Genomic DNA, 243,793 nt, shown 5'->3' with positions numbered 1-243,793 from the left:
ACAGAAGGCACATCTCGCAGGCCTGTTGTGTGAATTACGAGGATAACAGCACTCACCATGTATCATGTGCTCATGCCATCCTACGGACCGTTTTGGACGCAGCTAAGTTATTCACAAAAAATGCACAAAAAAAGTATCTCTCACACAACAGGGGTTAATTTTTCCAGCGTGATCCTTGCCATCCAGGGACATTTTACACTACAAATGTTGACCCCCGATGGCCGACACCCTCTGAAGGGAAGGAGCCCCTGGCCCCACCTGGGCCATCACCTGTGTGTGTTGGGGGGGCGGGGGTGGGGCGCTGCCCTGACTTGTTGAAAGTGAAAGTGTTAATCACTAAATCTTGTCCAACTCTTTGCAACGCCATGGACTGTAGCCCGCCAGGCTCTGCTGTCTATGGGATTCTCCAGGTGAGAATACTGGAGTGGATAGCCATTTCCTCTCTAGAGGATCTTCCCGACCCAGGGATCAAACTCATGTCTCCTGCACTGCAGGCAGATTCTACCATCTGAGCCACCAGGATAGCCCTGACCTGTAACACACCTTCTTGCAACGGAAGCCTCAAGGGCCTTGTTGCTCAGCAGCCATGGGCCCTGGCGCCTCCCACAGTGGGGCTGCTTGGCTGGGCCGGGGTCTCCCAGCCCATGGGCAGAGCCCAGCAGAGCCCTTCCATCCTGGGCTCCCCTTTGCCCAATGGCTCGCTTCCCACAGTGTGACCAGCACAACTGTCGTTTCTGAGGCCAGTGGTGGCCTCTGGGTGATCATTTACAGATCCGGAGGGGGAGATAAGGCTGGCACGGGTGCCAGCGTGTGTGTCCTTTATGGGTCATAAAGAGATGGCACCGCCGGGGGCCGCAGTCCTGTGCCAGCGCCCCCCCGCCCCCGCCCTGGTCTCTCTTGCCTATCTTTTATTGTCCACTCTTATCTTGCTCCCTCCCCAGGCCCCACCCTGCTGCAGATCGCGAGACCATCGCCTTCTTCAAACCGCTGCTGGTTTTTCCTGACCTTCTGCCCCACGCACAGAAGGTAACTTTATTAGCAGGGCTGGTGAGGGCTTGGCTGGGGCCCCAACCTGGGATGGTCAGAGAAGGGTGGGGGGGTGGCGCGGATTCTGCCAGCACAGCAAGGACCCAGAGCTGCCCAGCTTGTGGAGAAAGGAATTAAGGATTTGAATCCAGACTGATAGCATCTTGCCTACCTCCAGCGTATTTTCCCCTGTCCTCAGTCCACAGGGCTTCCCTGATAGCTCAGACGGTGAAGAATCTGCCTGCAACACGGGAGACCTGGTTTCGATCCCTGGGTGGGGAAGATCCCCTGGAGAATAAAATGGCAACCCACTCCAGTATTCTTGCCTAGAGAATCCCACGGACAGAGGAGCCTGGTGGGCTCCAGTCCAAGGGGTCGCAAAGAGTCAGACACGACAGAACGACTAACAATCCCTGCTCCTTAGAGGCAAGAACTGGGGGGAGTGGATTCCATTGCTTTCTCCTTGTCTGACCTTTCCCTGCATAGTGACGACAGCTCTGATCAGAGAGCGAGGCCACTGATAGGGACATCTGCCCCGTGTCACCAGGGGCCACTGGGGACTCCTAGATCTCTGTCTTTGCACCTGGAGATAGATTCAGGCCCTGGCTCTGCGTCCACAGCTTTTCTTGATAGTGCCGAGAAGAGTTGCCCCATGGGTACGGGCAGCCCCTCCTCAGTCTGAGAGGAAGTAAGAGGACATGGAATCGAAAGATGAGGGCTTCAGGCAGAACTCACTCCTTCTTTCTGCAGGGACTGAGCCTCAGTGTCTTCATCTGTGAAATGGAGCCAAGATTCCTACCTCACGGCCATCACCTGTGCTTTCGAGTGGAAAGAGGACAGCTTCGGAATCACGGGGACTTGGTCCAGATCTCAGTGTTGCCACTGGGCAAGTCTATCTTTCTGGGCTCCGGTTTCTTGTTTGCAGAGAGGGGAGAGTGGAGGCCACTTCTCCAGAGTTGTGAGAACTGGAGTCAACTCCATCCTTGGCAGTGGCACGTGCTCTGCAAATGGCAGCAGATGGTGCCGGTGCCGAGAGGAGATGTCAGTGTCCCCGTTTCTCAGGCAAGGAAACGGAGGCTCCAAGAGGAGGTTCAAGTGAATGGTGAGGCTGGGTCGGCCCCAGCCCGTCTGATGCACACATATCCCACTGCCCGCTGAGCCTCTTTCCCTCCTTGATTGACCCGGAGGAAGCGTTTGCTCCTGGAGGGGCCCAGCCGTCCTCACACATTGGCCAGAGGCTGGGGGTGACCGTGGCTGACGTGGCATTTGCTGTCTTTCCCCGGAGCTGCAGTGACAAGCTAACAACTGTTACCAGGAGTCCTGCTTCCCACCACCAGCGAGGGAGAGACGTTGATGGCATCCGGAGGGTGGGCCTGGGGCGTTTGAACCCCAGCATCCAGACTGGCCAGGGTTGGGGGGTGAGCTGGTTGGGGGGGTGAGCTGGCTCCCTCCAGCCCCGGATCATTTGAATCACTCCTCTGGTGCCCAGCCCATGTTTGTTTTGTCTTTCTGGGTTTCAGCCCTTTGGCCAGTGGGAGGTTAAAGATTACTGAGGCAGCTGACAATAAAGTGCCCGGCACACTGGCCTTTGACCATCCATTAGAAGGCAGTGGGATCACATTCTATACAACTGCCAACGGCAAAAGTGGTGAGGGTGTGGGCAGGGGGCACACCCTCCGTGTATTAATATTAAGAGGACAGGCACTCTTGCCTGGGCAGTTGGGCCAAGTTTCTCTTTTATCTGGAGCCAGGGCCACAATGTGGCATTGTTCTCGGTCTCAAAGGCCACCTTGCGGCCCCAGAGTGGACCCAGACGGACCCCACCTGGCAGAGTAAACACCTCCCCCCAGAGGTGGCTGATGGCAAATAGGGAGAGCAGTTGTCTTCTTTTCCTGGCAGGGAGACTTCCTTCCAGGTGAGCTGGGTATCGGAGACCTTGTGATGTTGCTAACCACCCCCCATCCTGGGCCTTAGTTTCCTCATCTAGACCATGGCTAGCTTACACTCCACGCCCCAGGCAAGGTTCCTAATCTTTTCTGTGCTATGGAGCTGGGGAAGCAGAGGGTCTTAGTGCATGATATAAATCTGGACTGAAATACAGCTATCAAGATACTTGAAAGCAAACGTGAGATACAGAAAGACACGTGCTTCTTTATGAATGCATGTCAGTTCCAAGACCTAGCCAATGCCTAGATCTACCAGCTACTGTCATTTCTAAGTAGTGATGAGTGAAAGTTATATTGCGAGATATCTATAACTGCAAAGTCACAGGAACCATCTGTACCTCTGTGGGTTTTTGTTTTTGTTTTTTTTTGCCTATACTTCTTTTCTTTAAAAAATTTTATTTTGAAGTAATGACTTAGAAGACATTGCAAAAATAGAAGAGTGGTCTCGTTTACTCATCACCGACCTCCTTCCAATGGAGAAATGTGATCATAATTCTGTCCATTATCAAAACCAGGAAATTGGTTGGCACAGGTGATGAGCTAAAGTACAAACCCTGACTTGGATCGCGCCACTTTTGGCCTGCACTGGCCTTTGGGCTTGTTTTTGGTTGTAATTCTATGACGTTTTATCACACGTGTAGATTCGTATGGCCACTGTCACACTCTAGGTCAGACCTCTTCTCTTGTGGCAAAGGACCCCCCTGTGCTTCCCCTTTATAGTCCTACCCCCCATCACCCGCTGCTGTCTTCAACCACCCCCACCCTAACCAATTTACTCTTCATCTTGTAAATACAAGTTCAGTCGCTCAGTCGTGTCTGACTCTTTGCGACCCCATGGACTGCAGCACGCCAGGCCTCCCTGTCCATCACCAACTCCAAGAGCTTATTTAAACCCATGTCCAATGAGTCGGTGATGCCATCCAACCATCTCATCCTCTGTTGTCCCCTTCTCCTCCTGCCCCCAATCTTTCCCAGCGTCAGGGTCTTTTCAAGTGAGTCAGCTCTTTGCATCAGGTAGCCAAAGTATTGGAGTTTCAGCTTCAGCATCAGTCCTTCCAATGAGCACCCAGGACTGATCTCCTTTAGGATTGGACTGGTTGGATCTCCTTGCAGTCCAGGGGACTCTCAAGAGCCTTCTCCAATACCACAGTTCAAAAGCATCAATTCTTCGGTGCTCAGCTTTCTTTATAGTCCAACTCTCATATCCATACATGACCACTGGAAAAACCATAGCCTTGACTAGACGGACCTTTGTTGACAAAGTAATGTCTCTGCTTTTCAATATGCTGTCTAGGTTGGTCATAACTTTCCTTCCAAGGAGTAAGCGTCTTTTAATTTCATGGCTGCAATCACCATCTGCAGTGATTTTGGAGCCCAGAAAAATAAAGTCAGCCACTGTGTCCACTGTTTCCCCGTCTACGTGCCATGCGGTAGTGGTTAGCTTGTACCAGGCACTGGCGAAACACACCCCAGTGCTCTCCAGAGGTGGACACTGAGGCTCAGAGAGGGTGGGTGATGACCTGAGGCTCACTCAGCAGTAAGTATCCAAATGGGTGCTGCCTGCATCCACGTCTTCCCCCTTCATCTTCACCCACAAACCTCACAGCCTCCAGAAGAAATGCCCTGGATGCGAGCTGAGAAACCTGGACTCGGTGTCCAGCTCCATCTCCTGGTAGCTTTGTCATTTGGGGCCCATTCTGAACCTCTCTGAGCCTCGGTGTTTTCACTTGGAAGATGAGGGGAAGGTGTGATAAGCTCACCTTGCTGATATTTGCTGGGTGAACTTGGAGACGAGGGGATTGCACCTTGGTGGAACCACGGGCATCTCCTCAGGGTGAGCTGCCCCAACCCAGGTTTCTGAGTGTGTGTGTGTGTGTGTGTGTGTGTATGTAGGTGTGGGGTGTGTGTGTGTGGATTCAGAGTCCGAGTAGCTTGGAAAATCTCAGCACTTCCTTGTGCACACTCACAATACGTATGGCACACATGTGCACACAGGTGGTGCTTGGTGTCCAGATTGTCCTTACTCACCCATCATCAAGGTGTCCCTTGATGGCCAGCACACCTGGCCCGGGGTCCTGACAGATACAGGCTTCTGGAAGAAGAGCAGGTGGAGATGATATCTGGAAAAGTTCTGTGCTACCAGTTGCCTGAGGCAGTTTGTGGGAAACTGCCTGCGTTTAGTCTACAAATGGTTGAATAAATAAATGAACGAGTGAATGAATAATCTCAGAGTAGCACGCCATGCGGAATGTTCTAAATTAGCTGAAATCCTTTTGATTGCAAATGAGAGAATTCCAACTCTTGTTGGGTCGAGGTGTAAAAGAGTTCAGGTACTAAAACGCCTTCCAGGACAGGGGACTGATGACCTTGCAATGCCCGGAGATAGGGGCTCGGTCAGCATTGCTGGCTGGCTCTCTCCCTCCATCTTTTAATCATCTCAGCCTCTCTCTGCACGCTGCTTCCATGTATGTGCAGAACAGACGGGGAGGAATATAGGGCCCCAGACAGTTCTGGGATCACACGCTCTCAGTTAGTGACTTGAGAGCAAAGATGACTCTTCTCTGTTGGGTCTATCCAGAAGACATTCTGGGGGAGGCCCTGACTGGCCTCACATCCTACGGCCATGTCTGGACCAATCATGGTGACCAGCAGGCTCAGCCTGGATTGTGGGCTCATCCCATCAGCTAGGGGATGGGATCTGTTCCCCAAACACCCAATTGAGGAACTGGGCTGGACTGAAAAAGACAGCAACAAGATGAAGCTTGTCAGGAAGGTGGCTAGATGTCCAGGGAATTGCCTGAGAATGTCCAGAGAAGCTCTTCAAGGACAAGAAGGGAATTCAGGAATTGCCAGTACATTGTCAACGACAGCATTGATCACTTGGAACATTTGAATGCCTGCTTGTAAATGTTTATTGAAGCTATTTAATATTCCATCCACATTTGTAGCTCCAAACAAATCCAGACTAAACTCGCAAAGACCTATAATGTGGCCGCAATTTAAAGAGACCAGGCCAACAGTCTTCATTCATTCATTCACTTGTCCATTCATTCTTCAAGCGTTTGTTGAATGCCTGCAGCCTGCTCTTGGACATAAACTGATAATTTCCTGAGTTTCCCTGATGATGTCACTCATAAACCTGCATGGACTCCCAATGCCCGAGGGGAGAGTGGGAACTGGTAAGCCTGGCCACCGAGGCTTCAGCCATCCAGCTCAGCCTTGCTCTCTAACCTCAGTCCTCACTGCCCTCACGGGCAAGTTCCTTTGCAGGCCTCTGTGCTTTTGTCTGGCTTTCGCAATGGCTAAGCGGGTAAAGAATCCGCTTGCAATGCAGGAGACACAGGAGATGCGGGGTCTATCTCTGGTTGGGAAGATCCCCTGGAGGAAGAAATGGCAACCCACTTTACTATTCTTGCCTGAAAAATCCTATGGACAGAGGAGCCTGGTGTGTTATAGTCCAAAGGATTGCACAGAGTCAAACATGACTTGAGTGACCAAGACACGTGTATGTGCTTTTGGCAATTCCGTTTTGGAATGCTCTCCCTTAGTCTCTCCCCAGCTCCCCCTGAAGACCCCTCAAGGTCGGCGCCTACACTGCCTCGTCTCTGAAGCCTGGGTCCCCGTCTTTACCTGCAGGGAAGGGAGTGTCATGGCACTAAGACGCTGAGGGTTGAGTGCACTGGATGACGGCCTTTCCTTGGAGCTGGATCCACTTGGAACCCTGGACTGTGCGTCTCCATGGGCACCCTCATGGCTTTCTGAGGTATTTGACTCTGTTTTCTCACAACGGATTCACTGGTTTACTAATAATCTTAAAAACTGTTAGCCCTTTTGGTCTTCCCAATGACCCCAGGGGGCACGGGTAGTAGCCTGTTTTAAAGATAGGAACATTAAGGCCCAGGAACTTCAACTTCAGGTAACACTGTGGACCAAATGGACACTTCTCTTACTGGAAACAACTACAAATCTTGGATTGAAAAAAGATCTTAAATGTGTCCTTGAGATGGTGAGAAAAGGTCTATCAGGGCAGGTTGTGAGTGAAGATGGAGACTCAGGAAGGTCACAGAGGGCTGAAGCGTGTTTTTGCCTTGGGGACATGTATTGAACCAGGTGAAGCTGAAAACCGACCTTATATATCCTGAGAACGGGGAGTAAGAGGACATAGTTCAGGACCTGCTCGAGATGAGAAGTTTGTTCTGAAGTTAGGTGCACAGGAGGGCACACCCTCTTGTAAGAGAGGACTCGAAATCAGTGCTCCCCTCCAGAGACTGAGAGGGAAGATATGGGCTGGATGAGAGGGAAAATGAAGCTTCCTCTGAGACTCTGCAGACAAGGAGGGTTTGTAGCCTGAATTCACACAGTCTGGGAGCCCAAAGAATTTCAAGCTGAGACTTTAAAGTGGCCCCAGACTGGTAGTGATTCCAGGGACCTGACAGGACAGAATACACATGCTCTCCAGAGGAAATCGCTTTCATCCCAGGTTTTTAAACACTTTCCATCTCTCCATGGAAAATGAGCAACTTCAATGTAAAATTCACTAGATAGACAAGAAAATGAGAGGGGGAGGGAGAAAGCAAAATCAGGTACTGCATAATCAATCTTTCAACAACTTCAGATACCAATATTATGTAAAAAATGCACAAAATTGTGTTTAATATATTTAAGAAATAAGAGGAAGTTAGAAATGAGTGGGAAGAAAGCAGGTTATAAAATGAACTCCTAGAAACGTAAATAATATATAAGAATTGGAGTTAAAAACTCAGTGGACAGATTTAATAACAGTTCAGAAAAAGTTTAAGAAAGAACTGGTGTCTGAAAAAGAATGCACACACATAGATACACAAACACACACGTGTGTTTTAGGTGTTTAGCAAAGCGATTTGGTTATATATAACTGAATGTATCTGAGACATTGTAAATCAACTATAAAAAGAATTAGTGAATTTGAAGATAAAAATAAGGAAATTACTGGTAATTAGCTCAGAGACAAAGATACAGAAAATGTGAACAAGAGTGTAAGAGACCTAAAAGATAAAGAAGTCCAAATGTAGTCTAATCACAACTGCAAAAAGAAAGAAAAGAAGGAGGGGAGTTCCCTGGCGGTCCAGTGGCTAAGATTCCATGCTGCCAATGCAGGGGGCCTGAGTTCCATCCCTGGTTCGAACCCTGGTCAGGGAACTAGATCTCATGTGCAGCAGCTAAGAGTTTGCATGACTCAACAAAGATCAAAGATTCTGTATGCCACAGCTAAGACCTGGCACAGCTAAATAAATAAGCAAATATTTTTTAAAAAAGAAAGAAGAGAAGATAAGAAAAGATGAGAGAGAGGGAGACGAAAGTACACGAGATGTGTGTGGGGGGTGGAATGGGGCAAAGCCAGTAGTGTGAAGGGATAACTGTTGAGAACTTTCCAGAATTGAGGAAAGAACAATTCCCAGAAGCAAATTGAAATAAAACATAACACAATGAAACTGCAGGGCACCAAAATCAAGGAAAAGATTCTAGAAGATTTTCTAAGAAAAGATAGATAATCCATAAAGGGCTTTCCTGGTGGCTCAGTGGTAAAGAATCTGCCTGCAATGTGGGAGACATGGGTTGGGAAGATCTCCTGGAGAAGGGAATGGCTACCCACTCCAATATTCTTGCCTGGAGAATTCCATGGACAGAGCAGCCTGGTGAGCTACAGGCCATGAGCTCACAAAGATTCAGACACGACTGAGTGGCTAACACACACACACATACACACAAAGGAGATAGAGGCTGGCAGTTGACTTCTCAGCAGAGACAATAGAAGTCAGAAGACAGTGGGATGGTATCTTAAATGTGCAGAGGAAAAAAATCAACCTGGGATTTATACTTAGCAAAAATATCGTTTAGTAATTGGGATTAAATACAGTTTTTATTTAAGGTAAACAAAACCAGAAAATTTGCCAATAGACCTGTACTAAAAGAACTCTGAAGGATGTATATACGTTAAGCAGATGGAAAATGATTCCATGAAGGGTATGCACTGCATGAAGGAAGGAAGATCCAAGAAAGGGGTAAAATGTGGGTTAAAAATTGTGTTTTTAAAAAATGTATTTTTTTTTCCCCGCTGTGCTAGGTCTTTGTTGCTGCATGGGATTTTTTTCCCCTAGTTGTGGCAAGCGGGGGCAACCCTCTAGTTGTGGCATGTGGACTTCTCATTGGTGGCTTTTCTTGCTGCGGGGCACGGCCCTAGGGCACTCAGGCCTAGAGCACACACACAATCGTTACGGTGTACAGCCTTGGTTGCTCCATGGCACGTGGGATCGTCCCAGATCAGGGATTGAACTCATGTCTCCTGCATTGGCAGGCGGATTTTTTACCTCTGAGCCACCAGGGAAGCCCCCGCCCAAATTGTTTTATATGGACAATGTCAAACAAAGTCTGAGAGTATCTGGTATGTGATGCTCATAAGTGGTAGGAGTGATGATCATGATATAACAATTGCAGGATGGTTACATAGACAGAGTGAAGGATTAATAGCAGAAGAATGCAGGTTTGATCATTACATTTCTCAGATGATAAAAAATCTGCCTGCAATTCGAGAGACCTGAGTTCGATCCCTGGGTTGGGAAGATTCCCTGGAGAAGGGAGTGGCTACCCACTCCAGTATTCTTGCCTGGAGAACTCCATGGACAGAGGAGCCTGGTGAGCTACAGTCCATGTGGTTGCAAAGAGTTGGACATGGCTGAACAACTAACGCTTTCACATTAGCGGATGAGTTGAAGAAAGTAAGTTTGAGAAAAACTCTCTAGTTTTGTAATATATTAGCTAAGAATAAAAATAGCGCTCCTAGAGTTTCTGTAGTGCACTCATCTCACAGGCTAGTAAAGTAATGCTCAAAATTCTCCAAGCTAGGCTTCAGCAATATGTGAACTGTGAACTTCCAGATGTTCAAACTGGTTTTAGAAAAGGCAGAGGAACCAGAGTTTAAATTGCCAACATCTGCTGGATCATCGAAAAAGCAAGAGAGTTCCAGAAAAACATCTATTTCTGCTTTATGTCAAAGCATATCAAAGCCTTTGACTGTGTGGATCACAATAAACTGTGGAAAATTCTGAAAGAGATGGGAATTCCAGACCACCTGACCTGCCTCTTGAGAAACCTATATGCAGGTCAGGAAGCAACAGTTAGAACTGGACATGGAACAACAGACTGGTTCCAAATAGGAAAAGGAGTATGTCAAGGCTGTATATTGTCTCCCTGCTTATTTAACTTATATGCAGAGTACATCATGAGTAACACTGGGCTGGAAGAAACACAAGCTGGAATCAAGATTGCCGGGAGAAATATTAATAACCTCATATATGCAGATGACACCACCCTTATGGCAGAAAGTGAAGAGGAACTGAAAAGCCTCTTGATGAAAGTGAAAGAGGAGAGTGAAAAAGTTGGCTTAAAGCTCAACATTCAGAAAACGAAGATCATGGCATCTGGTCCCATCACTTCATGGGAAACAGATGGGGAAACAGTGTCAGACTTTATTTTTTGGGGCTCCAAAATCACTGCAGATGGTGATTGCAGACATGAAATTAAAAGACGCTTACTTCTTGGAAGGAAAGTTATGACCAACCTAGATAGCATATTCAAAAGCAGAGACATTACTTTGCCAACAAAGGTCCATCTAGTCAAGGCTATGGTTTATCCAGTGGTCATGTATGGATGTGAAAGTTGGACTGTGAAGAAAGCTGAGCGCCGAAGAATTGATGCTTTTGTACTGTGGTGTTGGAGAAGACTCTTGAGAGTCCCTTGGCTGCAAGGAGATCCAACCAGTTCATTTTAAAGGAGATCAGTCCTGGGTGTTCTTTGGAAGGAATGATGCTAAAGCTGAAACTCCAGTACTTTGGCCACCTCATGCAAAGAGTTGACTCATTGGAAAAGACTCTGATGCTGGGAGGGATTGGGGGCAGGGGGAGAAGGGGACGACAGAGGATGAGATGGCTGGATGGCATCACCGACTCGATGGACATGAGTCTGAGTGAACTCTGGGGGTTGGTGATGGACAGGGAGGCCTGGCGTGCTGCGATTCATGGGGTCGCGAAGAGTCAGACACGACTGAGCGACTGAATGAACTGAGAATTTCTGTGGGTAATAAACTAGACAATGCATATAAAACATTAATCACAGGGCTTGGCACATGACTGAAATTTTGATCTCAGTCTGAATCTCAACTTCTCAAAGGATGGAAACTGATATGTGGTTTAAGAAGATGAATGGGGATCAATCACTTATGAATGTTAATAACAAAGGTATCATGAATTGAGCATCTACTATATACTAGGCACCATGCCATGAGTTTTGAATATATTTTCTTTTTGAATATTTATAGTATCCTTGTGGTCAGTATCATACTTAGTGTAGTTAACACCTGAAGTCAAAGATTTTTAACGCTTTTTCACCATAATAAAATGTTTAGTTATGATCATATAATAATCAGTGATAATTGTTTTCTTGGTTGCTATTTGGTTCTTAAAAACTAACAACCATAAAAAGAAACTATCAATGTTAAGTACACTTTAAAAAATAATTTGTTTATTTATTTATTCTTGGCTGTGCTGGATCCTGGCTGTTGTGTGGACTTTTCTCTAGTTGAGGCGAGAGGGGGCTGCTCTCTAGAAGTGGTCCATGGGCTTCTCGTTGCCGTGGTTTCTCCTGTTGCAGAGCACAAGCTGTAGTGTGCACCGGCTTCAGTAGCTGTGGTCCCTGAGCTCTAGGGCACAGGCTCAATAGTTGTGATGCGAGGGCTTAGTTGCCTCATGGCATGCGGGATCTTCCCAGACTAGGGATCAAACCTGTGTCTCCTGCATCAGCAAGCGGATTCTTCACCATTGCGCCACCAGGGAAGCCCAATGTTAAGCACATTTAAATTCAGTAAAACCTTTTATTCATGAGCTAAAATATGCTCATGTCAAAGACACCATATCTCTCAGTTTGCAAGCTTGAATAATTCCCACCATTATGAACTTACTTTCCAAATGAACACATGGAACTGAGTTTATGTGTCACGGGTATAAACCATTTAACTGGAAATTCTTTGCATTAACTTCCTTGTAGGATACAATATTTAATAAAGGGTACATTATAAAATGTGCTAATTTTTAAACTTGTCTACATATTATTAAAACTCAAATGTGATAGTAACAATTATTTAGAACTTAGATCAACAAAAGATTTCCCCCTCGCAGGAGAAGTATTTTATTACTAGCATTATTTAGAATGGCCAATGCATGGTGTTAATAAAAAGCAGAGTAATGCTTACTTAGTTTTATTATTGTTTTCAAATTATGTATAGACAATTGTCTGCACACAGAGTGGACTACTCTCATGGGGCCACACTTGGTACTATGATATGCCACTGACTTAGTATTTCCTTTGAAAATTTTCATCTCAGTTGGGACTCTCAGTTTTAAATTTCAAATTTATTCCATCTTCATGCTTCATTCAAAACTTTCAATTTAATATCTATCTTTCTATACCTATCTATCCATCTAAAATATATGTGAATGTGTGTATATACACACAGCACTTACATGCATAATAAATAGCCCATTCTAAAATGTACTCTCATGCTATGTGATTTTTTTTTTTTTCCCTTAAGGTGTCTTGAGGAGATTTTCAAATTAGTACATGTAGGAAAAGCTACCTCATTAAAAAATGGTTACTTGGCATTTTATAGAGTGGAGGCACCATCATTTTTAAAGTAACTTTAAAAATTGAGATGTAACATACATAAAAAAATATACATAGACCACAATGGTATGAATTAATGAATTTCTTAAAAGCCAACCTATTTGTGTGACCACCACATATGTCAAGCAATGGAAAATCATCAACATCCCAGAAGCCGTTGTTTTCCTTCACACGTGAAGTCAGCCCTCTATCCTGACTTCTATCACTGTGGCTTAATTGCTTATTTTTGCACTTTATGGAAATGGACTCACATAGTATGTAAAAATTTGTATCTGGTTTCATGAGATTCATCCTTTTGTTGCGTATTTCAATGGTTCCTTCATCAATATTTGCTCATTGATCTGTAGTTTCTGTCGTATGACCATACTAAGATTTATTTATCCATTCTAGCACTGACAGACAACCCAAAACATTTGGGTTGTTTATCAGGGGGAAGCGTTTAGTCTTTACCATGATGTTTGATGTTGTTATTGTTTAGTTGCTAAGTCATGTCTGATTCTTTTGTGACTGTCGCCCGCAGATTATTTACCACTGAGCCACCAGGAAAGTCCAAGTATGGTGTTAGCTATAGTTGTTTTTCTTTGTAGATACCCTTTTGCAGGATGAGGCAATTTCCTTCTGTTTGCTGAGTTTTTAATCAAAAATGAGTCCTGAAATTTTTCAAATGCTTTCCCTGCATTTATTTAGATAATTATGTCAGTTTTCTTCTTTATTCTATTAATATAACTTACATTGATTGATTTTCAAATCTTAAACTGTTTCATTTCTAGAATAAACTCTAATTGGTTATGATGTATTATCATTTTTATATATTGCTAGAATTGATTGCTAATATTTATCAAGGGTTTTGTGTATTTTTATAAGGGATTTGGTTTATAACTTGCTTTTCTTTTTTAACAATTTAGTTAGTTCATTTATTTTTGGTTGTGCGGGTCTTCGTTGCTGTGAGGGGGCTTTCTCTAGGGAAAGAGAGGGGGCTACGCTCTAGCTGCAGGGTGCTGGCTTCTCACAGCGGTGGTTTCTCTTGTGGCAGAACATTTGCTCTAGGGCAAGTGGGCTTCAAATGTCGTAGCGTGTGGACTCAGTAGCTGTGGCTCCTGGGCTCTAGAGCACAGGCTCAACAGTTGGGGTGCACGGGCTTGGTTGCTCCTTCCCTGAGCAGGGATCGAACCTGTGTCTCCTGCATCGGCAGGTGGATTCTTTGCCCCTGAGCCTCCAGCTGTGGCCTTCCTTTCTTTAGTGCTATAAGTTTTTGTTTTGAAGCCCCGATTGTAAACGCACACATGTTTATAATTTTTACACCTTTCTGCTTATTGATTCTTTTAGCAGTACTACTGAAATCCAGTAGTACTGGATTTCACTTCAGTACTACTTCTTTTTGTAAAGTCTATTTTGTGTAATGTTAATAGCGCCACCCCACCTTTCTTATACTCACTATATGCGTGGTACCTTTCACGCCATGACTTTACTTTCAAACTATCATTGCACTTAAAGCACATCTACTGCAGACAGCGTTTAGCTGGATTTTGCATTTTCATCTAGTCTGACAATCTTTGCCTTTTGATTTTAGTGTGTGACCCATTTTTTAGAAAGCTAATTGCTAACTTGGTAGGGGATAGGTCTATGATTTTGGTATTTGTTTTCTGTGTATCTCTTCTTTGTTGTTCTGTTTTTCTTTTGCTGTGTTAACAAAATTTTCTGATGTTTTATTTGAATTCATCTTTATAGCTATATATATCAACTTTGTTTTTAATGGGTGTCCTAGAGATTACACTGGGCATCTCTATCTGCTTAGAATTTGCATTTCTATACCAATTTCAAGGTAAAGTGGAAGAACCTTGAGACAGTGGTTTCCTTTAATGCTATTACATATATTACATCTGTATTCATTATAAACCTAATAATACAGTGTTGTTAGCTTTGCTTTAAACAATTATATGCCTTTTAAAGCCATTAAGACAAGAAATAAATACGTCCTAAAATTTACCCACATGATGGCCTTTTCTGGTGCATTTTATTCTTTATTCTTTCACATAGATATAAATTACCATCTGGTGTCAATTCCCTTCAGCTTCCTCTAGCATTTCTTGTAATGTTGGACTGTTTCTTTTCTTTTTGGCTTTTTTTGCTTTCATTAAAAAATATACATATATACTTGTATATATTTTTGGTTACTCCAGGTCTTAGCGGCAGCATGTGGATCTTTAGATGTGGCAGGTGAACTCTTAGATGCTACACACGGGATCTAGTTCCCTGACCAGGGATGGAACCCAGCTCCCCTGCGTTGGCAGGCAGAGTCTTAGCCACAGGACCACCAGGGAAGTCGCTGCTTTCATTGGAAGGACAGGTGTTTTTTTAGTTGGTAGTTTTATTTTTCTTTGTGCACTTTGAAAATGTAATTTTAATATATTCTAACCATCACTGCTTCTGATGAAAAGGCATTGTTTACTTTTATTCTTTTTCCTTGCTATATAAGGTACCATTTTTCTTGACAGCTTTCAAGAATTTCTATCTAGACTTTCAGCCTTTTCATTATGACGTTCTTGGGTGTCATTTTCTTTGTATTTATCCTGCTTAGAGTTTGTTTAGCTTCTCTCTCTGTAACTTAACATTTTCCACCAAATATAGGAAATTTTAGATCATTATTTCTTTAAAAAAATGTTTTTTTTTTTTTTAGAATTTTCTCTCTCTACTCTCCTTTTGAACTCCTTGATTTGTATATTGGACTTGATATTTTTCTGTAATTCTCCTTTTCCTTCAATTTTTTTTTCTCATTGCTTTGGATTGTATAACTTCTAGTCATTTATTTTCATGTTCTGTGATATTTTTCCTTCTCCCATCTTCAAATGGCTGTTAAGCACATGTAATAAATTTTTCTTTTCAGCTCTGTATTTTTCAACAGTAGAATAGTGATTTAACTTTTTAAATAGTTTTGTTTTCTCTGTTGAAATATCCTATTTGTTTACTTATTAAGGTCACATTTTCATTTACTCTCTTAAAACACCAGATCTCTGTTAAGTATTTATAATAACTACTTCGAAGTCTTTGTTAATTCAACTTCTGTGCTCATTTGGAGTTGTTTTCTAGTGACTAACTTTTCCTGGATATATGTCATATTTTCTTGCTTATTTGCATATCTAAAGTTTTTGTTGAAAACTAGATACTATGCATTGGAGAAGGAAATGGCAACCCACTCCAGTGTTCTTGCCTGGAGAATCCCAGGGACGGGGGAGCCTGGTGGGCTGCCGCCTATGGGGTCGCACAGAGTCGGACACGACTGACGCAACTTAGCAGCAGCAGACACTATGGATAACACATTATTTTAGATTCTGTTATGTTCTTCTGAAGATTGTTGTATTTTGGTTCTAGCTCATCAGCAATCTAGGGTTTTCCAGATAGCTCAGTTGGTAAAGAATCTGTCTGCAATACAGGAGACCTGGGTTTGATCCCTGGGTTGGGAAGAACCCCTGGAGAAGGGAATGGCTATACACGCCAGTATTCTGGCCTGGAGAATTCCATGGACTGTATAGTTCACAGGGTTGCAAAGAGCTGGACACCACTGAGGGACTTTCACTTTCACTTTCATCAGTAATCTTCCAGGTCTCCATCTTAAAACATTATCTCTATCCTTAGTTTTTCAACTTTCTAGCTGCTATAATTTTAGATTGGATTCTGGAGTCTTCCCTGTACCAGCCTAAGTTGGTGGTTAGCCAAATTATGAAAGTTCAGTTCAGTTCAGTCACTCAGTCGTGTCCAACTCTTTGCGACCCCATGGACTGCAGCACACCAGGCTTCCCTGTCCATCGCTAACTCCTGGAGCTTGCTCACACTCATGTCCATCGAGTCGGTGATGCCATCCAGCCATCTCATCCTCTGTGGTCTCCTTCTCCTTTTGCCTTCAATGTTTCCCAGCATCACGGTCTTTTCCAGTGAGTCAACTCCTTCCATCAGGTGGCCAAAGTATTGGAGTTTCAGCTTTCAATAATATCAGGACCTTCCAATAAATATCAGGACTGATTTCCTTTAGGATTGATTAGTTTGATCTCCTTGCAGTCCAAGGGACTCTCAAGAGTCGTCTCCAACACCACAGTTCAAAAGCATCAATTCTTCGACTCTCAGCTCTCTTTAGTCCAACTCTCACATCCATACATGAATACTGGAAAAACCATAGCTTTTAGACACACCCATAATTTGTCATCACTCTTTCTCTGACTTCTTTGCTCCTATGGTTTCTGTCTTAAATTTCCAGCTGTTTTTCCAACCTTGAGCTCTGATCTCTATATTCAGTAACAGTTCAACTTTCTAAAGCCTGCTCTGCATACTGAAGAATAGCCTTAGTAAAAAAAAATGCAACAAACTTTCAAATTTCTTCCAGAGCAGTTCTGTCTTTCAAAGGGAGGCGCTTCTCTGATTTCCAAGTGATTTTTCACTAAGCTCCTTGGGCTCTTCAGTATGCATGTAAAAGTGAGCAATCACCCAGGTTTTTGGGCAGAGTTGACACTTAGATTTTGAGCCTTGTTTTTTCTGTTGTTCTCTTGCTTCTAGGAACTTCCCCCACCCCCTTTAAATTTTTAGTTACTCTGCTGTCTCTGAAATAGCTCCTCTACCTCATCAAGCCTGGAAATCTGAAGTTTTCTGCCATAGGTTGTATGGGGATTTGGAGATCACTCTCAGTCACATCAGGGAGAAAAATCAACATATTTCCATTTTTATCCCATTGCAGTGGGCTCTTTTTTAACCAAAGTCTCTTCCTGTCTCTGTTTCCTTTTTATCACTTTAAAATACCTTCAAATAGATTTCCTTTTAATAAATTTTGTGCAGGCTTTACAATTGTTATCTTTGGGAGTAGTTGCCAAACCAATTACCTCTGCCATTACAACAGGCCAGAAGTATAAGTGGCATCATTTCAAAATTTCATTTTCTGATTGTTTGCTGCTGTTATATAGAAGTAAGAATGATATTTGCACACTGAGCTAGTATCTAACAGTCTTATCATCTTCCCTTCTTACTTTTAACAGTTCATATGTGTATTTGGATTTCTTACATATACTGTTGTGTTATTTGAGAAAAATGACAGTTTTGTTTCATCTCTTCCAATTCTTATATCCTTTATTTCTTTGTCATTCTTTATCACACTGTCTAGAATCTTCAGAGCCATGTTGATATAAATGGTAGTGAGATCCTTGTCTTCTTTTCTATATTAAGAAGCAAAGATAAAGATGATTATAACTATCAGTTTTTTATAGATGATTTTTATCTGGATATGAAAGCTGTGTTCTAAGAATTCTAAGACTTTTTTTTCCTTAGGAAAGGATGCTGAATTTTATCAAATGATATTATAATTTTGCCACATTTTCTGAGAATTTAGTGAATCAAATTGGTTACTTTTCAAACATTAAACCATCCTTGCAATTTTGAGATAAATCACATGTTGCCAGTTTATGAATCACTTGATTCAACTTGCTTAAATTTTGTTTAGGAGTTTAGCGTCTCTCTTCATGAGAGGAATTGACTTAAAATTTTATATTCTTGATATGCCTTCATCAGAGTTTTGACATCAAGATAAAGCTGGTCTTATAAAATTTGTCGGGAAGTAATCTCCCTATTTTTGTTCTCTGGAAAAGTTGGTGTAGTGTTGATGACATCACTTCTCCTTTAAATGTTCAAAAAAATTCACTAGGGAAGCTATATGTGCCTGGATATTTGTTTTGGGGAAGATTTTGAATTACAAAACAATGAAAAAATATTAGTATACTAGCCACATTTTCTATTTCTTCTTGTGTCATTTTGAAAAGTTGCACTTTTCCAGGGCTTTGGACATTTCATCTAAGCATTCAAATATTTTGGAAAATGATTATTCTATGCCTATAAGATCTGTACTGAAGTCTTCTTTTCATTTCTAATGTTGGTAATTAATTTTCTCTCTCTTTGATTCTTGATTGATTTTTCTGAATGTTTATCCATTTTAATCTTTTTCCAAAGAACTAATTTTTATTTTTGCCAATTTTCTAGTATATGCTTGTGTTCTTTTTATTTCTGCTTCATTCTTTACTAGTTAGTTCAGTCGCTCAGTTGTGTCCGACTCTTTGCGACCCCATGAATCTCAGGACGCCAGGCCTCCCTGTTCATCACCAACTCCCTTGCGTTTAGTATGCTTTTATTTTTCCTAACTTGAAATAGATACTTAGGTCATGAAGTTTCAACCTTTCAATGTCTTGCTTTGTTTTCAGCATTTCAGGTTTTTCTGTTGTTATTGAATTCTGACTTAATTACACCATTGTTCAAGAACAAACTGTAAATGACTTTAGTATTTTCAGATTTGCTGAGAATGGCTTTACATTCTTGCCTATAGCCATGATGCCTTTAAGAAGAATTTCTAAAATTTTATCTGGATTTTATACTTGTTCTTAACAGACACATTGGTCTCCTGAAAGCTTCTCCATCCTGAGAGCAGAATCCCACTGCATCGTAATTTAATGAATCACTCTTTTGTTGGTAAACATTTAGTTTGTTTCCAGTACTTGTAATATTGGAAAATCCTGTAGTGGACATCCTAGTAATTACTTTTTGCACCCTTTAAAAAAAATTCTATTACAAGAGCATAGCATAGTGGTTGAGGGCATGTGCTCTGAGGCAGATTCCTGGATTTAAATTCTGGTCCTTTATCTTGTTAAAAATACACATTCCAGGACTTCTCATTAGACCTATTGCATCAGTATCTGAGGTGTATCTCAGTTCAGTTCAATTCAGTCGCTCAGTCGTGTTCGACTCTCTGCTACCCTATGAACTGCAGCACATAGGCCTCCCTGTCCATCACCAACTCCCGGAGCTTACTCAAACTCATGTCCATTGAGTCGGTAATGCCATCCAACCACCTCATCCTCTATCGTCCCCTTCTTCTCCTGCCCTCAATCTTTCCCAGCATCAGAGTCTTTTCAAATGAGTCAGCTCTTTACATCAGGTGGCCAAAGTACTGGAGTTTCAGCTTCAACATCAGTCCTTCGTATGAACACCCAGGACTGATCTCCTTTAGGATTAGACTGGTTGGATCTCCTTGCAGTCCAAGGGACTCTCAAGAGTCTTCTCCAACACCACAGTTCAAAAGCGTCAATTCTTCAGTGCTCAGCTTTCTTTATACTCTAACTCTCACATCCATACATGACTACTGGAAAAACCATAGCCTTGACTAGATGGACCTTGGTTGGCAAAGCAATGTCTCTGCTTTTTAATATGTTGTCTAGGTTGGTCATAACTTTCCTTCCAAGGAGTAAGCATCTTTTAATTTCATGGCTGCAAACAGCATCTGCAGTGATTTTGGAGCCCCCAAAAATAAAGTCAGCCACTGTTTCCACTGTTTCCCCATCTACATGCCATGAAGTGATAGGACCGGATGCCATGATCTTAGTTTTCTGAATGTTGAGTTTAAGCCAGCTTTTTCACTCTCCTCTTTCACTTTCATCAAGAGGCTCTTTAGTTCTTCTTCATTTTCTGCCATAAGGGCGGTGTCATCTGCATATCAGAGGTTATTGATATTTCTCCCGGCAATCTTGATTCCAGCTTGTGCTTCATCCAGGCCAGCATTTCTCATGATATACTCTGCGTATAAGTTAAGGTGAGTCTCACAGCCCTACAAATTGGAGAACAACTGTTTTAAAATAGGAGTGGAGGTTATGATGAGAAACTGACTAGGAATGCTAAAACACCAGGAATTACAAATTTTCTGGACAGGAGGGGAGACAGCGAGGAGGGAGCAGGTGTTTTTTTCTGCTACCTTCACTTCCTTGGTTCCCTTTGCATCTTCCCAAGCTGTTCCCCAAATTGTGCTAGAAATCAGGCATTCTTAGATCTTCCTTTGCCCTCCAGTCGTGCCTACTAGGAGAAGCAGTGAGTACACTCAGAGAGAATATTTGGGGAGGTTTGACTCATAGTCCTGGGATTGTGATTGGATCTTGGTGAGTTCTGGTGGCTGCTAGAGAATTTATTTCCATTTCACCTTGGAAGCTAAGGACAGCTAAGTCTCAGACATTTCTTCTGGGGCTAACAGTGCCCTCGTGGAGGTGGGAATAGACTCATCAAAGCCAGGTTTAGGCAGCAGCACTGGAGAACAAGCTCCAGGGACAGGATGTGGTGTGTGTGCGCGCGCGCGCGCGCGCGCTCAATAGCTCAGTCGTGTCCAACTCTTTGCGACCACGTGGACTGTAGCCCGCCAGGCTCCTCTGTCCGTGGGATTCTTCAGGCAACACTACTGGAGTGGGCTGCCATTTCCTCCTCCAGGGCCTCTTCCCTATCCAGGGATCGAAATTGCATCTCCTGCATTGGCTGGCGGGTTCTTTAGAGATCCACTTGGGAAGCCCGATGGAATGTGGAGGGTGCTTTCCATTAACCTTTGCATTCAGATGTTAAACTTGAGGCCACATGAATGCTGCATTCAAGCCCAACTTAATTCATTCCCCCCCACTCTACTAATGCGCTCAACAATTATATGTTGAGCACAACTCTGGGCAAATGATTTATTTAAACGTTTATTGTTAAAATTCTGTGGCAATCCCTGTTTTAGTTGCTGGAGGCACAGCAGAGAACAAAATAGATCGCACTTCCTGCCCTTATGAGCTTATATTCTGGCAAGTGAAGACAGGCAACAAACAAAATTAGTAAAATATACTACGCTGATATATGTCGATATCTGCTACAGAAGAAAAGAAAGCACAGGAAGAAGATGGAAAGTGTCAAGAATGGTATTCAATTTACTATATCGACTAATTACTTAACAAAACTTAAGAGTTACAGTCCATGGGGTCACAAAGAGTCGGATGTGACTGTGTGACTGAACAGCAACAAAGATATACAGCAAGATTGTAAGAACAGTACAAGTAATTTTCAGATACTACTCATCCAAACTCCTCAAATGCTAATATTTTGCTACATTTACATTTCTCTGTCCCTCTCTTTCTCTCTCCTGAATTATTCAACAGTAAGATGTAGATATGATGGTTTTTTATCTCTAAATATTTCAGAGTCTATACTTCCTAAAAATAAGAATTTCTCATGTATACATATATATACAGATACATATCAGTGTATTTATATATCTATCTATCCATCTATACATATGTATATGTATCCACGGTCCGGTCATCAAAATCAGGAAATGAATATTGGTGCAAAACTGTTATCTAAATCATCGTTTAGATTTCACCATTTCACAAATTGTCCCTATAATGTCCTTTATTCTAGAAGGAAACCCAAGGTCATCTACTGGACAAATTTATCACGCCTCTTCAGTCAGCCTCCTGTTTTATGGCACTGATACTTTTAAAGAGCACAGGTCACTTATGTTTTAAAATGGTTTTTATTCTATGCATTTATTCTACTGATAGAATGGGTTGTTATCATTATTACTACTACCAAATAGTGATTTTCTAACGATGTCTTCTTTCTTTATTAGTTGACTTTCTACTGTAAGGGAGTCCTTCTTTTTGTTTATTTATGAATCATATGGACTCAGAGTCTTACTTTATTCTGTAGGTTATAATCATTTGTTGTCATTATTTATTTTGATGCTTGAATTGTCCCAGACTGGCCTAGTGGAAACCGCTTTGGTCTGGTTTTTGTACTTTTGACATGCCTCCATCATTTTTTTGAACATTTTCTTGCTTTTTGCTATAAGTTGTTCCTCTGTGCTTCCCTTGAACCAGTGGAATCAGCCAGTGGTAACTTTGAGTGGAGAATATTATTTATAAAACAAGATCTCATCTTGGTGTATGCTCATTGCTACTCAGCTCTGTTATCAGCAGAGCTGGGAAATTTTGTACACACACACACACACACACACACACACACACATGTCCACATGGCTTTATACTTCTGTATTTAACTACCTATACATATATTAAAAACTATGAGTTCACACTAACAACTCCAATTTCCACCAGTATCTCATATTCATGTCCTTTCCCTCTTTCCATATTTGTATTTTTAAAATACTTATATTTTTAATGACTTTCCTTATTTGACGGCACTGGGTCTTAGTTGCCACATGCAGGATTTTGATCTTTGTTGCGGCACGCAGGATCTTGAGTCGCAGCATGCAGACTCTTAGCTGTGGCATGTGGGATCTTGTTCCCTGACCTGGGATTAAACCTGGGCGGCCTGCATAGGGAGCCTGGAGTCTCAGCCCCTGGACCACCTGGGAAGTTCCCCTCCCTCTTTCTATATTTGTAACTCCCTTCTCAACAGTGGAAAGCCTGGCTCCTGTTATCAATAATCTACTCACTTATTTGTCCCATCCTAGAATGTGCGGAGAGTAGTTTCAAAATTGCTAACCCACACTGAATTGTAATTAGTAAGCTTCCTTTTTGCAGAAGCGGTTGCTGTTGTTCAGTTGCTAAGCTGTGTCTGACTCTTTGTGACTCCATGGGCAGCAGCTGCAGTCCTCGGGGTCGCGACGAGTCGGACATGACTTAGCGGCTGAACGACAACAACCACCTCTGCAAAAAAGGAAGTTTCCTAATTAGAATTCAATATTTGCTTCAGATTCTTTTTTCTATTGTCTGTGGGCATGTAATGCAAATACTGGGTCCAGAAGTTACTTAGTTCTCTCCCTTCAGTGTAGTTATTTGTTTTAAATACAGCTCTTGTTTGATTTCTATTCTAATTTAGGTCTCTCCCTCCATCCTTGTTGATTTTCATCTCTTTTTTGAGAATGTGAAACATTAATATGGTCAGGATTATATAAAATAATATACTCAGAGAAGGGTTTCCCAGTAGCTCGGATGGTAAAGAATCTGCCTGCAAAGTAGGAGACCCGGGTTCCATCCCTGGGTGGGGAAGGTCCCTGGAGAAAGAAATGGCTATCCAGTCCAGTATTCGTGCCTGGAGAATCCCATGGGCAGAGGAGCCTGGTGGGCTACAGAACCTGGGTTTGCAAAGAGTCAGATGTGACTGAGCGACTAACACACACACATACTCAGAAATGTTCTCCTGCCATCTGCCATCCCCTCCATCCTTCCCACCCCATTCTCACCCAGGCTCTGTAGGTAACTGTCACGGACTGAACTGCAAAACTTACAAGTCCTATGTTAAAGTCCTAACCCTTAGTACCTCAGAATCCTGCTGTATTCAGAGACAGAGCCTTTCAAGATATAACTCCGCTGAAATGAGGTCGTGTGGATGGGACTAGTGCCCTTCTTCAAAGAGGCGAGTGAAACACAGACACGCCTCCAAGGGAAGGCAGCCGCCCACAAGCCAAGGGGAGAGGCTGCAGAAGAATCCAACCCTGAGGACACCTCGATCTTGGACTTCTGTCCCCCAGATTGGTGAGGAAATCAATGTCAATAGTTTGAGCCCCTCAGTCTGCGGTACTTTGTGATGACAGTCCGAGAAAGCTAGTACAGTAAGTAATCAGTGTTCTTGGTCCCTGGTTTATCTCTCCTGTTCTTTTTGTTCAGATGAGCAGATGAATGTATATTTTCTTATTTTTCACTTTCTTTTACACCAAATGTAATATACTATAGATACTCTTTTACTTTATCACCCTCTACTATATGCTAGACATCATTCCACATCAGTACATCAATTGCTGAATAAGGAGGCAAGTACACATTACTAGAATAAATTCCACTTGGTCATGGTGTATTTTCCTTTGAATACATTGTGATATCAAGTTTTCTAATAATTTGTTTAGAATTTTCACCTTTGTGTTCATGAGGGATAAAGGACTGTCATTTTTTTTCTTATAGTATCTTTTTCAGGTATAATTATGAGCATTATTTGTCCTATTGCTTCTTGGCCTTTTGTCTAAGATCAAGTGTATCATTATATTTATCCTTATCAAATGAGTTAGGAAGTGTTATCTCTTACTTTGTTTCCTGGAAGAGTTTGTGTGAAATTGGTACCATTTCTTCCTTAAATGTTGGGAAAAATCCACCAGTGAATTCTTCTGGACCTAAAGGTTTGTTTTTGTTTTTGCTTGGGGTGGGGAGAGAAAGGGGAAGAGGCAGGAGGGGAGAAAGATTTTAAAGTACAGATTTAATCTTTAATAGACACAACTGCTGAGATTTTCTGCTTGCTTTTATGTCAATTTCGGTTGTCGTGTTTTTAAAGAAATTAGTTCATTTCATCTAAGTTATCTGTGTTTCAATGTAAAAATAGGCCGGAGGTGGGGAGGAGCAGGGCTCACTGAGCAGAGACCTGAAGGAAGGAGGCAGATATTGGGGAGGGGGGCGGGTATAGCAGAGAGAGGAAACAGGAGGTGCAAAGGCCCTGAGGCCTGCATGTCCCCTGTAAATTGAAAACAAGAATGCAGGCCAGTGGAGAGCAAGAGAGATGAAGAGTGATGAGGTGAGGTCAGAAAGGTAATGGAGTCCAGACCACCTGTGAGCATCCAGGCCACTGCAGGGTCTTTGGCTTTTACTCTGAGTGACTGAGGGCTTTGAATAGAATAAGCTGAGATCTCACTTACGTTTCAAACAGTCAGACTGGCTATTGGGAGCAGACTCAAGGGTAGAGAGGGAAAGCTTAGAGGAAGGCTCTTGGTCCAGGGAGGTAACAGAGGAGGTGGTGAGAACTGGTCTTGTCTGGAATGACTTTAAAGGTAGAACTGATAGGATGGACTGACAGAGTGGATGTCACGTCTGGGAGAAAGAGAGAGGTCAAGATGGACTCTCTGGACTTTAGCCTGAGCTATAACCATTTGCTCCGTTAGGGGGACAGGTTTGGGGAGGACGTTCAGGACGTAGTTTTGGAGAGCTTAAGAGTCAGGTGCCTGTTAGGGACCCCGTGAGGAGATCAAGCAGGTGTTTGGGTGGATGGAGTCAGAGTGTAGGGGATGGTGATATAAATTTGGGAGTCAGTGTCATGTAGCTTTGAAAGGACTTGTAAAGTTGATGTCACCAAATGGGTGAGTGAATTGAGAAGAGGTCCAAGACATGAACCCTGGGGTTGTTCTGTGTCCAGAGGTGGAGAGATGGGGAGGGACCAGAAAGAAGACCGCTGGCTAGTGCAATGGGTTTTAAAAAGACTGGGGCCCCGTGGCCTCCTGGAAGCCCACGGAAGAACGGGCAGTGGTTGGCTGAACTGTAGGCTGCTGAGGGGTCTGGTACCATGCGGACCGAGCGTGACCACTGGGTTTAGCAGCATGGAGGGCAGTGTGACCTTGTCAAGAGCAGCTGGCTGGAGCTGACTGAGCCAAAGCTGATGGAGTGGCTTCTGGAGGGGATGGGAGGCAGCAACTCAACTGAATAAGAGTAGATCTGCATTTCTTGGAGAAATGGGGTGGTCCCCTGGGAGAGGTGTGCGGAAATCACAGCATGTTTTAATTATAACCCCCAATACAGGAGCTGTTTACTCCACACCTAGGATGTGTCATTCACATGAGACTCTGGGGACTCAGAGGTAAGGAGACACCATCTCTGCCCCTCCATGCACTTCAGCAGCACTGATGGGCCTACAGAGATTTACACCCCAAGGCGGGTTGGGGTGAGAGGGAAGAAGCCCAGGGGCTGGCGGAAGCCCTGTAGAGGGGCCTGACCCAGCTGAGCAGGCACAGAAGTCTTCCTGGAGGAAGTGGCACTGTGCTGAGTCTTGAAAGGGAGGCAAGGAGCCCCCGCCACCAGGAAGCCTTCCCTGACCTGCCTACGCAGAGGTATCGTGCCTTTCCTTTTGCACAGCATCCCGCATCTTCAGCTACTTGGAACTTGCTTCATTCTGCGGCCTACGTATGTGTACAGGACCTGCCATACCCAGATGCTTAGTACGTTCCCCTGTTTTAGCCTGGTGAGTTCTCAGGGGCTCTGAGGTCTGGTTAAGACTCTAGCTTTACAGATGAGCAAACTTAGATGCTGGAGGTGAAGTGCCTTGTCCGAGGTCTCCTTGCCAGGCAGTATCAGCTCTGATACGAATTCGGTTTGGTCCCTATCTAGCAACCTTTGTACTTCACGTCAAAGGAATTTATACATAGCAGGGGCTCAGGAAATGGTTTGGTTTTTTTTTTTTTGAGATGACACAAAAACGAAGTGAGGCTTTTTTTCAGAGGCCAGAGGAGGAGACTGTCTCCTGGCTGCACAGATACAGCTCGGAGGAGGTTTGCATCCCTGGTAACCCTTCACAGGACCTGCTGCGGGGAGCTGAGTGGTTTATACCTGGTAGCCTGCGCCAAGAGGTGAGTGAGCCTTGGGGAAAACTGAAGCTAACTCCAGGGGGCCCCGTGTGGCCTCTCCCCATCCCTCCCCTCCCCTCCCCTCTCCTCCATCCCCTCCTTTTTCTTAAAAAAAAAAAAAAAGTTTACTTTTATTTGTCTGCACTGGGTCTTTGTCGCGGCGCGCGTGCTCTTTGGTCTTTGCTGTGGTCTGCAAGACCGCTACTTGCTACTCGCGAACTCCTAGTTGTGGCGGCGGGATCTGGTTGCCTGACCAGGGGTTGAACTTGGGTCCCCTGCATTGGGAGCTTGGAATCTTAGCCACTGGACCAGAGGGGAAGTTCCCTTCCTTCCTTCTTTCCTTTTTCCTTCTTTCTGCCTTTAAATCTTGCTCTCCCTTTCTTCTTTTTCTTTCTTTTCCTTTTATTAAAAATGACCGAGAAGATTTTCCTTCATACGCTTCTTTTTCTTAGCTGCGATCATGCGGGGTGTTGGGTGCTGTGTTTGGTGAGGGAGCAGACTGCCTCCTCCTCCAGGGAGGGCAGCCCCGCGCTGAGTCACTCCCGTCCGGCCCGCATCCGGCCCCGCCCCCGCTGGCGTGTTGGAGCCCCGCGTCCTCGCGTCCACCTGCTGCCCCTCCCCTCGCGGCTCCCTTCATTAATCCTAGGGGCCTCCTTGGAAGGAAGGCTGGCCACACGCAGGCAAGTGAGCCCTGGTCTCTGCCCGCGGTTAATCTGGGCCGAGGGAAAATTCTTGAAGACTGGGAAGGGGTGGGGGTGGCAGCCCCCGGAGCAGGGCTAAGAGGTTTGGAGGCAGGAGGATGGAGCCAGCCCCTGAGGAGGGGGGCGGTGAGGGGGACGGGCTTCCAAGGTGCAGGAGCAGGGCCGGAGCCCCTTGCTCCACCCCAGGGAGAGGGAAGGCGTGCAGGAAGGAAGGCCGGGCTTGGTTTGCAGGGAGAGTGTGGCCCGGCTGGGGATGCGGCTTCAGTGGGCCTCAGTTTCCCCATCTGTCACCAACTGAGGCTCAGCCACTCATCCTGGGACTCCTTCAGCTCTCAGGGTGTCCATTCCGACCCGTCAGGATGGCGAGTCTGGGGCAGTCTGGGGGTTCGGTTTCTCACTTGGAGGGATGCTGGGCCTCATGACCCTCAGGGACATGGCAGAGTGGAGAGGCTCGCCTCTGGGTGGCCTGCGCGCCAAGGCAAGACCCCTGCCCCGACCCGGATATCACCCCACCCCCCACCTCCATGCCCTTGTCCCTCCTGAGTCAGTTCTCGCTTCTTTAGGACCTGGTGGCCTCCCTGAAGGCAACACCCTGCTCAGGTGAGGGCTGCCTGTCTGACCTCGAGCAGGGCGCAGGTGGCACCCAGGGGTGGATGCGGGGGGACGTAGGGGGAGGGAAGCCCTGTGTTGAGTTGCCCTTTCCTTCCCCTGAAGATGGAAGGTTCCCATCACTCCCTTCATTTTCCTGTCACCTATTGTCATCCGAGGTGGCTGAGGTTTGTGAGCTTTCCTAAGCTGTTGTCAGGCTTACGGGAGACAAAGTCCTGTGGCTTCTTAAGCGATCATTTCTCATGTGTTGACTGACAGTTGGAAAGGGGACTTGGGGCCTCTGGGGCTGCGGCCACCGCCTGGGAGCCAGGGGCGGGGGCCACCCCCAGAGCTCGGGGTCTCCCTCTGGGGGTGAGCCCCTCCCCGGCCTCAGATTCCCTCTGAGGTAGGTGGACTGCATCATCTCTTGGCTCCTCCCAGTTGAAAAGTTCTCTGATCTAAATCCATCCATCAAACACTATTTTGAGGGTTTTGAAGTGAAGCCTGGGTGTTTTACATCAACCTACACACCTACCCTGAATATTCATCGGAAGGACTGATGCTGAAGCTGAAACTCCAATTCTTTGGCCACCTGATGCGAAGAACTGACTCATTGGAAAAGACCCTGGTGCTGGGAAGGATTGAAGGCAGGAGAAGGGGGTGGCAGAGGATGAGGTGGTTAGATAACATCACCAATTCAGTGGACGTGAATCTGAACAAACCCTGGGAGATACTGGAGGACACAGGAGCCTGGCGTGCTGCAGTCCATGGGGTCGCAAAAAGTCTTACATGACTCTCAGACTGAACAACAGCAGTTATCTCACACCTTCCAGAGTTTGAAAGTCTCTTTTGACAACCGTCTCAAACGAACACAGTTCTGGACCAGAGGGGCTCTGTCTCGTGAGCCTCTTCTTCTGAGGAGCTGACTAGTCCCCTCTACATCCTGTAGGTTTGTTTGCTCCCAGTGGGAAGTTGCACAGTGAAGAAGATCTCTGTGTTACTCTGAAGGCCCTCATGTCTTCAGTGTGATGGGGGCAAGCTTAGTGAGAGATGGATAAAAAAGCAGTGCCATCAGTAAATATCAGAGGATGGGGGGAGGGGTGTGAGGAAGCTCAGAAAAAGCATCCTAAGTACAGTTATGTAACAAATCAGGCATTCTATTATTCTCGTGGAGCCATACTTCTGCTCCCCAAATTGACCGGTGGAGGTATTTCCAGTTAAGGTCCATTTGCCCTTTTATTCAGGCTCATGCTATTTCTGGTTATGGTGACTGACAGGCACAGCCCTGCAGCATTCCAGATGCTGGTTCATGTTTCCCAGCCTCCCTTGAGGTTATGTTGGGTCACGTGACTAGCTCTGACCAATGGGGCTGTGAGTAAAAGTGACATGTGTGCCTTCTGGGTTGTGGCACTTAAGAGCCAGTGGGACTTTTTGATATCCCTCTTCTCCTGCTATGGCCCTGGAGGCCACCAGGAGTGGCTTAGAGAGTCAGGAGGGCTGCTAACGTGCAAAGTATAGGAAATCAGTGAAACTCCCTTTCTTGTGTCAAGCTCTTACCATTAGCGATTATTGTGTTTCTGCATCACAGCCTGTCTGAGGCTGACTAATGTGAGGATGTAGAAATGAATGGTACCCACATCACCAGACTGGGAGTCCTAACTCTGAAACTCTTGCCTAGAGCACTGGGCTGGCTGTGGAACTTGGTTTCCCCTCCTGGAAACTAAGCGACATCCAACTGGTGGGTAAGGACATTGGAAGGGTAGATGTCAACAGTCCAGCCCATGCTTGGCGCATAGTAGGGGCCCAGATTGTTTCTGTTCTTGTCTGGAAGCCCATCCCTGTGTTTCCACTCCTTCGCAGCCTAACAGGAAGACAGTCCTGTTACATCCACGTCATTCGTGCCTGCGTTTGGTCAAAGCTGCAGACGCCTGTGTCTGGGCGTGGACCCAGCACTTCTCAGAAGTGTGAACTCTCCAATCGGCTCCCCTAGGGCTGCACACACAGGCTGGAAGGTGGCAGAGCCATCCGGATCAGTCCTGCCCATGCTAAAGCTTTCCTAAGAGGGGTCCATGGGAGGTGAAGGGGGGAGGGTGCTGGGAAGAAAAGAATTTTCTTTCCCATCTGGCACGTGTAGGAGCTGGGCTGGTCTTGTTGGCTTGGATGATTCACTAGTGTGGGGGGTGGTGGGGGAGGAGAGGGCAGTGGGTCTTCTATTTCACCCCAAATACTTTTCAGTAAAACTCCAGAGACCCACCTCTTATCCAAACCCATATCCTTAGTCCTGCGTGGTTGTCGGCTATACTGCAAAGTAGTTAGTTCTCTGTTGTCTCTGACTTTTAAAAATTCTTTGTTTATTAAACCCCCAAATGAAAATGAAACCACACGCTAAGCTAACACCTCGAGTGGCTGAAGGATTTCAGAGGAGCAGGCTCATGTTTTAGACTCAACTTTGTGGAGGTGCTGGGTGCGAGTTTACTTGGGGGGGGTGTGATCTGAAGGCTGATGGGAAGGCCCTTCTGCACCCCTAGAATTTCCCCCACTGACTTTCTGCCCTTCCCCAAGTTCTGCCTTTATAATGGGAGTCTGAAGTTCGTGCAAGTGCCAAGCGGGAATAAGAGGTCAGCAGAGGTGCACACCTGAGGGTCCAGGATGGAAGGAGGGACCTGCCGTACATCATCTCAGCTTCTGCTCTGTTCTCCGTGCCTCGATCCCGGCTTGGCACAGGATGGGAGTGTGTACCAGCTTCCGAGGGCCACCGTGACAAAAGTGTCACAGACGGGGGGGACTTACAACAGCAGACGTTTACTGTCTCACCGTTCTGGGCGGGGAGGCAGAAGTCTGAAATCAAGGTGTCAGCAGGACCATGCCCCTGCTGAAGGTCTAGGGGACGATGCTTCCTTGCCGCTCTAGTTTCAGATGGCTGCTGGACTGATCTTTGTCTCCATGGACATCCTGCCTTCTCTGTATTTCTGTCTGTGCGTCTTCTCCTTTTATTATAAGGACTCAAGTCATGTTGGATTAAGGGTTCACCCTAATCCAGCGTAAGGTTGCCTTAACTAGTGATATCTAAAACGACTCTTCCCAAATAAGGTTACATACCCAGGTACAGGTGTTAGGATTTCAACATATTTGGGGGTGGGCGGGGACACAATTCAATCCATAACAGGGCACAGCCCATATTTACCCAGTGAATGATCAGACACCAGGGGAGCAGAGAGGGCTCTGGAAAATGAGGGGCAGCTGGCTCTAGACAGGGGGGCTCTGCAACTAAGAGGCTCAGATATGTCCAAACACCACACGTGCTCGGATGCCTGAGAAAGGCTGGCCTTCACCCAGTTCACCACTTGGAGGCCCAGGGTCCTTCCCCTCCGAGAGCCACGTGTGCCCTTTTCTAGGCCTTTCTATTCATTAAGTGACTATAGAGAGACCAGACCCCAAGCCGAGTTTTAATGAGACGGAGAAGTAAAAGATACAGTTTCGACTTCAAGGAGCTCCCAGCCAAGCAGGGAAGATGGCTGGGATGGTAATTTTGATACCACAGGCTGCAGATGTAAGTCTCCAATTCGAAGTGGAATCACGGGAAGATGTGGCAGAGCAGGGTTTTTTTAAAAATTGCGGTTTAAAAAAATTTTATTTTATTTTATCCAAGTCAGGCCCCCCTACCCTGATCTGAAGAATACTTGACCTCACAATCTCTGGGGAAAATCTGGGTGGCCTGACTAGGATCCGGATTTTCTCTGCAAATACCAGGGCATGGGTACAGCTCACAGAAGCTCTTCCGCACGACGGCTTGGGGCTGGAAGGAAAAGCATCTCAAACGCTGGTTGTGAAGCTTCCAGGGGAGACTGTCCTCTGCAGGAGGAACAAGAGCCACCCTGTAGCCTTCCCAGTTCCAGAAAGATCCACGGTGAATACATAATTAGGCCCTCTGTAATTACCAGTTTGAATCTGCCTAGGACACTAGGGCTCCCACCCCCTAATTTACCTTATAAATTTATTCTGCTAAAAAAGTCGAAAATGTCAGTCTTCTGTGAAAGCTGCATAAATGAATTATCTCCCCGGATGACAGAAGGTGGGAAGGAGGGGGAAGCTTCGAGAGGACATTCTTTATTGTGCATGTTTAAGAGCACCCCTCCACCCCCCGCCCCACTTAGCACAAACCCTGCACAGAGCCCAGCCAGGCAGCGGACGCTGATGGGTAGGGGACAGCCCCAGCTTCTTAGTGTCCCTGGCCAGTGGGGAGAAGTGCTTTTAACACCTGCCCCTTTGGACTTCAGAGAATCTGGCATGCGGCATCAGGCAACGGAGGCCCCCAAACAGAAGGGAAAGAAGCTGGGAAAGGCAGCTTTTTAAAAAGGGTCCCACCTAACCTCATCCCTCAGTGGCCCCTGACCCCAGGATGGTACCCTGCCAGGACAGTGTTCACTGCATCTCAAAGCCAGGTGCATGCCACACTCCCCCCCCTGCCCCCGCCCCCCACCACCACAGAGCTCTTCAGAGTTCAGTCACTACTCCCCTGATTCTTTTACAAAAAATGCAAGGTAGGTCTTCTATGACATTTTAGAAGGTTTGAAATAATAAGTTCTTATAAAAGCGCTGTTAGTCACTCAGTAGTGTCCAAATCTTTGTGACCCCATGGATTGTAGCTCACCAGCCTCCTCTGTCCATGGAATTCTCCAAGCTAGAATACTGGAGTGGGTTTCCATTCTCTTCTGCAGTGGATCTTCCTAACCCAAGGATTGAACCCAGGGTCCTGCATTGTAGGCAGATTCCTTACCTTCTGAGCTACTAGGAAGCCCCTTTTAAAGCCCTGCTAATCCCATCATCCTAACACAATCTTCCCTTCGCTCAGTCATGTCCGACTCTTTGCGGCCCCATGGACAGTAGCCTACCAGGCTCCGCCATCCATGGGATTTTCCAGGCAAGAATAATGGAGTGGACTGCCATTTCCTTCTCCAGGGGATCTTCCCAACCTAGGGATCGAACCCGGGTCTCCTGCATTGCAGACAGACGCTTTAACGTCTGAGCCACCAGGGAAGCCCTCCTAACACAATAGTGGTTGTCACTCCAGTCTTTTTTTCATAGGTGGTCAGTTTTTCTCCCTTCCTGCTCCCTAACACAAAGTATATAGAAGCCACAACTTTTAATTTTTAATTTCTTGTGGCTGATTATCAAAACGTAAATGTCGACTCTGGGGAATTTGGAGATTAACAGAAGGAAGTGAATGGTGAGCCTCTGGTCCCCATCTCCGAGATGACGCCGCGCAAACCTCTCAGCCGTAGTTCTGTGCGCTTGGCTTTTTCAGGGCCCCTGTGCAGGCATTTTTAGGTCTTGCTGCCTCGTTCGTTCAAAGCCACTATGTGTCTGTCACTGTCCGAGGAGAGGAGGCAGATCCTGCCATCTGCTTTGAGGAGCTCAGAGCCCAGTGATTTGCAACAGCCTGCGTGCTGATAAAGACACGGTCTCCAGTACATAACAGGTGCTTCACCAACATAAATATGCTCATGAATGAAGTCCAGGGAACTTTATTCTTTTCACTTTGAAACAAAATACTTCAGTGTATACCAAAGGTTGGGTTGGATGTGAGTTTCCTCTTGACCTCAGCTTAAGGCTCCATGATAATAATATCTATAATTTGCTCTATTCCTACTATGGGCCAGGTCCCATGCTCCAAGCTTTCAAACAGATTATGTGATGTAATCCTTGCTGAGAGTCTTGGAGGACTGGGATAGGAGGACCTGGGACGCTGGGAAGGGAAGCAGCTCGCTTGAGGTCTCCCAGCAAACATCAGGGGTAGTGGGGACCCAACCCCTGTGCTTCTCGGAGGTGTGGATCAAGAAGCTTGTGCATCTTGCGAGGTTGCTGGAAGGCACAGATCCAAGTCAGGGAAGGGACCGGGCTGTGCACTCTGTAACAATCTGTGCCAGGATTAGTGATTTGTCTGACCTAGACTTTAACCAGCAGACCCCTCTGTCCACCCCCATTCTCTTGTGCTGCACGTCAAGCCCCTTTCCTCTGCTGAGTCCTTTATGACACTCAGCATCTCCAGACCTTATTATTATTTTTGCTTATTATTTTCCTTATTATTTTTGCTCCTTCGTCCCATTTCTAGATGATTTGGTTTCAGAGCCGTGGTCATGTTTTCTGAATTTTGCTGTTTCCCCAGGGTATGTGTGGGGGATTCCTCTCCTAACCTCATCTTTGGTCCTCTTTACATTTCCTCTTTCTCCCTGGGTCCTGGTCCTGCCTGCACTCACTTTCCTTTGCTGACTTAATCCCACACCCAGCGGGGCCCCCAGGGGCCGCCTTGCAGGGTGGCTGGGAAGCCAGTCTGGCCGACTTAATCCCACACCCAGCGGGGCCCCCAGGGGCCGCCTTGCAGGGTGGCTGGGAAGCCAGTCTGGCCAGAGGCTGGTGGCGTGTTTGTACCAGACACCAGCCCAGCAGTGATTCTTGCTCTGCGTCTTCAAGACTGGCCTTGGACTTCCTGGGGATGAAGGTCCTTCTCTTCCCAGGATCAGATAAGATAAACTTCTTGAGTTTCTGACCTAGCAGGCCTTGAGGGTCTGGGAAGAACTCTGTACTCGGTGTTTAGGACCCCTGACCCCTCCCCTGCTTTGCTCCCATGGCGCTTGGGAGGCACGGCCATGGGAACCTTCGGTGGGCTGTGACAGGCCACTGTGGTCCTATCCTGTGTCTGCTTCCCTGCACAGTCCTCGGAGCAGGGGTGGAGAGCAAATTCAGGTCTGTCTGGATGAGGAACCATATGGCTGTCTCGGTGCCACGGACGTGCTCGGCGCGTGGCAAGCCCCCCATCCACGCCATCCACGTGTGATGTCGATGCGTGAGTCACAGTGATGCTGTGGGCTGACTGCTGGGTGCCAGCGACCCGGCCAGTGCTCACCTCTGCTCAGACAGTCAGCCCACAGGTGCTCTGGAGCTCCATTGGACCAGGGAGGTCACTGAGCTGAGAAGGAAGGTCCTCTCCCCTCTCTCTGGACCAACTGGCCTGTGGGCACCTGGTACACAGCTCAAGACCCCAGGTCTGCCCCCCACCCCCCATAGCTGCACGCAGCAGCAGGATCCGAGGGAGAAACTTTGAGTTGGAGGTGGCAGACAGCTCTCCTGGGCACCGACAAGAGGTCTGGCCTTCTCTCCTGGCAGGCAGCGTTTAAGGGGCCGATGACTCATCCAGAACCAGCCTCCATTTTTCGTGTGGAGGAGAGCCTTGATGGGCGCTGGAGGCGAATTGCACGGCGCTGGGAGCGATGCGGCTGCTGTAATTCCTGTCACCTCTAACGACGCAGTGGGAGCTTCCGGGGGATCATGCCAGGCGTTCGGGGGCCATCTGCATTCTTGGTGAGTGTCACTGTCAGAGGTCGGGCAGGGCATGGGGCAACCAGGGAAGCGGCACCTTCTGGCCACGTCTTTAATTAAACGAGGCCCTCTTGTGACCACTGCTCAGCCTAATAAGTTGTCTCCAGTTGCGGAGAAAGTTGCTATTAAAGACCTGATGGGAAGCAGCAACTCAGAACAGCCCAGCTCATCTCAGGACGAGACTGTCTTTCCTAACAGTTTCCGGGAACGACATCGCCACCGGGTCTGGATATTCCAGCTTTTGGGGGTGGGGTGGGGAGTCTCCCTGTGGCCCTCTCCTGGGAACCTGGGGGCTGGCCTGCGTTCACCCCTTTACTTAGGAAGTGTAACCCTTAGAGATCGGAAGAAACCTGGGAATAAGACAATTCAATAAAGTCACAATAAAACATCCAAAGCCTTTCATACTTTTTCACTTTCTTTAACTCAATTTATTTTTCATTTTGTGGACAGAGATTTAGTCTGGGTATTAGTTTATGATTCTTTTTTTTTTGCTGAAGGAATTACTCAACACACACACATATAAAAAGGAAATATTATTTTTATCATTTATTTTGTGCCATGTATACCATAGAAGAAAAAAAGACGGAGCGAAATCACTTCAGTACCGCTGTGTTTTTCATTACAAAGTTATTACATATAGAAATTACTCCAAATTATCTGAAATGAATGGAAATTATGAGGTTTAAATTCCCCAGGTTACTGCAGGCACAGCTCTGGAAATTTATTTTGTCATCTTGCTGAACATAATTGCTACAACAAAATTTCTTCCATTTTACAACTGCAGCATAACTTATTTATACCGGTGTAGCTGTAATTTTACATCAATAAGTTGCATGGGAAGGAATACACAGGTGGTAATTGAAAACAATAATTTGTGCTGAAGTCCAGGTGGAACGGCTGGCTGAGGAAAAGACTTCAGTTACCGTCGGCAACGGCGCGTGTCACTGTGGCCTCTTCCCACCCTGGTGGCGTACACCCATCAAACCGTCCAAACACCCTCCAGCTTGTCCCCTGTGGCTGTGGCGGCAAGAGCCAGGGCTGGTCTGACTTTGCACCATGGCCTGTGCATCCTAGTCCCCAAACTGAGGCCACGGGACCCTGGGGAAGTCAGGGAGGCTCGGGCCCCCCTGCACAGCTCCTGCCTTTGTCTCCTCCTGCTATCTGGCTTGCTTTGGGTTGGGGGCCTTTAGGTGTGTGCGGGCCACGTTGCTTCAGTCGTGCCTGACTCTTTGTGACCCTATGGACCATAGCCCACCAGCTTCCTCTGTCCGTGGGATTCTCCAGGCAAGAATACTGGATTGGGTTGACATTTCCTCCTCCGGGGGATCTTCCCCACCCAGGGATCGAACCCACGTCTCTTCCATCTCCTGCATTAGCAGGCAGATTCTTTACCACCAGCGCCACTGGAGCTAATTAAGGTGTTTGATAGATATCAGTTGAAGTATGAGTTCTTGCCAGAAACAACGACAATTCGATTCCCCAAACACGATGCAGAGCGTTAAATCCACTAATGCTTTCTACATTACTGTGTTCCTACCCGGCTGGAATGTGTGGTCTGGGTACAATACCGAAGCGGTCCCCAAACAGGCGTCCTCACTCCTCAGTTCTCTAATTGTTCCTGTTAAGCAGATACAAATAATGAAACTGCAGATGCCTGTGCTAAATCCTAGCAGCTGATGAATCTATGCGTTGGAATCCGGAGGTCCAAATTCAGATGTGGCAAAAAATCGACCATAAATCTGCCGTGTGTGTGTAGACCATCAGAGACAGGTCAGAGATCGGTGTCTTTGCTCCTGTGCAGGGTTCCATTTCAGGACACGTGGGAGGGAGAGAGAGAGAGAAAGATGGGCAGAGGGAGAAGCAGAGTGGCTTTGTCGCAAGTTCAAATGGGAAACGTTACTGCCACATCCATATTTTAGAAGCCATTCTTGTTTCAGTGATTCCAAAGGCTTAGAATCACACCGAAATAATTTTTTTTTTAAAGGACCCAGTTTAAACTAATACCAGAATGCACAGCAATCCAGCATCTCAGTTTTCCCTGGGCAGCATTAATTACCTTTTGTTGTTGCAAATTGTCTGCCTTGTAAATTGAGCTTTGTAGATTGTGCGTCTTCAAGAAGAGGCAGCGTTTTAGAATGCACACAATGCAAGAACTTTGACAACTTCCACCTTCTGTAGACATATTATTCCATCTCTACCAATGCGTCTGCAGTTCAAACTTTGAGTTGCAGAGGTTTGTTTATTTGTCAGCTTGCAGCCTTCACCCTCCTCTAGTGAGTGGAGGGAATGGCCCTTAAATATTTTCTAGGATACAAGCTACCTTTGTTGAATTCACTCGAAAGCGTACGTGGCTGCTTCTAAAACTACGAGACTGCAGATGAGGTCTCCCAGATCCCCCTGTCTTTTTCAGCTCTGGAAGGCAGCGCCGAAGCGAGGTGTTGGCCGGTTTTTAGTTTTATTTTTTGGTAAGCGCCCCCTTGCAGCATCTTCAGTAGCGGTGCCTTTGCCTGACTCATGCCTCGCTCTCCTCCGTTCCTGCTAAGTGAGTGCTTCCCCCTCACTTCCCTTTTTCACCACTTCCTTTGTAGAGCATCACAGCGCAGACAGGAGTGTTCAAAGCCTGCGTTCAGATTGGGGGGTGGGGGGGCGAGCTCACAACTGACTCAGACGCATCTACAACTCCAGCTTAGCATTTACTGAAACTTCCTCTTTCTCAAACTGCTTAAGGATACAAACTAATTAATCCTCACAGCCTCATAAAAGCCTTGTTAAGAAGGTGATCATTATTGCCTTCTTTGCCGGCCACCCCCACCATTTCCTATCACCAGACACCTCACTGTAGCTCCAGTTCCAGCGACAGCCTCTGACAGCCAGAGCTGGGTCTGAAAACGCTCTTCTGAATCCCAGTTCTTTCCCCAAATGAACCATTTTAACTCTCTCTTCCTAGTCTGTGCTCTAAAGAGGGTAGATTGACGGTCACTAAACCACTGACTTCAAGCTGGTGTCTGTGTGTGTGTGTTTTGCATTTTCAGATATGCAATTTGGAGAGTTGATGACAAGACAGAAAGCAGCGGAGAGACCCTTTCTGTGCAACACACACACACACACACACACACACACACACACTCACCACAGCCGCACTGATCTCTGTGGACATGGTGGGTGGGGTCTGGTGAAGTCTGACCATCCTTGTGAACAGTATTCCCACCAAAACGACCAACTGGGTGATGCCAATCCCGACCAAATTTGAATTGATGACTCAACTAAAGAATTAAAATTAGCAAGGCAAGAAAATTCCAAATGAGGTGAGAAAGCTGTAGAAATAGTTCCAGATCCCCTAGTACTGAGCCATTCAATATCATTTCTGATGACAGGGACAGAGCTAGGAACATTCGATGTGGGTGTAAGTCTTTTTCATATACGGAGAGCTGGGTAAGTATTTTTTTAAAGGAAAATAATACATGAATCAGGAACAGCGACTTTGGTTTAACCCCTCATAGGCTGCAGCTATCAAAACAGCAGGCAGGGAAGCCTCACAGATTTCCAAGAGCTTCCATCCTTCCGGGAGTCAGAAATCTATAACTGTATCAAGCCCAGGTATTACTGCAGAAACGAAGAAGGTGTGAATGATGTCATGCTTTAAGAAAAGCAATGCTGCTACATTCGGTGGATGGAAAGAATCAACCCAACACTTGTTGGAAGGCAAGTTTTGTGGTTCAGCCTCTGCTATAAGGTGACAATGCAAAAAAAAAAAAAAAAAAAAAAAACCAAAACAAAACAAAAACCAAACTCCAAATCTAGCAAAGCTTTCATTGAGAGCTATTGGGTCGCAGAAATTTGCTGTAATATTCAGAAATGGCATAAAATAATTCTAGAAGATATGCCAGGAAGCTTAAGATATCTTTTTTGTCTTTTGGAATTGAAAACTCCTAGAGATTCGCGAACAGTGAGGAAGGGGATAAGGACCATCTTGGGGGCCTTATTAATATGTACGTAAATATGATTTGCTTAGGACTTCCACTGTGGTTTCCTAAAAAGTTTAAAACAAGTCAATCCACTGATCAGATGGATGCATTTTATTTATCGTCACCTTCACAGTCAATAGCGTTTACAGACGCTGAGGAACAGAAATCACTAGATACAGTTTGCTTCTCAGTTTGCCCACCTGTGAATATGAAAAGATTTGCCTTCTCTTTGCCTGGATTTTTTTTTTAAGCACCAGAAATAAAGCCCAAGATAATTTGATAAGACAGGATGTTGAGTTTTTATGTTGCCACAAAGTTATCTGACTACATTTTAGAGGGTGGAGCCTTGTGTAAAAAAACAAATGAAACACCCATTTTCTTTCTGCAGAAATTTTGAGAATTCCCATTTTTACTGACACTACACATCTTTATTGGTTCCGGTTTTTTGGTAAAGCCGTAATACAAAATATAACTGCTCAGAAGGCAAAGATAACATTGCAGAATCTCAAATAGTGCTAAGAGTTAAGTACTGTGAATTGTTCAAAGAATTTTTAAAAAGCCTGGCTTGGGGGTAGGGGGTGTCATGTGACTGTTTAATCTGCCCCCATTGCATGGCCTGGGCCCTGCAGCCACACTGGGAACCAGAGCCCCACACAAGGTTAATAAAAATGCACTTTGATTTGACAAAACGATTTATGATTCTCGAACTATTCCTCAATAAAGAAATTTAAAGAGACTGAAAAATATGAAGGATTATCTGCTGGAGTGCACTGCGAAGCTAGAAATATTTGTGAGTTCAAAAAGCTTTCTGACACCGTCTTCTTTATTTTAAAAGAGTGCAGAAAATGTGGCATTTCTTTCCATCTGATTCCTGTCTGCACAAAGACCCAGCTCTGGGCCCGGCACACAGTAGGTCTGCAGCAGGTTTTGGAGAACCCAGTTGGAAGTATTGTGGTATTTAGCGCCATATTTGTACTTGCACTTTCCCCTTTTAGTTTCATATGTTAAGCACCTGCACCCCCTCCCCTCCATTTTGGGGAAGGGAGTGACTTTTATTCTAAACAAAGCCTCGGTAGATCAGGGTATGGTGTGTGTTTGTGTGTGTGTGTGTGTGCGCGCGCGCCCGCGCGCGTGTGCAGTAACCTTCTCAGAAGGATCTTGGATCGCTGGCCTGCCAGGGGTCCTGGGGAGGGTAACAGGGCTGGGGCTGGGGCCCGAGCTCCGCCACCCGCCTCCCTCTCCGCCTGCCTGTTGTCTGGGCATCAAGCGAGTGGGGAAACATTAGCGCGGGCCAGCTGCCGAAGCCGAAGTCGGGCGGGGTCGAGGGAGAGGTCAAGGTCGGCGGAGAGGCGGCTATTGATCCGGCTTGGAACGCGAGACAGGGAGCCCAGCAAGACTAAAGGGGGAGCTGTGAGACCAGACATTAACAGCTTTCAGCGCTAATGATGCCCGTGCCAGACGGGCAGAGGGAAAAAAAGGAGACTGGAGCGGCAGCTGGGATCGCTTGCTGCCTGCGCCCGGCCGCCTCTCCCGAGAGGAGGAGGAAGGCGAAGGGGCCAGCGCAGGGGCCGGGCAGGGGCAGGGCAGCCTCTCCCCGGCCGCCGCGAGGTGGAGCGCGCCGGCGGGCGGCGGCGTGTCCAGCCCTGCGCCGGCCCGCCCGCGCGTCCTTCTTCCCGCCGTCGGGGCAGCGCGGGGCCAATGAGGAAGTGCTCCCCGGGTCAGTCGCGGCCCGCGCCGCCCCTCGCCCGCTACTTCCTGCTGGGGGTGGGGCGAGGTGCCCCCTCCCCAGACGCCGCAGCTCGAGCGCGCGCGACTTGGCAGCTGCCGCTGCGCCCCCAAACCCCCGACCCCGGGCGCCTCGTGCAGTCCACAGGAGGGGGGGGTCCCTTTTTAGGAGGGGGGGTACCCAGTCCCACCCCCACTGCCCGCAGACCCGAGTCCCCATCCTTGCAATCAACCCCGGGAGGGCGAGGGTCGGCATGCTGGGATTTCGGGCGCCTGGGCGCAGTCAGTGGGGAACCGCCGGCAATTTGAGTCCAGACCTGCCTCCGTGCGCTGTGTGACCTTGGGCCACACGCTCACCCTCTCTGGACTTCACACCGACAGTTCTCAGCTAAAAAAAAAAAAAAAAAGCTCTCCCAAGTTTAAGAATGTGGGCGAGTTGGGATGGCCGGTGTATGGTATTCTTGAGAAGTTTATTAAAGGTGCGTGTCGGCTTTTTTTTTTTTTTTTTCTTTCTTAGGCCACTTTCCTGGAAAGATTTTCGTGGCGGGCTGGATGGGAGGAGAGGGAGGTGCTTCCAGACTTTGGACCACGTGGAGGTGGGGTGTCGGTGGTGGGTGGTGGGCATGCAGCCCCGGGTGGGGAGGTCATGCGGACTGGCTCTTCGCCCGCCCCCTTTCACCCCCCTCCGCCCAGGCTACCAGCTCGTCCCCCGACCCTGCAGCCCGGTCCGCAAAACTGCCTGCTACAACATATTTTATTGTTATTTTTTAGTGGGGGGTGGCTTGGGCAGGGAGCTCTTTCTGTCCTCGCTAATGGGCGCTGCGCTCCGGTAAGTTGTTGGTGCCGTCGCCCCACCCAAGACCTTGGGGGCGAACAACGCCCCCCTTCCCGCCCCCGCCCCGTACCCCTCCAAGGAAAAGGCCCCGAGGGAGGCGGCGCGCCCGGAGGCGTCACAGCCCAGCCTCGCGCTCCCAGGAGGCCGCCAGAGCCCGGCCTGGGGGCGGGGTGGGGTGGGTGCAGCTGGGCTCGCCCGCGAAGCCCAGCCCCGAGCCAGGCCCCGACCCGCCCTGGCCGCCTCCCGGCCCAGACCCGAGAAACCTGGGAAGGGCGAGGGGGCCGGCCGCGTGGCTCGTCCAGCCGGGAGGTCAAGTCGCGAAACGGATGAAGTTGGCCGTGGCCGGAGGAGGGACGGGGAGGTTGGGGGAGAGGGTTGTGGATGTCCCCGCGGACCGCGTCCTGGCCTTGTCCCCGGGCCACGGACAGGCCCCCACACCTCCTCTCAGCCTCGCCGGCTGGAGATCAAACGGCTGACAAGGCAGCTGTGTCCTTCCTTTCCAGACTGACGGGCGATTTCAAGTCCTGCCCTGGGCGGAGGAGCCCTGGGGGTGGGGGGCGTTACTTCCAGGCTGCAGTAATTGTCAAGGGGTGGGAGGGGACTGGGGGACGAGGGGGGTCACCCACGCGAGTGTGTCCAAAGATCGGCCACACCTACTTCTGGGTCGGCAACTATGAGACGCTCTCCCACGTGGAGCACTCCTGCCCCTCACCCCCATGCTTCCGAGAAACCTTGGCGTTAGGGGTGGGCTCCGTGTTTGACCCCGAGACTGAATGGGATGAGGTGCAGGGAGCGCAAAGATTTCGGGTGGACATGCCTTCGGAATGGGACTCAAACAAGGTCTCACGTTTCCCCGCCCCTCAATGTGCCCCGAATTCTCTCCTCTTAGTATCTTTTATCTTGTCCCCTTGGCTCTCCCAGTTTGAAATATCAGGATTTATATGGAGACACTTTTTGGAAGTTTAACCCCGACCCCTCAATAAAATCAAAGTGAAAACAACCAAACTACTTTCCTAGGGAGACGGAGTAATTGACCATGTGGTCCTAGTCCCCGTGTAGACCCCAACACTCTTTCATAGCCATCCCCCACCCCCCAAGAGCTTTCGAATGAGGGGGTGGGGACTTGTGTTGCTTCAACTTACTTCCACGCACACCGCACTCCGCCCCCCTTCTCTGGGGGTCCAGCTCCCTAGAGGGGAGGAGGGATGGAGAGGATTTTCTTTTATTTAAAAATACCTTGCCCACGGCCCTCCCTCCCTCCCCCCATTTTGCGCTGCCAGTGCACCGGGAGGAGAGGAGCGCACACACACACAAAACGCCGCACGTGTGGCCGGCCTGAACTGCGGGTGTGCGCACGGGCGAGTGTGTGTGTGTGTGTGTGTGCGCGCGCGCGCGCGCGCGCGAGTGTGTCTCTGTGTGTGTGTGCTTTCTTGTTCTCTTACAGGGTACAATGTTAAAAAGCCACCGCTAGTCGCCCCCAGTGCTCCGACTCTCTGGGTCTTTTTGTCTCTAGTGCAGATTAAACGTCACGTCCGCACTTGAACTTGAATTTTATCCCATTGTACAGAGGCAGCCCCAGCCATAGAGAGACCGAGAGCTCCCAGAGAACCCGGACTCCGCCATCTTCACGTTGCAATCTATAGCTCCCAGTCCGCGCCCGCACCGACCCAGGCGCACTGGGCGAGCCGCCCCGCAGCCCAGCTCCCCCCGGGCCAGCGGCTCCAGGGGAGCGCTGGGGAGCGCTCGCGGGGACCCGGCAGCCTCTCCGGCCGGCGCCAGCCTGCCAGGTGAACTGGGAAGGAGCCGCTCCTGGAGTCCCCCCAGAGCCTCGGAAGGGTCAGTCTCCGAGAAAAAAACAGGCAGCCCGCAGAAAACCCAGAAACCACCGAACCGGGGCAGTTTTACATTGCTTTGGGTTTTTTGAGGGGGCGGGGTGAGGGGGTACGAGACAAGTCCTCAAGTTTTCTTGGCTTTTTTCCTTTTCTTTTCTTTTTCTTTTATTTTTTATTTGTTTGCATTCCCCCCCCCCCTCCCTTCCCCCCGCCCTTCCTGGTAGAAGTGCGCTTTACACCTACCAGACCCTGAAAGTGTCAGGAGCCGGTGCAAAACCCGGTTTAAGTTCGAGACATTTGGAAGTCCAGGAGGCCAAGCAGTTTGAAGAAGTGTATGCAATTTTTTTTTCCTTGAAAAGAATATATTTTTGAAGAAGCCAGCCAGTCCGCGGCAAGCAGCAGCAGATTTTTTTTTTTTTTTTTTGCCTTTCTCCTATTTTAGATCGAGAGGTTTTGCTTTTTCTTTTTCCTTCTCTTTTTCTTTTTGCAATTAAAAGAAAAAACAGCATAGAAGAAAGCGCAAAATAAAGAAGAAGAAGAGGAGGAGGAGAGGGCAAGAGAGGAAGGAAAAAAAAAAAAAAAAAAAAACCCAAAACACCAACCCGGGCAGAGGAGGAGGCGCGGCGGCGGCAGCGGCGCGGCGGCAGCGGCGGCGGCTCGGACCCCCTACCCCGGCTCCCCGCATCGGTCCAGCTCTCCGGGCGATGTCAGAATAGATGCCGGGGCAATGTCCCGCCGCAAACAGGGCAACCCGCAGCACTTGTCCCAGAGGGAGATCATCACCCGTAAGTGTCTGCGGCGTGCGTGCGAGGGGCCGGAGCGTGGGGCTCCGGGCGCCCAGGGCTGGGGACACCGAGCCGGGCACAGCCGGGCCGGGTGCCCGGGCGGCCCGCGGGCTTGCACAGGGGCAGCGGCGTCGGCCCAGAGCCTGGTTGGGGGGGCGGGAGGGCCTTACGAAAGTTTCGTTGCAGCCCGGGGAGTCCGGGCGCTGCGCAGTCCGATGCGCCCGGGGCTCGGGGGCCTGCGGAGCGGGCTCCGGGGCCGGGGAGGGGGCGCGCAGGCTGGAGGAGGTGTGTGTGCGCGCGGAGCCCGGCTGGACGCTCGCCCCTCCGAGCGGCGTGTGTGGCGGCGGCGGCGCTGGTGGCGGGGTTTGGAGAGGAGGGGGGAGGGGGTTGGGGGAGCGGAGGGGGAGGGGGGAGCCGGAAAGTGGGGAAAAGTTGGCGAGCGCGTGGGTCCGCGCTGACGGCGCGGGCGGAGGGGAGCGGGGTGCGCTCGGGCCTGGGGGAGACGCAGGGCGAGGGGTGGCCGCCGGCTCCGAGTCCCCCCAGTCGCGGCACCCGGCCGGGCAGGGCGCCGGCCACGCCGGTTCTCGGATTCCGCTGCCGCCTTTCTCTCCCCTCCTCGTGCTATTTGCAAAAGAATCCAGCTGCGCGGCTGTTTGCTGGGCTCCTGCACCCCCACCCCCATTTCCCCACCTCCGTCTGTCTCCTGGGATGTTCTTGTCTTCTTTCCCCCCCTACTCCAAAAAAAAAAAAAAAAAAAAGGTGGGGGACATCGGGGGCTGGTGAAAAATCCCCGCCACGAGGGGGCTGGGGGGAAAGGGTTGTCAGCTCAGAGTGGGAAGAGAGGGACGTGCTTATAAAATAGTGGGAAAAAAAATGAAAGAAAAGAGGAAAAAAAGGGAAAGAGACCTATCCATCTCTTACCCATCCGCCTATCTCAGATCTTTCATCTTCCCCTATCTAAATAAACAAGGCAGGTCGCAGTGGAAATCCACCCGCTGAAATCGTGTGGATTTCAAGCAAGTGGCGGGGAAGGCAAAGTCAGGCAAGGGGGCAGAGACGCAGCCGCTTCCAGCGTCCCGGTCGGGTTTATTTAGCGAAGGGAAGAAGCGTGCGGGAGCGGGCCAGGTACGGGGTTGGCAGGGGAGCTCGCCCGGGTGCCTGCAACTTGCACCGGGAAGGTCGGCTCGCCGCTCTCCCTGCCCACCGCAGCCCTCGGGGCCGCTGCTCCGCCGCGCGCAAACCTTTCCCCGCGGTCCCTCTTCGCGGTGCCGAGTCGCCGTTGCTTTTTTTTTTTTTTTTTAATTTTTCTTTTAAATTGCAATAGAAATAAAACATCCTCTGGGTGCCATCGAAACCGCGGGCAGGTTGTGTTCCTTGCCATCCTCAGATCACCTTGTCAGGCTGGGGCCCGGCTGCCGGCGCGGAGCTGGAGAGGGCTGTGCGCCCATCCGTCGCCGAGGACTGGCTGCGGGGCGGCCGAGAGCCGAATATTTATGTTATATTTTAAAAAATTTAAATAAATAAATAAATATATAAAGGGGTTCTCCCCTCCCCGGAAAACCCAGCATAGGAGCCATCTGCTCGGAGCCTCCGCTGCTGCCATCTCTCCTTTGTTACAGCACATACATTAGTAAGAATTTGTGGATTTATGATTATTTTTTGGGGAGGGGAATAGATATGAAAGTGGGCTTGCCTTGGGAGAAGGACGCCTTTCTGGAGGGAGGGAAGAGGGCTTCTCCTATATTTTTCACCATTGTTACATCAAAGAAGACTTGCTGGTTGCATTTAAAACAAAATGTTCTGCAACCAGATTTGAGCCTGGTTTGATCAAGGTCCTTTTCGCCCATTGACATTTAGTCCTTTATGGAGCCTTTAGCAATCTCTTATTCTACACCCCCACTCCCCCCTTTAGATGGTGGAGCGGCTGTTAGGATGTCTGTAGTTGCAGACACCTAATTTCTCCAGGAGACAATTTGCCCCACAGAACCTCTGTATAATTGCAAGGGTTGTTTTTGAGGAGGGGGAAGTTGGGGGGGGTGCTCTGGTAAGGGGGAGTTATGGGGGGGTGCATTGCCAAGCTGGCAGCAGCGAAGAAGCCAGGAGTGTTTGCACTCGTGTGTAAAGGGGGAAAGAAGCAGGTAGGTTCGCTTTGCTTTTACTCTCTCCCCTTCTGGCATTCCTGGGACCTCGGGAACAAGCCCTGGCCGGGAGCACTGGTGGCGGCTGGGTGGCGTGGGGGGCCAGGGGTGCCTGGTGCGACATCCTTCCCTCCTTCGTTGGCTCCATGGCTGTCTCAGCCTTGCTCAGAGCAGTGCTAGGGAAAGCCCGGCTGACGCTGGAGCAGTGGCTGGGAAGGAGAGATGGGGAGAAGGAGACCAGGGGGTGGGGGGCAAAGGATATCCTGCCTGCTTTTCAGGGGCCCATGGAGTCCAGGGCATGTGCAGGGGTTTAAGAAGGGAGAGTGGTCCAACCAGTTCTCAGACAAGGCTATTTATTATCCCCAAAGCAGCTGGCTTTTCTGTCTGTCCTGTGTCACCCAGGAGGTGGGAATGCAGGCAGGGGAAAGGCAAGAATGGGATGCAGTTTAGGCTTAGGGCCTGTTCAAGTGTGTCTCCTCAACGATGCAGGAGTTGTGGGTCTCAGGTGCTCTGGAGCCCTGGCCTGCCAAATGGGTCTGTCACAGCCCTGATCGGGGACCCACGTTTTAGCTTGTAAATGTGGAAAGAAATCACCTAAAGCGTGGTACATCTTTAGTTGGGTGGCAGCCCGCTGGCTTCAGGTTCTTTCGAGATGATGCAACTTGGGATAACCGATGGCCTGAGACACAGAAGAGCACACAAACGGCGTCGATAATCTTGGGGGTGGGGGTGGGGGGCTGGCAAGGCGGAGAAGGACTCCATAATGAGCTAGTTAAATTTACAGACAGGGCCAGAGAGAAGAGGAGCCCGGGAGGAGAGTGTGGGAGACAGCTGGGGATGAAGACCTAGGCTTCTGGTTTGTTTCAAAATGTTTGACCCAGATGGATGTGGCTTTTAAAGCCAGAGGACAGACACAGCTATTAATAAAAACAAACACAAACAACTCAGTGACAATAGTGAAGAGGGGAGGATGAGGGACAGTGGACTGACCAGGCAGAGAGGGAAGGGCCATGAGCCGGCTGTGCCAGGCAGGGCGAGTGGAGAGGCAAATGAGCCCCAGCCTGAGACTTCCCGAAGGAAATAAGCCCGGGGTAGATAACTCAGCTCCAGTGCAGGTGATTTTATTTTTCAACAACACCCCCCCACCCCCGCCCCAACAGGTTTCCTTGGAAGATTAGTAATTTTCCGTATGAGTTCACGATTTTGCAAAACAACTAGAGAGACCCAAGATTTGATGCAGAAGTTAGGCTCACCGTGTTAATTCCATGGTTGCCTTTTAAATTAGGTTTTGCTGTAGCTGTATGTTTTGAAGGCCGCTGTGCTTACAATTATCTTAACTCCCCAGGGTAGAGTGTATCTCCAGGTGTCCACGTATGTTTCAAAATTGGGCCTCTGATAAATTTCATCAGATCTGGGCCCCTCTGTTTTTTTGATAATTCTGGGAGGCGGGGGTGAAGTTTGTCCCCCTTCTGCACAGAAGGGAACCCCATATCATTAGAAGTGTGACATAAGTCAGCTGCTCTGATTCTAAGGGAGAGTAAAACCGTGTTCATCCAAGGTGTTATGCCAGGCTGATTTTATTCATTTGTAATTCACACCTGAGAGGAGACAGCCATGAGCATATTTTAACAACCCCTAGTATTTTTAATGGGTAGTCTTTCCCTCCCTGAAAATTATGTACAGTGGCATTTTTTTTTTAATTGAGGGTGGGAGGTCAGGTGGGGGGTGGGGTGTTGCTCTCTGTCTGTGCTTTGGCCTTGGCGATTTTTGTCTGGCCTTCAAAATATGTCGTAAGAGAAAAGCGAGTCATTTCTCAAACGCCGAAGTGAATACAGCTGCTTTGGGGAAGCCGGCCTTTGGAACATGGATGGAGGCTGAGGTCAGGGATGCTTTGGTGGCCACTGTGCAGGGCTAACTGGGTCTTAGGGTTCTAAAGGGCAGGCCAGCTTCGGGTGCACTGGGCAGTAATTAGCCTTCTGTCTCAGGGGAACTGGAAACAGGCAGAGCAGTTGGGTTCCCACTTACCAGTTTCCCGCTGCAGAGCGCACCAAGTTTCTAGCTGCTTGTCAGAATCGAGCTCTTGGCGCTTGCCTTTGGGCTCAGAACACGGCTTGCCCTCACCTTCCCTTTTTCCTTTCATCTCCTTTCTCCGATCGCTTTGCATTCTCTGTTGCTTGTTGTGATAAAAAAGACTTTCCAAAATAAACTTTCAGTTGAATTGGCTTTTGGTGGATGGCAAGGCTGCAACGCCCAGCGACGCCTGGCGCCACTTGGCAGCTAGGGGGAGCTCGGTGCCCGTGTCATGCGCGGAGCCGGCGCCGTGAGGGGCCGGACCGGGCTTCCATCAGCCGCGAGAGCCGTTTACTTGCTGCAAAATGTCTTAAGTGTGAAGTTGTAATATTGATTTTCCTGCAGAGAGTCGAGCAGGACAAAATGAGAATATAAGTTTGAGAAATCTATTTTCAAGCTATCGGCATTGATTTACAAGCCTTCGCTAGGCAGATGGGGGGACAATTTTCTTTTTAATTTTTTTTTTTGGAAAACAATTGCAATGCTTAGTTTTGAACGGGTGTGTTTCCTCTGGTTCCTCTGTGGTCTTGACTTTATGAATTCCATTAGGTCGTCGAGGCACATGGGATGGGCTGTGGGGGAGTGTCTGGGAAACGTGAAGCTTGTTTTGTCCGTTCCTGTGTTGTATGTCACAGACCCCGGGATCTGCCGCTGCCTTGGGGAGTCATGTGTCTAAAACAGCTTGATGAATGGAAATCCTTTCAGCTCAGATTTTATAACACTCGGATTCTCAATTCCATTTATTAGGTAATGTTCCCACTGTACTAAGGGAAAAAGCATCAGTCCCCAAAGAGATAAAATGCCAACTCAAATAACATGTAAAACTTTGTTTGAGAGGAGTATGTGCTTGCGAGACCCAGCTTTGCTAATGCTTTTCACCCTGAACGGTGCCCTTAATGGACGGCCTTTAATGAGACGATTTCTCCCCTAACCGTGTAATTTTGTGCTAGGGAATATGGGTGCTTTTGATCACAGGATTTCTGGATCTATAATGTCTTCTTCTCCAAGTTCAAGAAATCTGCAGACAGCACAGTTAACCCTGAGTCTCCTGTATTGAGTTCGGTCCATGGGCAAAAGAGGTTACGTGGAGACAGGAAAGGAGTGCTTTATTCTAACCTGAAAGAGAAATAAATTAGGTCAGACAAAAGCCTAGCGCTGTCATCAGCCGGGGAAAGAGCCTTCACTCTGCAGTACAGAGGGCCAGCAATTTATCTGATGATTTCTCTACTTCATTTAATGTTTGAATCAAGCCTGTTGTAAGCACAATGCGGCAGTGAGCTCATTTGACAACTCAGAGATAAAGCACCACTGTTGTCTTGAACCCTTGGGCTGGGGCCGTGGCCTCTGGCCTGCAGAAAACCGTTAAAAAAAAGAAAGTCATTTCAAAAATCCCCAATCCTTTGCCTTGGAACTTGGGGGAGTTTCACAAGCTGTAACTAAATACAGACTACAGGTTCGACAGCGTGTGAAGAAAATAATTATACGAGGAGGAGGGTCAGTATGGGGTTCCTGACCTTTGGGGACCATCTCCTGCATCTCCTATGGCTTAAGGAAGGACCCTCTGGCTGTCTGGTTAGGCCTACCTTTAGCTAAAACTCTCCAAGCACTTTGGACTGGGTTTGATGCTGTTGTCACATTTGGGAGGACGAGGGAAAATAAATGCTCTTTGGGGACTGTGGCCACAGCCAAGTTGTTGATGCTGGCCACGCATCCTTCTCTGAAGGTAGTGTTAGCTTTGGGCCTACTGGCTTTTTTTTTTTTTTTAAGGGAGAGGGCACGGCAGAACATCAGGGGTGGATGTCTGTGTCACCCGGCTGCTGTGAGTGTGGCTTTGTCACTTTCCAGCTCTCTGTTTAATCCCACGATGGGGCCTGGGGGCTTGAGTGTTCTGTCCTCCAGCCCCTGTTCCTCATCCCACAACCCTTCCTTCCGGGACAGCCAAACGTCAGTGAGATCTACCCGAGCTGTGGTCCCCTCCCCAAGAAAAGCCATTTGCTGACCGGCTCCCTTGAGCAGTGGTTTTCCCCAGGCATGTATAAAAAGTGCCGAGAGCAGGCTATTTGGAGACGCGAAAGCAGAGGGGCACACTTGGAGCGTCTTCCGCACGAGCCAGTGAGGGGAGCCAGGGGAGAAGCACCGTTTTTTTACTGGCAAAAGGGACAGCAGATCTCGGTTTGATTAATGGTGCTACATTCACGGGGACTCGCGTCCGGCATTTTGACATATGCAAGTCTTTTGTGTAGTTGCTGAAATTCAAGAAATTCATTCTTTATTTCTTTTTTTCTGAGGCAGCTGATAATCTGCTTGGGTGTTGAATTAGCCAGCCCGAGCTCTGCTACGATAATGAAATCCCAGACCACACCGAATTAGGTAACTTCAAAGTAAAAAAAAAATCCTCTGTTTTACACAACTTTTTTATGACCCCCTTCGACTGAACTGCTGAAATGCAAATACAGTTGAGAATGTTCTAACGAGTTCTATACTAAAACAGCAAGCAAAAATGACTCAGGAAAGTTGAGTGCCAGCGTTATTGTGATGAGTGTGCGCCTCAGAAATGGATGCACTGCTGAGAATTAAAAAGCGGGGGGAATCAGGTTTAAATTTCTACCTTGGAAACGAGATGTTGGAAGCAGCTTCCACTCTTGCTGTTCTGCTGTGAGCCTCAGAGCCTCGCCTCCAGTTAAAGGCTCTCAGTTCAGCATCCTGTGTGGACGGTCCTTCTCTTCTGTTTAACGCCTTTGAAAAGGCGCAGCATTAAATAAAACAAATCTCTTCATTGGGCCTCGAAGAGTGCTTTTCTATGTTTTATTATGAGCTCTGTCGTGTCTGAAAATTTAAGGTGTTTGCAGGTTTATTGACTCTTCTGAATGTGTTTAGAAGGATTTCTATAGCAAAGCACTTTTCTTTAAAGAACTATCTGATTTCTCAAAACATAGGTCACTCCATGCTCTGGCATCGTGGGCTTGCCTTTTTTCTCAGTCATCTTGGAGGAGTGGATGGGCTCTGTGAATACACCTGAGCGGTGCTTCCCTTGTTTGTGGCATCTTTTTCCTGCTTTTGGATGTGAGACCCGGCCTCTGGAGCTCAGTTTCGGGGGATCTGGAGAGGCGGGCACACTGGGGGAGGTGGGGAGTTTGGACTAAGTCTGTCGAGCAAGTTAGGGGAGTTTTCAGGGAGCCGATTTTAACATGCTTAAGTATCCTGAAACCAGGCTGGGGGCATAGAGGACAGTGTGTGTATGTGGTGGGGGGTGTTCCTCTTACCCTCAGAACGCTCCCCCCCCCACTTCTTGAAGAGTGCTGACTGGGTTCTTCCTGCGTCCCAAACATCTCCTCGGATCAGGAGTCCCCACTTTCCTGAAATGCAGGTCAAGCCTGGGTCTTGCAGCGACAGGCCCGGTCAGCCAGACTCCAGGTCATCTTCACGGACAGGGAAATCCACATTACAGATAAGGTTGTGCCCCGGCCTCCTTCTTTCTGTCCAGATGTCAGAAATATGGAAGATTTCACTTTGAGGCGGGTGCTGCTTTTGGCACGGAGCAGGCAGGACCTGGTGGGGTTGGTGGCGGGCCCCGGCCTGTGCCCTTCCCTCCAGTGTGAATGTGGCGCGGGGCCTGGGCCCCCAGCGATGTGACACCTGGGGCAGGCTGGAATCTTCGTCCTGCTCCTCCCAGGAGGACAGGTGGTCCAGGAAGAGAGAGCCCAGACCTGTGGGACCTGCTGGGACCAGCCTGGCTGCCCCCTCCCCGGGTCCAGCAGCAGCCCCAGGCCTTTTCTGGAGGCCAGACAGGGCTGCGTTGGTGGCCCCTTGAGGACATTGGAAACACGTGCCTGGCTCGGCTGAGGCTCCTCTCCGACTCCTCTGCCGGCCCCGCGTGATTCCCTCCGAGCGGAGAACTTCGTAAACCTCTTGTCGAGCCTTTAGGCGTCCTCTAGTCATAGATTATTTTCTCTGCCAGGAATTGATTCCTTCTCTCTCCCGTCTCCACTGCCCCCCCACCCACCCCCGACCCCCGCCTGCAACGACTGTCATTTTCTCTTGGATCCAATAAATTAAACGTTGATGGCGGTTCAGAAAGTGTGCTCCGTCGAGGGGTGCATTTTGGTGGCGTTTAGGGGTTTCGGCCCCTCCTTGGACGTTCACGCGGAGGAGAGTGACAAATCCTTTCGCAGATTGTTGGTTTGGAGCTGGCTGGCAGAGGCTGTCTTCGTAGGAAGCAGGTGTAACGTGTCCTCCCTTCGGATGCGGCGCTCCGGCGCGTGGATGCTCGTCTCTTGTAAACATGCGTACAAATAGGATGGCGGCGGTGACGTCGGTGGCAAAGGATTTTGAGAGCCTGGCACCCCTCCCCCCACCTCCTTCCCCTACCCACCCCACCCCCATCACCGAAACAGTGATTCTCCATGGGTTTCTCCTGGTCTGTGGCTTAGCCATTAAGGACAGAGATTTGGATTTGAATCAACGCAGGGTTAAGGGAACGCAGGCCTGTGTGCTGTGTGTGCGGCAGGGCACATGCTCTGGGCTCTGGGGACAGCAGGAGGCCGGCCGCTTGGTTGGAATTCCCCGAAGGGCAGCTGCAGGGGCAATTGTTAGAGGAGACCCAGGGCGGGCAGGGCCCTTGGAGCCCAGCGTGTGAGGGGGGTGGGGGTCCCTGGCCAGGTAAGGCCCGCTAAGCCTCTGCAGCTGCTGGGGGGGGCCTGTGGGCTGCTTGGCCTGGTTGGTGTTAATGATGTCTTTCCATTTCTGTCTTCTGCCCAAATTCCTTCCCGGCCAGCCCAAGGCATGGGGGAACTGGTCCGAGGGTCAAGTGTTTCCCCGTCCACTTAACAGGAATGTCCATTAGTATCTGTGAACCCTGATTTCACTGCTTCTAAGTGTATTGATGAGCTGGGAGGAGGCCTCGCCTTGTAAATGAAATGTGGTTTTGTTGTAAAAGAAAATGACAACAAATGTGTAACTGTGTGTGTGTGTAAATATATGTTTGTCCATGTGCTTCAGGATGTCACGTTTCAGAACCCATCAGCCAGGTACCTGCTGCTGGGACAAGTCATCAGCTGCACTCAGTCATCTTTCCTCCTGTTGAGTCAAATGTCTCAGCGATCCGTCGACTTTATTCGGCTCATGACAGTGAGGGCAGCAGGGTTTTCCAGAGCTGCTGACTCTTGGGGGAGCTTTGCGTGAAAGCGGAAATCCTCTCCGAGGAAAGGACCTCATCTTTGCCTTCTTTTTTTATTTTTATTTTTAAAAGGCTGGAGTCTGTGGGACGAGGCAGCCAGAGGGGCTGGTTGGTAGGGTCTGGGAGTTTGAAAGGCTGTTTTGTGTATGTGTGACTTTTCTCTTTCCTGGTGCTTTCTCGTCTCTGGGTGGCAGTTTGGGCGACTCTGCCTGTCAGGCAGGGGCCCGGTCCTCTGAGCCTGTGCGGGATAGTGGGTCTCCACCCGCGCCCACAGGACTGAGGAAGGAGGGTTTGGGGGGGCAGGCCCCATCTCGCTGTGCCCTTCTCTGAGCCTGGGCAAGTGGTTCTTTCTCCTTTTATTTCTTCTGTGAGCGATCGGCTTCTAAGAAGGGACACAGGCACACACGCACACACATGCACCCCTACGCCCAGCTCGGTATCCGCCTGCCAGCGGAAATGAAACCACAGCCCGCCTTTGGGGGTGTCTCCGAAGGCCTCAAGCATGAGATTCAGCAAACTGTCTTGGTCCACCCGCTCTGACCTAAAAGCTTGACAGTTTGGGGGTTTGGGGTGACGTTGCTGCCTTCCTGGGAAGTGCCTCCCACAGCAGCCAGAGCCCAGGGCTCCACGCCCCGAGGGGGTGGGGTGGGGTGGGGTGGGCAGAGGAAACCCCAATCCTTGAAGTTGGGTGAACACCCCCTGTCATCTCCAGGAGTTTTACTTTCAGCACCGCACGTGGGAGGGGAGGGAGATGTTTTTGTTTCTTTTCCTCCTGGGTCCCTTTGGAGGAGGCGGAGGGCTGGACCCTGGGTCTAGGGACCTGAGTTCAGAGCAGTCTTAGGGATAGGACTCCAGCGGAGCCTGGCTGCCCAGGCTGGCTGGCTGCAAGAGGCCTGGAGGCAGAACTCAGACCTGCAGCCCAGTCAACGGCTTCGGATACTTTCGAACTCAATTACTGGGGCTCACGAGGCTTGCAGCAGGAGGAAAGTGAAAAGGCAGAGACTGCCAAATAAAGGAAGGAATACCAGATGTTACCAAAACAAAACAAAACAAAAAAAAGGAGGAAAATGAAAAAGTGCTGGTACAGAGTCCCTTAGCAAAAGATGGAGAGGAGAAGGATGAATACCTATGAACAGGCCTGCGTGAACTTTGCTCATTTTTAAATTAGCCTGTTTCTTTTGCAAGAGAAAAGAAGTTTGAGATTATGTAGTTTAAAATCCCCCAGCAGAGAGGAACTATTCAGGCTTCTTCTCAAAATTCCCACTGGGGAGAACGGACTGATGGACTCGGCTGAAAAAGTTTAATGAAAAGCAAAACCAAAACGGGGAAGCCAAGATGAAATTAGACGACAGAAAACATCTCCCTGTCCACAGAAAGGATGATCAGGTTGCGGTTCGGATGGATGAACTATTGTCTTTTATTTTTTATCAAATGCCCTAACAGATGCTGCCGAGTGCCAGGTCCGCTCAGGAGGGCCAGGTACCTCCACTCTTCCTACCACAGAACTCACCCCTGTTTGATTTGAATTCTCAATTTCATTTTGTCCTTTTTTTTTGCTTTTTCAGCTCATTTCCTTTGTGCCTCTCTTTCTTTCTCTCTCTCTCTCTTTTTTTTAACAAAACAATATTTTGACATCCTCCTCCCATTTATTAAGAGTTCCTTCTCTAGCAATGGTGCACAATACGTCCTTATATTTCTAAAGAACTGTTTTCACAGCCTTTCTCCTTTGGCTCTGAAATTATGTATATGTAATTGGTAATTAAAGGTGCGAGCTTTTCAATATAAACAGTATTGCTCAATGTTAGATCATTAAAGGGAAAAGAGGCACCGAATAATTACCTTTAACATTCTGACAAATCGTGTGCGGGGAACCGGGTACCCCTAGAAACACTGTTCGGCGTGAGGGTTGTGATTACATTTTAACCATAGCAAAGCATCTTTTCATAAAATAAATTTGTAAATTAATTATGTAGCATTGTCTTCCAACTCCCTTTTAAGTAAACTCTGGTTTCTTTTTAAAGTATAATTAATGGTTTCTGGGGCCGCCTTTGTGCACAGTTTTCTCTGACCTTCTAGGCTCCTTTTTTTTTTTTTTTTGTTAGAGGTATGCAGACAAGAGATTTTGGATTTCTTCGTCTGTGGGGTGTTTTTGGGCAGCCACATTGCCAGTGCATTTCTACATGTAATTCATCGAGGGCTCTGTTTGCTTTTCTAGAAGCACGGGTGGGATCTCAGATTGTCACCTCCCTTCTCCGCAACACCTGGGCGCCTACCCGTGCATGCATGGTTCATGTGTGTTCCGTGTCCTGTGCCGTCTGCTGGGTCTTCCACACAGACTCTCACAGGCCTTGAAGAAGCTTGTGCTCAGAACACACAGAGCCGTGATTTATAATGTAGGATGGAAGATGCCACAGGATTTTTTCCTTAAATTATCTGTTCTTTGGCTCTGGCCCGTCAATAACTTCACTGCCACGGAATGTGTTTTCCTCCACTCTGTTTCTTCCCTCTGTTCTTCTGTGGTTTTCATCATCCTTTCTTAAATGCCACACAACTTAAAACGTACCTGCCTCCTCGGGTTTCAGACCCCTGGCTGCCCCCTGGCTTCTCGGAAGACCCCCCCCACTGGTGCTGTCTACACGGCCATTGACATTTGCTCTTGACAAATCCCACCTCGAGTTTGTTCAGACCCTGAGCGTGGATGCAACCTTGCTGTCCAGTTGCCTTATTTATGACCTGTTGGTTGGCTGCGTCTCCCAGGTTTTCCTGAGGGGGTTGCTGCTTTTTGAGGTGTTTATTAGCTTCAAAATATTTGGGTCCCTTGCCCCCTACAAAACAAAAATGAAAGGAGGTAGGTAGATTGGCTGCTAAAGAAATATGAAAACGTTCAGCCCATTGCAAGTGTGGTTTGTCATCTGCCAAGAAATGCTTTTGGAGTCTGAAGAGCTTTCTTTTCTTTTCTTTTTACTGGGAGTGAAATAAAAACCGACCAACAAAAAAAGACAGTAGGGAGTTGGTGAGTGTCGGCAAAATCTACAAAGCGATGGAAGTCTGACCAGGAGCAGAGTGTTTGGCAGGGGAGCCGGCTGCCTCGTTCAGCCGGCTAGCCGCGTCTTTTCCCTGCTTTTTTTTTTTTTTTTCCCCTTCGATATTTCTTTCTGAACCAATGCTCACTTGTTGCTTTCTGAGCCCCGGTCCTTTCTTTCTCTCGGAAAGACCAGCCCCGGGACGCCCGTCTGGGTTTCTGTTTTCCTGTCTGGTGTGCAGCCAGGTCTCAGGTAGAGGAATGCGAGCAGGGGCGCTCATGAATGGGGAGGACCTGAATGAAAGGTGGGAGGGAAGAGGGGTGTGCGACTCCCGCCAGAGCAGGGAGAAACAGCTCTGGCTCACTGTTCTAAGCCTTGGCTGCCCATTGGAATCACCTGAGAGCCTTTTTAAAAAAAAAAAAAAAAGACAGCCTGAAGCTTGACTCCCAGTGTCATTGGTCTGGGGTACTGCCTGGGTGCCTGGGGGTTTTCAAAGCTCCCAGGTGGTTCTGAGATGTTGCAGAGTTTTCGAGATGCCTCTCCATCATGCTGCCACCAGGCTGGGGATGGTCCAGCCCCCGGTGGAACCAGGATTGTGCGGATGTGCAGGCGGTCATGCGCGTGTCCCTATGCTGAACTGAGGGGAAATTGGCAGGAAATAAACTAGAAAGCCGTAAGATCCGTACCGCTTAAGGGGCAACCTCTGGGAGCTGCAAGGGCTGTGCCCAGAGCCTCAGTTTGCCCATCTGTGGCACGCAGGATGGCGAACCCCTTACCTCCAGGAGTCTTGGGTGGGGAACGTGGTGAACCCTTCGCATCCCGCAGCGGAGGGGCCTGCCTCTTGGTGGGGAAGGGTTGGAATGAACGATGGGTCTTGTGACTCCTTAAGCCCATCTTGTCTTCTCTGCCCCTCCCCTTGTGCTTTCTCTCTCCAGCAGAGCCTGAGCATGTGGAGGCCGCCATCCTCGAGGAAGACGAGGGTCTGGAGATAGAGGAGCCCGGCAGCCTGGGGCTGATGGTGGGTGGCCCCGACCCTGACCTGCTCACCTGTGGACAGTGTCAGATGAACTTCCCCCTGGGAGACATCCTGGTTTTTATAGAGCACAAGAAGAAGCAGTGTGGCGGCAGCCTGGGGGCCTGCTATGACAAAGGCCTGGACAAGGGCAGCCCTCCGCCCTCCTCACGCTCTGAGCTCAGGAAAGTGTCCGAGCCGGTGGAGATCGGGATCCAGGTGACCCCCGATGAGGATGACCACCTGCTGTCACCCACGAAAGGCGTCTGCCCCAAGCAGGAGAACCTCGCAGGTATGGAACGTTGCCCTCGCCCGGCCGCTGTAGAAGCCACCCCAACCCCTCGGGTCCCAGGCCCGCCCTCGCCCCTCGCTGTGCCGGGGGAGGGGCTCACCCTCTGTCTGAGGGTGGCGGTGCTGGGAGGGCCCACGGGGCTATCAGGATGGGCTTGCCCTTGCCGAGGGGCTGCCATCCGGGTGACCCTCAGCGGGAGAGAGGCCTGGGGCTCGGAGAGGCCCAGCGGGCTGAGGGTTGCTTTGCTTTTGGCAACGGACTCCGTGGTGGGGGCCTTATTCACAGCTGGCCGGGAGGGCAGGACGGACCTTGGGAAGGCTTGCTGGCCCTGACTTTGCTGGTGTTCTTGGCTTAGTCTCTGGCTTTGGAGCCCGACCGTCTCGCGTTGGAATCTCTTCTTCACATCTTGGACAAAGTCAATTTCCCAGTCTGTGAAATGGAGTGAATGAGACCTATCTGTTGAGGGTTGTTGTGAGGCTTGATGAGATGTTGCGTGGGGGCAGGGCCTGCTGGGGGCCCTCATTTTTCTCATCCACTCTCTGGCCTCGGTTTCCCATCTGTCTAAAGAGGCCCCTTCTGATGTTGCCTGGTGCTAGCTGTGGGCCCAGGGAGGGGCTCGTGGGAGCCTGGCTGGAGCCGGTGCTCCTTGGGGGAGGTTGGCCATTGCCTCTGGCACGCCTACCTGGTGGGCCACCTGGATGGCTGGCTTTGATCACCTGAAGAACAGGTGCAGGGGCTGGTGTCCTCGGGCAGGCCTGGGGAGTTGGCCTCAAGTTCTGTTCGGGTCAAGGCCACGGCACGCCAGGGCCTCCTCCAGGGAGCCTGTGCTCCATGCAGCACAGAGTGGTGGCTTCCGGTCTGTCCTCCTGAGCTCAGGGCCCAACTTGGCCTGGGTTTCCTAGAAGCGGCGGGACGCTCTCGGAGCGCGTGCAGGGCTCAGATCCTGCCAGGAGACTTCGGACGAGCTCCTTCGGGGTCTGAGCCTCAGTTTCTCCTGGTGTCACCAGGAGGGACAGTCCTGGCGGGCCGGGTGGGTAGGTTCAAAGAGCAGGAGCTCCATAAATGCTTTGCCAGTGGGGCTTTTCTCCTGGGGGTACTTTCTGGCACCGCACCCGCAAGCAGGTGGCTGGCCGAGAAGATTGTATCCATCTCCACTGCGTCTGGGTCATGGAAACCAGCGGAGATGCTGGGCGGACTGAGGCTTTGGGTGCTACTTGGGGTGGGGTTCACCCAACTTGGTGGAACCAGGACACTCTGCTCCCATGGGTGGGACATATGAGCGTGGCCAGGAGACCCCCACCCCCACCCTGCCATCACCCAGGAGGCAGTCAGTCTGGTGACGCAGCAAGCCCAGCTGCTCTAGGGCAGCCACTGGGCAGCTCTGTGACCCTGAGCCTCCCTTTGCCCATCTGTACAATGGGGTTAATGAACTCTGTCTCTGGCCTGCAGTGGAGTGCCGAGTCCTGCAAGCATGGGCTGGGCCCTGGGGAGACCCTGTGCAACCAGACTGGCCTGTGGGGCTGGCCTTCTGGCGGGCGTCCTAGCGTGAAATCTCCCACACTCTTAACTTGCCCAGGGCGTTGAGAAAAGTGTCCGACGTGTTCAGGCCAAAGTCCCGTCAGCCCCGGTTTCTCAGAGCGCAGAGCAGGTCTGAGTGGTCCCGCCTTCCTTAGGGCCGGAGCCCTGACGCGGAGGAAGGTGTTGGGCCCCTGTGTCTGTCTTTCTTTTCTTTGTCCGACGCTGAGAGACAGTTTTCACCGGTGGCACAGACACCTGGCATCAGGGCACACAGACCTTTCGGGAGTGGCTTCTGCCTGCGAGAGGGGCCCCATTCATGGTTCAATGGGAAGGCTTTCTGCTTTCGCCAGGGCCCATCCAAATCCTCATTTCACAGGGAAGGTATTTTCCAATGAGAGGCTGCAGATCATTGTGGGTAGGTTTGTTTAAGAAAGCGACTAAATATGATTTCATAAAAGGCAAAGTTAATCTCCAAGGCGGCTTTGTCCTCAACCCCCACACCCCCCCGCCGCCCTCTGCACCCCTCCCTTTTTCGGGGTTGTAATACTGCAGCGGCCTACAGTATTTTTATTCTGTGTGTGACGAAAGATATTCTTGGCCTTTTCTGTTCAGCAACAGGACGAATGGATTTCTTCATCCTCGAAAAAATATGTAAAATAATCCCTTAGAAGTCTAAGGAGATATGTTTGTTCAAAGCATTTAAAATGTTATTTTAATCAAAGGCACGAGACAGTCTCCATGCTGTGTCAGCTAAAGACGACCATTCCGTTTTAACAGCCCGTCATGATTTTTCCTTCCCAGGCTCCTTTTTTGCCTTTTCCCCTCCCTACTTTGACACCAAGTTTTTCCTTCTTCTTCTCTTTTTAAAAAAAATTTAATAAAAAGGAAAGATTAAAGAATAAAAACTTCAGTAGCTAAATGTTTAAAGTCATTTAATATGGTGGGAGCATTAATTATTTTAGCTTTAATTGAATTCTGAGGACTGCGGTGGTTGCATTTTTGTAGACAAGCCCTGTTTATTATTTCTCTGTGTAGATTAACAGTAAAGGAAACACAGATAACTTTTAGTTATTTATTGTAAAATAAATGTGTCAATTCATGTGTAAAGCAAGCTGCTCAAAGATAATTGAGTCTTTATATTTTAAGAGGGGGACTAGGAATTCCAGGCGCTTCTCTGCCCGGGCTTCCGGAAATCTACACAGCTGTTGCCCCAGCCCCGGGCACTGCTGGCCTTACCCAGGCCTTTCCTGTCCCTGCTTCCTGGCCGTGGCTGGGAGGGGATGCTCCAGCCTGTCCATGCACCCCTGTGGTAGCTGGTGTGGGTGGTGCTGATTCCTAGGACTTGGCCTCTGGCTTGGTGGTCTGAGGCGGGGCACCCATGTGGCCGTGAGGGTCCTGCTTTTCCTGGAGCCCACAGTCTGAGCGTGGTCCATACAGGCACGTCCCAACTCTCTTCCTACCAAGTGCTTCTAGAGGCTGGGCTCCAGAGATGGGCTGGGCAGGGCTGATCTGTAAATATGTGGGGGGTCCCTTCCACTGTTAGGGGCTTCCCCAGTGGTTCAGTAGTTAAGAATCCGCCTGCCAATATAGGCAATGCAGGAAACATGGGTTCGATCCCTGGATTGGAAAGATCCCTTGTAGGAGGGGGCATGGCAGCCCACTCCAGTATTCTTGCCTGGAGAATCCCATGGACAGAGGAGCTTGGCGGGCTGTGGTCCATAGGGTTGCAAAGAGTTGGACATGAAGTGACTGAGCCACGCGTGCACTTCCACTATTAAGGACATCCCCAGGGTGAGAACTGAGCTGGAATTCTGTGAGGCATTACCCCAGAGTGGCACTCGTTCCTTGGGATGGTATTCTGGAGATGGGTATAAAGAGATTAGTTAACTACTTTTTTTTTTTTTTTTTAATGATAGAGGGGTAGGAGAGTGGAGAGAGGATGTTTCTGAAGCCTTGTTTCCTAGGGCTGCGGTCCCCAACCTTTCTGGCCCCAGGGACTGATTTCGTGGAAGACAGTTTTTCCGCTGACCAGGGTGGGGGGGATGGTTTGGGGATGATTCAAGCACATTGCATATCTTGTGCACTTTGCTGCTGTTATTGTTACATCAGCTCCACCTCAGCTCATCAGGTGTTAGATCCTGGAGGTTGGGGACCCCGTCCTATTGCATTCCTTTATTCGTTCAACTAGAACCTCCTGCCCTTCCGCCACCCTGGACATCCCCACTGGAAAGAGCCCCCATGGGGCAGGTGCGTGGTGGGAGCAGGGTGTGAGCTGCCCCGCCTTGATGTGTACGGTCGAGTTCTGGGGTGCTGCTTTTTGACAGTGTGCCGGGGCTGGAGAAGGTCCCTCGAGCTTCTGTCCAAGGTCCCCCTGCAGATGGAGGGCTGGTGCTGGCCAGAGGTAGGGGCTTTGGCTGGAGATCTGACCCAGGGGCAGGCATCTGATACACATCTACCTGTATAGGAGTTCTTCCTGTTTCTTAAGATCCCTTCCCACCACGTCATCCCTGCCTCTGAGGAGGGTTCTGATGGAACTCGGGGACCCATCCATCGAGGGCAGCAGGAGCAGTGAACCCTGGGAGGGGAGGTGAGCAAGGTCCAGGCTTTGCCAAGAGCATGAGTCTCTGAGCTCTTCTCTGGGATGAGCGTCCCGAGGAGGGGTGTCGTGAAGCGGGGTTAGGGGTGTCTGGGTTTGCCATCCCCACCGGGGAGCTCAAGTCTGCGGCCCACCCTGCTTTCTGCCGGCCACTTGCAGTGTGACGTGCCCTTCTGAGCTGAAGGGTCCTCATCTACCTAACGATAATTGTGACATTTAGAAAGGACGTGTGTGTGGCATGCATGCTGCGAAAACAAGTGGGCCCCTCTTCCTTCAGGGATGCTCTGCTGTCTCTCTCTGGCTCCATCATCTCCCAGTGTTAGAATGGTGACTGTTGGTCTCCCTGGGATCTGGGAGAAATTTCCACTGGGTTCTGAGGCTGCCCGTCGGAAACAATGGGACGACAGTTGCGTGTCCCATCTGGTGTGTGGCCCCTCCTTTCCCGTCTTTGGTCACATTACTGGTCATCTGGTGACAACTTGAGGGCAAGTTGCCTGGGAGGAGCGGTGTGGAGGGTTGAAGGTGAGAGTGCCAGTCGCCCAGGGTGGGATTTTTGAGCCCACCCAGGCAAGTCGCTTCACTTTTCTGGATCCCAGTTTCCTCGTCTGCACCTGCTTTTTTGGCTTCATGCTTAGAATTCAATGAGATGAGAGTGTTAAGCGCCCACCCGGCACAGGGTCTGGGCTCAGATAGACCCCTGAGAAATGGAAGCATCTGGAGAGCTTTGAAAAGAGCGTGGACCCCGCCTGGTGGTGTGAGATGCTTGCCTTTCAGAGTCAGTGTCCTTAAAACTTTTAATGAATGTCTCTCAGCCATTCCCTCCACGTTCCGCCTTAGAATTCCCACTGTATCGCCCCTGATCACAGGTATTTCATTTTTGCGCGTTATCACCCCTACCACAACCAAATGAAGCTATCAAGGGAGGAATGACCCATCAGCTGTCAGCCATAGGTGGGCCTTTTCTTTGCTCCTTCCCCCAAACGCCAAGTGTCAGATTTCTGGAGGAATGCGGAGACAAGCAGCAGGTAACAGCGGGTGGCAGGCCCCCCTGGGCTGGAGGTGGCGGGCAGGTCCATGCCGTGATGGCTCCACCTGGTTCCTTTATCAGCAGCAGGGAAGGACTGGAGATGCTCCTGGGGGTGGAGGGCAGCGTTCACGTGGCGGGCAGGGCACGCACCAGGGCTTCGGTTTGGGGTCCCGGTGACAAAATGCATTGCAGAAAAGGGCTTCTGCTCAGCCAGGGGATTTACACTGCTGCTTGGAGAACGTTCGTTTCAGACTGTAAAAAATAAATAAAATAAGTGTGAGAAAAGAATATTAGCTTGGCCAGTGGGAGAAACTAAATAACTTGCTCGTGCTGGAAACTGGAGATAAACCCCACTTGCAGGTTGTCTTAAAAAAAAAAACCCTGCATTTGATATATTTAGAGTTGTTATTTTTCCTTCAAATTAAGATTAGTTAAATCCATGTGTGTTGTAGCATGGATTATATTTTTTTATTATTAAATTGTGACAGCTAATTATTAGTTCTGTCTGCACCAAGGGGTTGTGGACTGTTCTGTCTGACGGACATGGCCCTAGGTTCTGGCTGGGATAAGCTGGGCATTGCAGGACTGACCTCAGAGCTTGGGCAGGGCTGGTGGGTGGTGGGTAAGAGGGGCCACCCACTGAGCTAGGTGCTTTTCTTGGGTTGAAATCTCACCTTGAAACAGATACTGTTAACCTACCACTCTGAAATAGATGTTTCTAATCCCACTTTGAGTTGGGGCTCAGAGAGGTTAAGGACTTGCCCGAGGTCACACAGCAAAGTGGAATCAGACTTGGGTCTGCCTGGCTTCTTCATATAGCACAGAGTATGGAGGCTTTTAGGGAGAGGGATTCTAATTTGCCTGGCTGGTGGAGCCATTGACGGCAGGCACTATCTCCAGACCCCATTCAAGGTGTTCTTTGAAGCCTGTCTCAGGTGTGACCCTTGGAAACACTGCCAGGAAACCTGAGGCCCCCAGAAACCTTGATGCAGTCCCAGGCATGCTCAATACAGTTGCCCACCCTTGCTGGTAAAGGTTTGGAGAGACAGGTGGCAGAAGAGCAATAACATAAAAGCAATAATTCAGATGGATCAGGGCTAGAACTGGTATTTTGCCGGTGACTTCTTGTAGGACCTTCAGCTAAGTGTCCACCTGTCCAAGTCTCAGTTTCCTGTTAGATGGAGTTAACCTTTCTTATCTGTCAGGCTTGTTCTAAGGTGTGGTTTAGACAACGTATGTGTATACTGGCTTCCCAGGTGGCTCAGTGGTTACGAATCTGCCTGCAGTGCAAGAGACGCAGGTTCGATCCCTGGGTCAGGAAGTTCCCTTGGAGAAGGAAATGGCAACCTGCTCCAGTATTCTTGCTTGGAGAATCCCATGGACAGAGGAGCCTGGCGGACTACAGTCTATGGGTTTGCAAAGAGTCGGACGTGACTGAGAACACACCCATACACACACAGGAACACACACACACACGCCTATGGCTAGGTCCCTATGCATTTGTAACTGTTAAATAGTAGTCGCCAGTGGAGTGAGCGGGGTTCTGGCCTGAGCTGGAAAGATCTCTGCCTTTGCCCATCCTCGCCTGTTAAGAGACATGTCTGAGCTTGCGTACTTGGTTGTCGGCAGGGCTCTGGCCACACCAGGGTGCCCAGCCCTGCAGCTCAAGCCAAACTGTTTCCTCTCTTGGAGTCTTGGTTTCCTCTCCTGTAAACGGGGATGGGTGGTCTCAGGGAGGTGGAAGACAGCAGGTAACCTTTGTAATCTGTTCACACCATGGCAAAGAGTGTCAGTAAGCTCCACAACATGACTGTAGTACTACGTCGTAGCTGGAAGTTGTATTGAACTAAGAAGGAGATGCAAAATACTGGTCAGTGAAAGGGTCAGTTCCTCCCCCTTTTAGGTTAGGGACCCTACAATCTGATTTATATAGGTGGATCCATACTTCCAGCAGGAGTGCAGAAAAGGGGAAGGAAAGTAAAGGAAGAGAGAGAGAAAAAGGCACTGGGCTCTCAAGAGGAGAACCTAACCAACATTCAGCCTCAATTATTATTATTATTATTAGGGTTTTTATTTGGCAGTAAATAGTTAGCAGTTGACTTAAGTTTTTTATTAGCCTTTTGACAGCTCCCCACCCCCCATTCCCTAATTTTCATGGCTGACTAATGCATAACCAGCAGCTCCAGAATCTCTCAGGAGTGGGCTAAGACAGCTCCATAAATAAGGCAGCCTGGATGTCACCCTGTGCCCTTGGAGTCCTCTTTCACCGAGGAGACAAAAAGATCTGAGTTTTTCGTATTTGGGTTTTTAATTTAACACATCCTCATTAGAGCTTACAACGTGCCAGTCACTGTTTGAAGGGCTTTACACATGTTAACTGATGTGACCCTCCCAGCAGCCTCACTGTGCAGAAGAGGAAGCTAGAGCACAGAGACCTGAAGTCCCTGGCCCAGGGCCACATAGCCAGTGAGCGAGGGCCCCGGGTGTGAACTCCGGCAGTCGTGTTCTTTCCTGTGGTGAAGCCTGTACTGCCCGTGGTCATATTTCATCCCGCGTTCCCATCCACTGTCTCCACCCCAGTAGGGCGGTAAATCAGACCTACTTTCATTTTGTAGATGAGGAAACTGAGTCACAGCGAGGGTAGGCGCCTTGCTCAGCCACCCTGTGCTGTGCTGAGTCGGAGGGCGAGGGACGATGCCTGCCTAACCTGCTCATGTCCTGTGAGTCAGCGGCATGGTCGTGTCTAGAAACCAGGCTCCTGACTTCCAGCCAGGAAGTGACCTTCACAGGGTGGCACGGGGGTCCTCACCCGGTCATCTCCGGGGAGCCCAGGCACCCGGGGTTCCTGTGGGTCTTTGTGGCTGGCAGGGCCCCTTCTGCTCCCAGTTTCCCAAGGATGCAGATGAGGGAACCCGGGGTGCAGTGTGGGGTGCACCCCACTGCCGTCCTGTGCCTGTCTGTGGATTGTTTGTGCCTTCTGCCATCTGTGCAAAAGCCATCTTATTAGGAGCTGACCCCCAGGGTCAGGATTGGGTTAGCAACAGCCCTGTGGATTTATTGCATGAAGCCTGGGGAGAGGCAGGCCCCTGAATGCTGTGTGACCTTGAGCAGACCCTCCCCCTCTCTGGGCCTGAGCTTCCTTAGTGGAAAAGGAGTGACCAGCGGTTTCTAACAGGTGCAAGAGCCTATGCAGGGTGAGGGGCGGACTCCAACTTCCCACCTAAATTCCCTTCCCCCCCCTTTTTTTTAAAGAAGCCTAGAAGTTTAATTTTATCGAATAAAGAAAGTTCATTCCAGGACTTTCCTCATTTGTTACATAGTGGGCTTAGGAAGTAATTTTTCTTAGAAGATATTGGTGACTGAAAATGATAAGTATTACATTAAAGGATACATAGGGTCTCTTTCTGCTCCAAGCTGTGACGATTCTTCTGGGAGGATTTGGTGCTGCCCTGTGACAGGCATCAAGTTTAGACTCGGTCCCTCGAGTGACCTGGCCCCTTCTGGGCACTGTCCCTCATCCTGTAGATGGGGGCTGGTGGTGTGGTTGTTAAGAGAACCTCTCCTTCCCCAATTGTATAAACCTCAGGCCCCACAAAATCTGGACCCACCCTGGCCCAGGCACTGCTAAGCGGCAACCAGTGACCTAAGCGGGCAGGAGTGTCAGCTTTGCTGGAATTGAGCCCAGGCAGGCGCTGCAGATGGCACGGTGGATCAGGCCTCGGGGCTGGGGGAGGCCTTTTTGGAGAATGTAAGACTTCATCTTGTTTGTTTGTGGCAGCGTACAAGATCCTGGTTGTGGACCAGGGGTCTAACCCACACCCGCTGCGTTGGAAGCACAGAGTCTTAATCGCCAGGGACGTCTCAAGGCTTCGCTTTATTTTGTTTTTAAGTGGGTTTCCTTAGGGTACTCTTCATCTACTGGTTTTGATCTGGAGGCCTCCTCCCTCCGCCCCTGGGGGAGGGGGCCGTCCCCAGGAAGGAGGAGTCTGTGGGGAGGCTGGATCATGTGGGAGGGGGAGGCCTGGGGAGGAGAGGTGGCACCTTGTGAATGAGAGACCCTTCTGGGAGAGGGGTTGCCTGTTGCTGTTCAGACAGCATGGAAACTGGGACCCCCAGGCTCCTTGGGGTGGAAAAATAGCAGTGCAAGGGTCTTTGGTTGAAGGTGAGAAGTCAGAATCCTCCCTTCCTGGTGGAGAGGAGAGGGCAGTTACTTGGATGTGACTTCCAAAGCGGGTGGACCCCCCAGCCTGCGACAGCCAGCTCGATCTCTAAGTCAGGGCACTGTTTGATCAGGGCTGCTGACCCTTGGGCAGCATCCATGGCCTTCATGTTGCCAGTGTGGACACAGCCTTAGGTGTAGGCAGGTGAGTCCAGATTCAAAGGTGTAACAGGTCCTTGCCCACCCACGATGAACCTTCATGTGCAGAGACCCGCAGCCTGTCAGCCCCAGTGCCTGGGAAGCGATGGTGTGTGGGGGAGTACGTCTGTTTAACCCAGCCGCGTCCAGAAAACATGCTTGTCACCCCTGACACCAGGTACCAGAGGGATCCAGGAAAGTAGCAGAGGAAGCACTGGCTTTATTTCAAAAAATAAAGGGACCAGGGATCTGACCCACATCCCTTGCGTTGGAAGCGGGTAGCCCGCCTGCTTTTTTTGGTACCTGGTCCTCTGGCTTTTTTGGGCCAGAGAATGGCATCTGGAGAGTTTAGCACAAACCCCGCCCCCCCCCCCAATCCCCCCCCCCCCCCCCGCAACCCCCGCCCCTGCCCCACACAACCAGCAGGGTTCTAGGGGTCCTCCCGTGGGGCTGGGGGTCAGGGACTGCCTGTCCTGGGTTTAGTATCACCACAGTCATCTAGGGTCCTTCCTCAAAGGAGAAGCAGGACAAACCTTTGATGGCCCCCTCCCACCCCAGAGACTGGCTGAAAAGGTTGAGGCTGCTAGACCCCACAAAACCAAGTTCTCCAAGGGAGCCAGTGGAGTCTTTCCCCCTCCTACCCCGAGTTCAAAGCCAGCCAATTAAGAAATCTAAACAGTGCGGTCTTCTCCCGGCATCGTTGACATCACTGGCTTGTAAAACTTTCCCTGCAGAAGGAGGCGAGGCGACTTGATTCCCCGGGGAAAAAGAAGTATGTAATTTTCCTGACCTGGCCTTTGCTTGAGATCGGGAAGGAGGGGAAGACACGCAAACGGGGCCTAAGACACAAACAAGATCCGCGCTCTGGCGTCGGGGTCGTGCCGCCCGCGGCCCCGCGGTCCCAGATGCAGAAAGCAGCCTGCTGCGTGCGGGGAATGCCTGGCTCCCCTAGTCGGGCGAGGCTGCCCCCGCGCTTTGGGGCCGGGGTCGCTGGTGGGGCCTGGGTCGTCGGCCTCAAGCAGGGAGGGTGGGAAGATGGACATCTTAACTCCGCCCAACTCTTAAGACTGAACCTCTTTCCCGCTCTCCTAAACCGGGCGCCACCTGCCCCACCACTAATGCAATTGTCCGTGTGTCCGGATGGTTGCCACGTGTAAGACGCCTCTGGCCGCGCCCCCCGCCCCTCAGGGTCTCCAGTGACTCCCCCACCCCCGGGCCTGGTTCCCTCCCCTCCCCCGACGGCGCCCACCACCTGCAAATCATCCGCTCCCCCGTGGGAGGGGGGCGGGGACAGCACTTGAGGCCCCGCCCCCCGGGGGGCCCTCCAAGGTGGGGGTCCCTTAGTCCCTCTTCCCAGCCGAGACCAGGCACACAATAGCCTTTTCCGTGGCGGGTAACGCCGAGCTCCGGCGGGGGCGCAGGGCTCCACCTCGACCCCGTACGGGAAATGGGCGGACACTCTGGCAACTTCTTGATGGCTCCGGGGCCTCCCCTGCGGCCGCTGCCCCTCTCCTGATCCGGCATGCCGAGGCTCCGCTCGAGGGTCTTTAGGCGCGTCTGGGTCCCGCTCTCGGCAGCCGGGCTGGCCGACTCCCGCGGCCACTCCGGCCTGCGCCCCGGGCGCGCGGGCTGTGCGACCAGCAGCCATTCCTCCCTGCCCTCCAGGTCCCGGGCCGCGGCGGCGCGCGTAGCCTGTGTCTTCCAGGGGCGGGAGGGCCGAGGGGGGCTCCAGGCCCATGCATAATTCGGGGGCTTAATGGACCAGCTGCCCGAGCTGGGCGGCGAGGGGCGGGCGGAGGAGGCGCAGCTGACCCTGCCCGCGTCTGGCCTCACCGGGAAGGCGCGCTCCTTTCTTCCTCCCGTGACAGCTCCCCTCCCCCCTCGGGGCCCGGGGTCCGAGGAGGGCGGGGGGCGGCCGAGTTCTCGGGTCGGCCTAGGGGAAGGGGGCTTCCTTCGCGCCTCCAGGCCACTTTTCCCTGGGGGTGGAGGCGTGCAGTGTATCCGAGACCCACCAGGCGCGGAGTTGGAATGCAGGTTTCTTGGGAGCACTTGGCTGTCCCGGAGTCTTTCTTTTCGAGACCCTCCCCCCCACCCCACCCCCGGCCCCAGGCGGCCCCCTGGCGGCCCCCTGCTCCGAACCCGCCCAGCGAGCTCGCCCCTGGCCCCGGGCCAGCCCCTTTCCCTGGCAGCGCTCGGAGATGGATGGAGGCGGAGACCCAAGGTCAAGGGCGGGGAGGCCGCCGGCCGGGGGGCCCCTTTGTGCGCTCTGGGCCGCCCCCTCCTCCCACCGCTGCCGCTGCTCCCTCCCCGGACCCCTGGCGGGCGCCCGCGCTGGTGACCTTCCTGGGGCGTGGGGAATTGTATTTCAGGACCCATGAAAAGTCCTGCGAGCGGCCCCCCTCCCCGAGCCGCCGTGCTCAAGGGGCGGGCCTCCTGGGCTGGGGTGGCGTTCCTTCGCGGGCTTTGGTCCCGGATCTTGGGGAGGGGCTAGGGGGGGTCCCCTCTCCTCCTGCTGCCCAAGCTCTGGAGGGTCGTGCCGCCCTCATCCACCCGCCTTGGCCCAACAGAGCCCGGCGGTTCCCTACATTCAGGTGAGGCTCGGTTGGAAGACGCCTTCCTCAAAGAGTCCCGTTGTGCATAATTTGTGTCCGTCCGGAGCCAAAAAGCCCTGTCCAAAAGTGGTGTTCTTCGTAGTGTGTGTGTGTGTGTGTGTGTGTGTGTGTGTGTGTGTGTTTGTGGGGGAGGAGAGGGAGCCTGCTTTTCTAGAGGGAATTCCTGGGGCTGGGATTTAAAACACTCAAGAACAAAAGTGTTTTCCCAATTGTGTGGGAATGCAACCCTCCACCAGAATGGGGCACAAAGCCTCCTGGAATTACAGGGAATTAATGTCAGCCCTTCCTCCAGGCCGACCTCCTACAATAACTCCCCCAAAGAGAATTTGAATGCAAATGGTCACCTTGCTAGGAGTCTCTCTTTATTTTTGCTTCCTAAAAATTGGCCTCCAATTGTTTAAAGCACTCCAACAGGCCCTTAAAGACCCAGAAAAGCATTGGTTGGACGCCCAATGTATTTACCACAAAGCTCTTAAGAGAATGTTCAAACATTTTCCCAAAGCTGTTGCTCTGGAAATAAAAATGTATGCTGTTTGCCTATAGAAGATTAAAAGTTTACCTTCACCATGACAGCTTTTCTAGCTAGAATTGGAACCATGTCTCTATTTTCCATTATTTCAGAAATAGGTCTGAATCAAGCAGAATATATTTGCTGTAACGAGAGTCAAGATAATTTGAAAAAATATGTATATACATATATATTTATGATTTGGGCTGGCCCAAATCATAACAGAATATTAATATGGCACTTTCTCTGCTCTCAGAAGCTCACGTTTTTTGTAAACAATGCCTTTATGGCATTTTGAGTAAGAGTTGATCTTAAAAAAAAATCTCATATTTAGCTTACCCGAACTTTTGAGCGCTTGCTTTTTTTTCTGCTGGAGGAATCTGAAGGCATTTGTCAATTTTTTTTTTGAAAGGCCTACGGAAAAGGTAACAAATTCAACACTTGGGAACTCAAAGCCGCTGCCAGTCCTGGACAGGAAGGTTTTCTTATGTGCCTGAACTTGCTCGTTGATTTCTCAGACGTCCATTTATAACAGTTCTAACAAGATAGAATCTGCCTTTGAATATCTGTAAATACGGGTAAAGATCACAATCCCGCACGCATAATGGTCCAAGACTGAAGAGGCAGATTCTCGTGTTTGATTAATATTTATGTTACCGGATTCCTTTACAAAAAGAAAGAAGAAACACTAATTATGGGTGTGTGTTCCAGGGGCCCCGTCCTGGGTCTGTGCAGTTCCTTTAGAGAGATGTCCATTTCGGGATTTTTGGAGACAAGGTGTGTGTGGGGGGCAGGGGCGTGGGGTGACTGTTCAGGTTTTGCTTGCGAGACAGGTAAACGTGCGATTGGTGATTTAATGGCTGTCACAGGGAGGGGGAGGCCACCTTGTTTCTGTTTTCTTTATTTTGACGACTCAACAGTGAGGAAAATTATGAGTGATTTCTCCCTCTCGATTTCGGTTAAGGTTTGGGGCAGAGTGGTGGAAGGTTCTTGTTCAGAATCCTCAGAGTGAGCCCACAGCCCCCCGAGTCCTCGTCCTCCTCTGGTGGACACACACCTTTCTGTGTCCAAGTGGCCGGTGGGCTGCCTTTGAGGCATGTTGTTCTGAGCCGTGGGACAGGTCTGCAGGGCCCAAGTGGCTAGCCTTGTCATGTGTGGAAGCTTTGCTTGAGAATGAGGGATTTTGTGGGTTGGATCGTGTTGAAATACCCGTGGAATTGGTAGCCAGAGGGACCCAGGGAGGCCTCCTCCAGAGGTACATTAAGCATCTTCAGTGTTACTACTTTGAGCAATCTAGATTTTCTTAGAGGGTTTTCTAGGAGCGTGGCCTCCAAGGCAGCATCTGACTCTGGGTTAAGCTTGTCTTTGCCCTGTGCTGATGTGTGCAGGAGCACCCCTGATGTAGAGACACAAACACCTACAGGGCTGAAATGGGTTTGTTCTTAAACAACCCAGGGCAGACCAGTTCATCTCTTCATTTCTTCATCTGTAAAATGGGGCTATTCCATTGTTTACACTCCTGCCTCCGTCCAGATAGGAAAACACACCATTCTGGAGGAGTGAAGTACAGTAATTGCTGATTGCAAAGACATCATGAAAGTGTTGATTGTTTAATCCACGGGGGCAGGGTGACTAATTTGCAAAAGGGAAAGGAACCAAACAGCTACTTGTATAGCCTGTCATTCTCTACGAGGGGAAGGACTTAGGGGGTTGAGGAGGGGTGTGAGGGGCAGGACTTGAATTTCCAATTGAGGGACCTGATAGCAATAGGAGACCCCTTTCCTCATCTTCTTTCATTTTAAGGAGCTGCCCCCTCTCCCTCAGCTCCTGGTTGTTGTTGGGGGCTGGCATGTGACTCAGAAGCCTAGTACAGAGCTGTTGTCCTTGACCTGAGCACCTCAGAAAAGGTGTCTTTCTTGATATTCTGTGTCTAGCTCCAGGAGAGGAGCGTAAAGAGAGTGTAGATTTGGGTTGGGGAGGAATGCATACAGCAGGCAGCCTGTAAGTGCACAGTCTTGCTTGGTGCAGGTGAGGAAAGTGCTCGGTGCAGACTGGTGAGGAAATTCTCGGTTTGCTATGCCACTGCATTGCAAAGCTAACAGAAATTGGCATTTATGCCCACTGAGCACACAGCTGGCTCCCCTGAAATGGTACCTTCACAAGGGAAATGGGAGGCCCACGTGTCCTGTTGGGGCTTCCTCTTACATTTTTGTTGTTGTTTTTCTTTCTGTGAGGCTTTGAGTCTTTTTTCCAGCAAATCCTGAATGACCTGAATTCGATTTTTAATAGGAATCACCTCTGGCAATGCCCCAAACCTCTGGCTTTTTAAGTTTGCTAGTTGGAAAATACCAATGCTTTCTTGGTATATCTGGTTGGTTCCCTCCAGGAGGGCCAAGACCCCAGACTTGAGGGTGGGATTGTGGGGAGTGTGGCACTCTGCTTTCTCCACGGGGGACATAGTGGAGCCCTGGTTCCCTGGCATCGGCGTGGGAGCTGGAGTCGGGTGGCAGGGGCATGGCAGATCCGCGTAGCCTGTGTTGGTGCAGGCTTGGAGCCAGAAGCTGGCTGGTGCTCCTTAATTGAATACAGATCTCAGTCAATTCCACATGGGCATGCAGGGGTGGGCAGCGAAGGCACTGATATTTCCCCTTGGATTTGGAAGCCCAGAACCTCCCAACCCGGAGGGCTTCCTCCCTGGTCCCTGCACCCAGCTCACCTGTTTTGCAAAAGAGGAAGGCAAATGGGTGGCTGGGTGGGTGGGGGGGCGGTGTACAGGATCGTGCTGCACCCGTGTAAATACTGTTTGTATGAACTGTGTCTTCTATCTTTTGTTAGTGGCAGCTCGTTAATTAAGCAGCCGATTACTGCTGCCTTCTTTTGACACATGCATGTATTTTGGGGCAAAAAGAGTCTTGTTCTCCTAAAACTCTGAACGAAACCATTCAGAAAGTCCTCATCTATCCTGGGTTCCGGGCTGCGCCGCCGCCCCCCCCGCCCCCCGTCTTCTCTCTGTCCCCCACTGTCCCCCTCCCTTCCCCCCACCCCCTTCCTCCAACCCAAGTGGGCTCGTAGTTGCGTGGAGGACAGACGCTAAGCACAGCTAAATAAATCATGTTTACGCTTGGCGTTCTTGGGAGTGAAAAATCTGTTGGCTGTTTTTACTTCCTTATTTCTCAGCATTTGCTTCCTACCTGTTTTTGAGCACATGCCCAGAAATAGTAGTTTTCTCAAACGAGGGGATAATGCCAGCCAGCCTCTCTCTCTGCCAAGGAAGCTGCTGCATTTTGCAAAACAGAGTGACGGTTTTTAAGTGACACTAATTTTTTTTTTTTCCTCCCCTAAGAAATTAGGATGTAGACTGAGGGTATTAAAATGCACTTTAGGGAAGGGGAGGGCGGAAAAAAACCCACCCAGTCACTCCCACCCTACAGAATGGGGACCTGCGGCTAGCAGATTTAGAAAGGGTCTCACTTTTGTTCGCACTTGGCCGCCCCAGGGGCCAGAGGCAGCCGGTGGATGAGAAGGGGCTGTCTCGGCCCGGAGAGCTGAGTCAGGTTCATTTCAGCCCCAAGACTTAATTTTCTCTGCCATTTTGGATGATGTGGTACACGATTTTTTTTTTCCCCCTGTTTTTGGGTTGGTTTTGTATCTGTTTAGTTTCAGAGGCCTCCTGAGCAGTGCTGGCTCTGATCACCCTCAGGTTGTAAGCTCGAGTCTGGTCCAGGTTCGGAGAGGGGAACTTGTTGGGATTCTAGCTAAACTATCATTGTTTATACAGAAGAGCAGCCAGGGAGGCGTCCCTTCCTCTGGGTTTTTATCCACGATGCTGTTTGGTCGGTCTCTGAAAAGTCATTTTCACCGTGTGAGGCTGTTTGCTGGGCAGAGAGTTACAGCCGAATATATTAACTACAGATTAAAAAAAATACAGGTTTTTTTTTTTTTTAAAGTTTCAAAATCAAAACAGTGGTACAGAAATGTTGGGTGTTCCTGCCAGGAGGTCGGGCTGGTCTTATCAAGGAGTCTTTGCAGTTAATTCAGTCTGAGTGCAGGACATCGGCTCTGCTTCAAAGACAGCCGAGGGGAAAAAAAAATGACAACAAAATCAAAGTCAGCGTGCTCTGATTTCCCCCCAGTTTCTAATGGGAATACTCTGCAACAGAAATGATATTTCCATTGAGGACCGCATTACCGGTTTCTTTAATTACATTAAATAGCGGTATAAACCTCAGCTGAATGTAAACCCCTGTTACAGCGGCACTGCGAGTGAGGCTAGATTGAATCGCAAGGAGCAGTGTTACTGGTGTTAATGTGCTAACAATCTTTATTAAATTAATCCTGTGAAGTGTTAATTTTTACAAATTTTGTTGTGCACACACTGTACGTCACCGTTGGTGTGTTGGGAGAGGAAAATGATTTCGTGTCAAAAAGGAAGTAAGAAGGTGGCTGTCAGACGGCTCCCTTAGAAGAGAAATTTGTGATTTTCGCCATCAAATGCTACCTGCGTTGAAAGGAAGGCTCACAATATGTATGTGAAATGCCATCTACATACAGAAAACTCAGTTAAAGGGAACTACTTTGTTGAAAGTAATTACAGGCCTGTTCACGTTTTAGTCGGTGACATTTCAGACTTGGCTTAGAAACATAAAGAGGCCATAGAAAGATTTTGTTCTTACGTGATGCAAAGCATTGAACCTCACATTCTATATGTCCATTAGCAAAAGGTAAAAAAGAAGTGAAAGGAAAAAAAAATAGACTCAGTCAGCAACAAATGAAGTGGGGAGCTGGGGTTTTATTACAACAGTAGAGATCAATTGCATGTAACTCTAATAAATAGAGCTAAAACCAGAAAAGGCATTTTTGCTATAGCAGGTTTAAAAAAATTTTTTAAATACAATTAGATTTTTCTGTTTTTTTTTTTTCCCTTTTCCTTACTCCTTCTCTTATTCCCTTCCTTTACTATTTATTGTTTTTTAAGCATTCCACTAATCGAGTTAAATTTCTAGTCCTTATAAAACAAGGACCTCTGCTGGCCCTTGTGGTTGCGTATTCTCTTACTTCCCAGGTAGAGAGTTTTGTGGTCTGATCATAAAAATCGGTTGATGATGCTCGTGTGTGCAAGTGCGTGCTCAGTCGTGTCCAATTCTTTGCGACCCCATGGACTGTAGCCCGCCAGGCTCCTCTGTGCATGGGATTCTCCAGGCAAGAATACTGGAGTGGGTTGGCCATTTCCTTTTTCAGGGGATCTTCCCGACCCAGGGATCGAACCTGCATCTCCTGCATTGGCAGGCGGATTCTTTACTCTTGAGCCAGCTGGGAGGTTCACGATGCCTACCTTCTTCAAACCCACAACTCCATCTGCACCTGCTGGTCCCTTTGCCTGCCTGCTCCTCTGGACTGAGTGATCGTGGGAACCTCCTTGCTGGGCGCTGCACTGACTTGAAGTTCTTCTCATTGGTTGTGCTGCTTTGCTTTTGTTCTTAACTTCTCTGGGACTTTCACAGTTCAGACTCCGTCCTTGTGATGCCATCATGCACTCTGTGCGTGGCAGAGCCGGTGTTGGAGTTGGTGGGATCTGCAAACCATGACCACCCGTGAGCTCACCAGCTTGTGAACGAGTGTCAGGATTCAGTATTCCCAGGATTCCCTCACGTGCCAGGCCCAGTGGATGCTGATGCAAAAGATAAACATGCCCTTAGTTGAAAACCCACTGTAGGCACCAAATCTGAAGAATCACTTCCTGGCTTACTTCCCTTCATGTGACACGTGACTTCTGCCTTGGCTGTGGATTCCTCCCCACCCCTCCCCTCTGCCTTAAATGAATGGGGACGTGTCTAAGGCCTGCCTGGCCAAGCTGGTCATTGGACCCTGGCCATCAGGGAAAGAGTCACAGTGTCCTGACCCCAAGTCCCAGATTCTTCCTGCTTGAAATCCGAATGATCTAACCGGTTTCTGATTTCCACATGTAGACTGAGCTTTTTGGCCAGCGTTGCTTTGTGAAGATACGTGTAGTCGACTGTTTGTGGCTCCTGATGCCGCCCAAGAAAAAATTGCTGGAGGCTCTTGGATGTGTTGTGTTTCAGGGCAGAAACCGCTAAAGATGGAAGCCACTGCCCAGCTTCTGACCAGAAGGCCCAGATCAGGGGGAAGGGGACGGTCCTCTGCTAGGTATTGGTCGGCTGTTTTTGCTGGCGAGACTCATAGAATCTGTCAATTTGGGTTTGTCGTTGGCCTCTGTAGTTTGCATGGAATACATGCAGACATTTTAACATGTCCATGTTGCTGATGCACGCGTGCGTGCGTGTATGCGTGTATGTATAATCTCTCTATAATAGATGTGCATGCATACATTTTTCTAGCTAGTGAGACATGTGGTTTCACCTTCTGTTGTCCCCAGGCCTGCCCATTCCAGGACTGTGGGTCCTCCTTTGGCCGACCCTTCCTGCTGAGGTCACCCCAGAGGATTCATACCTGTTGATCTGTGTGTGGCTGGAAGCTATGGTACACAGGCCTCACCTCCCAGTTGGCGGTCAAGTGGTTGTCTTTACTGGCGTGCCAGCAGTTCGCAGAGCTCCACAGATTTCTGCAAAAGACAGCAAAAGGAGAGTCTAAGCTGTGTGCTCTCTCCTGCTGGTGCCCGCTGGGGGCTGGCCTGGTCAGCCCTGAGTAGTTGGTCAGCTGCCTCTGTCTTACCCCGAATGGTCCTCAGGGTGTGGTTCAGCCTGCCTCCCCAGCAGCGCCTGAAGTCTCTTCTGTCCCTCACTGGGCCCTTTGGAAGGGCCATCGAAGGTTCTGGAATTGGTGATCTCAGCTCCCCAGTCCTTGACTCAGGTCGTGGGAAGGGTTTTGCCGCCCGGTGTATTTTAGCAGCTGGCGTCTTGCGGAGATTGGGATTGGAGGCACTGGAACAGTTGCCTTTGGACCTGGCGGGGGTGGGGGCGGGGGGAACCATGTGCCTGCTTCTAATTGCAAGACGCAGCTGCTGGGGGGGGGTGTTCCCGTTTTGAGCCCTGATGGAGGGAAGACAGCGAGCTTGGTGGTGGGTTTGGGGGGCACGGTTGTTCCTGTCCTCGCTTCTCCCTTTTCTGGGGTGCGGGAAGCAAAAATAGTTGAAGCGGGTGATTCAGCGTGTCGGATTTCAGGAGTGCACGGGGCGGGTGGTGGGGGCGCACACAGCGGGAGGCTGCCTGGCTTGGGGTGTCAGGAGGGCTGTGCTTCTGATCTCCTCGAAGAGGCCGGGTCTTCTTGAGAATGTGCGGGCAGGTCACTGTGGGCTCCGAATGGTCTCTGGATGGTCCTTGGGGGAATGGCAGTGGACGGGGCCTTAAGCCCAGAGATGTTCTTGCAGGCTCCTCCCTCTCTGCTGCCTGGCATCGGGTACCCATGGTTTTTCCTCTCTAAGCCCGGCCCAACCCAGGCTGCGATGAGGGACTCCAAGCAGCCCCTTCCACTTGCATTGGGATTCCCACTTCCCAGCCAGGTAGAGGGTGGCTGTTTGCAGCACGGGGCCCCAGTAAAGGCCAAAATGGATGGGAGCTATGTTTTTATGCCCCTCCTGGAATGACCCTGAAGGAACACTTGAAACATAGCTGTGCACACTCTGTGAGACTTCATTTCTCCCTTTCCTTGCTTCTTTTCTAAAGGATACTTACCCATGTATCCCCAAGCCCAAGGCCATGGCAGTCAAGCACCTGATGGGTGCTCAGACTCGCGTGACTAAATTTGAATCCAGTAGTGGGAGCTGGGACTCCCCAAGTCCCAGCTCACATAGAGGGTTTCCGGGTCCCCCAAACGCTCTGGTGCAGTGACCCAGCCGTGCCTCACGCCCACTCACCCAGGGTTGGGGACCTGACCTTGGGCTTGCAGGTTCTCATGGTGACTTACCACGTCCACTTCCCTTTCTGCTTTGACTTACTGTTACATATTTTATAATGAAATGCAGAACGAGTTCTAGTCTTTGCTGGTTCCCAGAACTTGGTTATTAAAAACTAAGAAAAAGACATGAAATAATACCTGTAGAGTGAAGGAATTTATTTTCCGAGTACCCCTCCCCGGGGACCCATATAGCTCTGAAACTGAGTAACAAAGACTGCTTAGGCTCTGTCTTGTCTCTTCCCCCGTCTCCGCCACTCCCCGACTCCCTGCCTCCTCCCTTGTTCCTCCCCAAAAAGAAAGACAGAGAAAGAACACAGAGGATGGGAAAGCTAGGGCTTGTCGGGTGAGTACCCGCTGCCTGTCTCATTTAAGGTAGCACTCTGCTTCTTTCAAATAGGAAATTGCCAAAGTGGATGTCATTGGCTGCTAATTAGATGTATTTTAACTGCAGGATCGTTTTACCAGCTAATACCCTTATTATGTGCTTCACTGTGAACCCATGGTGGAACTGTTAAAATAGGAGCCTGTGGCCCTGGCAGACAGCTCAGGGAGGCTGCGGGATCCATGGAGCCCTTTCCCTCTGTGGCCCCATAGGGGCCACGCCGGACTCCGTGCTGGAGTCTGAGTCCACTCGCCTCCCAGAGAGGTCCCCATCTTCCCCAGTGACCACCTACCTTAGGTGATTTGACCAGGGCCTCAGCAGAGGAGGCCCTGAGCTCTCCGGGTTGAAGACCCCGAGAATCACACCCTCTCTTGCTCTAGACGTCATGGTCCCCTGCCTTTGGCCTTGAAGCAATAAATGACCATGTGCTGCAGATAGACCTGGCGACCCCAGGCTGTATCCCCGCCACGAGGTGCCCCAGACAGGCAGGCCACAACCTCCAGCGCTGGGTTTTCAAGTCTGAGCTGGCTTCCCTCTGTCTTCCCTCTCTACCAAACCGGACCAGCGGCTCGCTCAGCTGGGTCCGATTCCTTTCGACCCCGTGGACTGTAGCCCACCAGGCTCCTCTGTCTGTGGGAATTCCCAGGCAAGACTACTGGCGTGGGTTGCCATTTCCTTCTCCACTACCTAACCGGAAGGAGTCCCGATTCCCCATCAGGGTTGGAGGGGGGCTGGGCTAGGACCAGAACCAGGATTCTTCAGTGAGAGCGCAGCATTTGACTTCCTGTGGTTCCTCTTTCTTTCTCTCTCCCCTCGACCCCCTCTGCCCTGCTTAATACATAGCTTTTTTTTTTTTTAAATCATCCTTAAGACAAAGTAGCTGGCAAAATATTGAAGCGATCCGAAAGAAATGTTTTTATTTGCCCGCGTGCGAATTGGGTTATCTGCCTATCTTGTTTATGAAATTCGGGGCTGCCTTTCCTGCAGTCTGTTCGCCTCTCAAATCTTTCCCGGCTCCCATTTCCATATTTCTGCGTGCATGTTCTTTGTTAATCACTTGGCAAGTGCTTATTTGAATATTAAAAATTTCTTTAATCATCAAAGGCAGGAGCACAGTCTCATGAATATTCATATTTTCCCCCTCCTCAGACTGGTGTCTCGTTCATTACCCTGCAGTAAAAGCCAAACAGCCATCAATCGCCCTCATTATAGGCTCTGGCGTTGTGATTGGCTGCTGCTGCCCAGAGCTTTTTTTTTTTTAATTTTTTTCCTCTTCTCCTATGAGCTGTCTTGTACCTGCCAGCAGCAGCCCCCCCACCTCTAAAAAAAAAAAAAAATCAACAATGCAAGAATAAATTTCTCTGGTTGAAAAACAACTCTGCAAACTTGTCAAACAGTCCTCATGGTTTGCTGCCACTGAAGTGGCCACCAGCGCTACCTGCCCCCACCTGCAAAAAAACAAAACAAAACAAGAAAACCAAACCAAACAACCAGGGGAAAAAAAGTGTGTGTTGGGGGGGGGGCGCAGAGAGAAATTAAATAAATAAATAAAAAGGAAGAAACTTGAGCCTCAGAGATGAATATTTGTCAAGAGAGTTGACGTAAGTCTCATTTGCATAATGACTTTGTACTTCTGCATTAATAAAATTTGCATATGAAGCCATGTTAATTACTCCTGATCATGCTTTTTGCATTCATGCATAGTAATTTTCTCCGACTTGTGAGAATTAATGTCTTGGCATGGGGGGAGGGGGCGCGGGGACTGTCAGGTCTCCTTGTCAGTGGTCCGCACTCACACACACTCGCTCCCTGTCTGTCTCCCCTCCTTGATCTATGACTCATTTTTGCACTACGGGTAGGAGTTCTTGGCTTAAAAAATGTATCAATTGAAAGGCAGCAGTAGGGAGAAAAATATACATCTCCTGCACCCGTGTATTCTACAGCTTCTCTTTGCTAGCTAGAGATCTGTAATCCTCCCATGTGGGAGGGGATACGAGGATGCAGCGATGGGAAAAAGGCGAGCCTTCGCCTTGAAACCAGGCTGGGGCTTTTCCAGGCAGTTTTTTGTGTCTGTCTCGGTCGGTGTGGGCGTGTTTGCTGGGTACTGCGCATGTGTGCGGAGTGAGGGCGGAGGACCATCTGCAGGGCCCCCCTCCAGAAGGGACATGGTCACAGACTCCCCCACCGGAGGGAGGCGTTCAGAATCTCCCAGATTTGAAGCTTCGGAAACGTTTTAGAGGTCCTGTTTCTGGACATTTTGTCCCTCCTTGTATGCATGGAGCGAGAGTCCCACCCCTCTGGGCTTTGTGGTTTCGGACATCCAGCCTCAGTTTCCTTGTTTGTGGACAGGAGGCGTGTGATAGCCATCTGATAGGAAAGCTGCTGGGCTTCAAGGAGTGGACATGCGCAGCCATTGTTGGCTTCTCTTTCCTTTAAGGAAAGTGAACTTCCACGACAAGGAGTGGAGCCAGCAGAGGTCTTATTTCTAAGCCACCTTGGATCCCTCGTAAAGCCGAGATGGCGTCTGGGCGTCCCTCCACCACATACCTCGGTGCACGTGTGTCTTTAACAGGTCCAGAGGGAAGCTGGCCTGGACCTCAGAAGAAAGCGTCTTTTTAAAAGGAGTGACTTGCAGGGCTTCGTAGGGGGCCATCGCTGCCAGGTTGTAGTGGCGGTGGTGGTGGTGGTGGTTCGGGGAGGGGCATAGGGAGTTAGGGAAAGTTCCAGAACGGAAAGTAAATGAATGATAGTGACGGTTATTGGGTGTTTACTGGCAGCCTGGCTCTGGCCAGGCGTGTCCTGACCTTCCTTAAAAGGCGAGGCTCTGAGACGGTGACTCAGCCCAGGTCACGAGGCCGGGAGATGGCAGGGCAGAAGCCGGACTCCGAGGCAGCTGGGCCTCTGCGCTCAGCGCTTGCTCTGCCCACCTGTAGGTGCATAGTCTGGTCACAGGGTCTCGAGGGCTCTGTCCAGGGCATTCTGGATTCCCTGGCTGCACTTTGCGAGGTAGCCACGCCCAGGGATGGGAGATGGTCTGGGACAGATGCTGTGGCCAGTCTTCATGTCGAGCTTAAAAAAAAAAAAATTGAGATAAGGTTCACATAATGTAAGATGTACCAGTTCAGGGCGCGCAGTCGGTGGTTTGGAGTTTGTTCACAAGGCTGTGCAGCTATCAGCAGTCTCTGATGCCAGATGTCTCCATCACCCCCAGAGAAATCCTGCGCTCTTTAGCCCTGACCTCCCGAGGCTCACCCAGCTCCGGGCCCATGACAGCTACTCCTCTCCTTTTCCATCGTCTCCCTGAATTTGTTCTTCTGGACACTTCCTGTCATCATACAATAGGTGGCTCCTCGTATCATCTTTGGCTTTTGCAGCTTCAGATAGAGGCTGTTTTGGAGTTCCGCCTGTGGGCGGGGTTCTGGTTTAAGCTGGTCTGGGTGGAATAGGGGGACCTCCCCCAGGGCAGAGGGGTCTTGTGAGAGCACCCTGGGGGGCCTCTGTGGGCCACTTAGAATTGGAAGCCCCCTCACCCTTGCTGCGCCCTCCTCTGCCTCCATGAAGCGGCTCCTCGGAGCAGGTGGACTTCTAGGAGGCCAGAAGTCTAATGAGGTCACCCGGGAGCCCCTCTGGGGGCCGACCCGGCCCCCCGCCCCCGTCCGAGTTGGAGGATGACTTTGCCTGTAGACTCTGGCCTCCCGAAGCCCGACGTTTCCAGAAGGAGAGGGGTGTGACTGGACTTGCCCTTTGGCCCTTCCTCCCAACCAGGGACACACAGGCTCTGCTCCCTTCGAGCCTGGGACTGGATGCTTGTTACCTGGATGCTCCAGCTGGTTTTCTCAGCCGTGGGAAACAGTGGTGGCTTGTGTGCTGTGGCCTCACCCAGAACCTGGGGGCCAGAAGTTGTTCTTTGCAAGCTCTGGAGGCCCGACTCAGCCCAAGGACCCTCTGGCTTCCTCCCAACCCTCATGGCCCTGCCTCTCAGGATCCTGGGGTGCTCTGGTCCCCCCATCCATGCTGCAGCACTCTCCTCACCCCCTAGGGGAGGCAGGGCACTTCCGTACTTTGGAGACACTCCAGGTTCAAGTCCAGACCTCCCCAAGCCTCAGTCCCCCTCAGCCCCACCCCCTAGATTGGAGGTGGTCTTCTCTGTGGAGCGGGGTGTTCGTGGTGAAATGAGTCCAGCTCCTTGGGACAGGTGCTTGGCACAAAGCCACTGTGTCTTCCGTGGTGTGAGGGCAGGTGTGGACAGGATGAATGTGCTGTCTCCAGCCCCAGGGACTTTCGGGCAAGGGTCGGGCAGGGCAGGCTTCTGGGAGGAGGCCGGGGACACTGGTTTCAGATCAGGTAACCTTTCTTGAGGTTCCTGCATCAAATCTCGGGCACGGCCTTCTGCTCCACATTTGTGGCTGGAACAGCACACGAGGTCTTGGCCACACCTTCCAGGGCTGTCATGGGCTCAGAAATGGCTCGGCCCAGAGCCTAGCCTAGCACACGGTCCTCATTGGCCCAGAAGGACTGGGTGTTGGTGTGGGTGTTAAGCTCTGGCCTCTTGGCAGAACACATGCAAGCGGTCTTCACGTGCTCTGATACCCCTGGTCCAAGATAATACCTATTTTGGAGACCCATGAGGTACTGAGAAAGAGCCCTGGTTCTGGAACCAGACAGCCAGCAGGGTTTTGGTGGGTCTGGCTGCCGCTGTCTGCAGTTTTCTGTGGTCATGTCATCAGTTTCCTGGTCTGTGCAGTGGGTCTGCTGAGCCCTGCCCCCAGGGCATGCTGGGAAACTCCCTCATGATGAAGACTGGCAGGCTGCTGGCTGACAGAGGGTTTGCAGGGCTCTGTGGCTCCCTCATGATGGCTGTAGAGTGGGCACATCCCCACCCCCCTAGACCTGTGCAGGGCACAGAGCAGCCTGTGGGTGAGGGGAGCGTCCCTGGCAGAGCCGGCCCTGGAGCCCAGCTGCCCGTCATCTTGTTGATGTTTCCCTTTTGTTTCTCTGATGCTTCCCCGCTCAATTATTTACCCAGGGAATTTGGGCTTCTTCACTTGTGGTTTTGGCAAGGGCTTCACACAAATGTTTTGCCCTGGTGGTCTCTTAGCCATTTAAGATAAACGGCCAAATCAAATGCAGGCCTTGCCGGGGAGCCCGGGCTAGCTGTGGGGCTGGGTGGAGACTGGCAGGCCCCTGGCTGGGCGTCTCGACTGTCAGAAACGGGGAGGTGTGAAGAGGGGGTGCTGAGTGGTGCCAGGGCTCTCTGGGGCGAGGCGGTGGACGGGGTTCAAAGCCTTCGAAAAGACCTTGGGGCTTGGGTGCTGTGTGTTGGTGTCAGTTGCTCTGGGCTGGAAAGGGCACTGGCTGGCCTTCCTCCAGGCGGGAGGCTGGGCAGTGCCCAGGCACTGGGAGGGGACCACCTGGGGGTGCCCCAGGCTTGCACAGACAGCCCATCCTGACAGAGCGCACAGTGGCAGCTTGGGACTTCCTGGCTCTTCCAGAGGGGGTGGCCCAGATGTGGGGGAAAACAGTATCCCAGTGGAGTCTGCTCCGGGACACACCAGAAGCCCCCACCTGGGGAGACCTTCCCGGGATCAGGGGTCCTGATGGCCCCTGGGTGCCCCAGCCCCGGCGTTAGACCTCCCGGGGATGGGAGTCTGGTACCCATATGGCAGCTGTAGCCGCAGGACCCCGTCAGGCCCCGCCCACTTCCCTCACCCCGCCCCTAGTCCTGGCTGCCCCCCCCCCCCCACCCCGCCCCCACGGCAGGGGCTGGCACCCTGCACCCTTACCCTGCAAGGGCGGCCTGCAGCCCTCTCTGCCCCGGGCCCCGTTCCTTCCACTCCCCGAAGCCCTCGCACAGTCCAGGGTCCGACTGACCAGCCTTTTCTATTGTTTTCTCTCCAGGGCCGTGCAGGCCTGCCCAGCTGCCAGCGATGGCCCCCATAGCTGCCACCTCCTCCCACCCTCACCCATCCGCGATTACTTCGCCTCTGCGCGCCCTGGGCGCTCTGCCGCCCTGCGTCCCCCTGCCGTGCTGCAGCGCGCTCCCTGGCTCGGGTGACGGGACTCAGGGTGAGGGTCAGACGGAGGCTCCCTTTGGATGTCAGTGTCAGTTGTCAGGTAACCGACCGCCGCGGTGGGGTAGGGGCGGGCTCCCGGGGGTGCGGGGATGCCGTGGGCAGGGCTGTCGGCTGCCTCTCTCGCAGGTGGGCTGGGGCAAAGGTGTGGGGGCCCAGGGGAGAGATGCCAAGGCTGATGACACAACTCTACACCGGAGCCCCGGTCCCCATTGGTCAGGTGGTCCTCCCCCCGAACCATGCCTCCTCCCCTTCCGAGATCTCACTCCCAGTCTCCAAATTTCATCTCTTCCGGCTGTTTAGCTAAAGTTTAATTGGATAACGCTCAACATCTGAGGTTTTCTTCTGCCCTCGCCACTGCTCTCCCCACTCCAGCCACTACCCACCGCCCCCGCCCCGCCCCTCCCTCCAATACAAGGTCAGGAGATGATCCTTTGGTTGTCTGTGTACATCGCCGGAGCCCTCCAAAATGCTGAGTTTCTCTTTGCGAGAATATGTTGCCCATTAACTTTTAGAAAAAAGTTTATCTGGAGGAGCCTTTTAGCTTCGGCTCTGGGAGGGAGTGAAACATTCTGGGGTGTGTGGAGTAAGGGGGGCGGCGCCCACAGGGCAGGGGGCGGGGTTGGCGTAGCCACCTATTATACAGATGGGCAGACAGGGCAATGCAGCTACTCGACCTGTGCTGTGATACCTCCCTTCTCCCTCCACAAACAAAACCCAAACTCTTGTTCCGGCCTGGGGTCCCTGGAATGTGCAGGCGGGGACCCCTCATCCCAGCCTCTCCTGCTTAATATCTCGGCAGAGCCTGATGTAAAAGACACTGAGGCTGCAGGAGCCTTGATGCTGATACAGACATGGGTGGTGGCGGGTGCCCCGCAGGGACCAGGAAAGGACAGGGTGAGTGCCCCGCCAGGGCAGGTTCCGTGTGTCCCTGCTTTGGCACTAGGCGTGTTGCTGGCTTTCTCTTGACTCGAGCACTGAAAAAGAGACTTGTGTTTTTTGGGGGGCAGGTTTTACTTTTAGCTGAAGCTGTCCCAAGGGGTGGCCCCTGTTAGAGACGCAGCTCTGCAGAGGACCGTGGGCAGCCCAGCCCCAGGCCTTCCTGCTGGTGGGATGGTGGCCTGAAGCCTTCGGTGCCCCTTCCTGTGACAGATGCTGATGTCATAGGTACTGGGCTTGGGTCCTGAATGCACAGAGCAGAGACTGAATCACCCAGGAAGGCATCTGCACAGTTTGCAAAGAGGGTGGCTCCCTGTCCCGAGCCGCCCGGGTGCCCAGGGCGATGGGGCATTCTGTCCTAGCTCCGTGGGTCTGTGCTGTGACCCCTGCTTGCTGAGTGCAGGGCACCTACTCCGTCTGGGTGGCTGCATGGCTCTCTTGACTTCCCGTAATTCGTGCTGCAGCTGTTGGGCGGGGGGTCGTACTGTTGACGGTCAGCCTGAGTGTTCATGACTGGACTCGGTCAAGTTGGTGCAGGAACAGGCTCTCCCTGGCAGTGGAGTTGCCTAGGGCTTGGCTCAGCCTTCCGCTGTGCTTAATCTCTGGCTCTGCTTAGAAGCTATGGCTGAGCGCGAGTTAATTAATCCCTTTTTACAGATGGGAAAGCCAAGGCTCAGGGGTGGGGGGGCCAGTGGCTGGGCCGGGCTGCGACCTGGGATTTGCCACCAGGCCGTCTCCCAACAAGGCCACCCCTCTTCCCACTGGGCCATGCCCCTCTGCTGACGTCCTGGGGAATGTTCTTACTCTGTCCCGCTTAGCCACAGTGCAGCCTGCTTTCCTTGTAGGGAACGTGAACTGAGGGCCTACTGTGTGCTGCCTTGTACTAGGCATGTGGTGTGCCTTCTTGAATTTAATCCTCACAGTCACCTTAGGAGGTAGCTTTCCTGTTCCCACTTTGTGGATGAGCCCCGTAGACGTGAGGTATCGAGGCTCCCATTCATGCGTTCACTCATTCGTTCACTCATTCTTGTGCAAACTGAGGTGCAGTTGGCGGGTCCCAGCCCTCCTGTAACTTTTGCAGTGTGATGGGCCAGGTGGTGGAGCGGGAATGGGGACCAGAGGGAGGGGCTGGGAGGGCAGAGGTGGGCTTTGATCCCCGGCCGCCCATCCTGCACCCGCTTCCCCTTTGGCCTTGGCTCACCTGGCTCAGAGGCCTTCCTGGACTTCAGAACTTGATGCCATCAGGGCTCAGAACTTGGGAGCAGCCCCTGTGGTTGTTGGCAGTGCTGGGGGGGGCGGGGCGAGATGGGGCCGTGTCTGTCCCTTGGATCCCTGGGCCTCTCCTCATGGCCTGCTCAGGGGTCGGCTCTCAGCTTCGGACGCTCTGCCCCGATCCCTAGTCCCACTCTTTCCTCCTTGGGTCTGCGGTAATTAGCCTGGGTCAGGTTGTGCCATCATGTTTTCAGATCAGTGTCAGTACCTGAAAAATATCCTATTCCAGTGATGCTTGTCCCTTTGTGGCTTCTGTCCCTGGCACTGGACTGTTTGCTAAAGTGTTTTTAGTGCCTGTTTAATTAGTAGTTTGAAAGGAGTCATTAAATTCCCAGTAACCCGTTAGGAAGAAGCGGTCCTCTGTAAAGACGGAAAGGGGCTGCCGTCCTTAACTTTGTTTTGTCCCTTTTTGGATCAGGATGCACTGAACCTCTGTCTTCAAATTAATATGGGAAACCCTGGTGTAACCGTGTTCACCCAGGTTAATCGCATGCCTGTGAATGCATTCAAGGTTATTTATAGGAGGATGAGATTTTATGGGGGCGAAAACCACACAGGTGTGTGTGTGTGTGTGTATACCTTTCCCTCTGGGAGCATCCTAAACAGCCCTGCCTCCCAGGACCCCAATGCCAGACCTTCTGATCGTCACAGGAAGGAGAAGGGACTAGGGGTCCCCTTTGCTTTATGCCTGTTGACTTGGGGGTGTTCCTGGAAACTGAAATGTGTTCCCTGGGAAATTCCACATACGAACTTCTCCAAGGTGCCTGGGGAGTCAAAGGTCTGGGGCTCTGGTCCGGACCCTGACTCCACCTGGCTGGTGACCTTGAATAAGTCATTTCCCTTCTCTGGACGTCAGTTTCCCCTTCTAGCCTTGCCAGGTGGCGCCTGTGGTAAAGAACCCGCCTGCCAATTACGAGATATAAGAGATGTGGGTTTGATCCCTGGGTCGGGGAGATCCCCTGGAGAAGGGCATGGCAACCGACTCCAGTATTCTTGCCTGGAGAATCCCTTGGACAGGGGAGCCTGGCAGAGTCGGACACTACTTAAGTGACTTAGTGTGTGTATATATATATATATATATATATATATATACACACACATATATACATATACATATATATATATATATGTTTGTATATATGTGTCCGACTCTTGTGACCCCATGGACTGTAGCTCTCCAGGCTCCTCTGTCCATGGGGTTTTCCAGACACGAATCAGGCACTGGGTTTCCATTTCCTTCTCCAGGGCACTTTCCCAGACCAGGGATGGAACCTGTGTCTCCTGCATTGGCTGGCAGATTCTTTAGCACTGAGCCACCAGGGAAGCCCATGTGGTACATGCTGCTGCTGCTGCTGCTGCTGCTGCTAAGTCGCTTTAGTCGTGTCTGACTCTGTGCGACCCCATAGACGGCAGCCCACCAGGCTCCCCCGTCCCTGGGATTCTCCAGGCAAGAGTACTGGAGTGGGTTGCCATTTCCTTCTCCAGTGCATGAAAGTGAAAAGTGAAAGTGAAGATGCTCAGTCGTATCCGCTCTTTGCGACCCCATGGACTGCAGCCTACCAGGCTCCCCCGTCCCTGGGATTTTCCAGGCGAGAGTACTGGAGTTGGGTGCCAGTGCCTTCTCTGCATGTGGTACATGTGTAGCATTTAAAAGCAAGGCTCCTCTCTCATACTGATCTTCAGTTTCGATTCCTGAGATGCTGGGGTTGCCTGTGTGGGATTTGGCTAGGGCTCCCGAGGTGGGGCTGGGGTTTTCAGAGAACCACTGGGTTTTGGACTCCCAAACCTTTCCCTGTTCTGAGGCTTCCATGATGGGGAGGCAGTCATTAGAGAGAGTATCAGACTGCAGAGTGAAGACTGCTTTGTCCTGTATAGCTGTGTGACCTTGGACAAATCATTTCTACCCCTCTGCCTCAATTTCCTCACCTGTAAAATGGGGTCATTGAAAGCATGTTCTGAAGTTTGGATGAGGTCATGCTCGCCAGGTGCTGAGAACAATGCCTCTTGCTGAGCGAACCCTCCAGACATTCTGATTCATGCACAAGCAGGATGAGTCTCACATCATTATATCATTACCTGCCTGGCTCCATTTGGAATCTTACTTGAAGCTGGATCCCTAGTTTCCATTCTTAAAGGCATTTAGCCTCTTGGCTGGCTCAGGCGGTGTACCAGCTTTGGGAGGTGGTGAAGGAACCGAGAAACTTCATTGCATATTTAAAAGCCGCAAATGGTCATCAGCCACAGTGATTAATACATGCGCTTGGTGAAGTTCAAGGTCTCCAGCAAGAACACACAGGATCCCGGCTCGGGGAAGTGAAGTGTTTGGATTTAATAGAAGGAGTCAGTTGCAGTCATTAGTATATGCTGAAATCACAGGGCAATCTTGTAAAGTTAAATTCAATTTACTTTTCTACTGAAATTGTGCTTGCTGTGTTATTTAACCAGTCTGGGGTTTCTTGGCATGGGTTAAAAGGACAATAAAGATAAAAGAATACCTGTAAGTAAATAGTAGGGTTTCACAGTAGAATCTATCGTTTTTCTCCTCCTTCAATTATATCCCAGTGTTCATTTTGTGTTGGTTTTTATAACTGGAGCCTTCCAATGGGACGCCGTGAAGGAGACCACCCTAGCTGTGGAAGCTTGATGCAATTAATACAGTCTGTCTGGAAAGTGGTCTTATTTCTGGAAGTTTTATGTTAATGATATGGTCTGCGCTTTGCACATTTCATACTAGAACGAGAAGCAAGCCGTAGTTTCATTTCGGACTGGGTTTGATTAACACCGGAGGATCAGTGGGCAGCCACAGGGCGACGTGGACCAAGATGGCAGTGCTCATCAGGCCCCCGCTGGGGCACCGCCTCCATTCTGGGGCGGGGGTGGGTGCAGAGGCGCACTGCTGGGGCATGGGGGCCTCCATGGAGACCTTGGAGGGAGGGGTGAGTATGGGATGAGGAAGAGAAGTTGAGTGTGGGTGCACGTGTGTGGACAGAAGCCCTCTGTCCCGGAAGGTTCCAGACACACCTTTGCCTTTCTCCTGATTCTCGCTGCAGAGTCACGTGCCTTGTGGGGTCTTTCTGGGCTCACCAGGTCCCAGGGGCTGTGGTGGGGTTGGCTCACTGTTGGAGGAAGGGCTCTCAGGGGAGTTATTAAAAATGTAAAGAGTCATCTGTATGCCCTGCGCTGATGTCTCCATCGCTGGAGGGGGCCGGCTGTCCCACCGTCAGTGGTGACTGGCGTCTGCTCTGGTGTCTGTCTGCCGGCTTCCTGGGGGCTGCACGGCTCCCCCGGTCAGAGGAAGCCGCCCCTCCAGCCTGGGGGAGGTGGCCAAGGGCAGCAGTGCTTGAGTGGACTCCAGGGAAGTCCCCTGTCCCCCAGAGCTGCAGACCCAGATCTCGACACCACCAGGCATCAGAGGGGGTTTGAGGGCCAGGAGGGGCCCATGCTGCCTAGTAGGGGTCTGGGGCACCTACTCATGTGACTGTCCTTAGATAAAAGGGGGGTCCCAGCAACATCCCCAGTGGAGACTGCTGCACTGCCTCGCCAGATTCCACTTGCCTCTCCGAGCCGGCCCTTCAGACGTTCTGAAGGCAGAGCTAAATCAAAGAATTCTGTTCAAAATCCGCACAAGATGTTGCTGTTTTTCTGCTCTGACAGGAGAGGCATTTGGAAGTGCAGTTTCTTTCTTTCTTTCTTTCCTTTTTTTTTTTTTTTATAGCTGTCTTAAAAAGGAGTTTGGCTGTTTAGCACAGCTGGTGCTCATTACATTATGCACTGGCAATAAAATAGCATGTGTAATTAATTTTTAATGCAGCGCTGGGTGCAGCGCTTTAAAGCTGTTAGTGGATGAGAAGGACCAGCACTGGCCACCGACATCACAGATCTCAGAGCAGGGCGGCCACGTTCTGCAGCTTGAAAGGAAATCCAAACAGGGCGGAGGAGGCTGGGCGCCCTCTGCATGGATGGAGTGGCCCAGAAATGGGTCTGCCTCCAGTGACCTGAAGACTTGAGTTAATTTTTTAATGATCTGGGACCAGGGGTTCTGAGAGATCATCTTACCCAACCTGTTCATCGTCCGGAGGGGGGGCACCGAGGTATAGATGGGGGAAGAGGCCACAAGATGTGCTGTGGCACAGCTCTGTCCTTCCCCAGCCTCTGCCCACTAGACATCACTGCCCGTCTTGAGTTCATATTGGAAACTGGAGAGGGAAACTTATCATCTAGCTGAAGCCATGTGATACGTGCAGTTAGATTTGGCAGCTGCTAGAATTTTTGTTTTGGGGAGCCCTGAACCTAGCCTCTTGGACCCCCAGTTTTGCCACCTGCGGTGGGGACCTGCGTCCATGCGTCCCAGCTTTGAGACTTTCTGTCATTGTCCTTTGATTGCTGGCTGCCCTGTCCCTTCTGTGGCTCATCTCTTCTGTGGCATGGATTTATGCTTGAAATTAAATGCCATTGTGGACACACATTGGTGGAAGTGCTGCAGGCATCGTGGGAGGCTCCAGAGACGGAACCGCGCTCGTTCCTTGTTCTCAAGGTGCGCTGGTGTTACTATGTGACCCTGGGCTAGCCGCTGTCTTTCTCCAAGCCTCAGTTTACCCATCTGAGAAATGGGAACCCTAGAAGTACCCACTCTTCATCCCTGCCTTGGAGGGTCCCCTGATTGGCCTCCATCCTGGGGTGGTCACAGCTGATTGCCAGCATGTGGGGAAGCACAGACAAAGGGAAGTTTGGGGGGCAGGAAGGAGAAGCCTGGCCTTGGGTGCTCTGTACTCCGGTGACTTGGTTGCTATCTCTTTGAACGTCTGTCCTGGGAGGTTTTCTTAGCAGGAATGAAAGAGGAGGAAGGCCCAGTGCCATCACTGCCCCTAAGACTTGCCACTGTGTCTCAGGGGCCTGACAGGACCCAGCACCTTTCTGGGCACCGTATGTACCTCACTCAGGCACCCATCCTCGTGACACCTGGAAGGAAAGGCAGCCACATCCTTTCTGTTTTGCAGATTTTTTTTTTTTCTCTTTAATGTGACATGTGGGATCTTAGTTCCCGGGCCAGGGACTGAACTTGCAGCCCTCTGCAGTGGAAGTGCAGCGTCTTAACCGCGGGGCCACAGGGAGTCCAGCCCCATCCTTTTGCTCATGAGGATACTGGGGCTCAGAGAGGCTGCGCAACGCACCAGGGCTCACACAGCACACAAAGAGCCGAACTGAGACTGGAACGTGGGTCTGGCCCACCCTGGAGTCGTGTTCTGGGCTGTCCCTCCAGCTTTGCCTTGTTGGGCTGCTTGGTGGCTCAGAGGCAGGCGACAGAAAGGCAGGTCACCCATGGGAAGCCAGGTCGCGTTCGGATATGGTCCTGGGAGAGTCCCCTGTGTCTTCCTTCCTCCGAGGGTCATGCCGCTGCCTGATCTGGGCTGGACGTGGAGGTCCAGGAATGAGCGCCCTGGGGACTCTGCCCTGGAGGACCTCACAGTGGTGGTGGGGGGTGGACAGACACTGGGAGGCACACCCTCCTTAAGGCCTTTCTCTGCTTGAGGGAAATTACGCAACTGGGCTCGTGGGAGCTGGGAGGGTCTCGGAGGACCACTGGGTTCTCCTCGTGGAGGTGAGGTGGGTGGGGACAGACTCCTTCCCAGGCGTGGCCGGGTGACAGATGTGTGCGTGGGGATCCCACTGACCCCATGAGCCCCCCTGTAGCCCCAGCTGGCCCCCAAGGGGTCCGACTTGTTAGTGACTTATGAAAGCACAGAGTATCGAACCCTCAGACCCCCCATGGGGAAGTTTTGACATTGAAGACGAGGCCTGGAGTGTGGGGAAAGATTGTGTCATCAGATTGCCCTTGAGTTCCTTCACGTGCCAGGTTGGCTTGGAGCCCCTTCTCAGTCTTCCCAGCACTTGAGTTGGCCCGGCCCTCTGGAGCTGGTGGACGCTGAGACCCCACAAAGGCGTGCTCACATCTGTGAGCGCAAGCAGACTGAGGCACGCGCGAGTGCGATGCGCTCCTGTTTTTGCACGTGGTTTCCTGGAAGCAATTTCTCCTCCAGAAGAAACCCACTTTTGTCGTCCTTATAGCTGGAGGTGTTCGTGGCTGCTTTTTTTTTTTTGGTAGGGGGAACAAGATGTCCTTGACTTTTCAAACCCGAGGGCCGGGCGGGGCAGAGGAGGGACTGCGTGCTGTACATATTTCACAATCAAACCAAAATCGTCTAAACCATGAAATAAAGTTTATCCAAACATAATCAGGGCTGGCCAATTTAATCCAAAAAGCAGTGGGAAGAAACCCTTGGCGGGCAGGGGTCCCTCTGTGGTGTTCTGCCACCCAGCGTTGTACCGGCGGGGGTGGGGGGGTGGAATCTGTAGCCTGCCCGAGGCGCCCACCCCCTCCTTGGGGGCGTTATTTAATAATAATCCGAGAGCCGGGGTGGGGGATGACGTGTGACCATGTGTGTGGTCGGGGTGGGGGAGGCGACCACGGTGAGTTCCTCTCCCTTTGGGGTCCTTACGTGCAGCAGGGGGCCATCAGGTCACGGCCAGGTCATCATTTCTGTGTGTCCCTCCCCCCCTACTCCCCAGCCTCAGGCTCTCTGCTGGGGGCCTTCCCACACACTTAAGGATCTCTCTTAGGAAGGTAACCTACTCTGTAGGTCACCCGTGAGGTGACCTCGACTAGAGAGGTGATTTGACTTGCCTCACATAGCACAGCTGCCAGAGGGCAGAGGTGGGATTTGAACCCAGGTCTCCTTGGGTGTGGGGGCCACACGCTGCTCTTCTCCCTTTCTGGCTCTGGACTGCCCACCCCTCTGGCCTTCCACCTGGCACGTGTGAGGGAGAGGGGCAAGGTAATGAATCAGGGGAGCCGCTCGGGGCTGGCCCAAGCCTGGGCCGATTGGAGGACCTGTGTTTTATGGTTTCAGCACGAGGGGTCAGAGGGCTCGGGAGTTCTTCTCCAAGGAGGTCAATGCAACAATGGAGTCACTCCCTGCAGAGACGGGAGCAGTTGGAATCTTTTCCTAAGCCCAGACATTTTTAATGATGGCCTTTTGTTCACGACAGGTGAGGAAGGGCTGGTGGGACCAGGCTCTTGGCGCCTGAGTCGGCCTTGGAGCCGTGTGTAACCAGTGTTTCCTGATGCAGGCGCCCTCTTCGTGAATTTCCTGGTGTTTTATGAACCAGCATCCAGTTTTTTCTTACTTCCCTGGTGGCTCAGTGGTAAAGAATCCGCCTGCCAATGCAGGAGATGCAGGTTCCATCCCTGGGTCGGGAAGATCCCCTGGAGGAGGAAATGGCCACCCACTGCAGTATTCTTTGCTTGGAAAACTCCATGGACAGAATAGCCTGGTGGGCTCCAGTCCATGGGGTTGCAAAAAGAGTCGGATGTGACTTAGTCAGTGAGCTGGCATGCACAATTCTCTCTTGCTTTAACAGCAGGGAAACCATGGCCTGAGGACCCACTGTGTGCTCGGGCTGCATACAGTCGTCTCCACCGATTCTTTCTCACAACAGTGTGAGGCTGTGTGTGTTGAAAATATTTTTTTATTATTGTGGTAAATGACACAAAGCATGAAATTTAGCATCTTAATCATTTTTAGTCAAGTGGCATTAAGTCCATTCACCTCCTTCTACTACCATCACCGCTGTCCATCGCGGGCACTTTGTCACCCCAGATCGAAACTCTGCCCATCCGCCCCGCTCCCAGCCCGCAACCACCTTTCACTCCTTCCTGTCTCTCTGAACTTGACCGCTCTGCGGGCCTCCCGTGAGTGGAATCATGCAGTACTGGTCTTGCGGGTCACTCAGCACCGTGTCCTCAAGGTTCATTCATGTTACGGCATGTGTTCGGATCACCTTGCTTTTTATCTATCCTTTTAAACTTTGCTTTGCTGAAGTATAGTTGATTTACAATGTTCTCTGAGTTGCAGGTGTCCAGCTAAGTGGTTCAGTTGAGTGCATGCCTATACCAATTCTCCTTCTGATTCTTTTCCCGTATGTGTTATAACCTTCCTGTTGAAGGCTGACTCATACTCACTGTGTGGATGGACCACGGTTGAGCCATTCATCCTGTGCTGGACACTGGTTTATTTCCACCTCTGGCTACCGTGCATAGTGCTGCTGGGAACGCGGGTGTGTGCGTAATGGTTGGAGACCCTGCTTTCAGGGTGGTCGAGTACCCAGGGTGGAATTGCTGGATCACACGGTAATTCTGCTCATTGAGGAAACACCCACCTGTTTCCCACGGCGTCTGCATCCTCTTACATTCCCGCCGGCAGTGCTCAAGGGGCCCAGTATTTCCACCTCCTCACCCGTAGCTGACCGTTGGGGTTTATAGCTGAGGACTCCAAGCCTCAGGGATGTGGACACCAGCTGGCCCAGGTTATGTGGTTAGTAAACCTGAGAGTCCGGGCAGGAACCGGCGTCCGGACTCAGACTTGGTGCCTGCGGCTGTGGTCCTGGGCCAGTGTCTTCGGTCCCTTTGAGGGTCTCTAACGTCACTCGTAAAGGCTTCCCCACAGTGGCCCCATCTGCCCGGGTGCTGGTTTTCAGCGGTCAGCTACGCATTCTGTTAGCTTGAGCCTTGGGGGGAAGATTTGCAAATGGACAGTTTACACTGTCCTTTCTGCTGTGTCCTTAGGGTGTTGATTTGGGTTCAGGTCAGCAGGAAGAGCGTGTATTTAGGGTGGGGACCCTTGGGGGCCAGGGAGAGCCGGCTGGTGTCTGAGGGTCCGCGTGGCCCCTCTCTGAACCTCTCCTGTCTGCAGGGGTCCTCGTCACACCAGCCTTGCTGGCATGGGAGGGGTTGAAGAACAGGCATCCTGAGCTGGACTGTGGGCAACGCCCTGCGTCTGCTCCTCTGATCAAGAGGCCTCGGGTCCTTGTTAAAGGCGGAAGAGTGAACGTGTTAGTCTCTCAGTCGAATCTGACTCTTTGTGACCCCGTGAACTGTAGCCTGCCAGGCTCCTCTGTCCATGGGGATACTCCAGGCAAGAATACTGGAGTGGGTTGCCATACCCTCCTCCAGGGGATCTCCCGGGCCCAGGGATCGAACCTGGGTCTCCTGCATTGCAGGTGGATTCTCTTCCTCCTGAGCCACCAGGGAAGCCCTGGTGGGATAGGGTGGGGGTTATCACGCAGAGCTGTGATCTCTCTCTGTGGCCCTAGGATTGCTGAAGCAAATGACCACAGTCTGGGTTCCTTCGAACAGTAGAAGTTTGTTATTTCACAGTTCTGAACGCTGCCAGTCCACAAGCGCGGTGTCAGTAGGGCCGCGCTCCCTCCAAAGGGGAGAATATTCCAGCTTCCGGGGGATCCAGGCGTCCCTTAGCTTGTGGCCGCATCCTTCCTGTCTCTGCCGCTGTGGTCACGTGGCCTCCTCCTTGGGGATCTGTCTGCTCTCTGGGATAATTAAAATGAAAAGGGCAACTGTCATTGGGTTTAGAGCCCACCCGGATAATCTGGGATGATGTCGTCTCACATCCTGAGCTTAATTCTGTCTGCAGTGACCCTTTTCCCAAATAAGGTCACATTCACAGATTCTAAGGATTTGGTTAGAAACATCTAAGAACGCTTCATTTCAGGGGTGGCCATGCAACCCACAACACGTCCCCTTCCCGGGTTGTGAGCCCCTCCAGGGCAGGAACCCCAGTTTGGTGCCCTCTGTGAACTCCCAATGCCTGGCACAGATTCAGGCACAGGCAGGGCACCCCCCCCAAATGTGTGGTGGATTGAACTTGGAGCTGACCTTCAGTGGAATGACCACATGTTCTTTTCCCCAGGAGGCGATGATTCTCTGACAGGGTCCTCTCTGGACAGCACTCAGACCTTCGTGGTTTATGGAAGGCTGTGCGCCCCTTGCCCCCTACCCCCCCCCAATTCTGGCCTCATGCCAGTTCAGAACACACATATTAACAGAGGGGGTGGCTTTAAAAACTAGTCTGCAATGACTGTTATGAGACAAAAAATTAGTAGAGTTGAATAGAAGCTAAAAATAGCTGGACACATACTTGCCTATAATCTTATTATTTTTTTTTAAAAGAAAATACAATTATTTTTGTAAACCGCCTCTAAGAAGCCAGGAGTATTTTTAGTGTGCATCTTCTAAGACGTCCAGCATCTTTTTAGGAAGACGCACATGTGTGATGTCACCATGTCAGGCTGCAGGGGCCTTGGGAGCAAGGCGGGTCGTGGGTGAGTGAGAGCGTCGGCAGCCCAGCCGTGTAGCCGTGCGGGTCTTTGCTGGGAGGATAGTCCCTGCGTGGCCTGACTGTGACCACACCTGGTCCACTGGGAGGACTGACGCTGGTTCAGCTCTGGGACCAAGATGGTCAGGGCTGTGATAATCCGGGTCTGAGTGGACCTGCAGGAATCACCAAGACCAGAGGGAAAACGTTCCGTGGCGTTTTCACTCAGAGCCAAACGTTGCCTCATGTAATTTTCTCCCTGGTTTTTCCCATTGCCTCTGCCAGGGTCCTGGGGCCTGGCACAGACTCCGTAATAGAAGGCCCTGAGTGTTTGTGCCTTGGTGTGTATTTGTGTGTATGTGCCTGTATGTGAATGTGTGTCGTTGTGTGTTCATGGGTACGCGTGTATTTGTGTACACGTGAATGTTGTTGTTTAGTGCTAAGTCGTGTCTGACTCTTTGAGACTGTTGAACTGCAGCCCACCAGGCTCCTCCGTCCATGGGATTTCCCAGGCAAGAATACTGGAGAGGGTTGCCATTCTCTTCTCCAGGGGATCTTCCTGACCCAGGGATCAAACCTGTGTCTCCTGCATTGAAAGGCAGATTCTTTACCATCTGAACCATGTGGGAAGCCCTATATGTGAGGGTAGGTAAGTGTATACGTGTGTGTTCATATGTGAGTCTATGTGTCTGTACGTGCATTTGGCTGTACATATGTGTGCGTGTGTGTACATGTCTGTGCATATGTGTGTGTGTGTGGTGGCATGGAAGCACTGTCAGCATAGAACAGGGCCCTCCCCTGAGCCCCTGTTTCGCCCAGGACTGGGTGTTTATGGTGGAGACATTTCTGATTATTTTTCCTCCCTGAACTTTGCAGTTCTTCCTGGATCGCGGTGTGTGTGATCAAGTTTCAGCTGTGAGGCCCGCTGAAGACTTTGAGGGCAAGTCTCTCCCTGTGGATGAAGTGCCCTTCTCTGGGCCTTATGGAGGAGACTGCGTCCCTAGCCCCACCCCAGTCTCAGAGGGAGCCCGAAGTTCCCAGTCCTGGGAAACCTGGCCAGTCTGGAGGGTGCCCCATCCAGGAGAGCGTGCTGGGGTGAAGGGGGTGTCCAACTTTGCCCTTGGAGAGCTGGGTTCAAAGTCCCGACTCTGTTAGGGGTGCTTTGCTAAATGCTCACTGTGGGCTCCATCCTCAGTATCCCTCAGCCCAGCCCTGTGAGGAGGGCAAGCTGTTATCCCATTTTGCAGACTTGGAAACCAAGGCGAGTCTGACTTCAGAGCCCTTAACCGCTTGATTAGACTTGAGAACCATCCCTGCTTTATCAACTCTATACTGGCTTCAACTGCAGATGATATATGAAAGGGAGGGGTAGTAGCAGGTATTACTCTACTATTTTTATTGTTGCTGTAACTCTACTTATTATCACAAGGCTTACCATTGCCGTTTCCCCGGGTGGAGGGACTCCAGCACCCACGTGGCTTTCCCCCGGTGGCCGAGTCCTGCCTCCTGTTGCCTCTGGTTTCCAGGAGGACCGTTTTCATCCTTCCAGTGCAACGGGCATTCTTCCCTTGCATCGCTCAGTCCCTCCTGCGTCTCCACCTCCCTTTTCAGTCTGTGTGTATTTGAGGTTTGATAATCTTTCTCCTCTAATCGAGATAATGAACACAGTATTTCCAGAACCGCTGCACTAAAAGTCAAGTGCAAAGTGATGGTTTTCATTTCTTGTTCTCTCTCTTTCTCTCTCTCCTCATATGCATCTCTGAAAGGAGGGATTGGCTGAAAGCAAACAGCTAATAACCTATGGATTTATGGAGCCAGCGCAAGCCCAGCTTAATAAGCTTTTATACCTGGAACCAGCGTTCTGTCTCTTTAAGTTGAGACTCCAACTTGCTTGGTATTTTACAGTGCCTGGTTTCATTTATGCTGGAGCCAGACTTACTATGTGAGAGCCGTCCGCATGCTGGAATTAGTCTTAAGCTTGCTTCTGTGGCGTTGCCAAATTCCATGTTTGTGTTTTATTTAGAATTCTTTTCACGGCCAGCCGATTCTGTTCCGGCGCACACAGGCGCTCTCGCGCCCCACGGAGAAAATAAGCAAGCTTGCGTTTTCCTTGGCAGAGGCCGTGGCCACAATAGACTGCGGTCTCCGAAACATTTTTTAAAAGCTATTTTAACCCATAACAGATGCATAAAGTCGGCACAGGCATGCCAGTTTTCTTAGTTTTAATTAAAAAATAATTACAGTCTAATGGGATGTAAGTGACACATTTGGATGAATGGTGGGTGACATTATCGGCAACTTATAAATGAGTGCCTCTCCCTTGGCCTGAGCAGAGGTGGGGAAGAGTTGGGGAGGGGGTCTGGGTATCTGTTCTCCGTTGCAAGGTCGGGGCAGGGGTGGCGGCCCCCATCCTGGTCACCGTTGGGTCCCGTGGAAACCTCGGTGAGTGGTGCACAGGATATAGAAGGGACCCTGGCTGCAACTGGCCGGGTGACAGAGCTGCCAGGATGCGGCAGTGAGCATCTGAGGACCTGTGGTATCTTGGAGCATCCTGTGTCTAGTCATGCTTGATGGGAAATTCTCACCTGCGGGGCCCTTCCGTGGTGTGATGGTGGTACTCGGGTGCTGTGGCCTCAAGCTAGCTCGCTTGATCTCTCCTCCCCTTCAGGAACCATCCCTCAGCTGGAAGCTGTGGGCACGGGGACCTGCTGGGGCCATGTAAATAAGAACATACAGCTGGGATGGTAAAGAGGCAGGATAACAGGGGCCTGCCAGGTACCGCTGCTTGCAGAAATCTGCACCCCAGATGCTCACCATGGGTCCAGTTTTTCCGTAAAATTCGATGCTCATTGGAATCTGGAGCAGAGTTGGGCCGGTCTGGAAGGTCCCTGGGAGGCAGGGACGTTGTGGGTGTGGGCACAGGGACTGAGCCAGGAGGGAGGGGTTGGGCGTTTCTCCAGCTTCTCGTCATGGAGGTGGGAAATCCCACCTCCACTAACTAGATAGCTGGTGGGTGGTGACAGGTTACTCTGACCTCTGAGCCCTGGTCCCATGGGCCCCTGTTGTGTGTGAGGACCAGTGTCAGGCAGTGAGGGGGTGGGGAGTTTGGGCTCTGTCTCCTGGAGCCGGTGCTGCTGGGAGGACGGTGCCTCGGGCTCTAGGCACTGAGCCCTTCTGTCTTCAGGAGGTGCCGGGAGCTGCATCATCTGGAGCCTTCGGGCATCAGGAGGAAGATGCCCTTGTGCCTGTCGTGCTGGTGGGCAGCCTCGCATCCTGCCCACGCGGTGCGCTGTGCCAGGGGCCCTCCCTGCGCAGGGTTGCCAGGTGCCTCCAGGCGGGCCAGCCTGAGCAGTGCCTCCGAGACGGGAAGGGCTTGGTCCCCGGCCACCCCATCGAGTTAGGACCTGCCTGGTGGACCTCAGACCGCACCCTTTCCTCTGACACCCTGGCCTCTGCCCAGGCCCATGGAGGGTCCACCCGGTGGCTGACGGTGGATTCTGGGAGGCGGCGGGGAGGGGACCAGCTAGGGAAATCTTTATTTTTACTCTCGAGGTGGCGGTACTTGTTGTCAGCGGAGCAAAATGAGTGTTTCTTAGACAATGTTTCCCGGAGCCCAGATTCCTCAGAAGTGAAAATTAAGTTCCTCTATTAAATCATGAGTCATACCAGCCCAGATGAGAGTTGCTTTGGCGTTCCTCGAATTTTTGGAAGGGAAACCTCGCATTCACGTTAATCCTTTCAATTACACCTTATTGCTGAATAATCCGCCGGGCGTTCTGCATCGCAGCCCTCTGCCATCTGATTACAGTCGGGGCTTTGCAGGCGGCACCTGAGCAGAGCAGACCCGGGGCCCCTCTTTCCCTGGGTGTCAGGGCACCTAGGTTGGCACGGCCCTGCTGTTCAGCGCTCCAGGGCCTCCTGCTTTCCTGGACTCATTGCACACCCACTGCGAGGTCTCGGGGATCTAATTGCTGCCAATGATTAATGTCCAGTTGAAAAGACTCCCTATCTTGTCTGCTTATGTGAATTGGAAGCAGATGGGCGTGGGGTGCAGTGGGCTCCCTGCTCCGTGCCTGGCCCCGACACAGAATCTCAGGGTCCCCTCTCCCTCATGTGTTTCCTGCTCAGGTGGTGGGTGCAGAAAACAGGCTAGGTTTTGTTCCCTCTAAGAAACTGGTCTTGGGAGTTTCCTGGTGGTCCAGTGGTTAGGACTCTGCTCTTTAACCACTGGATCCTGGGTTTGAGCCCTGATTGGGGAAGTAAGATCATGCAAGCTTCCAAGCGCAGCCTGAAGTAAAAAAGAGAAAGCGAACAAGAAACTGGCCTCTGGATTTGGTATATCTTTCTTGGGAGTTTCCAGTGTTCAAGTCCTAAACCAAGGTGGAGAGGTGTCCCTGGAGGGAAGGGGTGGACCCAGAGACTTCTTGTCTGCACCCCACTTTGGGGGAACAACACCAAGGCGGGCGGGAAGGATGGAGAATGCAGTGAGGCTGGGGTTAGCAACCCGGGCTGTGGTCTCCTGTGCTGCCCACCTGCTCACCCTCTCACCAGGGGCCCGGGCAACAGGCGGGCTGGCCTCCAGCCCCACATGTAGCTTGCAGGGGCAGGGAGGGAGGGAGGCGGGGTCCTCGGGGGAGTCTTGGCTGGGCCCGGGCCGGGTAAACGGCAACCTTGCATATTGAAGAAACCTGAGATTTGAGCCCCGTAGGGTGCAGCTGTCAGACCAACCTGGAGTTGCGTCTCCGGCTTGGGTGCACCGCTTGATTTTTTGGAAATTTAGTCTTTGTGTGTGTGAGTGTGTGTGAGGGGTCCATTCTGCTTCCGCTTCCCTTTATTCTGCAAGGTGCTCCAGCCTGCCCACTGCTCAGGTGAACCCCCGGGTATGAGGATGGTGCTTTGGGACACATTTGAGACAGACCGAGATGGAAGGGGACAGGGAAGATGGACCTGAAGTTAGTGACCAGCATAGGGGAAGATTCTTGCTTTGGAATTGGACATGGAGTATGATTTCTTAAGTTTGGAATCATCACATCTTTGGGGGGATGTATGTGGTGGAGTAAGAGTGGGCACAGGTTCAAGTTCATTTATCTCTGTCAAGTTGAAGTTTCCTGGTTTTATGAGTAAGAAGAAATGTAGACCATGAGAAGCACAGGCTGGCAAAGCAGGTTGTTTATCCATTAAATTTCCCAGAAAATAAACAAGGGTTTAGAAAGGAGGTACCCACGGTGGAGGATGGAACGGTGGGTTAGTGTTTGAAGAGAACCTCTGGGTGGGAAATGGGCCAGCATGTCAGAGCCTTTGGACCCAAAGCAGCAGGTCTATTTATGTTAGGAAGGTCAGCCTGGGGAGTAAGGGCTGTGGACTTGAGTATCCAGAAGGAGGCATGTGCGTGTGCTGCATGTACACATAAGCGTATGTATCCGTGTATCCGTGTGTGTGCATGTCTGTGTGTTTGCATGCATGGATGTGTATGTGTGCATGAATGGTGCGTCCACGCTCCACCCTGAGGACCAGGGTCCGTTGCCGGCTTCTCTGATGCTTTGCGAAGGGCCAGGGAGCAGTGAGACAAGCACAGGACCAAGAGGGAGTGAGGTGCCCAGATGATGCCCTCGTGCACGACCGCGGGCCCTCCTGGGAACCCTGGATCTTTCTCTCCTGGTGCACGCTGGCTGAAAGCACCCTGCTGGTGTGTTCAGGGGCAGAGCTGGGTGAGCAGAGAGCCCTACCGGGGAGTCTCCAGGCGTGGGCCTGTCCTAGCTCTGCCCCTTGCTAACTGGGTGAGGGTGGCCCTTCACCTCGGTCTTGCAGCCTGGGTTCCTCACTTACTGAATGGAGGGGAGGGAGTTACCTAGGTTCCAGTGTGTGCACAGCACTTAGCACGGGGCCTGCCACTGAGGCCCCAGGAAGGGCATCTTTGCCCGTTCTCCTAGGATGATCATCGTCATTGTCGGTAGAGGGGAAGCTGTCTTCTCTTTCTCCACAGTGACCCTGGCTGGGGGTAGCTGGGCTGAGGGAGGGCGTGGTGATGAAGGCTGGGCCGCTGCCCCGGAATCTGCCCCCATGCTGTGTGTGGAGACTCCAGGCTTTAGAGTATCCAAGTGTCCCCTGCTGGACCAATGTGAGCTGCTCTGAGGGGCTCGCCTGGACCTCCTCGTGCCCCTTGGGAAGCTGTGCCCTCAGTACCCTGCTTGGGAGCCCCTGCCCTCTGCCAGCTTCCCAGTTTTGCTGCCTGTGTCTCTACCCTTGAGAGGCCATCTGTACTTTGCCATGAGCCCAGTTCTCAGGATGGTGGTTTCTTGGTCCTTGGGTGCAAGCTGCTTGAGTTCCTCTGGGAGCCTCTTCCAGACCCAGAGTGAAGGGGCTGGAGCCAGGGAGGTGGCTAGCTGAGCAGAGAGGTCTATTCTCCAGGGAGAAAACCTTCTCTGTAAACACCTCTGCAGGCAAGATGGACTAGAAAACCCGTGGCCTTGCGTTTATTGTTGGCTGGTAAAGTTCAGAACTGATGCTTTTGAACTGTGGTGTTGGAGAAGACTCTTGAGAGTCCCTTGGACTGCAAGGAGATCCAACCAGTCAATTCTAAAGGAAATCAGTCCTGAATATTCATTGGATGGACTGATGCTGAAGCTGAAGCTCCAATACTTTGGCCAGCTGATGCGAAGAGACTCTGAGGCTGGGAAAGATTGAGGTAGGAGAAGAAGGGGCGGGCAGAGGACAAGATGGTTGGAGGGCATCACTGACTCAATGGACATGAGCTTGAGCAAGCTCTGGGAGTTGGTGATGGACAGGGAAGCCTAGTGTGCTGCAGTCCATGGGGTCACAAAGAATTGGACATGACTGAGCAACTGAACCACAGTCGTTCAGAGATTTATGAAAATTATAGGCAACTCTTCTTCCTCCCCTCCCTGGTCTTGGCCATTCTTCTGGACCAGCTGTCCCAGCTTTCCTATTTTCTGTTATCCGTGTTCTGTCTGTGTTTATTTCTCCCTGAAGGAATGCTGTTGTCCAGAGATGTGTTAAGATCAGGTGTGTATATAGCACGTGTGCCTGCATTGCCCCTTGCTGTACCCGTGGCAGACATTACTAGTCAATCATAGCACCTCTGTCCTTTGGGCCTGGGCCTGGAAGGGCAGTCACTACTAGTTGACCACATCAGCCCAGAAGTTGAAATTTCATTTCCACCCTGGCATGAGTTTGCTGTGAGGGAATATGATGGGAGAGGAGATGCACCTTGCCCCATTTCCTCATTGCCTGAGGGGAACCTCTGGGTCTTGTGGGTCTTTCTGGGTTCACTGGACATCTTGGAGGAGGTAGTTGAGAGGCCTTGGCTTAAATGTAGTTGTAAAGATGATGGCTGCCCCGCTGTGGGCCGGCGTGTGTTGGGGCCAGTCTGACCCTCTGGGGCAGCGATGCGGTCAACATGCAGAGAGGGAAAGGCCTGGCCTTTTCTCCCACCTCCCAGAGCTGCCGCTGGGCTCTACGCCTTGCTCCAGGCCGCCTGTTGTAGCTTCGTTTGATAAATTACTTGAATGTTCTGAAGGGCACTGACCGAGAGGCAGAGAGGATGGTTGACCTGGCCAGTTCAATCCTGGGCCTCTCTCCTCAGCTGCAGGTGAGCTCATTGGCGTCCTGGCCCCAACCTTGCCCTCCCGGATCTTGCTCTGACTCGGCTGCCTGGAGAAGTGGGAGGCCTGGAGAATCCACCCGAGGCCGAGGATTCCCCTGACCCGGCACCTGGGGACCTGTGTTCGCCGGTCCCTGATTGAGATTACCATGAGCCCTAGGGGGCGGGTGCGGGAGTGCGGCCTCCTGCTTCTTTCTGCTGCTCGTCATAGCTGCTGCGGGCTGGGGAGGCCCTGCCACTGACCTGATCCTGGTCTGGGACTCGGCTTGTTCTGTCACGTGGCCTCCATGGTCTCCAGGGGTTTCCACCCCAGAGCTGTGGCCTGCTCTTCAGTCGCCTGAGAATTCCCTGCTGATGTCAGCGGAGGCTGTATGTTTTGATCAACAAGAAGAGTTTTGGGGTCCAGTAGGAATGTGAGCTGAGAGAGATGGGGGCTCCATGGGGCCCATCTTTCCAACCCTCTACCTCCTGAATCCTCATCATAGCCTCCCTGAGATGCGGTGGCCACTCCCATCTTACAGATGTGGAAACTGAGGCTCAGACAGGTCAAGGATTTCCTGTAGAACCACAAGGGTATGAGGAAGCAGCAGAGGGAGGCTCGTCCCAGGTTTCTAGGGCCCCAGCCCTTCTTTCCCTCCCTCTAGACGTAGTAAAGAATCCACCTGCCAACACAGGAGACACAAGAGATGCCCGTTCAATCCCTGTGTTGGGAAGATCCCCTGGAGGAGGGCATGGCAACCCACTCCAGTATGCTTGCCTGGAGAATCCCTTGGACAGAGGAGCCTGGTGGGCTACAGTCCATGGGATTGCAAAGAGTCGGACACGACTGAGAACACACTCACTCACTCACTCACTCAGACCTGGTTTGAAGCCGCCTCCCTCCTGTGCAGCTGTCTCTGCTCTCTGCCTGCAGGGAGCCGCTCCTTCTCTCCTCTTGGGTGTCCTGGCCTGGCTGCTGGCTGCAGTGTAGGTTCCTGCTTGTGTGTCCCATCTCCGCTCCGCCCCCTGCCCCAAGACTGAGGCAGGGACCACTCAGTCACTTCTGCCTCTCCGACGTGAGCATCCTGCCTGGCTCACTGAAGGGGCCTGCTGAGGTCTGGGGGACGAGTGGGTGGACAGGCAGAGTGGTCCTTCCATCGAACACCCCTTTCTCCCACCCATGGTGCCCTGGGCCAGGAGTGCCTCAAACAAGTCTGGCTGAATTCTGGGTGGAGGCTGTGCCCCCAGCCTCCCTGGATGGGATGGAGGCAGCTGGGCAGGTCACTTCCCAGGCAAGCGCTATTAACCAGAATTCCCAAGTCGAGCCAGAAGGAGCCCAAAAGCCCCTCTCCTCTTGTTAAACACAGCCCCATGCTAGGCTTTGCTTGGGTTAGTCTCCCTGTCTCCGTTGCGAAGGAATGGCTCTTTTATTACCTCTGCACTTGGGGAGAGCTGGAGAAAGCTAGGTGTAAACAGAAGAGCCTGCCAGCAAGCAGTGGCAGCAACCGCCTGATAAACTCCGAGTAAGCAACGCGGTGATTGGTGGACGATGGCCCCAGAGACGCTGGCCTCTGTGGGGGGTAGGCCCCTGTCCACACCTGGGATCCGGGGCTCAGTGAAGTCCCAGGGCCTGTGGCTGACACCCTCGTGACTCCCTATGGGCTTTTCTGCAGGGGGAAGGGATGGCAGCCTTGGCTGAGCTCAGGTTCAAACTGTACTGCTTAGGAGGACAAGGGACTGGACCCTGAGCTCTTGCTTTTAAGTGTCAGGACCCTCCAGGGTGCTCAGGGGGAAGTAAACTTCTCTGGAGCCTCTGGAGTTCACCTCCCAGAGCTGCCGCTGGGCTCCACCCCTCGTACCAGGCCGCCTGTTGTAGCTTCGTTTGATGAAATACTCTAGTGTTCCGAAGGCTGCTGCTGTGACATTGGTGTGAGGGCGTTAGCTCAGGGTGACCCCATCCATGCACCTGGTTTCCAAGTGGAGCTGTGAGATGCTGGAGCTTGGCCAGAACCCCATCGTTCTTCACTGGTGGTGGTTGGGGAGTGTCTGAGCTTGGCCTCCGGGGCTCCTTTCTGGGCCCTGGGTATCTCTGCCCTTTGGCCTGGCTGCACTCTGCCCGGCGAGCTCCGGAGTCACTCTGGGCAACCCATTTACTCCCACAGACACGCATCTCTGGAATGGGATTGGCTCCGCTGGGCGGCACTCAATACACACCTCTGGACTGAGCCCTTCACTGTGCGCCCTTGTGGGGAGGAGCGGGAGGCTCCCAGGGCGTGGGCTGTGTTTGTGTCTCTGTGTTTTGTGTGTCTGTCCCCGGGTCTTATCCCCCAGGCCCTGCCCAGGAGGGTCTGAGTGCATGAGTGTGCCCTTCAGAAGCTGGTAGGGCACTGGAAAAGACCACTAAGTGCCCGGAGCTCACCCAGCTTCATGCAGGGTTTCCTGGTCCAGCAGACTCAGCTGGAGGGAGTTGAGATTCAAAGGGAAGGAATGGGGTTCCTGTCCCTGGGTGAATTCTGAGAATGGGGTCTCTGCAAAGGCTTATCATGGGGTGCAGAAGGACCCCTGTGCTGCAGCGTCTTCCTGTCCCCATGCTCCTTCTCTGTTTAATATTTACACCATAGCTGCTTCCATAACGAAGGAATATGGAGTCTCTTACTGTAAGTAAACCAGTAACAGAAGTGTTAGAATGATGATGAAACAACAGGAGTCCTACCTTCAAGGGATGGGAAAGGTTGTTCTAGTAACCCACACTTCAGTGGAGCACAGACTTTAGTTCTGAGCTTCCTGGCAGCCTTGGCAAAAAGGGAGACATCATGAGTTCTGATTTGTTTATGTAAGGAAGCATAATGGTTTAGGATAGAAAGATTTTTTGCATCAACTTCAAGTCTGGGAGACTTGATCACAGGGCTTTTTTTTTTTTTTTTAGATAAGATAGGGCTTTATCTGAGATAAAGTTCCAGATAGTATGTATTTTAGGCTCTGTAGGCCCCAACCGTCTCTGCTGCAGCTACTCAGCTCTGCCATCACAGGGCAAGAGTATCCGTGGATGATGTGTACTGGATGAGGGTGGCTGTTTCAATAGAACTTTATTTGCAAAAATAGCAGCCAGTCCATGACTTGTAGTTCGAGGATCCCCGAGATAAGGAACAGTGAGTATCACAGGGACGGATTGCGATGGCATTTTTGCACACAGAAGTGGAGACACGTTCTCAGACTGACGCCGGCAGATGTTGAGACGAAACGTTATGCACACACTAAATGGCACCGTCAGAGCCGTCGTGTTCTGGGGGGTCTGGTGCTCTTATTCCGCATCCCCAGACGCCATTCTGCTTCTTCGTCCCTAGAGAGAGAATCCGGTGAAGGACGCCAGTGGCTCCAGCTCCGGGCAGGTGAACCTCGCTGGTTCGTGTGCTCCCTTGCCAGAGCTGCAGCCCCGGTCCTACAGGCTTGCTTCCTGGCTCCCCTCGCGGGGTGACCTTGACGTTCCTTCAACAACTTGTTCTGCAAAGGAAAGGTGTTTGAAGGAAGACCTTGGGGCTGGCTTTATGGCTCCACAGCGATTAAGAGGTAGTTGGGCTGGTATTTTTTTTTTTTTTTTTTTGGTGGTTAGAGGCAATAGATTTCTGTGAATTCTGCTCATTACCAGTTACACTCAGTTTGCTTATTAACTTATTTCTGACCTCATTCTATAAGGGCTGCGAAGGGGCAGGACTGCATAGATATACTTTGAGTTCCTTTTCCTTCTCTGGAAAGTGGAGGTTTGTAAAGCTTCTGGGGTGGGGCCTGGCACATAGGAGGTGCGGGAGTTGACTTTTCCCCTTTCCCTAGATGTCCGTGTGGCCGACACCCTGCAGAGTGGCTGCTTTTAGCTAACTGTTGTCAGAAGTGGCTGGTACAGGCTTTGGGGAAAATCCGTGAATTTCCCCCAGACTGTGTGCAACCTGGATGGGGCACCCAGAGTGGATGGGAGCTCTCCGTGGGCCCAGCTGGCCCTGGTGTCTGTGTTAAGAGTTGTTCCCCGATTCTCACTTTCGGGGTCTGGAGAACCACTGGCCACACCACCCTGAAGAGAAGCCCGAGAATAAAGCACAGTCAGGGTTACCAGCCCCAGAATTCACGCTCACCTTCCCGGGACAATCCCACTGTTCCTTCAAGGACCTGTTTTAATTCCCCCTTTCTGCTGCTGTGAAAAATCACATTTCATTAAGCAACAATCATTTCATCCTCCCTTTAAAAGTAATTTGATGGAGGTGCATCTTCTGAACACCTGCCCGCAGGTCTGGGGCCTGGCTTACCTGTCCTGTCCCAGGTACCCTTGATAAGAGAGGCTGTCACACCACGTGGGCTTAAGTTAGGGCCCAAACCAAGTAACTGTTGTACTTCCCTAGTGGCTCAGACAGAAAGGCGTCTGCCTACAATGTGGGAGACATGGGTTCAGTCCCTGGGTCCGGAAGATCCCCTGGAGAAAGAAATGGCAACCCACTCCAATACTCTTGCTTGGAAAATCCCATGGACGGAGGAGCCTGGTGGGCTATAGTCCACAGGGTCGCAAAGAGTTGGATACGACTGAGCGACTTCTCTTCAGGTGACTGTTCATGTTCCCCGTGTGGCCTTACTGGGGATGAGTTCATGAGTTTATTAAGGTGTTTTTTTGTTTTTTTTTTTTTAGCGTTTTTGACCTTTTTGAACAAGGAATGTACTTCATGACCATCTTCAGGGGCCCAAGGGAGTGAGGAAGATGTTAACTCTCAGTTTAGTCTGAAACATTTCTTCCCCCACTTGGGCTCAAGCTCTCCCTCTGCCTGGGTTCATGGGAGGAAGGCAGTCAGTCACCTTTCAGGGAGAAGGGTCAAGACTCTGTTAGGCACATGACCGTGTCTGGCTCCTAGCTGCTCAGCCTTGGCCCCGTCACTGAGGATGCACTGAGCAGCTCTGGGGTGAGCAGCTCAGGGGTCAAGGTGGGCACTGGCTGGACATGTGTGGAGCCTTGTTGGGCGGGGAAAGGGGTCTCCGTGTAGCCCTTACCTGTGTGCTGCTGGGATGAAATGCCAGGGTGGGGGGAGCAAATTCCTTGGTCCCCCACCTGCCTCCCTGGCTCCACGCCTCTGTGCCCACCCTGCGCTGTAGGGTGAGATGCCTTCTGTCACTGCAGACAGGGGGAGCTCAGGGCACTCAGCTCAGGGCGCTCAGCCCAGGGCACTCAGCTCAGGCCAGCTGGGGCTTCACCGGAGCCTCAACCTCTGTCCTGTGCCAGGGAGCATGCAGCCTTCACCCCCAGACTCCCGGGAATGGCCAGTTCTCCAGAGTTCCCCAGGGGCCACTCCACAGCTGAGGCTTGGATCCTGTCTACAGCAACCGCCCAGGACCGAACTATCACCCCCTCCTTTATCCGCACACCCCACCATCCTGCCCGATGCAGACTTTCTGTTCCAAGGTTAGCTTGGACTGAGTGGGGTCCCAGAGGGCCCACGCTCTGAGGACTGGGCAGAGCCTGGAGGTTGGGGGCAGGGCCAGTGATCCCAACCAGGGGGAAGAAGCCTTTCCATCTGCAGGGTCTTGGGAAGACTGGGTGGCTGCGTGGTACCTGGGACCTTTTGGCCATGTTCTTTGGCCCAAAGATGGGGGTGAGAGGCGCTGGGGTGGGGGTGCGGCAGAAGGATGTATCAGGTCCCCAGGGGCAGAGGTGCTTGCCTCCTGCCGTGCTGTAACGCGTGTGTAATGCGTGTGTGTTGGGGGGTGTCCTGGTATAATTGCATGCCCTGCCCAGCTCAGAGCCTGGGGACGTCTGTGCTGTTTACACACGGTTTATACCCATGATGCTGGGAAGCACTGGAGGTGTGCCGGGGACCAGCCCCGGCTGATCCAGGGTATTCGAAGGAGAGACGGCATAGGCGAGGATCAGGAGACGATAGTTTCAATTAGATATTAATTAGAGATATAAAGAGTAATAGAATAAGGATAGCTCAGTAGGAAAATTCAGTGGAGAAAAGAGGCTGAGTAGCTTGGTTTACGCGGGAGACCAATAAAACTTCAAGACAAGAAGTTTGCACCACTTACGTAGGCCGCAGGCGTCCTTCCGTTCTCCCGAAGGAGAGGAGACACTGAGGCCTCCCCGGTCGGATCTTAGAAGCCCAGGCATAATTAGTAAGCATGGTGGGTTCCGCGCTCCAGATGGAGACTCAACCAGAGTGAGAGAGAGAGCGACATGGGGAGACCAGTATTTTGAGAAACTGATCCCAATTCTTTATTTTCCAGAGTCTGTTTTTATACACTGAGATGTTATACAAAAGTCACGTGGGGACAGCAGTCCTGACTTTTATTAAAGTCAGGTGCTTCACACAAATGTATACAGAGGTCTTAGGGGTGTTACATCATCTTCTGGCCAGGGGGGCCTGCTGACAATTTACGACCCTCTCCTTGTGACAGCGGTCAGTCAATCAGGACACTTATTTCTCCAGGGCTGATTAGTCTCAAAACAGACGCCACCCAAATAAAGTTACATTCCTACAGGGTGAGGGTGTAGTGGGTTTTAGTTAAGGAAAGAATTTACTTAGCCTAAGGTCTAACGTGATTAATATCAAAGGTTAATTCTATATATTCATTAATGTGTGTAAGGGCAGGGGATGTGGAGACTTAGCAACAAACATTGGCTCAACAAATGAAAAACCCTTCACCAACACAATTTCTAATTAGCCCACTATACTTATAGTTTTCTAACTTCTCTAAAGAACCTGTTTTTAGAGGGTTTAAAGCATCTCGTGCCTCTCACGGTTAGGAGGCTGTGAGCAATCACATGTGGCTGGACGAGCCTGTCAGGCAGGCTAGAGAACCTTCAGAGGAGTTTGTAGGTTAAAACACTCTTGTCACACCCAAGAGTTTTTATTGACTGGAGCTCTAGGTTAACTCCTTCTCCGAAAGAGGTGGTGGGGGACAGCCCCCCGTAAAGTCAGAGGTGTAGGTGAGCACAAAGTAGTAAAGTAGGCAGGCTCTGGTTATGGGGGTAGACGCTCGAGGATTTCCAGGGGGACTCCTGAGGCTCGATCCCGCCTTTGCGTATGTCGAGCCTCCTTCCTCATGACCTTTGCCATGGGCGGAGTACCTCACTCTGGCCCCCAACATCTCTCCCTTTTTTATTTCTTAAAACAGCCAGATGCAGCTCAGTCGCGAGCCTCCGAATGCTCTGCCGGAGAATCCTGACAATACAAGGAAGAATGATTATGAGAAGTAGAATTAGAGACTAGGGATATTAGACAGAATATTTTTTCCAGAAATAAAGTTAGAGAAGGTGTGAAAAAAGTCATTAGCTGCTCCAGTGGCGGTAAAATCCAGTCGAGAGTGTTCCAAGGTCTGTATTTGATTATGAAGTTTCCCTAAGTCCAGGCCAATATCAGAACTGTTCCAAACACCTGAGATATGATTTTTAATCTTTTCCCATTCATAATCTGTCTCGTTTACCTTCAAAGATGTCACGCATATCCACCTGTAATCAGTGTGGCATGTCAAAGCCATCTTCACCTTTAAAGCCTGTAACTCAATCCCAATATGCATAATTGCTTCTTCTAAGGCGTCTACTCTCATCTCTAATTTCCTATCTATAGCTTCCTGAGTTGCTAGAGTTAAAGAAACAATTTTAGACATGGTATCAACATATTGGGCAGTATGCACTTGTTGAGTCAACGATATTGCTGCCGCAGTAACAGAAGTAATTGTTGCTATCAAAGCTGATATTCCTAGGATAAGCAAGACCACAAACCGTCGCGATCGCATTAAATCCTGCAGTTGTTGTAACACAGTAAGACCATAGCTATCATATAGGCACCATAAGATAGGATGGGCATTGTAACACCACAAAGGAGCAAACATTACATTGAGGGTTTAAACAAGATGAAAGCATACATTGTTCACAAGTCACTACGTTAGGTCCACCTGAATAATTCATGCCTACATTAAGTTTGTTGGAGTCATTAGTAAAAAGGAAAACATAAGGCGAGGGTGGGCAAGCTAAAACAGAATAAGTAGAATTATTTTCTGGTTGGAGTTCACGCTGCAGCTGCCCTGTCAGTCTCGCCGGGATCTCGATGTCTATCTTGTCTCCCCTGCTGGCCGGCGCCGCGCTGGTCTGGACGGCACTTTGCAGGTGCGCTCTCCTCTCTGGCCCTCACTTGCTGCACAAACTTCTTTGCTCTAGGTCGTGGGGGTGCAGCGAGGAGGGTGCGGGGCGAGCGAGTGCGCGCAGCGAACCTGACCTGTCTGGAACCCAAATTGGTGAATCTGCATCCTGTGGAAAAATACAAGCACATCCTCGACCACTAGTTAATAATGGGTCAGGACCCTTCCATTGTCCTGAGAGAAGGTCCTTCCATTTGACTAACGGTTTTGCATTTAATTGCTCCAGGCACCAATGACGAAGCATTGCAGTAGTTCCAGCCAGATCAGCATTTAGAATGTTTATTACGAAAAGAGCATGTTGCAAGATTTGATGGGGAGAACTATACTTAAACTCCCCTTCTTTTAATTTTTGAATTTGAAGCTTTAATGTTTGATGTGCTCTTTCCACAATGGCTTGTCCCCGGGGATTATAAGGGATGCCTGTATTGTGTTTAATTTGAAACTGTAAACAAAATTCCTGAAAAGACTTAGAAATGTAAGCAGGAGCATTGTCAGTTTTCAGAGCTTTTGGTAGGCCCAAATATGAAAAACAAGTAAAGAGATGTTGTATAACATCTTTAACTGCCTCTCCGGTACGAGACATTGCAATAAGCACATGAGAAAAGATATCTATAGTTACATGAACAAAGAAAAGTTTTCCAAATGAAGAGATATGAGTTACATCCATTTACCAGAGTATGTTAGGTTTGAGACCGCGAGGGTTAACTCCCATAGAAACAGTGGGGCAGTGTAAGCAAGAGCGCACAATCTCTCTAGTAGTTTCTCTGGGAATTTGGAATTGATATCTTAAAGCAGTAGTGTATTGATGATGAAGTGAGTGAGAGGCTCTGGCCTCCTCAATCACAGTAGCCACTGTATTTCTGGTTAAGTCAGCCAAATCATTAAAGGCATTTAAAGCGCCAGGCAATCCGGAATGAGCCCGAATGTGTCCAATGAAAAATATTTTATTTCTTTTCCAAATTTGTTGCTGTAATTTAGTTAACAAATGAAATATGGTAGTTTTATTTTTAGACAAAAACCACAGTTTCAATGTGTGGAAACAACCTGACAATATACTGAGAATCAGAATAAAGGTTAAATTCTTCATCTGCAAACATAGCAAAAGCCTCTATGACTGCTGTTATTTCAGCTCTTTGAGCTGAAGTTTCCCGTGTTTCTAAAACCTTTTGGTGATTTTTAGTGACTACGGAGGCTTTACCGTTTGCTGACCCATCAGTAAAAACTATCTGAGCATTTGGAATAGGAGATTGTCAAACATTAGAAGAGCACCAAGTTGTTCTTTATTATATGGAATTACAATTTCTGATGGCTCTTTAACCAAATAATTCAATGCTCCACTTTTTTCCTTTTAATATCAACGTAGCTATCAATCCTGGATAAGAAGCCACTACTTTTTTAGTTTGAGCGGGGAGATGGACCCACTCTAGGGGGCCGTTTTGCTATAAAACCAATTTTTTGTCTGGCCACCCCAATTACACCTATGGGGGTTTTATGGCAAAGGAATTGTCAAGCAGTTGTCAATTTAATTTTTAAAATTTTTTTAAAATTTACATTTTAACAACATAAATTTTGGGATATGTTAATTTAGGTGTAATGTTTAGTTTAGGTCTCTGTATAAATTTAAATAATAAATGCATAACCTCCTTATCTCATTTTGGTAAACAAATATATCTAAATGCAAAATGTATTTATATATGTATTTATACATTTCAACAAGTATAAACTTATTGACATAATATACTTGAATTAATCTTTATAATTAATGTTAATTAATATATATTACAGCAATACAACACGTACACAGCTAATACCAGCCAACACAAACCAATGTACTGCAATAATACATGTCACACACATACAATTATACAGTATATAGAACATATATCATCACAGCACATCAAACCATACCAATTAATATCAGCCACACACATTATACTACTGCAATATATATTTGATTATACAGTATATATATAATATGCATATATACTATACATATTAATTATATACAAATTAATTAAGTATAGATCTATAAATAGAATTAGGTATACCTCTATTATATTTTATTTATACCCATACCTAATTAGGCGAACTGCAATTAGGCAAATATATTTATATTATGTATTTATAATAATATATATAGTATTATTAATTGTACTGCCTGTTGATAACTAAGAAATTGAGAAAATCCTTCTCTGAGTATCTCCTATTTGAGACAGCATGTCCCTCCCCCATAGGGTAAAGGGGAGCGTAGGAACTACGTAGGGTTGGAAAGTTCCACAGGTATCTTCAAACTGCCAATCTAACATTTTTGAACTTTTAACTACTGTGGGGGCTTGAGGGCAAATGAAGCAAAATTTGACCCCTGAAATCTATCAGGGCAACTTGCCAATCATCACTACTTTGTAAAAGACTTGTAGTTGATCCTTATTGAATGGAATTACTATATTTGCTACTTCTTTTCTAAAAAGTTCCACACTTCTTTTTTCCTCCTTTTATAATTAATTGTGCCACCAAGCTGGGATAAGATAAAACTATTTTTCTTGGGGTCACTGGTAGATGGAACCAATAGGCCTTTTTGTCACAAGCACCCTGTAGGTGTATGTTTTATGGCAAGAATAATTTAATCTCATCTTTTGGTAATATTAATCCTAATTAACTGACCATTTAAAGTCTCATACACTTCAACAAGAGCTAACTCTGTCTCATTAGTCAACTTTCTCTTAGAACTGGAATTAGGATCAATTTTTAAGCAATCAAACAAAGGCTTTAAATCTGTAGTAGTCAGTTTTAAATGTAGGCATATCCAATTAATGTCCCCTAATACTTTTTGGAAATCATTTAAAGTTAGTAAACAATCTCTCCGCAGCTTCAAAGGGGCATTATCAGTTTTTAAAACTTTTGGCACACCTAAATATGAGAAGCAAGTAAAGAGGTGTTGCACAACATCTTTATAAGCTTCTCCAGTTTTTGTTTTGTAACCTAAATCTGGTCTATAGCTTTTTAGATGACAAGTAACCATCTAATCTTTGCTTGAATACTTCCAGCAACAGGGAACTCACTACTCTTCAAGGTTTTAAACTCTCCCTCACCCTTTTTTTTTTTTTTTTTTTTTTCTACAGCATTCTCACCCCGCATATCACTTTCTCTAATCCCACCAACTCATTTTTAGTAGTATGTGTGGGCCAGGAACTGGGCCAGTCTTTTCCAGCAATGTTAAGAGACGTCTGTTCTTGCGTCTAATAGCCCTGACATTTTATTTTCTTGAATTAAAAGATCTTTTAAAGGCCTTGGAGCTGTAATTTCCTGCACCCAAAAGGCTAGATCACTAAATCCAAATGTTCTGTGGCTCCTAGCCTGAGAAGTCAAGGTTTTTTCTTGTCTGCTAATAAGGTAAAAAGCAAAAGCTGTGTTACTCTTTGACCTTTATTAATTTGCACAGTTTTAGTAGGCGGTGAGAACAAAACTTTAATTTCTCAATATAATCAGAATCTACTACACCATGCACCACCGAAATTTTCTTTTTCTTTTTATTTACTTTTATTTATTTTCTTTCTTTCTTTCTTCTTTTTTTTTTTTTAAAGAAAGCGAGCTACGCCCTAGCACAAGTCCTACAATGCCCTCAGGTAGGGGGCCAGCCACTCCCGTTGGAATTGGAGTAACCTTGTCAAGGGTTAATATTGTTGCTAAATCCCCTTTCCGTTTGGCTTTTCTCTTAGCCTGGGTGAGACCCCCCTGAGGGGGTTTTCTCCAAGGAGCACGCTCTGCATATTGTGCATGCAGTCTGTTTTAAAAGCTCCACTGTTTAAAAAACTTTTTATCTTTTTCAGGCTTAGGCAACACTTTGAGAGGCTTTGGGGGCAAAGTGGGGAACTCTTGGGCCCTGGAAGGCGCAAACGGAGGCGGCGGCTATCGCCCCAAATCAGAAAGTGGTGGATAAATTTTTTTTAAAAGTTTGCGCAGAGGGGGAGGTAGCTCGCCAGGGCGTCTGGCCACAGTGTCCTGTAAGTCCTCTCCTCTCTCCTCTGCTGATTTTTTCTTCCTTCTTCTCTTTAAATCTTTCTCAAGTTTTCTTTCCCTCACTCTTTTTTCCTTCCTCTTCTCTTCTCTTTTACTTTCTATCATTTCCTTCTTGTTTCCCTCTTTCATTCTCCCTTCTTCCTTCTTACTGTCTTCTCTTTCTTTCATTTCTTTCCTTTACCCTCTTTCTCTCTAACTTTTTCTTTCCTCCTCCCTCTCTTTCTCTCTGTATCTCTTTTTCTAACTTCCTTTTTTCCTTTTTCTATCTTGCTGCATTCCCTGATTCCTTCCTCCTCCATTCCTCTCTCCTTTTCACTCTTTAGTTCTTTTTCTATCTTTAGATCTTTCTCTATTTTCTTTCCTTTTTTCTTTTTCACTTTTTTTCTTTTTTCTTTTTCTCTCTTTTTTTGCTTTTTTTTGCTTGGGTGAAGCCCCCCTGAGGGGGTTTTTCTGCAAGGAGTAGGCTCTGTATATTGTGTATTTTTTAAAAGCTCCTTTCTTTAAAAATAAAACTTTTTAATCTTTTTCAACCTTAGGCAATGCTCTGGGAGGCTTTGGATGTAAACTGGGGAATTTTTAGGCCCTGGGAGGTGCAAGCGGAGGTGGAGTAGTCGCCTTAAATCAGAAATTGTTGGATAAATTTTTAAAGGTTTGTGTAGAGGGAGAGGGGGCTCACCAGGGCGCCCGGCCGCAGCGTCCTGTAAGCCCTCTCACTCCTCGGGAGGTAGAGCACAGTGTCCCTCCTCTTCCTTGTCAATGGCAGAAAATATGATCTGCGCAGAAGGTGGAGACCCACTACCATCCACCGCTATAGCCTCTCCCATAGGTCATCCCACAGCCTCATGATGAGGATCCAGAACATTTTTAATCATATTTATAGGATAAGTGTTTAGTTGTTTTTTTTCACCTTCACCCAAGTATCTAAATTAACAGTAGCTTCTTTAACAGTTTCAAGATTACTTGTATAAAGAGTTGCCATTCTTAGTTTCAGTGTTATCCATGTCAGAAAGTTAAGTATAGTAAAAGATTTTGCTTTAAGCTATCAAAAGATCAGGCTTTTCTTTGGCCTTTTAACTTCAGAAACCATTTTTTCTCTCTAACTCTAACTCTTTAACACTTTCAACACTTCCCACTCCTCTCGCCCTGTCTATCCTACAGGGGGGTCCGCGGCACCCTCGAGTGGGGTCCTAGCCGTCCCGAACACTGGAAGAACAATAGGGCTGATGGCCCAGATTGTTCCGGGGGGAGGAACAGTAGGCTGATGGCTCAAACTGTTCCGAGGGAGGAGCAGTAGGGCTGGTGACCCAAACTGCCCCGTGGGGGAACAAGAGGGCTGCTGACCCAGTTGTTCCGAGAACGGGGAGCAATAGAGCTGATGGCTCTGATTGCTTTGGGGAGCTTACCTTCAAAAGTCCCTGTCTCGGGCGCCACCTGCCGGGGACCAGCCCCGGCTGATCCAGGGTATTCGAAGGAGAGACGGCATAGGCGAGGATCAGGAGACGATAGTTTCAATTAGATATTAATTAGAGATATAAAGAGTAATAGAATAAGGATAGCTCAGTAGGAAAATTCAGTGGAGAAAAGAGGCTGAGTAGCTTGGTTTACGCGGGAGACCAATAAAACTTCAAGACAAGAAGTTTGCACCACTTACGTAGGCCGCAGGCGTCCTTCCGTTCTCCCGAAGGAGAGGAGACACTGAGGCCTCCCCGGTCGGATCTTAGAAGCCCAGGCATAATTAGTAAGCATGGTGGGTTCCGCGCTCCAGATGGAGACTCAACCAGAGTGAGAGAGAGAGCGACATGGGGAGACCAGTATTTTGAGAAACTGATCCCAATTCTTTATTTTCCAGAGTCTGTTTTTATACACTGAGATGTTATACAAAAGTCACGTGGGGACAGCAGTCCTGACTTTTATTAAAGTCAGGTGCTTCACACAAATGTATACAGAGGTCTTAGGGGTGTTACATCATCTTCTGGCCAGGGGGGCCTGCTGACAATTTACGACCCTCTCCTTGTGACAGCGGTCAGTCAATCAGGACACTTATTTCTCCAGGGCTGATTAGTCTCAAAACAGACGCCACCCAAATAAAGTTACATTCCTACAGGGTGAGGGTGTAGTGGGTTTTAGTTAAGGAAAGAATTTACTTAGCCTAAGGTCTAACGTGATTAATATCAAAGGTTAATTCTATATATTCATTAATGTGTGTAAGGGCAGGGGATGTGGAGACTTAGCAACAAACATTGGCTCAACAAATGAAAAACCCTTCACCAACACAATTTCTAATTAGCCCACTATACTTATAGTTTTCTAACTTCTCTAAAGAACCTGTTTTTAGAGGGTTTAAAGCATCTCGTGCCTCTCACGGTTAGGAGGCTGTGAGCAATCACATGTGGCTGGACGAGCCTGTCAGGCAGGCTAGAGAACCTTCAGAGGAGTTTGTAGGTTAAAACACTCTTGTCACACCCAAGAGTTTTTATTGACTGGAGCTCTAGGTTAACTCCTTCTCCGAAAGAGGTGGTGGGGGACAGCCCCCCGTAAAGTCAGAGGTGTAGGTGAGCACAAAGTAGTAAAGTAGGCAGGCTCTGGTTATGGGGGTAGACGCTCGAGGATTTCCAGGGGGACTCCTGAGGCTCGATCCCGCCTTTGCGTATGTCGAGCCTCCTTCCTCATGACCTTTGCCATGGGCGGAGTACCTCACTCTGGCCCCCAACAGAGGTGGGAGGAGAAGGGGACGACAGAGGATGAGATGGTTGGATGGCATCACCGACTCGATGGAACTGAGTTTAAGTAAGCTTCGGGAGTTGGTGATAGACAGGGAGGCCTGGTGTGCTGCAGTCCATGGGGTTGCAGAGAGTCGGACACGACTGCGAGACTGAACTGAGTAATTAACTGGCTACACCCATGATGGTGGTATGTGCGGAGGCGGACCGTCTGATGGGTCCTTGCTCACGTGGCCGTCGAGGCCTCTTCTGCCTACTGAGGCCTCAGGGATGAGAGGGGGCTGCTGGGCAGTGGAGCAGCCGCTGCCTTCCCCCTCGGTGGCTGGGAACCTTTTTCCCATCTCTGAGCCTCAGTTTCCTCCTCCAGGAAGTGGGGAGTTAATTGAGATGACGTATGGAAGGGCCCAGCCTGGTGCCTGGGCGTGCTGGAGGCTTGGGGAAGGCAGCTGTCATCTGTTCTGTCCAAGACCCAGCAGAGGACAGGGACCAGGGGTGCCCCCGTGATTCTCCCTGGACATAGCTTTGCAGTGGCTGCCCCTGCCCCAGAGCACTTGGGCTGTGGGGCCCTGGGTTCGTCTGCCTGGCTCCCTCTGCAGCCAGAGACCCAGGCCCAGGGAGGGGAAGGGTCTTGCTCAGGCCCCTCTGTGTTCTGGGCAGTGGGATGCGGAGACAAGGGATGTGATCCCTGGAGACAGCAGGTACAGGACCAAGAAACTGTGTGATGGGTCCAGAGACCATCAAGGGAGGCTGAGAGCTCTGCAAGCATGTCTGACCTGGGACATGAAGGCAGCCATGAGTCCCTCCCCAGTCTGCACGGAGGATGGGAGGCCGCTGGAGGCAGAGGGAATGAGTGACGGCTCACCGGGTATGAGGGAGAAGGCTCTCCTACTCTACATGCAGCCTGCTTGACTCCGGGGCCCGGCCAAGGTGCAGAGGGGGCGGAGCAGGCTGCTGGCAGCACATCAAGAGGTACCCAGGTTCCAGGCTTGGGGGGTTCTGCTCCAGGGGGCAGCCCTCCCATGGGAGATGGGGTGCCCCCAGCTGTGTGACCTTGGATAAGTCCCTGCCCCTCTCTGAATCTTAGGTTGTCGTCGGAAAACTGGAGGATGATGGTGATATGGTGATGCGTCCTCAGATTGTTGCAAGGCTCGAGTGAGGGTCTAGGTGGGCTCCAGCCTAGTACACGGGAGAGCTGCTGTATCTCCAGTGTCTTCCTCTGCCCCTGCAAAGCCCCAGTGTTTCACGTGTTAATTATATGTGACGACTTTTCAACTACTGATCCGCTTTAAGCAGTGAATGGTCAATTTGTTTTTTAGGCATTCTTTAAAATGAGTCTTGGTTTGGCTTCTAGGGTTAGAAATCCCTGGCTGGAGTTATGTTTTCCTCTGTAGAAATATTTGCCTGGGCCGCTGGCCACCTCTCCTGGGAAACTGGATGCTCTGTGGTGTTAATCCCATCCTTAGGAAAGTGCTGGAGGCCTGGAAAGTTGGGACGATGTGTGTCCATTCTCTGATCTGTCTCAGTGCCCAGGCCTCTCCTCACCACGCCGGGCCTGGCTGTGCCCACTTCCCTATGTCAGCAAAGCTTGGTGTGGGTGGAGGGCCTGCCTGAGGCAGCTGGCTGTGGGCAGGGAGGCCTGGCTCCGTCTGGCCGGCCCGTGGACAGCTGGGAGGCTGCTTCCCATTCAGTATGGGTCAGCAAATATTGACCGAGGGCCTCTCTGTGCCAGGCCTGGGGGAAGGCCCTAGAGGTGACCCGCATGCAGGCCCACCCTCGGGGAGCTCCCAGTCTGGACTCCTTGCTTCTGATTCTTTTCTGGGTTGACCTGGAAGCGGTCATGCCAGCCTCCTGCCCTGTGCCCTGGGGCATGTGGCCCCGGTGGGCTGAGGCCCAGGCCTTTGCAGGGCAGTCCTGACCACGATCCTGGGTGGAGGGGTGGGCCTTGCGGTGTGAACACAGACTCCACCCCCACCCCCCATGCCAGCTTTATGGGCAAGGTGTCTTCCTGGGGCCCTGGGCAGAGCTTCGTCCGTCAAGTGCCCAGGCCTCTGGAGGACGTCTGTCGTGGTGGGAGGGCTTCCAGATGTGGGTTCTCGAGCCAAGTGCAGGGAGCAGACCCCTGGCCCTGGTAGCCGATGTGGGTGGGGTCTCAGTCGCCACCCACACCCCCTGGTCCTGGCGGTGCTTGGCACCCACTCAGCCGTGGGCTTTCAGAACAGGGACAGGAAAGCTCCAAATGGGATTTCAGCCGCCCCCCATCCCCCTCCCCTGCCCACCTGCCCACCCAGGTGGGATTGGTCCTCCCTTCAGGTCTGACCATCCCTGGGCTCGGAGCGGGGCAGGGAAGTGGGTGGGCTTTCTTCTCCGTGACGCGGACCCCCACAGTGTCACAGGTTTCTAAACACTCATGGGTGGGCCTAGCGGGTTTCCGAGCTCACCCGTGCTGTGTGTTAATAAGACTGTTCAAAAACAAAACCAAACCCACTGAGCTGAGAGTCCCTGTCCGTGGTGGAATGTGGTGCCTTCCGAAGCAGAGGGATGGAGAAGTAAGGGGGAGCTGTTTCACAAGAAATAGACATTCATATCTTGGGATTTGGGGAAACGGAACTGGTGAGGGCTTTTTTTTTTTCCTTCCTAGGCACTCCGTATTATTAAGACACTCTGTCTTATAAGGGATGTTGGATAATTAATCCTGTGGCAAGACAATAGCAACAAGCGTTCGAATATATTTAAATAATGAGGAGGCTCTTTAATGTGGACCCGTAAAATCACTGTGGGCCAGTGGATGGGGGGGTCAGGATTTATTGAAATGTACTTTTCCCCTTCAGAAGATGGGGTTTTCTTTTGTGTACACACACACACACAGACACAAACGCACACACACACACACAGAACATTTAGCCAGAACCCTGCTAAGTTTTTTCTCTTTTCATTCGAAAAGAATCAATTATGCCTTGTGGTCGCTTTCCAAAAACCACTTTTGATGGTGTGATTTTGTTTCAGTCTAGAGCGCTCCAGTCAGCCCCTTGGAAACAACAGGGGGGAAAAAAGCCCCTCTCACCCAATATCTGGGCATCTGCGCGATTCTCAGCAATTGAGAATATTGACAGCAATCAGAATTCCGCGGCTGTTGAAACTTCGCCTCTAATTGAACTGGGAAAGGTAAACCCAGATTCAGGGCTCTGCACGCTGTAATTGCAATAATTTAATTTAGCTATTTAACCTGTAATTCAGTGGTATTTATTAAGGAGCATGGGAGAAAATGAGGCCATTAGGAGCCAGAGATGAATACATTGAAATGAAAATGAACACTTCTAACTGCCAGTTGACCTTCGGTTTGTAGCAGTTTTTATTAGGCTGGTCACGGTAATTACCAAGACGTGAATCGGGGAGGAAAGTGAATAATTCCGTAATGAACATTTTTATTCATTATCTCGCATTTTCAGGAAGCGGACGAGTTATCTCGCAAAAGTATCGGGCCGACATGCTCCTTCTGTTTGTTTTTTGAAAAGTGATTGTTTATGGACAATGGTATCATTCCGTGGGGAGGGAGGCAGTGTCCAGGGTGTCCGGAGAGGCACACTGGTGGGTCATTGGGGCTAGGCGTGCTTCCGGGGTGCCCTGGCACACTTCCGGGGTGCCCTGGCGTGCTTCCGGGATGCCCTGGGGAAGACAGCTGTCCTGCACGATGGTGGTGGTGTTGTTCAGTCGCCAAGTCGTGTCCGACTCTTTGCAACCGGGCTTCCTTGTCCCTCACCATCTCCTGGAGTTTGCTCAAACTCATGTCCTTTGAATCGGTGATGCCATCCAACCGTACCATAGATGTCAGACTGGCAGGGACCAGGAGCGTGCGTGCATGCCTGCCAGCCCTGCTGGGAAAGTTTTTCTCCCAAATTTTCCATCAAATGGAAAGCTTTCAGGGATTTCCCGGTGGTCCGGTGGTTAAGAGTTTGCCTTCCAACATAGGGGTTGCCGGTTCAATTCCTGATCAGGGAATGAATATCGCACATGTCTCGCAGCCATAAAAAAAAAGACACTAAAAAACGGAAAGCTTTCTTGACTTGAGAACGTGTAGGTATTCCTGTGCCCTTTAAGGGTGAGTTGACAAGCAGGGCAGTATTTGGAGGGTCGGAGGCATAACTGGGAATAAGAAACGAGATCCCTTAAACCCCTGGAACCAGGAATTCTATTATTACTTCAGGGCCACCATCCTGAAGACTAACCGGGGATATGCCTGATAACGTGGACATGTCCCTGTGGTGTCCTTGTCATGTCCAACCCTGGGACCCTGTGGACTGTAGCCCTCCAGCTCTGTCCATGGAGTTTTCCAGACAAGAAATACTGGAGTGAGTTGCCATTTCCTTCTCCAGGGGATCATCCCAGCCCCAGGGATTGAAGTTGCGTCCCTTGTATCTCCTGCATTCGCAGGTGGATTCTTTACCACTCGCTCCACCTGGCATAGTGGAAAGTTTTGGAAGCAAGTGGATTCCAAAAGGAGGAGAATAATTCCATGAACGGCATTCCAGCCACACGACAGGACATCACGTAGCAATGAAAAGTAATGAGCATTCCAGCCATACGACAGGACATCACGTAGCAATGAAAAGTAATGACATCACAGTGTTTCCAGAGATGTGGGGGAAATGCGTCCAATGTAATATCAAGAGAGAAAAGCACAGACCAAAAATGTACACAGTAAGCGCTCAATCGGTAGCTGTCTGTGTGTCTGAGTCCACTGGAAATGGACCTGTAGGGACAGCCAAATTGTTAACGGCAGTTTACTTTGATGGTTTCTATTTTTCTTCTGTATCTGGTCTATATTTGTAAAGTTTTCTATTAATACAAGAAAAAAGTGTCCCTTTAAAAATCAGAAGATGCAGTGACATTGATTTAAAGTTGTGGTGGCTTTGGCTGATTGGAAAGAGAAGTTTTTAGCCCGGCACCCTGCCTCAGGCTCTGCCAAGCTTGTGGTTTTATTAGCTCCTCCCACTTCCCAGAAAACCATCCAGCCCTTAGATGAAACAGGGGGATACAAGCTGAAAACACTCGTGTCAGCCCGGTGGTGATGGATGGCTCACCAACACGGAAGGCTTGGAGGCATGTGCGTTTGGGAGGTATCTTCTTTTTATTGCCATGATTTCCATTCCCTTCTTGTGGCCCCAACTTGGGAGTCAGAGGGCCTCCTCTTCTGGGGCTGTCTGGTCCAGAGGTACTGGGGCGCATATGGTGAGGACATTTGTGGAGTTGATGGACCCGAGTCTCTGCTTCCCCTCTGCTCCAGCGTCTGCTCAGTCTTTGGTCATTTCCATTTCGATAGAGATGTTAGAAAGATTCGCATCTATTCATGCAGCTCAGAAGAGGGAGCGTGCGGGGCTGTGTGTGTATCTTAGCATTGTCAGAAGAGCCTTATTAGATACTTGGATCATATCCACCCCCCAGACAGGGTCTTCATTTCCTCCCTGAGTGCCCCTTACCCTCTGATACCCACAGGAACCTCCTACAGGCTTGCCTCCTGGAAAAAAATTATTCTTTTTCCAATTTTCAATTTTCCAACTTCACTCCTTTTCTTTATTAAGTGCACCATGGTTATTGGAGAGAAAGAAGGAAAATGACAGCTCTGCCCTGAATTCCGAGCATCTGGACCCTGCTTTGCATACCGACTTCAGCTAGCTGGCAGGAAGGGGCTGAGGGTTCTTTAGACCCTGGGGTGGTGCCTGGCGGGCGCTGGGCTTTGTGTACATGTGCCCGCCTGCCCGTGGTCTTCTTCTCACTCCTCTGTTCGGTGCCACCAACGATAAACCTGCACAGTTCCCTAACCCAAGATGACTGACTGGTAGCAAAAAGCTCTGTCCTGAACTGTGGGAAGGGCACAAGTGAGGAAGGCAGGAAGCCATGCAGTTGCCTTCTGGTTGTAGATCTTGGGTCTCAGCATCGTCCCAGGCTGAGAATAAAGTTCACGAGGTTATGTATGCAAATCCCTCCAGCCAGGTTCCTAACCAGTTCCTAGCTCGTGCTACATGTTCCTTCTCTGCTCTCTAGCCCCGATCCTTGCTGTTAGCACCATCAGCGTGATAACCACGACACCCACCTAACCCGTGAGGACCAACATCACCTTGGATGTGAAGACACCTGGCTGATGCCCAGCGAAAGAGCTCTCGAGGTGTCTAACACAGCCTCAAAAGTACTTTGACTTGTCAAAGCGGATGGGCATATGTGCGCCCTGCTCACAGAGCTTCCGTTTTCATCGGTCTAGAACCCCGAGAGCCTTTTTCTGTCTCCTCCCATGAATCCTGGAGAAGGGTATGGCAACCCACTCCAGTATTCTTCCTGGTGGGCTACAGTCCATAGGGTCGAAAAGAGTTGGACACGACTGAGGGAGTAAGCATGCGTGCTCCCACGAACACAGAGTGCTGTCTTTGCAGTCACGTATTTGCTCAGAGTGCAGCTGACTGGGTTGAGCCTTTGAGGCTCCCTGGGATCCTTGGGAGCATTTGTCAAGACAGCTGCAGGTGGCCGGGCCGCTGCAGAGCAAGAGTCTTTTCTGGAAGGAGTGTGGCCTGGGACCTTCTGTTGCCAGTCCGTCAGCAGCTATGCTTGTCATTGGGTTGGGGACACGGAAACCTGTCTCCCTGCAAAGCTGGCCTGGCTCAGGAGGTGAAGGAGGAAGCCAGAGCACTAAAGTTTTCATGGTGGGGGGATAGCTTGTGCACCCCTCTCCCCCCCACTTTTTAAAGTTCACAAAAGGGTGTCACGGCCCTGCATCCCAGGAGCGCCCTCAGCGGAACGCAGCCGTCCGCGTCCCAGTGGAGGAACTCGGGACCCTTTCCTCCTCCTGGTTGCCTGGTTACAAGATCATCTGTCACGAGTTCCCGAGGAGGGGGCTTGGCTGGGGAGAGACAGGAGGGGGAGTAGGGAGATAGTGTCTGCCGTTGGGAATGCAATGAGTACGTTCGATCATATCTAATTCCCATTTATATTACGCTGGACAGCCCCACTGCCCAGCTGCCCTCTCGAAGCCTCGGACTGCTGGGGTATTTTTGATGCATGAATGAAGACTGGGACGTGGGCCAGGACTTGGCTCCTGGGCTTCTCCATCATTTATTAGCTTCTAGTTTTAATTGTTTCCCGACTTCTTTCCAGATATTTATCTAGGAAGAATTGTCAGTTCTTGCTGCGCTGTGCAGACGCGCGGGGCAGGCGCCGGCTGCAGAATTTTAACAGCTCTTCTGGATGGTGGGCAGGATTCGGTCCAGCCAGTGTTGGAAGAGCACCTATTATGTGTCAGATGGTGCTGAGTGATGAAGGGATTCAGGAATGGATGGATCGAGGCTCCCACTCTGGAGAGACCTGTTGTCCTTTAGGGGAGAGTTGGGAGTGCTGTTATTGGGAAACGTATTTGCATTTGGTTTTGAGTGTCATCCGGGCTGTTGGCCCCAGGATGGGTTCCAGCTGTGTGACCTCAGGCAGGTTGCTTTACCTCTCTGAGCTTTGGAATTCTCCATCTGAACCCAAGGCAGTGACCCTAATAGGAGTTAGTGAAGAAATGTGAAGATAATGCAGGTCATAGTCTCAGGGATTCCAGGGAAGAGTCCTGAGTCTCCGTGGGTGTGGAGTGGGGTGGTGACAGGGAGCTGGGTGGGAAGCGCAGGCTGTGGGCCTGCTGTGCGCCTTCTTCTCTCATGTCTCACCTGTGAAATGGGAGTGCTGAGGGGAGCCTCACAGAAAAGGCGTGGGGAGCCATTGGTGACCTCACCTCCTTTTCTTTGAAGGGAGCCCTGGGTCAGAGTGGACCAGCCTATTGGTGCCTGGGGTGAGTTTGCCAAGGGATTCAGAAGGCCGGGTTAGGAACCAGGGCTTGACTCGCTGAACACACGTGTGACTTGGGAAGTCTTTCTTCCAATGGACAGCCTCAGTTTCCCCACCTGGTACCATGGGGAGGGCTGAGTGACCTTGCGGTCACCTCCTTACTTGTACACTTCGGGTGGCCCTTGGGCAGACACAAATAAACCCTCAGGGGCGGGCTCCTCACCCATGGATTGTAGTGAGAGCACAAACCTCGTGGGATGACGTGAGGTTCTGCTGACGTGGTGCCCGTGGGTGCCCAGCACCCCCGAGGGTCTTGTCGGCTCCAGGGGGCTGCAGTTGGCCCCGTGGTTAAGAAGACAGGCTCTTGGGCCATATCGTCCAGGCCTGGGTCTCTTATTTCCTCACTTCCTACAGGACCTCGGGTCAAACACCTAAACCTTTTGATGCTCACTTTTCTTCTTGTAAGAGAAACTTGCTTCCTCTTGGGGCCGTTTCACAGATGGGGGCTGTCTCACCGGATGCTGGATCCAGAGGAGTCGGGCACCTCGCCCAGGGTCGCCCAGCTAGCTGCTGCCATGCCAGTAGAAGAAGCCTGGTGCCTCGTGTTTAGCTCAGGGTACAGGGGGCAGCACTGGACGGTGCCCAGAAGGGCCCAGAGGCGACCTCCGTGGTAGGATGCATGTCCAGAAGCCCCAGCCCCTTGGCCGCCCAGGTTGGGAGTGGGCTGTTCACTGCCTGCCTGCCCCGCATCTGGGCATAGTCTGGGGCTGGGAGCGTTTGCTCTGTGCTCGGGTTTGAAGGAGGGAGGGCAGGTGACCAGTGTGCTGGCTTTGCCACCAGCCCTGAGCTTTCCCATGTTGCTGCTTCTCCATTATTTTGGGAGAATTATGGTGAGGACCAGGTGCTTCATGTGTAGGGACATGCACGTTTCTCAGACCTCTCAGGGAAAAGGGAACTCTTTGAACTTCCAGTTTGCTGGGGCGCCATTTTGGTCGGCAGAAACCATCAACATAGGGGCCCATCAGTCAGTCAGTTCAGTTGCTCAGTCGTGTCCAACTCTTTGTGACCCCCATGGACTGCAGCATGCCAGGCCTCCGTGTCGATCACCAACTCCCAGAGCCTGCTCAAACTCATGTCCATCAAGTCAGTGATGCCATCCAACCATCTTATCCTCTGTCATCCCCTTCTCCTCCTGGCTTCAGTCTTTCCCAGTATCAGGGAGTTTTCCAATAGGGGCCAATAAATTGACATAAAGAAATTATTTGGGGTGGCTGCAGGAAAAGGAGGAGAAGACAAAACCCTTTGATTTGTCAGATTGCTTCTTGAACGTGAGGTTAAAAATCCATTTTAGATTTGGGTTTTTTTTTTTTTAAAGACAGATTCCTTCTGAAACTTGGCTGAAATAATTGAAATAAAATGATCCCAGACATGATTAAAAAGTGCTGATGTCAAGCTCTCTTCAGGGTCTGGACCAGAACTTCTGTTAATGGTGGAGTTTGTAAATGTGTGTGTTTGGCTATTGTTTCTTCACTTCGTTTCACTTATTATGTTAGATTTGGGTTTAATCATTTATCTTATATTTTAGAAGGGAAGCGTTTTTGCAGAAAAGGGTGGTGAGAGGATTTGGGGTGGGGGGAGGTCAGCCCTCTGCAGCCAGAATCTGAGTTTTCTAGCATGTTGTGCCAAGTTGATGGTTATTATTCCCCCAGAAAATAATGACCTTTTTTTTTTTTTTAAACTTGCTTTTAACATTCTGCCCTTGGCATCTGTTCCAGGCATTGTGGACGAATGTAGACTGTGTTCTGACAATGGGTTAAAGCAAGCACTTATTGAAAAGCATTCTCTACTTAATTACATTTCCTTCTTCTGGAAGCTATTTTAATTTTTTTTTATAATCACATGTTAATTGTGTATTAGCGGGGCCTTTCTGATTAGTTGAAAACATAATGAAACCTTTGTAAACAACACAGAGAGAAAGAAAGAGGAACGTGTGAAGCAGAGACAGTGATGATGAGCCAGTTCTAAGAGGCCAAAATAACTACGTTTCTTGAAGCCAGGGCAGGGCGGAAATGGTACCTGAAGTCCCTTTTTTGAGTGGCAGCTCCCTGATGGGGAGGGCGGGACCCTGGCTCCTGATCAGTGATGGAGCAGGGTGGGCTCCTGAGGACTCCCTCTCCTCCTGCTCCTCCCCCTGGCCCCTCCTGTTGCCATTCATTCACTCACTCATTTATTCACTGCTCACTCAATTCACTCCCTCACCCAGTCATTCATTCACTCACTGGTTTATTCATTCACCCGCTCATTCGTTCGTTTGCTCATTCACTCATTCGTTCAGTTACTCATTTATTCATTCATTTATTCACCCACTCATTCTTTCCCTCATAAATTCACTTGTACCTCCATTCATTCCCTGACTCACCCATTCACAGCCTTACCCTTGAAGAGCTTCCTCTCTTGGGCACTGACCCGATGCTAAGATTCTTGACACGCCTGCTCTAGATCCTCAAGACAGGTATTAACCCCATTGGTGGAGAAGGAAACCAGAGCTCAGTGTTGAGTTCACGCATTCATGTTCAGCCAAGGCCACCAAGCAGGAGAACCAGATCTGTCAGACCCCAGGACCCAGCCTCAGTGTGGTTCTGCAGCGGCCGTGTCCCTTCCCATCCAAACTTCAGCAGATCCAGAGATAATCTGGTGCCTGTGTGGGCAGCGGGAGGGACGGAGAAACCACTGGGGTTGGGTGTGTGTGCGTGTGTGTGTGTGTGGCAGGGGGTGAGGCGAAAGGTAGCCAGAATGCGCTGGCATTGTTTTCTTTTCCGCCTTTTAGTAGTTTTGTTCAAAGCACCAGCCCCAGTTTACAGTCCCGATTGTGGCGAGAGGGGCCCCGAAAGCCCTGCTCTGTTCCCCGTGCGAAGGGCTGGGCTTGCAGGGGTTTTGCAGCTCCCAGGCTGTTATTAGGGAAGCGTGGCCCGGGCGCTTCAGATGAAAGTGCTACTGTGTGAGCGCCAGGTTCGCCGTGCGCGCTCCAAGGAAACGCTGCCAAGACAGCGTTGTGAACAGCCGCCAAGCAAAACACACACATTCTGTCCAGTGGAGCCAGCTCACTTCTGCAAATAGAGGAAAAATTGACTTTCTGATTTGGAGTGTTTCTGCAACTAAGAAGAATCACTCTAGTGATTGTTCTAAAAATATTCTGGAGGCAGCACGTCCTCCAAGGCCTTGGGATTCTGAGTGGTCCTTAATTGTACTTTTTATTTAATCTCTCCAGATCGTACGTGTGTGTGTATGTGTTTAAATGGACTTAAGCTTGCGTGGTCATCCTCCCCGCTCCCCCTCCCCCTGCTCCCCACGTGTCAGGATTGCTGCCGGCGTTAAAGAGTGGTGTACGCAGCAGAAATTGTATTTTTATCTCTTTGACTTCAGGAAGTATATTTGGGTTTTCATCTCCTGCAGCCGCTGTTGCAAGGCTCACGTCTGAGCAGCCGAATCTAGGGCAGCCCCTGACATCCTGGCACTCATCGGTGGCTGAGCCCTGTTCTGGAGGGAGGTGTCCGTCACTGATGGATTTTTTTTTTTTTTTGGTGGTGGGCTGAGGGGAGAGGATGCTAACACATTGGCTGCTTGCTCTCCCTCTGCCTGTCCAGGGTGGCATTTCCCCTTTTCGAGGCACAGAGCTCCCTAGGAGCCCCGGATATTTGCATTCTCCAGGCAGTTCTGGAATTCACATGATTTCTATAATGATGACATTGACTGGGATTCCACAAGTCTGCTTACTGCCAAAAGCCAGTGATGGGGGCCCCTCCTCTCTCTCCCCTCCGGTCTCAGAGCTTCTCTGCACCCTCCCTCTCCTCCCCTGCTCACTCTGCCCCACCCTGATTCCCACTTTGCTCTTGCAGTCAGCTTTCCTAGGTGCAGCCACGGTGCTCCTGGGAAGCCCTGTTAACCTAGGTGGAGCATCTCGCTCAGGACTGGCCACCCCAGCACTGCTGTCCTTTGGGGCTGGACCGCTCTTTGCCACAGGATGTTTAGCGGCATCCTTGCCTCTGCCCATTAGATGCTGGTAGCACCCCCAGCCTCCTAATCACGGCAGTCGAAAATATCTCCAGACATTGCCAAAATCCTAGACAGGGGCAGAATAGTCGTCACTTAGAACCACTGTTCTAGCTCTTCCCCCCCACCCCCAAACCGGCAGTTGTTGCAACCAGGAAGAGAACTGGGGAATATTAGCATCTATTTTTAGGTTCACGAATCACCAATAATAATAGGGTGGAATCAAAGGCCTTGGATATCGAGAGTGAGTTCCCACTGTTGAATTTCCCCCCTCGAAGTATGTTTTATAAAGAAGTCACAGGATGATCCCACTCTGAGGGGTGGTGGATGGTAGGTGGTGGACGGCGGGTCAGCTGTGGTCACACTGGTACCTGCAGGATTTGGAATAGCCAGAATCTGCACGTTCAAGTCATCGAGCAGTTTTCCTCGAGAAAAAATTTTCGCTGACTGCGCTTACGAGGCATATCTGCTAGAATTAGGTATCTGATCGCCTTATTGGTAAATGGACAGTTCTGAGGAATTTGCTAGTGTTTCTGGTGATACATGCTAGGACTGTCTCAGTTATATTGCCTCTCTTTCTTTCTTCTGTCCCCCTACCTCTTCCTCTCTGCTCGCCTCCCTCCTTCCCTGAGAGGCGGTTCCCCCCCACCCCTCCCATGCACGTGTCAGGAGTGGAACCTCGCCTGCTCGCAGGCTGGAGTCTCATGTGGATACATCTGTTGTAACCGTCTCCAGGAATCCTGTGCTGTGCCTTTAAATGCTGACTCGTTCACGGGGCACCCAATAGGGTCAGGTGCCAGGTGCTGGGTTTGCTTTCGCCCATCAGCAGCCCATCTTTGAGAAATCTCGAGTTGGGCCGGCAGCGGGTTTCGTGCTGGGCCTCTCTGCAGCGCCGTGTGGCCAAGTCTGCATGTGACAGCGTGTGAGCGATTTCCTGGGCTCAGCCAAAGCCCAGGCTTCCGCCGGCTTCTCCCCGCCAGCTGGCCGCCCGAGCCAGCCCTTGAGGTGCCGAGCCACTCAGAATCCACGGGGCTCCACCTCCCCTGGGGCCTGGGCTCCTCCGCTTCAGACTGTCCGGCGCAAAGCCCACAGGACTGTCCTGGGGGCCTCGTGCCTGCAGGCACACAGGCGGGTTGGGCGGCAGCCCCCTTGCTCCACATGCCTGCCTCACGCTCGCTCTCCCCACCTCCTTTGTCACCAGACAGCCTCCACTCGCCCCTGCGTACTTCCTCTCACCCCTGGCCTTGCTGCTGCCTCCCTCTGCCCTCGTGGGGCCGGTGGGTGGGCGGTGCTGTGCCAGCCACGGGGCAGGAGGCATGTCTTGCCAGCCTCCTTGCTAGAGCCTTGGTTGGGTCTAGCTACTGGGCCATCCAGCCTCGATGCTGGTGTTTGGAGAGTGGCTGAGGGTTAGCCTGGTATAATTCTGTCCCCTTCCTGAGTGTGTGTGTGTGTGTGTGTGTGTGTGTGTGTACACCTGCATTTTTGCGTGAACCTGTGTATAGCAGGTGTGTAGCTGGCCTCCTCTTTGCCCTCACCTCCCGAGGTGTCTGGCGCCTCTCCGAACCCTCTGACTTCCGATCGCGCCGGGCAGCTCCACTGTGCGGAGGGCATCCGGAAACCCCGGCGCTGGAAGCCGGGCCTGGCGAGGATGACCATCTCCCCGCTGCCCGCAGGTTGGAGGGAGCTGGCACTGTGGCAGAGGCGAGGCGTCGCAGAAGTGCCGCAGGTTTTTCATATGGAAATGTGAAATAATGGGGTGATTAAATAGAGCTGTATATTAAAGTACATCTGACATTAGAATTACCATAATGTGCTGTAGCCTTAGGCTGAGTACTTTATTTGCCATCTGCGTCGGCCCAAAATCCCCCGGGGAAGCGCTAAAATATTCTGAATAAACTCAGCTCGAGTTCTTATTGAGAGTAAAATACCATTTGTGGCACGTCGTATTGATTCGTCTTAATTGTGGTGCAGAAAAGAACATTCACTTGCTGATGACTTTTGTGCTCGGTGACAAGCTGGCTGCAGTTACTCTAACACTGCAGTTGGTTAACCTGGTTGGGGCCAGCCGGGCACCTCGGTTCCAGCCCAGAAGCCAAGGTGCCTCCTCAGAGGGCAGCACAGCTGGGGCTCCCTGCAGGGCCCCCTGCTCTCCTCCAGGGAGGGCGCCGGGGAGTAGGCGCCCACGTTGGGGTGGAGACCTCCCGCCCCCACCACCCTCCTGGCCTTGGCTCCCAGGCAGCCCAGAGGCACTGACCCGCCGCCCGGGAAAGATGAGGCCTCGGAAGTTGTCCTGGAGAGTCATGACCTCAGTCTCAGCTCTTGGTTGCAGGGACGTACTAGGCATACTTAAGAAAACAGAACTAAAAAGAGAAAAGAAAAGAGAAAGAAAGGAATCTGCTCACCCAGGCAAAGCCCAGCTTGGTTGGTTACCGGTTAGTGGTGGTGAGATCTGTTAACAGTCCCTCCAAGCTCTTTGGTGGGGTGGGCGTGGGGGAGACGGGTGGGGGTGGAAGGGGGAGGGTTGGAAGTGCTTATGCATTAAATATAAATGAGTCGTTGGTTGGGGAAACACTTGGTGATCCAGACAGCGCTGCCCCATTCATAAGGTCCAGTTTTTACCCTATAATTGCCCATCATTATACACAATTTAAATATTCAAACATTCTCCACAAACCTTGGGCTAGCGTGTTTTTATTACAGATTCAGAACAAGGGAATAACCTTTAACTTCAGAGACAAATGAGGCAAATTTACAAGTGCGTGTCTGCTGTTTCCTTGTGTTTTATCAATCCCCGCGGACCCGAACACTTTTGCTGTAACGCCACTCAGAACAATATACATATATTACTGCTTGTTTGTGGTGTGTGGCTATGAGTCCCCTCTGCGTCAGCTAACCTATATAGCTCAGCGTCGAGGCTCTCCATAACGTCAATTATCTCCTCCGAGCTAAATGTACACTCCATTAAAATGAGATTTACTGCCCCTGTAATACTTCTTGGGGTGAAATGTGGAGATTTTTGTGGATTTAAGGAAATGGAGGATGGAGGCCTGCTGCATGAAGGAAGTCGTGAATTTCAGAGAGAGGAGACTTCCTGTGTCAGCCAGAATGTGTGCGTGAGATGTGCTTGGCCTGTGCACACGTGTGTACATGCTAGCATTCACGCATGCAAGCAGCTCACCGCATGATTGGTTTTGCCTCTTAATTTCTTAATTTGCTCTGTATTTTTTCATTAAGTGATAAGGATGATCTGCTCTATGCTTCCTCTTCATGTTCTGTGCTAAATTCCTGTCCCTAGCATTCTAGAATCCTTTCAGAAAACCTTATATTGGGGTGGGGGGAAGAATATATACATCTGTCAGCTTATCAGCACCCACTGGGAAAGTGTAGGTTCTTTGCAGTGAAGTCTACAGAAAGCAGATTTCAGGGGAGTCTGATGATGTATTCGTCTGTCTCAGGGAAGACATGTTATTCCCAATGCCTTTGCATGCCTATGCAACGTGGGGCGTGGGTACTGTATAAAGATGGTCTGGGGGAACGGGCCACAGGTTTCTGAGAATGCTGTAAGTGAGTTGCCACGTACAAAATGACTCCGTGTGTCCTGCCTCCGGCTCTTCCGTCGAAGAGCGAACACCACAGGTCTCACCCAGCCCCAAGATGTCCCCACAGTTAGCCGTGTCGCTTTGTTTTGGGGCCGGCCGGCTGCTTCCTGAGCCTGAACTGCACACCTGGTGTGACCACAAAATCGAGCAGTTGAAATCGAGACTGTTTGGGGAAAATCTGGGGTGCATGGTGCTTGCAGCTGTGGTTCAATTTTCATCCTTCCCTGTTCCGCTGAGAGTCTGGACCGAGCCATTCCTGAAGGTGGCTTCACAGGCTTTGGTGCTCGGATAAGTGGCTGGCTGGCATAACAGAACTGACACGGGGGAGGCTGATTTAGAAGCCTCCTCGCTTCCTAGGCTAGTGATTCTCACAGATGGGGTTTGAAATTCTCTCTTTGTGTTTTCTACCCGCCCCTCTCCCCGCCCCAGTTTCATGTCTTTATGCCTTACGGTTGGATACTTTGGGCAGGTCTGGTCTGAAACCAAACTCTCCCAGAGGTTCACCTCCATCCTTTCGTTGCCCTGAGATTTTGTTATACTGAACAGTTTGTGATTTGAGTAAGGCCTCTAGTATGGGCTTGAAAATCTTCATTTAAAAAAAAAAAAAAGTTTTCATCGTGATGGAATTCGCTGCAGTGGAATGTGGTCTCTCTGCAGCTCAGTGTCTTGCCTGTTTTCAGAGCCTCCGCAGACAGATTCCCACGTCCACTCTTCAGTTCCACATCCAGGCCCTCCCCTCCGTCAATCCAGGGTCCCACCGCCATGCCTTCGGGCCTGCAGTTTCCTCTGCAGGGCACACCCTTTCTTTTCTTTCTCTGCAGCGTGGACTCACGTTTCCTTCTGAGATCAGCCCCAGGGTCTCCTCTCGGGAGAAGTCCCCCTCGTCCTCCCAGCCTGTTACCTTCTCCTCCTCTGGGTCCGGGCACATGCTTTCTTGGTGACCTAGTGGTCTAAGCCTTAGTGGATGCTTATGGAGTCAGTAGCCTCTTGCTCTGGAGTGCAGGCTCTGTGTGGGCATCCCTCTGCTCAGCTTCGGCCTGGCACACAGAACATACTGCCTGCCTGTGTGAAGGAAAGAAAGGAGGAAGGAACAAAGGGATAGACGTGTTGAGAAGAGCCTCCTGGCTTTTGCTTCCTCAGTATGGTCTCTGGGTAGAGATGGAGTGTGACTCTGGGTGCTGTCCTGAAGGGCTCCTGGCTTTTTAGGAGGAGACTAAGAATACTGAAAGCTGGGCACCTTCTTCACACTGACCGTTTAGCCCTGGCTTTGGATGGCGTGTGTGGGTGAGGGCAGACAGCCCTGCGCTGGAACCCTGCAGAGCCAGCGGGGGATGCCTCGTATGAAAACGCCCGCAGAATTTTCCGCAGAGCCTGGCCTTCCTCATCATCTCTCCCTTGGTGCTCCCCTTTGCCTCCATCTGCAGCCACCAGAGCTGCTTTCTGTTCAGTTCACCCAAAGGTACTCGTGCGCGGCCCCCCACCCTGGATCTGGGCAGGTGACGCTTTCCCTCTGTCTGTCTGGAACTCACCTCCACGTGGTGTTTCCTGCCTGCCTGCTCCCTGGATGCTCTGAGGTCACTCGGCAGGCCCTGGTGTGCCTCAGAATCCTTTGTGTCACTGCTTAGCACACTCCTGCTCCCCGGTCCCCACCTATGGTCTCCTGGGGGTGGGGAGGGGTCGCGGCTGATCCCTCCAAGTAGGTCCTGCTGTGGGTCCTAGCACCCAGCACATGGCGACTGGATGGATGAGCGAATGAATGAATGAATGCATGGGAAAGGCCTGTCCCTAAACCGTTTGGGACAAGATTAGATTTCCTTGGGTGGAGTAACTTCCCAAGATGCCGCTCTCGCTCCGCTGGTGTTTCTGTGCACCTGGGCCGTCTCGGGACGGTGGGGCCTCAGTGTGAGGCTGTGGTGGAGGCTGGAGGCCCAGTCCCCCAGCCCGAGGTAACTCCGGGCACCTGGAGCACAGAGGTGACCTCTGCCACAGGATGCTCTCAGAGTGAGTGGACTGCGGTGGAGTGAGGTTTCTCACATGTTAGGCCGCTCTGTTCTCAGCCAGGCTCCGCGTGGCATTTCCTGCACACAGCCTGCAGCTTGCGGCACCGGTCAGCTCGCCGGGGTGCACGGAAGCCGGTGGAATGGTTTGCCGTGGTGGGTTCAGGCCCCACCTCAAGGCGGGTTACAGTAGAGTCTGCAGGCCCGGTGGAGGGGCAGCCAGGTGTGTGTCGGATACAACCCAGGCCCGGGGCTCAGACCCAGGTGTGAATCTGGGCTCTGCGACCCAGCTGTCTGCCCTGGGGCCCCTCACTTAACTGTGATGAGACTGAGTTTCTTTTTTATGCAGAACCTGGATTAGAACCCACTTTTCAGAGTCTCTGTGAGTGCCCCTTGGAGAGCACAAGGCCACCACTGGCTCGTGCGGGTTGTATGTGGGTCAAGCCCACCAAAGTCAAGGAAAGGTGATGGCAGGCAGTGATGAACGTCAAGTAGCAATCCCCTGAGGCTGTGGGGGCGTCCCAGGTGGCTCAGCGGTGAAGAATCTGCCTGCCAAGTAGGAGACACAGGAGACCCTGGTTTGATCCCTGGGTTGGGAAGAGCTCTTGGAGGAGGAAATGGCAACCCACTCTAGTATTCTTGCTTGGGAAATCTTATGGACAGAGGAGCCTGGCAGGCTATAGTCAATAGGGTTGCAAAGAGTTGGACACGACTGAGCAGCTAAACCTGCAAGGCTGTGGGGATACAGAGGGGCTGTCCTGGGGCCGGGTCTCAGAAGATGCTTGCAGGGTGAGAAGGAAGGGCAGGTCTTCCAGGTGGCAGGGATGGCAGCTGCACGGAGCTGTGAGACGCACGGGCAAGGCAAGCACCAGGAGGGTTGGGGGGGGGGGGGCCAGGGCACTGGTGGGCAGTGAGTCCAGCCATATGCTGAAGGCTGAGTGCCTGGTGCTTCCTCTGGGCAGCAGGACCATCAAGGCTGTGACTCAGGAGGGTTGCTGGCCCGCCTACCTGCCCACTCTGCTGGGGTGGCTCAGAGGTGGGTCGGGGCGATGGAAGAGTGTCTAGATTCTTTGGAGTCACCTGGATCCCAGCGTGCTCCGGTGGGTGGAACACAGCCAGCAGAGAGGCGTGGGTATGCTGGGTGGGGCTCTGCCTGGCAAGCCAGGGGAGCGGGGTGTTGTTGAATGCTGAGCTGAGCCCTGCTCCCCAGGCGGCCTCGCCCAGAGGACCTCACCTGGAGGGCAGGTTCACCCAAACCCGGGCAGATGCCCTTCTCCTACCTTTGATGACTCCAGGGACCCCGACTGCAGGGGAGCAAGCAGACAGAACCCAGCTAACACAGGCACGCCTGACTCTGCAGCACGTGTGCGTTCATCACCCTGTGCGTGGCCAGAGTCCTGGCAGTGGACAGGGTCAGCTCGGTTCTCAGGGAGCCTGGACTCCCGTTCCGGTGATGGATTTTAAATAACCTCGCAGAGCTTGCTTGCGCTCTCTGAGCCGCCTCTATCGCAAATGATCACAGGCATAGAGTTGGCGGACTACATGGAGTGATGCAGGTTCTCAGCCCCCAAGTCAGCCAAGCCCTTGCATGCTTCTCTCTCCCGGCACCTTGAACTTGACCCTAGCACTCATATTTTTCATGAAATGATCGAGAGGGTTACCAGGCACTCTCATCTCCTCCGGGATTCGAGAGCTGCATCCCTGGAGACCAGCAGAATAGCTGGTGGATCCAGGGTGGCCAGCTCCTGCTTGTTCAGTGAGTGAATGAAAGGCAAGTGTAGGCCACACCCTGCTTCCTGCCCATTCAGCCCTGTATCCTGGTTCCCCACTTCCTGGGCTTGTGTGAGCTGAGGTCCAGGGATGGCAGTCGCAGCTGTCCAGAGCTCTGGGTTCAAGAGGATTCCGAGGGTCCCAAGTCAGGGGACCCGGGGCAGGAGACAGGGCAGCCGTGTACACCTTGGGATCGCTTACCTTTCCTCCCAGCCACATGCTAGGCGATGTGGAGACGTGTTGTTCTTGGCGAGAACTGCAACAGCTCAGTGAAACCCTGCTGACTATCGAGTGCAGAAGCAGTGGGTGTGCTCTGCTGGGTGTCGGTGCCGGTTGGTGGTAATGGCAGCAGCACCACTGCCGTGTGTGCCAAGTCGCACAGCCGCGTCCGACTCTGTGCGACCCCATAGTCTGCACCCTTTCCTCTCATGACCAGGCCTTTATCCAGACCACAGCTGGCTGTGTGGCTCTGGGCGGATCACCTTCTCTCTTCCAGTCCTCAGTTTCCTCATCTGTGAAGTGGTGCTGATGACAGTCCTTGACCTCAAGGGTTGTTGTGAAGACAGTCCGCCTTAGTTGTGTGCGGCTCATGGAAGGGTTTAACGACGGTTGATTGTTACTGCTGCCGTTATTTCCCCCCATCTCCACCACTTCTCTTGGAGAGGCTGAGGTTTGTTTGGTAGCGTGTGTTGGAAGTACTGATGCTGAAGCTGCAGCTCCAGTACTTTGGCCACCTAATGCTAAAAACTGACTCACTGGAAAAGACCCTGATGCTGGGAAAGATTGAAGGCAGGAGGAGATGGGGATGACGGAGGATGAGACGGTTGGATGGCATCACCGGCTCAATGGACATGAGTTTGAGCAAGCTCCGGGAGTTGCTGATGAACAGGGAAGCCTGGTGTGCTGCAGTCCATGGGGTTGCAAAGAGTTGGACACGACTGAGCGACTGAACCGAACTGTTTCAGAATGAGCAGGGATGCTTGTAGATTTTGTAGATGACTATGCTCAGAAATGATATGAACATGAAACTTACAAAGGTTCCCCCTGACCCAAGGAAACCAATTGACAGTTTTATTTCTGGGATCATGAAAGGGGAGACACTCTTTAATAAGGGGTGTATGTATCTAGAGATAATGTCCTTTGATTGCTTCAGTTGTGTCCGACTCTTTGCAACCCCATGGACTGTAGCCCAGCAGGTTCCTCTGTCCATGAGGTTCTCCAGGCAAGAATACTAGAGTGGGATGCCATGCCCTCATCCAGGGGATCTGATAATAGTGATAATAATTATTATCATTTTGGGACTGAAGAGACGGCACTGTTAGCAGGCATAGATTCTGTTGGAGGACTAGGTGGTTGGCCAGTAAATCCAGCCCTCTTCTTGGGCATTGGGCATCGTAAAACCCAGAGAGGGAAAGCAGCCAGGGTGGGGGACCCTGGATCCAGCAGCCTGCCCTTCCGTCTGACTGCCCAGCATCTCATCACCTCTTCTCCAGGTCCTGAGTGGCCTCTTGTCCTGGGGACTCACCTGCTCTTGTGAAACATCTCCACTCCCGGGACAAGCCCGTAGTGGACCTGACTGGCTTCCACCAAAGGGTAATTGATGTCCTTCACTGGGAGGACACACACAGTGTGGCAGGAGGACCTTTTCATTGTGAAACAGGCCCCGACAAGTGTGCAGAGAACAGTCCATCTCTCAGGTGCTGCTGGGGGGCAGCTGGGATGGAGCCAGGGGTGGGGAAGCCTATGCAGGGGCGTGGCCCTCCCTTTGCTCTTGAGGGGAGAGGGGGCTCTTGCTTCTCAGTTGCAGCATCCTTGTGTGCGGCAGGGATGTGGACCTGGCCTGGCCCCCTCAGAGGTCATATGTGAGCGAAATGCCTTGATGGCTGTTAAAATGCCAAACCAACTGTCAAATGCTTCACAAGCCATAGAGGGACATGTGAAGCCAAGACTCAGTTCGTTCTTCAGCATTCAGTGTCAGGACTCTCACTTTTGCCTCCACCTTTGGGTAGAGGAAGGCCCTGGCTGACGATCACTGCAGGCCCCACTTGAGCTGGGTGGCGGTGTCTGCTTGTGGCTCTGGAGAAGCCCTGAACCACTAAATCCCCCGCAGGCAGCAGTACCCTTCTAGCTGGTATCACTCGGCCTTAGGAGAGCCCTTTTAAACTATTGCTCTCAATTACGGCCTTTTTATTGAATAATAACTCAATTAAAGGTGTGCTTTTTATTGAACATCCCTGATACCTTTATTGGTATTATTAGAGTAACCAGCATAATAGGAACAATTATTTCAGTGCTTATTAACACAAACACACACACACACACACACACACACACACACACACACACCCCTGCTAGCAGAGGGAGAGCAGCATTTCATTGCAGGAGCCCAGTTGTGTGTTGGTTCCCAAGAGTCACAATAAAAAATGATGTTTCCTCAACGTTTGCAAGTTTCTATTTCCCTGGAACCTCTAATGCATTAGGCCGGCTGCATTAAAATTCCTCCAGGGTTTTATTACAGCCAGAGTTACACAGAAGGGCACCATCTGAAACATCCACTGCGAGGTGCAAGGTGGATAATAAAACACGAAACATACAAAGCCCAACCATAATACGTGCATGCGTGGGGATGTGTGGATTTTATAGGGATCGCGTGGGATCTCATTTGCTCCCCCAGCCCTCTTCGGAAGCTGGCATGCTATTCCCATTCTGCTGCTGCCGCTGCTAAGTCGCTTCAGTCGTGTCCGACTCTGCTCGACCCCAGAGACAGAAGCCCACCAGGCTCCCCCGTCCCTAGGATTCTCCAGGCAAGAACACTGGAGTGGGTGGCCATTTACTTCTCCAATGCATGAAAGTGAAAAGTGAAAGGGAAGTTGCTCAGTCATGTCCGACTCTTAGCGACCCCATGGACTACAGCCTACCAGGCTCCTCCATCCATGGGATTTTCCAGGCAAGAGTGCTGGAGTGGGGTGCCATTGCCTTCTCCAGTTCTACCGATGAGGAAATGAAGCTCAGAGAGGTAAAGTGACTTGGTTGACGTCGTTGTTGTTTAATTGCTAGGTATGTCCGACTCGTTTTTTGCAACTCCGTGGACGAAGGCATGGCACCCCACTCCAGTACTCTTGCCTGGAAAATCCCATGGATGGAGGAGCCTGGTAGGCTGCAGTCCATGGGGTCAAAAAGAGTTGGACACAACTGAGCGACTTCACTTTCTTTATTTCTATAGTTCCTTTTGGAGAAGGAAATAACAACCCACTCCAGTGTTCTTGCTTAGAGAATCCCATGGACGGGGGAGCCTGGTGGGCTGCCGTCTATGGGTTGCAAAGAGTTGGACACGACTAAGCAATTAACAGACACAACACACATAGCCTGCCAGGCTCCTCCGTCCATGGGATTTCCCAGGCAAGAATACTGGAGTGTGTTGCCATTTCCTTCTCCTGACCCAGGGATTGAACCTGTGTCTCCTGCATTGTAGGCAGATTCTTTACCACTGAGCCACCTGGGAAGCCCCTTGATTGACATCTTCCTGCAGGGAATGGCAAGGTATGAACTCGTGCCGCTGTTCAGGGTTCTTGTAACAGTGATCTCAGGGAGGGTTTTGAATTAAAGAAAAACACAGGGTCTCTCTTGAAAGCCAGTACAGCAAAGAAGATCCGGTGTGGGTTTCTGCCAACGGATACCAAAAACGTCTGAGGAAGGAAAAGGGAAGGAAGCAAACAAGGAAACACGCTGGCCTTGGGTTCTGAGTCGCCAAGCCCGATGTAGTGATCCCAATGCAGCTGACATTTCTAGGTCTGTAGGCCAGGCTTGATGTTGCTGGGTAAGTTGCTTCAGGGCTTCCCTGGTGGCTCAGATGGTAAAGAATCTGCCTGCATTGCGGGAGATGTGGGTTCTATCCATGGGTCAGAAGGATCCCCTGGAGAAGGGAATGGCAACCCACTCCAGTATTCTTGCCTGGAGAGTTCTATGGACAGAGGAGCCTGGCAGGCTACACCCCACGGGGTTGCAAAGAGTCCTACACGACTGAGCAACTAACACTTTGCAACTTCCAAGTTGCTTCAAAATAATCTAGGCGTTGACCTCTCGGTTGGAACCTTGGTGGCAGCCACGGTGGCAGCGTGTTGGGGCATGGCCCCTGTCTGGGCCATCAGCAAAGCTGGCACCAGCTGGAGCTTCCAACTCACCTCTGGGCAAGTGGCCCTGAGCTCCAGGAGCAGGGACAGCCCCGCATCCGAAGCAGCCCTCTCACCAAGGGGCTTCTGCCATGTTTAAAAATGAGCCGTCCGTGACTGTGTGTTGCCTTTTAAAATATTTAGTGAGTTTTTGAATAGAAGAATGTTCTGAGTGGCTCTTCAAAGCCTTTCTGACATTGTTCAGTTTTCAAAAGTGAGCAGTCCCAGTGCTCAAGGCTACTTCTAGGCAACAGATAACCGTGAAGTGGAAGTATGGAAATGAACATTTTATTTAAAAAAGAAAGTTACGGGGGAGAGTGGAAAGAGCATTGTATAGGAAGGGCCTTTGAGGACTGGGAGATTTAAAAACACTGGAAGCTGTCAGATCCTGGGATAGACTGTCCCCTGCTGTGAATCTTGCCCTGGTGTGGAGGGAAGTGAGGGGACCAGATTGTTCAAAGGCAAGGAAAAGCGTTTACCCTGGCATGATCTGGGACCCTGGAGTCCGATTTGGTGGGTGCACAGAGCTCTTCCCCACCTGATGATAAATTCCAAACAGGTTAACTTCCTCCTCTGGCTTCCCTGGTGGCTCAGTGGTAAAGAATCCGCCTGCCAATGCAGGAGACACAGGTTTGATCCCTGGGTCGGAAAGAAACCCTTGGAGGAGGAAATAGCTACCCACTCCAGTATTCTTGCCTGGGAAATCTCATGGACAGAGGAGCCTGGCTGGCTATAGTCCATGGGGTCACGAAAGAGTTGGACAGGACTGAAGGACGAAACTACAGCAAGCAAAACTTCCTCCTTAGACTTTTCTAAGATAGAGTCTTATAAATGTCTTCCACTCTTTTTGTTTTGTCTGTAAAAAAAAAATACAAGAAATGGAAACCTCTGAGTTCTTCAGAACGTGCAGCTACATGCTTCTCAGCAGCTGCTGCTTGAGTTTAAAAAAATATATTTTAATCAGCCATTTCATTCCTGGCCTGCCTGAGAATTTTGCACTGTCTTTTGATACCCGCATTCCTCAGGGGCAATAGAACTTTCTAGAAAGTGTGTGGCCATCAGAACAAGAAACAGGAAGTGCTCCAGAGAGACCCAAGGAAATGAAGATGATGAAAAAAGAGATTAGGGGAAGGGAGGTGGCCCAACTTGAAAATACAAGGAACCAGAGCTGCTGTGTGTGTGGAACTCGGTTACTGAGAGTAGCTGGAGCCCAGGTGCAGAGTCCAGAGTGCTCTTTTTTATTTTATTTTTATTGAATTACAGTTGAAACCAATGGATTTTTAAAGTCGTTTATTGGCCGTGCCGGTTCTTTGCTGCTGTGTGCGCTCTTTTTCTAGTTGCGGTGCTCCGAATTCTCACTGTGGTGGCTTCTCTTGTTGCAGAGCATGGCTCTAGGGCGCATGGGCTCGGTAGGTATTTGTGGTTCCTGGGCTCCAGAGCACAGGCTCAGTAGTTGAGGTGCACGGGCTGAGTTGCTCTGCCGCACGTGGGCTCTTCCCAGATCAGGGATCGAACCCACGTCTCCTGCACTGGCAGGCGGCTTCATTACCATCGAGCCACGAGGGAAGTCCAGGGCTCTTTAATTGGAAGATCTATGGCCTTGTGGGAGGTGGTGCTTCATTTGTGTTATTAGCTCCTGATGTCAGAGAGGGATGTTTTCTTTATCGTCTTATTTATTACTTATTTATTCTGCCTTGTTTCCAGAAAAGGATTTGAGGAGGACAAAACACTATGGCGTCTGGCCAGCTCTCCCGTGAGACTGAGGTGAACCGTTCTGTTGTTCCCCACATATATCACCTAGTAAGCCAGGACAGGAGATGGCACCTCCAAGAAGGCTGTGCATCTCTGGGCTGTAGCATCATCATGTGCCAGCAGGGACGTGGTCCTGGCCTGGCCTCCCTCAGTGGTCATGTGACCATGAAATGCACCCCCCAAAAAATGGCCTTTGGTTGCGACAGTGGGGAGGCATGCAGGAAGGGAAGGCTGAAGTGTCGGTGTGGCCTTACTGCTCCCAAAGTGAGGAACACAGCTGCCCAGGGCCTTGGGAAGGCCTCCCTGCACGTTTCTGGGGGGCGGGGGGAGATTCTCCCGAGGGGCTCCAGCACGGGGAACTGAATTAATGCAGACATGCTGGGAGAAGGAAGTTTCCCAGACACCCTGGAGAAAGAAAATGGCCTCAGAAGTTCTCTTGGAGCTGGGTTTAAAAACGAGGGGAAGCTGAGCTTTGGAATCCTTTTTCCCTTTCTGTCCGTTCCCCCATCACCCACCCACTGGTCTCCGCACTACCAAACCTGGAGACACATGTCCTGTTGGACACGAGTGTGCAGTGATGACTGTGGACCACCAGGCTTGGAAGGCATGTCTTAGTTCCCAGCGGGGGTGATCTGGCCCAGTTGGTTCTGTGTTGCAGAGAATCTCCACGCGGACCCCTGACTCCTGGAGGCCCCCCCAACACTGCATGGCTCAGTGAGGTCCAGGCTCCTTTGAAGCCATCAAGTCTAACCCATAAGGAACTTGGGGTATTTGTTCTCAGAGTCCATAGAGTTTTGACTGCTAAGGGTGAAACCCCCAAGAAACATTCTTCTCGGGTGGGAATCAAAGAAACAAAAACTCCATCTCTGTATGGGATTTCGGAAATCCCTCTTTTGAGGAGGGACTGTACTTCCCCTTCCCTTCCTGATCCCGGGTTTGGAAACTAACACACACCTCTGGCCTCACTGGGGAGTTTGCAGCTACTGTACTTTATCAGTGTTAAAATCTTCCAGGTACAAGGAAGTCTGAAAAAACAAAAAGGGTTTTTTTTTTTCAAGACCTCGGCTGTGATGCCATATTCCCTTTCCCTTCTCCGGCCAGTGAGCGAGTCTGAGGGGGCAGGGCAGGGCAGGGCCTGCCCATACCTGTCCCGTTTCATGTGGAGTGTTAGGAGAGCCTCAGGCTGGAGAAGCAGCCAGTTTTACCCGCAAGTTGAGGATGTCGGCCACGAAATAGGTGCTGGTTGGAAGGTCCAGGCTCCCACTTTGTGACCGCCCCCAATGATGGACAAAGACAAGGGTTTTTCGGCTCCATGCCACCAGCGTCCACGAACACTGGGCTCCCAATGCCAGAGCCCAGTTTGTCACAAACTCACACTTGCCACTGTTCATCCTGATCGCCCTGTCGGAGGTGACACTCTTTCATTCAGCCTTCTGGCAAGGGACCTCATATAGGCCAGTGCCCCGCCCCGGGGGGTCTCAAGGCCAGATTCCATGCTGTGGTTAGGTGTGTGTGTGTGTGTATGTGCATGTGGGTGTATGAGGCCACGAGGGCAGTGATGGGGGGGGGGGTGGGCAGCTGTCCGCCAGTAGTGATGTTCTTACGATGCTGAAGTCCTGTTCCTACACGCATCCCTGTTTAACTTGGACGGTGCTTTCTGCACAGACACTGGTGTATGAAACCCTACGATTTCCGGTAGTTCAACTCCCAAATGACGCAGAGGTTATCAGCTAGTGCTCTTAAAATGTTTGCGAGGTGATTCAGTTTGATTTGTGTTTCTTAGAACTTCCTTGGATCGAAGATTTGCCTAGTCATGACTGGGTGGAGAGGGGGAGAGTTGTTTTGGCCCCCAAAGAGTTTTGGCAATGCCTGGAGAGATTTTTGATCCTCATGACTGGGAGGGGAGGGAGTGTGACTGGCTTCTAGTGGGTATGCCTCCAAACATCCTACAAGGCCCAGGGCAGTACCCCTCCCACTCCCCAGATCAGATCAGATCAGTCGCTCAGTTGTGTCCAACTCTTTGCGACCCCATGAATCACAGCACGCCAGGCCTCCCTGTCCATCACCAACTCCCGGAGTTCACTGAGACTCGAGTCCATCGAGTCAGTGATGCCATCCAGCCATCTCATCCTCTGTCGTCCCCTTCTCCTCCTGCCCCCAATCCCTCCCAGCATCAGAGTCTTTTCCAATGAGTCAGCTCTTGGCATGAGGTGGCCCACCCACCCCCAAAGAATTATCAGGATCTATATGATGGCTGAACTTTGCCTTGCTATCTTTTAGGCAGCCCAGCCTTTGTATACTTCCCATTGTTGGAATCAGGCTTTCTCACAAATAACATCTCCTTTGGCTTCTGAGATGATGGGTTTAAAGACACCATGTTATAAGGGCACAGAGCGAGGTCTACCAATTGGAGAAACAGCCACACAGAGGCTTCTCTAGCCTGTCCGCCAGGGGGTCTGCCAGGGGGTCGCTGGCCTGGGCCTGCTCTGCAGTGGTCTGGTGCCACCCCCTGAGAGCTGCGACGCCGCCGGCATCTCACGTCTCTCTTGCCTCTTTCTGTCCGTGTGTCTCCCCAGGTAAAGATGAGCCTTCCAGCTACATTTGCACAACATGCAAGCAGCCCTTCAACAGCGCGTGGTTCCTGCTGCAACACGCGCAGAACACGCACGGCTTCCGCATCTACCTGGAGCCCGGGCCGGCCAGCAGCTCGCTCACGCCGCGGCTTACCATCCCGCCGCCGCTGGGACCCGAGGCCGTGGCCCAGTCCCCACTCATGAATTTCCTGGGCGACAGCAACCCCTTCAACCTGCTGCGCATGACGGGCCCCATCCTGCGGGACCACCCAGGCTTCGGTGAGGGCCGCCTGCCTGGCACGCCGCCGCTCTTCAGCCCGCCGCCGCGCCACCACCTGGACCCGCACCGCCTCAGCGCCGAGGAGATGGGGCTCGTCGCCCAGCACCCCAGTGCCTTCGACCGAGTCATGCGCCTGAACCCCATGGCCATCGACTCGCCCGCCATGGACTTCTCGCGGCGGCTCCGCGAGCTGGCGGGCAACAGCTCCACGCCGCCGCCCGTGTCCCCGGGCCGTGGCAACCCTATGCACCGGCTCCTGAACCCCTTCCAGCCCAGCCCCAAGTCCCCGTTCCTGAGCACGCCGCCGCTGCCGCCCATGCCCCCCGGTGGCACGCCGCCGCCGCAGCCGCCGGCCAAGAGCAAGTCGTGCGAGTTCTGCGGCAAGACGTTCAAGTTCCAGAGCAATCTCATCGTGCACCGGCGCAGCCACACGGGCGAGAAGCCCTACAAGTGCCAGCTGTGCGACCACGCGTGCTCGCAGGCGAGCAAGCTCAAGCGCCACATGAAGACGCACATGCACAAGGCCGGCTCGCTGGCCGGCCGCTCCGACGACGGGCTCTCGGCTGCCAGCTCCCCCGAGCCCGGCACCAGCGAGCTGACCGGCGAGGGCCTCAAGGCGGCCGACGGTGACTTCCGCCACCACGAGAGCGACCCTTCCCTGGGCCATGAGCCCGAGGAGGAGGACGAAGAGGAGGAGGAGGAGGAGGAGGAGCTGCTGCTGGAGAACGAGAGCCGGCCCGAGTCGAGCTTCAGCATGGACTCGGAGCTGAGCCGCAACCGGGAGAACGGTGGTGGCGGCGGCGGTGGTGGCGGGGTGGCCGGCGTGCCGGGCGCGGGCGGCGGCGCCGCGGCCAAGGCGCTGGCCGACGAGAAGGCGCTGGTGCTGGGCAAGGTAATGGAGAACGTGGGCTTGGGCGCGCTGCCGCCCTATGGCGACCTGCTGGCTGACAAGCAGAAGCGCGGCGCCTTCCTGAAGCGCGCGGCCGGCGGTGGGGGCGGCGGGGACCCAGGCGACGACGATGACGCCGGGGGCTGCGGCGACGCGGGCCCCGGGGGCGCGGTCAACGGGCGCGGCGGTGGCTTCGCGCCGGGCACCGAGCCTTTCCCGGGCCTCTTCCCGCGCAAGCCGGCACCGCTGCCCAGCCCCGGCCTCAACAGCGCGGCCAAGCGCATCAAGGTGGAGAAGGACCTAGAGCTGCCGCCTGCCGCGCTCATCCCGTCGGAGAATGTGTACTCGCAGTGGCTGGTGGGCTACGCGGCGTCGCGGCACTTCATGAAGGACCCCTTCCTGGGCTTCACGGACGCGCGCCAGTCGCCCTTCGCCACGTCGTCCGAGCACTCGTCCGAGAACGGCAGCCTGCGCTTCTCCACGCCACCCGGGGACCTGCTGGATGGCGGGTTGTCGGGCCGTAGCGGCACGGCCAGCGGGGGCAGCACGCCGCATCTGGGCGGCCCGGGCCCCGGGCGGCCGAGCTCCAAGGAGGGGCGGCGCAGCGACACGTGCGAGTACTGCGGCAAGGTGTTCAAGAACTGCAGCAACCTCACGGTGCACCGACGGAGCCACACCGGCGAGCGGCCTTACAAGTGCGAGCTGTGCAACTACGCGTGCGCGCAGAGCAGCAAGCTCACGCGCCACATGAAGACGCACGGGCAGATCGGCAAGGAGGTGTACCGCTGCGACATCTGCCAAATGCCCTTCAGCGTCTATAGCACCCTGGAGAAACACATGAAAAAGTGGCACGGCGAGCACTTGCTGACTAACGACGTCAAAATCGAGCAGGCGGAGAGGAGCTAAGCGCGTGTGCGCGCGTGTGTGTGTGTGTGTGCGCGCGCGCGCGGGGGCCCGGGCCCCACCCTGCGCACCTGTACAGTCGCCCCGTCGCCAAGCGAGAGAATGCTGACCTGACACTTGCCTCCGCGTCACCGCCGCTCGGCGCCCCCCGCGGGTCCCCGGGGCCCAGGGGAGGTGGCCCTCCAACCTAACCTGTGTCTGCGAAGTCCTATGGAAACCCGAGGGTTGATTAAGGCAGTAAAAACAAAAAAAAATTGTGGAGCCTTTTAACTGTGCAATAATTTCTGTATTTATTGGGTTTTGTAATTTTTTTGGCATGTGCAGGTACTTTTTATTGTTATTCTTTCTGTTGAAATTCCTTTAAGAGATTTTGTTGGGTATCCATCCCTTCTTTAGTTTTTTTTTTTTTCCTTCCTTTAACCCAGTAGTAGCCTGAGCGATGACTCCTGAGCTCTGTAGAGGGGAAGCTATATTTTAAATTATAATTTGGGGGGTGGGGAGGGCGCTGCTTTTTTTGAAATCTAAGCTAAGCATGTGTAATTTCTTGTGAAGAAGCCAACACTTAAATGACTTTTAAAGTTGTTTACTTTTTTATTCCTTCTTTTTTTTTTTTTTTTGTCCTGAAATAAAAAGTGGCATGCGTTTTTTGGGGGGGAGGGGGGTGGATGTACAGCGGATAACAATCTTTAAAGTTGTAGCACTTTGTTTCAGAATTGGAATGGAGATGTAGCACTGATGATGTCCTGAGTAAGGGAGGCCTTTTCTATGTTGACTTCAACCTTGCCATACATAAGGAAACCTTTGAATGGTGGGCCTTCCCTCCCCGCCGCCCCCCCCCGCCCCCCAACAACAAAATACTCAGCACTGCCAGAGAAACAGGAGTTTTTGAGGACTTTGCCCCAGGAAATGGCCCAAGAGCATTCTAAAATTGTGCATTCCCAGCAGATCCCATCCGTTTCTTGGAATGTCGGTGTGCCGTGGAATGCCATTTCTGCTATTTGCCATAGATTAGACTAAATAAAATAGGCTGAAGGTACTTTGGGGGGTAGATAGATGGTGGTGGCCTGCAATAACACAGAAAGGAAAGAAACCAGCCGTGTTCTTTCAGGCTTCTTCTGGCTTGACAGTTTCTTTCTCTCTTTTTATCACCCTCACCACAGAAATCCTAAGTCATACGTTGCTACCAGTGACAACAGACCGTTTCTCAAGCAGACAATGTCCTGATGGTGACTGGAGGGGAGTTAGTATTCCCTCTGCACACTGATGACATTATACAGATGGGGTGGGGGGAATCTTGCCAATTTCAGTTCCCTTTTACTGCAAAGTGGGAAGAGTTCCATCTGAAGGTGCCCAGCGCTACTTCGTTTTTGTTTGTTTTTTCTATCCCCTTAGGTTGGAAGGTACTAAACATTGGACTGTTCAGATTAGACATTTGAATTCTGTTGACCCGCACTTTAAAGCTTTTGTTTGCATTTAAATTAAATGGCTTCTCAACAAGAAATTGCAGCATCTTCTTCTTTTTGGCCCAGAGGTGGGTTAAACTGTAAGGGATGGCTGAGATTGAGTGTCAGTATTGCTAAGCGTGGCATTCACAGTACTGGCACTATAAAGAACAAAATAAAATAATAATTTATTGGACAGTGTTTCTACTGCCATTCAATTTGATGTGAGTGCCTTGAAAACTGATCTTCCTATTTGAGTCTCTTGAGACAAATGCAAAACTTTTTTTTTTCTTTTGCAATGAAAAGACTTTAAAAAAAAAAAAACGAGAAAAGTACATTTCTTTAGAAACAAAGCCACATTTACTTTAAATAAATTTTCAAAAATCCTGGTTGAAGACGTGAAAATGCCATAAGACCCAATCAAATGAAGAAATAAACCCAGCACAACCCTGGATATCCATTAGCTGAATTAACCTCAGCCCCTTTTGCCTGTGGGACAACGCTGCTTAGATGTGGAGTGGAGGTGACTTACTGCTGAATTAAAACTCAAGTGACACAAGGTACAAGTTGATATTGTTGAATGAAAAAACAATTCAGGAACAATGGCTAATTTTTTTCTAAAGTTAAATTTAGTGCACTCTGTCTTAAAAATACGTTTACAGTATTGGATACATACAAGGGTAAAAAAAAATTGTGTGTATGTGTGTTGGAGCGATCGTTTTTTTCAAAGTTTGCTTAATAGGTTATTAAAAAAAATGCCACAGTGGCTGCGTGTATATTGTTTTTTTTTGGTGACGGGGTTTTAGTATATATTATATATATGAAAATTTCTTGATTACTGTAAAAGTGGACCAGTATTTGTAATAATCGAGAATGCCTGGGCATTTGACAAAACAAGAAAAAAAAAAAACCCTTTTCTTTTCCTTGAAAATGTTGCAGTAAAATTTAAATGGTGGGTCTATAATAATTTGTTCTTGTCACAGTAACTGTAAAGTCGGAGTTTTAGTAAATTTTTTTCTGCCTTGGGTGTTGAATTTTTATTTCAAAAAATGTATAGAAACTTGTATTTGGGGATTAAAAGGGGATTGCTACACCATGTAGAAAAAGTATGTAGAAAAAAAAGTGCTTAATATTGTTATTGCTTTGCAGAAAAAAACCCCCACATTTCTGATCTGTGCTTAATTCTCTCCTCCCACCTCCCTCTGGAATGGATATATTGGTTGGTTCATATGATGTAGGCACTTGCTGTATTTTTACTGGAGCTTGTAATTTTTTAACTGTAAGCTTGTCCTTTTAAAGGGATTTAATGTACCTTTTTGTTAGTGAATTTGGAAATAAAAAGAAAAAAAAAAAACAAAAACAAGCAGGCTGCCATAATATATTTTTTTAATTTGGCAGGATAAAATATTGCAAAAAAAAAAATTTGTATGTTAAGTCCTATTGTACAGGAGGAAAAAAAAAAAGGGTTGTTTGACAACCTTCGAGGAAAAGAAACAAAAGGAAGTAGCTAAATGCTTTGGTTCACAAATCATTTTAGTTGTATATATTTTTGTCAGAATTGGCCTCTACCAAGGACTGTTCAAAATAGGGCTTCAGTCTGAATGCCCTGAACCTTGCATCAAGGCTCCCTGGTGTGGCCACAGCAGACCGGATGGGAAATTCTTTATTCGCGTTGAGTGGAGAAATCAGTTTTTGTCAAGATGTCGGTACCATTTCACAGAGCCCTCCCTTCTCTACGAGGCATCTGTAAAGATGTCAGACGTGGGGGAGAGAGCGCACGCCTTCTCTTCACCACCACCACCACCACCACCACCTCTCCCACCCTTCAAAGCAGAAAGAAATGCAAACCGAGCTTTCTCTAGTCCTTGAGAGAACGTCAAACAAGCAAGCAAAACAAAACAAAATGTGATAAAGGGAGCTGGCGTATCAGCCAGGCGCAGGTGACGTGGTCTGCGGCTGGGACCAGTGCAAATTGAATTTCAGGAAGGGGTCCCCATCACAGCCGGGACCTTTTCATCCGTGGAGAGTGGTGGCCTGCTGTCTTTCTTACTTGCTCCGCTGCTTTCTCTCCAGAACCTACATTCGTCAGTCTCCAAATGCCTAGGGCCTGGGACGAATTCGGTGCCTTTCCATAGTTCTTTCTCTTTCCTTCCCACGTGTTTCCTCTCCATCTTCCCACCTCTGTCGGTCCTCGATGTGCTCATGTTTATCAGATTTATTTCTCCCTCTCTGTCCCCCCACCCCTGCCCCTCTTTTTTTTTTTTTTGTAAAGCCAAGTAGCTTTAAGATAATAAAGTGGTGGTTTTTTGGATGAGGGAATAATACGTTTTTAAAAAAATACCTATATCAGGAAGCCATTTTTTATTTCAGGAACTCTAAGAAACCATTATATTTCAGGTTATGAAAGTATAAGCAAGCATCCTTTCGGGCAATTTCTTTACCAAATGCAGAAATCTCTCTTCTGGGCGCTTTTCTGTTTAATATGCTTTTCCTCCTTGCCACTTACCTTTGCAAAGTAAAAAGAAGGGGGGAGGAGGCAGAAGATCAAGCTGAGATGTTTGTTTCCTGCCTGTTTGACCTGAAGCCCCACGGGCTGCCCTTTTCTCCGGGTGCCCTGGGGAGGTCCTTGAGCAGCCTCCAAGGCAATCCTCCTGTAGTTACAAAAGCTAGCCAGCTCTCACCAGCTTCCGCAAAGTCACCACGATGCCAGAATCAAGCCATCCTAAAGCACAAAGATTGTGTCTCTGTCGACTGCAGAGAAATGAGCATTTTTGCTTCTCTTTTTTTGTGTTTAAAAAGCCAACACTGAAGCAGATGACCCAGTGAGAGAGGCCCCGGGCCCTGGGGGGACCCTGCCGACCCCAGGCCGGTTTTCCACACTGCCACAACTTGATTCAAAGATGCCCCCAATTGGAACCTGCCACTTGCCATTTGAGGGTCTTTCATGGGGGAGGAGGAGGAGGCTGATTTCCTCTAAGCAAAAATGTGAAAAGTAGGGAAGTCAGCCTTTCGTTCTGGTCCTAAGTGACGGTCAAGGATTTTTGTGGAACACAGGCAAACCCATGAATTTTGGTGCTCCTTGTATCAGCTCTGCGAAGCAAAGTTACATTGAGTTAAGTTGTTTGCATTTGTACTGGCAAGGCGAAATATTTTTATTACCTTTTCTATTACTTATTGTATGAGCTTTTGTTGTTTACTTGGAGGTTCTGTCTTTTACTACAAGTTTGGAACTATTTATTATTGCTTGGTATTTGTGCTCTGTTTAAGAAACGGGCACTTTTTTTTTTTATTATGGATAAAATGTTGAGATGACAGGAGGTCATTTCAATATGGCTTAGTAAAATATTTATTGTTCCTTTTATTCTCTGTACAAGATTTTGGGCCTCTTTTCTTCCCCTTAATGTCACAATGTTCTGTTCAGCATGTGTCTGCCATTTCATTTGTACGCTTGTTCAAAACCAAGTTTGTTCTGGTTTCAAGTTATAAAAATAAATTGGACATTTAACTTGATCTCCAAACCTTGTCCTTTTCTGTGTCTTTCCAGGGTAGGGGATGGACAGCTTATTTCCAAGGGTGACTTAAAGGTCTCTCTCCATTTTTCTCCCGACGCAGGCCCGTTACTCTCGTATCCGAGAGCACAGGCAGTAGTGGCCTGAGAGACCAGCTGTGCTTTTTTCTTGACCTCTGTGAGGCTGTGATGCGGAATAGTGGTTCTCACTCCTGGTTACACGTTGGAATCACGTGAGAGTTTTTCAAAATCCCTGTGTCCAGGCCCCGCCCCAGACCAATTTCTATCCGATTCTTTCGAGGCGAGATCTAGGCATCGGTATTTTTGAAAATGACCCAGGTGACTCGCAAACAGCCAAGTTTGAGACCAAGTGGTATAAAAGTAAAAGCCCTCGTCTGGGAATGACAAGACTTGGGTCTAGTTTCTTTCAGCTAACATTTCCTGAATTTCCAGGGAGAGCCACTGGGTGAGGGGTCAGAAATGAGTAGGACAGAGGTCTGGCTGCCCTGTGTCCTTGGTCTGGTACCCTTGGGTCCCCATCGTGAAGGGAGGCTGTTTGAGTACAGAGCATCTCCACCCATCCATGAGTTTGAATGGAATCACACAGGAGCACCACCTTCTTCCTGCCACCTGTGTGACAGGTTGATAGATTGGAGCATGCTTTTCTCGGGGATAATATCACAGATCCAGAGGAGGAGGCATGGTCTTTTGGAAGGAAATAGCCTTTCACTGGGCTTTTCCCAGTGCTGGGCTTGGAGCAGTCAGCAAGATGGAAGGGGAAGATGACAGCTTCCCATTGGGTTTCAGCCACTTAATAAACCACTGCTTTCCTTCTACGAGTGAGAGGCAGAGCCCAGCCCTGAGTGAAAAGGGATCAAAGACCCACCGAGTTCTCGACTATTATTTTTTTTTCTGGTCACATCCCAAGGCATGTGGGATCCCAGTTGCCCGACCAGGGGTCGAACCTGCGGCCTCCGCAGTGAAAGCATGAAGTCTTAAACACTGGACTGTCAGGGAAGTCCCCCTTGACTACTCTTCTCATGTTTCTGGCTCTTTAAGACACAAAAAATGTTCCACTCAAGTCACTTTTCTGCAAACTCACTGGACGCCATTCACAAACCAGGTGGGCAGCCTGGGAATCTTCGCAAAAGACTTTGCAAAAAATGAAAACAACACCGAGCTATGTTTATGAAGATGCTGTGTGGGTTCTGCCCACAGAGGTGATCACAGGAGTGAGGGCCATATGTGCCTCTGTGTCCTGTCTCCAGAAAGTCACCATTCTCCCAACATATCTAAGCACTGGACGGATACAGGGTTAAAGATGCACGTGCTGGGTAACTTTAAAGTCCAGCACCCAAAATGGAGTGGGTAACCATTCAGGAGAAGCCCTGCCCTGATTTCTAGGCTGTTTTTTTGTTTTGTTTGTTTGTCCAGTCGCTCAGTCATGTCGGACTCTTTGTGACCCCATGGACTGCAGCACGCCAGGCTTCCCTGTCCTTCACCATCTCCCAGAGCTTGCTCAAACTCACGTTGGTGAGTTGGTGATGCCATCTAACTATCTGTCTTCTGTCATCTCCTTCTCTTGCCTTCAGTCTTTCCCAGCATCAGAGTCTTTTCCAGGGAGTCGGCTCTTTGCCTCAGGTGGCCAAAGTATTGGAGCTTCAGCCTCAGCATCAGTCCCTCCAATGAACAAAATTTCTAGGGTGTAGAGAATAAAAACTCCCTGTGAAGAATTATGTTCTTTTCTGTAGGTCCTGGGCTCCAAGTCTATCTCTCACTGGCTTTAGGATGCCTGTCTGAGCCGTGTGTTTTTTCCTGCCTAGAAAACTGAGCAAATAGCAGAATTGAAATGCTAAGCTGCTTTCTGATTAGGGCACGAGGGAATGTGCTCATTTGGGGAAGAACCTCCATCTGAACGTTGAGGAACAAGCACCTAATCTGAGCACAAAAAGTGCTTGGGATGACGTGTCATTCACACTCAGCGGGGCCCTTCCGGCCCAGCCCTTCTAAAAAAGCCCAGTTTAGAGATCACCAGCAGGGCAAACACAGGAAAAGCTCCACTCAGTCCTCGTTGTCTCACCAGTGGCTCTGGGACCTCAGGCCAATCCTTTCCCTTTTCTGGGCCTCAGTTTCCCTATCTGTAAAATGGAGCGTTAAGGTCATCTGGAAGGACCCATTTAGCCTTCAGATCAGCATGCCGTGTGCACAGAGAGGAACAAAATTTGATGGGAAAGTTAAAGTCCGAAATGTTCCGTATTTAGCTGGTGAAAATCAGGGTGAGAATGGGTTCTCAACAGAAAATCCCGTGGTTTTGGTGGCTGTACCCCGGAGTCGCCAGTCTCAAGTCATAGAGTCTCGTCTCCTCTTTTTCCAGGTGGTCCCAAGCATGACAGGGACCTCAGAGCAGGCTGCTGAACAGCTCACTCTTCAGCTGTAAGTTCAGCAACTAAAGCTGGAAAACATCCTCTTCTACTTTGGAGGTAAAACAAAATGAATAGAGCTTTTATAAAAAACACTAATGTGATGAAACAGATAATGAAACTTGTGACTTTCAAGCCAGGGAAGATGAAATTCTGACTTTCTTATGTGCCGGTAAAATCTTAGTCACTAATTGCCTGCTCTGCCTAACCTTCAAAACAATTTTATAGGATTCTGGTTAAAGACCGTTTAGGATGTGCTAAAGAAGTCAAAGCAGAGCGAGCTTAAAAGTCTATTTAGTTCCCAAAGCCAAGACTGAGCTGCAGGTCAGGCCTGGGCACACAGGAGGTCAGGCCTGGTCTTTGCTCTTGGGGGCCTCCTTGTTTAATGAGAGAAATGCCTTATGAAACAAGGCTGCAGGATGGGGCAACGTGGGCAGAGAGGAGCCTGGAGGAGGGAGGCAGTGATCAGTTGTGGAGAGGGAGGATTCGGGAAATTGTGCTGCTTTTTGAAAAACGTGTAAGGGTTCACCAGGAAGATGAGCACAGGTGAGGAGAAATGGCCTGTCTTGCAGAGGCTATGGCACAGGAAAAGACATGGTTGTTGGGAAAGTACAGTAAACCCCACGGAGAAGCAAAGTCATATAGTTAGTTGGACCCTGAAAAGCATCTAGTACAAATCCGTCTAATACAGGTATCTTCTCCCAAACCCTAAAGTATAGTACATCCATCTGTTCGTTTATCCAGCCATCCGTCTGTCTACCTGTCTGTTTATCCACCCATCTATCTATCTATCCATCCACCCATCTACCTGTCCATCCATCCATCCATCCATCTACCCTCTTATCCTTTTATCCGTCCATCTATCCAACCATTCTATCCATCATCCATCCATTTATTTATCCATCCAGCCAACCATCTACAAGTTGTTCATTAATTAACATTTATCAAAGATCTATGCTGTGTCAGAGACTCTGCTCAGAAGTTACAGATCATCAAGACTCACACCTGCCTTCCTGGGGTTTACCTTTTAGTGGGCAGAAGGGGACATCCACCCATCTATTCAGTTATTTATTTCCTTAATGATCCCAGAGCTCCTCCTGAGTGCTCCATACTCCTAGGCCCTGGAGATGCAGTCCAGGGCTTGGATGACTCCCAGTTAGCTGGGGATGCAGTGAGTGAACCGACAGTAAGAGTTCTGTCTTTCGGATGGGAGCACGGAGTCCAGCAGGAGGCTGGAGGAGACGTGTCCTTCGTTACAGGTTAGGAAACCCCGTCCTTGTCCCAGGCATCCATGTGTCCTGCCGACATCCAAACTGTTTCCCTTTACTGTGGTTTCCTTCTCACAGGACATGATCGAAATATACCTGTGTCCCGTGACCTTCTATAATCAAAGATGTAAAAAATAAGAAACATCTGCTACTGCTAAGTCACATCAGTTGTGTCCGACTCTGTGCGACCCCATAGATGGCAGCCCACCAGGCTCCCATCCCTAGGATTCTCCAGGCAAGAACATTGGAGTGGGTTGCCATTTCCTTCTCCAGTGAGTGCATGAAAGAGAAAAGTGAAAGTGAAGTCGCTCAGTCATGTCCGACTCTTCAAGACCCCTTGGACTGTAGCATACCAGGCTCCTCTGTCCATGGGATTTTCCAGGCAAGAGTACTGGAGTAGGGTGCCATTTCTCTGGAGCTAAGAGAGGTTTAATGTGTAACTATGAAATTGAGAAACGTCTAGTGTGGGACATATCCCAGGAGGTGAACCCAGAGGTCCTGTCTAGAAGTGGGTGGTCACTGTCTCTGTTCAAGCCCCACGATGCTATAACGAGCCTGACATGTCGCTCATGGGACAAGCCATGTGAAATGTCTTTGGTTCAAAATGCATTGCAGGCTGAAATTTCCAAAGGGTAGGCAGGTCGTGCAGGAAAGCCAGGAGCTACTGCAGATCAGAGATGGTATCTCCCTCCCCTTCTTTCTTCCTAGCTCTTCTTCCTTCCATTGACAAGATTGTACAAAGCATCTACTCCACACCCCATGGTACGGTGAGGAGCTGGTAAATGAAAGAGAGAAATTCAGAGGCAGACCACAGGTGAGGCTCCCAGCCCTCCAACCCCATCTTTGACACCAGCCTGACTCAGGCTTTGGGCCTGCATTTGGTGCTGTAATTGAGGGTTCCATTTTGTTGCCTCTCTCATGTTTCAACCATGTTCCTCTATCTTCTTTTGAAAGCTCTGGGGTAGTGTGTATTAAGAGCTAAATGATATTGTGGTCATTTGATCTGGTCATGTTATTCTCAGCAACTGTACTAAGTATGTGCTGTGCTGTGCTTAGCCTCTCAGTTGGGTCTGACTCTTTGCGACCCTGTGGACTATAGCCCACCAGGCTCCTCTCTCCATGGGATTCTCCAGGCAAGAATTCAGAAGTGGGTTGCCATGCCCTCCTCCAGGGGATCTTCCCAACTCAGGGACTGAAACCAGGTCTCCCATACTACAGGGAGATTCTTTACCATCTGAACCACCAAACAATTCCTAGAGAGAGGAAGAGTTATATGCCTACAGATGGTCACTTTGACATTTCATTAAATTCTTTTGTAACAGGTCCACAAACTTCTGAGGAGGCCAATAGGAAGCATAATAAAATATAAATAAGCAGCAGGGTTATAAATAAATAAGAGATGAAACGATGAGCTAGGCATATACACCTATGTAAAATTACAGCCTAGAGAAGCAGGCTATATGCTGCTACACTCAAATCATAGATCTGAATCCACATTTCTTGGTACCTAAAGGGAAAAAAGAAACATAGACACGTCGCTTATTATTCATGAGGAGAAGGCATTCTGGTGAATGACATACACGATGGCAAGATGTTAGAAGCAGCCTCTGTATTCAACAAAAAAGGAGTGAGAGAATGAAAAAGAGTTTGTTCAAGTGGAATATTTATATCCATTGGAAATGAGGGGGCTGAAGACTTTGGTAATAGTTGAGATGATGTCAACTTTTAGAAGAAGAGAAAATATTCGTATGCTGTGATTCCAAATGATCTAGCTAAGTGTCGGTGTGGATCCGACTCCGCGGTGGTTGTGGTTTCCGACTGAGTTCATCTTTGTGAGTTCCCCTCTGGGTGAATCTGATGACTTCTGCTATAAAAGCTGCTTTAGCACACATTCATGGCTGCTTCTGCAGGGCCCCAGTGTCTTCAGCTGGTCTGGAAAGGTAGTGCAAACCTGGATCCCACATACACTTGGCCCCAGTGACTTCTTCCACCCAAAGTCCAGAGAGATCGCACACTTCTTCCTCGTGTTCCAGACGGTGTAGCATTTCTTGTCCAGCTTTTGTTGGCAGAGCAGTTCTTCAGAATCCAGGCTTTATGAAAAAGGATCCATTCTAGGTGCCCAGTGTCATGGGGACGGATACCAGAACTCTAGCCCCTTAGTTCAGGTTCTGTTCCTGGACTGGCAACCCACTCGCTGTGGAGTCTGCTCTCTCTGCTTTGGCTGTGATTCCTTTTGCTTTCCAGGATTCCAGCTTTTTGTTGTTGTTGTTTGGTTGCTCAGTCATGTCCCACTCTTTCGAGACCCTATGGACTGTAGGCTGCCAGGCTCCTCTGTCCATGGGATTCTCCAGGCAAGAATACTGGAGTGGGTTGCCATAGCCTCCTCCAGGGGATCTTCATGACCCAGGGATCCAACCTGCATCTCCTCCATGGAAGATGGATTTTTTACCACTAAGCCACAAGGGAAGGCAAGTTACATCCAACTTCTTTTTTTTTTTTTTTTTAAATTACAGTTGATTTTATTGTGTTAGTTTCTGGTGTATAGCATGGTGATTTATATATACACACAAGGAACTAACACACTGGTGGCTCAGATGGTAAAGAATCCACCTGCAATGAGGGAGACCTGGGTTCAATTCCTGGGTTGGGAAAATCCCCGGGAGGAGGAAATGGCAACCCATTCCAGTATTCTTGCCTGGAGAATCCCATGGACAGAGGAGCCTGGCGGGCCACAGTCCGTGGGGTCACAAAGAGTCAGACACCACCGAGCAACTAAGAGCAGCACACGTGTATTCATTTCATATTCTTTTCTATTATGGTTTATTGTGAAAGGATTCCCTTTATTTGAGTTTAGATACACACACAGATGCATGCATATGCTATATATAACTATATACTGTATAACTCTACAACTACAGCTGTATATAAAGCTATACAGGTCTGTACGATCATATATATGAAACTATAAGCATACATAGAGTTATATATACAAGTATATAACTACTCTATTGTTATATACATATCTTTTATGTATGTAGTTATGTATATGTAAGTGTGTATATAAAAATGTAACAGGAAAACACATGTTTGGGACATTTTATTCATCTGGAACCCTTATCCCTGATTTCCGGGACTTAGCATTGGGAAATAAATATCTCTTTTGATAAGTCCATATAGTTCATTTGTATTTGAATCATGTGAAGTGTTGCATTTCCTTTCATGCCACGGCTGCCAGGAAGCTCCGTATAAATTTAATGTTCAATCACAGAGTCAGTATTAGGTTGAGATTAAAAAGATATTCCTCCTTTGATCCATGTGGTGATGTAAAAACATATCCTTTCTTCAATATTATTTTTGAGTTTCTATTTTGGTAGCCTCACGGGACATGTAATGGCTTCCCAGGGGACTCAGTGGTAAAGAATCAGGGTGCCAATGCAGGGGACGCAGGTTCCACCTCTGTGTCAGAAAGATCCCCTGGGGGAGGAAATGGCAATCCACTCCAGTATTCTTGCGTGGAGAATCCCAAGGACAGAGGAGCCTGGTGGGCTACAGTCCATGGGGTCACAAAGAGTCAGACACGACTGATGCCTAAGCACGCACCGTGGACATATGATCTTACTGTAACCTCCTCAATACTTTTCAGAAGATAGTGAGTTAGAGAATTGTAAATAAATAAATAGATAACTCCCTCCACCCCTGGGGCCATCCCAAGACATTCTGCTGAAACTACTTAGCTTCCCCAGACCCCTGAACTTCTCTGTCTATGGTTGGTCCTGACTACTTTGTGATCGCCCTGGTATAGTGAATCGCAACTGTTTCCAAAGTCTCCTGTACTGTTCCTTGTTGTCTTGTGAACTTGGAAACTTGCGTGCAGTGGAAAGAATGTGGGATTTAGAATTGGAAGCACTTGAGACTGAGTCTTGGCTCGGGGTCTGTGATCTCCTGGCCTCAGTTTCATATCTGCACTATGGGGACAAGATCTCCTCACTGCAGAACTGTGAGGGTCGAATAGCATAAGGTAGCCAAGGCCCCTGATACCTGAAGGTGCCCAGCAAAATTCCACTTGCTGTCCCTTTCATTTCTGGGTCATGGTCTCAGCTTCCCAGCAAGCCCTCAACCGTGCCCCTTGTCACACCCCAGCCTCTTTGCCCCCTGCCTCCCACCCCTGCCCACACCCCTCAGTCTGCAGAGAATCCGCGGTCTCCCACCCTAGACTCCTGGGCTCTGGGAAGGTTTGCCCCCTCCTGCCCTGCCCCCACCGTGTGTGTGTCTGGGGGCGCCTCGCTGGGCATAGTCACGGAGACACCCACGTGGCCCAGTCCTGAGCGCCTGGCAGCTGGGCAGGGGGTGGCTGGCATGTGGGGTGGGGGCTGCTCTGTGGGCGGGGTGCAGGTCTGCCTGGCCTGCCCTTGCTCGTGGGAGGGGCCGGGGCCTGGCAGATGGGAGCCATCACGTGGCACAGTCTCCCTCTGTCTTCCTGTCTCTCTCCTGCTCCCCCGCCTCCCTCGCCCTCCGCTTTCTTGCTCTGTCTGTCTGTCATTGCTGAGTTGCCTCCGTCTCTCCTTCTGTTCTTGCGTCTCTGCTCTTTCCTCCCTCCCCTGCACCGCACACCCAGAGTGCATACACCTCAGGGAGCGTCCCTCTGGGCCAAGACGCTGCGCAACACCCATCTGGGTCATCCTGAGGGCTCTAGGGACCGGTGGCCCTGTCCAGAAGCCTGCTCCTCCCTGGAAAAAGCCCCACAGGCTCCCTGAGGACGTGGAGCCCCCAAGCTTGGTCCACATGCCAGTTCTCACACTCTTTCTTGTAGGAGTATGACCCGTGGTGCTCAGTCGCTCAGTGTGTCCAGCTGTTTGTGACCCCAGGGCCTGCAGCCCGCCACGCTCCTCTGTCCATGGAATTCTCCAGGCAAGAAGACTGTGGTGGGTAGCCATTTTCTCCTCCAGGTGATCTTCCCAACCCAGGGATCGAACCTGCGACTGTTGTGTCTCCTGTATTGTCAGGTGGTTCTTTACCACTGTGCCACCTGGAAAGCGCCCACACAAAAACCCATGGAGCTTGCACTTAAAATACAGATTCCCAGCTCACGCTGTTTGGAGATTCTCTATCAGCAGGTTTGGGGCCTGGAATGTGCATTTTAAATATAAATCCTGAGAGATTCTGATGCAGGATATTTGGGGGAGTTCACAGGTGAGAAGCCCCGTGTGGGCCAAATGAGTGCTCATCCTCAGAGCTGACCTCTCCCCAGACCCCGCCCCTGCCAGCTCACGCCTCCTGGTTCCTCATCTGTGTTTTCTCCCAGGTCTTGCTCCAGCCAGTCCCATCAGCCCGTTTCCTTCTGTGCAAACTGGGTGGATGTGTGTCCCCTCCCCCCACAGCATGGTTGAAGGATTGATGAATTGATGCTTGAGGAAAGGCTCTGAAGGATTTACATTCCTAGATATATGGTAGGAAGTGATGGATATGATAAATGTGTGTGCTCAGTTGAGCCTGACTATATGACCCCATGGACTGTAGCCCACTAGGCCCCTCTGTCCATGGGATTCTCCAGGCAAGAATATTGGAGTGAGTTGCCACGCCCTCCTCTAGGACAGCCTCCAGACTCAGGGATCAAACCTGTATCTCCTAGGACTCCTGATTGGCAGGTGGATTCTTTAGCACTGAGTCATCTGGGAAGCCCAGATGTATTAAATAAACAACCACATAAATGATGGCTACCCCAAGTCCCGGAAATCAACCCTCAATATTCACTGGAAGGACAGATGCTGACGCTCCAATCCTTTGGCCCCCTGATGCGAAGAACTGACTCATTGGAAAAGACCCTAATGCTGGGAATGATTGAAGGCAGGAGAAGAAGGGGACGACAGAGGACTAGATGATTGGATGGCATCACTGACTCAATGGACATGAGTTTGAGCAAGCTCTGGGAGATAGAGAAGGACAGGCTTCCCTAAGCCTGGTGTGCTGTAGTCCGTGGGGTTGCAAAGAGTTGGACATCACTTAGCAACTGAATGACAACCCCGAGTCCACCTCACTGGCCTCTGTGCATCCCTCAGAGGAAGCCTCCTGCCCCTGGGAACACCGCAGGCTCTTCCCAGACACCCAGTCTTTTCCCATGATGTCCCTGCCTCCTCTTGTCCCTTCCTACCTCCCTGTGTCCTGTGGGACTCATGGCTCAAGGCCCCCTCCTGGACCTCCTGCTTGGCAGACCACCTGACGCTTTCTCACCTATGGACACCTAAGCCCTGGCGTGGTCCCCTGTGGCGGTTAACACCCTGAGTCCTGAAGGGCTATGGGTTCGGGAAGGAGGAGGTGTCCCACTGTCCTCAGTGGAGGGACACCCACCTGCTGTAGGGGGAGTGCAAAACCCCAGGAATCAGCTGCCTGTCCCTCTGAGGCAGCAGCAGGGAGGAGGTCAAAGCCAGGGCCGAGACCACCAGGTCCCTGGCACCTCTTTTGCCATGAGCCTTCTTCTCTGATCCCCCTTAGATGATAGAACCATTTGGGGATCATCTCCATTGTAGCCACTACCTTCCTTCTGGAACTCGACTATAGCATCCATCATGGGTCCCTTGATTTTAGCTCTGAGGCTGGATGACTTGGGTGGGGATCCCATTCAGCTTCTTTCTATACAAGTGACCACCTGGGGCCTCAGTTTCCTCATCTGTAACACGTGGGTAATAATGCTACTGATGTCCTCCAGTTGTTGCTGTGAGCTGTGAAATTCACTCAGTTGTGTCCCACTCTTTGCGACCCCACAGACTATACAGTCCATGGAATTCTCCAGGCCAGAATACTGGAGTGGGTAGCCTTTCCCTCCTCCAGGGGATCTTTCCAACTCAGGGATCGAGCCCAGGTTTCCTGCATTGAGGGCAGATTCTTTACCAGCTGAGCCACAAGGGAAGCCCAAGAATGCAGGAATGGGTAGCCTTTCCTTTCTCCAGCGGATCTTCCTGACCCAGGAATAGAACCAGAGTCTCCTGCATTGCAGGTGGATTCTTTACCAGCTGAGCCTCCAGGGGAGCCCCATGCGTAAATAAGATATGGCATGCAAGGTGCTCACGCAGGGCACTGAGTCAACACTCAATAAGCATCAGTCAGGACCATTCACTGCTGACACCATCTCAAAATCCCAGTGACTCATTCTATCATAATTAAGGTTGATTTCTTGTTAATGTTACAGTCCCATAAAGTGGCTGCTGGGCAGCTTCCTATGGAGAGATTCAGGGATTCCAGCCCGTTCTTTCTCGCTTTGCTGACATGTTCTAGAACTGTAGTAGCCACCGGCAAATGCTTAAATCCAAATTAATTTTTAAAATCAATAAAATTAAAGACTCAGTTCCTCAGTTGCACTGGCCACCTTTCAAGGGCTCAGTAGCCACAGGTGACCAGTGGCCATCAAACCGGGCAGCCTACACAGGACATGTCCACCTCTGAAGATTAGTCTTCTCGGGGGTCTCTGTTGGATCTCAGGGGTCTTTGCTGGATCCTCGGTGCTGAGCCATCAGCATTGGGAGGTATGGAGAGTGACACACAGATGCCCCGCTGGGTCAGGGCTGGGGGTGGAGACTATCATTTCTGTCCCCATATCCCCTTGAGCAGGCCGAATGACACGGCCTCAACCTAACCTCAGAGGGCACCGCCGGGGCTTCACCGTGGAGTTCTCTGTCACTGCTGGGTTCCGTGTACCTGCCCCATTCCACCCCCTTCCCTTTCATTTCTCAGCCTCACCTCACGTGGTCCCCAGGAGGGAGAGCACAGATTCCCAGGGGCTCTCTCAGAAGAGGAAGCAACCGTCTTTCCTAGAATTCCCCAGCCGCCTTTCCCTCCATTCTCATCCGCCTGAGAGAGAAGGCAGAGCCGTCGGTCCGCGTGGTGGTTCTTGAATCAGTTCCTGGGCCAGAAGAAAGTCAGGTGCTGGTTAATCCTGGTTTCCTAAATCAGTCAGCTGGCAAGGTGCGGGGCAGGCTAGGATGGGAATGGAGGGGGGCAGTTTCTACCCCACCCCAGATTATAGGTGCCACCCAGTGAGGGAAGGGCGGAAGACGCTGGCGAGAGATCCCACAGCCCTCTGGTGTGCCCTGCTCCATGCTGGGTCCTCTGCTGGGCACTGGGTTTGGTGGGGAATCCTTCTGACCTGGGCATGGTCTCTGCCACCAGCGACTTTGGAGATTTGCAGGGAATGACGTTGGAGAACCCGGCCCGGACGAGGGTCAGCGGGGGCACCCTTGGGAAGGGTAGAATGGCACAGAATCTCTAAGCACGTCCCCTGGGGCCTAAGGAACCTTGCTGCTTAACGTTCGGATGCTCTGACTTCTGTGCTTTGTAGACAATTGGCCATCTCAGATTTTCCCCAGGGGCGATCGTGTGTTCGCCTGACCATGGCTCCTTCCTCTTTGTTTTTGGATTCCTTCCTCCTCCTCCGCCCAGACTAGCAGCCTCATCCTATCCTCCCTCAGCTAGGTATTAGCATCCCAGGTAGTTTTTCATATTTTTCTCCCTAATGAATGCAGAGTGCTTTATTTATTTATTTATTTTGTCAGAAGGCGCCCAAGCATTTAGCAGTTACCAATGATCAACAGTACATTTTGCAAACAAGTCATAAATTTTAACAGCAATTTGTCTACGAATTGTGACCTTTTGATGATGTATTTGATTTTTCCCGAGAAGTTGAACTTCTTTGTCATCCAAGTTTGATTCATATTTTAATTTTTTTAAAAGCAAATGGTCTGTATAACACATTGCCACATTGAGCTGATTGCAAATGCTATTTGGGTTGCAGTCAATATTTTTAATTTATGCCATGCAAGATACACAGGGAGCCCCCGGCCCACTTTACCAACAGCTGCAAATCCACACATCTCTGCCTCTGACATTTTATACTCTGTAGTTTTCTTAATGTTATATGGATATTTTTTTTTAAAGGAAGGGTAATTTATGCCAGTGCTTTTTAATGAGACACCTTTAACCAAAGATAAAACACGTCCTTCTTCCTCCAGATTCCACCCTTTCGGCCTGGGTGTTGCAGATCATTTTCCTATGGAAAAGGTTGTCGGCTCTTTGAATCCCCCAACTGGTGCATTACTGTGTGTTAATTACCTCAGGACGAGAGTGGCTCAGAAGCAATCATCTTTGTTTGTTAACACACCCTCGCTGTGCCACCACTTCCCATAAATAAAACATAACTGAGATTACAATGTCATGTTTGCTGGGACTCCAGACCCCGGTAACCACTCTAGCACAACACACCAGGCATTCCCCCGGCAGCCGGCTTCCACTGCCATGCCTCAGTCATATCTAAGGCATGACTGTCTTGGTGGGGCCAGGACAAGTTCTCATTTCTCCATCGTCTCATGCCCACCATGCTTCCCTGGTGGGTTAGATGGTAAAGAATCTGCCTGCCAATGCAGGAGGCCCAAGTTCGATCCCTAGGTCGGGAAGATCCCCTGGAGAAGGGAATGGCTACCAAGACTACTCCATTATTCTTGCCTGGAGAATTTCATGGTCAGAGAAGCCTGGTGGGCTGCATGCAATCCATGGGGTCACAGAGTTAGATATGACTGAGGGACTGGCACTTTCACTTTCATGCCCACCAGGTGCTGGCCAAGTCTGCAATTCAGAGATGGCTGGCAGGGAGCTGACTTTGTTGCTCTTCTAACTTAAAAGAGTTAGGCTTGTTAAATACCCAATGGTATTTTTAGTAGCTTGCAAGGGGCTGGAGTGGATAAACAGAATGAAAAGCTGAGGTCAGGAATTTCGCATGGAAGGTTAGTGGGAATATCTGATGTGACCCACAGACAGTCAATGATTTATTCATTTCAGTGCACTGTTCCACACACACATAAGAAAAAAAATAAAGAGATGGCTGATAAGAAAGACATTTAGTAAACTAGAATAATATGAGTAATGAAATTAGGGCAAATGCTGCTTTAAAAAGAGGAAGTGAGAATAAAAACACTCAAGACACAGGGTTCTAAAGTTTGATTGGCAAGTTTGTCTCTGAGTTTCCTGGCTCCCAAAAAGAAAAGGCGTATATTGATTGGTGTCGCTGGTGTGAGAAGAGCCATCGTAGTGTTTCAAGGTAAGCAGAGTGTTTCCTGTACCTTAACCTGAAAACAGTCTCTCTAATGAATCCTTGTATGGAGTTGTGTTTCTCAGTGTGTGGTCCACTGTCCACTGGTGGGAAGCAAGGGGCTCCTGGAATGTCTCAAACTAATTTGAAATGCACATTCTAGTCCAGTTCTTAGTCATGAATGATGCACAAGCCCATTTATTTTTGTTGTTATGCATGGCTGATGTTTACTTATCAGTAATGCATTGAGTTCTTAAAAGTTACCAAATGTAGTCCTTATAAATTAAATTTAGTACATTTTTGGAGTTGACTAAGAGCTTAGCATTCCATCAAGGAGCCTGACTTCCCACCAATATTCCAAATTCCTGTAGATCAAACTTAGGTAAAGAGTTGAAATTTCCTTAATTTGGGCTTCCCAGATGGCTCAGTGGCCAAGAATCTGCCTTCCAATGCAAGAGACAAGAGTTTGATCCCTGGTCTGGGAAGATCCCCTGGAGAAGGGAATGGCAACCCACTCCAGTATTCTTGCTTGGAAAATCCTATGGACAGAGGGGCCTGGTGGGCTACAGTCCATGGGATTGCAAAGAGTCAGACATGACTTAGTGACTAAGCAAGCCGGATACATTTTTTATTGTGAATTATCAGTGTGGTCTTAAATTCATGCTCTTTTCAGTGGTTTCTAGTTTCACACTGGTAAATATGTTGGTAGAATAGCTTTTAGGTTTTCATTTTGTTAATCTTTTTTTTCTTGGTGATTGCTTTGGAAGATGGCAATGGGAAGGGTAATGAATTTCAAGATCATTTATTCCACCTAAGTGGACCTCAGACAAAAGTTGACAGTCATCTATAAATGTGTCCATGATAGCCCTCAACACTGTGGTGGTGGTGGTTTAGTCGCTAAGTCATGGCCAACTCTTGCGATTCCAAGGACTGCAGCCTGCTAGGCTCCTCTGTCCATGGGATTTTCCAGGCAACAATACTGGAGTGGTTTGCAATTTCCTTCTCCAGGGGATCTTCCCAACCCAGGGATAGAATCTGGGTCTCCTGCACTGCAGGCAGATTCTTTACCGACTGAGCTACCAGAGAAGTTCCCAACAGTGTACGCACAGCAATGTAATTTATGAAGAGGGTGTAACAATTCTAAATGCATATGTATTTAACAGTAGAATTTTATGTGCAGAAAACCTGAAGCAATTAAAAAGATACACAAATCTATAATTATGATGGAAATTTAATACTTCTCTCTTGATACTGGATAGAACAAATAGAAAGTGAAAAAGGATGTAGAAGACTTTGCTACTAACAAATAATATCACCTCGACCTAACTGACATTTGTAGAACATGTTGACAACAAAAGCAAAGTACATGTTCTTTTTTAGAACATAAGGAATATTCATGAAGATAGAAGATATCCTGGGCTATAGTCACAAGTCCCAATAAATTTTAGTGATTATAAAACATAATAATATGTTTTATAAATACAATAGGATTAAATTTAAGTTAATAACAAAAAGATTTGGAATATTTGCTAAATACATAGAAAGTAAATCTCACACTTCAGGAATCATGTATCAAAGAAGAAATCACAAGGAAATTTTAAAAATATTTGGCTATGAATAAAATTGTAAGCAAAACATAAAAATTAGCGAGACACAGCTAAAGCAGTGATTAAAGAGAAATTTACAGTGTTAAATATTTATTTGAGGAAAAATTTCTCAGATCAGCAACTTAATCTTCCACTTTAAGAAACTAGAAAAAGCATACCAAACTTAACAAAAAATAATCAGAAAAAAGAAAATAAAGATAAGAGCAGAAAGCACTGAAATAGAAAATAGAAAAGCAATAGAGAAAAAGCAAGAAAACCAAAATCTAGTTCTTTGTGTGATCAATAAAATTGGTAAGTCTATAGCTAGACTCATTAGGAAAAGGAGAGAAGACACAAATTACCAGTATCAGGATTGAGAGAAGGCATCACGACATGTCCTACAGATACTAAAATAATAACAAGAGAATGCACCTTAACACCTTAATGCCAACATATTCCACAACTTACATGAAATGCACAAGTCCCTTAAAATACACAAGCTACAAAAACTCACTCAAGAAGAAATAGACAAGCTAAATAACTCTACATCTAGTAAATAAATTGAATTTATAGTTAAAACCTTTTCCACAAAAATAAACAAAAAGTCCTCCAGTCTCAGCTGGCTTCATTGGTGAATTCTGTCATTTAAAAAAGAAATAATATTAATTGCATACAACTCTTGCTGTAAATAGAAGAGGGGATAATATGACTTATTTCATAAGACCGGCTTTACCCTGATACTTAAACTACTTAAAGATATTACAAGAAAGAAGACTACAGACTAATATCCTTTTTGGATATACAAATCTTTAACAAAATTTTAACCAACTGACTCCAGTAATACATAAAATGACAATGCATCGTGACCAAGTGGGTTTTATACCTGGAATTAAAACATCAGTGAATGGACTGATGTTGAAGCTGCAGCTCCAATACTTTGGTCACCTGACGTGAAGAGCTGACTCATTGGAGAAGACCCTGATGCTGGGAAAGATGGAAAGCAAAAGGAGAAGGGGGCGTCAGAAGATGAGATGGCTAGATAGCATCACCAACTCAATGGACGTGAATATGAGCAAACGTTGGGAGATAGTGAAGGATAGGGTTGCAGAATATCAGGTTAATATACTTCTATAAATACCATTGAATAACTGCCATTTAAATTTTAAGAAGCAATACAAGCATACTTTGTTTCATCATGCTTCACTTTATTGGACTCCGCAGACATTGCACCATTCACAAATGGAAGGTTTGTGGCAGCTCTGCACCCAGAGAGTCTATAGGCACCATTTTCCAACAGCATTTACTCACTTTTCCAGTCTCTGCATCACATTCTGATACTTATCACAATATTTCAAACTTTTAAATTCTTATTGAATCTGTTATGGTGATCTGTGATCAGTCATGTTTGATGTTAGTATGACTTGCTGAGCGTTCAAATGATGGTTAGCGTTTTTCATCAGTAAAACTGTTTTTCAATTAAAGTATGTGCTTTTTAAAGACATAATGCTATTGCACACTTACTAGACTACAGTATCCCCTTCATGAATCACAGTGTTGTCATGGTGAAGGGTCTTGTGTAACTCAACGAAGCTGAGTCACACCACACAGGTCACACTTGCTCCTTGGAAGACAGGCTAAGACAAACGCAGACAGTGTATTAAAAAGCAGAGACATCACTTTGCTGACCAAGAACAGGACAGTCAAAGCTATAGGTTTTCCAGTAGTCATGTACAGATGTGAGAGTTGGACCGTAAAGCAGGCTGAGTGCTGAAGAATTGATACTTTTGAATTGTGGTGCTGGAGAAGACTGTTGAGTCCCTTGGACTGCAAGGAGATCAAACTAGTGAATCCTAAAGGAATTTAGAATCCTAAATCATTGAAAGGACTAATGCTGAAGCTGAACCTCTAATACTTAGGCCACCTGATGTGACAAGCCCACTCATTGGAAAAGACCCTGGTGCTGGGAAAGGTTGAGGGCAGGAGGAGGAGGGGGCAGCAGAGGATGAGATGTTCGGATGGCATCACCGACTCAATGGACATGAGTTTGAGCAAATTCCGGGAGATAGTGGAAGACAGAGGAGCCTGGCGTGCTGCAGTCCACGGGGTTGCAAAGAGTGGAACACAACCTAGCGACTGAACAATAACGAGAAGACTGCAGTATGGTGTCAGCAGCGCTTTTGTATTGCGCTGGGAGACCAAACAGCTCACACGACTTCACTTTATTCCGATGTTTGCTTTGTAGTGACGGTATGGAAACTGAACCAGCAATATCTCCGAGGTCTGCCAATGTACGATTATATCAAACCAAGATATTTCAAGGAATACATTTAACCAAAAAATGCATGTGCATACACTGAACACTACACAACACTGCTGAGAGACATTAAAGAAGACTGAAATAAATGAAGAAATATACTATGGTCACAGATGGCAAAATTCACTATTCGGTCTCCCTATATGTATCTCTGTTTTCAAAACAATCCTAATTGAAATTGCAGCAGGGTTTCTAAAATAGAAATTGACAAACTGAGTCTAAGATTCATGTAAAGGGACTTCCTTGCTGATCCAGTGGCTAAGGCTCCGTGCTCCCAATGCAAGAGGCCCGGGTTCAATCCTTGGTCAGGGAACTAGAACCGACATGCTGAAACCAAGAGTTCGCATGGCACAGCTCAAAGATCCTGCATGCCACAGTGAAGATCGGAGATCTTGTGAGCAGCAACCAAGGCCTGGCACAGCCAAATACATACATGAATAAATATTTAAAAAACGACTGGGATGGGACTTCCCTGGTGGCCCAGTGGCTAAGAACGCTCCTTCCAATGCGATGGAGGCAGGTCTGATTCTTGGTGGGGAACTAAGAGCCCACATTTCCGTGGGGCCATTAGGTCCACACGCCATGGCTACAGAGCCCTCGCGCTCTAGGGCCTGTGCTCTCCAACAGGAGAAGGCCTTGCACTGGAGCTCGAGAGAAACTGCTGAGAGTCGCAACTAGGGAAAGCCTACGTGCCTCAAAGAAGACCCAGTGCAACCAGAACCAAAAAAAATTATTACAAGACAGAGACCCTAGGGGGCCTCCTGAAGGCTGGCTACTCCACTACCGACCAAGATAACAGAATTAAGCGTATTAGGTTTAAAACATTTCCCCGGCATGTTGTAAATGTTCAAAAAAAATTGTTGGCCAATATAACTCTTAGAAACAAAATAAACAATACATAAATAAAATTTATGTAGAAATATTAAGGACTCAGCTTAAATATTTTTTTTAAAATTGGGAGTACTCACATCACCTGATTTCAAAATTTACTCTAAAGTTATGATAATCAAGAGTGTTGGTATTGCCGTAAAAGTGGATTTATAGATCAGTGGGATAGAATACAGAGTTCAGAAATAGAACCACACATACATATTCACTCAGGTTTTGACATTGGTCCCAAGGTAATATCCGTATGCCAAAAACGAACCTCATTTCTTACTTCCCACCTCAGAATTAACACCATAGATCACAGGCTTCAATGTAAGAGTTAAAATTATAAAACTTAAAAAAAAATAGGAGAAACATCTTTATGACCTTGTATTAATTAGGAAAATTTCTAGATCATAAAATTAATTCATAAATATTGTTATGAAATTACTTTGGAGTAGATGAAAATAAACAAGTGTAGCCCTGGTACCCATGTCAATGTGTGGGATAGACTTGGGTGGACTGATTCAATGTCTGATAACAGGGTGATGCTGGGATTACACCCCACCTTTCCAGGCAGGCAGTCATGAGAGAGAAATGAATGAAATGCTCCTTATGGGCTGACTGTTATGCACTGATTCCTAGGCACCAGTTTCTATTTTTTAGAATAATTATCATTGGTTTTTTGTAAAATGACACATGCTCATTATTTTGAAAATGTAAGCAATATATAAAAGTACAAACGTAAAAGGAATACAATCTCAGACCTCATGAATTCTGTCTCTCACCCCACCCTCAAACAAGCATCATTAACATTGTGGCCATCATTCAAGATTCTCTTTATACAAAAACCAGGAAGAAGAGTGAGTGGTCCTTAGCCACGTCAGTTCATAGTGAAAGAGAGAGGTTTAGAAAGATGCTTCTAAGGTTAAAAGAAAAAAGGCATGCTATTTCAGATGGGTCACGTCACCTTCAATGCCTCTGTCTCCTCCTCACTTAAACCGACCGATGACACGTATCACAGACTTGTTAGGATCAAATGAGATGCCCCAGGCAAGGCATCTGGCCTGATGGGGGTGCTCTGCATACCCCATACTCGCATCCTTTTCTTCCCCATGGTTAAGCAGATGAATCAAGACTGTGGGCGATGAAGGTCTGAGTCCTGGTGGGGAACAGTTGACACCCTCAGAAGAAGGGCTGGGGAGTTTAAGGAGAGGACATTTACAGAGTTGTGGGCAAAGCTAAATGAAACCAATACAGGCTGGTGAGTGTCCCAGGACAGGGGCCCGTGATGAACAGCCCCTGCCAGGCCTGGGAGGGCAAGGGGACAGGGACCCCTAGAGAGAGGCAGAGAGACAGAGGCTGTGGCCTTTGGCAGAAGAACCACTGTGTCAAAGTCTGGTATTCACACATGCTGTTCCTCCTACTCTAAATGCCCTTCCCAGCTCCCCCAGGCTGGCCTTGTTCAACGCTCTCTCATCTAAGAGGTGCTCTGCTCTGTAGCCCCAGACAGCGTGGTTCTCCACCCACTCTGGGAAAACCAGCATCAAATTCATAGCATAATTTTTTTAAGCATAAAACAAATTTATTTTTATTATTTTAGCTTCATTTTAACATTAATTTTTATTGGCATATAGTTGCTTTATAGAGTTGTGGAAGGAAATCCCCAAAAGAGAATACCTCTGTATATGTGTAGCTGATTCACTTTGTCATATGATAGGAACTAACATAGGTTTATTATTTTTTAAAAATTGATTTATTTATTTTAACTGGAGGATAATTACTTTACAATATTGTGCTGTTTTTTTGCCATACGTCAATATGAATTGGCCACAGGTATACACATGTCCTCTCCACCCTGAACCCTCCTCCTACCTCCCTCCCCACCCTGTCCCTCCAGGAAGTGAAGTAAGTCAGATAGAAAAAGACAAATGCTGTATATTAGCACACATATATGGAATCTAGAAAGATGGTATTGATGATCCTATGTACAGGGCAACAGAGGAGATACAGACATAAAGAACAGACTTTTGGACTCAGTGGGTGAGGAGAGGATGGGATGATTTGAGTGTTTATTATTTGTTGACAAACAAATCTGACATGGAACCCCAATAGCTAAAACAGTTAAAAGTTTGATAAAAGTGTGACTTGTTAGCTGTCGTTTGTTGTATGTGTGTGGAGGGATGGAATTTACCAACCATAACTCTGGTGAGAGTGGGAATGAGACGGTCTGGACACCAAGCCATGTTGCCTCCTTCTGAGGCTTGAGATTGGAATTAACCTCTCCTGCCTTCAGCTGGGACTTGGAGGAGGAGGAGGACCTGGCTGATGGTTGGGGATGGGCATGAGGCTGCTGGAGGAGCGAGTGATGATGCAGATTCTTGCAGATGAGCGTGAGTTTGTCAAGAGAAGATGGGGGATGGCTAACATGGGTAGAGGCATAGACATCATGGTACCTTCAGAGCACTGGCTGGCACTTGTGTGAGGCTGGATGTAGGTACTTGTGGGACAAGAAGACAGACAGGGAGCCATCAGGTCGTGGAGGAAGCTGGAATGCTTCTCCTGGGGTTGGGTTTCAGGCTCTGGTTAGGGAATCATTGACTGGCTCTTGAAAGCACAAGGGGCTAGGGTCTGGTGTCCTGGTGTTGCCAAGAGAATAGGATTTCCTCAGGAATCTTGGTGTGCGTTCCTTTAATGGTACCTCTGAGAACCTTTTTGCCGCGTGGGTGACCCCAGGTGGAAGGTAACTGGGGTGCATCAGGCCGCCTGGAGGTGTGATGTCTGGGAAGGTGGGGAGCTTCTCACAGACACAGTCCTGAGGCTCTGAGTCTGTGAGCTACTGAGCTGTCTTGAAAGGAGCGAGGAAAGGCAGAACCTGGAGGTGCCGAGGGGGAAACGGGACCTCTGAGCTGAGTTAATTACCGTCTTGTAATGTGGCAGGAAATAGGGCCCCAAGGTCCAATTCCACCCTCGGTAACATTTGGACATTTTATGGAAGATGCCGTGGTTTACGACAATGCACAAAACAGGTAATTGTTTAGCTGGATGTGCCTGTCAGAACTCAGGGACCTCTGTGAATCATATTCCGGTCTTGCTGTCTTCTTATGGTAATGAAATGCACTGGTGTTCTTCCCCTTGAACTCTTCTTGTTCCCCCAGAATAACTGGCAAAATGAATGGCTGGGGAGGTTTTGCTTTTTGTGTGCTGCGTGTAGGGAAAATGTTTAATCAGGTTTTCGGAGAAATATCCAAGGTTTGAGATAAACAAAATGAGGACAGAGAGACCTTTGAAAGTTCTCCAGGATTTGGTCAGGAGATCTCCAAGATCATCAGCTCCCTGAGGGCAAGGGATGTTTGGTGATCCTGAGCGGTGCCAGGGTGGGGTGTAGAGGGGAGGCTCTGATCCCAGTCCTGCCATATGTGTGACATCACCATTCAGGTATTTTTATCTTCTACCTAGAGGTGTGCAACAATCAGTACAAGAGGAAAGAATTGTAAAACAGGATACCAGGGTGGGAAGGTGATAAGGAAAAAGAGAAGTGCCCGTCTATGACATGCTGGCATGTGTCCTTTATATTGCTGGAAATTTGTCTCTGAGCTTCTTAGCTGCCAAAGCAAAGAGGGCAAAACAAGCCCTCCTCAGGTTACAGTGTCCTCTAGATTAAAATCAGAAGTAAAAACAGTTGTTCAGGGACCCAACACTAAAATCCCTTCTCAGAAAACACCATTTCAAGGGGGCGACCTTGGAAAGACAGAAGAGTCTGAGTTCTCTGGACTCAGATCTGAGTTTGACTCCCTGCTCTGATTCTTGCTGGGTGACTTAGATAAGTCCCTTTACTTCTCTGAGCTTCTGTGGCTTCATCTTGATGATGAAGGTTTTAGATTTTGCTCTTTTTGTCATGGTCCGTGTGTGGATTGGAAAAGACTTTCCAGACATGAGGAAGGATGAGAAGAGAACAGAATTTATCAGAGTGGGAGATGCTGTTTAGAACAGAGGGCTGGCTCCAGGGAGAGCCAACAAGGAACATGGGTCATCTGCCTGTTTTTATAGCCAGAGAACAAAGGAATGGGGTAGAAATCTTGTGAGTCATCTGTTGATTGGGTAAGGTACGTATATTTGCCTTATGTGGGGAAGGAGAAGAACGGGACAAATACCTTTCCTAATATCAAATAGGTAAAGGACAGACTATGCTTTCCAGGAGGGAAGGCTCAAGAATTCTGCAACAATTATAACATGGTGGGAACTGCGGAAAGGGCAAGGTGCTTTCTGTTCCTACATCCTGAGGGCCTTCGAGCTTATTTTGTTCTTCTGTCCTCAGAGCACCACACTTTTCTCGCTCTAAAAGCTAGAACTCCCTGCCTTAAAACTTTGGACACTCTGTTCTCTTCAAATCAACAGATTCTGAGTCCCCACCGCAGGTCAGGCAGTGTGCTAGGCAGTGGAAGTGGATAAAAGCCATCCCCGCCTTCTAGCCCCTCACCCTTCAGTGTGAATTCCCAGTAGTGCAAAGGCCAGGAAGCAAGGGGGACAGAAAGACTAACTCTGATGGTGTGTGGAGCCAAAGCTTCTCAAGGAGGTGAAATCTGATAAGAAAAGTAAAGAGGTGGGGGTGGGGGGTGGATAAGGGGGAGAGAGGTTGGAAGCCTGGCATTGCACAGGAATTGGAAATGTAAAAGTGCTGTTAAATCAACTTGTTTAGCTCTGGCTAAACAAGTTGTAGAGAAGGCAATGGCATCCCACTCCAGCACTCTTGCCTGGAAAATCCCATGGACGGAGGAGCCTGGTGGGCCACAGTCCATGGGGTCGCTAAGAGTCAGACAGGACTGAGCGACTTCACTTTCACTTTTCACTTTCATGCATTGGAGAAGGCAATGGCAACCCACTCCAGTGTTCTTGCCTGGAGAATCCCAGGGACGGGGGAGCCTCATGGGCTGCCGTCTATGGGGTCGCACAGAGTCGGACACTACTGAAGTGACTCAGCAGCAGCAGCAAACAAGTTGTAGGAGCGAAGGAGTAGAGATAAGGTCTGGTGGTGGGTGAGGGAGACCTAGAGAGCCTGGCAGCCCTCGCTTATGGTGTTGGGTAGGACATGGTCAAGCAGTTTTCCAGGGGAAGGTTCATGATGTTGCACAGGAAGCATCCCAGGAAGCTGCGGAACCATTTCCTGTTTGGACTCCAACCAGGAAGTGATTTTCCCTACCTCAAGTGTGTCCTTCCTATCACCACAGTGGATGTGGCACAGATGAACCTAAGGTGTGGCATATTAGGAACATTCAGGTTCCTGAGGCTGAACTGCAATATCACGTGGCCAAGGCCACAGTCAGATTCAGTTCAGTTCAGTTCAGTCGCTCAGTTGTGTTTGACTCTTTGCTACCCCATGGACTACAGCATGCCAGGCTTCTCTGTCCATCACCAACTCCCGGAGCTTGCTCAAACTCACGTCCATCGGGTCAGTGATGCCATCCAACCATCTCTTCCTCTGTTGTCCCCTTCTCCTCCTGCCCTTAGTCCTTCCTAGCATCAGGGTCTTTTCCAGTGAGTCAGGTCTTTGCATCAGGTGGCCAAGGTATTGGAGCCTCCGCTTCAGCATCAGTTCTTCCAATGAACACCCAGGACTGGTCTCCTTTAGGATGTTGTTGGATGTTAGGATGTTGTTGGCAAAGTAATATCTCTGCTTTTTAAATATGCTGTCTAGGTTGGTCATGGTTTTTCTTCCAAGGAGCAAGCGTCTTTTAATTTCATGGCTGCAGTCACCATCTGCAGTGATTTCTGGAGCACAAGAAAATGAAGTCTCTCACTGTTTCCATTGTTTCCTCATCTATTTGCCATGAAGTGACAGGACCAGATACCATGATCTTAGCTTTCTGAATGTTGAGTTTTAAGCCAGTGTGTTCATTCTCCTCTTTCACTTTCATCAAGAGGCTCTTTAGTTTTTCTTTGCTTTCTGCCATAAGGGTGGTATCATCTGCACATCTGAAGTTATTGATATTTCTCCTTGCAATCTTGATTCCAGCTTGTGCTTCACCCTGCCTGGCATTTCACATGATGTACTCTGCATATAAGTTAAATAAACAGTGTGACAACATACAGCCTTGACATACTCCTTTCCCAATTTGGAACCAGTCTGTTCCCAGTTCTAACTTTTGCTTCTTGACCTGCATACAGATTTCTCAGAAGGCAGGGCAGGTGGTCTGGTGTTCCCACCTCTTGAAGAATTTTCCACAGTTTGCTGTGATCCATATAGTCAAAGGCTTTGGCATAGTCAATAAAGCAGAAATGGATGTTTTTCTGGAACTCTCTTACTTTTTCAATGATCCAATGGATGTTGGCAATTTGATCTAAATCAAGCTTGAACATCTGGAAGTTCATGGTTCATGTACTGTTGAAGCCTGGCTTGGAGAATTTTGAGCATTACTTTGCTAGCGTGTGAGATGAGTGCAATTGTGCGGTAGTTTGAACATTCTTTGTCATTGCCTTTATTTGGGATTGGAATGAAAACTGACCTTTTCCAGTCGTGTGACCACTGCTGAGTTTTCCAAATTTGCTGGCATATTGAGTGCAGCACTTTCACAGCATCATCTTTTAGGATTCGAAATAGCTCAACTGGAACTCCGTCACCTCCACTAGCTTTGTTCATAGTGATGCTTCCTAAGGCCCACTTGACTTTGCATTTCAGGATGTCTGGCTCTAGGTGAGTGATCACACCATCATGATTATCTGGGTAGTGAAGATCTTTTTTGCATAGTTCTTCTGTGTATTCTTGCCACCTCTTTTTAATATCTTCTCCTTCTGTTAGGTCCATACAATTTCTGTCCTTTATTGTGCCTATTTTGCATGAAATGTTCCCATTGTATCTCTAGTTTTCTTGAAGAGATCTCTACTCTTTCCCATTTTATTGTTTTCCTCTATTTCTTTGCATTAACCACTGAGGAAGGCTTTCTTATTTCTCCTTGCTATTCTTTGGAATTCTGCATTCAAATGGGTATATCTTTCCTTTTTTTGACTTTTGATTCTCATCTATTTGTGAGGCCTCCTCGGACACTTGATAGAAATAGTAGTTCTTGGCCATATAGGATCTGGTCTGGGATTTCCAGTGACCTCCCACGAGATTTGATGCCACAGTTGAGAAGCCCTGGTGTACAGCATGTCGGGGGGAAATGAAGCTCCTGCACAAACCAGCTGAAGACAGGAATCCTGAAGAACTGCCTTAAACAAGCATGAGACAGCAGGCCCCTGATGCTGCTGTCAGACCTTGAGCTGTGGGAAGCATGGGCTTCTTAAGAGGAATAAGAGTGTGGCGATCCTCTAGTTTCCCAATGCAGGGGCCTGGAGCCTGAGATGGGCAGCCTCTCCCTGGAGGACTTGGGAGACTCAGATTCTGGCTGACTGAGAGGCAGAAGCCACTGAGACTTCCCACCCAAGTCCATGTGATCAAAAACATCACTCAGGACTCATAACAGTGAACATTCTCCTATGAGTTGTTGCTGTTGTTCAGTCACTAAGTTGTGTCTGACTCTTTGTAATTCCGTGGGCTGCAGCATGCCTGGCTCCCCTGTCCACTGTTCCTGGAGTTTGTGCAAACTCATGTTCATCAAGTCAGTGATGCTATCCAACCATCTCATCTTCTGCTGCCCCCTTCTCCTTTTGCCTTCAGTCATTCTCAGCATGAGGGTCTTTTTTCATGAATCAGCTCTTCGCATCAGGTGGCCAAAGTATTGGAGCTTCAGCTTCAGCATCAGTCCTTCCAATGAATATTCAGGATTTATTTCCTTTAGGATTGACTGGCTTGATCTCCTTGCATGATTAATTTTCTCTGACATACACAGATACTGTTGGTATAGGGAAAAAAACCCAAATTCATTTAGAGAGTTCACTGAATTATTTGTGTGTTTTTGCAGTCATACCAGGGATAGTAAATGTGCAGGTATTATTTTGTGGAACTTTGTGAGGTTTTCTGGACATTGTAAAGGGGTCCTCAACCTTAGTGGGATTGGGAACCAGTGACCCTGGAGTTCACTGTGAGGGTAGTGATGTTGGGTGGTTTTAAGTCCAGCGTTTGCTCATACTTCTTCATGACATTTTTATCAGGATCAGGTTAGAAGTCCCTCCATGAATATTAGGTAGAAGTCTTTTGATGACAGTGAAACTCAAATGGGTTTAAACAAAAATGGACTTTATTGTCCCGGTAATTGATATGTCTCATTTGCGCCTCCAGGTGCAGCTGGATTCAAGGCCTCAAGCAATGCTGTCAAGTTCCCCATGACCTTGAGCATGTCTTCATTCTGCTGGCCACTTCTTGACTTCATCCAGCCGGTGAGATGGTGCTTACCCCAGCAGCATCTTCCAACATCCTCCAAGCTTAGCAGTCCTGGCAGAAGCCCATGATTGGTCTCATCTGGTTCAGTGTGTCCCTGAACCAGCTGCCATAGCCTGGGGTGAGGTACTCTGGCAGCCTGGCCCCTCTGATGGATGGAGGACCGGACCTATAACTAGTCATCCTATAGTATCATATGGATTTGGGGAGTCTTCCCAAGGAATGCCAAAGAGGGGTGGGGATTAGGGCCGTGTAGACCCAGCACAAACTAACCCTGTTTATTCTGCAGCCTCAGGTGGGTCCCTGACTGTCTAAAGCAAGAATCAGCAGTCCTGATGGGTGCCTAGGTGAGCAGGAGGCCTAAGAGAAACCTGGCTTGGGGAGACCCATTTCCACAAATGGGCACCAAGTGGTTACACACACACGTCCAGTTCCAGGAAGGTCCCCATGGAGGTGAGGATGGTGAGCCCAGGACTGCGGCTGTGCAGGGGCTCAGGTCTCTAGAGGACGGGTCACCTTGCCAAAGCCAGAGCCAGAGCCAAGGGCAGGCTTGATCACAAAAGTTTCCTGCAAAAGAGTAAATGACTCAGGTCCAACCCTCTCACATCTGGAAAGATGCTGAGCTGCATCTGGTGTATGGGATGCTCATGGCAGGGGTAGCAGGGAGACGTGACAACACCTTGATTGGACAGTGGCCTTGAGGCACAGAGGCCTGTCCAGTTACTGACAGTCCACCAGGTCCTCAGCTCTCTGCCTCCCGGCCACTTGCAGATTCCCCCAGGGCGGCCCTCCAGCTCCTCCAGACCCTACAGTATTCATCCGTCCTTCACCCTAGGGCTATAGAGACAGCAAAGTATTGGAACTTCAGCTTCAGCATCAGTCCTTCCAATCCTTTTGGCTACCTGATGCAAAGAGCCAACAACTCATTGGAAAAGATCCACATGTTGGGAATGATGGAAGGCAGGAGGAGAAGGGGGCAGCAGAGGATGAGATGGTTGGATGGCATCATCGACTCGATGGACATGAGTTTGAGCAAACTCTGGGAGACGGTGAAGGACAGGGAAGCCTGGCGTGCTGCAGTCCCTGGGGTCACAAAGGGTCGGACACGACTGCGAGACTGAACAACCACACAAAGACAGCAACACCCAACCCCGGGCGCCTGGAGGCCCAGGTGGGGGCAGCTCCCATCTGGTGGCCACCCCAGCCAGGCTTCATCCCGGAGCCTCTCCCCATCTGAGGCATGTCCCCAGAACAGTCCGCACTCTGGGACCACACAGGGAAACCCACACCACAGCCAGCCCCAGACCGCGGGCTTTCTGGGCGCCCGCAGTCCCCCAACTGGGCTTATCTTCCTCAGCCGTGGAGCAGAGAAGGGGGGCCGGGGCAGACCCCGAGCCCCTGGGTGGGAAATTATGCTGTCTTCGGTCTGCCTAATCAAAAGCACAGCTCTTTGGATGGGAGGAGAATGCAATTCCATGATTGGTTTCAATTAAAGATTTGCTACTATTTGATTAAGATGTATTATTGATTTGGGATTGTTCCAAGCCAGCCCAGGCTGGCTTCCTGAGGGGGAGGGGTGTGGAGATTGATCGTCGCCAGGAGGGCTGGGAGCTCGGGGGGCCAGCTGCCCCCTGGCCTGCTCTCCTCCACAAATTCAGTGGTGACCGCGTCGCCGCTCTGGTTAAAGCCATGATGCTGGCCTGGGGGTGGGGGCGCTGGCCAGCTTCACGGAGTTCCTTCCTGATGCCCCCACACCTGGCCTCCAGTCCTGGGCTCCCCTTTCCCCAGGCGCAGGGCTTCTTCCCTCCAACACTTGGCCTTCTGCATCCTGCCTCTTTTCTGAGTTCCCTTCATCCTTCATCATTTTTCTTCCACCCGGAACACTTTTCTGGTCTTTCCCTCTTAAAGTTAAAGGCTTTTAGGTAGAGCTGAACCCCCAGCCTGCTGCAAGGCCCCTATGTGTGCCATCTCCCCTGTCTCTGGCCCCAGGATGCTGCTGAGTCTGTGGGATTCAGGAGCAGGTAGAGGTGGTTCCACCCTTCTGGATGGAACCTGCAGCAGTCAGTCAGGGAGGGTGGACCAGCAGCAGCCCATGGGCCTGTGATAGAGGTGAAAAGGGCTGCCTCGGGCAACAGAGTGTAGGGTCCGGGCTCTGGGCTGAGCCCCCCGGGTGGCGGTGCTGACCGAGGGCGCCCTGCCCCTGAGTCCGGTGTCCTCATTGTTTCCTAGCGCGTTGAAGCCACCCTGGAAATGGGTGCGACACTGAGGTTGCCCCCGGCCCTCCAGAGCTTCAGCTTCCTGGACCCTGGCGAGGTGTGTCAATGCCCTGCCTACAGCTGGCCCTGCCAGGAGTGCGACAAAGCATCGTGGGCCATACCTTGGAATCCAGCTCTTTCCAGGTCTAAGATCTGCTCAGGGGGGCCACGTCTGCTCTCTGAAGGCCCACCATCACACTCCAGTGAGCTCGTGTTTCTGTTCTGGCGTTTGCAGAGGGAGCCTCGTGTCTAGAGAGGAGAAGGCCAGTGTGTTCCTGGACCTTCTAGGGGCACTGGGCAAATGTGCGGTGGGGCTGGGGCTGGGGAGCTGAGCCTCACTGTCCAGAGAACCCCCTATCCCCTCAAGGAGGCTGGACCTGCCTCACTCTACACAGGGGTGGGGGTGGGGTATGAGATGGTCGAGGACCAAGAAACTCAAGCTCCTTCTCCCACTGTGTGGTGTTAGGGCTCAGATGAGGCTGTTTATGGAAGAACTACATTTCCCAGAAGCCCCTGCCTCCAGGAGTAGCCTGGTGATGGGCTCTCAGTCCATCACAGTTTGGGATGCTGGAGATAAACCTGGCCTCTAAGCCTCAGAGGGCTCCTCCACTGTCTCCAGAGAAGTCTGAGTCCTGGGGGCTGGCAGAGGCACAGAATGGAAGGAACATGGGCCCCTGAGTCACCATTTACAGATAAAGCACCTGCTGTAACCAGGAGCCCTGGCCCCGGCCCCTTAACTACGTGGGAATATAAAGTTTTATTATGTTAGACCTCTGAAATCGTGGCTTTTATTTCTAACAGCAGCTGGCATTGCTGTGGGGAAGAAGTGGGTCAGTTGTGAGTAAGAAAGTCACGTGAGAGGCTGTGGGGCTGCGGGAAGTGATGGGAGCTGGGCTGATGGAGAGAGGGGTGAGTGTGGGGTCAGAGGTCAGAGGGTGAGAGTGCAGGTCTTGACCTGCCCACTGGGAGGTGGTCTTGGTTGGCTGGAAGGTGGGAACCTTTTACTGAACCAGGGGAAGAGGGCAGTTTGGGGTGGGTGGGGCTGAGGTGACAAGTTTAGTCTGGCCATATTGAGTTCAAGGTACTTGTGGACGGTCTGGTGGGGCTTCCCGAGAAGCAGTACATTATCTGAAGTTCAGATGAGAGGCTGGTGGAGCTGAGAGCAGCTGGGACGTTGCTGCAGTAATTCCAGTCTTGGGTGAGATGCTGCAGCCTTAATCTCGAAGGCACCAAGGAGGCACTGGTGGGCTTTGAGCTGGGAGTGCTGTGGTCGGATTTGCATGTGTAGTAGACAGAGGGAGCCTGGAGCAGAGGGGTGGGCCTAGGGGCAGGGTGGCCTGCCCCTGCAACAAGGATGCTCCTGCAACAGGGAGAAGATGGTGATGTAGAAGGGGGAGCAGGTGAGAGATGGAGACAAAATCCACCCTGAATACCTGGCTTCATGGGCTGGGGGATGGATGAGGAAGTGAGCAGGATGGAGAGGAAGAGTTCCAGCTCACAGACTGCTGGGTTTTAATCCCTTAGAGGAGGTCTTTCCTTGGAGCCCCTCCTGATACCCTCTAGGTGTTTACTGACTATGGGTTCCACAGGCATCTTGGCAGAGCATGGCTGTTTGTACGTATCATACTTCAGTCAGTTCAGTTCAGTTCAGTTCAGTTGCTCAGTCATGTCTGACTCTGCAACCCCATGGACTGCAGCACGCCAGGCTGCCCTGTCCATCACCAACTCCTGGAGCTTGCTCAAACCCATGTCCATTGAGTCGGTGATGCCATCCAACCATCTCATCCTCTGTCATCCCCTTCTCCTCCTGCCTTCAGTCTTTCCCAGTATCTGGGTCTTTTTCAAGGAGTCAGTTCTTCGCATCAGGTGGCCAAAGTATTGGAGCTTCAGCATCAGCCCTTCCCTGAATATTCAGGACTGATTTCCTTTAGGATTGACTGTTTTGATCTCCTTGCAGTCCAAGGGACTCTCAAGTCTTCTCTAACACCATAGTTCAAAAACATCTATTCTTCAGCGTTCAGATTTCTTTATGGTCCAACTCTCACATGTCGTACTTGGAGCTTTTAGTCCTCTCTCCAAATCATAAGAGTTTGCTCGTTTCATGTGAGGAGAGCAATGCACCGGCATTCTGTGGTTCCAATGGGCAACCACTCTCTAGAAATTGGTGGCGGCCATATTTTCTGACTGAAAAAAGCAATGCTTCCAGGCTCTATCCATTGAAAACAGCTACGTGAACTCAGCTATGGGTTTTAACGTCCACCTCTTGACTATGAATTTGTCTGTCTCTGAACTGATTTCCCATCCTGTGGTTTGGGGGCTGGGTTTGATTTGAGATTCAGAACCTAATCTCTTGTGTCATCTCCAGCCCTCAGGTGAGGAGGGAGGCCCTGGGTGTCACTGATGGGACCACAGCCACCCTCCTTTCCACAATGATTTTCTTCATCCAGGCAGCTCTGTGTTGTCTATCTTGTGCCTAACACTCTGCTGGGAAAGCCCTGCCTCTGAGAAGTTTACAGACCCAACATTTGCCTGGAGGAGCAGGTTATGAGGTTGGGTGATGAGTTTTTTATTTAGATGGGTGGGGTTTCTCCCAGGTCCTACTATGGGGGTACCTGGAAGTTGGAGATCCCTGTGAAATGGCAACAGGACCCCACGTGACATTTTCCAGATGCTTAAACTTCCCATGCCTCAGTGTTCTCATCTGCCAAGTTCGCATCTGCTCTCTCCCCTGCCAAGGGCAGGAGCCACTCACCCCGCCATCATAGTGTAACTTTCCATGATGTTCCCGCTAGTTCTCTGCCTGTTCCCTCTCTCTTTGTTTTGCTGTTGTTGAGTCACTAAGTGGTGTCCAACCCTTTTCAACCCCATGGACTGCAGTATACCAGGCTTCTCACCCTTCATCATCTCCCAGAATTTTCTCAAATTCATGTCCATTACGTTGGTAATGCTACCTAACCATCTTATCCTCTGCTGCCCTCTTCCCCTTTTGCCTTCAATCTTTCCCAACATCAGTATCTTTTCCAATCAGTCAGCTTTTTGCAACTGGTGGCCAAAGTACTGGAGCTTCAGCTTCAGCATCAGTCCTTCCTGTGAATATTCTATCCTGTGACGGAGAGAGGGGTGAGTGTGGAGTCCGAGGTTAGAGGGTAAGACTGCAGGTCTTGACTGCCCACTGAGAGGTGATCCTGGTCAGCTGGGAGGTGGGACTTTTACGGAACTAGGGAAAGAGGGCAGTTTGGGATGGGTGGGGATGAGGTGACAAGTTTAGTCCGCCATACTGAGTTCGAGGCACTTGTGGACGGTCCAGTGGAGCTTCCTGAGAAGCAGTATGTTATCTGAAGTTCAGATGAGAGGCTGGTGTAGCTCTCACCTAAAGGGTTGATTTCCTTTAGGATGGATTGGTTTGATCTCCTTTCAGTCCAAGGGACTCTCAAGAGTCTTCTCCAGCAGCACAGTTCAAAAGCATCAATTCTTTGGTGCTCAGCCTTCTTTACAGTCCAACTCTCACATCCCTAAATGACTACTGGAAAAATCATAGCTTTGACTATCCGGACTTTGGTCAGCAAAATGATGTCTGGTTTTTAATATGCTGTCTAGGTTTGTCATAGTTTTCCTTCCAATGAATGGCTTCAGTTACTGTCTGCAGTGATTTGGGAACCCAGGAAAATAAAATCTGTCACTGCTTCCACTTTCCCCCTTTCTATTTGCTATGAAGTGATGGGACCGGAATCCATGATCTTAGTTTTTTGAATGCCGAGTTTTAAGCAAGCTTTGTCACACTCCTCTTTAACCCTCATCGAGAGGTTCTTTAGTCCCCTTCACTTTCTGCCATTAAAGTGGTATCATCTGCATATCTGAGGTTGTTGACATTTCTCCTGGCAATCTTGATTCCAGCTTGTAACTCATCCAGCCTGGCATGTCTCATGATGTATTCTGCATAGGGGTTAAATCAGCCGGGTGACAACATACAGCCTTGTCATAGTCCTTTGTTCTCTCTTTACACTAAGCCATCTAGAGGCCGGGCTCAGAGCTGGCTACTCTAGGCTCTGGTTTCAGGTTTCTGGTTTCAGGTTTGGCATCATCCTGGTGTTTCTCTGTCTTCAGTTTCCTGAATCTACCTCCATCATAGCAGGCTGCTCACCAGTTCCTGGGCTCCGTGGTGGACCTCTTCTGGGCAGAGTTGCCATTTTACATTTGTATGCTTTTGATTAATACTTGTCCCCATAGGAGCCTGTAAGCACCACAAACATGGTTTTTAATCTCCATGGAATGTTCAGCACCCAGCACAGAGCCTGGGCACTCAGCAGGCCCTCCAGAGGTAGAAGGGAATGATGGGCCAACTAACAGATGTATGAACACTCCCAACTTTCTCCTCCTCCTTTTATTCTGCTTTGACTTCGAGGCTTTTCTGGGTCACAGAACACTTTCAGAACTTGACTCAAGCCCTCCAGGAAGATGCATGTGGGCATAATCACACATGGGGATTTTTGTCCTTTCTGGAGCTGTCGCCAGTCTCCAGGTCAAGGGGCTCTGGTCTAAAAGCTCTGGGCTCCATTGGAGCCCTATTGACATCCTCTATGATCTTTGAGTTCATCCTCCATGCTCATCTTGGAGGGGAGGGAGTGCTCCCAGGGCCATTCTGGGGAAGTTCTAATGGACGAAGGTCAAGAAGAGGGAGTTACAGACCGGAGGGGACAGGAGATCATGACAAAGCAGAAAACAGACACTCCTTCCAGTGTCCATGGCCAGAGGTGTAAAATGAGAGCGGCTTCTTGGGAGACCTGGCCTGTGCCTTTGCTGGTTTTCAGTTGCTTAGTCATATCTGACTCTGCAACGCCATGGACTGGAGCATGCTCATCTCTTGGAGTTTGGTCAAACTCATGTCTATTGAGTCAGTGATGCCATCCAACCACCTCATCCTCTGTTTTCCCTTCTTCTCCTGCTCTCAATCTTTCCCAGGATCAGGGTCTTTTCCAATGAGTTGGTTCTTCCTATCAGGTGGCCATAGTACTGGAGCTTCAGCTTCAGCACCAGTCCTTCCAATGAATATTCAGGGTTAATTTTCTTTAGGATTGACTGATTTGATCTTCTTGCTGTTAAACGGACTCTCAAAAATCTTCTGCAGCACTACAGTTCGAAAGCATCAATTCTTTGGTGCTTAGCTTTATGGTCCAAAAAAACCCCTGCCTTTGCTTGGAGATAAAGGACTGAATCTGCCTTGCCCTGAACTTGTCTTATCCCTGGGTGTTACTCTGAGCCAGAGGTTTGAAACCATCTCCTCCTGCAGCTGAATTCAGAAGGCAGAGTTCTGGAGGTTTTCCATGAGAAAGCAGCCTCAGACATCATTTGGCAGAGCTTCTCTGGACCAGGCATGGACAATGTGGTCCATAGACAGGATGGGGTCTGTTGAGGGCAGGCAGTGAAGCAGAGAAAGGACTCAGCCCACATTCCCTCCAGTTGGAGGACCTTCTTTGAGTAGCAGTGTCTGGGTGTTCAAATAGAAAGGTGGACACCAAGCCACACTGCAGAGGCCATGCCACTGGAATCCTCTGAGAGGCTGCCTGTCTGGACAATAATACTGGGTGGGCTCTCAATCTGGGGGTTTAACAAGAATGTCTCAAGGGTGGGTGGACCTTGACCAAACTCCATTGTCCAGAATGAGAACTTCTTGTAGTTATGACAGGCTCTAAATGGGTTGAGGGGACTCCACAGAGAGCTCCTGTCTGTCCTCATCAAGACGTGCTAACCCTAAGAGGTTGGAGAAACTGCACTGAGTCCATCAGGATCAGCTCTGTGGCCCTGGCCTCAAGCCAGTGGCATGGGTCTGCCCTTGAACCTCATTTTTCATCCCCTACCCCCTCATACACATCAGTGTCTCAGCATGGAGGCTGGGAAGGCTGCGTGCTGCTGTAGCTCCCTGCCTCTGGGAGCTGAGGGCCCAGTCTCTTAGGCCTGGAGGGTTTCCTCTTGCTGTGCTGGTGGCAGTGGCTTCTAAACCCTTCCTTGACTGGGAGGGGCTTTTACTTCATTTCCTGCTGGGAGTTCCGTCTGGAAACACATCCCCCCACTGAGTGCAAACAGGGCCACTATGCCACTTCCTGTGTAACACCCTGAAACGTCCCCCCAGGAGCAGCATCCCGGGAGCAGCTCAGGGCCTGTGCTGTTTCATTACTTCATGGATGACGCTGTGAGAGCTATAAACTGCCCTGTAAACTGCACCCCTGTGTGAGTGCTTTGAGCAATTACGACCGGCCTTGGAGAGCAGCAAGGGCTGGAGTGCATTTCAGGTGTGCCCCGCGGGGGCAAGGCAAGGCCAGCAGTGGGAAGAGGCAGGCACCTGGGGGAGACAGGATGTTATGCAGACATCTGGATGTGTCTGGCTCTGGTTGGGAGGTGGAGTGGCTAGCAGGCGGGTGTCCTTCCTTGATTGAAATCATGTGGAGTCTTGCTTGGCTCCTCTTGGGAAACGCTGTCCTAGTTTGACTGTGGGTCTCCCTCCCCACCCCCTCCGCCGGCTTCCCTCCAAGAGGCTTGTTTTGTAACAGTTGGCCCTGGCTCTCCTGTTCTCACCCGGAGAGGAGCCTGTCATCCTTGAAACAGGGCCTCATAAACCTGTAGCAGAGACGGGACGTGATTTTAACTGGAGCGCTGAGCGTGGAGGGCGGGCGTGGGCAGGCTGCGCTGGTGACAGTGAGTTCCACGTTCCCTAGAGAGAAGTCGGTTCATCGGGAGACCAGGGGAATTGTGCCTAGAGGAAGGAATTCTTCAACTCAGCTGCCACTTCTGGTGACGGCAAAGGCCACTGTTGCGTCTCCCTTGTTCTTGGTGTGAACACACTCTTGTGGGAGAAATGTGACAAGTCCTTCTTCCCTCCCAAAAACTTCTTATGCAAATGGAGCCATGATCACAGTCAAAAGCTCCCCAAATAAGGACCTGCTTTGGGGGGAGACAGAGTGGGTGGTTTCACAGTGCTCACCTCTTTGGGACCCTCCCCCACTGGGAAAAAAATAGGCTGCTCCCTGCCCTCCCCCTCCCCCTCCCCATTCAGCTGTGACTCCCAGCCTTGGTTCTGTCTTACAAAAACGAGTAAGGACTTTTATTTCTGACTGGAGACAAGGGAGGGAAGACGCCAATGTTACAGGAGCCCTGTCTTCTGTCTCTCTCAGAAACACCCAGAGAAGAGTGAAGGCTGTGGCCACAGGACTTCTGGGATGAGGCTGCACAGCTGACCTGATGGATCTGAGAGGTGGCGAGACCCTGCCCTATGGCTGGGGATGAGAGAAGTGTCTGAGTCACGACCTTATGATGATTTTATTTATCTTTTTGGGAAAGGGAGAAAGGGGTTGGGAAATGCAGAGCTGGGAGCCAACAGAAGGGTGTTCCCAACCACCTGGGGGGTGAAATAGCCTCCCTGGGCCTCTTCCTCCCTGTCTTTAATGGGATAAGCCCCATGCCCCCTTGCCTCTCGGGTATAAAATATCAGGCAGGGCATCCTCTCGGGCAGTGAGTCTCAGATATCTCTGGGAGTCAGCTCCCCTGTCCTGCTTCGTAAGGACTGATTCCAAAGATTTCTTCTTTCACCATAGATGCCTCCCGATGGGGCTGCTTGTGGGAAGTCCTGAGGTCTGAGCCTCCAAAGGGAAAGTGAAGCCCAGGGAGGGGAAAGGCCCTGATCGAAGTCACTCAACTCTGTGAGGCAGACAGATGCCAGCCTAGGATCAGAACCATGTCTGACTCTAGTCCGCTTGGGGGCCACCATAATCAGGGACCTCACGCCTCTTCTCGGGCTCACACAGGAGCCAGGGAAGAAAGCTTACATCTGCTGGGCACCCGTAGTGTCAGATTCCGAGCGGGCCATCATCTCATCAGCATTTCCTTGAACATTCTCAAGGACCCTGCGAGGTAGGGCCTAGTGTTATCCCATTTTACAGAGGAGAAAAGTAAGGCTCAGACAGAGCAAGGGGCTCACTCAGACCAGTGGGTGCAAGGCTGGGATTCAGAACCAGGTATTTCTGACTCTGACTCCCCAGACAGAGAGAACGAGGAAGCAGTTGTTCCCACAAGCTCTGGTTCCCAGCAGAGCCTGCCCTACTTGGTGTCAGTTTCATTTTCTGTCCCCTGTTCTCTGATCTGTGTTCGGCTGACTCCGTGGAGATGAACTAGTTCTCTGCTGCTGGTGTGGTGAGCAGGGAGCTTAGGTGGGGTTCCCCGTGGGGCGGAGGGCTCCCAGCTGGTGTCATGGTCTCAGGGAGCTTGGGTGGGGTTCCCCATGGGGCCTAGGGCTCCCAGCTGATGTCACAGTCTCAGGGAGCTTGGGTGGGGTTCCCCGTGGGGTGGAGGGTCCAGGCTGGTGTCGTGGTCAGCGCTTTCTCCCTTTGCAGGGTGAATGCCGCAGCAAGGTTGACCATCCCCTTGCTGCCTGGGTTCCCCGGTGGCCTGAAGCCCCTGACTTGGAACTAAAAGACCAGGCTGGCAGCTCCTGAGGCTCCTGACCTTTCTTCTGCTCTTCCATCTGCCCTGGGCTCAGACCCACCCAGCATTCAAGGGGTACCTCCCTGGCCCACCCCAGCAGGCCAGCTGCGCAGATGGAGTGTCCAGCGTCACTGAGCACACAGTCCCCTATTCCTCCCTTGCCAGGACAAGGCTCCCCTTTCAAGCAGCTCCAGTAGGCAATCCTCTAGCCTCTGTCTGCACACTTCCCGTGATGGGGAGCTCACTACTTTCCAAGTTGGCATTTCCAGCCAGTTTATACTGCTATAGTATTCTCATTTGCAAATTTTTGTATGTTTCATGTATCTTATATATACATAGTTATAAAGTGATATCTGTTCATATAGAAATGTATGTATGTTTATAAATTATATGGAGATTATATGATGTGTGCGCTTAGTCTCTCAGTCTAAGTGACTAAGTCTCTTAGTCACTCTTTGTGACCCCAGGGACTGTAGCCCGCCAGGCTTCTCTGTCCATGGGATTCTCCAGGCAAGAATACTGGAGTGGGTTGCCATGCCCTCCTCCAGGGGATCTTCCCGACCCAGAGCCTGAACCCCGGTCTCCTGCATTGCAGAGAGACCATCTGAGCCAGCAGGGAAGCACATATATTATATATAAAATATCAATGATTGGTTATATGCTCTAAGTGTTCTTATACATATGTAGTCCATTCTGTGTTCTTATACATATGTATGTTAATATGTAGGAGATCAGCCCTGGGATTTCTTTGGAAGGAATGATGCTAAAGCTGAAACTCCAGTACTTTGGCCACCTCATGTGAAGAGTTGACTTATTGGAAAAGACTCTGAAGCTGAGGGGGATTGGGGGCAAGAGGAGAAGGGGACGACAGAGGATGAGAAGGCTGGATGGCATCACTAACTCGATGGACGTGAGTCTCAGTGAACTCCGGGAGTTGGTGATGGACAGGGAGGCCTGGCGTGCTGCGATTCATGGGGTCGCAAAGAGTCAGACACAACTGAGTGACTGATCTGATCTGATCTGATGTTAATATGTAAAATTAGATATATGCTTTATATATTATATATACTGTATGACTGCATAGTGAGCCCCCTAAATACAAATGAGTTCCATTCTGGGAGCACATTCATAAGTCCAATTTGTTCTTAAGTCCAGCAAAGTTTGCCTAGGTACCCAGCCAACATAATCGGCTATATATAGTACTGTACTGTAATAGGTTGGTAATACTTTCACACAAATACTACATAACAAATAAACACAAAAGATAGAGAAAACATTTTTAATCTTACAGCTCAGTGCCTTGAAAAGTACACCAGACAGATGAGCTAAGTTATGCTACTGGACATGAGAATGCATGTTCACATCATTGTTGGAAACTTGAAGGTTCGTGTGTAGGGTACGTAACTGTCCGTGTATGTGCTGAATCCCAGCTCTGCGCCTTGCTAGCTGTGTGTTTCTGGGAGACTTACTTAACCTTTCTGTGCTTAGGGCAGTTGCTGACACAATAAGTATAGCGTAAGATATTTTTTTAAATAACAATTGAAAAAATCTTTTTATGATGCTTTTTGATAAGAACTGGACAAAATCTTATTTGGATACTCCTTTATCAAAATATTGATACTGTGATGCTGTTTATTTGCTGTTGCTGTCGCATTCACTCACTAGTAAGCGCCAGCACACAGCACGGTAGGATGTAAAAGCAGTCTTGATCCTTCGTCCCAGGAGGAGCGTGGAGTCTGCACACCCCTGCTCCCTTTCTTAAGCTGGGTGTTAACAATGTCTTCTTTAGTTTTCCCAACTGTAAAGATGTAAAGAAGCGGCTCCTCCCATGGGGCAAAGGAGTTCTTCGAGAAATCTCCGTTGGCTTAGCTTTATGCTGAATGGGTTCCAGGCATCGCTCTGTCTTGGGGACAAGGACAATGAGCAAGAGGGCAATGGCCTGGCATTTATGGAGTCCCCCCCTTGAAGTGAAGGCACAGGTGGTGAGGGGGAAGCAGGAGGAGGCCAGAGGCAGAGCCAGAGATGGGACTCCAAGCCGAGGGAAGGCCTTGCTAGTCTCAGCCTGGACCCCCTTACCAGCCTCGGCCTTCCTCTGCTGTAACTGCATCCTGTTTCCTCCGTATTTTACCTGTTTCTTCTCGAGCCCTCCTAAGAATCCAGGGAGATTGGTGTGACTATCTCCACCTTACAGATTAGGACACAGAGGCCCTCAGGTAAAACGATTCACCTTTAGTCAAATAGCTAGGAGGTGATTGAGCCTGGATTTGAACTTGAGCCCATCTAATGGTGGTAGAAGAATCAATGCTTTTGAACAGTGTGCTGAAGAGGCTTCTTGAGTGTCCCATGGACAGCAAGTAGATCAAACTAGTCAATCCTAAAGGAAGTCAACCCTGAATATCCATTGGAAGGACTGATGCTGAAGCTGAAGCTCCAATACTTTGGCCACGTGATGTGAAGAGCTGACTCATTGGAAAAGACCCTGATGCTGGGAAATACTGAAGGCAGGAAGAGAAGGGGGCAGTGGAGGATGAGATGGTTGAATGGGATCACAGACTCAGTGGACACGAGTTTAAGCAAGCTCCGGGAGATGGTGGAGGACAGGGGAGCCTGGCGTGCTGCAGTCCATGGGGTCACAAAGAGCTGGAGATGACTTAGCAACTGAACAACAAAAACAACGGTGGTGGAGACCAAGAAAGGAGCAGACGAGAGCTCCTGATTCAGAAGGGAGGTAAAGGTGGAGTCAGGTGGGGATGAAGCCAGAAACAGAGGCAGGGAGAAACCAAGGGAAGGGAGAAGTCAGAGAGAGAGAAATGCTAAGACAGAGCAGAAGGGATAAAGAAGGAGAGAGAGAGGCGGAGGGCTGGAGCACAGCAGGGCCTGAGAAGCGAGGATGTGGCCCAGGGACCATCCTAGAGAAGGACCCACACCCCACAGTCAGCCCGGTCCACTCCTTCCTCTGTGTGGTCCCCTGTTCTTCAAAGGGCTCCATGCTCCATGCACATGGGCCTTCCAGAGGGGATTTTGCCAGGAATTGGGGCTGGAAGAGTAGCCAGGGAGGCGGGGTCATGAGAAGCTGGCCCAGGGCTGCACATGGGGACCTACCTTCCCCCACCCCACAGTCCTCGGCTTCGACTGACTGGGACCTTCAGCCAAAGGGCCATCGGCAGAGATGGGACAGCAGGCTTCAATGCCCAGGGTGGCTCTGCATGGACAGCCAACCTATATAAAAGCCACCGTGCCAAAAGCATGTGCTCTCCCCTACCCCCCACCCAGGCCCCAAGTCAGAACACCCACTGTACCACCAATGGAAGAGAAAGTCTTGAGCTGCAGGAAGCCGGGTGAAGAGCATTGGCCTCTCTCTTCCCCCGCCCGGGCCTCCCTGGCACCGGGAGCAATGCACAGACAGGTCTGCATTCAAGGGGCCTGGCTTCCCATTGGTCACCTCTCGGCTCTGTGACTTTAAAGGCAAGTAACTAACTCTTTGAGTCTACATTTCCTCCTCCACGCAGTGGACTCTGGTCTTAGAGGACTGTCTCAGGGCTCAGGGGGATGGCAGGTGTCCGGACACTTGGCAGGACCTGGGTCTGGGCTGAGTTTTCTTTTCATCTCCCGCTCAGTGGCCTCGTCTGTAAAATGGGTCAGCTTGACCGCACATGCTCCTGCAGGCTCTGACACTGAGTGATGCGACTGACCCCGGAGGGGTTTGCTGGACCGGATCAGCTGCTGGGCCAGTTCAGCTGCTGGACCTAGGGCACAGTCTTCATCCTCATGCAGAGATTTATTCTCCAGTATCTCTGCCCATTTAGCACAAAGAAGCTGGGAGGGGCTCAGGGTTTTCGACCCCAAGGGCTTGGGGACAGATGGAAATGAGAAGAGGAGAGGGGATTTCCCCGGGGAGAGCCTTTCTTCAGAGTGTCCGGGTTTACCCCTGGGCTCCTGATCCTTAGCGGTGGTGTTCCAGGTGGAGTTCTCCAAACCCTGCCCCTGCACTGACATTCTCACCTACACACTCACACGACATACACGCGGGCACACACACATATGAATAATGCACACTGAGCCACACTCTCACTCTCACAAATGTACATACACAAACACAAAAAATACACTCGCATTCACACACACACATGCACGCATACACACACACGATGCAAAAGAGAAAGCATGTCTCATTCTCACAGGCCGTGGGAGACGGAGGGGCGGGAGCTTTCTGTTTATCTTGGAACCGGCTGGAGGTAGTGAACCCTCCCCTCCTTGAGTGGCCCTGGCGCTGGGAGCCCGCGTGCTGGGAAGAAAGGGCCCAGGATTAGTCTCCCCTCCTCTAATGGGCAGAGGGGAGGGGAACCGGAGGGCAAGTTGCAACAGTGAGCGTGTGTGCTCGCGAGCTGGGTGGCTGGGCTTGGCAGGGACCGGGCTGAGGCAGCGCGTCACTGGAGGTCTTTGTTGATCGTTTCCACTTCGGGAAACAGTGTTCTTAAGGTTGATTTTGTAAGCTCAGCTTACAAGGCGGCGTGCCAGGGAGAGGCTCTCATCCCTCACGGGGAGAGAGCCGAACGCCCTCATCAAAACCCCACTCAGAGCATCAGAGCCCAACCGACAGCTACACGGACCACACTAAAGGCATAACGACAGTGGCCGTGCATCGGGTCTGTCTCTTCTGGGCCTGCAGTGCAGTGGCCGTGAACCTGGACATCAGCACCAGCCTGATCCTTCGCTCACCAGCGATGAAATCCTGGGCAAGTTACTGTGCGTCTCAGTTTCTTCCTCTGAAAAGCAGAGATGGAGGCGTTAGAGCCGGCCACGTAAGAACGTGGCATGGATCTTGCGAGAGAAGGAATGGACAGCTCTTAGAGAAGCATCCGGTGCTCCATCAGCCCTAGAAAGTGATGGCTGTTACCACCACCACACGCCCGGTTCTGTGGGAAACAGCTCCCTGGCATCCTTGCTATGTGATGCTGGGGGCACTCTCATTATTCCCATGAAGATGGCGTGAGCCAGTGACTTGCTCGAGGCCATCTGACTAGTTGGTGGAGGAGGAAGGACAGGAGTTCACCGAAGCCAGCAAGATCTCCAGGGGAGGGGAGCTGGTATCCCTTCCTGCAGGGTCTCAGCTGGGAGCGCTCACTACCTCCACGTCATGGCCCAAGGGGACTGTGTTCATGCGCTGTGAGGCCCGCTGACTTCATGTGAGCCCAAGGCGAGTGCTGAGGGGGCATGCTTCCAGCTGGCAGAGGAGGTCAGGAGCTCCTGGGGGCAGGAGGAAATCAGTGACTAGGTGGATTCACTCCTTGGCATTGAGGCTGTAAGGGTAGCGGTGTGTGGTGAGGATGCAGGACAGAGGGCCAGGCCAGCTAACCGAATTTGCAAAGTGGTGTGAGGGTAATGTGCTTATGTAAAACCAGTGGACCAAAAATACAGACTAAGAAAACCCAAAGGCCGCACGATTAGTAATAAGGAACAAACATGCTATTTGCCCTCCTTTTTTTTTTTTTTTTCTTTGACTGTGCCATGAAGGCTTCCTCTCATTCATCAGCAGGAGAGCCTCTTGACAGTCGGAGCTCCACAGGGCCTGGCTCGGCCTCAGGTTTGCTGGTTTTGATTGAAGGTCTGTCTGTCTGGATTTGTAGCATGCACATCTGTAACTTAGAAATTATCACGTCCTCCTGTGCTGAGAGTGCTGATATATTGTAAGAATCAAGTGAGATAATAGAGATCTGAGAGAAGTCAACAGATACCTATTGTAAGCCTACTATGTACATGCTGCTCTACTAGATGATGAAAAAAACCCAACCAACCAACCAACCAACCAATATACCAACATTCCAAACAATCAACCAATCAACCCGCCAATCTACCAACCAAATTACCAACCAACCAACCAACCAACCAACATACCATCCAGATTACCAAGCAGCCAGCCAACCAACCAATCCACCAACCAACCAACCAGCCAACAAACCAACATACCAACATTCCAACCAACCAACCAACCAACCAGCCAATCTATCAACTAACATACCATCTAGATTACCCACCAGCCAGCCAACCAATCAATCTACCAATGAATAACCAGCCAAATAATGGAGCCTGTCATCTTGTAGGGGAGAGATCTTCACAGAATAGATGTGAAACGCCCCCTGGGTAAGTTCTGGGAGGCACATGACCATGAAAGCCTATGCAGGGAAGGGGTTGGGAGCGCTTACCTGGCTGGGAGTCCCTGAAGACACCTCTGGAAGTGGGGCCTGAGCTGGGAGTTGGAGGAGGACCGGAAGTGACAAGCAGCAGGCATGTCTTGATGTCAGGGGTTCCCAGACTTTTCAGGTGGTGGGTGCCCCCGTACCCACACTCTCCTGTCACTCCCAAGGCTGTGGCTCCCAGATCCATTCTGAGGGCCCTTAGCCTCAGCATCAGCCCCCTCACTGCTTCCCCTGTCTCTGTGTCCCAGTCTCTCCCTGTGGCTGTGGCTGTGGCTAAAAAGTCTGTTTTCTGAGTTGCTAATGTGACTACGTTATCTCTCCCCAGTTGCTCCTGTTTTCTTAGCTCAGAGAAGCAGACCTGTCCTGGCCCAGCCAACTTGCAGACCCTGGACGCTCAGAGCATGTAAAGTACTGCTTTTACAGTAAGACAAGCACAGCTATAGAATGGAGTTGGATGTATTTTCCCGGGGCAGTGGTTCATTTTGAGCTATGTCCCCAGGTTTGCCTTCCTCTGCCCCCAAAGGGACCCAGGTGGACAAGTTTGGAAGTACTGTCCCCATGCTGGAAGGCCCTTCCCACCTCCTCCATCTGCAAACCCAGCTCTGCTTTTCCCTCGCAACAGCTCAGACCTCTACACTGTGAAGGCTGCCCTGATAACTCACAGACCTGGCAGGGCCCCGGACAGCAATCCCCATCAACTGGCATCCTTGGTTCACTTGCCCACGCCACCACTGGAATGTGGCTTCTGAAGGGTGGGACCACAGTCTGTCCATGACATCCACATAGCCTGGCCCAGCGAGGGGCCCGGAGGGCTGGTAGACTGAACAGGCGTGCCCACCTTGGGGTCTGCAGAAGGAAGTTCAGCCACACTTGCCCCTCCCTGTCTCCTCCTTCTCGTTGCGGGGTTCCCAATGAGATGTCACCTCCAGACCTGGCGGGCCTAGATACATTTGCAAGAAAATAGGCATCTCATTTCAGGGTGCTCTTGGACTGCTGGCCTCCTCCTCTGAGGCAGAGGAGGAGTAGGACATGGGCAAAGAGCACAGGCTTGGGGGTCCCAGAGCTGTGGGTTCGAATCCCAGCACCTCCACTAAATGGCTATGTGATCATGAGAAAGCTCTTGCTGCTCTAGTTTCCTCTGTGAAAGGAGAGTGATTGTAACCACCCAGGAAGTGAGTGTGTATAAACCCGCGCTCCCACCCAGGGTACCCAGGACATGCCATTGTTTTCACAGCAGCTCTCCAGTGCCCTGTGGTTGGGAAGAGGGGTGGAAGGGAGCCCCTTGCAGCTCGGGCTTCTGTTCATGGGAAGATGCTTCCAAGCTGGACACCAGAGCAGCTTTTTGGATGCTCCAGTTCAGGCCACATCTCCAGCGTATCATGTGTATGCGTGCTGCTGCTGCTGCTGCTAAGTCGCTTCAGTCGTGTCCAACTCTGCGCGACCCCATAGACGGCAGCCCACCAGGCTCCCCCATCCCTGGGATTCTCCGGGCAAGAACACAGGAGTGGGTTGCCATTTCCTTCTCCAATGCATGAAAGTGAAAAGTGAAAGTGAAGCCGCTCAGTCGTGTCCGACTCTTAGCGACCCCATGGACTGCAGCCTATCAGGCTCCTCCGTCCATGGGAGTTTCCAGGATGCTAAGTTGCTTTAATTGTGTCTGTCTCTTTGTGACCCCATGGGCTGTAGCCAGTCAGGCTCTTCTGTCCATGGGATTCACCAGTTAAGAATACTAGCGTGGGTGGCCATGCCTTCCTCTACCATCGAATCAGGTATTATTTAATTTCAGAAAATTTGCAAAAATTATCTGCCCAGTTAGTGTCATAAACTTTTCCATCAAAAAGAAAATTTTTCCCCCCTCAAAAAACACACCAACCAATGGAAGACAAGTTGTTAAATTGGAAGTTTCAACACAAGCATCAAAGTGTAATAGATATCACTCTCCCAAGGCATCCTAGAACAAGATCACATTTTCAAAGGGAAATTGATCTGAGTGGGTAAAACTCTTCACTCACATTGAGAGTTTGCGGGGGGAATAAAGGGAGAGATATGGGGGAAAGACTGCCTGGTAGGAGCTGTACCCTGCCCTCCCCACACCACATGGAGGACCCTGGTGGTCCAGGCGTTAAGACCCCACGCTCTCAATGCAGGGGTTAGGGAACTAGATCCCGCTTGACACAATTAAAGATCCCACGTGCCGCTACTAAGACCCAGTACAGCCAAATGAACAAAAATGAACAACAAAACCAAAGTGACACAGCATTTTGTGACTTAGAGTGACAATCGCGCTTTCCTTGCCCAAGGGAACTGGGACGTCATGAGCTTTCTGAGGATTGTCCAGGAGCAGGGAAAGTGCTTTTCCTGTTGAATGCGTCTTAAAGGTACGACTGGAGGCAAAATCCAGGTGGTGCTGGTGGTAAAGAACCCACCTGCCAATGCAGGAGACACGAGACAGGGGTTCAATCCCTGATCGGGAAGATCTTCTGGAGAAGGAAATGGCAGCCCGCTCTAGTATTCTTGCTTGGGAAATCTCATGGACAGAGGAGCCTGGTGGGCTGCACTCCATGGGGATCACAAAGAGTTGGACACGACTGAAGCAACTTAGCACGTAGCATGGAGGCAAATTCAAGCTGCCTCATGGTTGTGCCCCGTGAATCCTGCATCCTGGTCCGTCTGGTGCATCAGCTCATAGACAGACTGAATACGAGGTGGCTGACCCTGACCCACCGTGCGGTCTCAAAGGTCCCTTTCCTTCTCTGCACCCGCGTTTCCCCAATCTGATATGAGGCAGGTCCGCTTGCCCACCTTGGTGCAGATCACTCCGTTTTCCCCCAACACCTTCAGTCTTCCAAGAAACTTAAGTGACCAAGACCCAGCCCTCCCAGCGCACACTGCAGTGGGAGAGGAAGGAACTGGACCCCCAGTAGCTGTTAGATGATGGGCGGCTGTTGACCAGCCGTGAGCAGGTGGGGCTGCGATCTTACCCAGCTAGGTGGGAGAAGCCTCTTGGAGGAGGTGACCTGGAGGCAGCGAAAGGTGAGCCCTGTGGGTAGCTGGGGGAGAGAGTTCCAGCACAGGATGTAGGACAAGGGCTGGGAGGTGGTGGTGGTGACTGGTGTGCTGGCAAAGGGGCATAGGTTTGGTGTGGGAAAGTGGGGGAGGGGAGGTCAGGGGGTCATGGGAGAGGGAGGGTAGGGTGGTGGGCACAGCAAATAAGACCTTGAAGGCTGAGGTTAGGGCTGGTTTTGGCTCTGGAAGATTCGACATGATGGGCGGTGGGTTCCAGGCAGAGGAGGGGGCAAATCTGACTTTGGGCTAAAAAAACTGCCAATGCAGAAGACATAAGAGATGTGGGTTCGATCCCTGGGTCAGGAAGATCCCCAGAGGAGGGCATGGCAACCCACTCCAGTATTCTTGCCCAGAGAATCCCACGGACAGAGGAGCCTGGCAGGCTACAGTCCATGGGTCACAGAGTCAGACATGATTGAAGCGACTTAGCATACATGCACGAGGGAGGTGGAAGGGGCACCTGTCCTGTCTCCCCCTGGACCCTGACCAGGACCCAGTAACTGGGGAATGGTCCCCGCCTAGTTTGCCATCTAAGGGGGAGAATCTAGGTTAGATGCAAGATTCCTCTTGGACTAAGGGACAGCAGGGCGGCAGTTACTTTGAGGAAGGACATTAACACTGACTAAAACAGCCTCCTACCTTGAGTACTTACCATGGGCCAAGCAGGGATTCAAAGCTTTGTGAGTCATCCTTATAACAGCACCAACAGTGGGTCCATTGTGGTCCCCATTTTCCAGGTGGGGACACTGAGGCCTGTGGAGATTTACTGCTTTTACCAAGATCCCATGGCCAGTATGAGACAGTGGGGGATTGGAGTCCAAGCCTGCCCACTGGTAAGACCAGTGTTCCCAGCCCCATCCTGCCCAGTGGGTGGAACTAACTGAGCCACGAAATAATGAGGAAGACGGTGAGGGAGGCGTTTGCCTTTGTCTTAAGCCCTGGTCCCTCTGGCTAGAGGGGGTTCTTTGAACCATGGGGCTGGGTACTGGACACGGTGAGCCCCTATGTCTCTCAATGCACTTACGGACCATCGCTTAGGATCCAGACCCCTGCCTGGGCAGTGTCATCACTGAGGCCGGGCAGGAGTGCAACTCAGATTTCCCATCTCTGTCCTTGGAAGCTTCTGCTTAGCAAGGTATTTGTTCAAGGTGTGGACTTCAAAACACATAATCACAACCTAGCAGCTGAGAACTATTTTATTTGGCAGAAAGTTTTAGGGCTTAGTGGGCTTCCTGCATAGCTCAGTTGGTAAAGAATCTGCCTGCAGTGTGGGAGACCCCAGTTTGACTCCTGGGTTGGGAAAATCTGCGGGAGAAGGGATAGTCTACACACTCCAGTATTCTGGCTGGAGAATTCCACGGACTGTATAGTCTATGGGGTCGCAAAGAGTCGGACATGACTGAGCGACTTACACTTTTAGGACTTAAGCCCTGGAGGCAGCATCTCAAGTTGTCATTGCTGTTTTTCAGTCACTCATTCGTGTCCGACTCTTTGCAACCCCATGGACTGCAGCAGGCCAGGCCTCCCTATCCCTCCCCATCTCCTGGAGCTTGCTCAGATTCATGTCCATTGAGTCGGTGACGCCATCCAACCATCTCAAGTAACCCTGAGAGAACTGCTTCCAGGAGGTGGGGGGAGGAGTCAGGTTATATAGAAATTTGCAACAAGGGGCAGGTAGTCTGAATAGCAAAGGTATTTTTGGGAATTAAAGAAAACCAGATATCTCAAGTTAAGGAATTTAGTGTTTTTCTCTGTATGGGGAGAAGCAGGAGTCTGGGTTCAGTGAAATCATTCCTTTCATGTGTATCTCAGCTGTCTGAGACCAGAATCTTGCAGTTCTTCACACCCGGAGTGCAGGGAGTGGCTGCAGCCTAATGGCTGACAGATCGCAGGTATTGTTCTCCTTCCTGGGTGCCCTCAGGGCTCAGAAATTCACTTTTGGAGGGCAGGAATCTCTGATGGTTGTGACTTGCTTATTTACTGATGTGGTAGGAACACTCCATTTCTCAAACGTTTATTAAGAAAATCTGATTTGAGGTTTACTACAGTCTTACTATTCTTAATAATAGCCCAGGGGCTTCCCTGATGGTCCTGTGGCTAAGACGCTATATTCCCAATGCAGGGGTTGGGGTTCGATCCCTGGTCAGGGAACTAGATCCCATGTGCTACAACTAAGAGTTGGAATGCCTCAACTTTAAAAAAAAAAAGGAAAAAAAAGATCCCGAGTGCTACAACTAAGACCCAGAGCAGCCAATTAATTAATTAATCAAGATACAGTAAATATTCTTTTTTTAAAAAGCCCAAAGTTAGGTTCTCTTTACATCCATTTTACAGATGGGACAACCGAGAGCAGGGAGGGAAATTTCCGAGACTGGATCCACACCCAGCCACCCGTGCTTTTCGGATTCCCAAAGACCAGCGGTGCATATGTGAAGTTTGTGTTTTCTCCTCATTTTAATAGTACATAACCTTCTGAAGGGACTCGTTGTTCATGAATATTGGCTGGGTGCCCGAGTGCTATATGGGATTCGTTTAAACTTGGGCTCTGGCAAATTTGATTTTTACTGAAAATTACCCATTTTTTAACATTTAAAATGTTATCGAGCCATGTGGCCATTGCCGTCTTGGGCAGAAAACATCTTGGATGAATTTGCATTTTTAATTCTTGGCATTTTATTTTGCTTCATTTCCCAAATAGCATTTTTTTTCCCCTTCCTTAAAAAAAAAAAAAAAAAAAAATTAAAGAAAGGAGACAGCCCGCAACAGGGCCAGAGTGCCAAGAAAACATAATAATAGTGGTAATGTGTGTTCCCTCGCTGCTAATTGAACCAAATTTTACCATGTGCTCCAGAAGCAGAGACTGCCTGCCACTCTCCAGACCCAATTTCTCGTGCAGCCACTTAACAGTGGTGAGATAATTGTGCTTTAATGGGCTGGCTCCTCCCGAGGGTGGCTGCCTGGCAAGTGTGGGGAGGGGTGGGGGGGCAGGGGGAGGCAGTCCCTTGGGACCTGCATTATTTAACAGGTCTTCTCATCACCCTTGCCCAGGGCTCTTGTGGGGCTGGAGGAGCTGGGCCAGACGGTACCAGAGCCCCACAGAGCTTTAAAGACCAGTGGGTCATGTTACAGATGGGGAACCTGAGGCGGAGGGAAGGAAGAGGGAACGAGGGCTCTTTAGTCATTATTCAGTGGTAGTTTCTTGAGCACATGTTATGTGCTGAGGAGCAAAAAGCTTTGACATGGCTCTGCCCACCTGGGGTGGGGGACAGCCAGGTACACAGCATATGTGAATGCAGGGTGACAAGGGCCTGGAGAGTGGACATTCAAGGGCTATGTGAGAGTGGGCGCCCGCCCTTGAACTCCTCCCCCATACCAAGAACCCTCCCAGCCCCGAAGGCAGGTATTTGATTTTATAGATGAGGAAGCCCAGGTGTGTTATGGGTATTGTGTTCAGTTTACAGGTAAGAAAGGGGCTTCCATGGTGGCTCAGAGGTGAAGAATCTGCCTGCAATGCAGAAGACAAAAGAAACCCAGGTTGGATCCCTGGATGATCCCTGGTCAGGACGATCCCCTGGAATAGGAAATGGCAACCCACTCCAATATCCTTGCCTGGAAAATTCCATGGACAGAGGAGCCTGGTGGGCTACAGTCCATGGGGTTGCATAGAGTTGGACATGACTGAGCGACTGAGCATACACACGTACCCAGACCCGGATGAGGAAAATTATCTGGAGTAATGGGGTGGCCCCTGCACCCCCATTTACAGGGAATACAGTGATGAAAAATTCAGTCTGGCCTGCCAGGGGCCGATGGTCTGGTGAGGCCAACAGAAGACAACAAATCCATCAGGAAGATGATTTCACATTTGATGAGTGTCCCGAGCAAAATACAGTGGGACCACGTGAAAGAGAGGGACCCAGTGAGGTGTGGAAGCTGCCAGAAAGACCTGGAAACGAGCTCCGTGTATCTTAGGGCCGGAAGAACCCCAGAGGAAGGCCAGGGTGGATGCAGATTAAACTTATTTCCAGGCTTGGGCTCCACCTCTAGCCGCGTGGCCACAGGCGAGTTAGTTAACCTCTCTGGGTTCTCCTTTCCATGTCTGCCTAACGGAGTAGTAACAGAAGAGTATCTAGCACTTACGTCTGTTGTGAAGATTATAGAAATTAGATGTACACATAAAATATGTATACATATTCAACACGTCGTCCTTAGCCAAGAGCCCGACAGAGACCAAGACCTCTGTGAGCCAAGGGCGGGCGCTTCTCTACCTCCCCGAGCCGGTGGAGCACCCCGTGCTTCTCAGTCCTTCTCTCCCTCTAGAGACTCTGATTTGCGGGGCCATTCAGCCTGCTTCGCGAAGTGAGGAAGCCACATTTGAATTTGTTAGAAAAACAAAAAACAAAAAAAAACAACAAAAGCCCCAAACCAAACAAACACTGCGCGCCACGGCCGCTGTTTCCTTCCGCTGGCGCCTTCCACAATATGGTGCGGTGGGCCGGGAAAGCTTGGCCACAGATGGCGTGCTTGGGACCAGCCCTGTTTTCTAAATACCCGCTTCCTCAGTGTAAATGATAATGCTCAGACACATGGTGCTGCTTGGCTCCCGGGAGGCTCCGGCATCCACGCTTTTCTTGGCCTGGCGCCCCGGGTCCGGCTTTCTCCCTCCAGATGGCAGGCTGGAGAATCCTCGAAGAGGAACGATGCGGACGCAGGGACGCAGATGCGGATGGTCAGGTCAGAGGCGGTCGGTCCCTCGGACCCTCGCGGGGCCACCACTCACCGCTTGCTCTCCAGTCTGGGACCTTGTGGCACAAGCATGGAAGAGACGGGGTGCATGCAGGAGCACCTCCAGGGGACCCTCGAAAGGACGCCGAGGTGGGGCTGGGACTGGAACCCAGCTCTTGGGTTTCTGTATCTTGAAGCTTGTCCTCCTTCCAGGAAGAGCGTGCCTTCTTGGGAGGATTCCACCGAGCACCCCTCTCAAAGGTACCAAAGAGAGCATGGGCCGGGGTGTTCATCTTTGCCCGGAAGGAAGGAGTCTCTGCTTTCAGGCCTGCAGCAGCGGGGCGGAGTGGAAGGAAGTACCTACTTCCGTGCTCAGTCGCTCGCTGCCTCGGACTCTTTGCGACCTCACGGACTGTAACCCACCTGGCTCCTCTGCCCATGGGATTTCCCAAGCAAGAATACTGAAGTGGGTTGCCATTTCCTTCTCCAGGGGATCTTCCTGATCCAGGGATTGAACCCTCCTCTCCTGCACTGGCAGGTAGATGCTTTACCACTGAGCTACCTATGGAAAGAGGGCGACCTTGGCATCCCTACACCCTTGGCTTTGGATTCTGCCTTCCCTCTGTCCTAGTGACTTCCCCTGCAGAGCCCATCCAGAGCCTACTTTTCTTATCTGTGAAGTGGAAAGGAGGTGCCCGGGGCGGGGCTTGGGGGAGCAGGCAAGAAGGGGATGCATTGTCTGCAGGGAATTTCAGCAAACTAATAAAAGCGACTCAAACTGGAGTTGGCTTTTTAATTACCACTGTGCACTGACAATTCCAAACAATGTCGGGGATAGAACAGTTCTCCCCGAAATGTTCTTTTGTTGGTCTAAGTTTTTAAACAATTGCTGCATTTAATGGTGAGTCTAAGCACAGTCTCTCTCAGTTCACATGCTGTTATGACTTGTCCTTCAATAAATGTTATGTTCGATATGGAAGTTATACTCCTGGCCCCAAAGATGTCATGCGTGGACTCAACAACATGGATTTCTTAGCAGGATGGTTTCCTAACAGCACAGAACCATTTGAACTTCCTCTGGACACCCTATGGTACTATATATGCCCATATTTAAAGAGTAGATTAGAAACACAGCAACAACATCAGAGTGATCGAAGAGACAGAAAAAAACAGTCCTAGAGTTATTTGAATTAAATGACATAGCACATGGGAAGTACTTGCTCAAGGGCAGAGCCTGGCACTTGGCTGTTGCTTACTAGATCTGAGTTACCTTTCATCTGGAAATATGGATCCTTCCGCTATCAAAATGGACATAAGAACATCTTACAGGGATTTTGGTTAGAATCCTAGCTTTCCAAGCTCTTGGCGTTAACACCCAAGTTCATGAAGTCTAGTTTCCTTTTCTGAAAAATAGGTATCATATTGTCTATTCCAGTGGGAAGCTGTGAGCTCACCCCTGCAAAGTGTCTGGTGGGGCTGTGGGGTCCAGTCCTATTTAGCAGCTGACCCTGGGCTCCATTACCCCTTCCTGAACTTTATTTTTTTGGATTTTCTTCTAGTCTTGGCTCGCTAAGACTGTCTCTTCTGGAGGACAGAGAGTAGGTTCTCTGTAGTAATCTGGGGTCTTTCTTGCAAGAGAGAGAGAAACTTACTGGGTTATCCTAAGCAAAGGGAGCTTTGGTGAGAGGATATTATGGGGTGCTTGTGTGCTGGGGGATGGAGGAGCTCCTGAAATGGATGGGAAGCCCTTCAACCAGCCTTGTGAATGGGCGGAAACCAGATGGCTCAGGATAAAGCAGAGGAAGCAAGGAACAAATGCCCTGTTAGAATTGCAACAGCTTGGCCAAGAGGCCACCGCCACCCCTTTACAGTGTTGCAACTACAATGAAACCTCCCTTCTCTACTCACACCACTCTAATGTGATGGTTTAAGATTCAGATCCTGGAAGGCAGGCTCTGATTGGCTGATCAGAGCAGGGAGATGTAGGGTCTGGTCCTTAGGCTTCCAGAGTGGAGGCTTGTTCTGGAATCCCTCTCAGAGAACACACAGTGAAGAAGAGCTGGTTTCCTCAGAGAAATCTGATGTGCTGTTAGGCAGTGGGGTTAGCTATGGAGCAATTGAGTTTCTTGCAAATCCACCATACTCACTCTTGGATCTTTTTCCTTTCTACTCCTTGGAGCCCCAGACGACTCCCCTCTTGGTCTACCCAAGAGAAGTTCTCATAATAACTGATGGATATGAAACACTTGACTTTCAAACCTAGATCAGATGGGTAATGCTTCTTCCTGAAAACAGAGAAACTGGCATTTAGATACCAAGGGAACATTTCATGCAAAGATGGGCTCGATAAAGGACAGAAATGGTATGGACCTAACAGAAGCATAAGATATTAAGAAGAGATGGCAAGAATACAAAGAAGAACTGTACAAAAAAGATCTTCACAACCCAGATAATCATGATGGTGTGATCACTGACCTAGAGCCAGACATCCTGGAATGTGAAGTCAAGTGGGCCTTAGAAAGCATCACTACGAACAATGCTAGTGGAGGTGATGCAATTCCAGTTGAGCTATTTCAAATCCTGAAAGATGATGCTGTGAAAGTGCTGCACTCAATATGCCAGCAAATTTGGAAAACTCAGCAGTGGCCACAGGACTGGAAAAGGTCAGTTTTCATTCCAATCCCAAAGAAAGGCAATGCCAAAGAATGCTCAAAGTACCGCACAATTGCACTCATTTCACACTCTAGTAAAGTAATGCTCAAAATTCTCCAAGCCAGGCTTCAGCAATATGTGAACCGTGAACTTCCTGATGTTCAAGCTGGTTTTAGAAAAGGCAGAGGAACCAAAGATCAAATTGCCAACATCCGCTGGATCATCGAAAAAGCAAGAGAGTTCCAGAAAAACATCTATTTCTGCTTTATTGACTATGCCAAAGCCTTTGACTGTGTGGATCACAATAAACTGTGGAAAATTCTGCAAGAGATGGGAATACCAGGCCACCTGACCTGCCTCTTGAGAAATCTGTATGCAGATCAGGAAGCAACAGTTAGAACTGGACATGGAACAACAGACTGGTTCCAAGTAGGAAAAGGAGTATGTCAAGGCTGTATATTGTCACCCTGCTTAATTAACTTCTATGCAGAGTACATCATGAGAAATGCTGGGCTGGAAGAAGCACAAGCTGGAATCAAGATTGCCGGGAGAAATATCAATAACCTCAGATATGCAGATGACACCACCCTTACGGCAGAAAGTGAAGAGGAACTAAAAAGCCTCTTGATGAAAGTGAAAGTGGAGAGTGAAAAAGTTGGCTTAAAGCTCAACATTCAGAAAACGAAGATCATGGCATCCGGTCCCATCACTTCATGGGAAATAGATGGGGAAACAGTGTCAGACTTTATTTTGGGGGGCTCCAAAATCACTGCAGATGGTGATTGCAGCCATGAAATTAAAAGACACTTACTTCTTGGAAGGAAAGTTATGACCAACCTAGATAGCATATTGAAAAGCAGAGACATTACTTTGCCAACAAAGGTCCGTCTAGTCAAGGCTATGGTTTTTCCTGTGGTCATGTATGGATGTGAGAGTTGGACTGTGAAGAAAGCTGAGCACCAAAGAATTGATGCTTTTGAACTGTGGTGTTGGAGAAGACTCGTGAGAGTCCCTTGGACTGCAAGGAGATCCAACTAGTCCATTCTGAAGGAGATCAGCCCTAGGCTTTCTTTGGAAGGATTGATGCTAAAGCTGAAACTCCAGTACTTTGGCCACCTCATGCAGTGTTGACTCATTGGAAAAGACCCTGATGCTGGGAGGGATTGAGGGCAGGAGGAAAAGGGGATGACAGATGAGATGGCTGGATGGCATCACCGACTCAATGCACATGAGTTTGAGTGAACTCTGGGAGGTGGTGATGGACAGGGAGGCCTGGCGTGCTGCGATTCATGGGGTTGCAAAGAGTCGGACACAACTGAGCGACTGAACTGAACTGAAGTAAAGGTGAAGGTGAAGAAAAACATCTGCATTTAATAAGCTCTTAGAATATGCAAGGGATTGTACTGTGCACATCACATTTGCTTACCTTTTTCTAATTGTAACTAGAGTCCTCACAGGTATATGTCGTTACTCCTATTTTTCAGGTGGAAAACCAAGGATCAGAGTACTCAAGAGGAATTATTGTTTCATTTCAGTTCAGTTCAGTTGCTCAGTCGTGTCCGAGTCTTTGCAACCCCATGAATTGCAGCACGCCAGGCCTCCCTGTCCATCACCAACTCCCGGAGTTCACTCAAACTCACGTCCATTGAGTCAGTGATGCCATCCAGCCATCTCATTCTCTGTCATCCCCTTCTCCTCCTGCCCCAAATCCCTCCCGCATCAGAGTCTTTTCCAATGAGTCAACTCTTAGCATGAAGTGGCCAAAGTACTGGAGTTTCAGCTTTAGCATCAATCCTTCCAAAGAACACCCAGGGCTGATCTCCTTCAGAATGGACTGGTTGGATCTCCTTGCAGTCCAAGGGACTCTCACGAGTCTTCTCCAGCACCACAGTTCAAAAGCATCAATTCTTCAGCACTCAGCCTTCTTCACAGTCCAACTCTCACATCCATACATGACCACAGGAAAAACCATAGCCTTGACTAGACGGACCTTTGTTGGCAAAGTAATGTCTCTGCTTTTCAATATGCTATCTAGGTTGGTCATAACTTTCCTTCCAAGGAGTAAGCGTCTTTTAAGTTCATGGCTGCAGTCACCATCTGCAGTGATTTTGGAGCCCCCCAAAATAAAGTCTGACACTGTTTCCCCATCTATTTCCCATGAAGTGATGGGATCGGATGCCATGATCTTCGTTTTCTGAATGTTGAGCTTTAAGCCAACTTTTTCACTCTCCACTTTCACTTTCATCAAGAGGCTTTTTAGTTCCTCTTCACTTTCTGCCGTAAGGGTGGTGTCATCTGCATATCTGAGGTTATTGATATTTCTCCCGGCAATCTTGATTCCAGCTTGTGCTTCTTCCAGCCCAGCATTTCTCATGATGTACTCTGCATAGAAGTTAATTAAGCAGGGTGACAATATACAGCCTTGACATACTCCTTTTCCTACTTGGAACCAGTCTGTTGTTCCATGTCCAGTTCTAACTGTTGCTTCCTGATCTGCATACAGATTTCTCAAGAGGCAGGTCAGGTGGCCTGGTATTCCCATCTCTTGCAGAATTTTCCACAGTTTATTGTGATCCACACAGTCAAAGGCTTTGGCATAGTCAATAAAGCAGAAATAGATGTTTTTCTGGAACTCTCTTGCTTTTTCGATGATCCAGCGGATGTTGGCAATTTGATCTTTGGTTCCTCTGCCTTTTCTAAAACCAGCTTGAACATCAGGAAGTTCACGGTTCACATACTGCTGAAGCCTGGTTTGGAGAATTTTGAGCACTACTTTACTAGCGTATGAGATGAGTGCAATTGTGCGGTAGTTTGAGCATTCTTTGGCATTGCCTTTCTTTGGGATTGGAATGAAAACTGACCTTTTCCAGTCCTGTGGCCACTGCTGAGTTTCCCAAATTTGCTGGCATATTGAGTGCAGCACTTTCACAGCATCATCTTTCAGGATTTGGAATAGCTCAACTGGAATTGCATCACCTCCACTAGCATTGTTCGTAGTGATGCTTTCTAAGGCCCACTTGACTTCACATTCCAGGATGTCTGGCTCTAGGTCAGTGATCACACCATCATGATTATCTGGGTTGTGAAGATCTTTTTTGCACAGTTCTTCTTTGTATTCTTGCCATCTCTTCTTAATATCTTCTGCTTCTGTTAGGTCCATACCATTTCTGTCCTTTATCAAGCTTATCTTTGCATGAAATGTTCCTTTGGTATCTCTGATTTTCTTGAAGAGATCCCTAGTCTTTCCCATTCTGTTGTTTTCCTCTATTTCTTTGCATTGATCACTGAAGAAGGCTTTCTTATCTCTTCTTGCTATTCTTTGCAACTCTGCATTCAGATGCTTATATCTTTCCTTTTCTCCTTTGCTTTTCACTTCTCTTCTTTTCAAAGCTATTTGTAAGGCCTCCCCAGACAGCCATTTTGCATTTCTTTTCCATGGGGATGGTCTTGATATTTGTCTCCTGTACAATGTCACGAACCTCATTCCATAGTTCATCAGGCACTCCATCTATCAGATCTAGGCCCTTAATCTATTTCTCACTTCCACTGTATAATCATAAGGGATTTGATTTAGGGCATACCTGAATGGTCTAGTGGTTTTCCCTACTTTCTTCAATTTAAGTCTGAATTTGGCAATAAGGAGTTCATGGTCTGAGCCACAGTCAGCTCCTGGTCTTGTTTTTGTTGATTGTATAGAGCTCCTCCATCTTTGGCTGCAAAGAATATAATCAGTCTGATTTCGGTGTTGACCATCTGGTGATGTCCATGTGTAGAGTCTTCTCTTGTGTTCTTGGAAGAGGGTGTTTGCTATGACCAGTGCATTTTCTTGGCAAAACTCTATTAGTTTTTGCCCTGCTTCATTCCGTATTCCAAGGCCACATTTGCCTGTTACTCCAGGTGTTTCTTGACTTCCTACTTTTGCATTCCAGTCCCCTATAATGAAAAGGACATCTTTTTGGGGTGTTAGTTCTAAAAGGTCTTGTAGGTCTTCATGGAACCGTTCAACTTCAGCTTCTTCAGCGTTACTGGTTGGGGCACAGACTTGGATTACTGTGATATTGAATGGTTTGCCTTGGAAACGAACAGAGATCATTCTGTCGTTTTTGAGATTGCATCCAAGTACTGCATTTTGGACTCTTTTGTTGACCACGATGGCTACTCCATTTCTTCTGAGGGATTCCTGCCCACAGTAGTAGATATAATGGTCATCTGAGTTAAATTCACCCATTCCAGTCCATTTCAGTCCGCTGATTCCTAGAATGTCGACATTCACTCTTGCCATCTCCTGTTTGACCACTTCCAATTTGCCTTGATTCATAGACCTGACACTCCAGGTTCCTATGCAATATTGCTCTTTACAGCATCGGACCTTGCTTCTATCACCAGTCACGTCCACAGCTGGGTATTCTTTTTGCTTTGGCTCTATCCCTTCATTCTTTCTGGAGTTATTTCTCCACTGATCTCCAGTAGCATATTGGGCACCTACTGACCTGGAGAGTTCCTCTTTCAGTATCCTATCATTTTGCCTTTTCATACTGTTCATGGGGTTCTCAAGGCAAGAATACTGAATTGGTTTGCCATTCCCTTCTCCAGTGGACCACATTCTGTCAGATCTCTCCACCATGTCCCGCCTGTCTTGGGTTGCCCCACGGGCATGGCTTAGTTTCATTGAGTTAGACAAGGCTGTGGTCCTAGTGTGATTAGATTGACTAGTTTTCTGTGAGTATGGTTTCAGTATGTCTGCCCTCTGATGCCCTCTTGCAACACATACCATCTTACTTGGTTTTCTCTTACCTTGGGTGTGGGGTATCTCTTCACGGCTGCTCCAGCAAAGCGTAGCCACTGCTCCTTATCTTGGACAAGGGTTATCTCCTCACTGCTGCCCTTCCTGACCTTCAATGTATTGTTTCATTTAGCCATCAGAAATTGACCAGAGTTAATTAAAGCAAAGAGGCAGAAATGGCAGAAGGGCTGATAGCATTGAAAAGAAGCAAATGAATCAGAAGGGCTGATAGCCATTGAAAAGAAGCAAATGAATCAGATTCAGAAAAGACAGGAATCAGGAATTCCCTGGGGACACAAGTAGCAGAAACCAATGGTATCCTCTAGGTAAAATTAGTTATAGCTTTTTTCCCAACTCGTCATTCTGGTCAAGATGTACACTTTTGGAAGGGAGATTCTGATGCTTCTGGGGTAATTTTCCTGAGTGGATAGCCTTTGAGGTCTCATACAGTCCTGCCCTTAGAAGAGCTCTGCACTTGGGTCAGCACTCTGTTGCTATCATATTGAAATTCTTAATAATGTTTGAACAAGAGGCCCCACAAATTATGTAGCCAGTCCTGCTTTGTTCAGGTGAATGCAAGACACTTTGACAGATGGTCCTGTCAAGATTGCATGCAGTGGTGATCAGGTGGGTTTCTAGAGCATTACTAAGGATATGCCCTCACATGAAAGGGGCTGAAAGCCAGGTGGGCAAACTCTAGGCAAAGGCAGTGGATGTTAATTACAGCCTTGTCAGCAACCGACATCCCCCATGCCCCTTTCCCCATGCCTACAGTTTTACTTTGCACCATTTCCATCCAGATTTCATTGACCAGAAGAAGTTGTAGGACCTTGACTTAACTGCAAGGAAGCTGGGGAATGAAGTGCTCAGGATGTGGAAATGAGATTAAAGAGCATTCAACCAGTCTCAACAGAAGCTATTTGCCCAGAATCATGAGCCACCCAAATTACATTCTGTGTTTTATATACCAAAGAGTGATTGTCAGTGGGTAGGAAAAATGGTACTTGAGATCAGGAATGAAGGGAAAAAATAAAGCAAGGGCCTTGTAAAAACTGCATGATAGCAACCTGCTTTCAAATGAGGATCACCATTGGCACAACTCTCTCTTGCATCTGAGGTGAAAAATAGAAATATTTATTGGAATTAAAACCAGAACTTCTCAGTAGATGAATAAATGATCAACCAGACACAGCTGAGAAAATAACAAATGAATTAGAAGATTAAACTAAGTCTTTCAGAATCTAGCCCAATGGAATTAGAGCTAAAAACTAATAAAGGCACAGAAAATGCAAAAGAGAACTTAAGAAAATTTGAAGACAGAATGAAGCACAGGGCCATCAGTCAAAGTGTCTTGCATTCACCTGACCAAAGCAGGACTGGCTGCATATGACAAATAGCATGGAAAATATGGAAGAGATGGCAAATATGAAAGAAATAACAATTATGACAGAAATAAAGAGAATGGAATACAGAATGAGAAGCTTCAACATAAATCTAACAGGATGCAATTTATTAAAATAGAAAATACAAATGAGCACTTAAGACTCATGGAAGATAGAAAATAAAACTTCTTCAAAGTTCAAGAGAGAGATGGGTAAAAAAACAGCAAAGTGATAATTTAAACAATAACATCTGAACATTTTTCAGAAGTGTAGAAATATCCATTAAGCTCCACGCTTAGGGACTTTATGGTGAAATTTCAGACTATCAAAGAGAAAAAATCCTGAAGATCACCAGAGAATGAAGCATAAATTTCTCTCAACAAATCAGAGCACAAATCAGATTGTTAGCCAACTTGTCATGAACAACAACATACGCCAGAAGGAAATCGAAAAATATTTTTGAAGTTGAAAGAGATTAATTGTGAACCTATGATTCTATACCCAGCCAAACTATACTTTAAGGGCAAGGATGGCAAAGATATTTTTAGATAAACCAGAACATAGAATAGAAACTACATGTAGTTGCTGTCTACCATAATTACTAAATGAATTACTTAAGACAAAAATAAGAAGGCAAGAATATACAATGGGAAAAATACAAACTACTCAATAGCCTGTATTGGGAAAACTGAACAGCTACATGTGAAAGAGTCAGACTCGACTACTCTCATGCCATGGGCAAAAATAAGTTCAAAATGGGTTAAGGACTTAAATGTGAGACCTGAAACCATAAAGCTTCTAGAAGAAAATATAGATAGCATAGATGGTATGCTCTTTGTCATAGGTCTTAGAAATACTTTTTGAGAATATGTCTCCTCAGGTAAAACAACACAAAAATTAACAAATGGGACTACATGAAACTCAAAAGCTTTGAGTTTCATGGTAAAGGAAACTCTCAGCCAACGAAAAAGCCACCTAGTGAGTGGAAGACAATATTTGCAGGCAATATATCTAACAAGGGGCTAATATCCAAACTACACCAAAAAAGCCCTTATATGTGGAATATAAAAATAAATGATACAAATGAAGTTAGTTACGAAATAGAAACAGGCTCACAGACTTAGAAAATGAACTTATGATTGCTGGGGGGAAGGATGGGGGAGGGAGCAGTTGGGGAGTTTGGAACGGACATGTATGCACTATTATATTTAAAATAGATAGCCAATAAGGACCTACCATATACCATATGGAGTTCTGCTCAATGTTATGTGGCAACCTGGATGGGAGGGAATTTGGGGGAGAACAGGTACAGGTATTTATATGGCTGAGTCCCTTTGCTATTCTCCTGAAACTGTCACAGCATTGTTAATTGGCTATACACCAATACACAGTAAAAAGTTAAAAACAACAAAAACAACAACACAAAATTAAAAACTGGGCATAAGACCTGAATAGACATTTTTCCAAAGAAGACCTACAGATGGCCAATGAGCACACAAAAAGATGCTCTACATCTGTAACCATCGGGGAAGGCAGATCAAACCACAGTGAGCTGACGCCTCGTGTCTGCCAGATGGGTTTTGTTTGTTTGTTTGTTTTTTTACCAAAAAAGGCAACAAATAACAATTGTTGGTGAGGATGTGGAGAAAAGGAGACACTCATGCACTGTCGGTGGGAGGGTACATTGTGCAGTGACTGTGGAAGACATCATGCCAATTCCCCCCAAATTAAAAAAGAACGGCCATATGGCCCAGTTCTACTCCACATGAAAACAGTAATAAGAAAGGATACATGTACCCCTATGTTCATTGGAACATTATTTACAATAGCCAAGGTATGGTAGCAATTGAAATGCTTTTATATATTTTGCATATATAAAAATGCAGTTCCAGATACATTGACATATGGAGAACCTTCTAGATGCCAGGCACTGTGCTAAGTCAGATGAGGAAGCTGACCTCAGTAACTGATAACAGAATAACAGAACTTCTAAGGAAATGAGGGGAAAAAATGGACATAATTCAAATGAGAAATAGACAAGTCTATGACCTTAATTGAAAATTGTGAACACTCTTCTCTCAGTAATTAGTACGACATAAAATAAACTGGTGAGTAAAAAAAGACTTGAACTGGCTTGAACCACCAACCTACTTGACCTAACTGACGTCTACAGACTACTCCACGCAGCTGGAGAAAAGCAAATGCATGCTTTAAAATGAAAGACCCATTATGAGAGCCCATATGCTGCACCATAAAATAAGTATTAGTAAATCTGAAGAGATGGCCATCAATAGAGTATATTCTCTGGCCACAATGACACTAAATGAGAATACAATTATAAATGTAAATCTGCAAAATCTTCAAATATTTGGAAATGAAACAAAACACTTTTAAATAACCCATGGGTCAGAGAAAAATCAAAGGAAATATTAGATAATATTTTTGCATGGAACGAAAATAAAAACAAACATATCAATATTTATAATGTTAATTTAAAAAATGTCATGTTTTTGAGAGGAAAGAATTCTTAAAAAATACATTAGAAAAGAAGACAGATTGAAAATAAGTGATCTAAGTTTCCATCTTAAGAGGGAAAGGGCAAATTGGGGATACCAGATCAAGAGATACAAATTATTATATATAAAATAAATAAGTAACAAAGATCTATTGTATAGCACAAGGAATTACAGCCATTGACCTGTAATGACTTTTAATGGAGAATCATCTATAAAAATACTGAATCACTACACTGTGCACCTGAAACAATACTGCAAATCCACTATACTTTAATAAAACATTAAAAAAAATAAAGAAAGAGTACTTGGAAACAAAATATTTAGAACTAAATTTAATAAAAGTGATACTGAAAACTACAAAATATTTCTGGAGGAAATTAAGGAAAAGCTAGATACCAGACATCAAATTGCCAATATCCGCTGGATCATCAAAAAAGCAACAGAGTTCCAGAAAAACATCTATTTCTGCTTTATTGACTATGCCAAAGCCTTTGACTATGTGGATCACAATAAACTGTGGAAAATTCTAAAAGAGATGGGAATACCAGACCACCTGACCTGCCTCTTGAGAAACCTATATGCAGATCAGGAAGCAACAGTTAGAACTGGACATGGAACAACAGACTGGTTCCATATAGGAAAAGGAGTACGTCAAGGCTGTCTATTGTCTCCCTTCTTATTTAACTTCTATGCAGAGTACATCATGAGAAACGCTGGGCTGGAAGAAGCACAAGCTGGAATCAAGATTGCCGGGAGAAATAGCAATAACCTCAGATATACAGATGACACGACCCTTATGGCAGAAAGTGAAGAGGAACTAAAAAGCCTCTTGATGAAGGTGAAAGAGGAGAGTGAAAAAGTTGGCTTAAAGCTCAACATTCAGAAAACTAAGATCACAGCATCTGGTCCCATCACTTCATGGGAAATAGATGGGGAAACAGTGGAAACAGTGTCAGACTTTATTTTTGGGGGCTCCAAAATCACTGCAGATGGTGATTGCAGCCATGAAATTAAAAGACACTTACTCCTTGGAAGGAAAGTTATGACCAACCTAGATAGCATATTGAAAAGCAGAGACATTACTTTGCCAACAAAGGTCCATCTAGTCAAGGCTGTGGTTTTTCCTGTGGTCATGTATGGATGTGAGAGTTGGACTGTGAAGAAAGCTGAGCACCGAAGAATTGATGCTTTTGAACTGTGGTGTTGGAGAAGACTCTTGAGAGTCCCTTGGACTGCAAGAAGATCCAAACAGTCCATTCTAAAGGAGATCAGCCCTGGGATTTCTTTGGAAGGACTGATGCTAAAGCTGAAACTCCAGTACTTTGGCCACCTCATGCAAAGAGTTGATTCATTGGAAAAGACTCTGATGCTTGGAGGGATTTGGGGCAGGAGGAGAAGGGGACGACAGAGGATGAGATGGCTGGATGGCATCACCGGCTCGATGGACGTGAGTTTGAGTGAACTCCGGGAGTTGGTGATGGACAGGGAGGCCTGGCGTGCTGCGATTCATGGGGTCGCAAAGAGTCGGACACGACTGAGTGACTGAACTGAACTGAAATATATGGAGAGATATGTCTAAAGGAAATCAACTCTGAATATTCATTGGAAGGACTGATACTGCAGCTCCAATACTTTAACTACCTGATGGGAAGAGTCGATTCATTGGAAAAGACCCTGATGCTGGGAAAGACTGAAAGCAGGAGGAAAAGCAGGCAACAGAGGATGAGGTGGTTGGATGACATCACTGACTCAATAGACTTGAGTTTGAGCAAACTCTGGAAGATAGTGAAGGACAGTGAAGCTTGGCCTGCTGAAGTCCATGGGGTCACAAAGAGTTGGACGTGACTTAGCGACTGAAAAACAACAACAGCAACAAATATATGGAAATAGATACTAAATGATGGAGAGATACATTGCAAGACTCAGTGTTAAGGTATCTGAAAGGCTTTTCCCTCAACACTTCTGACATTAAATGTATGTAGGTTTTCTATAGCAATTTTCTGGTTCTCTGAGACCAGCTAGGTGTCCAACACTTCAAATCAATTCTGACACCAACTCCTGAAATTGGCACAGGCCCCCCAAGTTAAAGACTAAGTCCTATAAGACAACCTGCCCTGCAGACCCCAGCTGCAAAAGGGTTACCCACATTTCTGCCCTGCCATCTGCAAATTTGGGTCTTCCTACAACCTTTCCTCAGGTTTGTTAATTTGCAAGAATGGCTCATGGAACTCAGGAAAATACTTTTTTATATTTACTGGTTTATTATAAAGGCTATAGGGCTTCCCTTGTGGCTCAGCTGGTAAAGAATCCACGTGCAATGCGGGAGACCTGGATTCAATCCTTGGGTTGGGAAGATCCCCTGGAGAAGGGAGAGGCTACCCACTGCAGTATTCTGCCCTGGAGAATGGACTGTCTAGTCCTTGGGGTTGCAGAGTCAGACATGACTGAGCAGCTTTCACACTATAAAGGCTGCAGTGCAGGGGTGGTCAGGTGGAAGAGATGCACAGGGAGAAATAAGGGGAAGGATGTTGAAGCCTCCATGCCTTCTCCCTGTGCACCAACCCACCTAATGCACTGATGTGATTCACCAGCCTGGAAGCTCTCCAGATCACCTTGCTGAGTCTTTTATAGAGTTCCATCTCCAGCTCTCCCCCCATTCCTTTCCTGGAGGTTGGAGGTAGACAAGTAGGGCTGAAAATTCCCATCCTCTGATGACTTAGACCCGTCCATTCTGGTCCACCCTAAGTTACCCCATTAACATAAACTTTGGAGTGAGCAGAAGAGGAATATTACGAATGACAAAAAGACATTTGTATCACTCAGGGAATTCCAATAATTTTAGGAGCTCTGTGTCAGGAATCAGGGACAAAAGCTACATATATTTCTTATCGTAATACAATATCATTTTCTACCCAAAGAATTAATAGGTTTAATGTAATTTCAATCAGTGCATCAGTGTAGTTCTGGGAGGAATTGATAGACATTATAAAGTTTATATGGAAATACAAAAGACCTAGTGTAACCAACATACTTTTCAAAAAAGTGAACAAATTTGGAGGGCCTGTATAACTTAATTTCAATGTTTATAATACAAAAGTATGATATTTGAGTCATAGCAGGAGTAAACATATGATGAATGGAGTGCAATCATGCATATGTGGTTAACTGATTTTTAACAAAGGGGCAAAAGTAATTTCATGATGATAATCTCTTCAGCAAACCATTCTGGAGCAACTGAATATCCACATGGAAAAAATAAAGCTTGACTCCATCTCACTACATTTATCGTAATGAAAGCCAATTTGATTATGTTCTGTAGCACAAAAACTTAAACCATAAACTTCTAAAGAAAACATAGGGCCTGTATTTCTGTCCTTGAAGTATGCAATAGTTACTCAGGACCCAAACAGCACAAACTGCAAAATAAAATTTGTAAAGAGGACTTCAACAAGATTCAAACCTTCTGCTCTTCAAAAATGCCATTAAGGAAAAGGAAAGCATGTTCCTACTGGCAGGACACATTTGCAATATTGCAAATTTATTCGGTAAGGAACTAGTATCCAGAAAGATTCTCACAACTTAATTACAAGACAAACAACCCAATAAATATGTACACAAATTTGAACAACAAAGACTATACAAAAGAGCTACATGAATGGCCAATAAAGTGATGAAAAAATGCTTATGGGAAAATTCAGATTAAAACCACAGTGAAATGCCACCATGTATCGACTGGAAAGGCTAAAATAAAAACAGTTAAACATAACAAATATCTGTGAGGATATGGGACAACTGGGCCGCTCAAACATCGCTGGTGGGAATGTGAAGTGGTGCCATCATTTTGGAAAGCAGTGCAAAAATTTATTGTGAAGGTAAATATAATCTTATCATACAACCCAGGAATTACCTTCATAGGTATTACCTTAGAAAAATGAATACATATATTCACAAAGAACATATGTATGAGTATTCACACAAGTTTTATTCATAATATCCAGACACTAGAAACAATGTAAAAGTCCATCAAAAAGTGGCTGAATACAGCAGTTGTATTTTTCATAAATTAGAAAAATATCAACACCAAAAATGAAAAAACTCCTCATCTGTACTGCAATATGAATACATCTCAAATACATTATGTTAGCCAAAGAGTACATACACACACCAAAAAAAACCATACTGCATGACTCCACAATACTGGGTGATTCCACTTATATGAAGTTCTAGAAAAAGCAAAATTAACCTATATTGACAAAAATCAAATCAGTAGTTGACTCGGGGAGGGGATGAGTTAAGAAAGGCCCTGAAAGAATCTTGGGGCTAATGAGTCTGTTTTGTACCTTGATTAAAATGGTGACCACATGCTTGTATATAGTCATATATTTGTCAAAAACCTTTGACCTATAATTTAAAAATAGATTCATTTTAACCTAAATGTCCATCAACAGAGGAATGGATAAAGAAAGCGTGGTATACAGGTAAAGTGGAATATTACTCAGCCAGGAAAAGGAATGAAACTGTTGCCTTTGCAGAGATGTGGATGGACCTAGAGACTGTCATACGGAGTGAAGTAAGCCAGAAAGACAAAAACAAATATCATATACTATCACTTATATGTGGAGTCTATAAAAAAATGATATAGATAAACTTATTTGCAAAGCAGAACCAGAGACACAGATGTAGAGAACACACATATGGACACCAAGGGAGGAAGTGGGGGCGGGATGAAGCGGGAGATTGAGATTGACATATACACGCTACTATTAATAAAATAGATAACTAGTGAGAACACGCTGTATAGAACAGGGAACCTTATTCAATACTCTGTGGCCTCAATAGGAAGGAAATCCAAAACAGAGGGGACGTATGTATACAGATAGCTGATTCCCTTTGTTGCACAGCAGAAGCTGAAACAACATTGTAAAGCAACTATACTCCAATAAAGTTAATTTTAAAAATAGGTGCATTTTACTGTATATAAATTACATCAGTAAATTTGAGTAAATTTAAAAAAGAATTTTAAAATTTGGTCAGTGTGTGCCTCTTCTGGTTGGTCTCTGTTCTTACCTGTTCCTCTCATTCCTTGAATGCTTCCTTGTTTTCTGGCAAAAGATGTTCCAGGTATCTCCTGTACTTTCCCCGTCATACCTCTGGGATCATGCATTTCTCTGAGGAACCCTTGTTCCTTTGTGTGGAGAATGGTATTTAGAAACCAAGATCTGGGTGTAAGTGTGCTCACTGCTACTGAGTGTCACTGTTCCCAGGTCCTCTTAGTGGACACATAGAAACCCATGTCCAGGTCTATGGTTATATCTCTCTAGATATATTGAAAACCATGGATTGAGAGCAACACTTTCAATACTAATCCAGTCTCTTTCACTTTGCTGATTTCTCTTTGACAGTCTCAAAGCTGTAACTTAATTAGCTGTTTTATTTCTGCTTGCCCTTGGCTATTAAGTTCTCACTCTCAAGGTAAGTCAGAATCCTCTTGGCCAGATAGTCACAACGGTAAACCCTACCTTTCCCAGAGGTTCTTTTCCTTAAAGATTCACTCTCTGCTATTGATTTCTATGTTGGTTATGGTGTTTGTTTTCAAATCATACATTAAATTCTGACTAACGAGCAAAACGAGTATTATTGGAAGGTTGACTGGCTTGTAGAATCTAAAGGAAAGCAGAAGGATCGAACTTGGGAACAATAAGGAGCCAGAGACGTTTGAGGGATGTTTAGAGTCAGAACCAAATAGCCTTCTCATCAGAGCACCACCAAGGGGTGGACCAGCTGCCTCTGTCTCCATCGTATGTGCTGTGTGCAAGACAGACGCTCCTCAGGTGAGGGTCTGACAGCCTGTCTTGGGTCAGGGACCCTTTTCTTTGCTGGATGAGGTCAGAGCACAGCTGATAGGAAGGAGGAGGAGTGGGGTGCTTGGTGGGCAAAATAATGGATAATCAAGACACAAACTCTTTTCTTTCCTGTAGCCAGTGCCTGGGTTGCCTTTGAATTGCTGGCATAGGCATGACTTCTGGGTCTCACTTCACATTCCATTTCCTTGGAAGTGTGCATGCTTAGTCAATCAGTCGTGTGCAACTCTTTGCAACCCCAAGGACTATAGCCCACCAGGCTCCTCTGTCCATAAAATTTTCCAGGCAAGAATACTGGAGTGGATTACCATGTCCTACTCCAGGGGATCTTCCCGACCCAGGGATGGAACCCAGGTCTTCTGCATTGGCAGGCATATTCTTTATCATTAGGGCCCCCCTGGGAAGCCCTTAAATTCCATTTCCTCAGAGGGGTCTTCCTCAATTACCGTACCTAATGTTGGCCTTCTTCAAGCCCCGTCTTTTAAAGTGGTCTGTTTATTTCCTCAAAAATAGCCATCTCCACCTACCTTGTTGCTTTACCTCTGTACAGAAGCCCTGCCTAGGTGAGAATGCAAACTCTCATGCCTGTCTGGTTCATCTGTGTGCTTCTGGAACCCAGAACCATGTCTGGTCTATACCAGATGATCAACAGATCTCTGCTGAATAAGTGAACGAGTGAGTATCCAGGGTCACATAGCTCATGAATGACAAAACTGGGCTTCTTACTCAGGTCTGTCTCACTCCCAAGTCTATGCTTTTCCAGCTGCATGCTTACTCCTGTCTACTGAAAGGACAGACTTGGGAAAAAAAAAAAAAAAAAACAACCCACAAGAATAGCTCACATCAAATTCTCTCTCTCTCAAGGAAATTCACATTTATAATTTGAAAGCAAGTGACATGACTGACTGTAGCTGGAAGGGTTAAAACAAAAATTGGCAAGGGGAGCCAGTTAAACTTGTTTTTCTTTTTTTTTGCAAGAGGCCTAAGTTTGCAGTCTGCAGAGCTATCTGCAGGGCTGTCGGGAAGGCTGTGCAAAGAAAGGAGAGAAGCTTGCTGACAAAAGACTGAAATCCTGGTATCTCTTTTGTTTTCACCCAAGTCTGTGGCCACTGACATTCCTCTTTTACACCACGGGTGGATAATAAGCCCCCTTCTCAGGAATCGAAATGCTCTTATACATTTTAATGTGACCTTAGCGAGTGCTTTTCAGAAATCACAGGCCCATCTGACTACACTTGAGGTTGAATTGAGCTAATGGTATTCACCTCATCTTTAGATGCAAAATTGGAAGATAAAAAGACCTTGATGTGAAAAGAGGGAGGGGGGAATGTGAGGGGAGCAGGGGGTGGATGGGTTGTGGGGGGCAGGAGGGGGAAGCAGATTAGAGATACTGCTTAAAAAATCTCGTGATTGCGCCTTGATAAGGAAATGTCTCCTCTTTCTAAAATCCCCCATGGGCTCGGGAGAGGTCCTCATGCTTTTATTTTAAATGATAGAATCTTTTTATTCTTGGGCCAGGGAAATTTGAATGTTGCTGCATATGTGGCCAGGAGATACATTGACCTTTAGCAAATCTTATTTTTTTAAAAATCAGATGGAACAGTTATTGCAATATTCTGGCTCTGGAAGATGAAAAAGAGAGAGAAAGAGAGCTTTCTTGCTCTGTAATCAGACGTGGATTAAATTTATTAAAGATGCTGCGTCTCCTTTTAAATGACTTGCAACCGTCTTTCTGAATTCTAAGGAGCTGGTTGGAGACACGGCACCCTTCTGATTTCGTCTTAAGATCACAGAGAAAAGTCTTCTAAAATGGGAGAAAACTTGGATCCTTTTTCTTGCTCTTTGGCTAAAATGAGCTTCTCAGATGCGCACCCAATGCATTCAGGGCCCTAAGGAGGGCAGAACAGGGCTGAGGGGGACTGAGAATTGGGGGCCGAGGGTGTGGTCAGGAAGAAGCTGGGGAGGGGCCCCTGCAACTCAAATAAAATGAGTGTCCTCCCGAGACAGGCTTCCTTCCAGTGTTGACATGCCTGCTGTCCGTCAAATGGAGCCGGAGGTTGCTTCCTGCCACCCGGGCTTGGCCGCCTCAGGGATGCAGGGGCCTGGCGGGAAATCCATCACGGAGCGCACCTGGTCTGCCCAGAGGAGACAGTGGGGGGGTGGGGGGCGCTGGGTGGGTGGGGAGTGGATGGCAGGGGGGGTGGGACCGGGGAGCTGACTCCCAGACAGGACCTGAGGCCTCCAGGCGCATCCATCCAAGGGGTGTACATAATTTATCAACTTGGAAAGGGTGACAGATTGGGATGGTCTGGCCTTTTGACTTTGCAGCTTCTGTCTGTATTTATAGAATTGGACGCTTGGGCCTTCAGGCCACAGCATTCTCACTTTAAAATGGGCATGCTGACTCAGATACAGGTGGTGAATGGGATTATTATTATGATTAAAAAATTTTTTTTTAAGATACGAGGATCTTGTTTGCACACATTTATTGCAGCCATTAAGTTTCTTTGGAAAAACACTTTTTTTTTTTTAAGAGCAATGGCCCTGTGTGTCTTCATAAAGGATGTACCTGTAAAAGAGAAATTCTCAAGTCTGTTTCCAGTCCAAACACATTTCTAAGGTGGATTCCCACTTAGGAAGAGAAGATGGCAATCCAGGGCCACGGGGTCAAGAGGTATGGTTGTCGCAGAAAGTTTGACAATAAAGCCCCTTAAAGCTAGAGTTTATTTATTTAGGAAATTTTTTTTTTTTTTAATTGGAGGATAATTACATTACAACATTATGTTGGATTTTGCCATACATCAACACGAATCAGCCACAGGCATACCGGTGTCCCCTACCTCTCAAACATCCCTCCCGCCTCCCTCCCTATCCCACCCCTCTAGGTTGTCACAGAGCACCAGGCCTTGGGTTCCGGCCTCATACAGCACATTCTCACCTGCTGTCTATTTTGTATATGGTAATGTATATGTTCCCAAGCTACTCTGTCAAGTCATCCCAACTTCTCCCTTATGAGTTCAAAATTCACCCACCTCTGTGTGCTACTGCTCCCTACACGTAGATACACATAGGAATCACCATAGTTCTAGTTTTCCCTTAGCTTGAAATTCACACACAGGAAAAAACTTAAACATTGGGGTAATTAACATCTCTGTTGAGTGAATGGATAAATGAATAAATGAATAAGTGAGTGAAGTTTAGAAGGAGCGGAAGTCACCCTGGGCCTGGGCATTTCGAGAAATGTTGAAAGTGAGAGTCATTTTCTGAATGAGGGGATTTTCGATGGAGGGGCAAGAAAGCTGCGCAGGGTAGGTGGTTCTTAGACCAGGTGTTAAATGACTGAATGAGTGCAAGGGAGAGGCTTGGGGAGGGTCGCCTGTCTTCACAAGCCCAAGGTGGTCGATTGTCAGTGACCCCTTTCTACCGAAGAGGGGACCAAGTGGAGTCCTGAGGTCGAGTGGCCTCCGTGCCGCTGGGAGCCAAGTACAGAGCGAGGTCGGGCCAGATGGCGTGACTGGGTCTCCGCTGTGGGCTGTTCTGCTGCCCCTTTGGAGCCCTTGTCCTCGGGGCTTGGCCCCGCTGGAAGGACGGGCTGGCTCCCTGCCTGAACAGCACACCTGGAGAGCTCAGCGCCCGGCTCGGCGCTGGGAATCTTCTCCATAAATGAGAGGTCCCACCCCTGCCCTCCAGGGCCTGAGAGCTTTCTTTCCATTGCATTCCCAAAGCCCCGGGAGAACTGGCACGGCTTCCCCAACCTTGTCCTGACCAGTCCTCAAAAATGCGATCTTGGACACGCGGAGGCTGGGGTGGAGCCTTTGGTCCATTCCCTGGACCTGGGCCACCTCTCCTGGAAAATCTTCTGGGTTTGGCTGCTCCCACAGGGCCCTCTGAGACAGTGGCCTGGCCCCGCCTGACCTGGGCTGGCCACCGGGGTGAGGGGGGCCTTGGGAGGGGTGCAGGGTGGGGCCGTGCATGCTGTGTCATCCGCGGGGGCTGACTTCTCCCACCGCAGGAATGTGCCGACAGCTCGGAATTTCGTGTCCCCCAAACCCGCATGGGCAGTTCACAATATGCTCCAAAACTCAGAAGGCCGACCAGTCCTTCACGGGCCACGGCTGTTTCTAAGTCCGGCTTACTGTGGTCACCCTTGGGGAAGAGGCGCTCAGGAGCCACGGTGAACCAACTTGTGCTTCTGAATCCTTGGACGCGTGACTAGCTGTGTGACCTTGGGCAACTGACTGCCCCTCTCTGAGCCCATGTCCTCCCAAATGAAGCCGCTAAAGAGGCCTCTGCGGCAGGGTCCTCTGAGAAGCAGGGACACATGTGGATGACCGGGCATGTAGTAAACGTGTGTGTCTATTTGTACCTGCAGAATTCTGTGCTTGGTGATGAAAAAGAAGGAAGGAAGAAAAGAGAAGGAAGAGGAGAAAGTGATCATCGATAACATTCCCTGAGTTCTTCACATGGGACAGTCAAAGCTCTAACCCCTTTACGAAAGGATCCTGTTAAATCCTGACGTGATCTTGTAAATCCTGATGTTACTCTTGTTGCCCCCACTTCCCACTTAAGGAATGAGGTAAGCCGGGTGAGGTGGTTTTGCGTGCCGTCACACCCCGGGTAGATGGAGGAGTTAGATTCCCATCGGCTGCCCTAGAGTTTATGTCTCACGGGCACTGAAGATCCACTGTGGAGAGGACATGTGGCCTAGGGCCTGACCTTGGGTCCACCAGGTCCAGCGGACAGAGTCAGCGCGGGAACACGCTGGGCGTGGCATCCTAGAAACTCAGGGAAGTGTCCCCACTTGAAGGTGGGTGGGGCACTTCACGGGGGTGGGTGGGTGCCAGGGCAGCGCACCAGCCGCCAAGAGATCTTACTGTGTCCTCAGAGGGATTTGACTGTCAAATACCGCACACTGGGAAGACAGCTTCAAACGTGGGCCCCCAGCGAAAGAAGGCTCGCTCTGTATTTTGCCATAAATATTTGGAGCGGAAATCGCCTTTGAAGATAAAGAGTTGAGCTAGAAGCAAAGCCCACCCTAGCCCGTCTCCTGGGGGGTGGTGAGGAGTAAGAGGGGGAAAACCTCCAGGTAGGTTGAGCGACAGAGTGAATTTAGGAGGGATTTAGCAAATCACTGCTGACCTTGGCCTTCAGCAAACAGGGCAGCTGTTTAGAAGTCTAAAGGACTGAAATGACTGTCCTGGGCGGAGTGTGGGCTTTGGGGGATGGGCTGGACTCCTGGAGTGACCATTCTCTAGCCCTGATTTGGGACATGTCACTTGACCTCTCTGAACCTTCTTTTTTACATATCTCTAAAATGGGAAATGAGATAAACCTCCCCACGCAGAGGTCACATTTAACTAAGCTAACATATAAACTCTTTGTGGCTCCATAAAATTTTGGTTTATGAGCTTGGTCAAGCTCCTGGAGATGGTGAAGGATGGGGAGGCCTGGCGTGCTGTCCATGGGATTGTAAAGAATCGGACATGACTTAGCAACTGAACAACAATAACAACATAAATTTTTTAAAAACAGCGTTACCAGGTCTAATTCACACACCGTGCAGTCCATCCATTCAAGGTTTGCAATTTAATGGCTTTTGTATATTCACAGGTACGTACAGCCACCACTGCAGTCAATTTCAGAACATTTTCACCGCCTCTGAAAGAAGCCAGTTGGCTATTACGCCCATCTTCCGGTTCTCCCAAATTTTGGCAACCACTAATCTATTTTCTGTCTTGATTGATTTCCCTATTCTGGCCATATTCACATGCATGGATGGAATCATATTTGTGGTCTTTTGTGACTGGCTTCTTTCCTCAGCGAGTGTTTTCTAAGTTCATCCATTTTTCAGCGACTGTCAGTACTCCATACTTTAGTCTGGCTGGATAACGTTCTGTTCCAGGGATAGACCATGTTCTGTTCATCCATTGATCAGTTGATGGGCATTTGGGTTGTTTCCATTTTTGGCTATTTTGTGGATTGTATATCTCGATTATTCCCAGATATGTACCTGGGAATAGAATTACTTGGACATACGGTAGATCTTTTTCTAAAAATAATTATTATTTTTGGTGGCCCTGGGGCTTCATTGCTGCACTAGGGCTTTCTCTAGCTGTAGCAGGTGGTGGTAGGGCCACTTTCTAGTTGCAGGAGGCGGGCTTCTCATTGCAGCGGCTTCTCCTATTGCAGAGCACGGGTTCATTAGCTGTGGCACCTGGGCTTAGTTGCCCCATGGCATGTGGAATCTTCCCAGTCTGGGGATTGAAACCCTGTCCCCTACACTGGCAGGCAGATTCTCAGCCTCTGGTCCACCAGGGAAGGTCCTCTACAGTAAGTCTTTGTATAATCATTTGAGGAGCCACCAGACTGTTTTCCAAAGTGGTTGCACCATTTTGGGTTCCTACAGGCTATGTAGGATGATTCTCCACACGGTGTTCAGAGAAGCCTTTCTGGTCCCCTGCAATATCTGATGACCCAAGTCAGAAATCTCCAAAGGTCTCCAAGACCCACAGCATCAGGCTCCATCCTGATTGATGTATGGGCGTGCTCAGCACCTCCCCCCCTCCCCCGCCCCCGTCTCTTCCTCCCCCGCATGTGGTCCTCCTCTTTGGTCCTTCCTTACTCAGATTTTTCTCTATGAAGGAGCCTGCCCCTCCTCTTCTGGGCTTTCCAAACCTGCCTGTCCCCCTGGCTTGGTCCTCCCCCAGGCCCCACGGTGACTTCCACGTCTCTGTGGAGCTGTGGCCTCCTTGGAGAAGGACGTTTGACATCCCCCTTACTGCATTCCTCACGGCATCTGCATGGCTGGCTGAAGGAGCCCAGGCCAGCTGGTGTGGTGGAGAACACCCGCATTTGGGCTCAGATGGACCAGGATTCTGATTTTGACCCTGGATTTTATAGCTGTAGCACACCAGGCACGTTCAACTCCACCCCGACCTCAGCGTTCTGCATCCCAAATCAAACAGCAATGGCAAAAATGGGGCAATTACACTGTCTCACTCTGTCAGGTAGTAAGTATTTGTTAACTGTGTAAATAAGTAAGAGGAATAGGCAATAGGTAACAGATAGGTGCTGGATTATTCCCCAGGCAGCTGTAGGCAACCTTGATCTGTGCATTCTGTGAAACACTTTTGTTTATAACTGCAACAGTTGTCTCTGTGGATACCATATGTATATAATACCCATTTTACAGATGGCAAAACCAAGGCTCCAAGAACTTCAGTTGTCAAGGCTGCTCACATCTACAGGAAGAATTTAGAAAAATTTCTGCCATATTAAGCTATAGTTCAGGACTGTAAAGGGGACTTCCCTGATCACTGGTTAAGAATCTGCCTTGCAACATGGAGGATGCAGATTGGATCCCTGATCAGGAAACTAAGATCCCATATGTTGCGGAGCAATTAAGCTACAACTACTGAGCCTGTGTACTCTGGAGCTTGTGTCAACAACTAGAGAGTCTGTGAGCCAGAATGAAAGATCCCACCCACATCATGCAACTAAGACCCGACATGGCCAAATAAATAAATATTTAAAAAACCATAAAGGCCACATTTCCCAAAATATGTCTCTAGAACTTGAGACAGTGTGGGTAAAAAGACTCCTAGGTCAAATGAGCTTGCAAAATGCTTTGCAGGGGTCACCTCCCCTGGGACTGTCCCAGCGGCTCCAGTGGACCCTGCTGTGCAGAGGGGCAGCAGATGACAGCGTCTGAGAAGGCTTCTGGGTGGACTTCCAACAGTCCCTGTCCCCCATCCTTGAAACAAGGGGGTGGTCTTGGCTGAGAAAGACCCAGCTTGTTTGGGGATGGGGATAGGTGGTAAGTCTTTCTGGCAATGTGACTAGGCATTCTAGCACCCTCTGGACTGGGCGGGACAGATGGCCCTCCTTCTGGGCCAGTGGCTCCTCCTGTACAGGGGAGAAGGGACAGCAGGAGGGGAGCCATCCTGCCTGCTGGTCAACCTTCCCCGTCTCACTCTGATTTCAGAGCTGAACTTTCAGGGGCCTCCAAGTGGCTGACCTGTCACCCAAGGCCTCTCTCCCTCTGAGTAGCTGTGCCAATCCTTCACTACCAGGAAGCCCAGGCCCAGCAGAAGTGGTTTCCTTCCTGGTTTTACGATCCTCTTTCCTCCCATCTCACCCTACCCTGGGCTCAGGATCACACAGATCATGGAAGGGTGAGAGTGAGGCTCCTGAACCTGCCTGGGACTCCTGCCAGCTTTGCGCCTCCGTGGGGCTCCCTCTTGGTGCCCAAGAGTGAACTGTGGCGCTGCCCAGTGAGGCTCCTCTTTGGAGCATCAGCAGGAAAAGCAGTCCTGGCTCAGCATTTGCCATGTGCCAGGCACACACCCAAGTGTGAACTCAGTCTCTTCAAGGATTCTAGTCACATTCAAAAGATGAAGATGCTGAGTGAGGTTCAGGGACACCTGCTGACCTCTTCAAGGTCGTGCCATCTTGGTGCTGGGCCTGGAGGGATGGCTGGCATCTGCCAAGCTCCTTCCCACTGCTCTGCACAGCACAATGAAGTTAGGTTTCCTCCACTTCCCTCTTTACTCTGCAGGCAGGGGCATGGCTTGGAGGAAGGGTCCAGGAGCCATGATCCTGCCCAGTGAACACAGACAGTGGTTTGCTCCTTGAAAGAAGAGAAATGGCTCCACTGGTCTCCAGGTTAAGTGGGTGTCTGCAGAGCACGAGGCCTTTCCAGAGGTGCTCTGCTTCACAGCCTCATCCAGATTGTACAGACAGCTGGTGGCTGCCATTCCCCAAAGAGTCAATCAATCAATCACCTAATCAATAATCAATAAAACAAGGAACTGTTTCCCCCTTGCTGTTGTGGCAAAATAACTATCACTGAAGACTTTTTCACTTCTCACCCATTCACAAGGCATCGCGGGATCAGTTATGGTTGTAGTAAACTATTCACAACGTCATATTTATCATTTTAACCATCCCTAAGTTGCAAACTAGTCAATCCTAAAGGAAGTCAACCCTGAATATTCACTGGAAGGACTGTTGCTGAAGCTGAAGTGCCAATACTTTGGCCACCTGATGTGAAGAGCCAAATCATTGGAAAAGACTCTGTGCTGGGAAAGACTGAAGGCCAACAGAGAAGGGAGGCAGTGGAGGATGAGATGGTTGGATGGCATCACCGACTCAATAGACACGAATGTGAGCAAACTCCGGGAGACAGTGGAGGACTGAGGAGCCTGACATGCAAAGAGGAAGACACAACTTAGCAATTGAACAGTAACAAGAAGTATTCAATTCAGGAACCTGAAGTACATTCACACTGTTGCATAACTCTCACCACCATCTCTGCCCAAAACTCCGCCATCCCCATCAGACACCCGGGTACCTATGAATAATAACTAGCCTCCATCGCCACCCCCCAGCCCCAGGGCTAATCCTCATTCAGATGCCTCCCTCTCTGCCCCTCCACCATGATCCCTCTTCAGGAATATTTTTAAATAAACACCGCAGCACACATCCAACCAAGCTGAGCACATGTAACTGCCCAGATTATTCTGGTCTCTGAAACCTAATTAGGGAAAAGGGAAAATGACAAAACAAAGATTCCGAAGGAGAGGAACCTGAGCGGTTTGAAGTTAGTTACCTTCCTCCTGGAGGGTGGGGCCCGCCTGAGGAGATGGAAACCTGGACGGAGGTTTGTTTTCGAAATGTCTAGGCTGGGCTTGGCCTCCTGGCTCTCCTGGACGCCGCTGGGCTGCCTGTCTCCCTTGGCCAGGCCGACCATGAACTGTTTTCTTTCCCTCTCTGTTCCAGCTGCCTTCCAGGCTTAACCACCAACTCCCTGTCCCATGAGCCTGGGTATGGATGTGGGTTGGTGGGAGGCAGGGCTGTGGGGCAGGTCAGTTTCATGGTCTTAATCCTAGGCTTCCACTTGGCCAAAAATAAGAAAAAGAAGGAAAAAAAAAAAAAAGGCTTAAAATATTGATCTCTGGCCTAGATGTCAACAAAGGAGGAAAGAATGATATTTGAGATGTTGGAATCAGATGTGGATTTGAGCTTTCAACTTTCTAGCTGTCATCTCAGACAGGAACGTCAAACCTTTGAGACTCAGTTTCCAATGTGGTAAGAGAAGAAAACTCAAGTATCTCATCCTACTCTTCTTCCTTCTGTGGCAGGAATATGATGTCAAGGTCTTTTTAAATGTCTCTTTGTCCAGCTGAAAACTCCTATTCACCCTGCAAGCCCCTGCTTACAAAGCCGTTTGTGTGTGAGGCCAACCCAGAGGATCTCAGAAGTTAATCACTCCCATCTTCATGCTATTTTTACCCCTCAGACAATCTTCTGTATTACTCACAGCCTTCTTCTGTAATTGATATTTTTATACCTCTGCTGGGGTAAACTTTTTGAGGGTGGGGACTTGGCTAATTCATTCTTGAGTCCAGAATATAAAACGTGCTCGAGAAATGGGAGGTCCTTTTTGCGTTCTGATGACCTTGTGGTCTACCTCCTCTCTGCTGGGACACGTGAGAATAGCAGGGGAATGTAGGCGACTGGGTGGGGACCATGAGAGCTGAGTGAAACCTCCCTTTCTCCGGGAATGAGGCGCACCTCTTTGCCGTGGAAGCCCCCAATAGGTGCTTGAAGTCTTACTCTTTGAGAGACCTGGGAAAGAAGGCCCAGTTCAGGCTGGTTTCTGAAACCACAAAGAGCACTGCTGTGGGCTGGGGTTTCATTATCCCAGAACATGGGGCGACTGCTGTGAACCATTTGTGCAGGGCTTGCCCTGGCGGTTCAGCCCTGGAGCCTGGCTCCCCCAGAGGTCAGCTCTCACCACCTTCTCACTCCTGTTTAGTATCTGGCTGGGCCCAACTTCTCTGATCTATGTAAAAAATAATTATTTGCTTAAAACCCACGAAGAGCTCCTGTAATTTAAATTGGTTTAATTTAAATTTTAAACGGGGGATCTTCAACCTCTAATCACTTAGAAAGTGAAGTGCTCTGCACCAAAGGTGAAGTGCTTTAGGGCTGGAGATGATTACGTGTGGTTCTGAGTGAAAGCGATGAGAGAGAGAAGGAGAGAACAGAGAGCAAGTTACTGAAAGGAAGGGTCAGAGAAAAATAGAAAGGCAATGATTCAGAAGCAGACCAGGAAAAATTCTTGTGGGCTGAGCCACCAGCAGGGCAAAACTCAGCCCTTGAGATCTAAGCTGAGACGAAAAAATGCTTCCCAGAGCTCAACGTGATTCCAGCTCACAGTCCACTTTTCATATCGACACAGACCTTACATGTATGGTGAGTTTTAAAATGACCTCTGGTTAGGTTTTCTGTCTGCAAACTTTTGATAAGCCCTCTGAACTTGAACTGTGTGTGTGTGTCCCTGTTGACCTAGACACGCGCCTGATCTGCCTTTGGGGTCACCTGGCACTGGCCAGGGAGCAGCTTGGGCAGCTGGACAGAAGGGGCAACTGATGGGTGAAGGCTCAGACCTGTGAGCTAAGGGTTTAAGGCCGGAAGAGTGTGGCTCTGGCAGAAGATCTCAGGGCAGTGTGTGCGTGCGTGTGCGTGTGCGTGTGTGTGTGTGTGTGTGTGTGTGTGTGTGTGTGTGTGTTGGGGGTGGGCTGCTGGGAACACCTGGCTGCAGCTGGCGAAGCCGGGCGTTGCTGGGAAACGTGAGAACTCCGATGTGGCTGCAAGGGCACCGTGGAACCTGGAAGCCCTGGGCTCCAGACTGCGGGTGGGTGTTAGGCAGCTGGGGTGGGTGGGCTGCCCCGCAGCTGCTGCCTCTGCTGTTTTCTTTCTCTCTGCACAGTGGTGCTGAAAGAGCAAGAGGGGCTGGAGTTGATTTCCACAGCCTGAACTTCTGTGCTTACTTCTGCTATTTCCTTCCAGGTGTAATTTTGGGCGGATTACTTCAACCCTCTGAGTGTCATTGGTAACTAGGAAATAAGCACTTTCTCTGTGCTGTCTGGGCTTTGGGGCCGGGATTCCCCAGCCTCCCCTGTCGGCCTTGAATTGGTCCTGCAGTGGCCTTGGCGTTTCTCACCCTTCAGGAATCCAAGAATAATAATCTAAGAATTCCCTGGGCCCCAGCAGACTGAGCTCCTCCAAGCAAGCCCAGGGCCAACTAATGTCTGTGTCCACAGCGCCAGGAGCCCAGCACAGAACAGCCTTCCGCAGGATGCAGAGGGTTGCCGGGAAAGACCGTGTGGTTTGGACCCCATAGGTCTGGGTTTTGCTTCCAGGCTCTGCCATTTACAACTTGAGAAGTCTGTTCACCAGTCTGAACCTCAGCTTCACCTGCTGTAAAAACAGAAGCAGCCTCACAGTTCAATGCAGTCGCTCAGTTGTGTCCGACTCTTTGAGACCCTGTGGACTGCAGCACTCCAGGCCTCCCTGTCCATCACCGACTCCCAGAGCTTGCCCAAACTCATGTCCATTGAGTTAGTGATGCCATACAATCATCTCATCCTCTGTCATCCCCTTCTCCTCCTGCCTTCAATCTTTCCCAGCATCAGGGTCTTTTCCAATAAGTCAGTTCTTCGCATCAGGTGGCCAAAGTATTGCAGCTTCAGCTTCAGCATCAGTCCTTCCAATGAATATTCAGGACTGATTTCCTTTAGGATGGACAAGTTTGATCTCCTTGCAGTCCAAGAGACTCTCAAGAGTCTTCTCCAACACCACAGTTCAAAAGCATCAATTCTTCAGCATTCAACCTTCTTTATGGTCCAACTCTCACATCCATATATGACTACTGGAAAAATCATAGCTTTAACTAGACGGACCTCTGTTGACAAAGTAATGTCTCTTCTTTTTGATATGCAGTCTAGGTTGGTCATAGCTTTTCTTCCAAGGTGCAAACGTCTTTTAATTTCATGGCTGCAGTCACCATCTGCAGTGATTTTGGAGCCCCCAAAAATAGTTTCTCACTGTTTTTATTGCTTCCCCATCTATTTGCCATGAAGTGATGGGACCAGATGCCATGATCTTCATTTTTTGAATGTTGAGTTTTAAGCCAACTTTTTCACTCTCCTCTTTCACTTTCTTCAAGAGGCTCTTTAGTTCCTCTTCACTTTCTGCCATGAGGCTGGTGTCATCTGCATATCTGAGGTGATTGGTATTTCTCCCAGCAATCTTGATTCCAGCTTGTGCCTTTTCCAGCACAGCATTTCTCATGATGTTTAGCATCCAGAATAGATAGTCTTCCAATTCATAAAACTTTTGAAAAACCTTTGTTGGCAAAGTAATGTCTCTGCTTTTTAATATGCAGTCTAGGTTGGTCATAGCTTTTCTTCCAAGGTGCAAACATCTTTTAATTCCATGGCTGCAGTCACCATCTGCAGTGACTTTGGAGCCCAAGAAAATAAAGGCTCTCATTGTTTTCATTGTTTCCCCATCTATTGCCATGAAGTGATGGGACCAGATGCCATGATCTTCGTTTTTTAAATGTTGAGTTTTAAGCTAGCTTTTTCACTCTCCTCTTTCACTTTCATCAACAGATTCTTTAGTTCCTCTTCAGTTTCAGCCATAAAGGTGGTATCATCTATGTATCTGAGGTTATTGATATTTCTCCTGGAAATCTTGATTCCAGCTTGTGCTTCATCCAGTCCTCAAAATAACTTTCAGGTGGGTTATGACTTATAAAGGAAAAGAGAAACTTTAACACATTGAGAAGAAAATAGAGTAGAATATCTTCCCGAGTTTAGGGGTATAGAAGAGAGTTTTAGAAACAGACTTGACATAAAAACCAAATGAAACATTGACATATTTGATCACCTTAAAATTTTTAAATCTTCTGTTCAATGAAAGATATGCTCAGTTGCTTCAGTTGTGTCTGACTCTTTGTGACCCCATGGATTTTAGCCCACCACACTTCTCTGTCCATGGAATTCTCCAGGCAAGAATACTAGAGTGGGTAGCCATTCCCTTTTCCAGGGGATCTTCCCAACTCAGGGATCAAACCTGGGTCTCTTGCATTACGGGCGGTTTCTTTTACCACTGAGCCACCAAGGAAGCCCATACGTACTTAGTTCAGTTCAGTTCAGTCACTCAGTCGTGACCGACTCTTTGCAACCCCATGAATCGCAGCACGCCAGGCCTCCCTGTCCATCACCAACTCCCGGAGTTCACTCAGACTCACGTCCATCGAGTCAGTGACGCCATCCAGCCATCTCATCCTCTGTCGTCCCCTTCTCCTCCTGTCCCCAATCCCTCCCAGCATCAGAGTCTTTTCCAATGAGTCAACTCTTTGCATGAGGTGGTCAAAGTATTGGAGTTTCAGCTTTAACATCAATCCTTCCAATGAACACCCAGGACTGATCTCCTTTAGAATGGACTGGTTGGATCTCCTTGCAGTCCAAGGGACTCTCAAGAGTCTTCTCCAACACCACAGTTCAAAAACATCAATTCTTCGGTGCTCAGCTTTCTTCACAGTCCAACTCTCACATCCATACATGACTACTGGAAAAACCATAGCATTAACTAGAGAGACTTAAGGTTATACCAATTTCCCTATCAACACGGTGTCTGAGCCTCATATAAGGTAGTTACCATTTAGTTAAAATGTTTTCTGATTTTTGTTACGATTTTTTTTTGTTTGACCTGGAATATTTCTTAGAAGCATTTCTCTTAATTCTCCAGAATTCTTAATTTCCCCAAATATTCTACTTAAACTTACTATTAATGCTTCGCGGAATTCCACTCTGGTCAGAAGACCTGCTCAGTGGGATTTTAATGCTTTCAAATATGTCGAAACAGCATCTGGTCAATTCTGGTAAATGTTTAAAAGGTATCCTCAGCAGTTATTGGGTGCCGTGTTCTACAAACATCAATTAAGTCAAATTTATCAGTTATGTTATTCAAAACTTCTAAATCTTTGCTAAGGTTTTTGGTTCACTTGCTTTATCAGTTACTGAGAGATGTGCTGAAAGCTTTCACTGTGATAGTGGTTTTGTCTGTTTTCCTTTCGGTGTTTGCCAGTTTTTGCCTTGTGTGTTCTGAGGCCATGTTATTAGGTGTGCGCACATTTAGAATTACGATACCTTTCTGATAAACTTTGCATTTCATAAATTCCTCTCTTTATGTTTAGTTACATCTCTTCCCTGAAGTGTCCATAGTCTAATACTAATGTAATTATACCAGTTTTCTCTTGGTTAGTGTTTGCATTGAGATATCTTTCTATTCTCTTACTTTCATCTTTTCTGTAACCTGATATATTCAGTGTGTATTTTCTAAACAGCATATGATTGGATCAGTCCGAGTCTTTGGCCATTTACACTTAATGTAATGACTGACATAGAGGTTGTAATTTATGTCATTTTTTCTTTTCTCTTGCCTTCTCTTGGATTTACTGAGTTTATTATTACTATTATCTCTCCCTCCCAGCTTCTTTTAATAGTTTTAATACATTTTTTTCTATTCTTTTAATAGTTACCCTGGAATAATGATGCTCAAAGTGTTTGGTCCTAGGACTCCTTGACACTCTTAAAAATTGTTGAGAACTCCAAGGTGATTTTATGTACCTACTGATATTTTATTGCATTATAATTAAACATTGGAGAAGGCAATGGCACCCCACTCCAGTACTCTTGCCTGAAAAATCCCATGGACGGAGGAGCCTGGTAGGCTGCAGTCCATGGGGTCGCTAAGAGTCGGACACGACTGAGCGACTTCACTTTCACTTTTCACTTTTCACTTTCATGCATTGGAGAAGGAAATGGCCACCCACTCCAGTGTTCTTGCCTGGAGAATCCCAGGGACGGGGGAGCCTGATGGGCTGCTGTCTATGTGGTCGCACAGAATTGGACACGACTGAAGCGACTTAGCAGCAGCATAATTAAACATTAAAATATTTATTAGAAGTTATAGTAATTAATACTGGAAATAGAAACAACTTATTTTATGAAAATTCTCTTTTCTGAAACAAAAAATTGGGGAGATAGAAATTGCTTTCTAGTTTGGCTTTTTAAAAAGTGTATGGCTTACTAGAAGACAGCTATAACTTCATATCTCCTTCTGCATTCAGTTTCTTGTGCCATGTTGCTTTGGGTGAAATACACAAAGAAAATCTAGTCTCTTTTAAATATGTGGTTGGAAAGAAAAGGAGTTTTTTAACAGGTTTTTCAGAGTGTTATAGATATTCTTCTTTGATCCTATATCAAAACTTAACAAGTAAAAGTTTCTTAAATATTATTTACAATTTGGAATCTGAAACCACATCAATAAACTTTTCATATTCTGTTTCTTAAATCCATTAGTCTCTCTTACAATTTGAATAGATCCTTCTTATGCATAATTTCTAAACATAACACTGTGTATCAGTCATTTGGAAAATATTATTTTGTTGTATTCTGTAGGTCTTCCAACTGTTGACACATTTGATTATATAAGATGAGATAATTATTTTTGTTTATAATCATCACTGATCTTATCAGAAAAGTCTTTTTTAAAAAGATCTGTTTGTTTGTCTGTTGGCTGCGCCGGGTCTTCACTGCAGGGCAGGGACTCTCATGGTGGTGGCTTCTCTTGGGCTCTCTGGCTCCAGGAGCGAGGCTTCCACAGTTGCAGTACCTGAGCTCAGCGGTTGTGGTGCTCGGACTCAGTTGCTCTGAGGCATGTGACATCTTCTTAGGCCAGGAATCAAACCCATGTCCCCTGCATTGGAAGGTGGATTCTTAACCACTGGACCATTGGGGGAGTCCTTAGAAAAATTTTTACATGTCAGGAAGCCATTAAGCTCTAGATGGCCAATACAGATTTTCCAAAATTCTAAGTTTTCTTTGAAAACTCAAACTGTATCACCAGCAACACATACTGTAAGTTGTTTCCCTTCAGGTGACAGAGTCACTTTGTTAAGTTTTGAGGGGATGCCCACCCAATACCCAAGTTGGAATAATCGTTTGTCTGTCAGTTGTTCTTTCCAGGGAAAATGGTGCTGGATTAAAAGGTGGCCAGTTCACCTTATGACCTAATTGCTCAAGGGCTTTTCCTTGTCCTGACTTTTTGTTTCGAGATGCAGTAGCTCAGGTTTATGTCTGTGTTCCGCTTCATTAAATAGAGTATAAAGAATGCTGCTCCATCAAGGATAGTCAAATGAAATGAGCTCCTTTTTATTTTCTTCTGCAAGTGCATGGCAGTGAAGATGGTAACGACTAGTTGTGTGTTTTCTTGCCATGGCCATGACTTGCACTAACGCAACCAGCATTTGAAGTTTCATCTGCTGTAATTTTGCACCATTGGTGCAGATGTACAAAGAATCAAATAATGCCTTACTTATTGACCCCTCTGGGACTCCCAGGGCTCGGTGAAGCACATTTTGAGAACTGCTGCACAGAGATTACAACAAGCATCCTTTTCTTTGGATTATTGATTTTTGGATTATTGGATTATTATTACTCTATGTTTATTTTATATTTCCTTAGTCAACGCTTTAACATGTTTTACTTTCTTCCTTTTGTTTTCATTTCTTAAACTAATTTTTATTGGAGTATAGTGGATTTACAATATTGCGTTAGTTTCTGCTAAGTGAATTAGTTACACATACACAGATATCCACACTGGTTTTGGTTCTTTTCCCATATACGTCATTACGGAGCATTGAGTAGAGTTCCCTGTGCTCTATATAGGCAGTAGGTCCTTATTAGTTATCTATTTTATATATACTAGTGTGTATATATTAATTACAATCTCCCAATTTGTTCTCCCCACTCCCAACAAAAAGTATCTTTAATTTTTTTTAACAGTCTAATTGTTTTTAAATTAGTGGGGCAGTACCCACTCCACTTCCTGAATGATGCAAAGGCCTTCCAGTGCTTCATCTTCATTTACTTCTACTTACATGTTATAGTTTTCATTTACTGTATTTATCTATCTATTCAAAACCCTACAAGTCATTAGTATTGCTTTAATACGGTTGGTGTTCGTTTTAATTTATCTCCACATTTGCCTTTCTGTCATCTTTTCATTCCTCCCTACATTTCTAAGCTTCTCTCTGAAGAGTACCTTTCAGTATTTCCTTTTGTGGGGGACTGCTGGGGCGCATTTTCTCAGCTTGAAAATATATTTCTCCCAATCTGAAAATGCCTTTATTTCGTATTTATCGTTGAAAGGTATTTTTGCTGGGGAATTCTAGGTTGGTGAATTTGTCTCCAATACTTTGCAGATAGCATTCTATTGTCTGCTGGTTCTGCTGTCTGTGTTAGGAAGGCAGATGTCAGTGCTATTCTTGTTCTTTTGAAGGTAATGCCTTTCCCCAATCCCTTGCCCCAGTTTTAAGATTTTCTCCTTGGCTCTCAGTAGCATTAGTATAATGTGCCTAGGTGTGATTCTCTTTGTATTTACTTTGCTTGGAGATTCATAGTGCTTTTTGAATCTTTCGAAATATGATTGATCACTTTTATATCTTTATTTCTTTAGATACTTCTTTCTGTCTCTCTCTCTTTGTCCTGTTCATCTGGGATTCCAATGACATGTATGTTAGACATTTCTGCAGGATCTCATGTGGCTTCCACGGAAGTGAAAGTTTTAGTTGTTCACTTGTGTCCGACTCTTTGCAACCCCATGGACTGTAGCCCACTAGGCTCCTTTGTCCATGGGATTCTCCAGGCAAGAAATACTGGAGTGGGTAGCCATGCCCTTCTCCAGGGGATCCTCCTGCCCCAGGGATCGAACCCCCATCTCCTGTGTCTCCTGCATTGCAGGCAGATTTTTACCATCTGAGTCATGTCTTCCACACTTTTCCTCTATCCCCATGTCTCCCACGCATCATTCTAGATTTTTTCTTCTGAGGTATCTTTCAACTTACAAATTATTTAATAAGCTATATCTGATTTAGGGCTTCCCTGGTAGCTCAGACAGTAAAGAATCTGGCTGCAACGCAGGAGACCTGGGTTTGATTCCTGGGTCAGGAGGATCTCCTGGAGAAAGAGTTGGCAACCCACTCCAGTGTTTTTGCCTGGAGAATTTCATGGACAGAGGAGCCTGGTGGGCTACAGTCCATGGGGTCCCAAAGAGTCGGACACCACTGAGCAACTAACACTTTCACATCTTATTTGCTTTAAACCTATCCATTGAATTTTAAATTTCAGTTATTCTATTTTTCAGTATTAGAATTTAGATTTGATTCATTGTTATAGTTTCTGGTTTTCTGATGTAATTTTCAATTTTTCTTTTATTTCCTTGAACATAATAATTTTTCAAGAATTCCATGCACAGAGGAGCCTGGTGGTCTACAGTCTGTGGGTTCGCAAAGCGTTGGATACATCTGAGTGGCTAACACATTCACTTTCAAAGAAGACATAGGAGATCCTGCAAATATGTCTAACATATATGTAATTGGAATCCCAGATGAACAGGACAAAGAGTGAGACAGAAACAATACCTAAAGAAATAAAGATATAAAAGAGATCAGTCAAGTTGTTTTTAAAATCTAGGTCTAATATTAACACCTCCATTATCTGGATGTCCTGTGGGAAGTTTCCATATTACCATTTTGTGTCTCTTTGTTTTCAGACATGCTATTTTGTTTCCATGAATTCATGGTTTTGACTGAGTGCTGGAAACATTATTGAGCTAAACTGGGGACTAGGTGTAATATTTGATTCTGACACAGGCCCGCTAGGAGACCTAGCAATGTCAGAGCTCCTTAATCTAATTAGTGATGGAGAAGTTTTAAACTGGGCTTCCATCCTCTGAAGGACAAAATATTTCTGGTTTGCCCTTATTCTTAAAGTATATCCTTTTAGAGTCAGTTAAGAAGAAAACCCAATCAATGCCTCCACAAGAGGGAAGAAAGAAAAGAGGATCAGAAAAAATGGATACTGCTTTTGGTGTTGGTGGTTTCATGAATCCCCCTTATTAATGGTCTCCGAACTTTAATTTTGTCCCCATAGTTCTATGAACTTGTCAAAGTTTCAGCTTTTCTGCCTCTTCCTCCAGAACCAGGGAGCACCTACAGGGAAAAACTGTCTAAATGCTAAGCTTGTCTCCTTGAGTTTCTTTCTTCTCCTGGATCTTAGTTATAATTCTTCATTGTCTTGAAAACTCTCCAATACCTTCGGGCTTTTAATTTTTAATTTGAAAGTTTATCCATATTTTCCAGGTTTTGTAGTGGGAAAGTTTGTCCTACCTACCTCGTCTTCCATTGCCAAAAATG

General features: G+C 49.2%; 1 protein-coding gene and 2 long non-coding RNA genes across 10 annotated transcripts; all 3 read left to right on the top strand.

Moving 5' to 3' along the window:
- The first annotated feature begins 687 nt into the window (after positions 1 to 687).
- On the top strand, positions 688 to 26,069 carry LOC109575775 (uncharacterized). Of its 3 annotated transcripts, XR_011562701.1 has the most exons (4): positions 767 to 1,026; positions 1,777 to 2,941; positions 6,609 to 6,735; positions 26,021 to 26,069. It is a non-coding gene; the product is annotated as an uncharacterized lncRNA (long non-coding RNA). The 3 variants fall into 3 exon arrangements; XR_011562700.1 differs by lacking the exon at positions 26,021 to 26,069 and having other exon boundaries at positions 771 to 1,026; positions 6,609 to 8,282; XR_002183293.2 differs by lacking the exons at positions 6,609 to 6,735; positions 26,021 to 26,069 and having other exon boundaries at positions 688 to 1,026; positions 1,777 to 4,381.
- Positions 26,070 to 26,326: 257 nt separating this feature from the next.
- LOC109575277 (uncharacterized) lies at positions 26,327 to 35,895 on the top strand. Its single transcript, XR_002183197.2, has 4 exons — positions 26,327 to 26,459; positions 26,716 to 26,844; positions 35,295 to 35,489; positions 35,596 to 35,895. It is a non-coding gene; the product is annotated as an uncharacterized lncRNA (long non-coding RNA).
- A 7,640-nt stretch (positions 35,896 to 43,535) lies between these two features.
- Positions 43,536 to 154,929, top strand: BCL11B (BCL11 transcription factor B). Of its 6 annotated transcripts, none has more exons than XM_019984009.2 (4): positions 43,543 to 44,649; positions 57,995 to 58,360; positions 85,131 to 85,346; positions 147,909 to 154,929. In XM_019984009.2, exons 1-4 carry the CDS (start codon positions 44,592 to 44,594, stop codon positions 149,978 to 149,980), a joined length of 2,712 nt encoding a protein of 903 aa, XP_019839568.2. In that variant the 5' UTR covers positions 43,543 to 44,591; the 3' UTR covers positions 149,981 to 154,929. The 6 variants fall into 6 exon arrangements, with proteins under 6 accessions (XP_070631777.1, XP_070631778.1, XP_019839568.2 ...); XM_019984007.2 differs by having other exon boundaries at positions 43,545 to 44,649; positions 57,992 to 58,360; XM_070775676.1 differs by lacking the exon at positions 57,995 to 58,360 and having other exon boundaries at positions 43,536 to 44,649.
- Positions 154,930 to 243,793: the final 88,864 nt, after the last annotated feature.

This window comes from Bos indicus, chromosome 21, assembly GCF_029378745.1.
Source record: "Bos indicus isolate NIAB-ARS_2022 breed Sahiwal x Tharparkar chromosome 21, NIAB-ARS_B.indTharparkar_mat_pri_1.0, whole genome shotgun sequence".
Taxonomy (NCBI): domain Eukaryota; kingdom Metazoa; phylum Chordata; class Mammalia; order Artiodactyla; family Bovidae; genus Bos; species Bos indicus.
Note: the sequence above shows the minus strand (reverse complement) of the source record. Positions and strands in the feature narration are given on the sequence as shown.

Coding starts and splice junctions, on each gene's coding strand:
- BCL11B (XM_019984007.2), top strand. CDS start 44,592: ATGTCCCGCCGCAAACAGGGCAACCCGCAGCACTTGTCCCAGAGGGAG. Junction 44,650..57,991: donor CCAGAGGGAGATCATCACCC/GTAAGTGTCTGC, acceptor TTCTCTCTCCAG/CAGAGCCTGAGCATGTGGAG. Junction 58,361..85,130: donor CAAGCAGGAGAACCTCGCAG/GTATGGAACGTT, acceptor TTTTCTCTCCAG/GGCCGTGCAGGCCTGCCCAG.